Source organism: Hyla sarda, chromosome 8, assembly GCF_029499605.1.
Source record: "Hyla sarda isolate aHylSar1 chromosome 8, aHylSar1.hap1, whole genome shotgun sequence".
Classification (NCBI taxonomy): domain Eukaryota; kingdom Metazoa; phylum Chordata; class Amphibia; order Anura; family Hylidae; genus Hyla; species Hyla sarda.
Genome location: NC_079196.1, coordinates 105,993,301 through 106,281,658, shown reverse-complemented (window position 1 = coordinate 106,281,658; position 288,358 = coordinate 105,993,301). Strand labels below are relative to the sequence as shown.

The 288,358-nt window shown below is 41.6% G+C and overlaps 1 protein-coding gene and 1 long non-coding RNA gene across 4 annotated transcripts; one reads left to right on the top strand and one right to left on the bottom strand.

Annotated features, from left to right (window-relative positions):
- Nucleotides 1-49,572: 49,572 nt before the first annotated feature.
- Nucleotides 49,573-162,232, bottom strand: NRP2 (neuropilin 2). 3 transcript variants are annotated; one of them, XM_056536196.1, is made up of 17 exons: nucleotides 161,815-162,232; nucleotides 132,264-132,441; nucleotides 123,605-123,786; nucleotides 116,812-117,042; nucleotides 115,874-116,029; nucleotides 114,401-114,570; nucleotides 111,179-111,334; nucleotides 99,916-100,060; nucleotides 98,941-99,284; nucleotides 97,751-97,895; nucleotides 88,622-88,726; nucleotides 87,819-87,959; nucleotides 84,239-84,504; nucleotides 77,352-77,448; nucleotides 75,909-75,947; nucleotides 53,442-53,504; nucleotides 49,573-53,311 (listed from the first exon to the last, which is right to left on the bottom strand). In XM_056536196.1, exons 1-17 carry the CDS (start codon nucleotides 161,885-161,887, stop codon nucleotides 53,016-53,018), a joined length of 2,787 nt encoding a protein of 928 aa, XP_056392171.1. In that variant the 5' UTR covers nucleotides 161,888-162,232; the 3' UTR covers nucleotides 49,573-53,015. The 3 variants fall into 3 exon arrangements, with proteins under 3 accessions (XP_056392171.1, XP_056392173.1, XP_056392172.1); XM_056536198.1 differs by lacking the exons at nucleotides 132,264-132,441; nucleotides 161,815-162,232 and adding an exon at nucleotides 131,793-131,908; XM_056536197.1 differs by lacking the exons at nucleotides 49,573-53,311; nucleotides 53,442-53,504 and adding an exon at nucleotides 55,120-61,230 and having other exon boundaries at nucleotides 161,815-162,231.
- Nucleotides 162,233-164,489: 2,257 nt separating this feature from the next.
- On the top strand, nucleotides 164,490-262,988 carry LOC130285065 (uncharacterized). The gene is made up of 3 exons (XR_008847236.1): nucleotides 164,490-164,565; nucleotides 167,820-168,089; nucleotides 262,692-262,988. It is a non-coding gene; the product is annotated as an uncharacterized LOC130285065 (long non-coding RNA).
- The last annotated feature ends 25,370 nt before the right edge of the window (nucleotides 262,989-288,358 follow it).

Below are 288,358 nucleotides of genomic sequence, written 5' to 3'. Positions count from 1 at the left end.
TACAGATCAGTGATGTCATTTCACCTCTGCAAAGTTTGCATTCTAAAAAGTTTTAGAAAACATGTACCCCATAAAGGCGATTGTATGCTTTAACTCCTTAAGGACCAGGCCATTTTACACCTTAGGACCAGAGCGTTTGTTGCACATCTGACCACTGTCACTTTAAACATTAATAACTCTGGGATGCTTTTACCTATCATTCTGATTCCGAGATAGTTTTATCATGACATATTCTATTTTAAGTTATTGCTAAAATTTTGTCGATACTTTCATCGTTTTTTAGTGAAAAATTCCAAAATTTGATTAAAAAAAATTGAAAATGTAGCATTTTTCTAACTTTGAAGCTTGTAAGGAAAATGGATATTCCAAATATTTTTTTTTTATTCACATATTCAATATGTCCACTTTATGTTTGCATCATAAAGTTGACAAGTTTTTACTTTTGGAAGACACCAGAGGGCTTCAAAGTTCAGCAGCAATTTTCAAATTTTTCACAAAATTTCCAAAATCAAAATTTTTCAGGGACCAGTTCAGGTTTGAAGTGGATTTGAAGGGTCTTCATCTTAGGAATACCCCACAAATGACCCCATTATAAAAACTGCACCGCCCAAAGTATTCAAAATGACATTCTGTCAGCATTTTAACCCTTTAGGTGTTTCACAGGAATAGCAGCAAAGTGAAGGAGAAAATTCATAATCTTCATTTTTTACACTCGCATGTTCTTGTAGACCCAATTTTTGAATTTTTACAAGGGGTAAAAGGAGAAAATGTATACTTATATTTGTAGCCCAATTTCTCTCGAGCACATATCTCATATGTCTATGTAAATTGTTCGGCGGGCGCATTAGAGGGCTCAGAAGCGAAGGAGCGACAATGGGATTTTGGAGAGTACATTTTTCTGAAATGGTTTTTGGGGGGCATGTTGCATTTAGGAAGCCCCTATGGTGCCAGAACAGGAAAAAAAACACATGGCATACCATTTTGGAAACTAGACCCCTTGAGGAACGTAACAAGGAATAAAGTGAGCCCTAATATCCCACAGGTGTTTCACGACTTTTGCATATGTAAAAAAATAAAAATAAAAAATAAAATAAAATGTGTTTCCCCCCAAATTTCACATTTTTGCAAGGGTTAATAGCAGAAAATACCCCCAAAATTTGTAACCCCATCTCTTCTGAGTATGGAGGTACCCCATAAGTTGACCTGATGTGCACTACGGGCGAACTACAATGCTCAGAAAAGAAGGAGTCATATTTGGCTTTTTGAGAGCAAATTTTGCTCGGGGGCATGTCGCATTTAGGAAGCCCCTATGGTGCCAGGACAGCAAAAAATACACACTTGGCATACCATTTTGGAAACTAGACCCCTTGAGGAACGTAACAAGCAATAAAGTGAGCCTTAATACCCCACAGGGGTTTCACGACTTTTGCATACGTAAATAAAAAATAAAAAAAATTCACAAAAATGTGTGTTTCCCCCCCAAATTTCAATTTTTTCCAAGGGTTAATAGCAGAAAATTTGTAACCCCATCTCTTCTGAGTATGGAGGTACCCCATAAGTTGACCTGAAGCGCACTATGGGCGAACTACAATGCTCAGAAGAGAAGGAGTCATATTTGGCTTTTTGAGAGCAAATTTTGCTCGGGGGCATGTCGCATTTAGGAAGCCCCTATGGTGCCAGGACAGCAAAATAACCCCCACATGGCATACCATTTTGGAAACAAGATCCCTTGAGGAATGTAACAAGGGATACAGTGAGCACTTACCCCCCACTGGGGATCAGATCTTTGGAAATTTTTAATTTGCACAGCCCACTGTTCCAAAGATCTGTCAGACACCAGTTTGGTGTAAATTCTCACTGCACCCCTCATTACATTCCGTGAGGGGTGTAGTTTCCGAAATGGGGTCACATGTGGGTTTTTTTTCTTTTGCAATTGTCAAAACCGCTGTAACAATCAGCCACCCCTGTGCAAATCACCTCAAATGTACATGGTGCACTCTCCCTTCTGGGCCTTGTTGTGCGCCCCCAGAGCACTTTGCGTCCACATATGGGATATCTTCGTAGTCGGGAGAAATTACATTACAAATTTTGGGGGGCTTTTTTCCCTTTTACCTCTTGTCAAAATGAAAAGTATAGGGCATCACCAGCATGTTAGTGTAAAAAATTTTTTTTTTTACACTAACATACTGGTGTAGACCCCAACTTCACCTTTTCATAAGGGGTGAAAGGAGAAAAAGCCCCCCAAAATTTGTTAGGCAATTTCTCCCGAGTACGGCGATACCCCATATGTGACCCTAAACTGTTGCCTTGAAATACGACAGGGCTCCAAAGTGAGAGCTCCATGCGCATTTGAGGCCTAAATTAGGGACTTTCATAGGGGTGGACATAGGGGAATTCTACGCCAGTGATTCCCAAACAGGGTGCCTCCAGCTGTTGCAAAACTCCCAGCATGCCTGGACAGTCAACGGCTGTCCGGCAATACTGGGAGTTGTTGTTTTGCAACAGCTGGAGGCTTCATTTTGAAAACAGTGGCGTACCAGACGTTTTTCATTTTTATTGGGGAGGGGGGCTGTGTAGGGGTATGTGTATATGTAGTGTTTTTTACTGTTTATTTTATTTTGTGTTAGTGTAGTGTAGTGTTTTTAGGGTACAGTCACACGGGCGGGGGATTACAGCGAGTTTCCCGCTGCGAGTTTGAGCTGCCGCGCAAAATTTGCTGCATCGCAAACTTGCAGCCAGATACTCACTGTAAGCCCCCTGCCCATGTGAATGTACCCTGTACATTCACAGGGGGGACGGGACCTCCAGCTGTTGCAAAACTACAACTCTCAGCATGCACAGTCTATCAGTGCATGCTGGTAGTTATAGTTTTGCAACAGCTGGAGGCACACAGGTTTGGAAACACTGAGTTAGGAAACAGACAATGTTTCCCAACCAGTGTGCCTCCAGTTGTTGCAAAACCACAACTCCCAAACTTTCTCAGGCATGCTGGAAGTAGTAGTTCGGCAACATCTTTAGAGACAGATGTTGCCGAACTACAACTCCCAGCATGCTTGGAGTTGTAGTTTTGCAACATCTGGAGGACTACAGTTTGCAGACCACTAATACAGTGGTTCCCAATCTGTGCCCTTCCAGATGTTGCAAAACTACAACTCCCAGTATGCCAAAACTGTCCAGGCATGCTGGGAGTTGTAGTTCTGCAACATCTGAAGGGCCAGATGTTACAGAACTACAACTCCCAGCATGCCTGGACAGTAAGGGCATGCTGAGGATGTGACAACCGGGATCATGCAAAATTACCGGGCGGTTGGGTCCCAGAGACCCGATCAGCCCGGTATTGCCGCAGATCGCAAGGGCTATTTCCCTACATGGCCCCCCTCGCCGTTTGCCCTGGATGCCTGCCGAAGCATTTCAGCAGGCATCCGCTTCCGATCTCTGCCCGGCGAGCGGCAGGGATTGGAAAATGCCATGACGTCATTGGTCCTTAAAGCCCAGGGTGCCATGATGTTCCACAACTTCATTGGTCCTTAAGAGGTTAAACATTAATAACTCTGGAATGCTTTTAGTTATCATTCTGATTCTGAGATTGTTTTTTCGTGACATATTCTACTTTAACATAGTGGTAAAATTTTGTGGCAACTTGCATCCTTTCATGGTGAAAAATCCAAAAATTTGATGAAAAAAAAAGAAAATTTTGCATTTTTTTAACTTTGAAGCTCTCTGCTTGTAAGGAAAATGGATATTCAAAAAAAAAAATTTTTGGGATCACATATATAATATGTCTACTTTATATTTGCATCATAAAATTGATGAGTTTTTACTTTTGGAAGACACCAGAGGGCTTCAAAGTTCTGCAGCAATTTTAACATTTTTCACAAAATTTTCAAACTCACTATTTTTCAGTGACCAGTTCAGTTTTGAAGTGGATTTGAAGGGTCTTCTTTTTAGAAATACCCCATAAATGACCCATTATAAAAACTAAACCCCCCAAAGTATTCAAAATGACATTCAGTAAGTGTTTTAACCCTTTAGGTGTTTCACAGGAATAGCAGCAAAGTGAAGGAGAAAGTTCAAAATCTTCATTTTTTACACTCACATGTTCTTGTAGACCCAATTTTTGAAATTTTGCAAGGGGTAAAAGGAGAAAATTTTTACTGGTCTTTGTAGCCCAATTTCTCTCGAGTAAGCACATACCACATATGTCTATGTAAATTGTTCAGCGGGCGCAGTAGAGGGCTCAGAAGGGAAGGAGCGACAAGGGGATTTTGGAGAGAACTTTTTTCTGAAATGGTTTTTGGGGGGCATATCACCTTTTGGAAGCCCCTAGGGTGCCAAAACAGCAAAAAAAAAAACACATGGCATACCATTTTGGAAACTAGACCCCTCAGGGAATGTAACAAGGAATTAAGTGAGCCTTAATACCCCACAGGTGTTTCCTGACTTTTGCAAATGTAAAAAAAAAAAAAAAAAAAATTACATAAAATGCTTGTTTTCCCTAAAATTTTATATTTTTACAAAGGGTTAAAGCAGAAAATACCCCCCAAAATTTGAAGCTCAATTTCTCCCGATTCAGAAAACACCCCATATGGGGGTGAAAAGTGCTCTAGTGGCGCACTACATGTCTCAGAAGAGGAGTAGTCACATTTGGCTTTTTGGAAGAAAATTTTGCTCTGGGGGCATGCCGCATTTAGGAAGCCCCTATGGTGCCAGGACAGCAAAAAAAAAAACACATGGCATTATATTTTGGAAACTAGACCCCTTGGGGAACGTAACAAGGGGTAAAGTGAACCTTAATACCTCACAGGGGTTTCACTACTTTTGCATATGTAAAAAAAAATACAAAATTTTACCGAAAATGCTTGGTTTCCCAAAAATTTTACATTTTTACAAAGGGTTAAAGCAGAAAATACCCCCCAAAATTTGAAGCCCAATTTCTCCCGATTCAGAAAACACCCCATATGGGGGTGAAAAGTGCTCTGCTGGCGCACTACATGTCTCAGAAGAGGAGTAGTCACATTTGGCTTTTTGGAAGAAAATTTTGCTCTGGGGGCATGCCGCATTTAGGAAGCCCCTATGGTGCCAGGACAGCAAAAAAAAAACACATGGCATTATATTTTGGAAACTAGACCCCTTGGGGAACGTAACAAGGGGTAAAGTGAACCTTAATACCCCACAGGGGTTTCACTACTTTTGCATATGTAAAAAAAAATACAAAATTTTACCGAAAATGCTTGGTTTCCCAAAAATTTTACATTTTTACAAAGGGTTAAAGCAGAAAATACCCCCCAAAATTTGAAGCCCAATTTCTCCCGATTCAGAAAACACCCCATATGGGGGTGAAAAGTGCTCTGCTGGCGCACTACAGGTCTCAGAAGAGGAGTAGTCACATTTGGCTTTTTGGAAGCAAATTTTGCTCTGGGGGCATGCCGCATTTAGGAAGCCCCTATAGTGCCAGGACAGCAAAAAAAAAAACCACATGGCATTATATTTTGGAAACTAGACCCCTTGGGGAACGTAACAAGGGGTAAAGTGAACCTTAATATCCCACAGGGATTTCACGACTTTTGCATATGTAAAAAAATATATATTTTTTTTTCCCTAAAATGTGGGTTTCCCCACAAATTTCACATTTTTGCAAGAGTTAATAGTAGAAAAGACCCCCTAAAATTTGTAACCCCATCTCTTCTGAGTATGGAGGTACCCCATAAGTGGACGTCAAGTGTACTGCAGGAGCGCCACAATGCTCAGAAGAGAAGGAGTCACATTTGCAAACTTTTCTGAAATGGGGGGGACATGTCGCATTTAGGAAGCCCCTATGGTGCCAGGACAGCAAAATACTCCCCACATGCCATACCATTTTGGAAACTAGACCCCTTGAGGAATGTAACAAGGGGTAAAGTAAGCCTTAATATCCCACAGGGGTTTCACCACTTTTGCATATGTAAAAAAAAATATTTATTTTTTCACTAAAGTGTGTGTTTCCCCCCAAATTTAAAATTTTTACAAGGGTTAATAGCAGAAAAGACATCCCACATTTTGTAAATACATTTCTTTGGAGTAAGGACATACCTTATTTTTTGATGATTTAGGCCTGGCGGGTGCACAGCAGGTCTTGCTTGAGGGGGAGCGCAGTCAGGGACCTTGAGCTTGATATGGAGCCAAGATATGGGACCCCCCCTAATGGGGGGAGCACTGAGCCCTAAAATAGGGGAACACTATGGGGGACAACGTGCCATAACTGGGGTAGACAGGTGGTGTACAGAGGCCCGTAATATGGGGTACAGTGGGCCAGAAAATTATAAAACATAATAAAACAGGATATGTTCCCGGAATGATGACCTAGAGCATAGCCAAAACTGAAAAAAATATGCCCGCCCTAAACCCTATGCTCTGAGTCATCATTCTGGGAATGTGATGTGTGTGGCCGTCCCTAACCTGTTGCCTCAAATGCGCACCCACTCAGGTGGAGAGAGAGCGCTGCGCATTTGAGGCAATGTAAAAAGTCCCCGATGATAGTGACTCAGTGACCTGTGACCCATTTTTGAAAAAACTCCCCCAGAGGTCTTATCAGGTTTTTAGTTTTTTTTTCAGGTTTTTTGGGGCAATTTAGTGATTTAATGGGGGTTAAATTTTGGAATGTACTCTGGACTTAGTACATTGGTCAAATTATGGAAAATTCAAATGAAAATGGAAGATTTAGTGCTCCATGGAAGTGTGATACTCCCTGAAGCAGCCTATGCAGAGGCTCGGATTATCTGGGCAAGTGTCGCATTATGGTGTCCTTGCGCATCCCCTTCCTGAAACACACTCTGCATTTTTTCTGGGTTCGTCCCTTCTTTCCAGTGGGGGGGATCACACCTGGAAAGTGCTGGCCGGGGATGATCCTGGCACCTATAACTCCAGACACTTGGGAAGTCCAGCCTGATCTTTCCCGGTCGCCAAATATCAGGAACCTTAGGACTTCTTCTTGGTACTGGAAGAATGTCCCTGTGTTGCCAGTGTACTGGGATAGTTCAAAAGCGTTGTACATGGCAACCTGTACCAAGTAGACCGCAACTTTTTTGTACCATGCCCGTGTTTTCCGCATGGCGTTGTATGGCTTGAGGACTTCATCTGAGAGATCAACTCCCCCCATATACTGATTGTAGTCCAGAATACAATCGGGTTTGAGGACCGATCCCACGGTACCTCGCACAGGGACAGGGGTGCTGCCATTCCCATGAATAGTGGTGAGTATAAGGACATCCCTCTTATCCTTATACTTCACCAACAACAGGTTATCATGGGTCAGGGCACGAGACTCACCCTTAGAAATAGGCGTCTTGACCAAATTTAGAGGGAGGCCTCTCTGGTTTTTCCGCACGGTCCCACAAGCGGACGTCGATCTGGCGGAAAGGGATTTGAACAGAGGGATGCTGGTATAAAAGTTATCCACGTACACGTGGAAACCCTTATCCAGCAATGGGTGCATAAGGTCCCAAACGATTTTCCCGCTAGCACCCAGAGTGGGGGAACAATCTTGGGGTTCAATATGGGAATCTCGTCCCTCATATACTCTCAACCTGCAAGTGTACCCGGAGGTACTCTCGCAGAGTTTATAAAGCTTCACGCCATACCGCGCCCGCTTCGAGGGAATATACTGGCGGAAGATGAGTATCCCCTTAAAACTGATGAGAGACTCATCTACCGAGAGGTCCCTGAGTGGTACGTAGGCCTCCAAAAATTTGGCCCCAAAGTGATCGATGACCGACCTCACTTTGTAAAGCCGATCATGGGCGGGATCACCTCGGGGCGGACATTCCGCATTATCTGCATAATGCAGGCATTTCCGAATAGCCTCGAACCGCCTCCGTGTCATCGCCATACTGTAAAGCGGGGTCTGGTAGAGGACGTCCCCGCTCCAGTAATGACGAGCACTTGTTTTTTTTTCCAGGCCCATATGCAGCGAGAGGCCCCAAAATGTCCTCATTTTCGCTGCATCAATGGCGCACCATTCATTGGACCTGGCCAAAAAGGAATCTGGGTGGTGGGCAATGAACTGCTGTGCATACAAGTTCATTTGCTCCACCATTAGATTGACCAGGCTGTCACTGAAAAAAAAACTTTAAAAAGTCCAGATCAGTGAAGCCAGCCGTGTCAATCCGGATTCCTGAGTCGCCAACAAACTCAGGAATCCGTGGCTGATAATCCTCTGGGGGGCTCCAGAGAGGGTCATCGGAAGGGGGCTCCAGTGCACTTGTCTGGGGGGCCGGACTCCTATTACGAGCGGCATTGGCACTCGTACTAGTGTCGGCCACTGGGTCACTCTGATGGGGGGTGCGTGGCCTAGCCTGGCGGCGTCACCGCCGCCGTACAGGGGACTCATCATCACTGCTAGATGATGAGGAGGGTGATGAAGAACACAAAAATGTAGGATCTTCATCGTCCTCACTGGCAGATTCGGAGTCGGAGGCTAAAAAAGCATAAGCCTCCGCTGCCGAAAATGCCTGGCGGGCCATTGACTTTTTTCTACGGTGGCGGGGGGGGGGGGGGGGTGAGGGTGTGTGTGCGGGGGGGGGGGGCGGGGAAGTGTGTATGTGGTGCTTGGTGTACTACTTTATATAACGGTGTGTTATAATTGGGGGGGAGGGAACGCTGCGGCCAAAAAAAAAAAAGGTGGCGCACGCAGCTCCCTGAACCCCAAATAGGACCTGGGGTCAGGGATCAGACCCTAATAGGACCCTTGGGGACCTATTAGGGGGTCAGGGGGTCCTTTTTTTTCTTCTTTTTTTCCCTTTTTTCACTTTATTACTCCTACCTGTCCCTATAAACTGCTCTCCCTATTGTAACGGCTCCTGAGGGGGCTCCGGCTCCGAGGGGGGAGCCACGGCTTCTCCTCGCTGCGGCACCCACTGACTGAACACAGAGAGCGGGTACAGCAGCGGGAAGGAGCCGTTAACCCCTCCTCTGCCGCTCTGCTATTGGCTGGACGATCGCCGGCCAATAGCAGCGTTGATGGGGCATTGACAGTATTGTCACCGCTCCCCAGCAACAGTAGGTGATTGGCGGTGTATTGTACACCGTCGATCACCATTTATTTCCAGGTCATCGGGTCATCATTGACCTGAATGACCGGAATCACGTCAGATGGCCCGCGCAATTTCGCGGACGATCTGCGGCGAACGTCGACATGTGGGGGTCCCGGGACCCCCCTCGGCATTTGCCTGGGATGCCTGCTGAATGATTTCAGCAGGCGTCCGGTTTCGCAACCCGCCCCGTGCGCGGCGGGATGTGAAATTCACTGGGACGTATGAGTACGTCCCTGGTCCTTAAGACCCAGGGCACAGGGACGTACTCATACGTCCGTGGTCCTTAACCCCTTAAGGACTCAGGATTTTTCCGTTTTGCACTTTCGTTTTATCCTCCTTACCTTTTAAAAATCATAACACTTTCAATTTTCCACCTAAAAATCCATATTATGGCTTATTTTTTGCGTCGCCAATTCTACTTTGCAGTGACATTAGTCATTTTACCCAAAAATGCACGGCGAAATGGAAAAAAAAATCATTGTGCGACAAAATCGAAAGAAAAAACGCCATTTTGTAATTTTTGGAGGCTTCCGTTTCTACGCAGTGCATATTTCGGTAAAAATTACACCTTATCATTATTCTGTAGGTCCATACGGTTAAAATGATACCCTACTTATATAGGTTTGATTTTGTCGCACTTCTGGAAAAAATCATAACTACATGCAGGAAAATGTATACGTTTAAAAATGTCATCTTCTGACACCTATAACTTTTTTATTTTTCCACAAACAGGGCGGTATGAGGACTCATTTTTTGCGCCATGATCTGAAGTTTTTATCGGTATGATTTTTGTTTTGATCTGACTTTTTGATAATTTTTTATTCATTTTTTAATGGTATAAAAAGTGACCAAAATACGCTTTTTTGGACTTTGGAATTTTTTTGCGCGTACGCCATTGACCGTACGGCTTAATTAATGATATATATTTATAGTTCGGACATTTACACACACGGCGATACCACATATGTTTATTTTTTATTTTTTTTACACTGTTTTATTTTTTTTATGGGAAAAGGGGGGTGATTCAAACTTTTATTAGGGAAGGGGTTAAATGACCTTTATTAACACTTTTTTTAACATTTTTTTTGCAGTGTTATAGGTCCCATAGGGACCTATAACACTGCACACACTGATTTCTTACACAGATCACAGGCGTGTATTAACACGCCTGTGATCAGTGTTATCGGCGCTTGACTGCTCCTGCCTGGATCTCAGGCACGGAGCAGTCATTCGCCGATCGGACACCGGGGAGGCAGGGAAGGGCCCTCCCGGTGTCCGGTCAGCTGGTCGGGACGCCGCGATTTCACCGCGATGGTCCCGAACAGCCCGACTGAGCAGCCGGGACACTTTCAGTTTCACTTTAGAAGCGGCAGTCAGCTTTGACCGCCGCTTCTAAAGGGTTAATACCGCACATCGCCGCGATCGGCGATGTGTGGTATTAGCAGCGGGTCCCGGCCGTTGATTAGCGCCGGGACCGACGCGATATGATGCGGGATCGCGGCGCGATCCCGCTTCATATCGCGGGAGCCGGCGCAGGACGTAAATATACGTCCTGCGTCGTTAAGGGGTTAAGGGGTTAATAGTTCATATGGGGTGGCATAGATCACACTTTGGTAAATTTCATCCATTTTCAAGTGTATCCTGTTTTGAAATAAGAATTTTATTGTCAGAAAAAGAAAGAATACATAAACTATCTACAGGAAATTTAAAGATTTATGGCCTTATGGAGTATTACATAGATGAATCTCATTAAGTGAATGTGTCTGGTTTCCCAAAAGTCATCATACAGCTGACTGAGATGTTTATCCATCTGTTAGAAATTGCATCTTTTAGTCACTTGCAGTAAAAATCCTGGAAAATGACCAGACTTTATTAAGTTATCTTAACCCATGTATCAATGAGGCATCACAAACCCATTTTTACTGGATCACATTCCATTTGGTCAATACCATCATATTGGACCTGTTTGTTGGACCTGCTGATTCTATTGTTTCCTCTCTTATCATTCCCTCTGTTAGCATAACAAACATTTCAAGGCCAAATCCAACTCAGTGTTAATGGGAATGTTGGGCCAATAGCAGTGGTTCAGCCAAAATCTATCTAATGGCTACGGGTAAAGGCCTTTTGGTGGAGTTGAGCAGGCCATGATAATAAGCATCTATGTGATCAGCCCTTGTTTTCTAAGCCTTTACATTAATCATGTGGCTGGGCTGCATGAACAATGGCTGGATCGTTTCTGCAGCCCTTTAGAGTAGGGTCACACGTGCCGTGCTTTGCTGCGTATTTTATGCAGAAACAAATACTCAGCAGAATATGGCCGTCACGCCCCCTCCCATAGACATGAATGGAGGGGGCGTGGCGGCACATCCCCATTCCCGGAAACGCTAAGGTTTCCGAAACTAGAGATTCAGCACCCATTCAGCATAGAATGCGGGTGCTGCAGGGAGATCACGGGGGGTGGGGGTCTCAGCAGTGGCCCCCCGCGATCAGACATCTTATCTCCTATCCTTTGGATAGGGGATAAAATGTTTTTGCCCAGAATACCCCTTTAAGAGAAAACCTCATTTAGATGACCACCCACAATGTCATGAAAAAGAGTCTTCTGTGTTAGTGGTCCTGTAGGCAAATTTATGGACATAAGGGAAATGAATATCTATTGCAAAAGAATTTGATCTAGATCAGGGGGGGTATTCTCAAAGTGGTGGCATTTTGAGGAAGTTTCATTGCACCTAGAGGCCCCTGAGAGAACACAACTCGTGGAAACGCTGAAAGAAAACAGGAAAAAAAGAAATTATTGTAGTTGGTGCCTGCAGAAAATATAAACAGCTCATACATTTCTGCAACCAAAGCATCTTGTAACATTTTCTTTTTTTTGGACTAATATTGAATAAAGGCTTTATAGCAATTTCAGGCCTGGTTATAATAAAGAGGTTTATGAAGAGAAATATTCTGAAAAGTAATGAACTAAGTATAATAAACAGGGATCAGTGATCCCAACAATAGCCACATACCGTATATACTCGAGTATAAGCTGACCCGAATATAAGCCAAGGCCCCTAATTTTACCCCAAAAACCCAGGAAAAGTTATTGACTCGACTATAAGCCTAGGGTGGAAAATACATCATCCCCCCCTGTCATCATCCAGACCCCCGTCATCATTACCACCCCCCGTCATCATCACCCTGTCATTATCACCCCCGTCATCATCACCCTGTCATTATCACCCCGTCATCATCACCCTGTCATTATCACCCCCGTCATCATCACCCTGTCATTATCACCCCCGTCATCATCACCCTGTCATTATCACCCCCGTCACCATCACCCTGTCATTATCACCCTGTCATCATCACCCTGTCATTATCACCCCCGTCATCATCACCCTGTCATTATCACCCCCGTCATCATCACCCTGTCATTATCACCCCCGTCATCATCACCCTGTCATTATCACCCTTGTCATCATCACCCTGTCATTATCACCCCGTCATCATCACCCTGTCATTATCACCCCCGTCATTATCACCCCCGTCATCATCACCCTGTCATTTTCACCCCTGTCATCATCCCCCCACTGTCATCATCCAGACCCCTGTCATCATCACCCCGTCATCATTCCCCCCCCCCTTCATCATCACCCCCTGTCAATCCCTTCATCAGTGGTCTTCAACCTGCGGACCTCCAGATGTTTCAAAACAACAACTACCAGCATGCCCGGACAGCCGATGGCTGTCCGGGCATGCTGGGAGTTGTAGTTTTGCAACATCTGGAGGTCTGCAGGTTGAAGACCACTGAGAAGGGATTGACAGGCCGAGAGTTCACTCGAGTATAAGCAGAGGGGGGCTTTTTCAGCAGGAAAAATCTTGCTCAAAAACTCGGCTTATACTCGAGTATATACGGTATAAACCCTGTGCTTCCATGGATCTGTAGGCTGTTCACCCTCAAGTTGCTAACTGTATGGGAGATGTTGGATGACCACTATAAAAAGGAAGTGTTGTGTAACTTCTCAGATTATAAATTATACACATGAATCACAGCCAGTAAACACTTCTCGTCCATGTGCTCCATTCCTCTTTATCTTCCTCTCTGCTTTAAATAAACTTCTCTGCTGTTTGTTATAATGTAAATGCACAAAAGAAAACACACGAGAAGACTAAGAATAAAGGAAAATGCATCACTAGAAATTATATAACACAGAAACAATGGTTTGTTATCTGCAGATGAACACAGCGCTTTGCAAAATATAGTTAAACAATATAAAACTAGAGAAGACAATATTGCGATATCCTTATAAAAAAGAACACTTAAAATGACAAATACTTCAAATTTCTATAAGTTAGAAAACTAGAAAATGAATTCTGTCTATAAATTATGCTGAACTGTGTTTGAGTGCTAGTGCACAAAGTAACTCTTATACATGCTTAGAAAGATCATATTATCTTTAAAAGGAATATATACTTTAATTGTAATTTCTCTCAGTTCTTAGACTTAGAACTAATTCCAGGCATCTTAACAACTAAATTACTGGAATCTACACAAGCAAGGCTCACCACAAAATTGCCGTTTTTTTTCCAAAGACTTTTATTAAATGAAAACACCACATACTGTTCAAATTCTTATACAAGAGCTCAAATTATAGAAACTATCTAACTTCTACATTTAAAAATGACTTGGATCTACATGTAGTTGGTTCTACATGGCAGCACTATGTTCAAAGAGGTCATATGGTGGCACACGGTGTTCCTATGATTCAGTGGTACAGACCCCTAGACATTCTATATGCTGCTATACAGGGTCATTGTATGGAAAAGGACTATGGAGGTATTCCGTCTTTAAAGCAATAGAGCATCCAATGTCATGTACATGAAGCTCCTTTTTCAGTATTGTGGAATTTGTTGGTATCCATTTCCATGTCATTTTGTGGTAGAGGATAACTATGGGTGTCATTTTTGGCTCCACAGAACTCCAGGAGCTGTAAATCTGCTATGTGCATGAGACCTACATAATGCAAAATATATCAGACATCATCATGGTGTAAGGGACAAAAGGTATGGACCTGCTTTGCTATCAACCAATTTGGCTATGGGTTACTCTCCAGAACGGAGTATAAGGTCTTCACCCTTTACCCACTCCTAAATGTAGAAACTTAACTTCCCCTCCAGGAGTGGTTGCAGTATGGTAGCTCTGACCTTGGGGATCCACATGGAGCTGGTGCTAAGCACCAGGGAATCAGGGGGATAAGCATAGCCAGCAGGCTGGGTTGTACACTGGAGATTCAGAAAGGTATCGGGGGTATGGCAGTGGCGTAGTCCAATACAGACAATTATTCCAGGAAGGCGGAAAAGATTCAGGTCAGAAATCAAGGTCAGCAACAGGAGAGTTAGTATTGTACAGTAAAGATCAAGCAGAATTGGAATTCAAGAAACAGGCACAGGTCAGAATACAGAGGACAACGAATTCATAATAGCATACCCTGGTTAGCAACCAACAATGCAGCAGAGGAAGCGTGACAGTGCCCAGAAGAGTGTGGCACAGAACAGAGGAAGGAGGAGATAGAAGTGCACTGCCGGGAGTCATGTGAGGGCAGTGGCGACATGGAGAGGCGAGAGTGGCAAGAGTAAGCAAGTGACAGCGCTGCCCACTAGTGTTACATATGGAGTAGCTATAGAGGTAGCAAATGATCTCTGTGCTGCTAGGTAAATTTGTGCCAATGTAAGGCATCTGCTTCATATGAGATGTGGCCTTTTGGAGCTTTGCCCTTTGATTTACGTTAGGAATATTGTAATATTTCTGTGAACTTTCTTTCTAACTCAGTTTTGAGCTATCAAGTTGGCGTTTTTTAAGTACACTAAATCTGATGCAATTCCATTCCTTCAACAGTAAAAAATGAATTTGGAGAAAATGTTTGTTATATCAATAGCAGAAGTCACCTTGACAAGCTAGAAGCAATTTGAGTTTAACTGAAATTCTTCATCTTACAATGCCAGCGAGGAAAGTATATCTTAAGCCAGTATTTTACACATTTCTTCAATTTTAATGTTTCCATTTTAATTTACATATACATTTTATTCTCTCTATAATTCCCCTTCATATTGATACAGGCACATTTCTTTCTGTGACTGTAAAATGCAAAAACTTAGTAAAAATCCTGACCTTGAAAATGTTGATGCTGTACATAAAGCTCCCAACCCCACCTGGAAAAGCTGAGTAAATATGTCCACACGCTGATAAGATAAGGTGATCTATTGCAGACTGCAGGTCACAGGACATTGGAATGCATTGCAGACAGCATTAATAAAATCTCAGAATTCACAGGAAGGTTGGGGGAGAGGAGAGGCTATATGGGACCATTTTTCGAATCATGTTTCTCCTTAGCACAAATATTTAGTCAAAGCTGAAATCCATTTATACTGAGAGGCAAAATAAATACAAGGCTTTGATAAATGTAAAATCTCTATCTAGCATGGAAGGGTCTGTTTATCAAGTAGAAAATATCTATTGTTATATTGTTTTATATTTCCATGATGTATATTTTGAGTCCTTTTTACTTCTGGAAGAAGGAGATGAGTGATTCTGTGTACTTTATATTAGAGATGTGTTGCTTTATATAGTAGCCCTGTCTTTGATAATAAAGAGATTCGTGCTAAAAAGTTATGTCTACAAAACAAGCTAAGCTTCTTTCACACTGCGGTTAGGACATGGCAGTGTGACGGCCGTCGGGAGATCCGGGGGGGGGGGGAGAATAGCGGGAGAAAAAATACTGCTTGTGCTGTTTTTTTTCTCCCGCTACTCCCTCTAAAAAATAACAGCACCCGAAGGACCCCATTATAGTAAATGGGATCCATCAGGACCAATTATTGCCCATTGTGCCCTGTCCTAATAACGTCCGTTTATGGCTGAAACAAAAAAAAGAGTCTTAAAGACATTTAAGCACGAGGCACAATGGCAGTGTGAAATTAGCCTTATTTAGAATATACCTTTGGTCAACTCCCCAAAATATCTTGAAACATTGCTTTTTTATTATAACGTTACAACTGCAATTATTATGCTAAATATTTTCTCTGACTTTCTCGTAACATGCATAATTAAAGCGGTTTCCAGCAAAATAAACAACCTGTGTCAATATTTGCCATACTGCCATTCTGCCATTATTAGTTGTCCGGCTTCGAGCTGGGATATCACATCCAATGCTCTGAAAGCAGCCTGCTCCATCCCTGCCCCCCCCCCCCCCCCACACACACACTTCCTTTTTGTTCAGGAACATATCATTGATGTGAAAAGGGGGAGCTCATATTTCAGTATTTTTCCTGTTCTGAATGAAGATACTGTGCCTGAGAAAGGCTTCCTGCTGCCTTAAAATCTAATTAGCAGTAATATGAGCTCCCCCTCTTTATATTAAAGGTCTAGTAATTAGCAAACTAGAGGGGAATGGGGAACAGAAACGGGAGCTCTGTGTGACTTGATGTCACAGCTATAGAGGAGAAAGCAGAGCTGAGATCTCTGCACTATGGCTGGTTAAAATATCTTAGTAAGTTGCTCTGTTATACTTTTTAACCCTATAATTAGATTGTTTCTTTTGCTGGACAACTGCTTTTATAGTCTCAGAAACAACTCTCTGATCTCAATATTTGCTCAAGAAGTGCTCCCATACCTTTTACAGGGTTTGTCCAGGGATTAGTAACGGCATTACCTTTTCTTCTTCTTCTCAGCACTCAGCTTCCACCCTCATCTCGGAGGTACACGATTGTTATTATTAAAACTATGCCAGCATGCCATGTCCAATAGCTGCACAATGTTGCAGCAACATTGTACGGCTATTGAACTTCATATGGGATCTTTATGATGATAGTCTCGGGTAGTTGGGTACATGAATGGTAATAATCCGAAGAGGTTATACCTTTTCTGCTCTCCGGACAACCCCTTTAAGGTGCAATGCAATCTCTTGGATCAGCTATACTATACAGATCTATCGTGACACAACATTCCATTCCTAGACCTAAAATTTGCTGCTTCAACCCGGGCAGAGTGATCTATGTGTTCCAGTACTCCATACAAGTGTACCTGAAATTGCATAAAAAAAAATATTTAAAGTGAAAACTTCTAAATGTGGGGATTTTTTTCATTTTTAAAAACCCTCCTATATGATTGCTCTCATTGTGGCATTCCTTGCATTTGCCGGAAGGCAAGCAGGTATGACTCAGTCAACTCTATTACTGCGTGAATGATGTACAACTTAAACTTTTCACTTTGCAAACTTTCATATTGATTTTTTTTTTACATTTATTATATTCAAAAGACTTTATATTTGAACCTCATTAAAGGAGGAAATCTTGCAGCAGAGCTACCATAAGTCTAACTTAACATACTATCTATTCAAGTATTCTAACAGTATTTACCGATTATGTGTTTTTTAAAGTTTCAGGATCAACATCCTTCTGGGGTGTTGGTGGGTCAGCCTGGGCCTTGTCCCTTCTCCCAGATCTGTTGATCATTGCGCCTAATCCTAAGTCCTCTAAATTTTTCTACTGGGGCTCACCACCTGATATTGTCCATGCCAACAATTTTATAGTTGCTATGGACACCTGTACATATATGTTTTAATTGCATTGTATGTATCTCATGAAATAAAACAAAATAGCAATTGTTTATTTAAAAATGTAGTAACTGTTTGCCTCCTGTAGCTTGCCTATATAACAATCTACTGCAAGCTGCTTCATTGTGTGCCATGTGTATCTAGCCCCCCTCTCTCCTCTCCTGAGTGGACCATAATCTGAGCTCAAATCTGATATGGTCAAATAAAAGTAACCTAAATAAGGTAAGATCTGAGTTTAGATTATGGTCCAAAAATGCTCAGTTTAGGTGCATCATTGATTCAGTTGCTATGTAGACAGAAGCGTAATTTGTAGCTTCTGGACCCCAGGTGCCATTTATAATATTGGTCTCTTATGGGGCAGATGTGCCTTATGGCCCCCTTAGACACCAGGATCCTGGTGTGACTAGTACCTCTGCATCCCCTATACTTACAACCCTGTATGTAGACGTATTTGACAACTGTTTTATAAAGCTAGAGGCAGAATGCACACCATTGACAGCAGGTGATGACAATATGATATTATTCTCCCTCTCACAGCTCAATGACCTGACAATTTCAGGTACCTGCAACTATGAGATTATATAAGGGCCTCCAAACTCTTCCTCATCATCATCTCTACAGATGTTGGGAAGCCCTCATATGATAACATAGTTGCAGGTACCATGAAGTTGGCAGGTTTGCCTGACTCGTATTTAACTTATTTAGAATAATTTAGCATATAAAATGTTAGTGGTCTGTTCATTTGTTCTACCAGGAGATATCTAGCAAAGGTTTATTCCTCTCTTCCCTCAAAAACACAGGCACCCAGGGCTGGTTTTAGACTAAGTGTGGCCCTTGGCAAAATTAAAAGTGGGGCCCATGAATAACTCCATTCATGGGCCCCACTTTTAATTTTGCCAAGGGCCACACTTAGTCTAAAACTAGGCCTGGGTGTCTGTGTTTTTGAGGGAAGAGAGGAATAAACCTTTGCTAGATATCTTCTGGTAGAACAAATGGACAGGCCACTAAAATTTAATATGCTAAATTGAGTTTTAATATGCTAAATTTACAAACGACAAATGGCTGAAACCATGACCTGACAAATATGATAAATCCATCTTGGATGAACTTTTGGGTGTATTAATTTGTGGGTCGTCATAACATGACCCATTTCACATACATTAGCTATGATGCAGCATGATTCAGGGAGCCTGAAAAAAGCTGGAAATCTTTATTCCTAAATAAAGTGCAATGTTTCAGCAGCAATAGCCTTTGTCAAGCATGCTTGACAAAGGCTATTGCTGCCGAAACGTCGCACTTTACTTGGGGAAAAAGATTTCCAGCTTTATTCATGATCCAAGACCTGACTGGTGCAGTGATTTTTGGACTTGCTGTATTTCAATCCCGGGCTGGCAGCCTGGGTATCCACGTGCACAGAGGTCTATCCCCGTTGCTGTCTAGTTCTTTGATTTATTCATGATTCAGGGAGCGCAACAGGGTAATCTTTGGACATGCAACCCACGTCATGATCACAGTGACTGTGTAGCCGTAGCCTTATAGTCTCACCTTTTCTATTTCACACAGTGCTAGTGCCCACACACAGTAAAACAGTGATCTGCCCACACACAGTAAAACAGTGATATACTTAGTGCTAACAATTTGTAAAAGTGCCCCTTTTAGCCCTCACGCAATAATAGTTTTTCTCCTAATGCACCTCACTGCAAAAATCCCTCTTTGTGTCCCTTACAGCATAATAATTCCTCTTTTGTGCACCTTAAAGTATACTAATGCCCCTTTTTGCCTCTTACAGCATAATAATTTCCCCTTTGTGCACCTTACTATGTTACAGCAAGATAAGTATCTCTTTGTGTCCGTTACAATTTAATAATGCCCCTTTTGTTCCACTTACAGCACATTAATTCCACCTTTGTGCCCCTTGAAGTGTAATAATGCCCCTTTTGTACCTCTTACAGCATAACAATTCCCCCTATTTGTGCCTTACAGCATAATAAGTCTGTCTTTGTGCCCCCTACAATATCATAGTACCCCTTTTGTGCTACTTACTGCATAATATTTAACCCTTTGTGCCCCTGACAGCATACACATCTCCCTGTTGTGTACCTCATAGCATAATAATTCTCCCTTTGTGCCCTGTACATGGTAATAATGCCCCGTTTTTCCCCTTACAGCATAATGCCCACATCACAGCTAGCCACCTCTAACCTCCTCCTCCACAGCCACACGCAAAGAGAGTCACACACTTGAGCTTATTTTCACTTTTAAATACACCTCTCCATCTCTCTGGAAAAATAAAATATTACAAGTTCTGGATACTAGATTTATGTGAATAGAACATTGTTTAAGGGATTTATTCTGATTGCCATATTGGAGTAGGAAAGGAATGTTTCCTCTCATGGGGCAATTGGCATCAGCTTTATGAGTTTTTCTTTTTTTGTCTTCCTCTGGATCAACACAGTAGGGTTTTAGGTTGAACTTGATGGACTGTCTTATTTTAATCTTCAAACTATGTTACATATCTGACCATAATCTTCCTACATTCTCTTCCTTTCAACTGTCCTCATAGTCCAAAACGCCACATTTACGCCACATTTACCTCAGCTCTTGACTCAGTTGCCCATCTAGAACTCAATGCATCATTAGACAGCCCTGGCACATCATTCTAGCAAAACAATTGAGGCAAACTTCTTGGGTTGCAGAGCAGAGCTGGAAGAAAGCCCACACCAGAAAAAATGTCAAGACATATAAACAAGCACCTCTTTTGTAGGGAACATGAAACTGTTTCTACATGTGCGTTAATGTTACTTTGTTCTAAGAATGTGACTTAGTCTGTTTTAAAGCTCTAAACTGTTTTGCTGTGACCAGTTTCTTAGGTAGACTGTTTCTTAAATCCCCTAGTGTTCACCCTTTATCCTGCTCTAGGATGCGGAAGCTGGACATAGCCACAGGGGAGACACCAGGTTGCTGCCACAACAACTGGCCTAGCATGCTAGAGTGCCCTGGTGCTAAGCACCAGGGATATAGGTAGAGTGGAGAGAGGTGACGCTGAAGATGGAAGATCACAGCAGAGCTGACTAGGTGATTAGCAGACCTGGTGCCGTTAAAACAGCAGACCTGAGTAGAACAGGTATAGCTAGATGGAACAAGCCTGCAAGTAGACAGAGGCATAGTCAACAGTCTGGGTCATACACAAGAGGTTTGCAAAGTACAGTAGGAAGTAGGATCCTGAATACTTACATTTCTGCTTGCCACCAGCTGTATTTTGTTCTTGTATATCGCTGTTTTCAATATAAAACATTTAGAGAAAGTAAAATTATCAGGAAAAAAGTAGACATGGAAAAGTAAACTCTGACATCCAGTATATCATATCCATCACAGTATCTATATGACCACTGTTAAACATAACACAGTTACAGAAATGTATATTTTTCCATAGATCAATGAAGAACAGGACTTGATATGACACAAGCCATGAACATGTTTGGTCCACTACCTCAATAGACCCTCAGGAATGAAGACCCCCTCCTTACTCTAACTACTTTTTGAGGTTTTTATCATCACTAAAACCTATTTCACTTATGATGCTCCATGCAATTTGTGGTTATACCCTTGGAGGTTGATATATGGTTAGTGGTAATGGAGCAGTTATGAGCTCTTTCAAGCCGCTGTAAAGCTCGGAGGCTTGCTATATTATGGAAAGCTTTTTATGTCAGCGGCACTACTGGAGTGAGCTGATGGCATTTTATGTGGTCAGTGAAATGAAAGGTGTCACATGGAATCAACAATCCTTTATGTCTTACAAATGATTGTCTGAGCTTTCTGACATATTTTCTGGTCTGTAATAAGCTATTAACTTACATATTGGTTATCAATAATCATTCCAAGGAGGTCTTTCTGAATTTAGCATCCAGGAACATAACAGTACAAGTGCTTTGTGTAATAAATAACATTGGGCAAAATGATTTATGTGACAAAACCCGCTCTGAAGTTTAGCATAACTTATAATGGGTTCACAGTGTTGATCTGAGAATGCAACTGCCCTTTGGCTGCTTCGCTTAATGGAGGAGACCTCTGCTGGATGCTACAACTACAGTACCTGGTTGGGAGACCACAAAAGGTCTTGAAATGGATTGGAAATCTACAATAAAAGCCTTGAATCCTGGTCCCTGATTAGAGTATAGTCATTGTTATTTCTACAGGTCCAGCAATGGTTTAGCTCTGTAAAGTGCCCCTCTCTTTCTTCCTTGAATTATGTATTACTATGCATTATGCTTGCACCTTTCTGAATAGGCTTTTTTGTAACATGTCCATTTAATAACTGCAAACACGTTTTCGATGCTGTGTCCTAACTGTTGGACTATAGTTGCTAGATATGAGCAAATTTTTTGAAAAATTCGATTCGGCTGATTCACCGAATTTTTTGAAAAAAGTAGATTTGATCGAAATGTGTGTGTGATTTTAATCTTTTTCACTTTTTTTTCTTAATGTTTAAAATTTTTTAAGAAGTACTACTACTCCCAGGAAAAGACTGTTCCATGATGGGAGTAGTAGTACCTATATTAATAAACAGATCGCCCCGGGTCTGACATCCGTTGCGATCCTCCTATGTAATATATAGATGCGGGCGGGCGGCTGCTGTTCTGTGCGATCCTGCGCTATGGTCCGCGAGGTGAAGTTCTTCGCATCACAGATTCATATTTCGCGCAGAGAGCTGTGATCGGCCAAATGGTTCCAGCCAATCACAACTCTCTGCGGGAAATATGAATTATATATATATATATATATATATATATATGGCAGTGCAGGGGTCCAGAGAAGAGAGGCCGTGCCCCGCATCTATACCTTATACAGGACGATCGGAGTGAATGTCAGGAGTGACACCCGCTGTAATCTTTCCTTTACTGCAAGTACTACTGCTCCCAACATGGAGCACACTCAGCTCCATGCTGGGAGCTGTAGTACCTGCATTAATTGACACCTGTTGTGATCTGTCTATTAATGCAGGTACTACAACTCCCAGCATGGAGATGAGTGTGCTACATGTTGGGAGCAGTAGTACCTGCAGTAAAGGAAAGATCACAGCGGATGTCACTCCTGACACCCACTGCGATCTTCCTGTATAATGTATAGATGTGGGGCACGACCGCTCTTCTCTGGTCCCCTGCACTGCCGTATATATTGTGATAAGGTGGCAAGGAAAGGGTGTATTTCCTTTGCTCACCCTGAAGAATATCTCACCTGCTTCTTAAGTAATGAGGCAGCAGGGAAGGGAGGTGTATATAAGATGGAGACTCAGTCTAATCTGTGCTCTCCCTGGGAAACAGCATGTTGCTGTTGGGGGAGACACTTGGACCCTGTTGAGGAAGCACACAGCTGGAATCTGTGAGTGGTCCAAGAAGTGGTGTGAACTGTGAGTAACAGGCTGCAGGAATCACATTTTTAACTGGCTGAGTGTAGCTCACCAGTTAGTAGTCAGGGCAGGCTGATATGTGTAGTCAGTGACCAGACGGTATAGGATTTTATTTTGTTTCTGGATTATGTTTGTATTTCATCTGCAACCTGGCAAGGTGCTAGGCTTGCATGAATAACCGTTGTCTGTGGGTTTATTGAGAGGAAACGTGTCCCGTGGCAGTGTCCAGGACGATCCCGGAGCTATCCCCAAGGAGGAATCCTTACAATATATATATATATATATATATATATATATATATATATATATATATATAAGGGATAAGGAGCAGCACTCTGCGAGATAAAAGTAGAAGGTGGGTGCACACGGCCGGAATCCCAGGTCACGGGAGACACTTCACAATGTAGAAAGGAGAAGACTGTAGCACTCCAGTAAGATGAAAGTGAATGTGGCTTTATTCCAATTCAAACATCAAGGCAACGTTTCAGCTGCACGCAAGGCTTGATAAAGGCTGCCTGCGTGCAGCTGAAACGTTGCCTTGATGTTTGAATTGGAATAAAGCCACATTCACTTTCATCTTACTGGAGTGCTACAGTCTTCTCCTTTCTATATATATATATATATATATATATATATATATATATATATATATATACCTATTATTCATATTACCGCAGAGAGTTGTGATTGGCTGGAACCATTTGGCCAATCACAGCTTTCTGCGGGAAATATGAATCTGTGATGTGAAGAACTTTACATTGCAGAACATAGTGCAGGATCGCGCAGAAGAGCGTCCGGCTGCCCGCATCTATACATTACATAGGACAAACACAACAGGTGTCAGACCCCAGGGGGATCTCTCAATTAGTGCAGGTACTACTACTCCCATCATGGAACAGTCTGTTCCATGCAGGGAGTAGTAGTACTACCTAAAACATGTAAAAAATTTAGAAAAAAAGTTAAAAAAAAGTTAAAACACACAAACTTTATTAAACACATTGTTAAAATACATTACTAACAAAAAGTTTTACTAAATGAATTCTTGTAAAAATATCAAATTTTTACATTTAAATGGCCCCTTCTACATTTTTATTATTTTTGGCTACATTTTTAGGTCCCTGCCACCAAATAAATTGATCCCTGTTTAAAAATATAAAAAAAATTTTGTTATAGAAAATAAAAATTTTGTAAAATATATTTTTTTACTGCAAAAGCTCAGTGGAATCTTAGCTTTAGCATAATAACAAAATGGAGCAAATGAAGAAATTTGTTATTTCGAATCAAGTGGAAATTCTGATTCGGTCAGAAACAAATTTTTCATGAAATTCGGAATGAATTCGCATTTGTCCGATTTGATTCACTCATCTCTAATAGTTTCTAATAAAAGCAGGTGGGTGCAGGGTGCAAAACCCTTAGAGCGGATGTTGTTAACCCTAATTATAAAGGAATGAACATGCAAAATGCAACATTATTAAGGTCATGCGTGAGCAACTTGAGGACCATCTCTACTGTCCAAACATTTATTATTGCACTAAAGGAGCAATAGAACAAGCAGAAAAGCCCAATTGTATCACACAACTATATGGCATATCGAGAAATGTGCATCAAAGCTGATCAGACTACAAGAACTAACATAATAAAAAGATAAAACAACACAGCCAAGCATCTGTCCCTGTAAAGTTAGAATCAATATCAGCTTATATTTCTTATATAAACTTTTTTTCGACATTTATTACTAGCTCAGTACCCGGCGTTGCCCGGTTTTTCCTTCCTAATCCTTGTTGGGAAGGAAAATCAACAAAGGAAGAAACTTTTGACTTCATATCCCATCCTCATATATTGTTGTCATATCCCATTCCCATATCTCGTCCTCATATCTCAACCTTATATCCCATCCTCATATCCTGACCTCAAATCCCGTCCTCATATCTCAATCTCATATCCCGTCCTCATATCCCAACCTCCTATCTCGACCTCATATCTCGACCTCATATCCCATCCTCATATCCCGACCTCCTATCCTGTCCTCCTATCTCGACCTCATATACTGACCTCATATCCCATCCTCATATGCCGACTTCATATCCCCTCCTCATATCCCGACCTCATATCCCGTCCTCATATCCCGACCTTATATCCCATCCTCATATGCCGACTTCATATCCCATCCTCATATCCCGACCTCATATCCCGTCCTCATATCCCGACCTTATATCCCGACCTCATAGCCCGACTGCATATCTCGTCCAAATATCCGACCCCCATATCCCGTCCAGTCTTTGTGAGATGGGGTGTAGCTTGCAAGCTGGATTGACACATTCACCAGGAGATGCAGAGCGGAGCTTGTGAAGCCAGGTACTGGAAGTCCCATATACTTGCAAGTTTCCAGCCATATGAGGGGACATTTATTAATTTTGCTTATGTATTCCTTTTTTTAGTTATTAGTTTAGTTTAGTTATCCTATTTTTTTTGCTTATGTGTGACTTATTTATCAACTGCTTTCAGCCTGTTGATAAATTTCGTTCACTTAAAGGGGTATTCCAGGAAAAAAAATGTTTTTATATATCAACTGGCTCCAGAAAATTAAGCAGATTTGTAAATAACTTCTATTAAAAAAAATCTTAATCCTTTCAGTACTTATGAGCTTCTGAAGTTAAGTTTGTTCTCTTCTGTCTAAATCCTCTCTGATGACACCTGTCTCGGAAAACGCCCAGTTAAGAAGCAAATCCCCATAGCAAAGCTCTTCTAAACTGGGCGTTTCCCGAGACAGGTGTCATCAGAGAGGATTTAGACAGAAAAGAACAGCCTTAACTTCAGAAGCTCATAAGTACTGAAAGGATTAAGATTTTTTAATAGAAGTAATTTACAAATCTGTTTAACTTTCTGGAGCTAGTTGATATATATAAAAAAGTTTTTTTCCTGGAATACCCCTTTAAGCACTTTTTCTTTTTTTGCTTTAGTAGTGGCTTTTTCTGCTCCATGTCTGAGCTGGAGTAAATTTAGTAGGTTTTTTCATGCGTAGCAACTTTTTTTGCGACTTTCGCACTTGATATATCTCTGACCACTACAAGTCAAAAATCACTTTTTGCTTTGGTAAGCAAGATTTTTATTTTTTCCTTAGGGCACTGAACATGCAAAAAGTCGCAGAAAAAAGAGCGTAGTCACACATGCGACTTTTTTGCGACAATTTTAAGCAAAAAAAAAAACCTACTAAATGCTTTGATAAATGTCCCCCATGGAAGTGGGAACATACATTTCCCATTGATTTGCATGGGACTTTAAACAAAAACCCTGACCCTCACAAATGGGGGTAGTTAAGGGTTAAATTAACTATCCTGTATTTTAAGTGGACATATAAGTAACGTGTGACCAAGTATCATCAAAATATCTCCATCAGTTTGGAAGTTATGCAGTAACATATATTTCCCATAGACTTGTATGGTGCTTTAAACAAAAACCCCGACCCTTGCAAATGGGTGTGTGTAAGGCTTAAATTACCTATCCTATGTTTGTTGTTGACATATAAGTAACATGTGTGCCAAGTTTCATGTTAATATCTTTAGCCATTTGAACGTGATGCTGGAACATACACAAATACATACACACACATTGAGTTTTATATATATATATATATATATATATATATATATATACTAGCTGAGTACCCGGCGTTGCCCGGTTTTTCCTTCCTAATCCTTGCTGGGGAGGAAAATCAACAAAGGAGGAAGCTTTTGACTTCATATCCCCTCCTCATATATTGCTGTCATAACCCTACCTCATATCCCGTCTTCATAACCTGTGATCATATCTCGACCTCATATCCTAACCTCCTATCCCGTCCTCATATCCCGACCTCTTATCCCGTACTCATATCCCGTCCTCCTATCCCATCCTCCTATCTCGACCCTATATCCTGTCCTCATATCCTGTCCCCATATCCCATCCTCATATCCCGTCCTCATATCCCGACCTCATATCCAGTCCCCATATCCTGACCTCATATCCCATCCTCATATCCCGTCCTCATATTCCAACCTCCTGTCTTGACCTCATTTCCCATCCTCCTATCTCGACCTCATATCCCGTCCTCATATCCCGCCCTCATATCCCGCCCTCATATCCCGACTTCATATCCTGTTCTCATATTCCGACCTCATATCCCGACCTCATATTTCGACCTCCTATCCCGACCCATAATATGTGTACCATGTATTATTGAAATATCTCCAGCCGTACGGAAGTTATGTGGGAACATACATTTCCCATTGATTTGCATGGGACTTTAAACAAAAACCCCGACCCTCACAAATGGGGGTAGTTAGGGGTTAAATTAACTATCCTATATTTTAAGTGGACATATAAGTAACATGTGACCAAGTATTATCGAAATATCTCCAGCCGTTTGGAAGTTATGCAGTAACATATATTTCCCATACCCTTGTATTGGACTTTAAATAAAAACCTTGGACCTGGAAAATGGGGGTGGGTAAGGGTTAAATTACCTATCCTATGTTTGTTGTTACATGTAAGTAACGTGTGCCGAGTTTCATGTTAATATCTTTAGCCGTTTGGATGTGATGCTGGAACACACACACACACACATCCACACACTGGGGGAGATTTATCAAAGGATTTAGACTGGTTTTTCCTGTCTAAATTTGTCGCACAGAAAGTCGCAGTCTAAATATGTGCGAATTTTCTGCGACTTTTGCTGTAGAGGATTTTTAGAACATGATGCATGCAAGTCTATTTTAGACGGAAATGCATTGGAAAATGCATTGGTGCTGAATTTATCAAGTGCGACTTTTGTGCGACAAGTCGCATCTGCCCAAAATACGCTGAAATGTCAGACCATGTTGGAGCAGGTCTAAATACAGTTTAAGCTGTAGACCCTGAAGTCTGAGCACAGAATTTATCAAGGGCTGTGAGACCTTTGATAAATTCGGAGCACAATAGACAGGAGACTACCACATACGCTGGTCTATAAGCATACCCAGAATAGACTACCGTAGATTAGTAAATGTCCCCCACTGAGTTTTAAATATATATAGATTACAGCTATTGTATATAACATAGAAAGCATGGCTTTCTGGGCTCTCAGCTTAAGGCCAGTTTCTGATAAGCATAATACCATTTTTTTTTCTTTGTTTGTATTAAAGGGGTACTCCGCTGCCTAGTGCTTATTTCACCAACTTTTTAACTCTTACTTGATGACTTCACATAACACCCCTGTACTGTATGCGCCTTATACATTAGCATTGTCGTTCCCTGAGTTGGCGTTCTGTCTGGCTTACGTTGTTGCTTATTTCCTGTTGTTCGGTCCCTGAAAACTACCATTCCCCTAATACTTTGCGGCCTGATTATGCGCTTTGGTGCCACCTATTTTTCCTTGTTATTCCGCCCATCCTCTTTTTTGTTCACGCCTATGTGCATGCCCCTTTTTTTTCTATTTCCGCCCATAGGCGTCCTAGCTTCCACCCCTTGTTTCTTCTTTCCACGCCCATTATGTTCCATCGTTTGGTAGAGAAATGTGCGCTTGCGCATCCCTACGCTGCCAGCGTAGTGCTAACATAGCATACGTTAGTAGCGTAGCCATGCGCATGTGCAGTTCTCCTTCCAGTTCAGGGCTTACGTTCCTAGCGTAGCCCTGCGCATGCGCAGTTGTCGTTACAGCTCAGGGCTACGCTACTAACGTGAGCACTTATCTGTAAGGACTACTGCATACGTGCAGAGCTACGCTACTGACGTAGCCGACGTTAGCACTACGCTGTAAGCGTAGTGCTGAGAACGCGATTCACAAAATGACCAGACATGCGCACTAGATACTGAAGACGACTCTCAAAATATATATGACGCATGCGCCTGGCGCAAAGGACGATTGGACCAGGCTAGGACACTCACACAAGGGGCGGCAAAGAAAGTGAAAAACGTCATTCCCACACAATTTCAAAGAATGAATATTCAAGAAGTAGGCCGGCTTGACTACGGACACGGGAGGAGGGAAATGCGGACGTCAACGCCGACACTGCAGAGCGGGCTGACAACAACATGGCCGCAAACATTGTCAGCAGTCACAAAGCACCAAAAAACGACACTACTTCCTGCACATAGGAACAGTAAGTATGACAGAAATAATATGCACTATTGACACAGCAAGCATATTAGAGAGTTAAACAACTTTACACAATGGGCAAATGTATTGATAAAGTCATAGCAGTGGAGTACCCCTTTAAGCTGGGTTCACACAAGTATTTTGGTCAGCATTTGAACAGTATTTTAGCCAAAACCAGGAGTGATACAGAGAAAAAATAGAAATGAAAAGATTTGTACCTTTTAATGTGTTTTTGGACCCCTTGTTGGTTGTAGCTAAAATTCTGACCAAAATACTATTTGTGAACCCAGCCTAATGGTTTTAAGTCCCATTCTGCCTTCAGGTCCAAAGTCTCCAACGACAAAAAAGTTGACAACCCAGGTAAAAGACTGCAAAGTCGGCATAAAAAGGCGTAATCTGTCAAAGGTCTTCTGATAAATGGCAACCCACATGGAAGTAAGCTGTGTCCAGCATTATTCTGGTATAGTACAGAAGATAATAGTAAAATAATTGTGGCAAATGCTTAATGTACCCAATTGCTGTCTTAATAAATGTAATAATGCAAACTCTACTCATGTGTAGGGAAAAACACAAAATTGTATGTTTGAAAAGGGATGAACGCAAGCACAACTCACACATATATAGTGCTGTGCAAAAGTTTTATGCAGGTGTAGAAAAATATTGCTACATAAGAATGCTGTTCATGTTTCATTTAAATGCAAATGAATGAATATTTTGTGTGACCATCACAACAGCATTAATTCTTTTAGGTACACTTACACAATTCCTCGTTTTTTGTAGGTGAGGTTGTGGAAGACAGTATCATATTATAGGTTATACACAGTGGGTAAAATAAGTTTTAAACATGTCACATTCTTTCTCACTAAATACTGTTGCTTTGAGACAATAGAACCTGATAATTCTAGGTCTTTTTAAAGCTGTCCACAAGTGGTCCTTGGCACTTGGACAGCTCTTTCAGTTATTTTTATCACTCCTCTGTCAGAAATCTTGTGAGGAGCACCTGGTGAAATGATGGTCATCCACTTCAGTATTATGGCCCTACAGTGCTCACTGGAACATTCAGTAGTATTAAAATGCTTCCGTAACCAACACTGTTGTTATATTTTGCAACAATTAGGTTGCAAAGGTTTTGAGACAGCTCTTTGCTTTTACCCATCATGAGATGTGTATTGATTTCCGCTGTTGTCTTGGCTTGCCATTTCCTTTTTCAAGTCCCTTTTTTTGTGTTCAGAACTTTTTTCCTGTGTTATTTTACATAATTACACACAACTTATGTACAAACTTTTTAGTATGTATGGGTTGCTTGGGTTGCTATCAACATCTGGCAAAAAAATTTAATAGCACCTTTGGAAATATAGAAATGTTGTGTATCGGCGCTACGGAGGATGTGACAACTATAAATGATCACACTTACTGTGGTTCTGATGTAAATCTCATGTGAGACCAATGACAGGGGTATGGACGGAGATGCAATATCGTAACCCAGTAGGAGAAAAATAAATAAATATATATAGGTTTATGTCACCTCTGTTGAAATGAGGAGTATTATGTCCACTCTAAACAACACTTACTTTTATATTCCCGTGTGATAAGCATGTAGCATCTGATTATAAGTAAAGAATTTATCTCTCTCAGCATGCAGTTGTATTATATGCAGTTCTTGTCATCCTCTAGGCAGTCAATATGTTTGTAGATTGCAGGGCTGCATAAAAATAGGTACTATAGAGCATACAATTAACACTCGAACTTATCCGAATGATCCCCCTTTCCATTCATTGATAGTATCACATAGAGATGGCAGCGCATTTTGCACCTATCACTTACCTACTGTATTCCTCTGCTTTGTGAGCACTTTTTGGTACGGGAGTCCGGATTCTCAGTAAGATTTAGCACCTGGAGATCTGCCCCGGCTGGAAGCATTTCACCGGCTGACTTCACTGACTTAGGTTATGATGAGCCATGACCTGAAAGAATAGTGACGTCACTACTGTAGGGGCACAGGGCCAAAAAGAATCGGACATGTTTCAGAAAGATCGCTTTCCTTTCTTAGAGATGGCTGACCCTGCTAGGTCACGGCTATTTATCTCAAAATGCAAATTTTTCAGTGAATATTGGCACTTCGCGATTTCGCAAATATTTTCAATATAGTGATATATATTCGTAATGACGAATATTCGTATTTTTGCAAATATGTGTGAATTTGCAAATATATATATATATATATATATATATATATATATATATATATATTTATTATTTTATTTTTCTCCCAGTGGGTTGTGACACTGCATCTCCGTCCATACCCCTGTCATCGGTCTCACATGAGATATACATCAGAACCACAGTAAGTGTGATAATTTATAGTTGATTTGAGTACAGGTACATTTTTTGATATCACACATGCTGGGCATAGTTCTAAAAACTCCCGCCTCCCACCAGATAACCCCTATAAATACATAAGAAAATTTCCGGTGATGTTGGTGTTTTGCACTGCCATTGCCACTGTAGAACTCCTTCCCTACTGCAATTGTAATTTAAAACTAAATCTCAACCTCTATTTCGCTTTTTTTTTGTTCAAAAATCCTATCTGTGGTTATTGCAGTTTTTAACTGTCTCTCCTTTCATGCTCTTTCGCAAATATCAGGTGTGAAAATGAGATGAACAGCTACTTTACTATATTAAAATAGTTTTTATTGTGTATTGTTAGTTTTTTTTTGTATATTTGTTAAAAAGCCTTGTTATTTATTGTATTATCACTTTAATGCAATTAAAGTAATATTGTAGGGAATATATATATATATATATATATATATATATATATATATATGTATATATATTGTAAAAATGTGAAAGGCATCGTGGTGGATGGCCATTATGTGTCACCAAGGCTCCTGGCCGATATTTATTTAGTGTCTGTGCTGCGATGCAGTCTGACACTGTGGTCGTAGTATGGCTGGAAGGCCAATCCGGGAAGGCTCTCACTGAAAATGACCAAGTGCAGGGTGGGGGGTCATTCCCCACAATCCAGGCCGCCTTTTGTTGGCCTTTGTTGGCCTTCTCCCTTGTTTATACTGTTTTTTGTTATTATGTTTGTGTGTTATGTGTGTACAAGTATGTGTTTTTTATGTGTGTTGTGATTATGTATATATGTATTTTCTTACCTTTTGTGAAGATCCGGAAGCTGGCCCCTTTTTCTTCCAGTGGCTCGCAGTGCACCTCGGTCTCCACCATGTTGTGTTTGGTAAGTGGGATGTCGGGGGGTGTGTTCTTGCTTCTGTCCTTCCTATCTTCTGACGTCCGAGGCGAATCTTTTCTTCCCGTTTCTTCCGTGGCTCAGCGACGAATCTGCGACCTTCTCCGGCGCATGCGCAGGTAGTTTTTTTTTTTTTTTTACCAATAAAGTTTTTTTGTCTAATTGACAAACTGTCTGCACATGCACGAGTACGCAAGTGCTACGCTAACAGTGTAGCGTACGTTAGGTCTACGCTAATAGCGTAGCTTCGCGCAAGTGCAGACAGTTTGTCAATTAGACAAAAAAACGTTATTGTCTAATTGACAAACTGTCTGCACTTGCGCGAAGCTACGCTATTAGCGTAGACCTAACGTACACTACGCTGTTAGTGTAGCACTTGCGTACTCGCGCATGCGCAGACAGTTTGTCAATCAGACAAAAAAAACTTTATTGGTAAAAAAAAAAAAAAAACTACCTGCGCATGCACCGGTAGAGGTCGCAGATTCGTCGCTGAGCCACGGAAGAAACAGGAAGAAAAGATTTGCCTCGGACGTCAGAAGATAGGAAGGAAAGAAGCAAGAACACACCCCCCAACATCCCACTTACCGAACACAACATGGCGGAGGCCGAGGTGCACTGCAAGCCACTGGAAGAAAAAGGGGCCAGCTTCCGGATCTTCACAAAAAGTAAGAAAATACATAATACATAATCACAACACACATAAAAAAACACATACTTATACACACATAACACACAAACATAATAACAAAAAACAGTATAAACAAGGGAGAACCCCTTTAAAGGCAACCTGTTTCACCAGCTGAGGGAGATTTGCTAGTTGCAGCTCACACTGCCAGAGAGAGCTGTATGTGGAGTTCTCCCCTGTGTTTGCTCCAAAGTTGGAGGCTGGTGAACAGTCTTCCTGGAGGACTGGAAAAGACTTGCTTGATGCCGCATGGCATGGACTCAGGTGCGAACAAACACCTAAGGAACACAGGTGGACTTTTCTTACGTTTTCTTTGGTTTGCATTTAAAGACTGTTTGCTGTGTGCCAAGTGTAAATAAAACACTGACATTTTATTTGAAAAGTACTGTTTCCTTGCCTCTATACTGTATGCACACCTATTTGCAAGAGAGTGTCATCACAATATATATACAGGGTGGGCCATTTATATGGATACACCTTAATAAAATGGGAATGGTTGATGATATTAAATTCCTGTTTGTGGCACATTAGTATATGTGAAGGGGGAAACTTTTCAAGATGGGTGGTGACCATGGTGGAATCCAACTTTTGTTTTTTCAATAGGAAGAGGGTCATGTGACACATCAAACTTATTGGGAATTTCACTAGAAAAACAATGGTGTGCTTGGTTTTAACGTAACTTTATTCTTTCATGAGTTATTAACAAGTTTCTGACCACTTATAAAATGTGTCCAATGTGCTGCCCATTGTGTTGGATTGTCAATGCAACCCTCTTCTCCCACTCTTCACACACTGATAGCAACACCGCAGGAGAAATGCTAGCACAGGCTTCCAGTATCCGTAGTTTCAGGTGCTGCACATCTTGTATCTTCACAGCATAGACAATTGCCTTCAGATGACCCCAAAGATAAATGCTTGGACCTGACACCCATAATGTGGTGGTGCACCATCTTGCTGGAAAAACTCAGGGAACGTGCCAGCTTCAGTGCATAAAAAGGGAAACACATCATCATGTAGCAATTTTGCATATCCAGTGGCCTTGAGGTTTCCATTGATGAAAAATGGCCCCACTATCTTTGTACCCCATATACCACACCATACCATCAATTTTTGTGTTCCAACAGTCTTGGAGGGATCTATCCAATGTGGATTAGTGTCAGACCAATAGCGGTGGTTTTGTTTGTTAACTTCACCATTGACATAAAAGTTTGCCTCATCACTGAACAAAATCTTCTGCGTAAACTGAGGGTCCTGTTCCGATTTTTGTTTTGCCCATTCTGCAAATTCAGTGCGCCAATCTGGGTCATCCTTGTTGATATGCTGCAGTAACTGGAGTTTGTAAGGGTGCCATTTGTGAGTAGCTAATATCCGCCGAAGGAATGTTCAACTAATGCCACTCTCCGGTGACATGCTGCGAGTGCTACACTGTAGGCTGTTGCTGAATGAAGCTAGGACAGCCATGTTTCTTCATTAGTGACAGATTTCATGCATCAACATTTTGGCAAATCCAACACTGAACCAGTTTCACGAAACTTAGCAAGCAGTTTGCTAACTGTAGCATGGGAGATGGGTAGTCTCGTAGGGTGTCTTGCATTGAAATCTGCTGCGATGACCCAGTTACTGCTTTCACCAGACATCAACACAATTTCTATCCGCTCCTCACGTGTTAACCTCAACGACATGTCAATGGCTGTAAACAAAGAGAAACTTGAAAATAACTCATGAAAGAATAAAGTTACGTTAAAACCAAGCACACCAGTGTTTTTCTTGTTAAATTCCCAATAAGTTTGATGTGTCAAATGACCCTCTTCCTATTGAAAAAACAAAAGTTGGATTCAAAATGGCCAACTTCAAAATAGCCGCCATGGTCACCACCCATCTTGAAGTTTCTCCCCTCACATATACTAATGTGCCACAAACAGAAAGTTAATATCACCAACCATTACCATTTTATTAAGGAGTATCCATATGAATGGCCCTTTTGGGGAGTAGTCTGGCTTGGCATAAAATCCCGATCAGCTTTTTATATTCCTTAACAGGAGTTAAGCTGATGCCAGGGAACATTACCTGAAAAGGTGATGTAATGAGCTGCTTTGCATATTCCCCTACCCAGAATGCCCGCAGAGTGCTTAATGGCTTTCTGAAGCTCCGTTACACCAGGAGTGGTGGCCTCGCCCTGAGGCAAATACTCATCCCCTTTAGCTGCTCTCAGGCCTCTTACCTCACCCTGCTCTGTACTGACGAGTGGCAAAAACCACGAAACAGCTGTCTGCAGATGGGTAGAAACTTCCCTTTTGGGGAGTAGTCTGGCTTGGCATAAAATAATGACCAGCTTTTTATATTCCTTAACAGGAGCTAAGCTGATACCAGGGAACATTACCTGAAAGTTGATGTAATGAGCTGCTTTGCATATTCCCATACCCAGAATGCCTGCGGAGTGCTTAATGACCTTCTGAAGCTCCGTTACACCAAGAGTGGTGGCCTTGCCCTGAGGCAAATACTCATCCCCTTTATCTGCTCTCAGGCCTCTTACCCCCGCCAAGACAGATCACCCTGCTCTGTACTGACGAGTGGCAAAAACCACAAAACAGCTGTCTGCAGATGGGTAGAAACTTCCCTTTTGGGGCGTAGTCTGGCTTGGCATAAAATCCTGATCGCCTTTTTATATTCCTTAACAGGAGCTAAGCTGATTCCAGGGAACATTACATGAAAAGGTGATGCAATGAGCTGCTTTGCATATTCATATATATATATATATATATATATATATATATATATATATATATATATAGTTGATTTAGATATATTTTTTGGTAAGTCACTTTTTTTGCTCAGTACTGTAATACAGGAGAAAAAGAAATGAATATCCAGCGCAAGGCTTGGGGGAACATAGGTCTATTCAAAAGCCATAGTAGACGGACATCAGGACTTCACAAACGTGCAGGTGATGCGTCACGTGCATGTTTGTGAAGTCCTGATGTCCGTCTATTATGGCTGTTAAATAAATCTACGTTCCCCCGAGCCGTGCGCTGGACATTCGTTTCTTTTTCTGCATTGTTGAGGTGAAATCCACACCTGGTCTGTGCAGCAAGAATATCATAGAGGGTGATGTGATACGGCTACTTCGTTGTTTGTAATACAGGAGGATACATTTTGAATAAATAGGATTTCCACCCAAAATGTTAAATAGCTCATACCCTAAGTCCGAACATAGAGCTGCACCAGCCTTCTCCATTAACGATTTACCATAGACTTGCTGTGGATTTCACCCTTTACTTTTGCATCAAATCCCATAGACAGTATACACGTGTGTTCACACGGGTGGGTTACCTGCTTGTTTCCTGCTCTGGGTTTGAGCTGAGACAAATTTTCTCTACTGGGGAAAATTCACAGAAGACCTCATTGAGGTTAAAAGAGGAAAGGGGATGGCTCAACAGATGTTGAAAGCAGATTTTTAGCGAGTACAGATATAAGGTTGTGTACCTAATACAACCTCATGAATTGTAGGAGAAAAAGAAGGGTATTGCCGTTCTCAAGCTAAATCCTGTAAATGTGTGCATATCTGTTAGTGAGAATAGTTAGGGCAATGAGTGCTAAAGAAATGAGTTTAAAATAATTTATATTTATTAATTCATTCATAAAAAATGCACATACATCAGTGCTTTATGTGTGGTGTCCGCAGGGCCCATGCAGATCACCCACAAAGCACTGTACAATAAAAGTTTTTAAATAAAATCTAAAAGATATAGTGCAAAATATGTACACCGCTGGCTATGAGCCTGTATACTGTGGAGCTGTACGTGTTTGCCGCAATAAGTATATATTGTGGAGTTTGTTAGTATACCATGTGTACGGCGTTTGTTTTGCCGTTATATGTGGCTATTGGTGGTTAGCATATTTAAAAATACAGGTAAACTATGTAAAAATATGTAGTATATAAACCTCTTTTGTTGTGCCAACATTCAGGATGACAATTATAACTTATAACATATAGCTCCTTCTGGTTAAACAATTTGCTGACACCATATAAGTCCTGGTGTCTGCAAAAATGGAGGATGGCTTTGAGGTTGCTTAAAGGGGTACTCCGGCGCTAAGACATCTTATCCCTATTCAAAGGATCCCCCGTGATCTTGCACGCAGCACCCCGTTACAATCAGTCCCCAGAGCATGTTCCCTCCAGGTCTGATTACTGGGGATCACGGGGCCGGAGCATTTGGATAGGGGATAAGATGTCTTAGTGCCAGAGTACCCCTTTAATAACGTGTGGGCACACTAAGGTACATTAAGCCTGTAAATAAGGAATCCAGTAATCCTTTGGAGTAAAAGGACAGTAAATTGCATTGGCACTATGCGCCTTTCCTTATGAGTACGGAGAGAAAGTTTATGCATATATTTAGTGTGATGGGTGTGCGCTGCTCGCGCTGCTCACCCGATGCGCTAGTCCTTATGCATATGGAAGAAAAGTTATGCTGTACATACAGTTATTAGGTGTGCACTGTTCGCACTGTTCACCCAATGCGCTGATCTTTACAAGCGTAGAATAAAAGTTATGCTATGTATACAGTTAGTGTAATAGGTGTGCGCTGCTCACCTGATAGAGATCCCATGTAGCTCTCACACTTACCCGTAGTAAGTTCAAGCCGGTCTCCTCCTCGCTGTCCGGCTAGCGGGGCTAAGATCACGGCAGGCCTAGGGAGGGAGAGGTCAGGTGGCGGAGGTCTGTCGCTGGAAGTAGATGCTGACGTTTACAGGTGATGTTCGCTCTTCGACTTATATGGAAATTCAATGGTGCTTCTTGATATATATAAGCCATATGTCTATGGCTATGCAAGGATACTTCTTTTTCCAAAAAGACAGAAGTAATAACATCTCAATGACACCCAACATACAATAAAATAATTCCTCATCTGTAATAGTAATATCATATACTGTATATCCATCGCACTCCTCAAAAATACCTATTATATTCTTTATCGGATCTACCGGATCTTTAATATATTAGGCCATACAACAATAATTTGAACACACATTATAATCTGTATCACAAACCACATTAGTAGTTTTTCTTCATGCCAATTATATTTTCTCCTATTTTATTTTTATTTATTATATTTCAATTTAATATAATCATCATTTTCAGACCTCAGAGTATCCACCTTAAAGGGGTACTCCAGTGGCCAATGTGTTTTTTCAGTTTCTACTTACCCTTGCAGGTGAGTTTTCTTGTTATCTCTCGTCTTGTGCTTGCTCTTTGTCTGTCTTTCTTTTCCTTTCTTTGCACAATTGTGTCCATGTAGTGTAGCATCTATTTCTGTTTTGCCTTTGTTTTAGAAACTACAGCTCCCGGCATGCCTTGTAGCCTGTCTCCTCTTTCAGTGCCCTGCCCAACTTGTTTTGCGTTGCCGCCCAGCCCTGGTTGTGGTCGGCTTTTTTTTCTTTCCCCTTTAGCACTCCCTTTCCCACCCTGATCATTAGTATACTCATCCCACCCTCACTCAACATCAGCTTTCACCCTACAGTCCCCACATCAGGGAATGAATGAATTAGCGGGGGGAACTGATCATATGTGAACCGCTGCGCTGCTCTCCCTCTCCCCCCCCCCCAATGAATTGTCATCCATAGCGTGCTGTCCCCACGTTAGGGAACTAATCAAATGTGACCTGCGGGCGCTGTTCTGCTTCCTGCCCTTCCCCCCCTCTCCTCCCCCCCCCCCCAAAGTGATGTCCCCGCAAGGGTTAAAGGACATCTGTACTGATGAATTTTACATATTCCTGTGCCCGGGCTGCAAAAATAAACTAAGTAAACTTTGACTCACCTACCTGTGTTTATTTTGTTTATTTTTGCAGCCCGGGCACAGGAATATGTAAAATTCATCAGTACAGATGTCACTTAACCCTTGCGGAGACATCGTTTTGGGGAAGAGAGCAGCTCACGCGGGTCACATATGATTAGTTCCCTAATGTGGGGACGGCGCGCTGCGAATGACAATTTAATGGGGGGGGGGGAGGAGAGCAGCGCCTGCGGGTCACATATGATTAGTTCCCTGATGTGGGGACAGCACGCTGCAGATGACAATTCATTCATTCCGTATGTGAGGACTGTGGGGTGAGAAGCTGACAGTGCACCTGTGGGGGGAAGCGCTGCAGCTGACATGTTACTAATTTCCCGCCATGGGGACCGTGTGCCCGCGGGGGGAATCATTATAGCCGATTCCCCTGATTCCCCCTGCGGGCGCACGGTCCCCATGGCGGGGAAGGGGTTTCATGTCAGCCACAGCGCTGATACAGGGTATTCAGTACATTGTGAGCCGGGCGCAGGGCTGGCTGACAGTGGGAGGAGACATCCATCCTCCCGCTACAATTCAATGACTATTCATTACAGGGATGTGGAAAAGGGGCAAAACCATTGCAGGAGCAAAAAAAAAGCAACGCCTGCAGCACTGACGTCTTGTCCATAATAGTGAACAAACATGGCTGTGAGTGTGGACGACAGTCAAAAACAACCAGAAAAACTTCCGTCACAGAAAAGAGGTCAGTAAAAAACATATATATGCTGTGGACAGATGTATAACATGTGAATTACAAAAGTGCTAAACTCACTGCAAACACGCTAGATAACCCTGTGGTATCGGAGTACCCCATTAAATTTCTACTCATTGTATTTAATCCATTCTATTATATTATTATTTATTTATACTGCATTGCACAATTAAATTTCCATATAAGTCGGAGAGCGATCATCATCTGTAAACGTCATCATCTACTTCCAGCGACAGACCTCCACCACCTGACCTCTCCCTCCCTAGGCCTGCCGTGATCTTAGCCCCCGCCAGCTGGACAGCGAGGTGGAGACCGGCTTGAGCTTACGATGGGTAAGTGTGAGAGCTACGTGGGATCTCCATCAGATGAGCAGCGCACACCTATTACCCTAACTGTATGCATAGCATAACTTTAATGCCACGCTTGTAAAGATCAGCGCATCTGGTGAACAGCGCGAACATCACACACCTAATAACTGTATGTACAGCATAACTTTTCTTCCGTATGCATAAGGACTAGCGCATCGGGTGAGCATAAACTTTCTCTTCGTACTCATAAGGAACGGCACATATGCGCCGATGCAATAACCTCTACAGAAGACAGGAATTTACTGTCCTTTTACTCCACAGCATTTTTGGGGTTGGCATTGTAATATCACAATACAGGATATACTCCTGTACAGTACTTAGGCCCTGTCAGGTTGAGTCCCTCATTGTCCTAGGGCTCTCCTGCAGCGTCTCCCCCATAGTAATAAGTCTAATGTTATGTATAGTGTTGTAAATATAGTGCATAGTGTTATGTATAGGCATATAAAGTATAAAAGACCTTTAAGGAGGTATCACCAGTTATGTTCACATGATGTGTTATGTTACCCAGAGAGCACCAGTTGACCCCCTGACCTGCAGCTTGACCTACGGGCTTATGGCTCAGTCCCCCTTCATAAGAGGGGCAGCCATTGCAGTCTCTCTCTTCTACCACAGCTCTTAGATCCTGTGGTACAGCAAAGCACAGACATCACAGATCCTGTGTCCAAGACACCTGGAGGCCATAAAGCTTGCACACCAGCCACATTGTCAGTAAGTCAACTCATCTATGTCTGCTGTCTCTACCAAAGTCAATTATAGTCAGAGTGGCTGTAATGAAGTCTGACCCAAAAGTACTGCAAATCCAAGCAAGCTGCAAGGCCCTTTCCGTGTTACTGGTCGACTCTCTGGGATTCTGGCCTAGCTGTAAATACTTTAACAACTGTCTCAGCTCAGTAAAGCTACTGTTAACCCTTACCTGGTCTTGGATTATTATTTCCCTGCCTAACCTTGGGATAGCAGTCCTACCGTTCGGGTGGTTACCGGGAAAACCACGCCCTGGCATCACAAATATTAGTGGTTTATAACACCTTGCCCCTGGGCTATACCATCTGCCCCATCCACCTACACCCTTTACACCCCGTGGTCACACCACAACTTTGGTGTCACCACAGCATACAATGCCATATGACTTTCCTTATTTACAGGCTTAGTGTACCTTAGTGTGCACACACTAGAGAGACACCGCCAGGCGAGGCTACGCACCCCCCCCCCCATGAAAGTGACCCAGTGGCCGGCACTAGTACGAGTGTCCATGCTGCTCGTAATAGGAGTCCGACACCCCAGACAATTTTACCGGAGCCCCCTTCCGGTGAACCTGTCTGGAAACCCCCAGAGGGTTATCAGCCACAGATTCCTGAGTTTGTTGATGACTCAGTAATCCGGATTGGCACGGCCAGACACATGTAAATTGACTATTTTAGTTATTCAGTGACAGCTTTGTCAATCTAATGGTGGGGCAGAAGAATCTGTACACCCAGCAGTTCGTCGCCCACCACCCTGATTCATTTTTGGCTAGGTCCAATGAATGGTACGCCGTCAGTGCAGCAGAAATTAGGACATTTTGGGACCTCGTGCTGTATATGGGCCTGGTCAAAAAAACTGTGTCAGGCAGTACTGGAGCGGGGACGTCCTCTACCAGACCCCGCTTTACAGTATGGTCATGACACAGAAGTGGTTCAAGGCCATTCGGAAATGCTTCCATTACACTGATAATGCAGCATGTCCCCCCCTGAGGTGATCCCACCTATGACCAGTTTTACAAAGTGAGGCCGGTCATAGATCACTTTGGGGCCAAATTTTTTAAAGCCTAAGTACCCCTCAGGGAGCTCTCGGTAGATGAGTCTCTTATCAGTTTTAAGGGGAGACTCATCTTCCGCCAGTATATTCCCTTGAAGTGGGTGTGGTATGGCATGAAGCTCTATAAACTTGAGAGTACCTCCGGGTACACTTACAAGTTTAGAGTATATGAGGGACGAGATTCCTGTATTGAACGCCCAGAATGTCCCCCACTTTGGATGTTAGCGGGAAACTCATTTGGGACCTTGTGCACCCATTGCTGGAAAAGGGTTACATGTGTATGTGGACAACTTTTATATCAGCATCCCTCGCCGCCAGATCCCCGCCCGCTTGTGGGACTGTGCGGAAGAACCAGAGAGGCCTCCCTCAAAATTTTATCTAGACACCTATGCCCATGGGTGAATCCCGTGCCCTTACCCATGAAAACCTGTTGCTGGTCAGGTATAAGGATAAGAGGGATGTCCTTATGCTGACCAAAATTCATGGTAATGGCAGCTCACCTGTCCCTTTGCAAGGTACCACAACAACGGTCCTCAAGCCTGATTGTATTCTGGACTAAAATCAGTATATGGGGTGAGTTGATCTCTCTGAACAAGTCCTCAAGCCACACATCGCCATGCGCAAAACACGGGTATGGTGCAAAAAAGTTGCGGTCTACTTGGTACAGGTTGCCATGCACAACTCTTTTGTACTGTCCCAGTACGCTGGCAACACAGGGACAATCCTGCAGTTCCAAGAAGAAGTCCTAAGGGCCCTGATCTTTGGCGACCGGGAAAGAGCTGGTCGGACTTCCCAAGAAATTGGAAATATAGGTGCTAGGATCGTCCCAGGCCAACACTTTCCAGGTGAGGTCCCCCACACTGGAAAGAAGGGACGATCCCAGAAAAAATGCACAGTGTGACATAAGAGGGGTGTACGGAAGGACACCACCACTCAGTGTGACACTTGCCTCTGGCCTCTGCATTAAAAACTGCTTCAGGGAGTATCACACTTCCATGCAGTACCAAATTTTCCCTTTGCATTTTAATTTTCTATAATTTGACCCCAATGTACCAAGTCCATAGCACATTCCAAGTGTTAAGCCCATAAACCACTAAATTGCCCAAAAAAATTTAAAATAAAAATAAAAAAACTGATAAGACCTCTGGGGTATTTTTTTTCCAAAAATGGGTCATGGGTCACTGACTCACTATCATTGGGGGCTTTTTTATGTTGCCTTAAATGCGCAGCGCTCTCTCTACCTGAGTGGGGTGCACATTTGAGACAACAGGTCAGGGACAGCGATACACATCACATTCCCAGAATGATAATTCAGAGCATAGGGTTTGGGGTGGGAATATTTCTTAGTTTTGGCTATGCTCTGGGTCATAATTCTGGGAACATAACCTGTTTTATGATTTTGCGTCCCACTGTACCCCATTTTAGTTATTTAACCGATGTAACGCTCCTTGACCGGTGTGCACCCGCAGAGCTGTTTACGCCCAGATTTTTTTTGCTGTTCTGGCACCATAAATGCGACATAGCCCCCCCATTTCAGCTAAATTTGCTAATTTGACTCCTCTTCTGAGCATTGTAGTGCGCCCTCACTGCACTTGACGTCCACATATGGGGTATTTCAATACTCAGAAGAGATGGGGTTACACATTTTTGGGGGCATTTTCTCATATTACCCCTTGTAAAAATTGAAAATTTGGGGGGAAAACCTGCATTTTAGTGAAAAAAAATATTAATAATCATTTACACATCCCACTTTAACGAAAAGTCGTCAAACGCCTGTGGAGTGTTAAGGCTCACTGTACCCCTTGTTACATTCCTTGAGGGGTGTAGTTTCCAAAATAGTATGCCATGTGTTTTTTTTCCTGCTGTTCTGGCACCATAGGGGCTTCCTAAATGCAACATGCCCCCCAAAATCCATTTCAACAAAATTTGTTTTCCAAAAGCCAAATGTGACTCCTTCTCTTCTGAGCATTATAGTGCGCCCGCAGTGCACTTGAAGTCCACACATGGGGTATTTCCATACTCAGAAGAGATGGGGTTACAAATTTGGTGGGGTATTTTCTCCTATTACCCCTTGTAAAAATTTCTAATTTGGGAAAAAAACCTGCATTTTAATGAAAAAAAATTATAATAATTTACACATTCAACTTTAACGAAAAGCCGTGAAACACCTGTGGGTTGTTAAGGCTCACTGTACCCCTTGTTACATTCCTTGAGGGGTGTAGTTTCCAAAATAGTAGACCATGTTTTTTTTTTTGTTTTTTTTTTTGCTGTTCTGGCACCATAGGGGCTTCCTAAATGTGACATGCCCCCCAAAAACCATTTCAGCAACATTTACTTTCCAAAAGCCAAATGTGACTCCTTCTCTTCTGAGCCTTGTAGTGCGCCCGCAGTGCACTTGACGTCCACACATGGGGTATTTCCAAACTCAGAAGAGATGGGGTTACAAATTTTGGGGGGCATTTTCTCCTATTACACCTTGTAAAAATGTAAAATTTGGGGGGAAAACAGCATTTTAGTGGGAAAAAAAATCATTTACACATCCAACTTTAAAAAAAAGTCATGAAACACCTGTGGGTTGTTAAGGTTCACTGTACCCCTTGTTATATTCCTTGAGGGGTGTAGTTTCCAAAATAGCAGGACATGTGTTTTTTTAAGCTGTTCTAGCACCATAGGGGCTTCTTAAATGTGACATGCCCCCCAAAAATGGTTTGCTGAAATTTGCTTTTCAAAAGCCAAATGTGACTCCTTGTAGTGCTCCCACAGAGCACGTGAAATACACATATGAGGTATTTCCTTACTTGAGACAAACTGGGTTACAAATTTTAGGAAGATTACTCTTTTACCCCTGTAAAAAATGAAGATTTCAAATTTTCTCCTTCAATTTGCTGCTATTCCTGTGAAACACGTAAAGGGTTAACAAACTTTTTGAATATCATTTTGAATACTTTGAGGGGTGCAGTTTTTATATGGGGTCATTTGAGGGGTATTTCTAATATGAAGGCCTTTCAAATTCACTTCAAAACTGAACTGGTCCCTGAAAAGTTTCGATTTAGAAAATGTTGTGAAAAATTGGAAAATTGCTGCTGAAATTTGAAGCCCTCTGATGTCTTCCAAAAGTAAAAACATGTTAACTTTATGATGCAAACATATACTAGACATATTGTATATGTGATTCAATATATAATTTATTTGGAATATCCTTTACCTTATAAGCAGAGAGCTTCAAAGTAAAAAAAATTTTCATCAAATTTTTTAATTTTTCATCAAGAAATTATGCAAGTATCGACAAAATTTTACCACTATCATAAAGTAAAATATGTCACGAAAAAACAATCTCGGAATCAGAATGAAAAGTAAAAGCATGCCAGAGTTATTAATGCTTAAAATGACAGTGGTCAAATGTGCAAAAAATGGCCGGGTCCTTAAGGTGAAAATAAGCTGGGTCCTTAACCCCTTAAGGACTCAGGGTTTTTCCGTTTTTGCACTTTCGTTTTTTCCTCCTTACCTTTTAAAAATCATAACCCTTTCAATTTTCCACCTAAAAATCCATATTATGGCTTATTTTTTGCGTCGCCAATTCTACTTTGCAGTGACATTAGTCATTTTACCCAAAAATGCACGGCGAAACGGAAAAGAAAATCATTGTGCGACAAAATCGAAGAAAAAACGCCATTTTGTAACTTTTGGGGGCTTCCGTTTCTACGCAGTGCATATTTCGGTAAAAATTACACCTCAGCATTATTCTGTAGGTCCATACGGTTAAAATGATACCCTACTTATATAGGTTTGATTTTGTTGCACTTCTGGAAAAAATCATAACTACATGCAGGAAAATGTATACGTTTAAAAATGTCATCTTCTGACCACTATAACTTTTTTATTTTTCCATGTACAGGGACGTATGAGGGCTAATTTTTTGCGCCGTGATCTTAAGTTTTTATCGGTATGATTTTTGTTTTGATCTGACTTTTTGATCACTTTTTATTCATTTTTTTTATGATATAAAAAGTGACCAAAATACGCTTTTTTGGACTTTGGAATTTTTTTGCGCGTACGCCATTGACCGTGCGGTTTAATTAATGATATATTTTAATAGTTCGGACATTTATGCACGCGGCGATACCACATATGTTTATTTATTTTTATTTTTTTACACTGTTTTATTTTTCTTATGGGAAAAGGGGGGTGATTCAAACTTTTATTAGGGAAGGGGTTAAATGACCTTTATTAACACTTTTTTAAACTTTTTTTTTTGCAGTGTTATAGGTCCCATAGGGACCTATAACACTGCACACACTGATCTTTTACACAGATCACAGGCGTGTATTAACACGCCTGTGATCAGTGTTATCGGCGCTTGACTGCTCCTGCCTGGATCTCAGGCACGGAGCAGTCATTCGTCGATCGGACACCGAGGAGGCAGGTAAGGGCCCTCCCGGTGTCCGGTCAGCTGTTCGGGATGCCGCGATTTCACCGCGGCGGTCCCGAACAGCCCGACTGAGCAGCCGGGTCACTTTCACTTTCGCTTTAGAAGAGGCTTTGACCGCCGCTTCTAAAGGGTTAATACCGCACATCGCCGCGATCGGCGATGTGTGGTATTAGCCGCGGGTCCCGGCCGTTGATGAGCGCCAGGACCGACACGATATGATGCGGGATCGCGCCGCGATCCCGCTTCATATCGCGGGAGCCGGCGCAGGACGTAAATATACGTCCTGCGTCGTTAAGGGGTTAAGGGGTCATGCTGAAAAATCTGTGGCGGACTCTTGAGGACCTATTAGGGGGTCAGGGTGGAAATCTTTTTTTTTTATATATATATTTTTTAACCTTCTAACTGTCCCTTCACTGTAAACTCACCCTGAGGGGCTCATATCTCAGCAGAGGGGGGGTCCCTGGCTCTCTCTCACAGCTCTGCCCGCTGACTGAACACGGTGAGCGAGCAGAGCTGCAAGAAGGGGACATTAACCCCTCACCTGCCGACTGCTATTCGATCGTCCGACCAATAGCAGCGCTCCTGGGGGGTGACAAAATCGCCACCTTCCCATAGATACAGGAGGTGATTGGTGGTGTATTCTACCCCCCCCCCCCCACCGATCATCATGTATCTCCAGGTCGTCGGGTCACAAGTGACCCGTATGACCGGAATTGCCACAGATCTGGACATGTGGGGGTCTCCGGACCCCTGGGCATTCACACGGGATGCCTGCTGAATGATTTCAGCAGGCTTCCCGGGTCTGGTCCACGCCCACCGCGGCGGGGATGGAAATTCCCATGGGCGTACAGGTACTCCCTAGGTCCTTAAGGGGTTAAAGCCTGAAAGTTCACATCACAATTGTCTCACTCAACTCAACCTCTACTTGTACATACTGCATGAATTCATGCCAAGGCTGCTGTGTTCCCTCTACACCCTAAACCAGCTTGTAATTCCTTGTTTGTGTGAGATATTGAAGTTATTAGAGTATCAGTTCAGAATACTGTAACTGCTGTCATTGAAATTTCCCAGATAATAGAAATATAAAAGAGATTCACAATAATATAGGAGGCTATGTGTGATCTGAAAAAAAAATATTGTTTACATCAAGTTTTTATGTTAATCTTTTTTATTATTTTCTGTCACTATCTATAAATAAAAAAGCCTCATATTAAGCTTACTCTTATAATAGATAATGCAGGGTGCACCATTCACTATAGGTGACGGCCACAGCTCACCTCCCCATCGTCACGCACAATGACCATTGCACACATCACAAAACATGCCTAAGGCACCATCCTATAGAAGTCAATCTAGAGTTGTCTCCAGGATACAGGTCAATGTGGCAGCTATAAATCATATCTCTGAATACTGTTACTAGCAAGATGGCCACCCCCATAATCATGCAAAGTAAATGAAATTTTAAAATCTATAATAGGCAATAAAAGAAAAATTGTTAGCATCTGGTTTTAATTAGCAAATAAAAAAAGTACATTCTTTTTAAAGGAACCGGGACAATGGAAAATTCTGGTTTATTATTTTATTAAATAGTTATTTAAAAAAAAATGTTTATACAAATTACATAACACAGTTTACATTGTATCTCTAATTCTTTACATAAAGAATCACAGTAAAGCTCTTAAGTCCATTCATTCTGGCTCAGCCAGCAAATGGAATGATGTCATTTAACCCCTATGCTACCAAAGAAGCATGCAAGGCCAAGCCATTCCAAGCCCCTCTGTGAAAGGATTAAAACAAGCAGCAGGTGACAAAGTACTCAATGCAAATTTCATATTTACATAAAGTTGGAAAATAAGGCAGGGAAATATAAATAGAGGGGGAGGTACAGTCAGTGGTAACATAAATTATTTACACATTGTCAAATGTCTTGGACTAATGATGTTGGTGAAAACATATTCTATAAATTAGAATCACCTTTAATGCCAATCGCTAACAGAGGCCCTTAACAATCAAGAGTGGTGGAGTGACTTATCTTTCTAGAAAGAAAATATGAAATTTGCTGAGTATACGGCATTGCTGCATTACCATTACACATAAATAAACAATTTAAATTATGGATGCAAGATCAGATCCTTCAATTCTACCAAAACATTCTGACTGTCTTGTAAGGAATTATAGCCACTGTAAGTTAAACTACTACCCAGAGTACATTTATCAATAAGATATTATTCACACCACATTCTCAATGTACATCATAGGTATACATCAGGAGTATTTCCTAAAGTATAACTCTGACTTATTCCTCTGACATCTGCCATTGCATGCCATTTATACATGTTAAACAAACATATACTGCACAGAATGCTTTTTTCCAAAGGATGTCTCCACATATAATATGGTTGAATGAAAAAAATATCACAACCCAACATTTGGCCTCCATTAGGTGATTAGGTCTATGGTTACTTTGCCATACATGCTTGGGGCTTTCCCACCCCATATGCCAAACAAACGTTGGCATGCTGTGTGAATGCCACCTAAGCCTGTTTACATTTCCAGGTGCAATATTTGTCATTTGACATGAAAAAAGGAAGCTGCTTATTTGAAGAACCATAACAGAACCATAACCCTACCATTTTGACAAGTTAACAAAGTTACAAAATACCTTTTTGCCTTATTTTATCATTAAAGGAACCTTTCAGGCATTTAGTACTGTGTCAATTGCTGGTCCTGATGTACATGACACAGGTTTTTTTTTCTTTTTTTGGTGTTCTCTAAATTCATGTGTCATGATTTGCCCCCTCAGGTCCTGCCCCAGGTCTAACCAAGTTTTTTAATGAAATAATTTGATAACCTACCGTAAATACCATATCTTATTACCAATATAAAGTACAGCAGGTTACCCAAACAGAAGACAGCAGAACCAGATTATAATTGTAAGATTGGTACAAGATTGGTAAGATTTCGATGGAGAAATGCTGCCCAGTGGCATAACTGGCATCTAAAGAATAGTTTGGTTCCATTTTAGATATTTGCTCAGAATCGGCATAGTTGACAATTGTTACATTTTTAATTCTGAATGGTTTGCAGTATCATTGGGACAATACATATGCACTGGTTGGTAATTCAGACTAGAGATGAGCGAACTTACAGTAAATTCGATACGTCAGGAACTTCTCGGCTCGGCAGTTGATGACTTATCCTGCGTAAATTAATTCAGCCTTCAGGTGCTACGGTGGGCTGGAAAAGGTGGATACATTCCTAGGAAAGAGTCTCCTAGGACTGTATCCACCTTTTCCAGCCCACCGGAGCACCTGAAAGCTGAACTAATTTAAGCAGGAAAAGTCATCAACTGCCGAGCCGAGAAGTTTGTGACGAATCTAATTTACTGTAAGTTCGCTCATCTCTAATTCAGACGCTTATATACTTTTTTAAGCTTCACATCCTGATCCATCTATTAACACATCTACTATATGCATATATTATTAAAATACACAGACCAGTTACTTCTTCCTTGCAATAGTAACCATAATAAAAATGTATCAATATATGGCCATTTTGTATTTCATACTATTTAACTTTCACAAACCACCACAGAGTAATGTGGCTTCTCTATTGATCTCATCCAGGAATTAAATATATAAGACAAAGGCTAGAATAAGCATTTAAAGCAATGATATTGTTGAAATCTTTTTTTCCATGGAATAGTTTAAGAAAACAGTTTAGCTAAAAAAGAAAGTGACCCAAAACATGACAAATTGTAATATTGGTGTTTGAAGACAAAATAAATTATGAGGTATAAGAAATTGGTGTAGATTACCTCGAGTCAAAAGTATAGCAACCAATTTCCAAAATGTACTGTTCTACCAGTTGGGTGATTCTATTACATGGTCCCTAGACATTGTTGTCTTCATTCAAGTGGAGCAACCTACTGACTTCATCGGTTAAACTATATTCAATACATTCAGGGATGGTAGCCTGGTCCTGAAGGGCTACATGGAGGTCTGAGTACATTCTCAGATAGCAGTATAACTGATGGTCACGGCATAGTAAACTGCCCTGGTGGTATAGAGGTCACATTTGTACAAAAAAAAAAAAAACTTTGCTAACTAATCCTTACACATCAAAAACATAGAATTTTCTACTACAGTAATACAATTCTGTCTTGCTGCATTGTATGCATTAGGTATAAACTTTAACCTTAAAGAGGCACTGAACTGTTGGCAACTTCAACACAACATTCACCTTTCCTTCCACTGTGGTACAAAGTAGAAACTGTTCAATGGACATGTCATCATTCAATAGAGATTCTATGGCAGTAAAGCATTTGAAGAGTTGTAAGCATAAGAATGAAAGCATGCACCATTAATCGAAGGGTTAATGAACTTTCTACATGTAAAGTGGAAGTCTTAAGCATTAATAGAGACATATCTGGAACAAGCAAAAACAAAGACCCCATATCCTGTATGAATAATCACCCAATGGCTATATCTATCCATACTTTGGCAACAGGAACTACACACTTACTACATTAGTTTTCCAAACCAAGTCCTAAACATGTAGGTCACATTCACATTTGAAAGGGCCCTCAGGAAATCATGGCATTAAAAAATAAGTTCCATCTTTTTAATATCCAAGGCACTTAAGTAGGAAACAGGACTATGCTTAAAGGAAAAAGTTATGAATGTAGCTGCTCTCGATATGTAAACAGCCCCGATTTCCTTATTCAAAACTACAACATGAAAACAGCTTCTCATAGGAATAAGACACTAGTTTCTGCTATTTTACCAAAGAACAGTCATAAACAGTACAATGAACTGGGCATTACAATCCATAATTATAAACCAACAAACAAAAATCAACAAATAGGCACCAACATAACCATAAAAATCCCAGGCACTGCCCCTTGCAATTGCTACTAAGTGCTAGCTAATATAAGAGCGTGCACTCATAAATGACTAAAGCTCAAGTATTCATCTAATCTTACCATTCTTTACTGATATGGGGCTCTTGGTTATTTTTTCTTTGATAATTTTACGGTTGCACAAACTCCTGTTTGTAACCAAACATTAGTAACACATTACAGTCTTATTCACACAACAAAAGACCCAAAACCAAGACTGGATCATGATAAAAAAAAAAAAAGGAGAAGAATGATGGAAACCTTTCTTTTTCTCCTATGTTTTGGATTTCATCTTGGATTTAATTATATGTTCCCCAATTGAACTGTGTGAATTTGCCCCATGGGTCGGGTATGACCTTTACAATGCATGCCACTGTCCTTCATATGAACTAATGCTACATGACCACTACATGTAAACACATTGCTGATGAGTTATGCTACATATAGTTAAGGCAGGCACAGCTAAGAAGTAGCTATTTACTCCCAGCAAGCTTTGCTACCCAGTTGGTTATGCATGTTTTAAGGCTATTCATACTCAGGTTCATGCATTGGACATGCAGATTCAGGGCACAGGACAGTTGGACACTATATGTTAATATGAGAAAAGATTTGACCCTGCCTGTGTACAATATATGAACTATAAATACTGCTCTTATTACTAACATGAAGAACAGTATCTATTAAAGAATATGATGTATGATTTATAGACACATGAAGGGTATCTTTCATATATGTGCATTACATAATGTATTAGCCCAAAATGTGATGCATTTCTACTGCTATGTTAAGTTATCTTAGTAGTACAAGTTGCCTGTTCACCTTATCATTGTAGGAAAGAGGGCAAAGAATCTCACATTATGTGCATTTGCTCCATAAATGTGTATTTTGGAGTTGCACTATTACAGCCATAGCAAAATAACTGAAGAATTTCCATAATCCATTGGGCTCTTTTTGTAATCCGCCTGAAAAGTGAAAGGCTACATACTTTATTTAAGTGATTCTCTCACTTTCATATTTTACAGATGAAACAGTGGTTATATGAATGCTATCACTTCCACTGCCAAGATAGAGTTCATATAACTGAGCTTTCCATTAATTTTCTGTCTTTAATATTTGCAGGAGGAGATTCACTTTAAGAAATCAGTATATGGCATGTTTATAGCAAATGCAGTTTAGGGGTCAAATGTTACTTGAAAAAGCTTCACCAGAAAAACAATACATGAATTGTAATCATCCCACCCACCCAAACATACAATACATAAAAGGTACAATCAAAGCCAGCTCTGAATAGAAAACCCTTTAAAAATGTGTCCTTTTGTTCTAGGCATTTTGAAAAAAAAAATTGTAATAGACCGCATGAAGAAGACGGTCACATTTCCATTAGAGACCTGGCTATAGAAAATGGCTCTGAATCACAAGTAATCTTAAGGCTCTTCTACTCATGTCTTGATGCTGTCGTGCAACTCTTCCCTTGGGACTGGGAGAGGTTGATCTCGTCCTACCAAAAGTGCTGTCATTCCCAAAGGTCCAAGTGGTAACACTAACAGCACTGATACAAGATTTTAATTCACATCACTCCTCCATGGAGAAATGTCATATCGTGGATAGTGTAAAAAGTTATACATCAGGTCTGTAAAACTGGGAGGCATTGGAGTTTTGGGAGGCATTAGTGAAAACTGAGAATTGTCCTTTTTTTCTCAAACAATATTCTTCAGTTTTTTTTCCGACTTTGTAGAAACACGGTTTCAGTGTCCTTATGAAGAAAAGCAGCTGAAACAGCTAATTCATTGCCACCACATTGGATGGCTACAAGACTTCTAAATGGGAATCAACAAGTGTTCAATATCATTAAGTTCGAGTATTCCATCATGCCTCAGAACAGCATTTCTGTGGATTCATTTTCACCTTATGTTTTATCCCATCATAGAGTTCAAAATTGTAGTTCTCCAAAGTTGTGGAGCTACGAGAAGAAAGGCCGGTATAAGAGCAAGTGCAGTAGAGCAGCAAACCAGCACAAATAGCCCCAAGAAGGACTCCAAGAGAACTCATGGCAATAATGGTTACCAAAATTGGATCCAAAGTATAAAGCCAACTTTCTTCTTTATCAGATCTTGGAGTTACCACATTATTTGTGGGAAACGTTGTGTGGGATTCATAGTCACCTACAAGACAGTAATCATTCATTAGGAATTAAAGAATGATATCAAGTACCGGTATATAAAAGAATAGAAGAGATATAATGTAGATTTTAAAAGATAAGGAAAAGATAGCATAGAGAATCGGAACTCTTACTTATTTTTCCTCCAAAGCTGCGTCCCAGTGGGTCATGATTATTTCTTATAAATGGAACATCCACTAAAAAGAAGCATAAAACATTTTTAGAGGACATGTAAACAAGTTAGAAAATTATAGAAAGGATTCAGAAAACAAATTCATCCACAGTAAATTATAGCTCCAATAACAGGGTTTTATTACAAAACATCTTAAAGTTTTTTTTTCTCTTGGTTTATCGTTTTACAAACATTATTAATTCTTGGCATTTATGTAAACAGTTATTATTTAGCTCCTGTCAAATACATGGTCATATAACAATATAGTCTGACAGTTTAAGAAAATGATTAATACTGGTATTATTAACAGAAATACATTTACATTGTGTAGGGCTAGCGTACACATAAAATGGTAGTGTTGTTAAAGGCAACCAATCCAATTCCAGCTTTTTATAGATAGGTTAAAATAAAGATGATTCATCTGGCTGGTTACTATGACCAGCTGTTTTATATTTCTGTCTGATTTTTGTTTTTTTCACATGTCTCATCACAGTTTCCCAATTCCCCATTTAACCATAAAACTTTAAGATAAACATGTTATACTTTTTTTAAATATCATAATGCCTATATTTATAGAGTCCAAGATTGTTTACATCTTTGGTTACTTGTCTAGAAAAGTCTTTAATGTATACAATGGTACTGCCAACCAGAGCAGTTAATCAGCCATGTCAAGTCTTTCCTATGTCATGCCAGTTGGTACATGATGGTTGGTATCAATACAGTTCCTTTTTAACCAGGTGTTTTTGCTACTTTTAAGACTACCATACATTTAAATGGTCATATAAAGGTTTTAACCCTGCGTTAGATGTTTTTGTCCTTGCAAACACATATGTATGAATGAAAGGATAAAGCTGCAACCCATCAGAATTATACTTATGTAGTATTGGTGGACACAGTCTGCTATATTGTAACAGACAGAACTGTCCATTGTCTAAAAATGACTAATGTAATACAAAATCAATGACATCTAAAATGTGTCATGCTCGATTATACTATTGGCAAAGTCAATAAAGGCATTTAATCCTATAAACCATTTGTGTACCCCTCATCCTGTTATGTCAGATTGTCTAATCACAATATAAGCTGATGGAGCTGAATCAGGGGTTACAGGCCACACATGGATTTTAGAGAAGGAGCTTTATATCTCATCAGCCGCAACAACTTCCAGTATTTTTTTCCCAATTGCCCTTCTACGCCTTTTCCACTAAACTTACCGCTTTTCACAAAGTACCCAATGAACATTGCACCAGCTGAGAAAGTAAGCCTGGTGAGATCATCATGATAAATGTCTCCTAAGCTGCTGATGCACAGACCAGCATGATTGTGTTGCTTCCTTCTGCCCTTTAGGGAAAGGAAAAATGATGTCCCATTTTGTTGATTACCCCAGAGAGAGGACAATCTTCATTATAATCACATTCGGGCAATTTAGCACTTAGCAACTTTAGTAAAATCCCGGAACTACCATCTTTGTCGTCTCAGGTGACAGACTGATTAAAACTTCAAGCCAGTAAGCAAATCACTGATACCATAAGAAAGAAAGGGTGATGGGGAGTACAAAAAGCTGCAAATTTGTTAACGTGCTGGAGAGCCAGCATCATTTCTCTGAACCCATTTCAGTGGTAAGTAAAGAGAAACAGATGTTTGTACAAAAATATTATCCTTTAATTACATTCCACACAGCACATGATCAAATAAGGTTCAAATTTCCATAAGTTTTTTTTTTCTTTCATTCTCAGGCAGAGGACAAAGCAAGAAATGCGCAATTATGAGGGATTTGGGAGAAAATAATTGGATATCATATATTCCAATAGTGATTTGACCAAAGTTTTCATAGAAAAGAACATTATACAGCATATAGGTAAATAACAGCATTCTCCATGCCCAATTTTTTGCAAATAATGAACAGGTAGAAAACATGGATATGGCCTGGTTTTATATTAAAGGGATATGCCTTCAATCGCAGTACTTATAATCACATTAATATGAAACATTTGTATCTAGTACAAGGGAAGAACCACACCTGAGAAACAACATAAACATTAGTAATGTGATGGCTCAGTTGTTAGTACTGTTGCTTTGTATTGCTCAGGTCCTGCGTCTGTAAAATAGCGTGCATAAAGTTTGAATTTTCTTCCTCTGTCTTCCTTACACACCCTAAAAAACTTACTGATAAGATCATTTTTTGGTTTAAATTATCCTGTCCAAATGTGGACAAAGACTGGTGTGAAGTGACAATCTCTCTACAGTGCTATGGAATATGTTGGCACTATTTAAATGACTAAAACAAATAACCATAAGGACCAGGACTTTGAAGTGATCTTGACCTGGAGATCAACGCTTAAAAGAGGTCCTTGATATTATAAACTGCCTAATAATGGGAATATTGTACTAAATATTGGTACAAAACATTAGGTAAATTGGTAGTAAATATTTGTAATATCTAAATACTTGTATCTTTTCTTTGATGTTGGGCAACCATGGGTAAGTGTTGGCCAACCAGTTATTAGAGAAGGTGGTGTTTTTGTATACACAATAGGAAGAATAGCCACCCATTTATCTTTTATTCAGATGTAGTCCTACATAAAGCTTCACTTTAATGTGATTATCCCTTTAATAAAATACCATAACATCTCCCCCTTGCCACAAGGCATATCGAAGAACTATTTTTTTTAGTACAATTTATGTCTTTTCTACAAAGCAATTGTGTTTGACCTAATACAAAGCTCAAAAAGTTTGCTGTGCATTATAGGCCTCAATAATTGCATTTATAAAATGTTTTAAAGCAACCCCTTCAGAACCAGACAGCAACATGACAAACACTAAAAAGAAAAAAGTCTTTACATTGCTGGGAAAAAACAAGAACATAGATTTCATGGTATTCATCTTTTATGCTCTTCTTTCAAATTTCATCATCAACAACAACAACGACAACACAAACATCTAAAAAGGCAGCAAAGATGTAGAAGAAAACACGTTAATGAGGAACAGTTTCCAAATAATAGGAAACCGAGGGCCAAAAGGTGCCTTGTTGCATTTGTTCCTTTTGTTTAGTCCTTTCCTTTGTGCACAATGCAGCTGGTTATTTCTTTTTGTATATATATATATATATATATATATATATATACATATTTATATTATTTTTACTTAAGTCAAACAGTAAATGCTATTTACAATCATGGAACTTTGTTCTAAGCATGTGGCAACAGATGGTAAGACTTAGATACTGCTGTTAGATTAAACAGACAAGAGAGAACTAGCAACGTAATTACACTTACACTTTAGGACTGATGTGATTTTAAAAAGAGTTACAATAAATTTCCTCCTGTAATTAGGCGCTATGAAAAAATTCTCCGTACAAAAAACATTGCTCCAGAAGGAAGCCATTTTGCAAGAACCACTTTCATGCTAAATGGGTTTATAATGCATTGTGCAGCAAGTTGACGTGACAACAGACTGAAGTGGATCATGAGAATTAATTCTTGTAACATAGATCCCTGAAGAATATCGGTAATCACCATACATAGACTTAACAACTATGGAACTTCCATGCCCTGCTATTCCATCCAAGTGGTTTTATGATGAAACATACATAGATGTTAGGCTATGTCAAACAAGAGAGCATATAGGGGCATTGACAACCCTTTTCATCTATGTGGCACCAGTTGGACAATGGTGACATACAGAATATGGAAGTTTTCTTACGGGACAAAAAGTTCCCCTCAAAAAACAAAAAAAAAACACAACAAGAAACAATGAACATTAGGTTGCATTAAAATAAAATAGTTTTTGTTTCATCTAAGGAGAATGAAACATGGGAAATTTTAAGCTGGTAAATTTAGTCTTAGTTTTATCTCCCTACACTGCCTGGTTAGCCTCCTGGTATACAGGTACTTTACAATGTACAAAATATTTCAACTTCTAAGCACAACCTTATGTGTGCATTACATTACAGAAAAATAATCAGCAGTAATGCCAAATGGACAAAACCAATCTAATACAAAAAGGCTCAAAAGTATTATACACAGCAGTGCACTGTATACTAGCATTTCTGTGAGAAATACATTCAAACACCCAAAAAACAGCATGGATACAAAAAAAATATACATTTCTATGTCACTTTAGCATATAAGGCCACCCATTTGCTACCTTAAAAAATAAGTAAAACTAATTATTTTTAAGCTCCACTAACACTGAAACTGCAAAATGTGTGAGCCACAATTGTTATATACATTACAAAAAATAAATAAAAACACATGCCACAAGTGCATGTGTCCCATCAATCATAGATGTGTGTTTTCATCCGGACCAGAAATAAAGGTTCGGCAATGAGGTTTACTTCTGAAATGTATGACCAAAATGAAATGTTGTAGAACCAAGATAGGAATTTTTGGCTTACTTTGTGATTACAGTAAAGAAATGCTGCAGCAATGGGCAACATAAGCTGTAGCAGGACACTGGTAACCTCAGTGGAATATTTTAGTTATATTTTAGTGGCACCTGAACAACATTAAAAAATCAGGTCTGCTTTTCCACCAGAAATGGGGCGATTCCAGCCAGGTTTTTTAGCTCAGTCACATTTGCTTAAATATTGCTCAACTGCAATACCAGACATAGCTCATGGGCAAGAGTGGTGTCGTTCCTGAATAAAAGCAGGCCCTTTTTTTTTTAACCTTGTACGACTAAAAGAAAACCTGTCACACTGAAACAGCAGTCCGGTCTGCAGGCATCATTTTATAGAGTAGGAGGCACTAAGCAGTTTAATATATAGATATAGCAGAAAAGATTAAGTATAACTAGTAACGTATTCATGTAAACCTCTGCTCATTCTATGCTTAGGAGTCTAATGGGTGGTCCTTGTTAGTGCTTGATAGTGCTTGATGTCAATCACTAATTAGGAATGCCCATTGGACCCTTAAGCATTGAGGTTTGCATAAATAAATTACTTTTTATATATGTATATCAATCTTCCCAGCTCTTCCAGCTCTATAACATGTTACCTACAGACTGGACTATATTTTCAAAATGATGGATTCTCTTTAAAAAGGTTCCATATTAGAACCAAACTAATAAATCTAGAGATAGAAGCAATTAGAAATTTCTATTGTAATGCTTGCAAACAATTGAAAGTGCATTAAAATGAAAGGGTGGCCCATACCAATTATTTTTTTCTTCATTTTGTAGAAACCACCACTTGTATATTTTAGATTGACAATAAAATAACTCCATGTATCTCTATGCCAACTGATAAACATTACAGAAATGTCTGCTGGCCACCTTTTATTCCTTCTCCCCTCTGCTGTCATCCTTGCCCATTTTTCTTTAAAACTGACGCAGGAGACAGGAGATGGAAAAAAACAAAAAATGTTGGTGTGCAAGTAGTTCAACCCACTGCGATATTTAGAGCAAATTATTCCCCAACAGTACTGTCAACTGCAGGAAACCAGTGGAGCAATGGCAGTTTCAAAAGCCCCATTAAAACCAAATAAATGATCTGTTTATCTGTTATGTAGCAATTTGACTCCTACTCCTGAACCTACTGTAGATATGTGTTCATGTAGATTTAGTTACACTGTGTTTATGATGCAAAGCAATGACTAGATAAGGCAATAATAATTATACAGTGAAGTGATGTACATAGGCTCCGAGTACATTAAAGGTAGATTCACATGTGCCATATTTTGCTGAATATTTTCCTACCCATTAATGTCAATGGATAGCAAAATCAGCTGCAAAAAATATGCAGCAAAATACAGCATGTGTGACCCTACACTAAAGGGGTATTCCCATCTCAGATTGTGTAGTTAAACTTGTAGGGAACGTAAAGGTAAACATTCTAACAAATACATTTTTAACCCAACTTGCCTCCTTCTCCTGATAGAAGTGGTGGTAGGGTTGGTACAGACTGATTACCACTTCTAGAATGGAGCAGTGGCCGGAACCTAGACAACGAGCTGTCAACGAGCTCCTTTCCAAGGGAGAAAAGGAGCAGGAATAACAGGAGAATGCAGCAAGTTTGGTAAATGAACGAATTTGCTAAAATATTTACTTTGATGTGCTCTACAAGTTTAACTACATTTATTAGGATGGGTATAACCCTTTAAAGAGAAATCACTTTATTCATAGACTAGGCAAGTAGTGCCAATAAAGATTACTTGAGGTAAGAATTAAATGAATTCATAGTTTTTAAAGGAAATCTCTCAGTATTCCAGTAGTTCAGTATTGAGATGCATGCCCAATGGTCATGAAGATCTAATCATGCAGGGGCAACTCAGGATAGCAAAGAGCAGTACGTGAAATATACCTGGGGTAATGCATAAAGACCAGTGCAGAGGAAAAAAAGTGGTGTTCCTCAAGGCAACCAATCAGAGGGCATGCTTTTATCGGGTAGCCTTCACTTTCTATGGGATACTATTGCTTTATTTTGCATTCATTTTTATGCTATATCCCAGTTAGATTCTAGTCCCTTGTCAACAATTCTTGTCTTGAATACAAGCCCAGTGGGTATTTTTCTGTATAGTATGAGGCCATAAAAAATAGTTGCTTAAGCAAGATGGATTTCTGAAAGTTTACAAAAAGAACAATTTCCAAGAAATAAAAATATCTCGCATGTTTCTGTAATTGCATATATGTCTATAAGCTGTAAGACAGTAATAAGCTGTCCTAAAATGTACTGCAGTGAGCTCCACAGTATTGACAATTGATTTCTTTCCCCATTACTCCTTTGCTAACAGTGTGTAACTTGTATGGCTACCATTTTTGAAGATGAATTCCCAGGCACGGGTTGGAAAATTGGCACAATCATTTAAGTGAATCAACTCATGCTTCGAAAATTCTGTCCTTTCATGGTAGCGTGTAAGGAGTGTGGGGAAATAAGAGACCAGAAATAGCAAATAACATTACCTATGCACTGAAGTAAATGTACATTAACATTCACAAATTTGCTAGATTTGCCCCTCAAATTTTACGTCCTGGACTACACCTTAGAGCGTACTGAGTGGTATCAGTCACATCACTTGACGCAAAGTGTCCATGAGCTCACTGAAATACATTTGTTGTAATTGCCTAGTTCCATTAGTGGTTTTCACCACTACTTACGTGCTATTTCATACACACAAGAAAATAGATATGCATGTATGTAAACTTTCACAAACTTTCCTTCATATTTTCAGGCAATGTTTGTTTACCATGAGGGGCAAAATAAAAATTTGGAAAAATAATTGTCTTTGAAAAATAAAAAAAAAGAGCATTCAGGTTCTAAAAGGCATTGCCCCTTTATCTCAAACATATTCCAAGATGCAGCATTATACTTTAGAGACAGTCAAGAGGGGTCGAGATGTCCATGAGTTCAAAAATATGCAGAACAAATTATTGTCGGGTTTATAAGGAAAGGGAGAATAAAAGTGCAAATTGAGCCAACAGTTCATGAGTCTTTTAAGTCTAGATCCAGCGTCCATATCGCCCTCAGCAACGTGAACTGTGATCGGGATCATCTTGCTCTAGTTTTATAGTTAAGGTAGGCTCCACTGCCAGAGGTGCCCCATTAGCGTAGTGTGAGGTTTTGTAGGTGATGGCTGGATCGCTCTTCTTGGCCGCATAGCGGAAGCGGTGGTAGTGGAGCACCAAGGCTAGTGCGACGGAGAACAGCACCAGAACAGCGCCTCCTGCTGCCATAACGTAATACCAGTAGACTGGGATGGGCTGCACTGACACCGTATCCACTGTGGGCTCGCTCCCTGGTAGAAGGGTGCCCCCTGGTGGAGAGACACAGAAGAGCGTTGCTAGGTGGGATGTAGGAGGACTAAGATCAAGAGAAATCACACATGCTTTTAAATGCTTTCCAATTTCTATTTATAAAATACTCCCCCACTTATCCAGAAATATATATAAAAAAAACTATAAAACATAAAGTGAATCTCCACCTTAAAATTACCCACAGCTACGCAGGTACTTATTGAAGAGCTTCCATGACTCGTCATACACTTTAGTGAAAAGTTTTGCCTATTAAAGGGGTATTCCGCTGCTCAGTGTTTGGAACAAACTGTTCCGAACGCTGGAGCCGTCACTGGGAGCTCATGACATCATAGCCCTGCCCCCTCATGATGTTACACCCCACCCCCTCAATGCAAGTCTATTGAAGGGGCGTGACATGACATCATGAGGGGGCAGGGCTATGACGTCAAGAGCTCCCGGCGCCGGCTCCAGCGTTAGGAACAGTTTGTTCCAAATGCTGAGCAGAGAAGTACTCATTTAAAGGTGTGTGGGCACCTTTGCAAAAAAAAAAAAACAAGAAAAAAATATATTTCAATAATAACATCATATTATTAAAGGTGGAGCTTCACTATAAAGTATTTGAATAATGTTAAATTTATACAAACCCAACCCATTTTTTACATACAAAATTGTGATAGAAGCCATACAAAAGTGTAGGGATTTCTCTCTAGACAATGAACTGACCTGTTGTGGTTTACAGATGCACAATAGAAGACTTAATTACAACGGTGGCCTTTCATACACACACAGTAGGTGAAAAAGAGGGGTGCCTACCAGTCCATACACACATGATTCCCATAAACTATATTATGGCTGATATTCAGAGAGTATAACTGGTAGGGTGGTTTACTTTTATGATGGACTATTTTTCCTTCATAGCATTTGTCCTATTTAGCTAAACAAATAAGCTTCATGCTAAAGATTGTATCTGGTAATGCGATGAGCTGCTTAGGATTAATGACCACACAAACCTCCCTAAAAAACATCTTCACGTCTCTGAAGCGCCTCATAAGCACCAGCCATTAATAAGCTCAACCATTGCACAAGTTGAAGCAGCTGAAGATCTCACAAGCAGTTTCAAACAAACTAAACTTTGTCTACACATATTTTGTCCATTAAAGCCTGCCAGAATTTTATGAAGTGCATAAACCCGGGTTGGGAAATGTTGACTTGATGTGCAAGATGATTTGTAATGAGAAATGTAAAAAGAGAAGGATGCCTTTAAATCTACTTGACGAAAACAAGAATGAGTCCCAAAACTTTTGTGAAATTGCTTGTCTCTGAACTAGCCTGGCCTTGGCAACACCTAAATTTATGTTGCGCTCAAGAAATCCAGTTAAATTCTTGGAGGTGTATGAAATACCACAGAATCTAAGCTGGACCTTGAAGAAATATACAGTTTCCAATAACATAGGGTCAGCCAAATCCCTTATCATGTAGATTTGTCTATATGTTGCCTGCTCAGCAAAACTGTTCTCTTTCTTAATTTGTCACCTTAACTTGAACAGGCAATTCCCTTTTTTTCCTTCTCAAGGTTAAGTCAACCTCTCTGCAACTATTCATATGTCAGAGGCTGAGAGGATGTGTGCTACACACTGTATAGAATAAGAAATAAAATACTCACTATTGTGGCTTGTAATCACCTACTCTAAAATATGAACAGCTTCATCAATATTAATTCTATACAAAGTGGCTAAATATTAACGGGATCAGGAGGAAATAATAGCAGCAAAATGTCAGCCGCATAAAATATCTATAACCCTGATGTGTTTACTGAAACGGTGTAGACACAAAAATCACCTTTTCTTAAAACATTCTAAATTTCCCCATCTATCGTATAACAAAGTAATGACATAAAAACACTACTTGCTATGACTGCTATATCAGTGGCTATGTCTTAGGTACCTTGGGGGAAATATCAAAAGGCTGTGCTGCTTTTTTAAGCCAACTAGTGTCATTAAAAGGGGTACTCCGAGGAAAAACATGTTTTAAAATCACCTTGTACCAAAAAATACAGATTTGTAAATGATTTCTATTTAAAATTCTTAATCCTTCCAGTTCTTTCCAGTTTGACCACAGTGCTCTCTGCTGCCACCTCTGTCCGTGTCAGAAACTGTCCAGAGTAGAAGCAAATCCCCATAGCAAACCCCTCCTGTTCCAGACAGTTACTAACATGGACAGAGGTGGCAGCAGAGAGCACTGTGGCCAGACTGGAAAGAACTACACAACTTCCTCTGTAGTATACAGCAGCTGATAAGTACTGGAAGAATAAGGATTTAAAAATAGAATTTATTCACAAATCTGTATAATTTTCTGGCACCAGTTAATTTGCATTTTTTTTCTTCTGGTGTACCCCTTTAAACCCCAATACATCTGAACGGCAATGGCAACTGTTCATCTTACCCACCCAAAAAGACTCATGCTAAGGAAACTAGAGTGTATATACAAACAAATTAAACAAATATCTAAGATCTATAGGTGATTGTCTATTTAGTCATTTATTTAGTGCAGTGTAAAAAAATACCATGCTGCTGGCTAGAAACTATCGTTGCACAGATCCTATATTCTTACAAATCCCTGTTAATATTTAATTTTTTTTACTTGCAGATCTGTCCCAAAAACTTCAGCAAGTAGTGTTGATAGAGATGGTGTTTTTACGTATCTCTATTTGATATGTTTTTACTTGCAGTAGATGTGTTCTAGAAATTCAAACTCAAATAGAAAAAAAAACGGTAACCCGCACTCACCGCAAGGCTTCAGCCTTCCTGCTCCGACCTAGAGTCTCTTACGGACGCGGTGCTGGACAAGCCTGCAGGGCGCTCAGAGGTGACTTCCGCCAGTTTCATATTGTGCGCGCTTCATTCCGGCCTCGAAGAGGCCGGAAGAAGCGCACACAGCGTGAAACGGCCGCAGTCCCCTCTAAGCGCCCTGCAAGCCTGTCCAGCACCGCGTCCGTAAGAGACTCCAGGTCAGAGCAGGAAGTCTAAAGCCTTGTGGTTAGAGCAGGTTACCATTTTGTTTCTATTTGATTGAGTTACTGATTCTATGTTTCTGGTTCCCAGCAGCGCCGGGCTCAATACAAGGACCGTGGTCTCCCATGTTAGTAGTTGTAACCCCTCCTCCGATCCCAGCTATCCGGTCTCAGGCTTAGCAATAGTGCCACTGTGTGGGTCTTGTTGTGGTCCATGTGTTCTAGAAATATATGCAACACTCAGTCCCATGCATCTGAATGGAGTTGTTTGTGCAACACATGGATTGCTATCAATCCCCATTCAGATGAATTGAACAGTCCCAGAAATTTCTGCAACAAATCTTCAATGTGTAAATTTGTGAATATCTCCTAATTCACACACTGAAGAAGAAATGTGCAGAAAATTCACGTGGAAACAGACAAAAGGCGAGGATTTAAAATCTGCAGCCCGTCAATGCTTGTGTAGGAAATGCTGCACATTTATTGCACATATTCCCCATTGACCTCAAGGGAATTGAAAATCTGCAATAAACTGTGGATTCTAAAACTCATTGTCCATTGAACTTTTAATTAAATTTATTCCATACCAAAATCCACAACAGAAAACCAGCATCAAAATCTGCAAGATTTGGTGTGGGTTTTCTGCTGCGGATATAGATGCAGTTTCGGTGACATTTGGCAGCACCCTTGCACATACAGTATATCCTGTACGCTTGCTATAGGTATTTAGAAATCCGATTTTTGGGATGTTCGTGTGTTTTGAAGCTGAACTGCAGGAAGTATGAAGGTATACAGCCATAATTAGAATCCCCTAAAGATATAATAAGATTCATCATCAGGGGCTTTAATTAACTTTAATGTAATGCTATCATGAAGTGCCAATGACTTTATCCAGGGGGAGTGCTGAAGAATGTACCCTGAAGCAGAATAGTAGTGCTTGCATATTCACAAAACTTGACTACTCTGGTAAGGAATCTGAATGTAATGAAGTGCTAAGGATGTGTGCTTGAACATTCCTGCAGCAGATTCATAGTTATGACAATTTCCTGGCCTTGCAGTTTATTGTTTATTACTTCTAACAATGAATGTTTCACAATAAAACCTTCTCAGTTCCCGTCCATAACTGGGAAATCGAAATCTAGGAAGGAACAACACCCAGCTCCCCTTGTGTCTCCTTCTGCCTCGATCAGACATTCACTGCCACTGAAGAGGTGCATGCTGTACAGAGAATGAGCTGGATAACAAGGCACAGTCACTTACTATGTGCACAACACAGATCCAAAGACTTTATAGGTAGGGTTCACATTTCATTTTGTGTGACAAAAAAAAACTAAACAATGGACAGGACACACTTTTTTACATATACGTGCCTGTTCTAAGGAGATTTCCATCTATGAACCAGATATTGAATGAATTTACATTAGGGGTAAATATTTTATTATATATTTATATGTGACGCACTGAAGAAATGACACTCGTCATGTGGAGTGGATGTACAGCCTGTATATAAGTGTTTTAATGTTATTCCTCCTCAAAATAACTCAACACACAGCCATTAATGTCTAAACCTTGGTAACAAAAGTGAGTACACCCCTAAGTGGAAATGTCCAAGTTTAACCCAATTAGCCATCTTCCCTCTTTGGTGTCATGTGTGTTGTAAGTGTTACAAGATGTGAATGGGGAGCAATGACAAAGAATTGGTGCTCTACAGAAAGATGGCCTAGGCTATAAGAAGATTGCCAAGACCCTGAAACTAAGCTGCAACACAACGGGCAATACCATACAGCGGTTTCACAGGACAGGTTCCATTCAGAACAGGCCTCGCCATGATCAACCAAAGAAGTTGAGTACACATGCTCAGCATCATATCCAAAGGTTGTCTTTGGGAAATAGACGTATGAGTGCTGACAGCATTGCTGTAGAAGTTAGAGGGGTGGGGGTCAGCCTGTCAGTGCTCAGACCATACACTGCACACTCTATCAATTTGATCTGCATGGCAACTAAAGATGAAGCACAAGAAAGACCATATAAGGCTGGGTCCACACTACGTTTTGTCCCATACGGGAGCGCATACGGCAGGAGGGAGCTAAAACCTCGCGCTCCCGTATGTTACCGTATGCGCTCCCGTATGTCATTCACTTCAATGAGCCGACCGGAGTGAAACGTTCGGTCCGGTCGGCTCATTTTTGCGCCGTATGCGCTTTTACAACCGGACCTAAAACCGTGGTTGACCACGGTTTTAGGTCCGGTTGTAAAAGCGCATACGGCGCAAAAATGAGCCGACCGGACCGAACGTTTCACTCCGGTCGGCTCATTGAAGTGAATGACATACGGGAGCGCATACGGTCACATACGGGAGCGCGAGGTTTTAGCTCCCTCCTGCCGTATGCGCTCCCGTATGGGACAAAACGTAGTGTGGACCCAGCCTTAGTGTGTCTTACCTACAGTCAAGCATGGTGTTGGGAGCGTCATGATCTGGGCCTGCATAAATGCTGTTAACACCGGGCAGCTACAGTCCACTGATGGAACCATGAATGACAACATGTACTGTGACATACCAAAGCACAGCATGATCCCCTTCCATCAGAGACTGGACTGCAGGGCAGTTTTCCAACATGATAACTACCCCAAATACTCCAAGATGACCACTGCTGAGGGTAAAGTTGATGGACTGGCTAAGCATGTCACCAGACCTAAACCCTATAGAGAATCTATGGGACATCCTGAAATGGAAGGAGAGGAAGTGCCAGGTCTCCAGCTCAGTCATGTCGTCATGGAGGAGTGGAAGAGGACTTAGTAGCAAGCTGTAAATCTCTGGTGAACCGCATGCCCAAGAGGCTTAAGGCAGAGCTGGAAAATAATGGTGGTCACACAAAATAATGACACGATGGGCACAATTTGGACATTCCCACTTAGAGGTGTACTCACTTTAGTTGCTGAGGCTTAGAAATTATTGCCTGTGTGTTGAGTTATTTTTTGCGGACAGAAACATTAAACACTGTTATACAGGCTGTGCACTCACTACTCACTACATTGTAGCAGAGTGTCCATTCTTCAGTGTTGTGACATGAAAAGATATAACAAAATATTTACAAAAATATGAGATGCGTAGTGTTAGGGAAAAAGTGATTATAATCCATTACTCAATAGTTAATATAGTTGTTCAATGACAAGATATTATTTTATACTAGGCTGGGGTATGTTAAACATAAAACAAAAGTCATACTCACCTGCCCCGATCCTCTGCAGTTGTAGTTCTGATGGCTTCTGATACCTATTCATCAGTGTCATCTCCTAGTTCCTGTGCTGCATCATTCCCACAAGAACTGGCCATTCAGCCAATGAGGTGGTACACCACTGTGGTCAGCGATTGGCTGAGCAGGCAGTTCCTGCAGAACAAAAGCTGCAGGGGATTGAGGCAGGTGAGTATGACTTCTTTTTTACGTTTAACTTTTTTGTCTCTGGACAACCCCTTTAAGCTAATAGCTCATTTCTATTTTAGTATAACTCTGTTACTAAACAGGGCAGATTATGATGAATAATTCATGATCTGTTAGAGTGACTGTTGGAGAACAAGCTATTCTCTAGCACCCAGCCAAACCGTTGCTATGTTTTCACTGGCTCTAATTTAGGTTTTAGCATTATGCTGATAAATATGGAGAAACACACAAAAAAAAATATCTCAGACTTGTTTAAATGGAAAGTCTCAGAGACTGGCTTAAAAGAGCTAAATTAGGTGCCAGACGGCAAAGCAAAAAATTCCCAAGCATGAATTGTCCATAATTCAGCTTTTTTACTAGTGGACCCTCAGCAGCCGTGGAGACAAATCAAATATTGCTGATAAACACAATGACCGGTGGAAAGACAGACCAATGAAATACAAAGGCCGACAGGCTGTTCTTACACAACTCATGATTATTCCAATCCTGGAGCATGAGTAAATATTCAACAACAGTCTTGGCACAGCATTGCATTTTTTCTTGTTTGGTTATAGAAGCAACTGAAGGAGAAAAACAACATGCCAATGAAGCGGAGGGGGGAGTTGTGGGTGTCAGCGTTCTCTTAGCATATTTGTGGGGCTGCAGTTACAGCAATCTACATAGAAGTAGCTACTGTGGCTTAATTTAAGCGGCAGCATCAACATGAGAGCTATAGAGCCCCTTCAGCAGTCTGCATCTTGATTTCATTAGGTAACTTTCTAGACTTAAAAGGCCCTTAAATCAGTACCTGATTCTGGCACAACAACCACATGCCCATCCTTATACGACACGCTTATATACTGGAATGTGAAAAGGGCTAGCATATACAGAGGATCAGATTATATGTATACTTAAATTATCACCTTACAGCAGGTCAAATGGAAATAATCTCAGTTTAGTAGGGAAAAATATGTGATCATACCAGAGATTTACAACATTCAAAAAGCGTAGGCTTCTATATGCTAACATAATGGCCCTCATTTGCACATGTCTGTGCAAGTCTGCGCCACTGTGCGCCAGGAAAATCCAACAAACCCAACATTGCATTGTGAAAAGCTGAACAAGGGGTGTGGTCTGTCACATAGCTGGCATGGTCGGCCCAAAAAGGGGAGTGGTTTCACGACAGAAAATCTTGTGACTAAATGGTTGGTAATTTCCACCTAGAAAAAGCTGGTCAGAAAATGTTCCCGACTTGTAAATCTGTGATCCCCATAGTAAATAGAGAGGAATCCTTTAAGTCTGAAACAACATTTCATACTAGTAAAGTAAAATGTGACACTCTTAGTAAATGAGGGCCATTGCGATTTGACGCCCATATAGATAAGGGGTAACAGGTGTGTCTTACAGCCCCTTGTGGTTGCCCAGTATGGGATGGTGTTTCCCCGTACCCTTCTCCTGCCCTGTCAGGCAGAGTTCCTTTATGTCCCCAGGGCCCCCTGCAGTGTTATCCCCTATGTACATATGTTATATGTTAAAAGTGTAATGTTTCCTTAATTACTGTGACCATGTGCTTGTTACCCAGGAGGCACTAGTGACCAGGTGACCCCTCAAGTGACCCATGGGCTCTTTGCTAGACACCCCTATAAAAACAAGGGGTGGAGCTACAATCTCTCTGTTCCAGCATTCTTGCTCCTGCTGAGGTCCAGTGCAGTCGTCTCAGTGTGTGTGTCCAGAGCATTGGAGACCTCAAGCCTAAAGTCTGCAGCCACAAAGTCAGCTCATGTCAATTGTCAAGTCAGTCATGTCAAGTCTTCTATATAGTCACCGTGGCCTGCACTAAAGTGTCTCTACATACTGCAAGTCCCAGCAAGCCTGCAAGGTCCCCCTGTGTCACTGGTCACCTCCTTGGGATATTGGCTGTACTGCATAGACTGTATCACCTGTCTACCCTCAGTAAAGCTGCCGTTGTTTGAAACTTGTGTCGGTGTCTTCATTGCACCTGAGCCTAGCCCAGGACCAGCGGTATTACCTTTGGGTGGTTAAGGCTAAACCACGCCCCGGCATCACGACAAGAAGGGGTTAATAACATCTGCCCCCAGGGTTACAACATCTTCCCTACATTGCACCCCACACGCCACAACTTTTGGTGTCATGAACAGGATACGGGTGTGTGCCTTATGCCCCAATCCTCCCCCCAAGTTCGAACTGTGTCCAATACTGTTTGCAAAAATCGCATGCTGATGTGACAGAAGTTTGCGCCAGAAAGTGTATGGGACTTTGTCGTTGAGATGAGTTTTAAGTGAGGCGCTTGTGAAATAGAAGGGGAGGTGAAGAAAAGTTTGCTGCCTGTTGTTTAGAAAACTGCTAAAGTCGCAAAAACTATGTGCAAAATTAGAACAGAAGCCATGTTACGTTATCCAGCATTGCCTGTACCTGAACAGGTTAAAGATGCGCCGAAGAAGCATGTGAAAATGTCCCGTGCTGGTCAATGTCCTTGGGCGTGCAAATCATGTCGCTGCCTCCATGCCGAAGTGGAACTGTGAAGATCCGCCCCTTATTGCCGGGAGAGTGGAAGTCAGTGCTGCACCGCTGACGTCCTTCCAGCCGGTGGCTATTTTCTTGGAGCCCAATATAAAAGGGACCATGTGGCCGGAGGTACACAGTATACCGAAAGGTGCAGAGAGGAGTAACATGGCGGAACAAGTGAGCGCACGCGTGGAGAGTCCCAAGATGGCACCGGAGGCAAGGAAAGTTGCTGCAGCGCAGCTGTTCCAAGAACTGGCTGACCCCTTGCAATATCTTTCCCTCAGGGCCGAGGAGGCCTGCCACCTAGTCCCACTGCCGGAGGATGACTGGAACGCCTATCCCTTTGGGTTGCTGCCATCGAAAGTCAAAGGTACTGCACGAGAGGAGGTCTTCATGCCCGAGGCACCTGCTATGGCTCCAAGATACCTGCCAGAGTCATCTGAGGATGTGCCCAGGCCTACTTCTGTGGTCGAGGAGGTTTGACCAGTTCACCAGGCACCAACTGTTCATCCCCCAGTGGCGCAAGCTGCTGCGGCGCAGGTGGTGGTCACTGTGAGTCCGACCATCACCAAGTCCCATGTCTCATGGAACACACATGTCAACCCCATGGAGGGGGCCCAGTCTTGTGGCCCCAGGTTCATGTCACACCCTAGGAAGCAAATCGATCAGCGAGGCTGGGATGGAAAGATGCCATGTTGAGGAGCATCTTGTCAGTCAAGTAACTTTACCCTTTTGGTCGAAAAGACTAACTGTGTTCTGTGTGAGAATACTTTTGTTGTTTCAGGTTTCTACAGCAACGTTCAAGAACAGCGCCTGACGAACTTGTCAAGAGTTTTTGTTGAAACCAACTTTATAAGTGTGTGCCCGGCTCTTAGCCAAGATTCTTTGCCAAGAACTCTATAATGTACCTGGACTGTAGAGCAGTACAATGGACCTATGTGTATATATATCTCCTGTTATAGTAATATATTTTTGCTCATTATTCTGCACAAGTCAACACTTGTTTATACATAAAGCTCAAAGTGTACAGTGTTTTTGTGTCTGGCAATTTTTATAGGAGGTATCCTGACCCAGTCAGGAGGGACGTCACTACTACCTCACCACCAGGACAATAGTATAAGGATTAGTTTCCCACATAAAGTTATGTACTACACATTGGTCACTCACACCATATTAAATAGTGTACATATGTCTACATTTGCATTAGGGCTGTAGCATGTTTAATGTTTAATATTTTCTTTTGTCCATGTGCCCAGGATACTTTACTGGCCAGAAGGTATTCCTGTTAACCCACTGTGCACGTACAAAAATAAGATAACAAATGTCCAATGTTGTCTAGCAATGTGTTAAGTTCTGGGGCGAAGTGTGTCCAGCTGAGGGACCCCAGTAGCCAAGGCATTGGGTAGATAGTCTCCGGCAGCCAAATCTGAAAGAGTCATGTATATTGTTGTGTATATTGTCCTATAATCATATTCCTACAGCAGTTACTAGGTCTAATAACCCTCACATGTTTGCAGCGTGTAAGGACATTTTTATGCCACATGGACTCATTTTGTTCACATGTTTATTACCACCAGACCAGAGTATGGATGTTGTTTGAAATGCCCCAGGAACTGTCTGTGGGCCCCGTGGTCATTCCGGTCCTCCACCATCCAGGACTGGGCGTCGAGGGCAACTTCATTAAAGAGGGGGAGTTTGAGGTGGCCAAGTACGGGATGGTGTTTCCCTTCTCCTGCCCTGTCAGGCAGAGTTCCTTTATGTCCCTGGGGCCCCTGCAGTGTTATCCCCTATGTACATATGTTATATGTTAAAAGTGTAATGCTTTAATTACTGTGACCATGTGCTTGTTACTCAGGAGGCACTAGTCACCAGGTGACCTCTCAAGTGACCTATGGGCTCTTTGCTAGACACCCCTATAAAAACCAGGGGTGGAGCTACAATCTCTCTCTCTTCCAGCATTCTTGCTCTTGCTGAGGTCCAGTGCAGTCGTCTCAGTGTGTGTGTCCAGAGCATTGGAGGCCTCAAGCCTAAAGTCTGCAGCCACAAAGTCAGCTCAAGTAAGCTTAAAGTCATCTTCATGTCAATTGTCAAGTCAGTCAAGTCAAGTCTTCTATATAGTCACCGTGGCCTGCACTAAAGTGTCTCTACATACTGCAAGTCCCAGCAAGCCTGCAAGGTCCTCCTGTGTCACTGGTCACCTCCTTGGGATATTGGCTGTACTGCATAGACTGTATCACCTGTCTACCCTCAGTAAAGCTATTGTTGTCCGTAACCTGTCATCGGTGTCTTTATTGCCCCCTTGCCTAGCCCAGGACCAGCGGTTTTACCTTCGGGTGGTAAAGGCTAAACCACGCCCTGGCGTCATGACAAGAAGAAGTTAATAACATCTGCCCTACATTGCCACACCCCTTATCTACATCCTATTGAAATACATGCTTGACCATCATGCATGTCTCTGGGGGAGTTGGAAGAGATAACTATTTGCCAAGTTACCTTTCAGCTAACAGCTATCTTGGCTGCTTGATTTTCCAAATGCACTGTGACAAATACACTACAAATGGAGAGGGAAAATAAGCAAGTGATATACATGTGTGTACATAAACTCCAAACACATACATCAAACTTATTCTTCAATCACCCAATGGAGGCCAAAAAGTGTCATAGTGGCCTCCGTTTTAGTGGTTTCTGTAGGAGTTTATGTTTTTCTGTTGGATGGCGTGTGAGTAGCACTTCATTTTTATGTTTAACTCGATCTCAGCCACAGGCTCCCACAGAGCAGAATCTTGTCAAAAATATCCTACATTTTATGATCCACACATCTCTCATAGCTATCTGATGGAGATAACCAGTGAGGAGCCCCTGAATTATACCCTGCTGGACAAGGTGTATAAAGAGCCTAATATAGATGCCTCTCCAAATACAGTGACCCCTCGACCTACGATGGCCCCGACATTTCAAGATACGATGGCCTCTCAGAAGCCATCGCATGTTGAAGGCAGCATCAACATACGATGCTTTTGTATGTCGGGGCCATCGCATAAACGGCTACCCGGCAGTGCAGACTGCTTCAGCTGCTGCCGGATAGCCATTTACGATGTGCCGTGTGCCCCGACGATCACTTACATGTCCTCGGGGCTCCAGCATATCCTCTTCGGGGTCCCCTGCTACGCCGGCGCTCTCCTTCAACGTCATCACGTCGTCACGCACACCGTCTCGTCATCCAATAGGAGCGGTGTGCATAGCGACGTGAGGGCGGCGATGGAGAGCGAGGATCCTGGGCAGCAGAGACATTCCAGAGCGACGGGGACACGGCGACAGTGATGGAGGGCGACAACCAGGGCAGCGGTGATGGGTCCGGAGTGGCGGGGACACAAAAGTATTACCTCCTATACTTTACATTGCACAGATCCCTCAACATAAGATGGTTTCAACAAACGATGGTTCATTTGGAACGGATTAGCATCATAAGTTGAGGGACCACTGTGCAAATATTATTATACTCTCTTTTTTTCGTTGAGGACATTTCAAGGACAAGGTAGAAGAGTGTAGTATGTTGAGTATTCTCGTTTTATGCTGAGTTTTGCATAAATATACAAATAGATTGTATAGTGGTGGAAAACATAAATTAGGTAGCATATGGAGTATGCAACTATGGGGGGAGCTATTATTTCTGCCTATGGACATTGCAAGCACTAAGATGCATGTGTCTATTTTAACTAAGAGAATTATACAAGATAATAAAAGTGAAAATGTTTTTAGAGTTACAGACTAAACTCATATTCAACAGTTAAACCCTTCAAGACAGATCCTGTTTAACAGACACATGTAGTCTCCATCAAACCCATTGCTCTGAGGCGTGGCACCGTCTGATGTTGTGGATGAAAATAACAATTTTATATAATCTCTACTTTTAATGGCAGATTTACAATGAAGTCATGTTCTACTTTTCTATTAGAGAGATAAGGACTCAAACCAAAAATCATAAGGCTGATAAACTACTTACACAGCATATTAATAATTTTACTGACATACAACTTTGAGGTCAGCTGTGGTCAAAAAAATCCCTTGTGTCTCTTGTCTCGGCTTGCTCATAGAACACTTTAGGAAAGCATATTTATTAGCTATGTGGCCAATGCCTCGTATGGCCTATTGGTGATTTAAAAGGTTTCCCATGTGTTAGTAACAAGATCTTGAACAACCCCAAACCAAAGTCTGATCAGAGTGTCTATTCTTTGCACATAAAATGCAAAAATAGCTTTAACAGCTTAATATTCATGATTTATCAAGTGTTAAGGACAAACAACAAGTAACACTTTTCACAAGAAACTTACACATATCTGACTCATCGCACACAGAAGACTGGTGATGATATTTGCCTATGACCACAATGTAACCCACCCACTCAAGATCTAATATTTAAACTACATCTGCATGATTCTCAGGCAGAATATGTAGGTTTTTAGTTATGAGACTTATATGGCACTTATGTATATTTCTATGTATTAACTTATAATGTTTTCATTTATTTATTAACTTATGGCATCTTATATGGCACTTACATAGATTTTTGTTATAATTTATGGCAGTCTAAGTCACTGTTTAACCACTTACCTACAATGGAGACCAACCCATATAATGTTCCTGCTTTACTTTACTCACAACTTAAAAAAAGGTTTTACTGCAAGTTAAGCTAAAATTCCACTCCCCATACCCACTGGTATCCAGGAATATGGTAAGTAGTAGGTAGGTTACACTTTACAGCTGTATATGCCATCAGCTAGTTTTTTCCCTTTATAGGCAATTGGCACCTCCTCACGGTTACCATAAAGCCTTAAAAGTTAGCCATCATTTCCGATAACTTTTGACATGTCCTGACAGCATAAGTCTTGATTGGTAAATGTCTTGACCCCCACTAGGGGCAAAATGGCCTATCTGAAACCTTTTTGGCTTTTCTGGAACATGTGGGGTAAATGTATTATGAAGCATATTCTTTCTATACGCCTCTATACCACTCTACTTAAAAACAGGAATTAAAATATGGTAACCAGAGCTGAAAGGGCACAGTACTGAGCTAATTACTTTTGCCCCTTTGCTATAAGCGTTGGGTGTCTGTGAATTAGGACCCTATTGATCAAAACCTCTGGCATGAATGAGCAGTGGCTTTTTAAGAGGTATTGTGGAGAAATATTTGTACCTTTAAAAGTGCTAAGGGTGTCAGGAAAAGTAAAAAAAACTGTACCCTCACCTGTGATACACTTCAATGATGTCAGTCCAGTTGTCAGCACTTCCTGTAGGAAATGCCGGTTCCGCCAACCACTGAATAAGGCAGGACACCCCTGCTACTGGTAATTTTCTGAGCAGGCATTTCCTATGTATTGCAATTTAGAACAGGAAGCACTGACATCAGGGACAGGCACTGTCAGAACTGCACAGCTGGGGACTGGCAGCAGGTGAGTATGTATTGCTTTATTTTTTCTGACGCCATGAGCACTTTTAAAAGTAAACATATTTTTCCATAATACCTTTTTAACCTTTAGGGATTCCATTTTGGCACTTAGGGAAAGAACATGATCACTTAATCTTCTGCTTTCTAATATGAAAAGCCTGTCAAACAAATACCCATATCTCAGCTGCCTGGATACCTGTATGTGCACTTCAGGTTGTGAGTGAAGTTAAGCCTTGAACCCCATAAATTATAAACAATATCGTAAATAAAAATGACACACAATGGTAAAATTCTCACCTGGATATACAGTTGGTTTGGGAAAAGCAGAGATTGGTTCTAGAATAGAAAAAAAAAATACATGTAATTTCTATTAGATGCAATTTAGTCAATTGATGTGTTTGACAACATTACATATGCATCACTTCATTTTACACTGCTGTATTAGAAGTATTTATGCTCATGTTAGTTAGTACACAGCCCTCATAGATACCTTGCCGTAAACCACATGAGTTAATTTCAGATACAAGCTCGGGCCTCCCTCTGGATTCATTTCATTTCATTTATTATGCAATGTCGATGCAGAGCATGTGTGCTAGAGATGCGTATTGATTAGGCGCCCTGTCCATATGCCATGAAACGCGGGGAACAATATCCTCACTGCTGTGTCGTCTTTAAATGGGATAAGACAAGTATGATCTCATGGCTACCCGTAATTATACACACCGCAAGTCTTTCAGAACTACATTTCCCATGATTCTAAGCGTGCTACCACTGTACTTGTAGATTAAATACAGTATTTGTCTACACCTGTCTACCTAATTGTTCCGGACAAGGGATTGTGTCATTGCATGTGCGGGCATTTGGCAAGGCTCAAAGAAAAAGTCTATGATCAATAAACTACTTCATGGGAAGGATCTTATTCAGATTTTTGGAATCCCAGACATTGGCCCTGATTTACTAAGAGTGGAGTGTAGGTTTCTTTGTGGGTTTTAATTCCCCCCAAAAAAAATTCCCATGGTATTTACTAAGGTTTCTTTGTGGGTTTTAATTCCCTAAAAAACAATTTCCCATGGTATTTACTAAGGTTTCCCTACATTTTCCACTTTCCCTACACTTTGCTTTTTTTTACACATGCTCTGATCTGTCTGGTTTTCCTCAGCTCAAATCCACCACATTTTCTGTGGAAACCTTAGTAAATATGTTGTTTTTTTGTGAAAATGTCGGGAACATGCCCCTTTTCGGTGACCATGCCCCCTTATCCTGATGGCCACACCCCCTTTCAGGTTTTCTCAGTAAAATGGAGAGTTAGTCAGGTTTTTTCAATTCCGGCGCAAATTCTGGCGCAGACAGAATTTCTGTTGCAATGGGCTGGAATCTGGTGCACAACCAGACAAAGCATGTCGGGTTTGCAATAGTAAATGAGGGCCATTGAGTCTTGACAGTAACAAAACACGGGGGCCATGATGGAAACAAAATATAGTCTAATAAGTATAGAAATAGGTATTGCTCTGTAAAAAATTATATTGTAAAGTTTTTTCTATCTCCACTTGTACTATTGATTATGTAAAAAAAGTTACCAATGGTAACACTTTTAGGTTGGAAATGACCCTTAAATAAAGTGCTCAACTGTGCCAAGGATAGCTTAAACCAAACTGAATAAGCAGCTTGTTATATACACATATTTCAATGTTCAATAATAACCATAACAAGCTATGGACTTTCTAGTCCTAATCCTCTTACCCATACAGTTTTCCAGTGGGATTTCATTAGCTATCCGAATGTCATCCACAGCAATGTCTCCTGGTTGGCCTTTACCAACAATTCCTTCAATAACAACCTGCAGGCAAAAAAAATAGAGATAAAAAATAAGATGCAATATTTTATTGTGGCTTAACAAGCAATATTTTATATCAACATACATAATTATTAATTGCCAACATTATTAGCAGATACACTGTAACACCGGCATTGTGGACTGACATTTATTACTATGAACAACTTCATTGTCTACGCAGGATAGTCATCTAGTGGTGCCTTCATAAAAATGTATATTAATTTATATCTAATAGTGCCGAGACCAATGTTTCTAATCTACTCTGAATAGCCATCTAATAGTTCCAAAATTAAAGTCTATAATTTACTCTGGATAGTCATCTAATAGTGCCAAAACCAAACTTTATAATGTACTTTGGATAGCCATGTAGTAAAGCCCAAACCAATGCTTACTATACACTTTGGATAATCATGTAGTAGTACCAAAACTAATACTTATTATGTACTTTGGATAGTCATGTAGTAGTACCAAAACCAATGCTTATTATACACTTTGGATAGTCATGTAGTAGTACCAAAACTAATGCTTATTATACACTTTGGATAATCATGTAGTAAAGCCCAACCCAATGCTTATTATGTACTTTGGATAATCATGTAGTAGTACCAAAACTAATACTTATTATGTACTTTGGATAGTCATGTAGTAGTACCAAAACTAATGCTTATTATGTACTTTGGATAGTCATGTAGTAGTACCAAAACTAATGCTTATTATACACTTTGGATAGTCATGTAGTAGTACCAAAACTAATGCTTAAAACTAATGCTTATTATGTACTTTGGATAGTCATGTAGTAGTACCAAAACTAATGCTTATTATGTACTTTGGATAGTCATGTAGTAGTACCAAAACCAATGCTTATTATGTACTTTGGATAGTCATGTAGTAGTGCCCAAACCAATGTTTTTAATAAGATTAATGAGTTCCCAACGTTGGCCACTTGATACATGCTCTTGTTAATGACAGCTACGTCTGATTTTTTGCAATATAGTATTTGACAGCTGTGTCTGTCTTTCCTGCTCTCATGTTTGACGGCTGTGTCTGTCTTTTTTGTTGTGTTTTCTACATTGTGTGTTTATATTATAAATGGCAATAAAAACTATTAAAAGTAATATGATTAATAAGACAAAATTCAATAGGTTACCTATATAGTGAATTGCACTAAAATGGAATATATGGCCCAAGCTAAGCAGCATGATCTTCTGTGCCCGCCTAGCATTACTCATTACAAGGTGTTATGTCTTTGTGGTTTGGTACACCATCAATATAATGTCCATTTAATCTTTTGCTACAACTGGGCTGATGGGTGAATAGAAGAGCTGACTCCCTGCACCTATTGTCAACAAGTCTTCTCTACCTGTTTGCATTTAACCTAGACAAAACACATTGGAAGAGACAGCTCTCCCCCTCCTGACACACTACAGCTCGGCTCACTGTCAGTGCACTGACTGTTTTGTTAAATATGGTTCTACAGGGACCACGCTATGTACATAATTTATGCTCAGGACTCATTTCTGAGTATGTGTTCAGTACAGCAGTGTTGCTAATGGTTACCAAGAAAAGCACAAGGAAGCCTGCTGCTGCACATTCGCTGTCGGTCCCTCCGACTGAGGACTAAACAATTAGAATTTAAAATGCAATTTCTTTCCAGCGCGCGGCACTTCCTCGCTCACAGCTGATTAATACAGTTGCTTACCTCTTCAATAATCAATGCAATCACGGCTGTCTTTAAAGCAACAGCGCAGGCAAAAAATGACAGCTTAGCCTTTTAACAGCATATTATAAGAGATGCTTTCAACTTTGAACTATGCCCTTTACTGAGAAATGTCATTAGCATAAACGGGGACATGGTTATTTAATTAGATGTCAAAGACATCGACCGAGGAATTTCCTCTAGAATCCCTCTCTTTAGAGCAAAGAAAAAAGCTGTGTTATACTATATTACAAAATAAAATACTGACAGTTACATAACTGTCATGGTATATAGTGCCACTTTATTTCTACAATACAATCTGTGGGATGAATGAAAAACGAAATGTCTCATAGTAATCAAGGAATCACATTTAAGAAGAAATGCGAGGTAATGTAGGATATTTATGAACCAAAAATGCCCACCCTAAATGTCCCAGTATATTTTCTCACCTACCTATAGATTCAATCATGTGCCACCTCATGGAACATTGAATATCATTTTTCACTTTATTAACACCTTGTTACATCACTCACGTTTCTATACTGAAGGTATAACTGTGTTGTACGTGTGATTGACACCAGGAAACACACAGGAAACCACTGGCATGAATCATTTTGAAGATTGTACCTTAGATATCTCACATATTCTCTTCACATTTGAGCCATAGAGGTGTTAATGTTCACAACAATTAGCAGTAACACCTTCTACATATCTGCACAGAATTTGCATCAGTTGTATTTGTTAAACTTCATTCCAGCATTATCATGTAAATGTGCAGAAGAATGCTGCACAAAGGCCTTACTCTTCTGAAGCTTTACAGATTGCACTGCATACAGTTAGGAGTATTTGCAGCACACTTACTGTATATACTCGAGTATAAGCCGAGTTTTTCAGCATGATCTTTCGTGCTAAAAATGCCCCCCTCGTCTTATACTCGAGTGAACCCTCTGCCTGTCATTCCCTTCTCAGTGGTCTTCAACCTGCGGACCTCCAGATGTTACAAAACTACAACTCCCAGCATGCCCGGACAGCCATCGGCTGTCCGCAGGTTGAAGACCACTGCGGCCTTCGTCATCATCCAGACACCCCCTTAAGTTTTCTACTCACCTCCCCTCGGCGGGAAGGAAGGGTGAGCTGGTCCGGGCCATCTATGCTGCAGGGAGCGTCCGGTGGGGAGGGTTAGTCATTCCACGCTGTCCATTTTCACCAGGGGGGGCCCTCTTCTCCGTGCTTCGGGCCTGAACGTCCCTGTGCGTCATTGTCAAGGCAATGTCACTAGTCCGTGGCCGGGCCCGGAGCACGGAGAAGAGGGCCCCCCTGGTGAAAATGGACAGCCCGGAATGACTAACCCTCCCCCCCGGACACTCCCCACAGCATAGATGGCCCGGACCAGCTCACCCTTCCTTCCCACCGAGGGGAGGTGAGTAGAAAACTAAAGGGGGTGTCTGGATGATGACGAAGGCCGCAGTGGTCTTCAACCTGCGGACCTCCAGAGGTTTCCAAACTACAACTCCCAGCATGCCCGGTCAGCCGATGTCTGTCCGGGCATGCTGAGAGTTGTAGTTTTGCAACATCTGGAGGTCCGCAGGTTGAAGACCACTGATGAAGGGATTGACAGGCGGTGATGATGAAGGGGGGGGGGTGATGACGGGGGTCTGGATGATGACGAAGGCCGCAGTGGTCTTCAACCTGGGGACCTCCTGAGGTTTCAAAAATACAACTCCCAGCATGCCGGTCAGCCGATGTCTGTCCGGGCATGCTGAGAGTTGTGGTTTTGCAACATCTGGAGGTCCGCAGGTTGAAGACCACTGATGAAGGGATTGACAGGCGGTGATGATGAAGGGATGAAGGGGGGGGGTGATGACGGGGGTCTTGATGATGATGGGGGTCTGGATGATGACATGGGGGATGATGTATTTCCCACCCTAGGCTTATAGTCGAGTCAATAACTTTTCCTGGGTTTTTGGGATGAAATTAGGGGTCTCGGCTTATATTCGGGTCGGCTTATACTTAAGTATATACGGTAGCAATTTTTGGGCCACAAGGCAATTATTGGACAAAGTGGCCAATAATTGCCTTGAATGACAAGGCCAGTGATCATCTGATGAGTGAGCAAATGCTTATTTGTAGGCTGACCTCAGAGGTTTAACAATTGTTATGTATCGGCCGCACATCGCCCTGTGCAAAAAGGCATGTGCGGCCAGCAGGGGACAGAAAAAAGGGCCCCATGTAATAGGCTCAGTAAATGAGTGCTGGTCTAAGAGATATGCACTTGTATCAGGCAGGAGTCGGGCTTTGTAATCCAGCCCTTACAGATATCAAGTCCTCATAACAGAAGTGAATGTGGCAGGTAGCTTAACTAGCAAATAAACAGAGATATATGTCATTTCTCCTTGTTGCTGATGTCAGTAGATATTTAATAGTTTGGATAAGCATTTTTTTTTTTTTTTAACAAAATAAAAAAGTTTCATATGACTAAAACTTAGTTCCCAAGAGGATTAATAATTTCCCAGTCATGTGTTGCTCTGAATGCATTGGAAATGAGTGTACACATTTGTATTCACTGGAAGTGACTATTTGTCAATCCCTATGGTGACACATTGGACAGACCAAATACAGAAGCTTCCGTGGGTGTCTGTCCAGCGTCCAGTCCAGACAATGCATGCCTCATAATGATTGGTACACTGCATTCCCTTCAGGATGAACATTAAGAATATCTGGATCTCCGTAGCCTTCTACACAATGCATGTAGTAAATTCTGCATCCATGGTTATGGTATATTTTCTTAGTAGAGAGCCGATATACTCTGCAGGGCCATGCCCAGCTGTGCATGGCCCTGCAGAGTATATAGGCTCTCTACTAAGAAAATATACCATACCCATGGATGCAGAATTTACTACATACATTGCATAGAAGGCTACGGAGATCCAGATATTCTTAATATGAAAATTGATTAATGTTTTAAATTTAAATCCTCTGTTTTAAAATGCGGTTTGTCCACAGAGGGCGCTGTGTGACTAAATTCTGTAGAATACATCCATATGCGGCGATAACAGCTTATTACCTGCTCACACACACACTTCAAGTCAGGGGAAACTATCAGGTTGCTGCACAGTGGTATTATTACCTATATTGGTGCTTATATAATGGCAGCGAACACCTGTTCCTGACAATAAAAGAGAGTGTATATTATTTCCTGACCATATAGTTAAGAGTTTCTATGTTCCACTTTTATTTTCCTTCTTGTCAGTGCAGCGTACATATAAAAGAGAGTGGCAAGGGGTGTGACAAAATTAAGCCCAACTTGCACAACGCTATCTTTCCTCTCCCTCCCCCTTCACCAGGTGTCGATCCTGCATCCGCCCCTGTTGTTTCGACTAGAATTTTATGAATAATAATATTTTTTAGTTTTAATATCCAACAGGTTGCCATGGCGTACAATAACTAACATAACTAACAGGCATTGGTTTTATAACCTCTCCACCCACTAGGGACCAGATAAATAAAACCAGGGATTCCACATGTAGAGGCAGAATAGCTGGTACAGGATCATTGATTGTCTAGATGACATGAGTGGCTTCTACTATATACACATTTCTCATAAAAAGGGAGAAGAATACTCGAATACTGCTGCTATGTATATAAGCATCAAATGATAAAAAAAAAGATCATCTCATGTAACACACTGGATAATATTCATGTACTCTTCAAAGATTGCCTTTTTTCCACTTACACTTTCTGTTTGTGCCTAGGTGTCATCTCTATTAGATTACAATCACACTCAGAACAAGGAGCTGATACCTACATGTCGAAGCTACGGGGAGTGGAGAACACTTTTTTTCTTAGCAAAACAAGACTTCAACATTCTGCCGAATACATCAAAAGCCTAATGCCATCCACAAAGACCCAAATGCTGCTATAGATCAGTGCTTTCTGAATAACAAGCAGCGTACCATTTAGTTGCTATAACAACACCAGAAACAGAATGAAAACAACTCTGCTTAACTGAAGTCTCCGATGGGAGCCATCCAGATTCTCCTGTAATATTAAAATAAACACTATAAATCCTCTTAATACAAATCTCTTATTGCATATATGCCAGAACTATCCCTTTAACTCAAATCTCCAGGAAGTTGGATTGTCTCCTAGAGCCCACTGACAATTTATTAACCTCATGATATATGCACGCGGCTGAGCATCAGAGCTTGCAAATTCTGTCTAATGGCGCCTGGAACCAATTTAGGGCTCTTTGTAATCAAGGATGCCTCTCTATATCCAGGTGACATGTGAACTGACTGTTATGACGATAAGGGGCACAACTGGGGAAAAAAGACAGAGAAAGACCCATAACATTACCTACGACAAACCCTTCTTAGTTTTTCTTTGTGTAAAGCTTAATAAAGATTATGCAGAATTACTGTATTATGGAGGTTATGTCAAGGGTTCAAGTACTTTTACTAAATTAGTTCAGATCACAATAGGTGATCTTGGAGACTTAGGATGTAGGATTGGGATATTTGGCTACTCATGTGTCAGATATATCCAAATTAATCTATCTGCATATTCTATATCCATATACATTATGTCCATATGAAAACAATCAATACCCCAATCTACCTCCAGAATCAGGAGTATTTTAGCAATTGAGAGAACTACCGATGCCCTTAATAATTATTTTAAAAGTGTGACATAATGTAGGAGAGAGTAAAATAAGAAAAGCTCTTGCAAAAATGATCCTGTTTAAAGAAGTTCAATCCATACTCATTAGAAGGGTCTATTGACAACAGGCTGATCATAAGGCGTGTTTCTGCTGGGACCCCCAGTTGTCAGCTGTAATCTGGGGTGAGACCTGGCTGTAAGTGTTTGATTTCCCTGTAGTGCCACCACAGGGCAAATGAAGAATTACATCTAAATCATTGGGTTGTTTGTGTAATGCAGGACAGGACTGGTCCTCCAGAACAAGAGACAGTTTTTGTAACTGCTATCCACTCTGGCTATAACAGAGGAGCCCTGTCTTTAAACTTAGAATTCCCAATATGCTATGTAAAAATGGCTTTTCTAAACTGGACAAACCCTTTAAGCTAAACTTTTGCATACCTGGTAATCTCCATCATAGCTTGTCAGAAGGATTCTTCCATCTTTCCATTCACTTCCCGGTTCTTCTTTTATTTTCCACAGTAAACTGTTTTCCTGGCTTGAGTTCCTGAGCACTCGCAATGTGGCACCACTGGTTCCTGATGCTATATAACGGAATGCCAAACAAAAGGCACACCTGGGCTGATGCATTCTGGGGCTGAGTAATCGGGCATGTTGACCCTCTCTTCTTCCATTGCTGGGTAGTCTCAGATAGTTTTTACTGTTGGCTATAAAAAGGTAAAAACAATGCCATTGTTAATAATGTAACACAAAATGTTATATTCAAGCAAAATCTCTGCTGCTACTTTGTTCTTCCCATGTGGCCATGTGGACAAGGCTAAGGACAGCCACCGTTGCCTAATCTCAGCAATATTTATAGTATGTACTACATGTAGTACCATTGAACACTGTTCTGATCATCAGATAACATATCAATGCCTCTACTATTTGTTTGTTTCTGAAAAATAGTGGCTGTCACATAGTTAAACCAACAAAATAAACATACACTTGTTTACATATGAGCGTATCCTGGTGTAAACACTGATAATACTCCTGTTTTCTCTGCCCAGAGCGCTAATACCAGCTGTTTCTTCTGCTTAAGCTGCTGTTGTCTTTCATCAAAGAGCAAGACCACCCTGAACTGAGAGCATCTCAGCCCTCTTTTCTTGAGTCCCAAAAATAACGTTTGATAGTAGCCCCAACCGGCAGTAAAATATATTTCCAGAAAAACTGTGGTCAGCATATTAAGCAATACAGTTAGTAAGCAAGGAGAAACAATGAACACTTGTCTTCGTAAATCATCTGACACATAGACATACATGAGCGGAGCTGATCAGGAGGAATGCAGAAGAACGACATCAATGTACCATGCCCTATATTGTATGTCCAGAGCACAAACTGTCTATTTGAAGAATACTGGGAAAATTACATTAACGTTCTATGTGATTGAATCTAAAAAGTCCTTACGTTTTTGAAAACTTTAAAACAGTATAGTGGAATGAATGAGAAGGTGTGTCCTAGCCGCCCAAAAGTCACAAGTTTTCAAAACACCCTGCTTTGTAGTAGACACACAGATATCCCCTCTGTCCACTGTCAGATGTGACTGCTGTGGGAATTCTTGGTCCTCAAGCATGAAAGGCATTAACAAGGCCTGTGACAAATCTTTCTTTACTAGCACAGTTGTGATGCATGAGAGGAGCTTCTGTATGGAGCCAGGAACACTAAGGGCTTTCTGTTCATATGCAGTGATATCCTATATTCAATATTTTTTACATGGCTGCAGAGATAAAAGGGGAACTACAAAGAGCAATACAATATTGGGGCAGCAACATCTTGACCTTGCCATTATGACTGTTCTCTAAGTAGTAATAGTCAGAGTGCATGATAGTAAAACAACAATTTTTTGGGGGGGTAAAGTCAGTGGCTTAACATAACATTTCTATACAAGCAGATTTTATGCAGTAAAGTAGATGTGAGTGAGCTTTACAAATTTACAACCATATATTAAAGGGGTATTCCAGGAAAAAACTTTTTTTTTATATATATATCAACTGGCTCCAGAAAGTTAAACAGATTTGTAAATTACTTAAAAAATCTTTATCCTTTCAGTACTTATGAGCTTCTAAAGTTAAGGTTGTTCTTTTCTGTCTAAATCCTCTCTGATGACACGTGTCTCGGGAAATGCCCAGTTTAGAAGAGGTTTGCTATGGGGATTTGCTTCTAAAATGGGCGGTTCCCGAGACAGGTGTCATCAGAGAGGACTTAGACAGAAAAGAACAACCTTAACTTCAGAAGCTTATAAGTACTGAAAGGATTAAGATTTTTTTTATAGAAGTAATTTACAAATCTGTTTAACTTTCTGGAGCGAGTTGATATATAAAAAAAAGTTTTTTCCTGGATAACCCCTTTAACCATAAAAGTCATGAGACTGGTAAAAAAAATAAAAATAAGAAAATGTGTAATTTTTTTCCCACCGAATACTACAGACTGTGTTTACAGCTCAGTCCCAGTCACTTCAATGTAACAAAGCTGCAATAACGGCCACGGTCCATATACAAGGTTGACAATGTGTTACTTTCATGGTGCCTGAACCTTCAAGTCATTAAAGTGGTCACTCCCTAGTGGCTTCTACTTGCCCTGCTCCTGTAGGCACTGAATGGCAAGGCATACACTGTAGGACTGCCACTCAGTTAATATTTGCTGGGCACTGCGGCCTTGTCACTTAGTATACAGTGGCAGGGACTCCTGCCTGTGACAGGAGTCCCTGCTCCTGTAAATTGAGTGGTGAAACATAAAATGTACATTACATTATCTTGCATATGGATAAATAAACCATTATGATTCAGCATATCTAGTGAGTGCCGGGATATCTTCTACCTACTAAACATAAAATGTATGCCTTGCAGCTCAGTTCCAAATCACTTCATATAGTGCTGTTTACTCCATTTGCTGGGCAGGGGGTAGTTACCTGAACTGATTTGCTCACTGGAATGAATGGCAATTAACAGGACAATATATATATATATATATATATATATATATATATATATTAGACAATAAAACATTTTATGTTTAGTAAACAGATCCATTTTTTATGTCTGGAGCCAAAAGCTGCCTTTCTGGAGGTACACGAAAGGTTAACAAAATAACAGGCAATTATAATATCCCAGGGGAGAGGAAATGAAAAGTGAAATCCAGCATAGGTTATAAAAATAGGTCCTTCCCTTCATGCAAAAGACTCATTATATTAATTAAACATTATTAGGCTGATGGAGATGGGCAGGCCGTGATTTCTACTGAGACCTTTGGTAAGTGTTCTTTCTATTGCTGCAAGCACACATTTTGTGCCGGAGGGGTTTAAAATAGATTACCGACCCCCGTAAGTAATGGTAAAATACTTCCAAACCCAATATGCCTGGAAATAGAAGTTAATATTAATGATATGATTTATTACCTGTTAAGCTATAACTAGCATTTAAGAAAAAAGACAGCTGTGAGTAAGTACCTTCTGCTATACTGGAACCTTTTTGACAACAAAAAAAATAGAGAATGAGGTAAGTATAGTTACACCTCACTCCTCAGCATGACCCATTTTAATAACGTAGTCATAGTGAGGAGTGAGGTGTAACTATACCATTTCTATAAACTGGGAGTAAAGGAAAACCTTGTAGGTGGATGAAAATAAGATTTTCTGCATCATTATACAATACATCAAGTTTCAATAAAATGGAATGAGCTGTTGGAGTTTGGAGGCATATTGAAAACCTCTATATCATTATACTCTATGAGCATTTTACACAGCAGGGGCCAGGAAATAATGGAATGCTTTATCTTAGATACATCACTTTGGTGTTCGAAAGCTAGAAGTATAGTTGTGTTAGTGTTGTCAGTTAGACATCATATATTGTCTGCAATAGACAGTAGCATCTTTTGTCTAGAGATCTTTTGTCTGTGGATATGTCTCAAAATGTATATTCATTGATGCAATACACAACATGTATGTATGGTGTGCACCATAGTGGGCAAAGAACAAGAAACTTACCAGAAATGGAGCTATGATGTCCCATCCAGGTACTATTAGGATGGAATGACCATGTGAAGTTTGCTTTTATATCATGTGTCCAGCTGCAAACATCTTCAGAATGGTCGAAATTGCAATCAAATCCTGATGGAACCACACAATCTTTATGAAGGGAGAAGAAAAAATATTTTTGTCTCTTTAGTTTACTGTGCACTTAGCTAAGCTAATCACTAGAACATTGTAGACTATACATCTTTGTATTCTGGGATCCCTTTAGTTCACTCACATGTCTTTATCTTGATGTTAGTTTTGATAGACTGAAGCCTATTTAATCCACCCAACAAAACAAAGCTAGAAAACAAGACTGGGGTGCAAATAATACACGAGTATCCACCATACAAAACAAACATTCTAAAGGCTTTATTGGGACCTAGTGTGGATGGTGCTACCTACAATACCTATTAATATTTATGAAATACACAGAAATCCTTGACTAGACCGAGCTTTGATGTATTTGTTATAGAGAGAATTGGGAGAAGCCACTGGCAGGTTTATCTCTCAAGAAGCAAACAATCAAGCAGTTGAAAATCTAAGCCTAACTTTTCTTCCCCTCCAACGCCTTCTGTTTGGAGAGACCCAGGAAGCCCCATACACCTCAAATGGTTGGCTGGGACTGCTAAATATTTGGGTGTGGCACACATATATCCATTAAGGGCCAATGGGGCCTTAAGGGTGTTATGCAAACAACAAGCTATATAGCTAAGTATATGTATACCTAAACAGTGAGAAATTAATATTTTAATAAATGATTGGTGTACTACTACCGTCAGTATCTGTGGAGTCACTGGTGTCCTCTTCCATAGATACTTGTGTGGTTGTCTCTTCAATCCTTATAGTTGGTTTTACTGTTTCTGAGGTAGGTGCCATTTCTGCAAAAATGTACAAACATTTTATTATGGAAATTCTAAGACCAATTCATATAGTTGAAAGAAATATTATTTCAATTTAACAAAACAATGTCTGACCGATTCTAAAATTCTACATTTTTCCACTGAGCTCCTTTTAATATGCCATCAAGCTAAGGGAAATCTCAACATAGTGACTGATGCCCATAACTGTCCACCTATGTCTCTGAATCAATAAACTATTTACAGGCTGTTATCAGGTAGAAGTTTAATATTAAACTCCAGTCCAGGTGCCCTTATAATAATAGGATAAAAAGAAAACAAATTGCCATTATTTTAACAGAACAAATAAAAATAAGATTGTAATTTGGTATAATGTAAAATCCAGTATCATAAATTTTAAAATAAGAAGAAAGTTGAATTTTGGTAACATGGCAAGAGATCATAAAAATGGTCTTGAGGTAGTACTGATAAAGTTAAAGGGTACCTCTCATCAAATAAACTTTTGATATATTTTAGATTAATGAATGTTGAATAACTTTCCAATAGCATGTTAATGAAAAATATGCTTCTTTCTATTGTATTTTTCCCGATCAGTCCTGTCAGCAAGCATTTCTGACTCATGCTGGAGTCCTAAACACTCAGAGCTGCCAGCCTGCTTTGTTCACAGCCAAAAAGACTGAGAACAAAGCAGGCTGGCAGCTCTGAGTGTTCTCCTTTGTGAACAAAGCAGACTGGCAGCTCGTAGTGTTTAGGACTCCGGCATGAGTCTGAAATGCTTGCTGCCTGGACTGGTAGGGAGACCCCTAGTGGTCATTTCTTCAAAGTGGAAAATGTAATAGAAAGAAGCATATTTTTTAATAACATGCAATTGTAAAGTTATTCTGCATACATCAATCTATAATATATCAAAGTTTTTTTGATGAGAGGTACCCTTTAAAAGATGACTGTATTATTACGCCCATGTGTTGTGCATTGAAAAAGTTGAATGTGAATGGAAACAAAAGCAGCCAAAATCTGTGAATCCGTGATGTGAGGATAATTTCCCTCTTGTGTCTAGAGAAAAAACTGCATCCTTTGATCTGCGCTTTCTCTTTGGTCAGAATCTTCTTTTTCAACCTACAGTAGTTCTCATTCTTTGTTCTAGTTAGCAGGTCTAAAGTTTGCCCTGAATTTGAAAGACTGAAGCAATACTATAAAAGGTAATGTATTTATAGAGTAGTCAGGATTAGCAGATGGTTCACTATTTAATACCAGGATGTTGATTTTGAAAGATGAAATGTCTCTACCAGATGCCTATATAAGTTTAACTTGAACAATGTCTGGTCCGTGTCTTAAGCATTTACTGGTCTTATTAATATCAACAATCTTAGGAGATGGAAAGAGGGATCACTTTTACAATACAATACATATATTTATATATATATATATCCTGGGTAAAGCATTACAATATATTAAAAGGAACTTGTCATTTAAACAGGGAACTCCTTTAAAATATTCCATATTCTAGCAGCCTGCTGCTTGAGAACACAGCCCCAAGGAATTGTTGGACTATGCACTCATAAAAGGATTTTTTTTGTTGGTGAGATGGATTTAAAGTGCTGCACAGTAGACTAATACATTAGATGAGTATACATCTCCAGACTCCCTGAGATTACTCATATGGGAAAACTCGGGTAAGATCAGGCTTTGGAATCTGTTTCTTGTAAACTCCAGGAAGGGGTCTTCAGTGCTACACACCCTTTCAACGTATCCTATATCTGCAGCTAGGGAATTTTTTTAAATGTTCAAAGAACTTTAATGCCTACACACCAGTCAGTATGACTTGTTTTTCATCCAATGCTGTTCTCAGTAAATATTAAGACTGATATAAATATTAAGGCTAATACCATTTGTGTTTCAGCTACATATTAGGATTGGTATACAATATAATGGCTAGTTAATGCCATTCTCCTTAACAAACCTAATGTATGTAGACTGTTAAAATGCCCATATACCTTCAATAGCCACTGGTCAAATAAGCCAACAGCTATTGCCTCCAAGCATCCCTATAAACTAGCACCCTCTGCCAAGGGTTAATGTGTTTCAGGTGCAGAGACAGGAGTATGCCACTGCCAAAAGCCTCTGCTGGCAGACTCTCAAGGGTGAACAAAAGTATTGGGAGTAGTTACCATATTTTTCGTCCTATAGAACGCACCGGCGTATAAGACGCACCCATTTTATAGGTGCAAAATCTAAAAAAATAAAGATTTTGAACCCAATAGTGGTCTTCAACCTGCGGACCTCCAGATGTTGCAAAACTACAACTCCCAGCATGCCCGGACAGCCAACGGCTGTCCGGGCATGCTGGGAGTTGTAGTTTTGCAACATCTGGAGGTCCGCAGATTGAAGACCACTGCATAGGAGGTAATACTCACGTGTCCCCGCCGCTCCGGACCCGTCACCGCTGCCCTGGATGTCGCTCCATCGCTGTTGCCGTGTCCCTGTCGCTCCGGAACGTCTCTGCTGCCGGCCGGGTATCCTCGCTCTCCGTCGCCGCCATCACGTCATTACGCACGCCGACGCACGTACGCGACGACGTGATGACGAGGAAGGAGAGCGCCGGCCATACAGGGGATCCCTGAACGGAGAAGACACCGAGGAGGCAGGTAAGGTCCCTCCCGGTGTCCTGTAAGCACTAACCCGGCTATTCAGTCGGGCTGTTCGGGACCACCGCGGTGAAATCGCGGCGGTCCCGAACAGCCCGACTGAACAGCCAGGTTAGTGTCACTTTCCCTTCAGACGCGACGGTCGGCTTTGATTGCCGCGTCTGAAGGGTTAATACAGGGCATCGGTGATGTCCTGTATTAGCCGCGGGTCCCGGCCGTTGATGGCCGCAGGGACCGCCGCGATAGGGGTGTATTCGCCGTATAAGACACACCGACTTTTTCCCCCCAGTTTTGGGGAAGAAAAAGTGCGTCTTATACGGCGAAAAATACGGTATTTAATATGCCCAAACTTTCTTCTCCCAGGCCAGACATGAAGCCCCATACACATAATGTAGTCTGATGGACCCAACAAAAATGACACATTTTTCTATAATGTGGATGGGAGCCTATAAGGTTAAATGGTAAGCAAACACAAACCAAGATGATGAGTATCAGCTGATCACCGTTATGTTGACATTTATATAGACCTTTCCTGTTGTACAGAACTTCCTCAGTATGACACCATTAAAAACACCATATAAAAGTTAATATTAAAATGATATGCATTACTAAAGAATGATTTCATAATTCATGTAGTCATCGCTATAAAATCCAGTTTTAAAACACATCCAAAATGGCTGGATATCAAGTCAGCCCCTTTTACTTTTTTTTCTTTCTTTTCATGCAGTTTAAGACACAAGTTGGTTTACATTGTTTCAAATAAAAAACAAACAAAAACACTCTTTGATAAAGAGAGATAGACACTATAAGTGATAATATAGTAAACATAATAAAAATGTGACCGAGTCAATGGCTACAATTTTAAAGGATGTCTGAAATGGGAAATAACTAGCAATATATGGCTGGTACAAGGCTATTGCTTTCACTCCAATTTTTTCATCAGCTATTACATGAAATATAGGAGGGAAGTTTTCTAGAAAAGCATTTAAACAGCACTACTTGGGTCCGCTGAGAAACCGGTTACGATGCAATCTTATCTCTGATGTCAAGGCGAGATAAAGTGTCAAGGTAGTCAGCAAGTTGAATTCAATACGAACCTTGGCAAGTGTTTTACTTCCTTACTTTGTAGTTGTGGTTTAAACACTATGTACAGTGTCAGGCATGGGTTTTGATATTTCATACACAGCATATAACTGTGGTGAGTAATCAGAGTGGAGTTCAAAGTCAGAGGTGGCTGGTGTGAATGGGAAGTGGCTGAGAATAGTTCCCAATTAACAAGCGGAAGGCGGTGGAGACATTTCCTTTCAGAGAAGTTCCATCTTACTTTATAAATAACTGCAGCAAAAGGAAACTTGCCAACCACATGCCTAGAGGCCTAAAGTGTGGTAGACAAGTAAAGGACACGAGGGCTGATATTCCATGGTGTGAAACTTCTTATAAGTCACTATAACTAAAGAAAAAGAGTAACCTATGGAGCTATGGGTTCTTTGGCATAATTTGCAAAGCCTATGCAGTAAGATTACTTTACGAAAACCCCTATGATCAGTATTCTGATTTTTTTATTTAATGTTATTTTGAGTGCCCCGATTCTAATTCTGTTTTATTTTGTTGATACTCCCCCATTCCCGAGATATAGAAACTTTACTATTTTAGCTGACTACAGGAATCTAAATTGTGAACGCAAGACTGAGTGACCCAATAGTCAACCAAATACTAAAAGCTTAGGTGACAGGGATGGGGTGTAACAGCAAAATAAAAATAGCATTTAAATCAGGGTACTTGAGGATACAAAATATTTCAAAACAAAACTTGGGTTTTTATACCTTGTTTTTTAATCCGTAAGGGGGTCAGATTATTCTACATCCTAAAATACTTTACAACCATTGGCTCAGATATATTAAACTGGATTTTTTTTTTTTTATGTAAATGGAACCAAAATGTGGCACAATGTGGAGCTCCCACATTTATTATGTGCTTTAGACATTCCTTGTACCTCATCCAATAAAGGATGTGTCTTCATTGGGAAGGGGCATGGCTTAAAGGCGACACACTATGCCAAGATGCATGAAAATGTATTTACAGATTTTTTTCAGCCAATCTCAAATTATCATTAAAGTTGGACAGGTCTAAAACTGGAACTAGACATTCTTAAACGGTGGTAAATTTATCAGAAAGTTTTAGCTACTGTGATACATTTGCCTCATCCTTAGACCATAAAGATTTTACATTTCGCTCTCTAGTTTTTAAATTGCATAGGTAAATAGCTGATTGTGTATGATGTTCAAGAAATTCCAAAGTAATATGTTAGCACAAAATCTACTAAAATCATATAGCTTTGTAATAAGAACTTCCTGACTTATTATCTCTACTTAGTCATTATTGAACCCAGACATGAAGTATTTTTCTATATGAAGTTTATTCATTTAAAACGTATTTCCTTTTTCTAGTCTGGAACCTATGTAATAACCATTTGGTATGCCTCTAATAACTTCCTCACATCCTAATACCCTTATTACAGGCAATTATGCCTCTTTGCTTAAAAAACCTCAATGCGCAGGAGTCCGTGCAGAAGTTCACTATGCAGTTAATTATATTACCATTATATGGTTCCACAGTAAATATATTGCTAAATAAAAGAAAATTAGATGGAATAGTCTACAAATGGCACAACACATAACTACATTAATAAGGACTTACAGTTGTGTTCATGAGCCTGTCCTACAAGGGTAACATTTGAATCTAGATGCAATTAGCAATGAACTTTCTAGATCTGCTCCTCCAATATGCCAGGAATGATTAAAAGAACATTGGGGCATGTCCAAAACCAAGTAAACACATTCTAAAGTAATTCCTGTGACGATATTGTATAAGACCTTACAGCTGTTTACCAGCAATAGTGACACCCTGGGGAATACCACAGGAGAAACAGAAGAGACTCTATTTTGTGACATGGTATTTTTGAGCCGTGTATATTTGTGGCTCTTTTCAAGGTGAGAATAATAAGTATACACCCATGTATGGCAGACGTGCAATTTAAAGGCTTTGTTATAGAGCAGCTGAAAAATAATTTGCGTAAAGTATAATGTAAAGCTAAAAACTGTACATATTAAGATGTAATCTTAATGTAATCTTTAAACACACAATAGATAAGAAAACACGAATAACATGACCACTAAAGCTGTGTTCCCAATCAACTGGCTTGAGAGCTTCATCGGGGGGGGGGGGGGGGGGGGTCTGTCAGCCTTTGCAATACTTTTGACAGCAAGAATAGTACAGTCTGCTAGCACAAAGCTAGTTTACAGGGTTTGCTAGGATCCATTGGAACTCACATCTCCCGTGGTAACTTGCTTCTATTCTAAACAGAAGGCAAAAGTAAGATTCTTAAATAAATCAAAAGATTTTTTGCACCAATCTGCCCACTGCCTGACCTTCTTAATACATATGTGGCTGCAAAAGTCTATGACTTCATCTCTACCTTTTTAATACCTCTAACCAACCAACCATACAATTATCAACCTACAGCCGTAGAAGAATGTGATCTGCGGCTGACGTAAGAATCGGTTGTGTATCTCATTATTCCTTTACAATGCAGAATACTGCCTGAAATAATGGGAAAAAAAGACACTGTGGTGTGCGAAATAGAAAGTGGAAAGGAAAAATCCCCCTTCCGAGCACAGACCAACAGCAGAAAGAAATTCCAGATTGAGACGCCCAGCAGTGCAGTAATTGAAAGCAGACGCTCGGAACTTCAAAAAAAAGATCCATAGCAGATGCAGGGTATGGCTGAGAGCGGCGGAACACATCAGAAGGTAGCTGGACCTGGAGAATGAGTTGTCAGGTGTTCAGGAGTTGGGCTGCTGTCAGTTTACTCTCTTGTTTGAGTAGCTATGTAAGATCCCAGTCTGAAGGGCTATTCCCAGAATGTATCAGTAGTTATAGATTTTGAAAGAAAAGTCCTAGCCTACAGGCCTGTTATGATGTGCCATGACTTGAGCAATTCTATGTAACTGTTTTAATTTAAGGGTATGTTTACATAAGGCGGATCTACTGAGGATTTACTGCAGCAAATGTATGGGAAAAAAATCGGCAGCATATTACAGTACCCAAAAAAATTTATGGACACACTGCAGAAAACATATACACAGAATCTGCCTAGAAATTGACATGGGGAGCTTAAACCCCCAGCATGACAATTTACTTATTGGATAAACTTGCACTGCAGATTTTATACACATTGAAGCAGATGTATCACACCAGCATTTCACACACTAGTATTAGGTCAGGTTTCTACACAGGTTTTTATTCTGGCGTTTTTGTTTTTTTTGAAAAACTCCCACTGCAGTTTTTGATCCAAAACCAGAAGTGTATTCAAAATATATGGGGATCCACTTTTGACTTTGGCACAAAAACTGTAGTCGGAGTTAAAAAAAAAAAAAAAAAAAAAAACTGTGTGGAAACCTAGCCTTAAACTGAACTTCCTAAAACTAAGAAGCACCAAATGTATTAAGAGGATGCCTCTTAATAAATCGTGCACACCTATAGCAATTTTTTCAGTTATAATTCATAGCAGTTTGAATCCCCCAGATAAGCCCTGCCCAGTTTTGGAAAAGTGGCATTAGGGACACAGACACAATTGAATAAAACAAATATATATTTGTGCACAAACTTTCACCTTTTATAAACAAGAAAACTGACTTGCTTTGGTTGAAAATATTCCTTCCATTGACTATTTTTATTTTTTACCTAATCTGTACCAAAATCTGCTTGGTGCAGATTAACAGCTGTGTAGAATCCACAGCATTTCCATCCCTTGCAGTAGTAACCAAAATAAGTTTATTACTGGTTACATAGTACAGTAGAAAATAGACTGATGTCCATTAAGTTTAACCAAGGGACCGGTATGGGTGAAGGGGAAGTGATTCTATATTTCTGTGTAAACATTAATGTTATTTTGTTCCAGGACTGTATCTAAACCTGTTTTGAAGCCCTTGACTGTTCTTGCTGGGACCAGTTGAGATTGATCACATAAGAAGTGCTGATATAATGGTGGCATGCAAATGTTTGTGCTCTGACTTGCACTTATTATATTGTTTTAGTGCTACAATTGTTTTTTTTTATGAATTAAATAACTTCCCTTTTGCAGTTCTAAAATAAGTGACATGTAGACAGATGCTTGCTACATGTGTAATTCTGAAGTGAAATGAAGGTTCGGCCACTTCACTAAGTTGTTCTTATTTACATGAATTACTTGTTACATGTTAAAACAATCCATCACCCAATGTACTGGGAAAAAAAGTGACAGCCCCCACTGGGCATTACATAGGTTTAAAAGGGGCCAAGTCATGTGGAGTCATTTGTGTTTAGCTAACCAGAGTTATGTGAAAGCTACAGTCTCTGGTGGAACATCAGATGGCAACTCACTCGGGAGTTAAAAACCATGACCAGAGTGCCTCTTCCTTTAGTGACCCAGAGACATCCGATATGCTCAACCTTTAGTAAGCCGTAACCTCAGCCTAGAGCTGGCCAGCTATTAACCCCAGGCAGCCAGTCCAATGGTATCTGAGACTGGCGGAAAAGGAAAGAACATAGAGGTGCCAGCTGTCATCCTCACTCACATAGCTTAGATCATGAATGTAATATTGAAGAGGAGAGATTTGTTTTCAAAGTTTTTTGAAAGTAGGAATAAGGTGAAGACAGGCAGGATTAAGAAGTGGGCACTCATATTTCATATCCAAGATTCCACAGGTTATGATGAAGTGTTTATATCAAAGCCAAAAATAGCCGCTTATCATATATATGCTGGAAAATCCCATGCTTACAAAAAAGGTGGAGCAACTGGTAACCTAAGCCCATGGGTCTGAGGTGAGGTTCATGGATTTTTGCAATTGCAATCTTATAAAATGAAAAAAAGATAGAAGTGAATTATGTTTTAGGAAGACCATTGAGAAGTAATATATTAAGGACCAATCGTTTCTACTTCCTGCAGTGACAAGTACGTGAGATGTGTGTCGCAGATGTGGTTTCGTATAATTCCAGAGGCTGTGACAGCTGCACATCTGGTGAACAGAGATAAGTTTTCAATGTTCCATAAGCATATACTGTAACAAGCATTCTTTACAATACAATATTAAAGAGATTACTTTCAGCCACATATTTAGAAGCTGGACTGTAGTGTCTTGGTGGCTCTTTAGAAAAAAATCTTTTTCTTTAAGATTTTCCTAAACCACATTTATGGAGGTCTATCTCTCTGTTTAATTCTATTTGTTTCATAGTTGTGTGGAGGACAATCTCTTTATGTAAATATGTTCTAAAGTGAATTTTAGCAAATCAACCTACAAATGCTCAATACATTTTATGGAACATGTACATTTCTCAATGAACCACAAAACGATCATCTTACCTGTTCTGTCACAGCCAAGTATCTCCATCCTCATGCCCATGCCAGCTGGAGACCACCTCTCTGGATAAACTCGTACAAACTGTGCAGCAACAGGATCAAATCTGCGAACTTCAGGAGTGTCATAATGCATGTTTCCTTCAAACAACTGTAAAGAAGTTTAAACATCACAAGGGTTACTTTTGGATATCCTCTCCCTTCACTGTCAAGCATAATGTAAGTAGAGGAACAACAGATCAATAACTATTAGGGTGCGTTCACACGGAGTAAATGGAGAGTAATTCACGCTGAAAAATTTACGGGCAGAATTATTTTATTTTTTTTGCGGGAAATTTGCACGCAATTTGCACGCAATTTGCAAGCAATTGCGCACGGAATTGCACGCGGACATGGGGGAGAAAGAAGTGAAGGGTTTTTCAGCCATTTCCGCGCAAATTGCGCGCAAATTGCCCGCGAATACGATGTCGGTCTGAATTTTTTTTTTACCATTGACTTCTATTGGATTCTACTAGCGGATTCCGCTTGAAGAATGAACATGCTCTTTCTTCAAGCGGAACGGAATTCAGCATCGGAATTCTGCTAGCAGAATTTCCGCAGTGTGAACAGGCCAGCATCAATAACTATAAAGTCAGTGGGCAGAGGAGATCTGCATTAATTTGGAGCGGAGAATTCAAGAGGAATTACTCGAGTAAATTCCTCTTGAATTACTCCGTGTGAACGCACCCTTACAGAAAAGCTGAGGGACATATAACATAATCCCAGAACATCAAAACTTAAATAATATTTGCTCAAGTATTAAAAACAAGTAATACATTTACTATAGCTGATAAGGAATAGAAATATGAAGATTGAAGCTAAGTGAAACTGTATGCAGGTTACTCGGCAAGGAAAAAAACCAATTTGTAATCTCAAGTTCACAATACCTTTGACAGCTAATACAAAACAATATCACTGTGTACTAGGGCCAGCAAACAGCTGACCAGCAAGCAAAGGCTCGATAGTTTAGCCTTGTAAAAGGCTCTTTAAATTAGTGCTAACGTAGGAGATATGTGCCCTTTAACAACGCGTGTCGCTCAGTGAAATGGGGCCCTAATTAATCATATGTCTCATATATTCTCCACATTCCTACAATCACTTCATATACCTTCAAATCTACATATTAACATAAATTAAATAAAAATTGCCTTCCATACCTTGGGCTGGTCTGTTTTAGAATCCTGAATATACTCCCAATCATTACCATTCAGACTGTATGCCACTTTAAATTTTCGCACGAATGCCCTGTTTTCAGTGCTGGTGTCTCCCCCACGAGCACCTTGTATAATGATTCCTTTCACTGTCTTAAGGGTCCCAAGATCAACCTGCAGCCATTCCTTTCCTGCTTGCTCCATAGTCATACGGGAATACCAGCCTGATCGACTGCTGACCAAGCGTGCCCCTCCAGAAGGCCATAGATACTCTCTGGTAGAAGACGCTGTGATTTGAGAGTCTGAAATAAGGCCGGACATCATTCCTAACATGTTGGAGCATGGACCATCTAAAAAGCCAAAGAAAGATGACAGTCAAAATAAATAATGCTTCATATATCCTCAAGTGAAATATTAGTAGTAATCTTGTTAAATCAAATATCATTTAAGTAAAGTACCAACTATTGGCAGTCCATTCATAGTTCACAACAAACACATTGGCCCTCGTTTACTATTGCAAACCTGACATGTTTTGTCGGGTTGTTAGACAGATTCTGGTGCATTGTGCCAGAAATTCTATCTGCGCCAGAATTTTAGCGCCAGAATTGAAAAAAAAAAAAAAACAGACTAACTCTCCATTTTACTAAGAAAACCTGAAAAGGGGGCGTGACCATCTGTGAAAGGGGGCGTGTTCACGACATTTTCACAAAAACCCAACATATTTACTAAGGTTTCCACAGAAAATTTGGTGGATTTCAGCTGAGGAAAACCCTACAGATCAGAGCATGTGTAAAAAAAAAAAAAGCAAAATGTAGGGAAAGTGGAAAATGTAGGGAAACCTTATTAAATACTGGGGAAAAAATTGTAGGGAATCAAAACCCACAAAGAAAACCTACACTCCACTCTTAGTAAATCAGGGCCAATGTCTTGTTCTAACATCAAAAAGTTATGTGCTAAATATAACAAATATATCATGTAGACCTGTGATCTGGCAGCCATAAAGCTCAACCCTCATTGCTATTCCCACGTTCCATGTCTGGGGACGGAATCGGACAAATCGGGTCAACACTGGCTGTGGGAACTTGTTCAATACCACTTCTGAGGTGTCATTATTTCCAGGGAAAATCTAGAAAAGGATAAAAGACACATGAATAATTTTTCACCAAAAAATTTTGTATTTAGATTTATGGTGTACATATAAATTAAGATTACTTTCACACTACTTTGCATAAAAAAAGAGGAGGAAAATAATTATTGGGAATGTGTCAGAGGAGACTTCTCCCATTGTTAGACTATACAGTGGGTCCAGCCGAAAACAAGCATCAGAGCTGGGAGGTATGGCCCAGCACACAGAAGATGCGACACAAACTATGGCCATGGTAACCAAACAAATTTGCAATGAAGGTTGATAGTCTATAAATGGTGATATATGGGCAAAAATATTTCTCCCCTACATTAAAGTATACATAAAATGTAGTATCCAATGTATTTCTTTAAATTGGGACAATTAGTGTGGTATCAATGCCACAAATCAAGAGACTGAATAAAAGAATGGCAAGAATGAATGCAAAATACGCAAATGTTAAGTCTTAAAGGGGTTATCCAGGAAAAAACTTTTGTTATATATATCAACTGGCTCCAGAAAGTTAAACAGATTTGTAAATTACTTCTAATAAAAAATCTTAATCCTTTCAGTACTTATGAGCTTCTGAAGTTAAAGGGTACCTCTCATCAAATAAACTTTTGATATATTTTAGATTAATGAATGTTGAATAACTTTCCAATAGCATGTTAATGAAAAATATGCTTCTTTCTATTGTATGTTTCCCGATCAGTGCTGTCAGCAAGCATTTCTGACTCATGCTGGAGTCCTAAACACTCAGAGCTGCCAGCCTGCTTTGTTCACAGCCAAACAGGCTGTGAACAAAGCAGGCTGGCAGCTGAGTGTTCTCCTTTGTGAACAAAGCAGACTGGCAGCTCGTAGTGTTTAGGACTCCAGCATGAGTCTGAAATGCTTGCTGCCAGGACTGGTAGGGAGACCCCTAGTGGTCATTTCTTCAAAGTGGAAAATTAAATAGAAAGAAGCATATTTTTTAATAACATGCAATTGTAAAGTTATTCTGCATATATTAATCTATAATATATCAAAAAAAAAATTGATGAGAGGTACCCTTTAAGGTTGTTCTTTTCTGTCTAAGTGCTCTCTGATGACACGTGTCTCGGGAACTGTCCCGAAGGGGATTTGCTTCTAAACTGGGCGGTTCCCGAGACACGTGTCAGAAAAGAACAACCTTTACTTCAGAAGCTCATAAGAACTGAAGGGATTAAGATTTTTTAATAGAAGTAATTTACAAATCTGTTTAACTTTCTGGAGCCAGTTGATATATAAAAAAAGTTTTTTCCTGGATAACCCCTTTAAGCATATGCTATTTAATCTTCATCCCTACTAGATGCAGACACAAGAAATCTCTTTAATGGAGATCAGTAAACAGAGTTCATTTTCTTGATGTGGTTAATGCTTAAGACCCTCTGGTACCAGATCTTAAAATTGTAAATAATCTCATCAAACTTTCCCAAATGGAGAATGTAATGTATCCTTGTGCTTAAAGTGATCAGGGAGTAGATATGCTTTCCACATACAAATGAGATGCAAAACACAATACAAGCGACTTGATGGGAAAGGCCAGGGACTGGGTATGGGATTCCTGGCATTAATTAGAGTTAATAAGTTGAAAAGACTTCCTTTAGAGACTGTATAAGTGGGAAAACATCCTGTCCAGTAGGACAACATTCTGGCTTCTGTGTTGGTGTTCTATTCTAGGCAATTGCTCATAAGCACATTAATTCTCAATGGCTTTAGTCAAAGTAAATCTAATTCTTATAAAAAGCTGATATATGTTCATATGCTAGTTGTGAATAAATTTTACAGGTGGACCCATTTTTTTAAATTTATTTTCTATATCACATTGTTAATCTATTCATGAAAAATAGTAAAGTAGTTTGCAAGGCTTCAAGGAAACCTGTAATCACTTTCATGCTGCCTGAACAAGACAACTGGGTGGCCTTTAATGACTTGTCCCCACCCCATCAATCTTGACTGATAGGGACCACCTCGATGATTCATGGTTCAGGTAGCATAAAAGTGAAGACAGGTTCCTTTTAAAAAACTCATACATTCACCCAGTTAAGCCTATTACCCTGGAGGAAAAAAAAAACACTAGAAGCCAATTTCTCACTTTAGGGAGACATTTTTTTAAATTAAATTGCTTTTTAAAAACTTTGTAAAAAATTAATATTACTTGATAAAAATAAATAAATTAAAGAATCATTAATTGTGATGCCTACATGTACATGGCCTCCTTACAGCTCTATTGGTTTTACAAAGTTGTAATATATCACCCATCAACATTTTATGGACTCCAATGAACCATTGTATAACTTCAACCTTATTCATGGCATGCTCCATTGGATGCCCTATAAGAGAACTATTCACCAAAGAAATTTAGATTTTAGAGAAGAATTAAAAAATACAGGGCCTTACAGACTATTATGTAAGGGCACAAATTGTGTGCCAACATAAAGTCTGGGCTCTGTACATGCATAAGTTTTTTCCAATGCATCTCAAATATGATTGTTTGTTACCATAAAGTATGAGACTAACTATGTACACATCAAGATAGAGCCATACTATCCTCACATAGGGGGAGATTTATCAAAACCTGTTGCCCATAGCAACCAATCAGATTGCCTCTTTCATTTTTTACAGGCCTTCTTAAAAATGAAAGAAGCAAGCTGATTGGTTGCTATGGGCAACTAGGCAAGTTTCCCTCTGCATAGATCTTGATAAATCTCCCCCATAGTGATTATGAAAGAACGATAACTCAGTTTACTGTCACAAGAAGCGAGCAGTGTGTATGATCTAATCACAAATCACAAGTGCCATCGTATACATCACTCTAGTGGGAAAGAAATCTAAAAGTCCAATCTTTGCACAGCAGCGACATGAAGACAGAGAAGCAAACAAGATGGATGAGCCGCACATTAGACGTAATTACACTTGTACTATTCAAATGTTGTGCTAACAAATTGTTCTTCCTTCTTTCCTCTCCCATTTCTCATTGTGAAAAGCCTTTGAGCGGTTTCTATAAAGATCCTGAATCTACAGAATGCATCTCTTCTATAATTTCAGGCTCTACCTCTTGATTTCCAAGGTGAAAAGCTTAGAGGACAGCCTGTTTATAAACTAATATCTTGTTTTACAGTGTTTTTAAATATATCTTACTGAATTATTAACTTTAAAATGAAGGCTCCCATTGTTTAAGTGTGGCATTTCATATGCCAATCTAAGAAAAATAGCAAGCTAATGACACCCAATTTATTACAATACATGCCTAAAAAGTAGGCAGATTTTAGCGAAAAGTGGGTAGAAAAGGGGAAAAGCCTTTTCGGGCCAACCAGATTTTTTTACAAGTCATGCTAGAGAACCAGCTGAAATCTAGGCTACGGTAGTTTGAAGCTAACATAGATTTCAAAGCACAGCTTACGGACAGCCACTGAAGTACCTGATCTATTAAAGGGCGTTTGTCACTTAATAAATAAACGATTCAGAAGCCAAAAGTATTTTATTTAAGTCATAAATCTACATATGCTATAAGCATGAGTAGACCAAAATCGCACCATTTTCTGGCTTTCTTATTAATAAATCTTTTCAAAACTGGTGAATGCACCAATTTTTATATTTATGCCATGATTCTTGACAATTTTAATCTCAGATTCCACCAGCTGGCAAAAAATAGTTAATAAATATGAACCCAAAAATAAATTTTTTGCTATATGATTCAGTCAAAATTGCCCTTGATTCTTTCCATATCCAGCTGTCAGTATTCTCTTTTATCAAGACTCAAGATAATGTATTTTCTGTATTTCTCCACATTTTCCATGTTGTAGATTGCAGATAATTTCCATTTGGTATTCATTTCAGGCCGCTTACTAAACCTATTAATTTACGGTTACAATAAAACACAATATAAAGCTTTGAATTCCCTCTCCTTTCTTTTCTGCTTTGACCGTCATTATGCGGCACACTTAAATATCGTAGACGTTTCTGATCGTTGACTTGTGGCTCTTTCTGCCATCTGTGCATTTGTAATGCACCTGTAGGCCCTTTGTAGGATTAACTGCCCCCTCCCTTCATAAATATATACCGAGAAAGGGGGTGAGGGAGAAAGTGCTTCAGAAGTCAGTGTACTAACAGGATTAGGATTTCAAAACTTCATCCGTGTGGAATTTAGGGATTGTAGGAAAGAAATTCAGATAAGAAATAACTTCAACTGGAGGAATGAAGTAATCCGAGTAGGGTATTATTACAGCAGTGCCACCTGCACTTTATTTGTCGCATGGTGCAACATAGGAGACAGAATGATCACTTGCCCATGTACTGTAGTTTACAATTAATTCTAATCTCATGTGCATTATCTCCTATTAGGTTTGATTAATGGAGGTTGTTGGTTTTATTAATGTCAACATGTGAGGATAACATTTTTTTAACATTATAAGGCTCCATTCATGTTTTCATTGTCTGTTGTGCATACACATCACAATACCATAAAGAAAAAGGAATTTAAATGTATAGCGCAGTATGCCGATTGTATAGCCTTAGGCTTCATTAGATTCAGTAGTCTACTAGTGCCAACATTTGGTATGCCTTATGCAAATATGATTTATTTGAAGGATAGAAAATCATGGTAGTCTATGGTTTGCTATGCCAAACAATAAAATATATACAGAAATGAAGTGAACTATGGCTGGACTATATTTGGGCTATTGAAACCTTCGGATATGCCACAGATAGGCTGCAGTATATTTCAATATACTTTGACTTTTCTGACCACAACAGACAGTGAAAGTGTGATGTGAATGGGGCCTAAGATTTTTTTTCATATATTTGTTTTATTATACGAGGTTCCCCTTTAATCTTCTTATGAAATGTAATAATTAGAAGGTAGATGCTGTTTTAGGTGCTCACTGCGCACAAACAAATCCTTTCTATGCACATACTGACTAAGTCCAGGATATCAGCTCAAGGTTCCTTTCTGTAAGTAATATGATTAAAGGAAAATATCATTCGTGAGTAACATATCTGCTAAAACACAGAACTGCTGTGCCTTTTACATGAGATCTGTTTGAGGACATGATCAAAGGAGCTGATATTGCCTTGTCTAAAGGTATCTTCCGCTTGACTCCATGCTTGCTAAATATTCAGAAATGTTTCAATTGCCACAGAAACACTGCGGCCCTCATACATAGAAATAGGTATAACAAAATCACTACTTCCTACAGCAACCAAATAGATAATTTATTTTGTTTTAAACCTGGAAGTTGAAATCTTATTGGTCTCTATCTGTGACCTTTTACATTTGGCTGGTTAAGCCTGAGATCCCACATGTCTCTGGGGACTGGTGATATTTTAACTGGAGGAAATATCAGTTCCGATACTTTGTACAATGGGAAGCTCAAATAGGCCAGATTCAGTTTTGTCATTCTGTACTTAAAGGGTTACTCCACTGCCCCATGTTCGGGCTGCGGGGGTCGTGATGTCATGACCACGCCCCTCATGATGTCACGTCACACCCCCTCAATGCAAGTCTATGGGAGGGGGTGTGGCAGCTGCCATGCCCCCTCCCATAGACTTGAATTGATGGGGCATGGCGTGACATCACGACGGGCATGCCCGTGATGTCATGACCCTCGCAGCCCGCACCCAGCGTTCGGAACAAAATGTTCCAAATGCTGGGGCAGTGGAGTACCCCTTTAAAGAAATACTCCAGGAAAAAACAGATGCACTGTTATATATAGTGTTCGGAATTGTAGGTGAGGTGCCTTATGTAAGAATCCAAGGAATACCTTCATACACTGGATCAAGATATGGTTTTTGATGTACAAACTGTACCGATTTCTGTGTCAAAAACCACACAGTGACACTTTAAAAAACCCTGCTCCCATTGACTTCAACCAGAGATGGCCAACCACACAAAATAGAAGTGACGAGTCCTTTCTGAAGCCACCATTACAATCAATGGGACCCTCAGGGCTGACCCCACCCTTGCTTACAACAGCTCAAAGAAAGCTGCAGGGCAGTGCTTCAAACTGGCAGGGGTCTGTGTAGCTTCAGGGGAGATTTATCAAAACCAGTGCAAAGGAACAGTTGCTGAGTTGCCCATAGCAACCAATCAGATTGCTTCTTTCATTTTAAAAAGGGCCTCTGAAAAACAAAAGAAGCCAGCTGGTTGGTTACTATGGGCAACTGGGCAACTTTTCCTCTACACAGGTGTTGATAAATCTCCCCCATAGTGTAGGGATTTTTTTATGGTGGTCTTTTTACACATTCATGTATATGTAAACAAGCAAATGCAATTGCAGGCACAACAGTTTTCTTAATATCATCATAGGGTGCAAGAGGCATTGGACATTAATACTTTTGGGGCTCTGAAGGCCTATGTAATGAGAAAAACAGTGGGCAGTACAATGCACAATACTAACTAATCAATGATGTAACAAACAACACTCCATACAGTGTGATACTATATATACTACACATATGACACATTACAAGTGATGGGCACAGTTCTAGATTTTTTTTTACAACTATTTTCTTTCACTTAGGCGCCTCCAGTTACTGCTCTGTATATGTGTCTGTAATATTTAACGTGGCTCGCGCCATTGCCTTTAGGTACAAGGATGTTGCAATGCATAATGTCTTATCCTTAGTAATTGAGAAGCATATTGGATGTGACGTATGGACATGGAGTACTTCTTTCTGGCAGATTACATCCCAGAAGCAGAGGTGCCCATTCTAAAGGCTTCTCTCCTGCTATCTGCACGTACAGTCATGAGAACTCATTAAGCAGGCTTCCCCTCTCTATCCTTTCCCATTTAGTATGCTGTATTAGTGCGATGACAGCGGGAAGGGAATTCATTTCTGGTTTTTGCATTCAGTATTAGGCATCACTACCTCCCCATCCATAGTTCATACAAGTAACACAGACAGAGAGGGATTTTCAGGCAATTCTACTCTTATAGCCTGTGTCTCATTTTGTTTGAAAAACAGTATATGTGAGCTATAATGTAATATCAGCTAAACACAGTGAGACTATTTAGAGCTCATCTCTTTGGTGGTTTAGGAGTTAAACTGACTACAATGCTTTTGGAAGGTATACTAACCCACACGTCCCCTTGCAGCAAAATACAGTATAACTGTAGAAGGTCTTTTTCCATTCCTACATGCCTGGCACTTTCTATGCTACGGATATAAATACTGAGACATTCCATGGAAAATTGAAGTAGTGCAGAGGAATCAGAACGTTGAAAATATTTAGGGAATGTTAGAAAAGGATATTATATAGAAAAGTAAGTCCTAGTTAACACTAATCAGTATGCAATGTTCAGTATGCAATGTAAGTGCCTGGTTAGGAACAATTTACACAAAAAATTATTAAATAGTTAAATATTCCAAAATAAATGAGCATAGTAATAGCAAAAATAAAAAAAAATTTTGTCATAATCCATGTAAGACTCTTCTGCTGTGCCTCTGGCGGGGTCATAGGGAGTTTAACATTCTATCTATCTATCTAACAAAGAATAAGTTGGCCAGCACTAATGATTCCAAACTATTATATGGACCTGGCTTGCAGGTGCAGGCTGCTGGGCTAAATATACAGCAACAGGAGAATACAGCAGCACACTGCTAGCACAAAGATATAGATACAACATGAGTATATAGATAAAACATGAGTTATATAGATAGAACATGAAAAGCTATACAGCTGTAGTGCAATAAATGAAAATATGAAATTATGAAACAGTGAGGTACTTAGCTTGCAAATTTGGCAGCCAAATAGCTTGGGGTCACCTTACCGTGGTGGGACGGTCCAAGCTATTTGGCCGCCAAATTTGCAAGCTAAGTACCTCACTGTTTCATAATTTCATATTTTCATTTATTGCACTACAGCTGTATAGCTTTTCATGTTTTATCTATATACTCATGTTTCATCTATACACTCATGTTTTATCTATATCTTTGTGCTAGCAGTGTGCTGCTGTATTCTCCTGTTGCTATCTATCTATCTAATGTTAAGGAAGATATTCACATTCTTGTTACGTATGAATACATGTAAATGTTTTAGGCATACCGAGACCAAAGACTATAAAACATTGTTTGCAGGTTTTGCATGTAACTTACATGTAAAATAAACTATCTTGTTTTAAAATATTTTACCCACTAGGTGGCCCTGTGCATGTTTTACTTCTCAGGGCATTTAAGTGAATGGGTTTTGCTGCAATGCCTACTGCAGCCACTACGAAAAGTATGGCATGTGCCAGTACTAGCAAAATGTGTGGACATTTCACAGACAGGAGGCACCAGCAGAACATGCTAGCACTAGGACCGATGGGAAATGTGCTTTATAAACAGCAGGGCAGAGACCAGAATTTGAATTTCCATGCCAGATGTTTCCAGTGCTGACATTCTACCGTGTGCATGTTGCGGCAGAATCACATTGAAAACATTGCTGCAATGGAATTTCCAAGCGGAATTTTTCCCAGTTTCCCAGTTGCTCATAGCAACCAATAATATTGCTTCTTTCATTTTTAAAAAAGGACCCTGAAGTAAGTAAGAAGTGATCTGATTTATTGCTATGGGCACATTAAGGCCACACCCCTTTCATCAAAGCCACTCCCACTTTCTGATAAGCCCCATTTCCTTGTCAAGCGTGGTGCACAATTCAATTATTTTTGTCTAATACTGCTTTAGAAATTTGCTTAATAAAATGTGAACCATTGGGGGGGGGGGAAATGCTGTCAAAATCCTGACACCCACACTTATATTTATCTCCGATAGCAAGCCATCAATTGGAATAGTCTGGACTCTATGAGCTACAGGCAACATGGACACTTTTTCTACAAAGCAGTTTTCCCCAACAAGGTGCTAAATGTAATACGTTAGGTCACAGAACGATCTCGCTCTACCTAAATATTATCTGTACTTTATACATGAAACGCCCTGGCTTCAAACTAAACCTCTAAAATCAATCTATTAATAGCAGCACATTAATAAATCTGTATTAATCCAATGAATTGGGGGCTATTAAATCCATAAGTCTGCAAGCACCTTAGGTCATGCACACTGGAAGGATTACTTACTCATGTTTTTTCTCTCATCCAGAGACATATTTTCACTTTTTCTATTTCTCTCTGCTAAGAAAGTACATTTAAGCTCTGGGTTCTTGTTCCAGCTGGCACAGAGCCCACCCATCAGGCAGCAGGGAGTAATTCCGAGATGCCTTTAATGGCCTGACACGTATATAGACTTGTATACATTTATTTAAACGCCTGCCTCTTTTGTGGCGCTGAGTCAAGATGCGGCAGTTATGACAAATCTACTTGGCATGACTGCGCAGATCATAATACTGCAGTGATCCGCCATGATGCCCTGCTCAAAGGTCCCTTGCATAAATAATCCTTTCCTTCCTACAAGTGCATTTGATCAGCATTTTCTCTTTTTTGCTGATGACGTCTTTTTATCCCTCCTGTCACTATAGGTGTTTTATATGCCTCTATAGACTGCAATATGTTGCATATTAATATAAAGAGATTTCATTTATAAACTGCACTATCATTTCAGAAATTACATTATGCACGAGAAGTAAAACAGTGTATGCACTGAAGTAGACAACAAGTCAATAAGAAAAAAAAAGGATGCATGTTTTATTAGGGAAGGATCTTTCATCATTGTATTGCTTGTACAATACTTGTGTCACGTGTCCAATAGGAAATGGGGTGTCATGACCCAGAAACACTACTTCATTCCTTGTGATGGTTTGTGTTCTACTACTGGTAAAAAAACAGGGTTAACACTCCCTTGGGAACATGCAACACACACAGAACATAGTACACTTCCTTCCAAAATCTACAGATGGTGGGAGCAGACGGAAGACTCAATACATCTCTGCCAAACATGATTGCTATAACAGATCCTATTTTCCTGACAGTTTGCATCCCTTGTTACTCTGCACTGATCATCCTTGCAAATTTCTTGCATGTAGTATAGATCAGAGGAGAAGATTCTTGAACTGGAACATTTTTGGCCAGTTTTATCACATCTGATCACACGCTAAACATCTGGTCACATTAGGAATATGATTTATAGAAGGCCACCGCTAGGAATCAATACGTGCTTTATGAAAATATACAGTTGATGGATTTTATGGTACAAGACGGTTGACACGTCTTCATCCAGGTTATCGGTCATAGTTGGTTAGACTATAGATTCCAGTTAAGCTGATTACATGAGACAAGTCCATGGTATCAAATGACATGTCTATTACCCCAAACCTGGTTTTCATAAGAGGAACATGCCTGTTACCCATAATTTACTTTTTATAGGACTGGCATGCCTATTAAGTGTGCGTTCAGCTAGGAATGGTGAAATTGTTTGCAGAAAGTCTTGCTCTCTTAGTTTTAGGCCTTGCTTGTTCCCTAACAGGCGTTTCATGTGGCTTTGTGATTGTTTTCACAGCATGTGATGGGAAGGAGCATAAATTCTCAGCAAATTTCAACCAAGAGATGAGACACGACTATGGGAAAACATTTTCCCCTTGACTTGCTGTCAACCACCGTGCATCAGTTTAGAAGCCCAGGGTCTGCTCTGTTGACAAGTACAAAAAATCCATGTAGTAGTTCTGTCTATTTATACATCTTATTGCTGCCAGAAATGTTGGTGACAAAGAGCACAATAAATGGTTTCATTAGAGTCAATCAGAAACAGCTGCCCTAAATATCATTTCATAAAAGCATTCGAGTGTGATGAAACATTGTAATAAATGAGTCAGCGGCAGATATCTAGCGGCCGACTGATTCTTTACTGGTTGAGTAGGATGACCGCATGGACAAACAGATGTGGCTGAGATATTCCTACATCATGGCACTCAACAAGTGCCACTAGATTCCTCCACTGGGACAGAGCTGACTTGACATGTGAGCTCAGTCTGTCAGCAGCTCCATTCCCAGTGGATAGATCATATTGTCCTTATTTTATTTCCTCTAGGGACATCAAAACATGCTCAACCAATACAACCCCCTACTGAAGAAAATCTTAACTCCATCCTAACTCCACAATATACCAATTTGCCACTTAGGTTCTGGGCAATAACACACACAATACTTATCTACAAAAAAAATCCAGCCTTACCTTGTGGTTTTTACCATTGCGGAACATCATCCAGTCCTCACCATTGGTACTGACTTCCAGCTTGTATGATTTGACATAATAGGAAACTCCTGTATGTTTTGATACAGCGCCTTGTGTTGCCACTGCTTTTAACAAAGTCAAGAAGCGGAGATCAATCTGGAAATATAGAAATGATAACAGTGTGCTTAGTATTTTGGAGTAGTAGGGTCTTTAGTAAGATGAGATACACCTAGGCTGTTTAATCCATCCGGATATCTAGCCAGACAAGAATGGGACAATTCTATGTTTACAGTGAATTGCTAGTCAGCATCTTTAGGATGTTAAGGTTATTTTGCACTTAGAACAGGGTAATGACCTAGAATAACAGGTAAACCATTTTTTTTTAAACTTAATAAATATGACCCCCTTAAGAAAAATGTAAAAGGTCACTATTTCTGAAATGTCCCTTTTATGAAAAGATAAGAGAACCCAAATAAGGACCTGTCTTTTTCCTAAGTGGTTTCATATAACAAACAAAGAGAACTTGAAAAACTGTCAATTGTTCTGACTATGTTGAGAGGTTATATTTATGCTCTGATTTACCGTCAGTCTACCGGTAGGGTCCGTGGGCCATTTACTTTTGAAGATATGTGGGTATATTAAATTTCTTAAATCGGTCTCCAAATGTCAAACAGTGTCAAAAGTCACTGGCAGAGTTTTGGCCCTCTTTCTTTCCCCAAGCCAAACATGTTAATGGGAGGTCTGGAGCTCATACCTGCCAGCCAAGCAACTCCCAGCCAGAAGCTGGCTATCAAACAGCTAGGACCATATTTATCCTGCTGCTGTCCCGACATGATAAACTTGCCGCCTGATAAACAGTGACAGCAATCAAGCAGAACAGATTTTCCTTCTCTGTTCCCCAAATCAGACAGTGTATCTTACAATCTTATAGAGCATTTATTATAAGCAGAACAAACTTGTGAAATAACTTTTGTAAAGTTGATAAAATCTCTACAGAAACTGAGCAGCCAGAATCTGGCTATGCAGTCCTGACGTTTTTCACACTTTTTTTTTTTTTTTAATGCAGTAACTGTCCAAAGACACTTTGCATTTTGCTTGGTGGCTTCTTTTTCCTGCCAGATTACTAATGTGGAATAAATTATCCTAGTATTTGGCAGTAGGACACAGCCCTGCTGAAACAATGTCCTTCCCCTTTTAACTATAGGTGAGACTATGAAATGTATCAATGTTTATAGCTTGGCCTTCGTGGCATCGGGGTGGGGAGGTTGGCAGATAGGCCAAGGCTTTAGGCTGTCCTTTATTTCAGCATCAATAGTGTTAAAACACTATTCTGTGGCTGTTGAGGAACCTCAGAAGATCAATGTATTGCGTTGTATATGGTAATGATCAGGTTAAGCTTCACTACATAGTAGTTTAGGGTTATTATCCATTTCTATTACCAGTATTCTGCCTTTCAGTAGTTTAAGCCATTGTTCTTTAGAAAAGAATATAGTATAACAATCCCATCCAAGATATGCCCATCTTGCTCCCGTTTAGCTGAGTAACAAGTGTTTATTAACCTCATGCTTTATGCCATGCCGTGCAGACTGGCTCAGAAGGAGTTAGACTTTTTTCTTGTACACTAAATCCCGGTTATACTTGGCTCGCATCCTGAGGGAGCTGACTGGTGACGGGGTGATTTAAAGCGCTGCAGCCTGTTTCTGCAGAGGATCAATTCATTACGGCACTCCCACCAGCCTTAGCATTATGCCTCCTGACTAACAATTAATCTAGAGCATGGTGCAGTGAGATCCACTTAAGAGGGCTACCTTCCCAATGCAAAGCAACTGCTTCCAAACCACTATGTTGTAAGGGATTCAAATGAGTCCTTGACAGGAGCCCAGCGTGATACATCAATATACCTGATTTAAACCAGTTCACCCGACATTGCAGCATAAGCCTCTTCCCTCATTTATTGGCATTACTTTGCAAATGATTCTAACAGCAGCATTGCAGGTGTGTAATACTGCCCATAACACAGATTTCAGATATTTAATAGAATTGCAAAATGTAGGCTGAAAAGGATAAGGCCAATACTTTCATTAGAAATACAAGTGAATAACATCACTATACTCCTTAAAGGGGTATTCCAGGAATTTTTTTATTTGACTATGCTACGGGGGCTGTAAAGTTAGTGTAGTTCATAATATTGTGTCTGTACCTACGGTTTTCTCACAATTCTTATGTGAGTTTCACCCCAATATTTATTTTTAACAGCATACAAAATTACTGTTGTCTCAGATTTTTCCCAGGTTGCAATGCGGCCGAGACCTGACTCACTAGTCAGCTGATGACAGGGAGCCTGTGTGCTTCAATGGGTGGAGCGATTGCTTGGTGGGAGAGAAATCAATCTGCAACTAATGCAACAGCTGTAGGCACCCTGATTGAAAACCACAGGTCTTTTGAATGGCTGCCGCTCATTTATGTTTCAGTGGGTGGGGTGGCTGATGTGTGGGAGGGAGGAAAATGGAATTATGGGATTTGTAGGCAAAGAAAAAAACTCAAACAGGAAATACCAGTTCACAAAAAGCTAGCCACAGTGTTATGGTAATCTCACAACATATCCATTTAGCCCCAAGACAAGTGCAGATCATTCCTAAGCATCTCCATTACTGTCTGTCAGGTATATACTAAAATTACCTCTTGGTGAATAAACCCTTTAAGTTAGAAAGCCTTGGCAACAGAAAAAGTCTCTTCTACTGATCTTAATATACTATTTTACACTTCACAAAACAGATGTAATTATATTCCTCAGTATAACTCAGTCAAGCTACATTCTTACCCCCCCAGAGATGTGGTAACTGCTGGTGGCCTATCATATATACATATTATCAATCCTGTTAAGAAGAGAAGATGACTACTTTATTCTTAAAGAGAGCTTGGAGACCCAGTGTAGTCATCTGATACCTATATGGTCTCTTTGAGAAGACCAACAAAAATGGCATTGACAAGTGGTCTTCTCTGGAGGTGGTCTTCTCAAAGAAAATGACTTGTATGAATAATGAATGGTAAACTGAAAATCCATCACATAAAATATGTTTGGGATATGGGGGAGGTCTTCTCTAATAGGTGGTCTTTTGGGGAGTTTTTTCTGACAATCCTGGTACATGTTAAAACTCTTGTTGATTCTATTTGAAGTGCTACAGCCATTTTTTTACTTAATTCTTTGAAAAGAAAACGCACCTGCAGATATTCCCTGGTGGTATCATGATTGGGAGCCCAAGCATTGTCATCGCTGTTTAGTCTAGCTTGCTGGGCGGTCCATCCACCATCTGCATATGCAGAAGATGCAGAGATCTGCTCGTTGGATATCCTTCTAGATTCCAATCCCAGGGGAAAATTGCATTGGAAATCTGCAGAAGACAAGGTTGGTTAAATGCATAAACCTAGACAGAATTAATATCCAGGGCTGTTTTACCCAGTAGTCAAATAACACACAAACTATCAGGTAATACTCCGCAGAGTTTTCTAACAAGCCTTTTAATACTGTCACTAAAATGAAATACACATTTGAGGAACATCCTCTACATTTCGCCACTCTTACTGAATCATCCATTCGTGAGCTTTCTAATGGCTAAAAAAAAAAAAGCTGCATCATCTTGCGAGCCATAAATGTGAGAATCTGCAACAGCAGAACAAATTAGGGAGCGCAAAACACAGGCTTATCCGAAGAAATACTGCTAATCTGCCACAATATAAACTTCAACCGATTAGTAGAAATATGTATTTATGGGTCTGATCCACAAACAAGCCCCTAGAGATGGACACGCTTGGGCCTATTTTCTGAGATCAGCCCTAAGCTAGGTGATGCGTTACTATTTTCTATGGCGACAGCTCTGCATATTATAGCCAGGTATCTATAATTGTGGCTCCTTCCCAAAGGTGTCTCTATTAAGTTTTCTAGGCTATAACTCGCAGAAATGGTATTAAAATGAGAATTAATAATGTTGTACAGTAGCTCCCGCAGCATGTAGCGGTGCTGTGTTCTATCTCTCGAAAAGTTTGGCAGACAATAAGGTGCTACTGAGACAATAAGCAGAATGCATAATAAGTGGAGAATGCAGGAACAAGCTAATTAAAAAAACATCAACATCAATGGAGGATCGTCTTCCGTCTCATAACCTATAAACATTACAGTTTGCTTTCAAAAGATGTTCTTTAATTAAAGCCACTCTGCGGGGAAACTATTCCCAAGGCATTGTGGGAATTGGCGTGCAAATGAGGAAGCCTTGTGATTGCGCCTCCTACAATTCTTCAGTTTTCACTAAAACCAAGAGTAACAAATAAAAAAGCAATTTAGGTGAAAACTTTTATTAATGAAGACGCATGGTTTTGCGGGAAAAGAATAATAAAAATGATACAGAGTGTGGTGAGACAAACACGTCAGACAATTATGCACCGAGGGGATAGAACTGACTGACGGCGAGTTTATTGTACTGTCGAAAACAGCACCAGCTTCAATAACATTTGATGGATACAAAACATGTAATCACAATCCGGGCTGGGGGACATAGGAATAATATCAAAGACACACTAAACCTGGAATAATTCAGGTAGTACAATGCAGAAATAAGACAGGTGTTTGGCAGGTGTACTGACAGATGAAAATGAAGACTGTCAAGGCCTGCCAGGTAGGCAGAAAGATATTCAACTTACTTTCAGGGACCTCTTGAGGAGCAAAGAAATAGCGAGCAGAAAACCCATCTTTAGCCACCGCCATGTCAGTGTGAAAGGTGAGGGAAAGGATTCCAGTTGAAGACCGGATCTCAGAGGGGGTCTTTGTACCACAGTATCTGCCAATCAAGGGTCCCACTACAGATAGAGAAATAAGAGCATCAGTGACATCAGTTTTGGGCAGTAGACACTATTTCCTTCTGTCTTTTACTAATAGCACTCTGTTGCTTTCTTATCTTCTATACAGTCTACCAGCTGGAATGATATATGTAGAGACAGCTGAAAATTCCTGTAATTTAATACAATACACTGCAGTGCGAAAGGTAGTGATTTCATTGCTTAGTATCTTGAGGAGATGAGACAAAGAAAGAGGTAGAAAGGCTGATTTAGTGGAAACCTTTGGAGAAAAAAACATTACAACCATGCTGTTCAACCAGTGAGAGAAGAAGCACCAACGTGATGCCAGCTGCAACTATATTCAACTGTTGTGGTATCTTGTACTATACAACATCTTTAAAAAGTCTTTGTATGTGAAAAAAGTTAAAGGGTCTAGTTATTGTTCCTCATATCTCTCTATCTCATATCTATCTATTCAGTAGTAGTTATTACATGTTAAAGGGGTACTCAGCTGCTCAGCGTTTGAACAAACTGTTCCGAATGCTAGAGCCCGTGCCGGGAGCTCGTGACATCACGCCCCGCCCCTCAATGCAAGTCTATGGGAGGGGGCGTGACTTTCACTGAGGGGGTGGGGTGTGATGTCATGAGGGGGGCAGGGCTATGATGTCACAAGCTCCTGGCTCCAGCGTTTGAAACAGTTTGTTCCAAACGCTGAGCAGCGGAGTTCCCCTTTAATATCTTCAAATACCATCCCACAGGCAATAATTCCATTTTATACATAATTCTGCTACTCTCGTTCTTACCATGTGGAATACCATCCCAGATGTCTAGCCAATCATATTTGCAATCTCCTTCTGCAACTTGAAGGGGGTCGTGCTCTAGGTCGAAAGTCAAGAACTGCAGGATGATCTCCATCTTTGGCTTGGCCAGGATAGTAAATACACAGTCTAGGTTGTGTGGGTATTTGTCTGGATAGCCAGGAGACTCAATGGTGCCATTATAGTTGGTGAAATTCCTGGAACAATCTTCAGAGCCTACAATAAAGCAAACAGGAAGTGTTGACACAATGCTGAATGACCTCTACAACCTCTAGAAACCAGAACATGTCATGATGTAAAGATGATGTGTTACGTGTGTGACGTGTTACACGAAACCTGCATTGAGGGAAGCAAATGATGCTGTAGAAATAAGATAAGTCTACCACCATGGTGCATGCCTCTTCTTATTGCAATATAATGACTACATTCATACAGACCTATTCTTAATTATTAAAAGCTGAGCGTATATATTGTGCAAATGGTTAACATCTGAGCTGTAGACATATGTATGTCTATAAGGTATACAATGTAGAAGAGTTGTCACTGTGTCAGCTCTTGTTTAATAAATCAAATCTACAGAGATCATATGCAAAACGTTTTTCAAAAGGTGACAAACATGAAAGAGGTGGAAGTAGACAGTAGGAATGGTTGTTAAGTTTCTGAGGATTAAAGAATACATTCTGCATGCCACTGGGCCAAACACTATTAATACAGGCTTCAACAATAAGACCAATTGTATTGAATCTGCAGAGAGTCCTACTGTGTGTCCTATATCTCTCATGTGCCTTGAGGGGAGGATTTAAAGACTGAAACAGAGGGCAAGAATCCCATTCACATGTTCAAACCAAAATGTCAAAGAAGTGTGTAATTCACAATAAGAAATCTGTTCAAACACTGTGTACAATTTCTAAAGTATGGTATAGTGAAGACAATAAGACTAAAATGGAACATTTCCTTTAGTGTTTAACAATTTATATATACTTCTTTTATAACTGAAGAAGATGCAGACATGCATTTCTTACACTTGAATGCCATTTTATTAACCTTAGATCCAGGAAATGCATTCTGTTATTTGATGTTTCTTAAATTGAGTATTTTCAATTTGCAATAGATTTAAAGAAACACCAAACAAAAAACAAATAGAAGAAAAACTAAAAGATAAAGCCTTATAGAAGGAATTTATGTGCCCGTATCCTTCAGTTTTAGCTTTATTGTCTGATCCCCCATTTGGCCGCGATGGATAGAAGGATGTAATCCAGTATCAGATTCTGGGCATACCTTTTTATTTCTATAGTTTTTTTTTTTTTTTTTTTAGGTAAGAGATATAAGACTTTTTCATACTATGCACATTGAACCCAAAAGCCAAGAGGGAGTTCCCCACCACTGCAAGAGCCCAGGTAAGTCCACCAATGTCCTCTTTATACAGTGGTTGTCAGTCTAATAGGGTAGTGGGCATAGGTTGGACTTACCTGGGCTCTTTCTGTGCTGGGGAACACCCTCTGGATTTTTAAGTGTCATTTGCATAATAAGAAAAATAAGACTTTTAAGCATCATTGGCATTATAACAAAAAGGCTTATATCTCTGTGCTGAAAAGGACTATGGAGGAAAAAAAAAGTATGACTATAGTACTCATGACTAGGCCAGTTTAACCATGTGCTTATTTACAAAAAAGTTTTTTTTTTTTTTTTCTGGTGATAAGTCTGTTTGTTGAAGAATTAATATGCCTACTCTGAATGTCTATTATGTCAATAAGTCAATATAGAAGGCAAAGGAGGACCAGCAATCAAATAGTTTTCACTTTATTGTAGCAAAATGAATAAAAGTCACAAACATGTAATCAGGGTAAATAAGAACTTATCTCCAATGAGTGAAAACACTGGAATGACGTTTCCAACCACATAATTAATTTTGCGTTATTTCAGCGTTTCCATGCTTTGGAGATATGTTCCTATCTACCCTGATCACATGTTTGTGACTTTTATTCATTTTGCTACCCCTTTTATTGCTTGCCCTCCATTTGCCTTCTTCATTATCTTGGAGTTGGGGCCATGCAGCAGGAATAGGTGAGCTGACTACCATTGTCTTTCCTCTGAAATATGGTAAGTCAATATTAGGGATCGACCGATTATCGGTATGGCCGATATTATCGGCCGATAATCACGATTTTGGGCATTATCGGTATCGGCAATTACCTTGCCGATAAGCCGATAATGCCCCGCCCCCCCGCACCGCCCCCACCACACCGCGACCGCCACCCCCCCCGCCCCGCCGCACCGCACCCCCGACCCACCGCACCGCGTCGCACCCCCCATCGTGATGCTGGGCGGTATACCGGTATGGATTTTTGCCCATACCGCTATACCGGTCGGGCCCCTCTCCCACCCTCCGAGTCAATAAAAAAATTAAACTTACCCGTAATGGGGGTGGTCCGGGCCATCCATCCTTCCTTCCAGTAGTGTCCGGGGGGCGTTCCGGGTGAAGAGTGAACCGGTCCGGGCTGTCCTTCTTCTCCGGCGGTCATCTTCTCCACTCCGGGCAGGCTCCGGCCTAGTACACTGCATAGACGCCGCTACGCTGTGAAGTCAGGTGCGTCGCTGCGCACGGGTGTCACTCCGCAGCGGCGTCTATGCAGCGTACTAGGCCGGAGTGGAGAAGATGACCGTCGGAGAATAAGGACAGCCCGGACCGGTTCACTCTTCACCCGGAACGCCCCCAGACACTACAGGAAGGAAGGAAGGATGGCCCTGACCACCCTGACATGTAGGGGGAGAGAAGCGGGTGGTGGCGGCAGCCTATGACCCAGCAAAAGCCACTGCAGATCATTGATTTAAAGCGCCCGCTTTAAATCAATGATCTGCAGCGGTGTCGCGGGGGGTTAAATAGCCGATAACTTATACCAGAATATCGGTATAAGTTATCGGCTATCGGCCCTAACCTGCACCAATTATCGGTATCGGCCCTAAAAAACCGATATCGGTCGATCCCTAGTCAATATAGCTTTCACCCCTTAAGGATGAGGGGTTTTTCCATTTTTGCACTTTCGGATTTCCTCCTCAGCTTTTAAAAATCATTACCCTTTCAATTTTGCACCAAAAAATCCATATGATGGCTTATTTTACCCACAAAATATATACGGCAAAACGATAAAAAAAATCATTGTGCAACGAAATTGAAGAAAAAACAAAATTTTGTAACTTTTGGGGGCTTCCGTTTCTACGCAGTACATTTTTCGGTAAAACTTACACCATATCTTTATTCTGTAGGTCCATATGATTAAAATGATACCCTACTTATATTGGTTTGATCTTGTCATACTTCTGTAAAAAAAATCATAACTACATGCAGAAAAATGTATACGTTTAAAATTGTCATCTTCTAACCCCTATAACTTTTCATTTTACCGCTTATGGGGCGGTATGAGGGCTCATTTTTTTGCGCTGTGATCTGAAGTTTTTAGCGGTGTCATTTTTGTATTGATCGGACTTTTTGATCACTTTTTATTCATTTTTTCATGATATAAAAATTGACCAAAAATACGTTATTTTGGACTTTGGAATTTTTTTGCACGTACACCATTGACCGTGCGGTTTAATTAATGATATATTTTTATAGTTCGGACATTTACGCACGTAGCGATACCACATATGTTTATATTTATTTTTATTTACATGGTTTTTTTTAATGGAAAAAGGGCGGTGATTCAAACTTTTATTAGGGAAAGGGTTGAATAACATTTATAAACTTTTTTTTTACACTTTTTTTGTGCAGTGTTATAGCTCCCATAGGGGGCTATAACATTGCACACACTGATCTTATACCCTGTTCACTGCAAAGCTATAGAAGTCAATCGCTGAAGGGACACGGCGGAGGAAGGTAAGAGGACCTCCGCTCGTGTCCCAGCTGATCGGGACACCGCATTTTCACTGCGGTGCTACTGATCAGCCCCACTGAGCAGCCTGGCAGCTTTCACTTACGTTTTAGACACGGAGTTCAACTTTGAACGCCGCATCTAAAGGGTAAATAGCGCTCGGCACCGCGATCCCAGCTTCAGATACATGCCGGGACCGACCTGATATGACGCGGTATATCGCGGGAGCCGGCCAAGGACGTAAATATACATCCTTGGTCGTTAAGGGGTTAAAACCCTGGAACCTTATTGCTGCTGTATTAAGATGGGCACCTGTATAGGGGTTAGAAACAGTTAAAGGTTTGGGTGCCATATAAAGTGGGATGGTTTGATCTGCTCTTTTCATGACACCTAGCCCCACAATTTTCATTTTCCACAAAATTGAAATGCTTCCAGAAACCTTTCTTGAATATATTTCTGCAGTAACCTTCAACCTTCAGCTTACTATTCAATTATCCCAAGATCTTGCTTGTCTTCTATATTATGTGCATAAATATTTCACTCTGATACACACCGATACGGCTGTAAACTGGGAAATATGCAGAACCTGCTCTAAGATTCTGTTCACACACACAAGCTTCTACAGTAGCAAAGACCCAAGACAAAAGCTAGATCACTGATACAGCACACATCCGAAAACCTCTGGAACCGCCATGCATATCTCTAGTCTTCCACAAATGGTCTTCTTTTTCTATTCCATATCTTGATGAGACGATATATTTCTAAAATTCTTGTGCAATACAAATGAGACTAAGTCTGTGAGTCTGTGATATTTTCAAGGTGTGCCAACAACTCCAACATTAAATATGCATAAAGAAAAGGATATTTCTCATACGTACAAAGCACATGGACAATACAAATTCATGGAGAATGCAAGTTCAGATTTTACCTCCACCAGAAGAGCCATAAATCTGATGACTTTATGTAAAGCTCGAGATTCTTTATTCTATGTTTTATCTAGAAAGTGGACTTCTTTCACTAGGAATGTTCCTGGTCCCAGAAACTGCTGAATATATGTCTTTAAAGCACAGCAGACAGAGTCTTTGTCATTTCCTTCTTGACCCCTTTGCTGCCCCCATTACACAGCACAGCCCCATAGGCACTTTGACCTGTTGGCTTACCCAAAGAATACTGTCACTGATGATCTTAAATTGTATATGCACAAAAAGGCCTGTTGACAGCAAAACTATCTCCACTTAACCCCGCTCCCCTTACAAATCCCTGCATAATAAATGTGTGGGAGTCAGTGGGAGTTTGTTTACATACAATAGTCCACTTTAATTTCACCAACTTTTCCCCAAAATATGCTCAAAGAAGAAGATTGTGCCTTATGTTTCATTATTCAGTGATGACATTTTATGATTACTATCCACATGCATCCAATTTGAGACAACGTGACAATATTAATGTCACTTCCTGTGTCTGTATTCATGCTAACTGTATACATATAGACACATAGGCATGAAATACTGTAAGCCAGCTCTAATATGTACCAAACTAGTATGAAACAGAGGGCACTAAATATGGCCAAAATGTCCTTAGCTAGGTCATAAATCTCATACTCCTTCAGATACAGTAAAATGTCCCTAAACATTTTGTTCATGCTTTAGGGTGAGCATATATATTAGAGAAGTAGGCTGATGGGTAGACAACCAAATAGTAGCAACACTGTCCATGGTTGGCTAAAGGTGGCTATACATTTTTCTTTCCTTACCTCACCATACACATGAGCGTTTGGCATGACCAAATGTTCATGTGTTCTCTATAGGGAGGAGATAGGTAAGCCACAGCCAGACAGCTCTGGTGCCTGCCAATCCCTACCAGAACAATAGGGTTGAGCGGTGAAAAGCCATCACGTCTGACCCTTCTCTTTACCAATATCATCTGTTGGTGGAGGGGTGGAAAACAGCCAGACACCTCTGGCAGCTTATGCCTCTGAGAACAAAAGCATATGGAAGTTGACAGACATGCCTTTTCCTTCTTTACCCCAACAAATAATGATGGAAGGCTCTCATACACATTAGACAGCCATTCCTCATGAAATTGGTACATTTCAATTAACTTTTTTAATATGTATGGGGTTTAACTATGACTTATCTAGATTGTATAGAATGTAATGATGTTGTCTGTGACTTTCTGCTTAGAATTAGATCTGATACAATTATTAGCCTTAAATCTACCCATATTAGCCGCAGTCCGCTAACCAACACCATTAGAAGTTTCACAATATTTCATAAGGAGGATACAAATAATTACATTTTATTCTGAAATGATTCACAGATGCAGTAACCAAAGAGATGAGGTGTGGGTCTAGAGGTTGTAAAACTCAATTGACCTTCAACACTTTGCCCTTGACTTCAATGCATCACTAGAATGATTACCTGATTGGAAAAGCAATAAAAGGGAATGTCCTAATGATTTGCACTGATCTAAGAGAATACTGAGCTGATCCGCAGCAGACGTATTTAACGCTGACCAAGATGTAGGTATAAGAAGTCATAAACACATATCGATTAAACATGGCATCAATCTAAATCAAAGGAGCCTTTCCAGAACAGTGATACATGGCCAAGACAACAAGAGATGATGCATATTTTACTAAATGATGGAGTGGTTAGGTAATGACAATAACTGACATGCATTACATTCATTGGTATTTAGGGTTTTTAACTCTTTCCAGTCAGAAATAGAGCCGTTACTCAATGAGGCAGATTGAACTAAGTGTGTATTATACACAGGGATCCCCATTTCCTAATAAACTTTTAAAGGCTCTTAGAAGTACATCTATACATTGCTTTCCTTACAATGAGTGGTGGAGATTAGTTTTACTGTAAAGGTATTGCAGAGGATTTAGGTTCTTCAAAACTGACCTGTCTTAAAGATCTCGTAACGTAAGGAAAAGCCACCACCCTGACGGGCATAGTCTGAGATAAAACGGATGTAGATGTGGGAGCCGGATGATGTGATTGGAGACGGTGCAATATTTCCACAGTGTTTCCCAAGCAGATCTGCTGATTCACTTTCTCCATCCCGGATTTCAATAAAGTCGTACCTGTAAGATTAAAGATGAGAATATTAGTACTAAAAGCAACTTGATTACATCATAGGAATATCCCAAACATATACATTTTTGACCTAATGATGTTGGGAAATAGAATTAATGTAGTAAGTAGTAGACTAGGTTCAGTCCATTAAAGCCAATGATATGCTGTGGTAAGTTGATATACCTTTGCGTTGGTATCCCAACATATATAGGCGATGTAGGAAGAAAACATGAGATCTAGATGTTTATTCATACATTTCCAAGAGTGAGAAAAATATATGTGTGTAAGTGTGTGTGTGTGTGTGTGTATATGTGTATACATATATATATCTATACATATATATATATATATATATATAGATATATATAGAAAGTGGGCAGACTTTATCTTGTTAGGAGTCACATCTATCTTTAACGTATCTATAAAAAACTTTCTTTAGTAACATCTTCAACTTAAAATTCCCCCTGTGAAGTCACACTTCTCTAAAACTAGAAAGAGTTGGAAGCCCTCACATATTTCCTTCCAAAGCCACGTGTTTTACATTGAGCGTCATGTTGGAACCAGTACAGGAAAGTGCTGTACAAACTGCTGCATTTTTGCCTTTGATATAAGTTTGGAAGACTTCACTTGAGAAAACGTTATCCTAACTAATAACATCCCCTTATACTGGGTACATTTTGTTGCTGAGTCTGAAGAATGCAGAAGAGGTCACAGCAGGATTGGCAAAAACAACAGGCAATATCTGTGTACTGGCAGATATAAAGGCCACTTTTACAAACATTCTGCTTTTCTGTAACAACCAACACAGAGAAATCCAAGGAGACTTTAAGGAGACAGTATGGTGATTGGGAGTTTACACGGCGTAAACATAGTGCGCGGTATGATAGAGAACCACAATGCAAATACACTCGCATTCCTCCAATATTAATATGCTCTAGTAGCCCGGTGACATTTAACTTCTTATCACAGGTCATATAGGACTGAGTACACATTGGCAAGTGCAGACATACATCCTGCCCAACAATGTTTAATGAATAATATATACGGAGACCTCTATGCGCAACAATCTGTAGATTTAATTACATATTGAATGCTGCGCTAAATATTTACTTTGTACTAAAAAAGAAAATGATCTATAGACATTCTCCAGTGCTGAATAATACATGAACCGTCGTGCGGCAAAGGCAGAAGTTTACTTCACCAGAGTTAACCACACAATCTATTTCTATCCTGGTGTGGGAGAAGGGGTTAAATCTACTGACAGCTGTGCCCATCATTCCCCACATCACCACTGCTGGGAGTGACACAGTGACACCTTGTAAAGTGTCTTTCTCAATCACTCCGGGGCCTTGCGAATTGTTTGTTTACAGTGACACTGTCTTGTAAGACAACTGCACAGATCTTCCTCATTGAGGGTGGGCGCAGGAAGCTCTACACCCTGCTCCTCTGCATGGGAATGGAGATGTGACTGGAGCCGTATTGCAGATGACAGAGCTGTACTGTGTCCTGTGTCTGTGAGTTCCTTTCACTCAGCAGCTATCTTCTAAGTAATCTCCTGGAAGATGAGTGATCTGCTAGACAGCTCAAGCAGTGTGGGAATATTTCCTCTCCTCACACTCGTACGTGCGCCTCAGGCATGAAAATAAGATGTTAAGCTCCACAGTGTATCCATCCATGGCACTTTTAAATGTTATTTTACAGTCTGCAAGTGAACATGCGCATAAATGTATAAGAAATATGTCACAGTTATTATCCACAGTACTGACACATAGTGTTTCCCCGCATGACTATGCTGCATGCAAGCACTGGAACTTGAAATGTGACTTTAGAATTTGACCCTATAAATATGTATGCCAAATTCAGAGCACTGACTGCAGAATGATGTGTGTTTGTTTTCCTCTATGGGGAAACATCTAATAGTGCTGCAGTGCTGAGACTGGGCATGTGATGAAGAGAAAGCTCCTCAATCTAAGGGCCCTCTTCATTCTCATTCATTACAGGATAGTCTCTTTATTACGTAATGATGCAATGTAAAGAAAGGCTGCGGAGCACTCACCAGGTATGCGTATCAGGAGCTTCTTTATTGTTCTTTGGAATGAGTTGGGTAACACATGCATGGGGAGCAGATGGATCGGATGTGGGGGTATGGAAGCTGGCGATGGACCGTTTGCGCGCCAATGGGCGCGCAAACGGTCCATCGCCAGATTCCATACCCCCGCGTCTGATCCATATGCTCCCCTGCATGTGTAACCCCACTCTTTCCAACGAACAATAAAGAATCTCCTGATATGCATACCTGGTGAGTGCTCCTCAGCCTTTCTTTACATTGCATCTTCGATTCTATCTGTATTATCAGTGAGTTAGCACAGAGGAGGAATCAGATGTAGCTTCCAGGGACCGGGCTGGCTATTAGTATTGTGTCTCCCCTACTGGATAAGCGTATACCTGGTGGTGCCAAGATCACTTCTGTTGGACTTTATTACATAAAGCCAGCTTAATAAATAAATAGATCACTGTGTGTGTGTGTTTATCTAGAGCACTATCTAAACTTGTGCAACGTTATATAAATAATAACACACGTATAATAAACACAGTGATGTATAAAGTCAACATTGCGGTTACAGTCTTGAAGGCAGAAGATGAGACATTTAGAACTTATACAAAAGGAACCGGAATATTTTTGCCAACTGAATATGAGTGCATAGAAGGCCCACCCTGTGATACATTGTGAGTCACCTGGAAGCGTACTGAAGTCAAAGCTACTGTTTTTTTCTGGCAGCAATTACATTGCACATAACTAAGAGCAGCCAGAATTTTAGCTAACAGGGATTCAGAAATAGCATGGTCCTCTGCCTCATAACAAGACACTAGTAATAAAAAAGCACATATTAGGAGAAGGCCTTGGATAGGGGCTCAACAGTTTAAAGTCACACCTTTATTTTAAAAGATTATAAAAATGCAAATGTATTTTTTTTTTTTATTCTAATGTTTTGGAATCCAAACGTTGGTTTGTTTTTGGACTCATTTCATCCCTGCTCCTATACACTGAGCAGCCTATAGGTAAGCAGTGGTGGTGTATGCATCTAATACATTCGCTGGGTTGGATACTCTTCACCTGGATCATGTGTACTGTACAGAAGCAGGGACTCCTGTCTTTGACAGAAGTCCATGCTACTGTACATATCTTTTGCATGGGCAATTGCAAGGCAATCAGGCACCTCTGAATCCAATGTGGGACCCAAATCGAAAACAAATTAGACAGTCAGATATTCCAAATCTGTCCTGAATGAATGTTGGAGAATGCCTGTTATTTGAGCTTCACATATCCCTGCCCATCCACTTTGTTCTGGAAAGGGAAGGTTACAGTCTTGTGGGCTGGATACTGACAGCTCTAGGGAAGGTGGAGGTGTTGTTACTAAAAATCAACCTGACAGTTCTTAAAAGGCCTTCTACAACCGAAAGCTATTAAGACTCAAAGGAAAGGGAACAAATGAGAGATATTGATGCCCAGTATTCTAGAGTCTTAAATGTTCTTTTATATTTTTAAGTGTGAGTTCTCTTTAAAGCGACACTTACAGAGAGCTGATAAAGAGCCCACGGCAATCACAAACAAGCAGATGTAATAGTTACAGCTGTATTTAACCTATAGACATATCGATTCCATACATATCAGTTAAATGAACGTAGAGACAGGCTGAATTTTTCCTGTTTCAGCTGTTAAAAACAGGGCTCTGATATTATTTCTTATCAGCCAGTGCCAGAGACAGGAAAGAAGAGAGATAAAGAGAGGAAAACTCCTCACTGAAACACATTGCACATGACAAGCCTGGATGTAGGAATGATGATATCAGCGCATAATCAGCTATCATGTGAGCGCGTTATTTAACTGCTATATAGTGAGCATCACTGCAAGCTATTACACTGTGACCGCTGAGAGCTGGATCCACACATTGCAGGCACCCGGGATATATTTCTGCAATCAAGACATTCCCTATCTATGTCATAGCGAATGTTAGAGATGATTGCAATGTATGGGCCAACAAAGGGAAGACTTCTTAAATGCTGTCAGCTGCTTGGAGAAGGAAGGCTGGGTTTAATTTCAGGTTTTCTGCAAACTGTCATTCAGACACCATACACTTCAATTAAAGCTTATTTCTGGGCCTAAAATCATTTCTATAAATATGCTTCAACTAGAGTTTAATTACAGTTTTTAATCCAGAGCCCCCGTTTTGGAACATCCTTCTGCATCAAAGGAGAGGGCATTAAATCAGTCAAAAGATGATAAGTGGAAGAAGGACCACTTTCTTCAGCGCTCTTAGAAATCCGCAGGAAGATGTTTGATTTACCTTAAACCTTTGTCTTTAAGCTCTCTAATACTTTTAAAATTTTAAACGTTCCAAATGGCTTCTAAATTATGGGGGGGGGGGGTTATTCTACCAGCTTCCATTCCATTATAGATTACCCAGTGGTCTTAAACAAACTTTTTGAATAGCAAACCTGCTCGTGATAATAGAAAAGTGGGAGATGTATTACACCATGGCCAATCAGGTTACCAAGAGTTTTGAAAGTTGGGTGTCAGACCTGGAAAAATCTGTAAAGGTAGCCATATTGTTGTTGGTTGAACAAAATCTTTATTAACTTGACAGTGAAAGGCCTTATTTTTTTGTTTAAATGTGTGAGGAATCGTAAGGATTACCACTCCCCGTCTCAACTCATATGGCACTTCTAATGGAACAACAATCCCATTCCTCAATAATGATTTCAAGGACCTGGATAGTAGACAGTGATGATAGAATGTTATTTTTCTTTGTCCGCCAGTGTCATTCCAGTCTGGGGTTAATGCCACTCGGACTTTAGATGCTTAGCTTGTCATCCAATCCAGGTGTATTTAGAGCAATTCTCACCTTCCATTGCTTTCTGTTCAACCTCAATGACCCTCAAGGCAGAAGAATTCTCAGAGTGTAAGGAATCAATTACTTCCTGAGATACTTTATTAGAAGTCCACACTCCTTCTAGCATTCAATGAGAGAGTGAGGGTGAACAGATAGGGAGGGGGAAAGCTCCAGGGTTTAGTGCTTTTGATATAAGCTCAGCCAGGACAATGGCATAAATGTCAACGTCCATAGCTAGTCACAGGCAAACAGTGGCCATTTACTCATCCGGCAGCCTCCGCTGAGATCAAATATCAGAGGTAACATGACAGACATGATGACATTCAATCACAGTCATTTCTAAGGTCAATAGCATTTCCAATGGAGAGAAACCTTTATTTCTTCAATTCAGCTTATCTGCCTTGTCTGGATCTGAACTGTCATGAAAGCAATGGACCTTAAATTGCGAAGCGATGCAGAGACAGCTCCCAGCAGGAAAAGGGTTAACTACATTTCTAATAAAGAATTAATGGTAGTTCTGATAATGCAGTTTATAGAGTCTCTGCCATGAGGAGGATCAGTGAGGGATGTTTAGATAACACACATCTCTAAAAGCTAAGTGTAATTCAGAGAATGTGAGCTCCCAAAACCCTAGAGACATGTACTGCCATTCCATAAATATACAGGAAGGGTCAATGCAATCCTAAATGCTGTGTATATGCTGTGCTGCCAACCTGGCAGCCCGCCATCAAAGCTCAGTGGATTTTGCTTGAATGTATTTTTTTGACTTTCATTCGGTGTGAGACGTGTAGGAACAAATTGCTTGTTCTGTGATAGGGGTTGTCATAGGTTTGTACAGGTTTGTGAGCAAGCCTTTGTTGATAAGCATGTTGTAGACATGATATTGGGCCTACCATCACACATTTTTATGTCAAATACTTCCTAGTGTTTTGTTATAGTTTTTGCTGATTTGGATATAGTATTATGTAAAACTTTTCAGTAGAAAGATGAAAATGCTACTTTGACCTGCATACATTAGCTACAACTACAACCCATTGTGAATCCAGTGCAGACATGGGAAACCATGATCACACTATCTGTTTAAGGACCCTATTACATGGGTCCATGGGCTGAAGATGACAAGTACCGATCTTGGTGATCGGTGCTCATTTGCTGGACCTTCCCAAGGATCAATAATACAGCCATGCTGCATGAACGATCTCTGGATCATTAATGTGGTCCATTAAATTCATGACTGTTGGCCGCACATCACCTTTACACGATGTTCAGCGGATAACAATAATTTAAATGGGTGCACAAAATATCAGCTAACAAACAAGCACTTGCCCTTTTGTCGGCTGATCAATGGCCCTTTTACACAGGTGTTTGTAGGCCGGATACTCAGGCCACATGAAAGAGCCATAATACAGCACCATGATTATGATACAGTTATTCAACAATTAAATATGCCTGTTTTTTAAAGGAATGCTTTGCAAATAACGGATATGTTGTTATTTCTAGGACAGTGCCTGAGAGGAGGTACACATTACACAAGGATTAGAAGAAGATCAGAGAAAATCCTTGGGTCATGCACCACCCCTTCAGGCTTATCACTAGGCAAAACACAGCGTTGCCTGGAGTCTTCCATTAATGTACACTTTATAATCTTGCCATAGAATAAACATAAATAATTGCCACATCTATCATTCTGCTCTATATGTGTGTATTTGTTTTATTTATGAGCAGCATACACAGTCTAGTGTAATGCAGACATGAAACATTTCTTGCTGTTAAACATCTAAGTGCATAGATCTAGGATAACATTATGACACTATGGATCTTTGTTCTTAGCACCTCTCAGTGCTGCAATTCTCGATAATTATTTCGGGGCTCGATTAACACCTTCTTTATCAGCGTTGCGTAGAATAACAATTTGCACCTAGGTTTTAGCCTCTCTTGGTTGCTTTAACACTTTAATGGTAAAAATTATATAGATCATACATCTTCCAAACACCTTGAGTGATGCATTTTTACTGTTAATATTTTTTTTAAATGCACTTAAAGGGGTACTCCGGTGGAAAACTTTTTTTTTTAAATCAACTGGTGCCAGAAAGCTAAACAGATTTGTAAATTACTTCTATTAAAAAATATGAATCCTTCCAGTACTTATTAGCTGCTGGATACTACAGAGGAAATTCTTTTCTTTTTGGAACACAGAGCTCTGTGCTGAATCATGAGCACAGTGCTCTCTGCTGACATCTTTGTCCATTTTAGGAACTGTCCAGAGTAGGAGAAAATCCCCATAGCAAACATAGGCTGCTCTGGACAGTTCCTAAAATGGACAGAGATGTCAGCAGAGGGCACTGTGCTCGTGATGCCAGCAGAGAGCACTGTGTTCCAAAAAGAAAATAATTTCCTCTGTAGTATTCAGCAGCTAATAAGTACTAGAAGGATTAAGATTTTTTAATAGAAGTAATTTACAAATCTGTTCAACTTACTGGCACCAGTTGGTTTAAAAAAAAAAAAGTTTTCCACCGTAGTATCCCTTTAAAGACCAGCAGACGGTAATGGCAAAAGCCATTGGAAGACGAAATTGGTGGCCATTATTCTAACAAGTTTAAAGATTTCTACCATTAAAATCTTAACATTACAATCGGGTGGTAAATATGGAAAGCACCTTTAACCACTTAACTAGTAAAATATACATATGGTTCTTTACAACATTTTGTATACTCATTCATTTAATTTCCCACATAAGAAGAAATGTACGAAATGCAACACTGTGTAAGATGTAGATGGTCCTTTACAAGTGTAGTGTTTAGTGTATATCCCTCAACAATTGCTGAATAAATTGTATGCTACTTAGTAATCATGGGCCTTGGCATTTCAGAAAAATGTACAGATGCAAACTGGCATATATGGGTCAGGGCATCAATTATTTAAGAATGACTGTATTCTAACATGAGAACTCATTTACAGAAGACAGTGACAGTTACCCCTCCCCTGCCAAAAAAATACATCTTACGGGGTTTGCTGCTATTACGATTCTCACTCTTGCCATTCCACCTTTGTTGCATGTAAGTGACCCTAGTTGCACAACTTCAAGAACAATAGTTTGGTATTCAATGGGTTAAGTCATTTACCTCTTTAAGTTTGATACTCCACCAAAACCTTTAAAAGACAGACTGGTGTGATGACTTCATCTGTGTATTGGGGTTTGGAAAAATGCACATGCTTTAAATAGTGCATTGTGAGTAGTGGGATTGACATTCTCATGCTGGGCCAGAAGCTCTCCAGTGTGCAAGAGAGATCAATACTGATCAATAGCTTAGTGCAGGGTCCTGAGAATCCTCAGCCCAGCGGGTCATAGGAGGCTTCTGACTAATCTATAGAGTAATGACATCATGGTGCCTTTGCCAAATATTAGAATCATCCTGGCAGAAACACTACCCTGTATGTATTTATGTGTGTATTTATGTGTATGTATGTATGTGTGTGTTTATGTGTATGTATGTGTGTATGTGTGTATGTGTGTGTGTGTGTGTGTGTGTGTGTGTGTTTATGTGTGTATTGTACAGAAGCTGATATGGTTGGAAAAAAAAACTATTTCTTACTTGCAATCGTGTTTTTCAATTTCAAAATGAGGATTAAAGTTGAGCACTATCTTCTGGTTGGGCTCCGGCGCGCTGACCACCCACACACAGTTCTGATGAGAAGGATAGTCATTGGGATAACCTGGTGAGGTGATATAACCAGCAACTTTGGCATTAAGACGTCCTCCACATGTATTCACTGAAAGAGATTGATAGAAAAACATCATTTTAATACAAATCCTCATATATCCCATGTCATAACACAAATCTTTATGGATTACAGGATATGTTTGAAGCTCATTTCTGCCATTATATACTAGACAAATTACATAATCTCATTGTCTACTATACTTTAATCGAATGAGAGCTACAACCCACCACAACCATACACAACCAAGTATCGGGTAGATTTATATTTTAATGATATTCTATTTTCTTTCTCATAAAGTGATCTTTACTAAGTATAGAAGCTTCAACCTTAATAAACAGAGTTGTCGGAGTTCCTACTGTATAATATCCTACTGTGGCATTATTAACTAACAAAAAAAACAGTACATAGACAATTGAAAACACCAGGGAACTGCAAATTAAAACTTTCCATTTAAAGCACCAGGGACATTGAAATTAAAACACCTATTGGTAATTGCAGATGCCGTTGCAGCAGGGTTCTCCTAATTATAGGACAAAGAGACCTTTACTGTATGTGGAGTAGGCCCTACTTACTTTATTTTTATATATTGTTTATGCGTTGTAAGCTTTCCCAAACATCCTTCCTTTTTCTGAATCATGATTAAAGGCAACATCCCTTTCATGCTGCCTGAATCAGAAGTCATTGGGGAGGTATCCACAGTCTTCTCCCCGCCTTGTCTGCCTGAATGATAGGTCTCTCCCTATACTCATACAGAGGGAGATCTTTCAATCAAGGACAGTGGGGTAGGGAGAGGCTGCCGGGGACCTCCCAATGTACTCATTGTTTGGGCAGCATAAAAGTGATAACATGTTTCCTTTAGGATACCTGGACCCCTAATACTAGGACACTTCCTATTTCTTAAGGTGACCACACATAGCTGTTGGCTAAAAACTATCTCTTCCAATCTCCTCATTTGCACATTTGGTGCATTGCACATGCATGTATTCTAAATGGGTGGAGGGTAAAGACACCTAGCAGGAGTTTATCTTTAACAAGGCCAATTATTCTCACCCCTGTCATCATCTTTAGGTTGGGTTCAGATATGTCCAGCATCTGGCATAGGTGAACTCAGCCTAAATCTCGATGCAACTGATGACACAACTGATCACAACATGCATCAATTGTCATCAGTTCTGTAGCATCCAGGGTCCATTGTTTCTGGATGCCAGATGCATTCCCCTGTCCAGTGCTCATCCAAATTGAGATGCTGGATGATTGTGATCTGTCCCATTCAAATGAATTGGATCAGTTCTACTATCAGTTTCCCTTTGGTGCACACTGCAGGGAAACACTGCCGGACAACTGATGTATGTGAAGGGGCCTTAGAGGGTTCGCTGGTCCAATCAAAATGAATAAGTTTACCTAACTTTAATCTGATGTGTATGCCCAGTTGGGAGGGGGGGGGGGTCCCCTTTCCTGATTACTGACTTCAAGGGGATATTAAAGTAATGTTCCGACCCAACAACAGTACATCTTGCATGGGGCTCAACAACATGTGAATCTGACCACTAAGGCCAGCTTTCCATGCACAATATACAGTGACATCATTAAGACACTTTCACTCGGGACTCTAAAGCAGCGGTGGCACTTGACCAAGAGCAACCAGAGGGCTAAGTATTCAGGTTTTTAATTATTTTTCTCCCATCCTTGTCCTTGTCCAATTTTTGCAGCTATTGCCTGTGTCTCTGTGAGGAGACCATACACAGGAAGTGAGGGCAGGACAAGCAGGGCTTTGTGCAGGCTCCTGGCTTGCCAATCATCCACATTTGTGAGACCATAGCATGTCCCAGAGCCTCACTGCACAGAGCCCTGCTTGTCCTCAGTGTACAGAGCCCAGCTTGCCCTCGGTGTACAGAGCCCTGCATGTCCTCACTGCACAGAGCCCTGTTTGTCCTCAGTATATAGAGCCCTGCTTGCCCTCAGTGCACAGAGCCCTGCTTGTCCTTACTGCACAGAGCCCTGCTTGTCCTCACTGCACAGAGCCCTGCTTGTCTTCAGTATACAGAGCCCTGCTTGTCCTCAGTGCACAGAGCCCTGCTTGTCCTCACTGCACAGAGCCCTGCTTGTCCTCAGTGTACAGAGCCCAGCTTGCCCTCGGTGTACAGAGCCCTGCATGTCCTCACTGCACAGAGCCCTGTTTGTCCTCAGTATACAGAGCCCTGCCTGTCCTCAGTGTACAGAGCCCTGCTTTTCCTCAGTGCACAGAGCACTGCTTGTCCTCAGCACACAGAGCCCTGCTTGTCCTCAGTGTACAGAGCCCTGCTTGTCTTCAGTGTACAGAGCCCTGCTTGTCCTCAGTGTACAGAGCCCTGCTTGTCCTCAGTATACAGAGCCCTGCTTGTCCTCAGTGCACAGAGCCCTGCTTGTCCTTAGTGTACAGAGCCCTGCTTGTCCTCAGTGCACAGAGCCCTGCTTGTCCACCCTCACTTCCTGTATTTGGACTCCTCATACAGACACACAAGCAATAGCTGCAGGGACAAAAATCTGGTATTATGTACATTATTTCAAAAGTTTTTGTTGACGACAGCTACACTTTAAGAAAACATTTCCCCCAGTCACATTGAAAGCTGCATGGACTGTCACACAGCTGAAAATATTTTAGATATAGGTTCCATAAAACCCCAAATCTCTCCAGTAAATTGTTTTACAACCAGACAGCCCATAAATTCCCCTGTAATTCCAGATGGAGCATAAATTGTAGGTTGTATTCTTTGCTTGTGATAAAAGACACTTCCTTTCTTAGTGTTTACCAGAGAACATAGAGAGTGAGATTTCACTGGACTGCACATCAATTTCCTGTTGGATTCTGCACATATTAGAGTTGAAGTTCAATGCCAAACATTAAGGAGCAGAAAGTTAGAGAGACTTTGCCAAGATCTATAGAAAAAATGACTTTGTAAGAGCAGCAGGACACTTTCTGAAAACATTCCACCCAATTTAGGATTTATCATGTAATGCGGTTTTACTTTACTATTACAATAATTGTTATTTTCAGTTCCCATAAATGTGCACGATAATTGAGAAGTTGAGTTTTTTTTAAACTGCCTGATCAATTTTATGTGTTTCTCTTAGTAACTATAGCTTCTCAGGGTTCACAGGATGAGAAACTGAATTTAAGCAAGTGATATAATCTTCAATTTTAGTTCATTAATCCCTACACCACTGATTTCCAAATGGTGGTTCTCCAGATGTTGTAGTTTTGCAACATCTGGAGGATCACAGTTTGGTGACCATTGCCCTACACTATCCAAATGTGAATTGCCAAGGGGGATTATGAATATAAAATAAATAAATTGGATGTACTTTTTTTTCTGGTTGTGAACTGTGTATCACCAAGGCAGTCTCTAGGACATGTCAAAAGGTTGAGCAGGTCCTGATAATGAATGCTAATCTCCATGATCAGTGATTGGTGATTTCATTGGCCACACCAAAAAACCAATCCACCGACGAACAAGTGTTTTCTTGTTTATCAGAAAATAGCTGTCCCTTAAAGGGGTATTCCGGCTTTATACATCTTATCCACTATCCAAAGGATAGGAGATAACATGTCAGATCGCAGGGGTCCCACCGCTGGGACCCCCGCCATCTCAGTGCAGCCCCTGGCATTCTGTGCCGGGCGCTGCCTGTGAGACCAAGGTGTGACATCAGGGAGGGCGTGGCCGTGATATCACGTCTTGGTCTTGGAGGCGCCCGGCACAGAATGCCGGGGGTTGCACTGAGATTGCAGGGGTCCCTGCGGCGGGACCCCTACGATCATACATCTTATCCCTTATCCTTTGGATAGGGATAAGATGTATAAAGCCAGAATACCACTTTAAATCTGTGTAAAATGGCCTATAAAGGGGCTATGGACACCTTTGAAATCCTTAATTTGTACTTATTTTGATACAAAAGCACTGTCTCTAAGGGTCTTTATTAAAACTTTTTCTCTTTTGCCTGTGCAGTCTCTACAGTGTACTGTATGAGCTCTGGTTCTTTATATAATTGTCTCCAGCAGACTCCCTTGTATCATTTTCTCCCCTCTCTTTCTCCAACCTGTGTGTGCTCTATATTGTCTCTATATTCTTACACAGCCTATGTGATTCTACCCTGCACACTGTTTGTATCAGCTCTTCTTTCTCTAGCCTGTCCTCCAGGTTTCTCTCCCTCCTGTCTACTATCTGTGTATCCCCTGTCTCTACTGTTATAATTAATGCTGAGAGGGCAGAAAGTCCTTCTGACAGACTTATCTTGTCATTTTCTAAGTAACAGCTAAATGGTAGGACATTTCTAATAAAGACTATTTAGAAAGATGCTCATCCAAAAAACAAATCAACAATAAAAAAAACAACAATGCAAGGATGTCTATAGCCTTTCATTCTATATGATATCATGTGCCATATAGGTAGGTGTTAACGTGAAGCATGTTACAAAACAAATCTCCGTCTGACTTAACCGCATCAGTTTATAAGTTTAATTCTTCTGACAGATATAACCATCTTTCAGAATGTCTAGCTTTTAAATCCATTTTTCTATACACAGAGTAATGTTGAGAATAAAAAATAAAAAAAACGAAATTATTGTCCAGCACCAGGATGTGGATAAAAACGGGTTTCTTTATTCAATGAAGACAGCTACATACATGAAATCTCTGACGCATTTCACGCTTTCGCGCTTAGTCATAGAGTCATACTCTATGACTAAGCGCAAAAGCGTGAAACGCGTCAGAGATTTCATGTATGTAGCTGTCTTCATTGAATAAAGAAACCCGTTTTTATCCACATCCTGGTGCTGGACAATAATTTCGTTTTTGTCTGCTATTTGAAGCCGGAGGCGGGACTGGTGGATCCACGCACAGAAGGTGTGTGATTTCTGGGTGAGCGGTCAATGCTTTCTCCTTCTCAATGTTGAGAATAGCCCAGATTATTTCTGGTAAACTGGAGGTACAATTCAGCGACATACATTTTGCATACTGTTGTCTTAACAGTGGGGAAAAATGACTTGTATAAAATTGACATTTCTGTGGTAAAACAAAGTGTGCTGTATAGGAAATCACTATCAATAAGCTATTGTCCTTTTAGAATCAGTAGAATGTGATTTTGCTCACACACTCCCTTTAGGATGAGCTGTCTGGGTGAGCCCGGCGCGTCTTATCTGCTGTCAAATGCTGTTTCGCTAAGCGATAACGAGTGTCGATGCTTGTTATATATAGCCATGATTGACAAGTCCTGCTGCCTCCAAAGATCCTAAAGAAATACAATTGAATGTGAAGAAATATAGTGCGGCTCAGCTTCCAGGTTAGCTTATGGGAGCTAATTACATTGTTAGATTGTAGACACAAGGCGGCTGCAGTATTCTGACTGACTGGCAGATCCCAGCCATGTTTTGACAGGCGTACCTCACACTTTGTCTAAGACTTTGGCTGTCCGAGCATGCTGGGTAATGTAGTTATACAACAGCTGGAGAGCCACAAGTTGGGGATTACTGGACTAGATGAATGACCAAACCAAATAGCAATCCTATTTACCACCAATTTAATCAGAGTAGATATTTGGCAGATCTGAAGTACCAGTGTCTCTTGTTATGGTAACTGTAGTCCCATTAAAACAGCAGCCCCATGAAAACACAATAAATTGTACAAAACTGACGACTATTTCATGTCTGCCAAAGACATTCAGATACTTGTTACTGTCACCAATTATAAGGAAATGTTGGCAAACCTTCGGTAAAGTCTTATGACTGTTTTTGTGATTCCAAGCTTAGAGTGGGGGGGGGGGATAAAGGCTTGAAGTATCTGACTGTAGCTTTGGGGAATGTGCCCACAGACAAGCACCCTATGCAGAGCTGCAATACCAGCTTTCTCCGAGTAGTGGTCCTATTGACCCCTCTTTCTGACACCATCTTCATTCTGGAATCTCCCTCCCAACACTTCTGAGTACAGTCCTTCTCACATGCATTGCATATTAATATGAAATTCGGAAAATACCCAGCACAACTAATGGGAAATCCAGTGCTGTCAACATTGAGCCAGCATTTCAATAAAATCATCAGAATTTTCAAGTTTCATATAAACTGACAAAGTTACAGAAAAGACCAGCAGATTATCTGAGTCATACGAGCACAACTAGAGAAGAAGATAAAAAATCAACAGGATATTCCAATACAGCGTTTTCTTTCAGTTCCCATATACCGGAGCCAAGAATCTTTACTTCCATAAACTATTTTCAGTCTGTTTCATCATGAAACAAGCACATTCTTCACAATAACTCCTTCACTGCCACATGACAGGGCTACTACAGTCCCATGTTTTAGAGTTGATTTCCATTGCCATACTTCCCTTGTCTGGCGACTGCCAAATCTGGCTCTTGGGCCTTTCCAATGTATTCTCCACATGTGACCAACTCATGATTGACTGAAATGAATTTAGAGGAATGTTTTATGTCTAAAATTACTATGAAGCCCAATGTTGAAAGATAGCATGTATGGTTTATATAGGGCGGAAAATGCTCAATTTGGTAAAACTAATGGTTTTTCACAGCTATTTCAATGACCCTAGTGTCTACTAGTTAACCAGTCTTCATACTCCTTGTTTACTCTATATACATGCCTGTACTGTACATTTTATATATGAGAAAAATTGCAATGGCTGTAGAATCACATAGAGCTTATTGAAATGAAATATTATTATTATATATAAGAAGTAACAAAAACAAGCGACTTCAACAATAATAATAATCATGCAGAGTTTACACACAAACTAAATGAGGAGGGGCTCTCAAGCCAGCAATGTTTTCTCAGTTCTAAACTTTAGAACTCGAATTACACAAGAGGACCGGAGAGAGAAAAACACACAAAAGAAGTTCTGAAAACATCTGGTCTTGTTCCTATGGGATATAGTGCAGAGTCTGTCAAACATTAACAAACCAACTCCTTGCACAAAACAACTTTCCGTGGCACAACACAATGAGTTTCGTCTATTAAATGTCCCCTTGCAATATCTCACCTGAGTGTGTAGACAGGTTGGAGTCTTTACAATGTCGCACTTTTCTCACCTACATCTAATCCCTTCGATCCTATGCTAATCACTTCTCCTCCAATTGCGTTTTACACACCATAACAAACCTCACTGCAAGGAAAGTCTGGGGCTTTTTACTGCAATGAGTAAAGATTTCACACCTCATACAAATGCATTGACTAATAATGGCTTTGCATAGAACTTCTGAGACATACTCAGCATAATATTGTTTTGTTAGCTGAACAACAGCCGATTCTGAAAACCACTATCTGGACCTGAGGTCTTAGTCACAACCTCTCTTTTCTCTGGATGAATTGTGTTATTGTTGTGTCCGGTGTGTACAGTATGTGGTTTTGTTCCAAAACCCTGATAACACGCTGAAATGGTCTGTCTGATGTTTTGCGCATGATGCACCAGCTGTTGTTCATTTCCACAAAGTATTTTAACTCCTTTGTGGCTGTTAAGAGCAAAACTGGCCAATCCTCTTGGGATCCCTAGAAGCTAAAGAGCAGAAGAATTATTTATAAAGTAGGACTCACGTTGATTCTTAGTTTAAAGATCAGTTTACCATATGGATGATTTGGTGTCAATCTTAAGAATCTTAAAAATCTTCAGAAAAGACTTAAAAGATCTGTTTTAAAAAAAATGACCTTACTGACTCTTTTGGAGGGTAGAATCTAGTTAAAAGACATTATGTACAATTTAACACAAAACAAAATGCCCCCCTCAATTGACTTATCCTATAATGATTGTTAACAACTTTAATGTTAGAAGTGGATGATAAGTTAGTAATGGCAGTCATCTAGTGAGCTGCATCAACTTAAAGGGGTACTACCGTGCTGACAACTTATCCCCTATCTAAAGGATAGGGGATAAGTTGCCTGATCGCGTGGGGTCCCGCCGCTGGGGACCCCCGCGATCTCGCACGCAGCACCCCGCTCTCATCAGGCCCCGGAGCCAACATCCGCTCCGGGTCTGATTGCGAGGCTGGTGATCGTGACGTCACAGCTCCGCCCACGTGTGACATCACGCTCCGCCCCCTCAATGCAAGTCTATGGCAGGGGCGAGACAGCTGTCTTGCCCCCTGCTATAGACTTACATTGAGGGGGTGGAGTGTGACATCACATGGGGGCGGAGCCATGACATCATGATACTCCGGCCCCATGATTGGCAGTCATCAGACCCAGAGTGGATGTTCGCTCCGGGGCCTGATGAGAGCAGGGTGCTGTGTGCGAGATTGCGAGGGTCCCCAGCGGTGGGACCCCACGCGATCAGGCAACTTATCCCCTATCCTTTAGATAGGGGATAAAATGTCAGCACGGTAGTACCCCTTTAAAGGGGTACTCCAGTGGGAAAAAAAATTTCAAACCAAGTGGTGCCATAAAGTTGAACAGATTTGTAAATTAAAATGAAATAAAAAATAGTAAGTGCAGCTCACAATTTATTGTCCGAGGTATATTAAGGTTTAACACCTACACCTTGGGTGTAAAGTATATTTGTAAAAAGAAAAGAGATTGTAAAAATAAACCTCAAGGACAATATCAGATAAATTGATATATGATGAATATAAATGAACCTTGCTTCAAATATATGATGCAAAAAATGATAATTTTTTTTTATTAAAAAACATATAATAGTCATATATTTAAATTAGATAGTAATAACCTCCTATCACAGGGCCCTTGTGAGGAGGTAATTATAATGTAAATAACAAGATTACGTTAAAATATAATCACACCGCTGTATAATTTGTCAATACTTCCAATAGTCCAGCATTTGCTAGTTCAGAATAGCGTTTATGAACACAGTCCACACATTAAAGAACTATGGGGATATACACCCAAGTCCATATATTAGACACCAATAATGGATGTATATTTACCAGCCAGATGTACTTGCATATGGATGTTGCTCCAAAGAAACTAGTGCCAGCAAGCACCCACCCGTGCCTGGATCTGCGTACGCTGAATACAAGCGCTGGAGTGCGCTTCTGCGCCTGGTCTGCCTGCCACAAACCCAATGGAAGCCACTGTGCGAAGTGACGCACTTCCTCAGCCACACTGATAGGCAGTGCCGACTCAATCCCTTATTGACTGGTCTAATTTAAATATATGACTATTATATGTGTTTTAATAAAAATATTTGATACTTTTTTCCATCATATATTTGAAGCAAGGTTCATTTATATTCATCATATATCAGTTTATCTAATATTGTCCTTTAGGTTTATGGTTACAATCTTTTCTTTTTACAGATTTGTAAATTACTTCTATAAAAAAAATAATAATAATCTTAATCCTTCCAGGACTTATCAACTGCCCACAGGAAGTTGGGTAGTTCTTTTCAGTCTGACCACAAGTGCTCTCTGCTGATACCTCTGTCCATATCAGGAACTTTCCAGAGCAGGAGAGGTTTGCTATGGAGATTTGCTCTTGCTGTAGACAGTTCCTGACATGGACAGAGGTGTCAGCAGAGAGTACTGTGGTCAGGCAGAAAAGAACTATACAACTTCTTTTGAGCATACAGCAGCTGATAAATACTGGAAGGATTAAGATTTTTTAATAGAAGTAATTTACAAATCTTTTCAACTTTCTGGAGCCAGTTGATATTAAAAAAAATGTTTTGCCACCAGAGTACCCCTTTAAGGCTGCCCATATTTGTAAGATATTGGTCGATCAAAATGACCAATTTTGGCTGACAATCATTATTGCATACAAACGACTGTCTGCCATTAGCTTGTTTCGGTCATGGTCAGCTAAAAAAAAATGTATGGAATGATCGTCCTAATTCAGATAATTTGATACTTATAAGCTCAACGTACTTTATTTTGTTTTTGTGATCTACCTGTTTTAGTCTGACATCCTTGTTTTTATAACCAATTCCATAGCATATTCAAACAAAGATCAGATGAAATTGTAATTTGTCATTTATAGGATTCTCCCTATTTGTGGCACACAACCGCCCCTCTTTTAATGCAGATCAAATATTTATTCTCATGATTAGTTTTTATGCTTTAGAATCATCCGGCTTCAAATTTCCCTCACCAAACCAAGCAAGTCTTAACAAATTTCCTATAGCAGAATGAACTGTCCAATGGGGTTCTGCATGTAAATACGGCTGAGGGACACTAAGATTTTTCTCACAGTGCATTATAGTGATAGGTCTTGATCCTTCGTGATTCGTTATACAAATATTTACATTGTGCGGCTATTAATGGGACTACGATTTCCTTACACATTAAAAGAACTTGAAGCCGAGAATATGAATAACATGGAGTATGTGAACCCAGGAGATCTATTTCATAGTAAATATACCAGTATACAAGGGTACTTCATTTCAGGAAGACTTGTTAGTACTATAATAAAGACAGTAGGTGCCACTGGAGTTATGGTTAACCATGAAAATATTAAGCACAGGGGTGCAGCCGAAGGGGCCGTCATGGCATGTGCTGTGGGAAGGTGTTCAAGGGACAATATGCCTTGGTCAGGGTATTAAGACACAATTCTAGGGCAACAGATACAATATTCTGGATTTTAATAATAATTCCTTATTTGCCTCTAGAAAAAAGTGTCTAGCCACAGTTTATCCTTCCCTATCTACAAAAGTAATGCCCATTCATCCAAGCATGCATGTATATGGGGAGTGGGGTGGTTGAAGTATAAAGATGTCGGGGAGTGTTTGCCAGGCAGCTATCTTACATGTATGATCGACATAGGTTTGGCACAGCCAGCTATTAAAGGGTAATATGGGCATTTAAACTCCTGAATCTGATCGGAGGTTTATTCTGTGTCAAACAAAGTGGATAAATATTGACCGGTTTTCTGAAGATAAAGGCAGCTGAATTCCGCACACATAATGATAAAGAGTTAACACTGTGAATGATTTGTTAATGCCTCACTTGACAAGGCCTAAGGACGGAGACCATTTCTGATGTGAATTTGCATTAACTCAATTGCAGTCTGCTTTGGCCCAAAATGACATTAGAAATATATATTAAAAATTAATGTCCATAATAGGTTATGACTTGGAAAGAATTTTGCCTGAAAAGATGTCATCTTCCCTAAAGCCACCTTGTTCTGCCTCCATTGTTTTGTATCTAATTGCATGTCATAGTAACTGAATAATTGGAGCACAAAGATAATTATACTTGATGCACTTTTAATTCATTTCAGCTTTCTTCCCCACCAGCTTGTGTGCAGCATGACTCTGAGCAACCAAATGTAGAAAGATGACATCGGACAGGCTGTAAAAGGCATTCATATAGTGACATGATAATTTATCCTCCTCCCCCCCTTTACGCGATAACTGTGGCGGATGATTTCCTAGCACTTCATCAAACAATATTAAAATTCCTGGAAATGATAGAAAATGATTTCAAAGTTGCTGAATTGGAAGCCTAGTGAACGTATGAACTATATATAGTCTGAATGTGGGGGGTTTTCAAATATGAGATTTAAAAAGAAAAAGCCCAATTTCGTTTTAATTTTAATTTGCAGATAAAATAGATCATTTGCTTATTGTACAGCAGTACTTTTCCGACTAGTATAATGCCTTCCATTTATATTGGCTTTATGACTGATTTAATGAACCCGTCTTCAATGGATCCAAATGATACTGGCAGACTCTATTGGCTTTAATGGGGTCTATTGGGTTTCCATTATTTTTTACTTAAAGCTTAACATTACAGACTGTGAAATACATCAATATGTCTGACGGAAACCAAACTGGAAGCTTGACTCTAATATTTCTATGAAATCTAATGAATTGGATTTGCTTATACACAGATTCAGGGGAGCGGTTGGAGACAATGGGGTTTATTTACTAAGAGTGGAGTGTAGGTTTCTTGTGGGCTTTGATTTCTGACTGATATTTTCCCAAGGTATTTACTAAGGTTTCCCTACATTTTGCACTTTTCCCTACGTTTTGCTTTTTTTACAACTGTTCTGATCTGTCGGGTTTTCCTCAGCTCAAATCCACCACATTTTCTGTGGAAGCCATAGTAAATATGTCGTGATTTTTCAAAAATTGTCAGGACCACACCCACTTTATCACGTGGCAACACCCCCTTGTGGGGTTTTTCTTGTAAAATGGAGGGTTTTGTATTTTTTTGGTCGCAAATTGTGTCGCACACAATTTGGGCGCAAAACCCGACAAAAAAGGGTCGGGATCACGTTAGTAAATAAACCCCAATAAGCGTAATGACCGACTCAAATAAGACAGAAAGACAGAATCTGGGCTTAATGGGGTTATCCACGATATAAGATGATTTTTGTATGTACTTCCCAGACAGTAATGGACATGCTTAGTAAGGATCTGTGCTTGTCTTGGGGCTAAAAGGATATGTTGTGAAATTAACATAAAGCTTTGGCTATCTTTATGTGAAATGCGTATTTTATTTCCTGTTGGAATTCATTCTCAAACTGCACATCACATAGTTCCATGTTTGTAAGTGTGGGCTCACTTTCTTCCCTCCCACACATCAGCCACCCCATCCACTGAAACACAAATGAGTTGCATTCCATTCAAAAGACCAGTGTTTTCTAACCAGGGTGCCTCTATCTGTTGCAAAATTATCTCTCTCTCTCCCACCCAGCGGAGTAATTTTGTACGCTGTTAAAAATAAATATTGAGGCGAAAATCGCAGAAGAATTGCAAGACCACCGTCGCACACAGGTACAGACACTATATTATAAACTACACTAACTTTACAGCCCCTGTAGCATAGTCAACAAAAAATCCTGGAATACCCCTTTATATAAAGTAAGGAATATGACAGGTGTGACATTTTGCTAACTTTCTTCTGTACTGCAGAAAGCTTCTGATATTACTGTTTGTCGGGTGTGCTAGTATACTGTACCATTTGCAAGAAACCTATCAAAGTGATTGTAAGTTTAAATGGCCTAAAATGTTCATTTAATTTTTTTAAACTAAAGCTTTGATGAAATATTCTTCTTCCCATAATTTCATCTGGTGAGAATCAGAGTTTTTTGTAATCTCATAACACAGACAAATGTAATTTGCTTAGAACAAAGTAGATGCTCTAATAGTGTTAGGGAATGTTTATATCCTGCTTTCTCCGGACATAACGGCTAATATAATTGTACCGGCAATAATGATGGTCTGGCATTTCAATCCATGGTCATCTCATGTAGTCATTAATTTATTGGTTGAGATATATCAGTCCAGTCAGAATAGCAGACAAATGGCTCCTCTCTCAGACAAGCGCCTAGCCAGCAATGAGCACAGAGAAGAACGCATAAGGGGGGGGGGGGGGGGGTGTTCTGTACAAAAATGACTTCACATAAGATGAACATCCAATCCAATGTTTTCTATTCTAAATCAAACAATGGTTGATGGCATGCTTGTAACAGTAATCCAGATAACCCTCAAGATCAGTGTATGGTGCTGAACATTTAGGCAACAAGTCACTGGAAAAGAATAGGCCTGGTCACTATTACACCCCTATGTGAGTAACTTTATCCCAGGACTATTTAGTTTTTTATTAACACTAGATCAGACCACCAGACCACTAAGTTATTAGAACTTAGACCAGACCCCAATTTATCAGACCCCAGATCAGACCCCTAAATTATTAGACCTAAAACAGACGTAAACCAGACCTCAATTGTCAGACACCTTAATTATCACATTTCAGGCTAGGCCCCTATTTTTTTTACATGGTGTGGTGTGACGTCACCAGGGACGAGGCCGTGATGTCATGATCATGGCCTCTGGCTCCGAGCATTCTGAACATCCAGCTAGCTGCCAGATAGTGTACAGTCCACAAAATGTTGGTTCTGGGAACTGAATAAGGGGAACACCAGTTTAAACCTACATTGATGTCTATGGTTAAAGTGACTCTGTGTCATGACAGATGCGCTTGAAGTCTTTACTTAAAATAATTATTGTCACAGCATCATAAATAATACAGTACATGCTAGAGAAGGTGTGAAGTGGCTGACTGCTTCAAACATAGCTTAAGTGGTACTGAATATACTATGAATTAATGCTAGCTGGCAATTCTAATGGGTTAAGTCTTGAGGGAATGGTGCTGGAAGTGAGCAGGGACGGTTTTATTCCCCATAGAGCGGAGCACCTTCCTCCAGCATTAACTGCTAATTACAAAGACTTCTATACTGTTTCTTATATATCTGAAGATTAACATATCAGACCAGATTGTGATAACAGTATAACACGTATGCAAATGATATTTCACAACCAAGATAGAATCATTTTCTTTCTCCCTGAGTTGTGCATTTGTTGGCCTGCTCTCTCAGACACGCCAACTCAGACCACAGTAATCCAAGCGTCTGTTCCTTCAACTGTGCTCCATGCAATGAATGTTTCATTCCCCTAGAGAGTCTCGGAGAAGCTAAGGAAAAGGCAGGAATAGATTTCTTGAAGTCATTGTTGGGGATTGTGACCTCCCTTGGGTGACTGCTTATTACCGTAAAAAGCGCTGTGTGACATCATGAGCTACTGCAAGAAGTCCAGCTGACAGCAACCTTCCTGACATAATTCAATGAATCAAAACATCAAGCAGCCGAATAATCCGCATAATAGAGCAGTCTAGGTGGATTTTTTTCTTAAACTAGCTCACAATTTTCTTGTGACTTCTTTTTTACCCAGTTTCCGCAATCATGCAGAGGTTTAGTGACTATTTTATATATATTTTGTAAGTGCAAAAAATGCTTTTGTTTAGGACACAGACTGTGTCTCCAGATTGACCAACATGGAAGCCATAAAGAATGTGAATATTTTATGCTTCCTTTGGCTATGGCAGGGTCTTTCCCGTCGATCTCTGTCTTATATTCTATACATGCACTACAAGAAGTAACCTATTTACCACAGACTTTCACATGCAACATAAAGAGTGGCTACACTAGTGTCCATAAGGGAATAGAGATCCAGGGTGGTCTCATCTAGTACCAGTCTTATGTTCATCAATTCTACAGATTAGTTTTTGCAAGAAATTGCCTGTTTTCAGATCTATCTAGCACAGCATTCCCCAACCTGTGGCTTTCCAGCTGTTGCAAAGTTGTAGTTGGATTTGGAGTTTTGCAACAGCTGGGGAGCCAAAGGTTGAAAAAAACAAATAGCATATTAAGTATTTAATACATATTATTATTCTTAAAAAACATAGCTTTAATTTATGTATGGTTAAAGGGGTAGGGAATAAGATGTCTGATTGTGTGGGTCCCACCGCTATGGACCCCAGTGATCTCGACTGCAGCACCCCAGACATCCGATGCATGGAGCAAACTGGCAATGCGGAGCAGAGGCTAATGAAATCACGGTCACGCCCCGCTCGTGACGTCACGGCCATACCCCCTCAATGCAAGTCTATGGGAGGGGGCATGATGGCCGTCATGCCCCCTCCCATAGACTTGCATTGAGGGGTGCGTGGCCATGATGTCACGAGCGGGGTGCGGGCGTGGCGTCACGAGCCTCCAGCGCTGCACCCGACACTCTAAATGAACTGTGGGTGCAGCAGGGAGATCAGACGATCAGACATCTTATCCCCTATCCTTTGGATAGGGGATAAGATGTCTAGGGGCGGAGTACCCCTTTAAGCCTTATATAAAAAACACTGAATGTAATTCAAATTTACATAAAAATATGAAAATTGCTTACTTATGCAAATGAATAGTTATACAATGTCATATTAATAAGCGTGCATGTGGTATACTAATATATATGATATGGCTAAATGGTGACCTGAGTGAAGGTCAGTCTTTATTACTGAGCTGTTTTACTAGCATGTCAGAAGAGTGATTAAATGGTCAGACATTTAGTATCCATAAAATGGAAGGATCAGTAGCCTACTATGAAAGGAATATACTGTAGATTTTGCAAGGGCAGAATTGCGAAGACAGAAGCAAAATCATCATAAATCCATATTTTATTAATTGGAATTAACTAAGTGACCACTCCACACTTTCCTGGCAGGAGCATGTAAAAAATCCATATCACATGCCTGGTGGATGAAGCAGCAGAGACATTACATCACATTTTCCCCACAATGAGATGCTTTTCTTTATTCTATCAAATATCCAGAAAACCCTTTCTAGGGAGATCTGAACCTCAGGAGAGACACTTAACACTGTTAAGCCTCCATTCTCTGTACGTTCACCAGTCGGGCTCTCTCCAGTCCAGGACACACAGGGGGATATGGTGTCTAGCACAGTGTGTCTGCTTTGTTTTAGCTCTGTAGTAGATATTATATATTCTGAACAACGCTCTGCACATGCTGATATACTGCAAATCATCATATGCAGGCTGACTCACTGCAAATATTCCTAGAGTCATAAAAAACCTTGAAACTGAAAATACAAGATGTCACATATAACTAAGCAAGAACATGGAGAATTACAGAAAACAATCTAACCAAACAAAAGCCAATCTACCAATACAAGAATCAACATAATATATAGATTCATTGAACCACAAAAGCAGATCTAACTAATCTATCCACACATGAATCAATTAAACCATACAGAGACCAATCTAACCACATAAGGACCAATCTACTTATACAATGATGATCAATCTAAACACACAAGAACCAATCTACATACAAAGGCCAATCTAACTAACCAAGGGCCAAGCAAACCATACAATGTGGTATAATCATGGTTAGATTGACCCTTGGATGATTAGCCTGGCTTTTTTTTGGATAGACCAGTGATGGCGAACCTATGGCACGCCGAGCACAGGTGGCACGCCGAGCCCTCTCTGTGAGCACGTGGCCATAGGTCGCCATCAGTCCATTCGGGACATCCCTGTGTCATCTTCAGTGCTCTGACCACCGCTCCTCCGGTCCCAGGACCTACTGCTATGGCCTGTAGAACTATACTGCACCAAATGTGGGGAACTATACTGCACCTAATGTGGGGGAACTATACTGCACCTAATGTGGGGGAACTATACTGCACCTAATGTGGGGAACTATACTGCACCGTATGTGGGGGAACTATACTGCACCTAATGTGGGGGAACTATACTGCACCTAATGTGGGGGAACTATACTGTACCTAATGTGGGGAAACTATACTGCACCTACTGTGGGGGAACTATACTGCACCTAATGTGGGGTAACTATAATGCACCTAATGTGGGTGGAACTATACTGCACCTTATGTGGGGGGAACTATACTGCACCTTATGTGGGGGGAACTATACTGCACCTTATGTGGGGGGAACTATACTGCACCTAATGTGGGGGAACTATACTGCACCTAATGTGGGGGGAACTATACTGCACCTTATGTGGGGGGGAACTATACTGCACCTAATGTGTTGAGCTATAGTGCACCTAATGTGGAGGAACTATACTGCACCTAATATGGGGAACTATACTGCACCTTATGTGGGGGGGAACTATACTGCACCTAATGTGGGGAACTATACTGAACCTAATGTGGGGAACTATACTGCACCTAATGTGGGGGAACTATACTGCACCTAATGTGGGGGAACTATACTGCACCTAATGTGGGGGAACTATACTGCACCTAATGTGGGGGAACTATACTGCACCTAATGTGGGTAACTTTACTGCACCTAATGTGGGGGGGGGACTATACTGCACCTAATGTGGGGGAACTATACTGCACCTAATGTGGGGGAACTATACTGCACCTAATGTGGGGGAATTATACTGCACCTAATGTGGAGAACTATACTGCACCTTATGTGGGGGGGGGACTATACTGCACCTTATGTGGGAGGAACTATACTGAACCTTATTTGGGGGGAACTATACTACACCTTAAGTGGGGGGAACTATAGTGCACCTAATGTGGGGAACTATACTGCACCTAATGTGGGGGAACTATACTGTACCAAATGTTGGGAACTATACTGCACCTAATGTGGGGAACTATACTGCACGTAATGTGGGGGAGCTATACTGTCAACCTAATGTGGGGGAGCTATACTGCCAACCTAATATGGGGGAGCTATACTGCCAACCTAATGTGGGGGAACTATACTGCCAACCTAATGTGGGGGAACTATACTGCCAACTTAATATGGGGGAACTATACTGCCAACCTAATGTGGGGGAACTACAACCTAATGTGGGGCAACTACAACCTAATATGGGGGGACTTATACTGCCAGCCTAATTTGGGGGAACTGTGCTGTCAATCTAATGTGGGGGAACTACAACCTAATGTGGGGGAACTATAAAACAAAATATATTAATTAGTTATGGCAAGTGTATGAGTTGTTTTTTTCTAAACTTAAACCTCAGTATTCTGATTTAATTGCTGTGCTGGCACTTTGAGGGGAAAAAAATTTGGCGTGCTTTACGGTTTGGGCACTCGGGCTCAAAAAGGTTTGCAATCACTGGGATAGACTGTCCTTCGTTTAGTTAGATTGGTCACTGTATGGTCTCTTACTATACAAAGCCCAATCTAATGACACAAGGGCCAATCTAATCATACAGAGACTAATCTAACCATACAGAGACCAATCTTACCATGCAAAGGCCAATCCAACCATACAAAGATCAATCAAATGAAACACAGACCAATATCATTAAACAATGGGCAATTAAGATACACAAAGACCAACCTACCTATACAAAGACCAATCTAACCACGCGAAAAGCAAATTAACCTTAGGAAGACCATTGAACACACATAGACCAATCTGTTCACTCAAGAACAAGTCAACAAGTCTAACCATACAAACACCAATCTAACCACACAAGGACCAGTCTAACCATGAAAATCCATATATCTATGCAAAGACCAGTCAAACCATACAAAGACCAATTCAACCTCAGAATAAATCAACGCTATCCATGAAAATGCCAATATAACTGCACAAGAGTCAATCAAATCACATGAGGGCCAATTTAACCACACACGTGGGTCAAAGGAGAAACATAGGGCCCAATCTAACCAGAGACAAAAACAAACACACAAAATTTGTTAGCTACTATGGACATACTTATCTCATTGCTATGAACTCAGATGTTATTTTCAGGGCTGGTAAAAGGGTGTGTAAATTAGGTGTGTTTACTTAGCTGTTTCGTCATACCTAAACCAATGTTTTGTTAGTTTATCCAGCCTTATGCTTAGTCCTAAAAAAAAAAAAAAAAGCACTTTGCAATATGATCACTCAGGTAGCCTGACATATTGCAGCGACGTGTTTGTACAGGGACCACGCTGAAGAGTCAGATCACAGTACTTTCCTTCTGACACTTCAAATGATTAGAGAGGGACACTTAGGACTTGATGAAGGATTCTCAAATGCATTCCGGGACTTTTCGGTAAACCCCAGTAGTCTGTCACTTACCCTTTGTCACAAGTATCAGTTACCTACAAAGTCACATACACTATACTGTATAGACAGAAATGTTACATCATTAGAAATATTTCAACAGTTCTCAAGAAATTAGCAAATAAGTAGCTATTTCCTGTTTACTTCTGTGATTGAGTTAATTCACTAACCCTAATATATGTAGCCGTATGTAAGTGTATATTTTTATACATTTAAATGTTTTTTGTTTTGTTAACCAGTCTATTTGTGGCATTTTTTTGTTACATATTTCCTTTTTTTTTCTAGTTTACATAGCGCAGAACACATAGCTACGTCCTTTGACAGTTATATCACTGTTCGCCTCACTATCTTTCCACGAAAGCCTGTCCAGTTTGGTAGACAATGTGTAATTATATATCTTGTGCTACAATGTGTCATTGTGAGAACAGGGAACTGTAGGATATTCTACAGCAGCGCTCAGCCCACCCTTCCCCAGAGGAAAAGGAGACTTAAACACGCTCTGTTCTTGCTATCGACTCTGGTGGGATTCACAGATTTCACTTATTGAAGGTTTATTTTTACACTGCAGCTGTACCGTTGTAAGGTCACATAATTTGGCAGCCATCCCAGTAGTTAGAAATTAATTTTTTCCTTTTTAATACAAACTGGTATCCCCCAAGGGATTAGATCAAGAGCCTTATCTGTACTTGACAGTTTCCTAAACCCCCAGAAAGAAACGTTTTATTCTGTGAGGGTCTCTACAGTGCAAGACCACAATGCTTTGCAACATTGTATTGTCAAGAACACTCTGCTACTGGGGTCACCCCATAGGTCTCCCGCTCTTTAGAGTGACACATTGTAATCACATATTTTTGGAGCTCTGTAATAATCTGTAACTGGATACACATATCCCATACCCTAATAATAACCCAATACAACTCTACTGCATTATTTTCTTCCTTAATCTCATTGTGCTTTATTTTCACAACTTGCCAGCTGTTGCCTCCATTTTGGTATAAGCACCGGCTTGGTTTTCTGGGCTTTACCATTCAATGGCTCTTAAAATGTATTCCACAAATGTATTTACGTGTTTATTATTGCGTTAGATAATCTTTTATTGTTTGATATGTTGTTGATTCAATTCAAAAAGAACAGCTGGAAGGCAGAGTACATTAAATACAGGGGAATTGCATAAACTGCAAAAACCTAATATATTGTAGTTACAAGAGTGACTCAAAAATAGGACAGAACTACAAGTGGGGATTCCAAATTCCTTGCATCTCTCCTGGCGTCCCATCACCCGGTTTATGGCAGTCTACAGTCTGTCTCTTTAGTCGAGTATAGATCAGCACAAAGGAAAAGCGAGACAACTGTGTGAAGTATTCAGTCTATCTATGTATCCACTGCTAAGTTAGTGAGGGCCATTATTTTTCCATATATAGTATTTAAGGGGACTGTCTGAGACTTGCAATATAATGGTCTGACATGGTAGTTTGACCCCCCAGGACCTCCATGGCTCAGCAGAACAAAGAGAACATGTTGCTTGCTGGCATTCTATGGCCCCATAATTGTTTATGCAGGCACAGCACCTGGTACTGCAGCTTTGCCAAGTCAAGTAAACAGGATAAATGAAACTGAGAAGCAGTGCCATCCACAGCCACACCCATAGGTATGGTTATGTAGATGGATACACAATGAAGGACAATGGCAGAGCTCCAGTCAATGCTTTGGCTCCATTATTTTGCTGATCATAAGGTTCCTGATGGACCCCCACCAATAATATTCTGACTGCCTAAGGATAGGCCATCAATAAAGGTCATGCAGATTAAAGCAAGAGTGAGAAAACATCATGTATTAATACATTTTAGTACAATGTTCCCTCTGAACGTGAGAGAATGGGCTAACATAGATTAAGGATCTCATGAAGATATCCCCTTTCCATGTAGCCTATTAGGGCACACAGATTTCTTAGGGTGGACTTCCAGGATAACAAAGATGACCATTCATCTGACTGGCCAGCATGTAATACTAGATTTCCGTGTAATGTACGACTGACCTCAACTTCCCAGCTATATTCGCTAATCTCTTTCAGGACCCTTGGTAATGAACTGAATTGATGTCAGTATAAAAAATGGTTGTCTTAATGAGCCAACCCCCTAAATCCCCCCCCCCAAAAAAAAAAAAAAAAATATTTGTTCATATTCCAGAAATGAGTTTCTAATCTGCCTTTAATACAACATGTCCTTTTACACAACTATTACTAAATACAACTGGGATCTGCACAGTGCTCCTGCACTTTACTGGCTTCACAGTCCACATAAGCTTCATACAGATTTTCTCCACAATAAAAGTGATAGCGCTGCGGAATCTGTATGCGCTATATAAATAAATAAAATTATTATTATATCATCCTTGTCTCTATGTGCACAGATTTCCATTCAGAAGTAAATGAATACTATTCTAAATAATGTTTTCACTTTCTTCTTCTGTGCTCCATAAGACAATGATTTTGGACGTCTGCAAATCAAACAGGAAGCATGGGAAGGAAGCGGGACGCTTTTCATTATTTAATACAGAAGGCTCGCGTTCTTTGTGTCAGCCATGGAAATGTGTCCAGGCTCGGATTCTCTTAAGTTTTTAAAGTCAGAACTGAACTTGCAGCTCACAGGATCTATATGAGGAAAGTCCTGCTGCTTCCATTACTAGACACCTCCAGAGATTTAAAGGGGTACTCCGGTGGAAAAAAATCTTTTCAAATCAACTAGTGCCAGAAAGTTAAACAGATTTGTAAATTAGCACAACAGACGAAAGAGCCAGCACATTAAAATCCGGAGTTTATTGATATCTTATAAAAAATTTCCATAGAAAGGCCTTTCTATGGAAATTTTAATAAGATATCAATAAACTCCGGATTTTAATGTGTTGGCTCTTTCGTCTGTTGTGCTACTTGTCTTGAGGATTGACGTGCACTGGAGGCTCGGGTGAGCTGATTCACTTTGTCTACTAGATTTGTAAATCACTTCTATTTAAAAATCTTAACCCTTCCAGTACTTATCAGCTGCTGTATACCACAGATATACTACAGAGAAATTTGTGAAGTTCTTTCCAGTCTGACAACAGTGCTCTCTGCTGACACCTCTGTCCATGTCAGGAACTGTCCAGAGCAAGAGATGTTTTCTATGGGAATTTGCTTCTGATCTGGACAGTTCCTGACACTGACAGAGGTGTCAGCAGAGAGCATTGTTGTCAGACTGGAAAGAACTTCACAATTTTCTCTGGAGCATACAGCAGCTGATAAGTACTGGAAGGATTAAGATTTTGAAATAGAAGTCATTTACAAATCTGTTTAACTTTCTGGCACCAGTTGATTTGAAAACATTTGTCTTCAACTTGTTTCCACCGGAGTTCCCCTTTAACCCATGCTTCCTTGCATTGCACTATCTGCTATCATCACCTCCGATCTAGACTTTTTACTCTTGATATTCCGTACAAAGTAGTTTTAAGTCCTAATTTACATGCATTTCAGTTAGTAACGCTGCAAGACCTGTGGAAAAGATGCAAATATTGGGTTAATCTTTTAAAGCAACACCTGAGCCACCCGCTAAGTGACTTAATGGGTAGAACCTGCAGGGCACAATTATATTAATTCTCTCTGACGCAATGCACATGCGGATTACAGTATCTATAAGGGCACGGGTGGGCACATTATTCTTATCAAACTCCTGCACTTTCTAACATACTAAAACATCCCGCTGAAGAAAAATGGTTAAAGGGGTATTCCAGGAAAAAAAAAATTTTTTATATCAATTGGCTCCAGAAAGTTAAACCGATTTGTAAATTACTTCTATTAAAAAATCTTAATCCTTTCAATAATTATCAGCTGCTGAAGTTGAGTTGTTGTTTTCTGTCTGGCAACAGTGCTCTCTGCTGACATCTCTGCTTGTCTCGGGAACTGCACACAGTAGAAAAGGTTTGCTATGGGGATTTGCTTTGCTTTGCTAAACTGGGCAGTTCCCGAGACACGTGTCATCAGAGAGCACTTAGACAGAAAAGAACAACTCAAGTTCAGCAGCTCATAAGTACTGAAAAGATTAAGATTTTTTAATAGAAGTAATTTACAAATCTGTTTAACTTTCTTGAGCCAGTTGATATAAAAAAAAAGTTTTTTCCTAGATAACCTCCTTTAAGCAGTATAACACCGTGGGCTTGTCTCCTTACAATGAAAGTGATAATAATAATGCAGCTTTAAAAAAAAGTTGCTGGTAATGAAAGAGTGTAACTTGAAAAAAAATATTATTATATTATTAGAAAGCCATCGGAATGGTCTGTTCAGGCTACATGGTATGTTCATTTAAGGTGTTCTTGCTGCATATGGCGAGCTCTAAGACTCTGAGCTGTCCTTATCATAGGCACAAATAGAAGCAACGCCACCTGCAGGCTTTGCTAAGCTACTGCAGGTGTCCATAACAATGTGAACGTTTTCATACTAAGTTCACTTTAACAGAGGATGTAAAGTTGTTAAAGACATATTCCGTGGCCTACCCTTGAAAGACAAAGCCGTCCTTTATTCTAATACGGCTATTGTCGAAAGAAAATGGCATTGTGAGCTACTTTACGGCTTGTATAGAGCAGCATTTTTATACCAGGAAGGAGTTCAATAGTGGAGTTTCCTATAGAGTCATTTGTACTCGACTTGGGAAAAAAAACAGGAAGTCAGTGGATAAGGGAAATATCCGTTTAATATAGCGAAAAACAAAACATCATTCCCAGTATAACATTATAAAACATTATTGTGTCAAAGTTGCCCCAAGCAGTGTGCCTCCAGCTGTTGCAAAAAGCTGTTGTGTCAAAGTTGCCCCAAGCAGTGTGCCTCCAGCTATTGCAAAACTATAACTCCCAGTATGCACGGACAGCCTTCGGCTGTCCGGGCATGCTGGGAGTTGTAGTTTTGCAACAGCTGGAGGCAAACTGCTTGAGAAACACTGCCTCAGTTACTAGTACAAAATAAAGATGCGGCCTACTACAGATGGGATATTCAAATCTATTGCAAATGTTTCCATATGAGGAATGGGATACAAAGCAAATGATTTCGAAAAATATTGTAAGTGGTAAATCTGCATCTCAAACCACCTTCCATAACTATCATTGTACATGCAAGAAATACATTTTCTTGTCAAGTCCGGTAACTATATAGGTATACAGTCTCTGGTGAATATGATCAGCCGAGCTGAATAAAACAAATGGTAGATAAGGTCAGAAGATCTCCCCCTGAACTCAAAATCTATTATAACGTGAAGCCCGGCAACATATGTATTCTATTTCTAAGGGCATGAATCACCTATCAACTGGTGAACATACGGCTTCAATCTGGAGAATACATCACCGCCATTACAATGCAGCTTCCTTATGGAAAACACATTGAGATTGATGGGATGTGACGGGTGCATGCACACCACAGTGAGATGTGACTCTGATCATTTGAGGCCAGGTGGGGAAAGCTGTTCATGGTGGTTCTATTGACCACCTGCTACAGAACGTCAAGAACAAGGTCGACGAGTAGGGGCATACTTTACATGACGGTACAGTAGTGCTGAAAACTAGCTCAATAATACTGCTTAGATAAGGCGACCATTGCTTTCCCTACTTCTTCACCGATAGAATAAGATTCACTTTAGTAACTTGGCACCTGTCCGTCACGAGCTGGAATAATCGGGTATTCTGTATTATAAGCATTACGCTTGCTTTGCCATACGTATGTCAGCTATTATCCCCTGTCCATGATGTCCCCACATTGACATTGTGTTTTTAAGGCTTAAAGGCACATTTTCCTAGATCAATTCTTTGCTGATCTAAAGTGTAACTGGATACTGCCCTAAAGGTATTGTCCCCTCCCTAGCCCTGAAACATTAACTGCTTTAAAGCCTAGGTGGCGCTGTGACTTAAACTAAGTATTCAACGCCGTCTATCAGTAGAGTTTATAAGTTCTAATACCAATGACTGCTCCCCCAGTTATAGGGTTATCACTTTTGGATATTTATAAAAAAAAAAATATATATATATATATATATATATATATATATATATATATATACATATATATATGGGAAGACTGTCCTACCAGAAGCCAAGAAATTAAAGTATAACCCTACATCAGATTTGGGGAACATTAAAGATTCCATTGGAAGGCCCATTTATGTTGCTTTTCGAGCCTCTTACTTTGACTTAAGTGAGGCTTATTGAGGAAGTCCGTAACTGCTTTCTTTATGATGATATAGAAAATGTGTGTATTATTATTATAATTAATAATAATAACAACAATAGTAATAATAATAATATTATAAATTGCCCATTTTGACAAATTCCAAACACACACACATCAGTAGGCATATAGTTTCATAGCTACATATTCTTTTTTTTTTTTTTATCATATAATATAGTAATACGGGTCTGTAGAAGTTTATATTAATATCAGACTAAGTGTCCTATCGCACAAATTATGACCAGAAAACTAAAGTTCTAAACAGAAGACAAAACATTCTAAAGGAAACTGTATCCATATGGTGTTGCAGTGTTTCTGAGCTGACTAGCTCTGGGCCCGTTTGAAAAGGAATTTGCTTTATTCTCTTGCCACGGGTTCTTTGCTATCGGGTGGTCGGAAAGCTCTCCTCGTTCCTATACAGGAAAACCTATTTTGAATCTCCCAAAGGGAGCTTTAAATGGTTTACCCCAGATGTCCCCAAGCCTATAACTCTATGGTAATAAATGGGTTAACCAGGACACAGCTGTCAGGCTTAATGAGAAGAGATAAGTGTGAAAACTAAATCTAGGCAGGATGACACAGTGAGGAGGGTCTCCACATGGTATGGACAGAGCAGCTCTATTTCTGGAGCTTCATTACAGAACTGATCAGTTAATGGCCCAAGAGATATCCCTTGTGTATAATAATGGAAAGCGGTCTACACTGTACTAGTAGCCAATGTACTATACATCAGGGCAGCGCAAAAAAATTACCCAAAATCCACAACATGCCTACAAAACAATAATTGAGCAAAACTATAATACATATAAAAACAACAAGTGAATAAAAAGCTCTTTGCACTCTTGGCATGATATACTTCTTCAAAGAGTGGCTATCAGTCATTTGATGAATGGACAGTCTGAGATAAACATTGGTTTCATACATCAATTCCACCCAACAAGTTAACATTATTGAGATAACCAGTTTGTTTGCCAAACCACTCAACTGTCCAACCATGATCCGTCTTTGTGACATGTCTGTAGAGGAAGATCAACCCTAATGCAACCTCCACCAAGTAAACTCTGCCTATCTTTCAGTATATGAGACATTACCCTGACACTGCGTATGACCTTATTTTAAGGAATGAATTCAAAAAGGGTCAATAAAGTGATAGCAATATAAATGATTGAGAGCAGCAGTAAGATGAGGCACTAAATCTGCTGCCCAGAAATGAGCTTTGCAGCCCACTCACAGATAAATAATCTGCCTATATAACAGAAGCAGAGGCATAGACGTATATCATGACCCAAGGGGAATAACCTTTCCTATAGCAGGCTCTATCATTCCTGTACTATCCCCGATAATAGCTACATGGTGGCAGCACGAGTATATTGTACTGGAGAACTGAGCAGGTTATTCTAGGTGAAACCAGGGGGCTTGTAGAAATCAGGACAGTTTCTGCATAAGCTATCACTATAGAAAGCCAGGTGGCCAGCCTTTGATCAAATAAGAATCTTACATGGCTTTATGATCCAATTATTCCACAACATAATTCAGCCAGCCAAAGGAAAATAGGCTGCTTGTCCCTGTGCGAAGATGTGGAGAGAGCAGACAAGATGGGTATTTATGGCTCAGGCACCCCCAGGCGTGTTTTCCACCCTTTAAAGTTTTTAATCACATGGGGATCGTCAAAGAAGGATGATTGCCAAAGCCACTTAGCTAGCCAGGGATCATAAGATGCCACTGCCTTGTGAAATCCCATTTCCAACACCGAGATGGATAATCCTCTTTCTGAAATCGCAGGGCTCATTTTCTCTTCTGCCAGTTCTGCAATTTGTGGTTTCATGTCATTGCTGAGCCCTATGTGTTGTCATTTAAATGATGGACTTATGTCTAGCCCCTGATATGTGGGCTATAGCCCCTCTCCGGTCAGTGGGTTATTGCCCCTTTCTATGCCAGAAAGAAGCCCCTCTACCTGTTACATATGGCCTTCGATCGATGGCCATACCTGAACAAATCCTACTGAGGACTGGATATCCACTTGACTCTACAGATCAATGATAGCATGCCCTGAACTCTGTCTATGAAAATGATTTACCAACATGCCGGAAATCAGTTCAATGGATGGGTGCTTGACCAAGACGCAGAATAAAAACGCAGAGAAATGTAACAACATTTCCATAATTATTGGCAAGACTGGATAGGATCATTTCAGTCCCTGGAAATGACTTCATGTTTGTCAGCTCTTCCAGAACATTAGCACCATGTATAAGAGGAAGGAATCCTTTAAGAAGGGTTAGCTCACCACCATTATTAATATTTGATTCCACCCATGGTACACTGGAAGCTAGCTGGAAGGGAGTGTGTGAGGGGGAGGCGATCACGAAAGGGAAGATCTGACATTAGGCTTCTAACCATCCAACGCCTACCATGTATTCAACTAGTGTTCAAGCCTCTGCAAACCCTCTCTACACCCACTATGATCAGGGTGAACTGCAGACTGGGACCCAACTCCATATGCTACCTCTTAGACACTATGCTATCATGTCCCCAACACTCCAGGTGAAATGGCACAGTGCCATGTAGTAAACAATGCCATGCAGTCATGAAATATGTAAATGTGTATTGTCCACCATTGATTAGCAAATCTCCTGTTATCTTACTCTGGATAGCGTCAATTGAAGACTTGGTGGGCTTTGTTACTGCTTTGTTACATTGTACCATCACACCAGATAGCGGTATAGTCTACTCCAATACAATAGGGGCTAATCTCATTTACAACCCTTTATTGAGATAGAAGATTCCTTGTGGATTGCAGCAAAAGAATCCCCAGTATGGAGATGTGACATCCTGTACAGTGTGTCACTCTACATAATGGGAATCAATACTTCATTGCAGGATACACATCTGACTGGTTACTGGTACAGCCCTGGAATCACATATAGTATCTAAGCCCTGGCTCTGTATCAGTGTTTCCCAACCAGAGTGCCTCCAGCTGTTGCAAAACGACAACTCCCAGCATGCCCGGACAGCCAAAGGCTGTCCGGGCATGCTTGGAGTTGTCGTTTTGCAACAGCTGGAGGCACTCTGGTTGAGAAACACTGCTCTCTATTATGGTGGGGGGGGCAATATTCTGCCTACAGCTTTGATGGTAAGGAATTATATATGTTTGTTTCCTGGTGCAGATAAAATATTTTAGGATTCTGGAGCAGAGACATTCCCACAAGTCCCTACAGTGTTACAATATTTATACTGTACATTTCTCTTAATACATTACTACAGTACTATGTAAATATTATTAGAACTCTTCTGGAATACCGATCTCCTGGTGAGAATCGCTTTGCAGTCATACTGATCTTGGTGCCCATGTTATGCCATGATATGGTCATAAAGGAAATATGTTATCTTTTTCACTCCCTTATGTTTGCCCTGTACCCCCTTTTTTTCCCCTGGCACCTCCTGTATCTCCAGTAAACACCTGAAGAGTTGCAGTAACTTCACTCTCTGCCTGCTTCACCTCCTTCCCCAGACTTGCCCCACAGCTCCCACTTGTGCCAGGGATCACACGCGCATGGCCAGCACCATGCCCCTTACATGCCACCCTCTCTGCCTGCACTGCATCTCATTGGCATGGCTATCAAGTTCCTATTAAAGATTCATGGCACTCTGGCAGGACTGTAGGTAAAACTCAGGGGAGCCATCCTCAGCTTCCCAACATGAAGAGCCCCGCACAAGGCTTTGTAGTATTTTTAAAGCTTTGATTCACTCCAGATGTGACATCCAGCAAGAGACTGTCTCCAGAAGAACAGACAGCAGAGGAGCAGAGGCTTTCATCCCAGCTCCCTGCACTATGATCACATCTACAAGACTGTCTTACCTTCTTGTCCTGACACTGTGCATGCTGAAAAGTGCAGATACATAACTCCAAACACCAGCACAAGGATATCCATTGTGAAACAACACAAAAAACCTCTTCACTTCCCCCTGTCAATAAGTCATTTACATTGGACAGTGCTTGTCTTCTGCATGTGCAAAATGCCAGTAAGGTCCTGGGTGAGGATGATGGTATTCCTGGGAGATGGGGTAATATCCACAATTATGCTCAGGGATACAGAAGACTTTCCTGCCCCTAGACACAGTGAGGAGACAGGGGCCAGTGCAGTCTTCTAGTAGCAGTGCCTAGCTTGTCTTTGGTTGGGGTCAGGCACTGTGAGGATGATGAGGAGTGTGCTCTCTGAGGCTGGCTCCTTGTGTCTGCTCCCTCCCAGCTACTCTGCTGCTGCCTTATACAGAGAGAGCAGCATGTGCAGTGAGGAGAGGGAGGCTGAGCTACAAGACTACACACAGCCCGCCCCTCACCCTGTCACTGATCACAGCACTGACAAATCCCATTTATCTGCACTGGGATAGAGATCTGAGGGCAGGATCAGGGGGGACTGCACCCCACATCTACCTGCTGCATGCATGCCCAGGCGACAGGTCTTCAGCTGCATGGGGGTGAACAGGTTTCTGCAATGTATGAACACAATGCCTAATGGTTACTTACATCCATCTCATTGTAGAATTGCACCTAAACAGTAATATATGGGATTTGTCAGTGCTGTGATCAATGACAGGGTGAGGAGTTGTAGTTTGACCACAGCTGGAGGCACCCTGCTTGGGAAACGCTGATATATATATACTGGGACGTGCACATGTTGATTAGAAAGGAGGCTTGAATCTATGCTCAATGGGGGGCATGTATCAAAGATTTTACCCCTGTTTCGTGTTTAAATTTTACCGCTGTTTCAAGTTTTTTTGCGTCATTTTTTGCGCACATTCTGGTTTAGCATTTCCTCCAGATGTGTAGGTTTCGGTGTGACATCTTTACTACGCACAAATTTATTAACTGCATTATTACATTTCATTTACCCGCAGAAATCTTGCGCAATTACCATATTTCTTTACGCAAATATGCGCCATCTTGGACTGCACGTAGCAAGATGCTCTCCATCATCGATTTCATTTTTCAGAGTGGAGGTATGAGGAGATTGCTATATTTGCCCGCAATTTATGAAACTCATTGCGTTTGATTGATCAATTTAGCGCTTCTGTGCAAAATTTAGAATTTGGCAAAAAGGGGTAAACTGCTTCTACCATACACAAATAATGATGCTTGTCCCCCCAATGTCCCTGACGTGGGGCCTTCCCCGGATAATCACAGAGCAGACCTGAGAAAATCTGGACTTTACAACATCTTGACAGTCGGATCTATGGAGATTACCATACTGTAACCTGGTCTTGGTAATAGGTAATGACCTTTGTTTCTTTACTGTCAAATACAGTGGTCCCTCAAGTTACAATATTAATCGGTTCCAGGACGACCATTGTATGTTGAGACCATTGTATGTTGAGACCATAACTCAATGGAAACCTGGTAATTGGTTCTGAAGCCCCAAAATGTCATCCAAAAATAGGAAAAAGTGAGGATTAAAGAACAATAAGTAAATAACTAATACAGATAAAGCAAATTCTGACATATAAAAGTAAGAAAGATCTACTGGGAGCTGTAAATCACTGTCTATGTCAGTGTTTTCCAACCAGGGTGCCTCCAGCTGTTGCAAAACTACAACTCCCAGTATGCCCGGACAGCCATTGGCTGTCTGGGCATGCTGGGAGTTGTAGTTTTGCAACAGCTGGAGGCACCCTGGTTGGGGAACAATGGTTTTTGTTCAGGGTTTTCTTCAGGGTCCTATACAGTACACACAGTTTACCAAATGAAGCCGCCCTTACTTGGTGTCCAAAGGAGCAGCTAATCCTAGCACAGGTAAGGAGTAGTACAGAACTTGTAGTTCCTCCCTGTACTGTAGGGGGCGCTACCAGACAGCCAGTAAGTGCATGCACTTCAGTAATACAGGTGATTTACCAGTAAAATGCCCATTCTGATTGGTCGGTTCTTCCAGTTGTGACTTGTCTCACAGATCTGGACTGTCTGTAGCATCGTATGTTGAGTCTGGTTTCAACTTACAATGGTGTGTAAAAAAAAACATCGTATGTTGAAACTATTGTATGTTGAGGCCATTGTAAGTTGAGGGATCACTGTATCTGTTTTAAAGAAAAATTATTTAATAAAAAAAACCTGTTGAACAAAAATAAATAAATAAAAGAAAGGGGGCTCGAGCCCCTGCCCTTTTGATGTTACTCCTAAAAGTGCCCTGGGCAGTGCTGGGTAGTCTGGCATTATTATGTGGACATTTATATAACTAATTAAGGGAAGTGCCCTTTTTTTCAGCTCAGCCCTGGATATACACACATATATATATATATATATATATATATATATATATATATACACACACACACACACACACACACGTGTTCGTTCCCTGACACCTTGCAGGACTCCTACATGCTGTAGGTTGTAGCAGCTGCACAACAGATGGAAAAGCATCCATAGAGATTATGGGGGAGATTTATCAAAACCTGTGCAAAGGAAAAGTTGCCCAGTTGCCCATAGCAACCAATCAGATCGCTACTTTCATTTTGCAGAGGCCTTGTTAAAAATGAAAGAAGCGATCTGATTGGTTGCTATGGGCAACTGGGCAACTTTTCTTCTGCACAGGTTTTGATAAATCTCCCCCATATATATGTGTGTGTTATATACATATGTATTTATCTTGATTCATAGATACACTAGATAGATACCATACATTATTGTTCCTCAATTTGTGGCTTCTCATGTGTTGCAAAACTACAATTCCCAACATGTTATTTTTTCTCTCCGCAACCACCTACCTGCTTTTCTATAGATAAGGGTAGATTTAGATATAGACCATATCATTGTCTGCCAACCTGTGGCTCTCCAGCTGTTGCAAAACTGCCATTCCCTTTGGCTGTCCGGGAATTATGGGAGTTGTAGGTTGGCAACAGCTGGAGAGCTAGAGGTTGGGGAACAATGCAGTATATCAAATGGGCAATTTTTATGATGGGAGTTGTAGTTTTACAACAGCTGGAGGGCTACAGGTTAGGGGAACATTGCTGTAAATTACATGGGCAATTACCATGATGGAAGTTGTAGTTTTGTAATAGGAGGAGCCCCTCAGGTTGGGGGACATTGCTGTATAGTATATCTGCATTTTTTTAAATGATGGGAGTTGTAGTTTTACAATACTTCAATAGCAACAGGTTGAGTGTCATTGCTGTATATTACATGGACATTTTTCTATGATGGGAGTTGTAGTTTTACAACAGCTGGAGGGCTACTGGTTAAAGACATTGCTGTATATTATATCTGCAATTTTTATGATGGGAGTTGTAGTTTTACCATAGGATGATAGCAACACGTTGAGTGCCATTGTTGTATATTATATCTGCATTTTTATGATGGGAGTTGTAGTTTTACAATAGGACGATAGCAACAGGTCGAGTGCTATTGCTGTATATTATATCTGCATTTTTTATGATGGGAGTTGTAGTTTTACAATAGGTCAATAGCAACAGGTTGAGTGCCATTGCTATATATTATATGTTTTTTTTCTTCTTTTTATAATGGGAGTTGTAGTTTTCAATAGGAGGAGAGAATTAGGTTTGGGGACATTGCTGTATATTACATGGGCATTTTTTATGATGGGAGTTGTAGTTTTGCAACAGCTGGAGGGCTACTGGTTAAAGACATTGTTGTATATTATATCTGCATTTTTTATGATGGGAGTTGTAGTTTTACCATAGGATGATAGTAACAGGTCGAGTGCCATTGCTGTATATTATATCTGCCTTTTTATGATGGGAGTTGCAGTTTTACAATAGGAAGGTAGCAACAGGTCGAGGGCCATTGCTGTATATTATATCTGCATTTTTCATGATGGGAGTTGTAGTTTTACAATAGGTCAATAGCAACAAGTTGAGTGCCATTGCTGTATATTATATGGGCATTTTATTTTTTATTTTTTATAATGGGAGTTGTAGTTTTACAATAGGAGGAGAGCCTTAGGTTGGGGGACATTGCTGTATTTTATATGACCATTTTTTATAATGGGAGTTGTAGTTTTGCAAAAGCTGGAGAGCTCCAGAATGGGGAACATTACTGAAGAACAATGTTTACATGTGGGGAGGGATACGATTGTTCATGCTTTGACCAGAAGCGCCGGGCATCTCTCATGTTCGCTGTTGTCATATACTGGAGAAGGCAATACTCAGAGAGGATTTGTGATATTGACATAAAGATTTTGAAAATCCAATACCCAATAAATAACCTGAAATTGGTTCCTTTTTTACCACGGCAAACTATCCAGACAGAAATAGGCATGAGTGCTCTGTGCACACAATAGATGTCCATTTGATGGCATTTCTGAGTCAACTCCAAAGCCTTTCATCAATGAAAGCTTTCCGATCTTTTAGAGAATAAAATATCCTCTGAGTTATAGCTTTGTTACACTTTTATCACACAAAATATGCCCTTTGTGCCATCATTTTGGCAGCAATAGCCTGGATTCTATAGATGCTATTTGTCCAGTATGATGAAGCGCACCGAGACTCCCAGAAAAGTGGGTTTTGAGGTTCCATTTACTTTATTCTAGCTGAGATTAGCTTAACACCTTCTGTGCCGGTGACTGTGTGAGTTTATTTCATGCAATACAGAATTAGGTCATTGGGTTTTAGTTTCCTTTGTTCATGTGTATGTGGTCAGTAATTCTTTGTTACCTGGAGCCAAATCATTTTGTTTACATTTTATCGACACACAGAATAACACTATTAGAGATGAGCGAATTTACAGTAAATTCGATTCGTCACGAACTTCTCGGCTCAGCAGTTGATGGCTTTTCCTGCATCAATTAGTTCAGCTTTCAGGTGCTCTCGTGGGATGGAAAAGGTGGATACAATCCTAGGAGACTCTTTCCTAGGACTCTATCCACCTTTTCCAGCCCACCGGAGCACCTGAAAGTTGAACTAATTTATTCAGGATCATCAACTGCCGAGCCGAGAAGTTCGTGAAGAATCAAATTTACTGTAAATTCGCTCATCTCTAAACACTATATATATATCATCATCACAAACAACTACTGGGGTATTTGAGAAATAATATCAAAAAGCGATAAACCCCAGCATGAATGACGATCCCATTGTCAGCGTTAAGTGCAGTGTCTTTCAGCCTGTGTGCCTCCAGCTGTTGCAAAAGTTCAACTCCCAGCATGCCCGGACAGCCGAAGGCTGTCCGAGCATGCTGGGAGTTGAACTTTTGCAACAGCTGGAGGCATACAGGTTGAGAGACAGTGGTTTAGTGGAACTTTCCCCTGCTGCACCTGACAAACCTTGCAGCCTTGCATTTTTACATTATTAACAAACAAAATACAAAGGTTCCAATGAGACATGATTTTACCAATAAAAAAAAAAAAAAGAAACAATAGACCCAGGAATGTTGAATCTGAAGCCAAAAAATTGGCTGCTAAGGATGGGCCTTGTGCTGACAGGCCGCTGCCTATCTCGATGGCAGGTGTCACATGACCATTGTTTGGATGCTCTTTTGCGTTTGTATTTTGTACACTTTCCCCTCCCTTACCATGCGTCTGACGACCCGAACAGCTGTCAGGTTGGGACTTGCAACCGTAATATGGACGCAAAGATGCCCTGAAACCGCCAAACGCAAATTCTTACTATCCGATTGTGTTGTGTTTCGGTCAAGCATGCCAGCTGTGGTTATTTAGCAATTACGGTATATCTTAATACATTTGTATGGAATTTCACATTCATTTATTTGGTGTTTCTGTGTTCAGCAGAAACAATTGCGATGCAGTCAAGATCTACATGTAGATGCATTTAAATGGGCATTGTCACCAACTTTATTCTTTGATAATGTACTACAACATATCTGTAATATATTTTCATTATAAATTTTTTTATTTTCAGGGTGAATTTTACGTTTGAAAAACGGCCACTAGGGGGTCTCCCTCCTAGTGGCCTGCTGCAGCACGGCGTGACGTCACGCCTGAATTCGGACCGATTGTGGACGGGCATGTGGTCTAAATTAATTTACACTGTGCTCACTCCCTGCCTGTCAATCAGACAGGCGGGAGCGAGTGCATTGGCTCCCCGGCCACTGGCTGGGAGGCCACTCCTCCCGCACATGTCGTCGCCGCCGCTGCCCCTGCATGCCCACTGCCGGACTCTGTAGTATCAGTAAGTATGTTTATTTAGGATTATTTATTCATTTATGAATATGTTTAGGGGAGTTGGTGGTTATAACGGGGGTTGGAGGAGAGCGGGGTTCAGGTTTTCAGAACAGGGGGGGGGGGTGATGGAGGGAAAGGGGTAGCGCCGCATGGCACTAACTTATAATTTATCTACACAGGGTGCCTTCAGCTTTTTCACTACTACAACTCCCAGCATGCCCTGACAGCCAATAGATGTCAGGGCAAGCTGGGAGTTTTAGTGGTGAAACAGCTGGAGGCACCCTGTGCAGATGAACTAAGGGCAGAAGTCGTCCCCAGCAGGCATCAGTGACGTGGTGCCTGCTGGAGAAGTCTGCCTGGTAGTGAGCACACTACCAGGAAGACAAAAAGTTATTTTTAATATAGTAAAAAAAAAAAAAAAATTAAAGCAGGGAGGGGGTTAGGGATAGATGTGCAATAGACAGGGACAGAAAAAAAAATATAGGATGGTGGGAGCTACTCTTTAATAATTAACAGTACAGATGCTGAAATGCACCATGGGGGAGATTTATCAAAACCTTTCCAGAGGAAAAGTTGCTGAGTTTCCCATAGCAACCAATCAGATCGCTTCTTTCATTTTTTTTTTTTACAGGCTTTTTCAAAAATGAAAGAAGCAATCTGATTGGTTGCTATGGGCAACTGGGCAACTTTTCTTCTGGACAGGTTTTGATAAATCTCCCCCCATAAGTACAGCAATGGCATTTTTCTATTATTTACTGTAATGTCCGATTCTGTTTTTTTGCATTTTTCTTTTTTGGTCCTGTTCAGACATTAGGTTGTGTCTGAACAGTTTCTGTGCTAATTCTCCCTTGTTTGGGAAGAGTTAATGTTCTCAGCCAATGGCATTTCGGGTGTGGTTATTTAAACCCGAGCTCTGGAACTCTCGACTGGTTATTAGATTTACTCTGACTTTGTTACTAGTTTTACCTTTGCTATATCTGTCTGTTTATATTGTCGTTTCAACCATGGTTATTAAGCTTGTTTATGATATAGGTTTTAGTCTGCTTGGTTTTAGTACATCTGTTGGTTTTTAGTATTGTGTATGTCAGTTCTTTTTTAACCTCGTTATATCCTAGTCTGTGTTCACACTGTTAGTCTTGTGCTTCTACACAAGTCTAGTCTTGTTCATTTATTCTTATCTGCCGTTAAGCTTGATTCGGGTTTCTGAACTGTATGCTAATATGCTTTTTTCTGCCTTGTTTGTATATTTATAGCTGTTTTTTGTATTCATGTTACGTTTCTGACCTGTCCCCGAATATGTACTGTATTATTTGTGTACCTTTATGCCCATTGCACTTTAGCGCAGGAAGGGACTGGCGCCCAGTTGTCGATCCATCATTTAGGGTGGATGGGCAAGTAGGCAGGGAGAGTGTTTCTAAAGACAGCTTAGGGCTCACTCTCCCTGTCTGCCCCCGGTCATGACACTTACTATGGCAAACTGGCATGATGCCATTACAAACCACAATGCAACTCCAACACAACTGCACCACAATGATAATGGGGTAGATTTATCAAAACCTGTGCAGAGGAAATGTTAACCTGTTGCAACCAATCGGATCGCTTCTTTTATTATTTTATTTATTTTAAAAAGGACCTCTGAAAAATGAATGAAGTGATCTGATGGGTTGCTATGGGCAACTGGTCAACTTTTACTTTGCACAGGTTTTGATAAGTCTCCCCCATGGGGATAGGGTAAAATTAGCGGCAATGTATTGAAGATGCATATAATAAGAGATTGTCCATTTTGAATCTGATAGGGATCCCTTCCTAGATACTGGATCACCTTTATTGGAGATAGTGGCCTAGATTGATCAATCTGCCTGAAACCAAAACTGTCTGATTTGGTCCATAACGACCAATCACAGCTCAGCTTTCACTTTACCAAAGCTAACTGAGATATAAAGGCTGTGCTGTGATTGGTTGTTATGGGTTTCAGTCAGCTTGATAAATTAAGGCCCAATCTCCACCAAAGGAAAAGCTTATCTCCGAGCAGAATTCCTTTACCCACTCACACAGATCTTTACATGAATTTCCTACTTGATAAACCTTAGTTGGGACACATTTTTTCCCCCTTTTATACTTTTACATAATGCATGAAGCCATGTTATCAATCCGTATATAAAAATCTATGTACTGTAGATGATTATATGAAGTGAATTCCTCATGGCGTGAAATAATCCAGTTGTTCCGTGAGTTAAGGATGGCAGCTGTTCACGGCAGTGCTGGTGTCAGATATAATGTTTATATCTCTCATTTTTACTTTGTGACCTCTGGCCTCCTTGCATAGTTTTTCTGAGGCCGAGGTCACGCTGCTGCTTCCCATACAAAGAACAGTTTATTTTAAACAGTACAACCCATCCACATATTGTGCCCCTTCTTGGCTCTGTGCCGTCATGTCACTCTCTTCATTCTCCTTTGCTTTCCTTGCATATAGTGCATACAGGCCACTAATGTCCTTTTGAATCAGGGATTGGCAGCCCTATTGACTTGGTAATGATGTCTGTTGATGTAGACCGCACATCAGACTACGCATTTTTCTGCCCAGATGCTTGTGGTTTGTCTAAAATGAGCCAATGCTCTGCTGAGCAAACTCCTGCTATGGGGATCTTAATTCTTCATCCTCTAATAGAGCTTTGCATACTTTTCTTCTAGAAACTCCATATACACAAAGCATAAGCGTAGATCAAAGCAGTAGCTAGGCTTTCTTTTACCTGGGACAAGGGTTCAGTCTCCTTCTCTAGCCCTATACAGTATATGAATATATAAGTATATAAATAGCCTGTGCCCCAGCACTCAGTACAGTGACCCCTCGACCTACGATGGCCCCGACATACGATCATTTAAACATACCATGGCCTCTCAGAAGTCATCACATGTTGAAGGCAGCATCAACATACGATGCTTTTGTATGTCGGGGCCATCGCATAAACGGCTATCTGGCAGCGCAGACTGCTTCAGCTGCCACCGGATAGCCGTTTACGGTGCCCCGTGTGGTCCGCTGACCATCACTTACCTGTCCTCGGGGCTCCGGCGCGTCCTCTTCGGGATCTTCTCCATCGTCGGTGCTGTCCATCGTCGTCATCACGTCGCTGCACATGCCGTCCCGTCATCCAATAGGAGCGGCGTGCGTAGCGAAGTGATGGCGGTGACGGAGAGAGAAGATGCCGGGGAAGCAGAGGCCTTGCCGGAGGGGCGGGGACACCCCGGGGATGCGGCGACAGCGATGGAGGGCGACATCCAGGGCAGCGGTGATGAGCGGTGACGGTCCGGAGCGGCGGGGACAGGTGAGTACAACTTCCTATACCAGTGGTCTTCGACCTGCGGACCTCCAGATGTTGCAAAACTACAACTCCCAGCATGCCCGGACAGCCAACGGCTGTCCGGGCATGCTGGGTGTTGTAGTTTTGCAACATCTGGAGGTCCGCAGGTTGTAGACCACTGTCTTATACTTTACATTGCACGGATCCCTCAACATACGACGGTTTCAACAAACGATGGTCCATTTGGAACGGATTACCATCGTATGTTGAGGGACCACTGTACTCTGGTCTCTCCCCTCTAGTTATTCCTCTGGCATACATAGCACATGTTATTATTGTAGATGTGCCTGTACCGTGTATAGGTATATATCATACACAGAGATATACATGTCCTACTGAATCCTTTTTTTTTAAAACTGATACAAAACTGTTCCAGGGGGCAATTGACTTTTTAGTAACCTTACACTAAATAGGATTTATAGACAGTATCATACAGCACAGTAGTGAGTTAGGAGATGGCGGGTTGTCCCAACTCCAGAAGTTATCCCCTATTCATAGGGTAGGAGATAATTTTTGCATAAAAATCATTTATTATATAAATAGATATTTTTTAATAACTGTTTATTTATTTATATATTACTTACTTGTATGTATGCGCTTACAAAAGGCTAATGCCCATCAAGGTTTATAGCTAGCAGAACATCACATTCCCTATAAACCCTATTATTGCTGACATTTTCTACGCAATGAAATACGCAAGTGTAGATCTGTATTTATTCTGTGTCTAAGCAGTTCTGTGCAATCTTTAAACAATACTACAATGCAGGAGCTAGAAAAAAAAAGCTCTAAGATGAGAGAGGCTATTGCCACTAATTTAACTGTGACATTAAGAAAAAGCATTAGGAACAAGAAAAAGGCCTGTCCTGTGCTGACCTCCCAGCGGAGAAGACACCGGAGGGATGGGTGCCTGTACACCCACTGAAGTCATTAGTTGTCAAACCTGCCTAATTTTCACACCCACTCCGTTTGCTTAGCTGCCAATCAAACACCACCGTGTGTTTAAGGGGCATTTATTTTCCTGCTTAGATGATGGTCTAGAGAAAAACACCATGGGAGCTCTGGCGAAAAGATTATCGGCACTTAACGACACGAATAGGAGCGCTATTAGCTGGGAAACATCTTTGATATTTTGCCGAATGCAGACCATATGTGCTTCACTACTCTGTATTTATGTGTGCCCATTTATGTCAGTTGTATGATCCATGTGATGGTATTCTGTAGCTATCAGGACACAGCGGGGGTCATGTATCAATCATTCTGCGCCAGAACATTTGCACAAGTGTAGACATTTGCAATGTACTATATTTAAAATGACAATTGTCCTATTTTTCAATTGATTGTCAAAAGTTCCGACAGTGGTATCTTCTGGGTAGTGCAGTATTTCAGTATTTTGTATCATCCCACACTACCAGGTATATATGACAGGCTGCCTACCATACAGGTGTTTTCCCTTATGAATTTGTATGTAAAGTTCTGGATGCTTTAAAATTCCGCTTTCATTTTCGGTATCATTGTATCATAAATGAATTATGATTTTGATAATGATTTTTGTACTATTTTGATTTTATTTAGGTTGCATGAAATATAATTTACTTTAATCTTACCTAATAAAAAATAATCAAATCAAAGTAATATCTCAATTTAGGGTGCATTCCCACCTGGAGTATTTTGCTGCGTATTTGCTGCGTATTTGCTGCTGCATATTTTCCTACCCATTGACTTCAATGGGAAAATAAAATACGCAGCAGCAAATACGCAGCAAATACGCCAGGTGGGAACATACCCTTAAGGGTACGTTCCCACACGGAGTATTTTGCTGCGTATTTGCTGCATATTTGGTGCTGCGTATTTTCCTACCCATTGACTTCAACAGAGAAAATAAAATACGCAGCAGCAAATACGCCGTGTGGGAATGTACCCTTAAATGGAATACAAATGTGTAAGTAAGCACTCCCTTTTCTTAAATGATATGTTTCTAGCAGTCACCGGACTAAGAAAAAGCACATTTTAACCTACTTGTTTTCCTAAAAAAAAAACACTGTTATCCCAAGATCTGATCAGAGCTCTCTATTGTCTTCAGAGCAGAGATGGTTGTCATTGTCAGCAGATGTAGTACATGGAAATTGCCATTAGGGGGAGCATGTGACCAATAAAGAGAAAAGCATTAGGCAGAAACTTATGAAATGCCACAACTTAAATTGCTGCAGAAAAGGATATAAAAAGTCTCAGTAACAGGTAAAATAAACAGAATTTTACAGCAGAAAGTACTTTAGGGTGAACACAGCACTTTGCAGAGCTAAAGGATTTCTCTGTACAATTACTCAATGAATGTTTATCTGCATGGCCCGGACTAAGTATAAATTAATAGCGCTTAGCTACATAACAAAATAAAGGAATGTGAGATGAAATTAATTCAGACTAAGTACCTTACAAAAACACCTATTCTTGTTACTTATATGTTACTTCTGCTTAGCATTATATACCGTATTTTTCGTCATATAAGATGCTCCGGCATATAAGACGCACCCAATTTTAAAGGATAAAAATCTAGAAAATAAAGATTCTGAACCAAATACAATGTAAAGTATAGGACAGTGATCTTCAACCTGCGGACCTTCAGATGTTGCAAAACTACAACTCCCAGTATGCCCGGACAGCCGTTGGCTGTCCGGGCATGCTGGGAGTTGTAGTTCTGCAATATCTGGAGGTCCGCAGGTTGAAGACCACTGGTATAGGGGGTAGTACTCACATGTCCCCGCCGCTCCGAACCCGTCACTGCTCGTCACCGCTGCCCTGGAGGTCGCCCTCCATCGCTGTTGCCATGTCCCCGGGGTGTTCCCGTCGTTCCGGAACTTCTCTGCTGCCCAGTATCCTCGCTCTCCGTCGCCGCCATCACGACGCTACGCATGCCACTACTATTGGATGACGGGACGGCGTGCACGACGTCGCGATCATGACGAAGGAGAGCGCCGGCCATGCAGGGGATCCCAGCATGGAGCAGACACCGAGGAGGCAGGTAAGGTCCCTCCCGGTGTCCTGTAAGCTGTTCGGGACGCCGCAATTTCACCGCCGCGGTCTCGAACAGCCCGACTGAGCAGCCAGGTTAGTGTTATTTTCACCGCAGACGCGGCGGTCAGCTTTGATCGCCGCGTCTGAAGGGTTAATACAGGGCATCACCGCTATTGGGAGTATGTAGTATGAATTTCTGTAATTCTGTAGTATGAACTCCGGCTTAGAGTTGTCCATGCTTTATCAACTTGTGATACAGCCAGTCACACACCTACTGTGAAAAACCTCTTAGGCCGGTTTGACACGAGCTTGATGCAGATGTCCCAGCCGGACTGCAGGTCTGATGAGCTAATCTGACAGTTATACGTTATGGTCATCAAACTTGGAGCCGGAATTTGTGACCATAATACAGATGCAAAAAATGCAGGTGTCAGACCACATACGGTATTGTTTATTTGTTCTGCCTGGTTATGAAGCAGACACTTGACCTTTATGTATTATGAAAGTGACACATTGAACAAAGGCAAATCTGTGAAAATATTGATCTGCCATGTTGGATTTTGTCTGCAATGTCCACTCTGTTCTAGCCCCAACTCATGCAGTCAGCGTCTGCCGCCTTCGAAATGTCAGAATATCTCCGCCTGGAAATTCCATAATGTGAACATAGCCTTAGAACTGAGGCTAAAAACTTTCAGTCTTGTTTATCACAGTCTAAGAGACCTTTAAAGGGGCACTTTGCCCATAGACATCTTATAAGATGTCTGATCATGGGGGTCCCGCAGCTGGGACCCCCGCAATCTCAGTGCAGCACCCAGCGTTCGTTTAGAATGCTGGGTGCCGGCGGCAGGGGTTATGACGCTACCACCACACCCCTCGTGACGTCACACCACGCCCCCTCAATGCAAGTCTAGTGGAGGGGGTGTGGTGGACTTACATTGAGGGGGTGTGGTGAGAGGTCACGAGGGGCATGTCCATGATGTCACGACCCACGCCAACCACTCCAAGAGTTTGGAACATTTTGTTCCGAACGCTGGGGCAGCGGAGTACCCCTTTAAGTGTTTTTTTTTTTTTTTGCTTTGCAAACTCCCCGTAGGCTTTCATGTGTCTTTTACTGAGAAGTTTCTTTGTAGCCAGTCTGCCATAAAACCAAGATTGGTGGAGTGTCACAGTGATGGTTGACCGTCTAGAAGTTTCTCCCATCTGCACGCAAGATTGCCAGAGTGACCATTGGGTTCTTGGTCAACTTGTACCAAGGTCTTTCTCCCCTGATTACTTAGTATGGTAAGGTGACCAGCTCCTTATATTATTCATTATGGAGGTCACTGTGCTCTTGGGAACTTTCAGAGCAGCAGAAATGTTTTTGTACCCTTCTCTTGATCTGAGGCTCTATCTTTGTCTCTGATATGCTGTCTCTGAGCTCTACAGTTCTTTCCCCCCTCATGACTTGGTTTGTCCTCTGATATGCATTGTCAGCTGTGAGACCTTGTATAGATGTCGAATCATCTGAATTTACCACAGGTGACTCTAGAAGGCCCCAGAGATAAATTTTAGGTGGTATATATATGCATGTGCGCTTATGTGTGTAAAGTTTTGTATATACTCAGGGAACAACTTTTCAATAATTTTCAATTAATATGCATTTTATGCAGTATATGAACCTATATTCTATTGTGATGGGTTAAAGTGGTATTCCAGGAAAAATAACTTTTATATATATATATATATATATATATATATATATATATATATATATATATATTAACTGGCTCCAGAAAGTTAAAAAGATTCTTAAATTAATTCTATTAAAAAATCTTAATCATTCCAATAATTATCAGCTGCTGAAGTTTAGTTGTTCATTTCTGTCTGGCAACAGTGCTCTCTGATGACATATCTGCTAGTCTCGGGATTTGCACAGAGTAGAAGAGGTTTGCCATGGGGATTTGCTTCTACTCTGGACAGTTCCTGAGACAGCTGTCTCGGCACTTAGACAGAAAAGAACAACTCAACTTCAGCAGCTCATAAGTACTGAAAGATTAAGTTTTTTTAATAGAAGTAATTTACAAATCTATAAATGGAAAAGGATACTCAGGGTCAATGAGTATATGATAAAATGGATTTATATGATTTTATCATATATTCATTGACCCTAAGCCTCAATTTCCATTTATAGTCTAATGCGTTTTTGACACCGTGGGTATAGGTGTCATGTGAGTTGCTTGGGACCCAGAAAAGTTTTTTCCTGGATAACCCCTTTAAGCAAATATTTCTGCTTATCACAAGTTGAGCTCCAGTGGCAGGGCACAGTGTTACTAGCTAGTTGTTTATTTATTTTATTTTTTTGCAGTGTGCCTTTGTTGATGTTCCTTAATGTAGGAATTGTGGACTGATTAGCTTTTGTGACAAATACTGGAAACAAATACTGAGAATTTATCTAAAAAAAATAAAAAGCCCTGTAAATCTAATACATAAATAGTCTTCTAGAAGGCATTCCTGTATACATCTGGCAGTGCAGAAATTCCCAAATCATGATAATCAGGCATGAAATGACCAAATGGCCAGCATTTTTAGACTTTGACTGTAGAAAGAACAGGAACATATGAGTCATGGGAGGACATGGCCCGAGTACAGAGGATCTAGATACATTTTATCACAAGGCTTCCTTTACATGTAGTTCTGGTTGGTTTTATTTGCACATGTATGCATAGTTTCTTTTATGTTGATCATAACATTTTTGGTGTTGTTTATCTGTTGCATTTTTTTTCCCACAACAATCATGTGATTTATGGATCTGCTTAATGATTCTGGTTTGGATCACACTATTTGCAATGTAAAAATGCCACAAAAAATGTGATATGCATTTAATCCTGCTTCTTCAATCAAGAAAAAATAAGACAGAGTAAAAACCCAGAACCCAGGAATGGTCTAAAAAAGATCACACCCCTAGAGCATGTTTATAAAGAAAAAAAATTACCATCGGTGACCCCCCCCCCCCTCCCCCCCCAAATGCACTATATAACTCCCTGTAACAAGCACTGGGGTTGATTCACTAAGAGAGGAGAGTAGTTTTGTTTGTGCTTTTTTTCCCAACAGGTATTTTTCCATGGTATTTACAAATTTTTTATTTATTTATTTGCATTTTTTTTTTTTTTTTTTTTACAACTGTTATTTATGACCTTTCAGCTTTTCCAGAGCTTGAATCCACAACCTTATTAAATATGTCGGGGGCACGCTTCTTTTGTCGGGAATACGGCCATTTGGTGGGGACATGCCATCTTCACCCATTGGACATGCCCCTTTTAGGGTTTTTAATGGAGTTTTGATCGGGTTTATTGTCTTTTTGGTGAGCCAAAATTTAGCCTCAAAACCTGATAAAACAACATTGGGAACATTTTAGTAAATAACCCCCATTGTGTATTTTCAGTAAAAAAAAATTTCCATCTGGAGCTTCCGAGGGTGGCCAGCAACAACTAAATCAGTCGGCTGCAGGACCATGCGGCCTCCATTGCATTCTCCATAGATAGCGATGTCTACAGGCCGGATTCCACCCAAAGAATGAACACATCCGCTGCTGCTAACATTTTGTAGTGTGCACTGTATAGCGGAATCTTGTTGCCAGCAATGGGATTCAGGTGCACAAGATTTTCCGAATGAAATTCCGAAGCACAGTTCTGGATGTAAATTTTGTAGTGTGAACCTAGTCTTCGTAGTTTAAGTCCCAACCAACTAGTTTGCATTGTTAAACCAGTGTTATACCCCTTTGGTCAGACCTAGAGAAAAAGTGTCTAGAAAGTGTTTAAAACTGATCTTATATGTAGTACAAGTAAGGTAAGACAAATTGTTTGTGCAAGCTGTCACAATATTAGAAACAAAAAAGTATGAAACCACCATAAACCATTCATACATTTTTGTTTTACATCAGGCTTTATTTTACAATAGAAAAGATGATCTAATAAAATAATAAAACTTAGAAAATTTACTCAATATGCTAAACGAGGAAAATATGGGAAGTTTTACAGTATGTAAAAGTAATGCACACAATAGAAAAACTATAGAACAGTATAAATTCTGTGGAAGGACGGTAAAACTTAAAGGGTATTTGTCCTCAATTTTATGTTAGAAGAACTGCTGACAGTGCCTAAATAACCACTAGGAAGGGGAGAGCATCCGTACCTCTGCTCTTGTTCTTTTGGTCATGCACTTAATAATTCGGTTGATGCTTCCAAACTTGTGGTTTAAAGGCCTAGAAGCAATTCTTGATAGATTAATATGGGGATGAGGTCGAGTAACAATAAAATACTCAGCTCTTACTCTTCCAGAAGGGAAAAGAGGATGGACATTACCGAATTTTCGACTTTATCTCCTGGTGGCAAAAGTACATGATATAAAGCAAGGCAGCAGGAATAGTATCTCGGAACCGAAGGAGCACTCATCAAAATTTTTCTCAATATTTGAGATATATTATAAAGTTTGGAATGAAATAAAACATTTGTGGAATAAGACACAGTTTTGGATGCACGAAGATTTGGGGGTATTATAAATTTAGTTAATTTAATAGAGGTTTGGAAAAGCAGTCTTGGGTTCAAAGGGGTATTGAATTTGTACATCAATTTTATGATCAGAGGGATTTGAGACCCTTCGATTCACTGAGGGTAGAATATAATATTAGGGAAGGGAAGGAATTTTTCTACCTTCAAATAAGAAAAAAGAAGATAGATACTGTCACGATTCGGCTTACGGGTTGTGGATCCGCTGTGTCAGCGAGGGATTGGCGTGGACCGTGCTAGTGGACCGGTTCTAAGTCACTACTGGTATTCACCAGAGCCCACCGCAAAGCGGGATGGTCTTGCTGCGGCGGTAGTGACCAGGTCGTATCCACTAGCAACGGCTCAACCTCGCTGACTGCTGAGAAGGCGTGGGACAGAAGGACTAGGCAGAGGCAAGGTCAGACGTAGCAGAAGGTCGGGGGCAGGCGGCAAGGTTCGTAGTCAGGATGGATAGCAGAAGTTCAGGTACACAGGCTTTGGACACACTAAACGCTTTCACTGGCACAAGGCAACAAGATCCGGCAAGGGAGCGCAAGGGAGGAGATCAGATACAGCCAGGGAGCAGGTGGAAGCCAACCAAGCTAACCGGGCCAGGCACCAATCATTGGTGCACTGGCCCTCCAAGTCTCAGAGAGCCGGCGCGCGCGCGCCCCAGAGAGCGGAGCTGCGCCCGCCAGCACACGACAGCAGGGGACCGGGACGGGCAAGTGACCCGGGACGCGACTCGCGAGGCCACGACAGTGCAGCGCTCCCGGTCAGCGGGACCGACCGGGGCGCTGCAGGGAGAAAGACGCCGTGAGCGCTCCGGGGAGGAGCGGGGACCCGGAGCGCTAGGCGTAACAGTACCCCCCCCCTTAGGTCTCCCCTTTTTTTTGTCCGGTGACTGCCTCCCCTGGGATGAGGACACCGGGAAAGAATGGAGGGTTTCCTCAACGGCAGGTAGTACAGCAGGAGTTGGAATGGGGAGGGAGGGCAGAGGGTGAAGCTTGGCACGGGGCAGGGAGACACAAGGACGGGAGCCATGAGGAGGCACAGAGGCTTGCCTGACGGGACTGGGAGGGGGGGAGAGGCACTTCCTGTGGCAGGCAGAGTCCCAGTTCCTGATCTCCACTGTGGTCCAATCAAGGGTGGGAGAATGAAGCCGGAGCCATGGCAGACCGAGGAGGACCTCAGAGGTACAGCTGGGGAGAACGAAGAGCTCAATCCTCTCGAGGTGGGGTCCAATAGACATCAGGAGGGGTTCTGTGCGGTAACGTACGGTGCAGTCCAATCTGGCTCCGTTGACCGCGGAAATGTAGAGCGGCTTGACGAGACGGGTCACCGGGATGCTGAATTTATTCACAAAGGACTCCAATATAAAATTTCCAGAGGCACCAGAGTCCAAGCAGGCCACGGCTGAGAGGGAGGAGTTGGCTGAAGGAGAAATCCGCACGGGCACCGTGAGACGTGGAGAAGCAGACTTAGAACAAAGAGACGCCACACCCACGTGAGCTGGGTGCGTGCGTGTGTTTCCCAGACGTGGAGGACGGATAGGGCAATCCACCAAGAAATGCTCGGTACTGGCACAGTACAGACAGAGATTTTCTTCTCTACGGCGATTCCTCTCTTCCTGGGTCAGGCGAGACCGATCCACTTGCATGGCCTCCTCGGCGGGAGGCCCAGGCGTAGATTGCAACGGATACTGTGGGAGAGGTGCCCAGAGATCTAAGTCTTTTTCCTGGCGGAGCTCTTGGTGTCGCTCAGAAAAACGCATGTCAATGCGGGTAGCCAAATGGATGAGTTCTTGGAGGTTGGCAGGAATCTCTCGTGCGGCCAGCACATCCTTGATGCGACTGGATAGGCCTTTTTTAAAGGTCGCGCAGAGAGCCTCGTTATTCCATGATAACTCGGAAGCAAGAGTACGGAATTGGATGGCGTACTCGCCCACTGAAGAATTACCCTGGACCAGGTTCAACAGGGCAGTCTCGGCAGAAGAAGCTCGGGCTGGCTCCTCGAAGACACTCCGGACTTCAGCGAAGAAGGACTGGACTGTGGCAGGATCATTGCGGTCCCAGAGCGGTGTGGCCCAAGACAAGGCCTTTCCTGAAAGAAGGCTTACTACGAACGCCACCTTAGACCGTTCTGAAGGAAACAAGTCCGACAACATCTCCATATGCAGGGAACACTGAGACAAAAATCCACGGCAGAGTTTAGAGTCCCCATCAAATTTGTCCGGCAGGGACAAGCGGAGGCTAGGAGCGGCCACTCGCTGCGGAGGAGGTGCAGGAGCTGGCGGAGGAGATGGTTGCTGCTGTAGCAGAGGCAGAAGTTGCTGTAACGTGGCGGTCAACTGCGACAGCTGCTGTCCTTGTTGGGCAATCTGCTGCGATTGCTGAGCGACCACCGTGGGAAGATCAGCGAGACTTGGCAGCGGCACCTCAGCGGGATCCATGGCCGGATCTACTGTCACGATTCGGCTTACGGGTTGTGGATCCGCTGTGTCAGCGAGGGATTGACGTGGACCGTGCTAGTGGACCGGTTCTAAGTCACTACTGGTATTCACCAGAGCCCGCCGCAAAGCGGGATGGTCTTGCTGCGGCGGTAGTGACCAGGTCGTATCCACTAGCAACGGCTCAACCTCGCTGACTGCTGAGAAGGCGTGGGACAGAAGGACTAGGCAGAGGCAAGGTCAGACGTAGCAGAAGGTCGGGGGCAGGCGGCAAGGTTCGTAGTCAGGATGGATAGCAGAAGTTCAGGTACACAGGCTTTGGACACACTAAACGCTTTCACTGGCACAAGGCAACAAGATCCGGCAAGGGAGCGCAAGGGAGGAGATCAGATACAGCCAGGGAGCAGGTGGAAGCCAACCAAGCTAACCGGGCCAGGCACCAATCATTGGTGCACTGGCCCTCCAAGTCTCAGAGAGCCGGCGCGCGCGCGCCCCAGAGAGCGGAGCCGCGCCCGCCAGCACACGACAGCAGGGGACCGGGATGGGCAAGTGACCCGGGACGCGACTCGCGAGCGGGCGCGCCCCGCCGTGCGAACCGCACCCCCGACGGCCACGACAGTGCATCGCTCCCGGTCAGCGGGACCGACCGGGGCGCTGCAGGGAGAAAGACGCCGTGAGCGCTCCGGGGAGGAGCGGGGACCCGGAGCGCTAGGCGTAACAGATACACTAGTGAAAGAGATAAATTTATTACATATATCATGCAATCACAGAGCACAATGAAGTCCCTGAGGAATGTTTACAAAGGTTTAATTCATGAAACATCTTCTATATTCCAAGATCAGATTAAAAATAAATGGGAAAGAGATATAGGTCCCCTGGAAGGTCCTACTTGGGAGAAAGTTCTGAATAATGTTGTGCTGGGGTCCTCGAATAAAAATTCCAGTATTTACAGTTAAGGATTGTTTATAGACTATATTATTCCCCAATGTTTCTTGAGTCGATCGACTGTAGGCAAGACTCCACGTGTCCAAAGTGTTCAGAAGATTTATACATTTAATATGGGGTTGTAAAAAGGTGAGAGGTTTTTGGGGTATATAGAGGACTGTCTGGGGAATAAGTTTAAGAAGAGAATAAGTTTGGGTGTTAGGTTGGCAATATTGGGAGATATGAATGATTTTGGGAGCTTGAAGGATCTCCTGTTGAAAGTAGTAACGCTCGCTAAATATTTGATAGTACTGAAATGGTTTGACCTAACCCCCCATATATTGAACAGTGGCTATGACTGGTGGAGAGGGTATGGGGTAAATGGTAGTGTGGGCAATTATACAGTTATAAATAGGAAATATGGCCAGGAATTTCCCAACTGGTTATGTTAAATAACTAATCGGTTTAAGGAGGGTGAGAGGGGGGATTTGTAATATGTATTATGTGAACAATTTATACTGCATGAATATAAAAATAAAATAATTAAAATAATTCGGTTGATGCTGATTACAAGGGTCTTAAATGGGCACTATCAGAAACAAAAACTTTTTATATGTTGTACATCTTGGCAAAACATTAACCTTTTTAATACACTTCATAAGAAAATGTTATTTCCTTTTTATAGAAATCATGGCTTTGTCCAAGCTGAAGCACAAGCATGGACAAAGTCCAGTAAGTGAGGGTGGGCTAGCACTCCTCTGTGATGTCTGATAGGATAGGAGAGAGCACAGAGGAGTCCTATCAGACACTCTGAATGCTGGGCTTTGCATAAAGTGCCCAGCACTCAGGGTGGTAATCAAGCGTGAGTGGTTGGGAGGAGGGTAGGGGCAGCATGATAACGTGCTGCGGCTCTGCCTCCAGGACTACTTACCCGGCAGTGAAATGACCATTAATGTATTTTTTCTTTAGGACGACAGCAGCATATGGATCCAAATGCTGTGCCCTTCATCTACAAGGTACAAGGGAGGGCTTATAGGGCTTAGGATGTGTGACAGGTTCCCTTTAAGAGAGTGCTCCTAATCTCAGCTCGCTACTTGTATAAAATACACTTGGGAGGCAGACATTTTGCTGACTGATAGGGGATCAAATATTTATTTCACTAATTTAAAATGCAAATCAATTCATACATATGAAATGCATTTTTCTAGATTTTTCAGTTGTTTTTCTGTCTCTCACCGTTTAAATAAACCTACCATCAAAATTATGGACTGATCATTTCTTTGTCAGCGGGCAAACATACAAAATCAACAGGGAATCAAATAGTTTTTTTCTTCACTGTAAATTTCCATTACTATCCATGACGCCAGGCTTACACAGCACAGCTTGGCACCGTTTCTCTTTTAAAATCAAACCAGCAGTAGAGCCCAAATTGATGACAAGTTATGGCGCCTGTATTCTGGCAAAAAGCCTATAGGCATTGGATGAAGTTCAGTCTCCATTCACTGCCATTCAAGTTTCCTTGAGTGTTGTATGAAGGAAGATAGTCTGAGCTACAGGCAATGCTCCTGGGAAAGAATATCACAGTGCACACAGCAGCCAATGGAGCACAACCTTTTTATTGTTTGATCTAGGGTCCTTTTACATGTGCCGATTGTCAGGTAAATGAACGCTTATTACTGATGACTAGTCAGTGGCAAAGGGCATTGATTGATTGATGAATCAGTAAACACTTGTTTATCGGTTGATTGTAACTTTTGTGCGGCCATTAAAATAATTTTTATCACCTGAACATGAACATGTGTAAATGGGGGATGTGCAGCCAGCAATGATTAAGTTTAAGGGCCATACAAATGATCCAGCAATTGTTTAGGTGGTCCGGCCTGTGATTCACTGAACTGCGTGAAGGCTCACTAAACAAGCGCCGATCATCGTTCTGTTCTTTGCCTGTCGGTCCGTGTAAAAGGGCCTTAAAGAAGACATCCAGCGCAATTTTTTTATCCCCTATCTGAAAGATAGGTGATAAGTGTCTGATCGCGGGGGGATTGACAGCTTGGGCCCCCCGATCTCCAGTACAGGGCCCCAGATCTGCTCCTGTATGTGACGTTTTGCACCCAGCACGTCAGCTGGTACAAACACGCCCCCTCCAATTTATCTCTATGGGAGAGGCAGATACACAGCATTCTCCCATAGAGATGAATGGAGGGTTTTGACTAGCTGACGTGCTGGGTGAAAAACGTCACATACAGGAGCAGATCCGGGGCCTGTTTGGGAGATCGTAGGGAGTCCTAGCGGTTGGACCCCCACGATCAGACACTTATCCCCTAGAGGATAATTTTTTAATGATGGAATCAGAGGCATACTGAAGTACAGTAAAGACCTCATGCCCCTTTATGACAGCCCTATAATGGCTTTATACTGGAGAAGACATTGTGTGAAGGACTTTTTGTTTGGTTCCATTCCTGTTTTTTGCTTCCTCTGAAACAGTATTATATCTCCTTTTAACTCCATGAGAGAAGCTGTTAAATGAGAATTAGTGTAACCTTTTCTACATAGCCAATTTAAATAACAGGCTTTAACATAGTAGCATAGGTGTAGTCTACGGATGTGAGGTCCTGTCAGTATATTAAAAGGTCTAAGACTCCACAAGGCGAAGTGAGACTGCTATGGAGCAAGCTGACTGTTTGAAGGTATATGTTTTTTCTTCTCAGACTCTGTGTAAGGATATAACAGGTCTCCAGCTGCCTAAATTTAGCAGCACGTAAATGTAGCAGTCATAAAAGAAGAGAATGGATTTCTTTGAACAGCTTACACTTCCTACAAGCTTGCTGCTCGTTTCAGCAGGTTAACTTCATTAAATCCTTTATCTGTAGATTTAATGCTTCCCAGGTCCCTCTGGGTGCATTAGCTATAAACCCAACTTGCATTTGTATAGCAATGTTTGGATCTTTGTAGGGGTAATGATATAAGGCAGAATCTTGCAAATCTTTCCTTTTCTATATTATTTATGAAAATGGTGAAAGAAATGTCTTCACATGCTGATAATGAGTTACTTAAAACAATGTCTACAGCTGACCGGAGATATTAGATAAATGCAAGGGTTTTTCTTTTCGGATATTGGATTTTCATGATTCATCAAGTAGTCTCCATTGGTTTCTTAAAGGAGATTCAAAAATGCCTATGAATACGCTTCTACAGAATGACACTCAGGGTACGTTCACACGTGCGGATTTTCAGCGTATTTTACACTGCGGATCCGCTGGTGAAGGCCCACTCTATGCTGGCTTTACATGTGCCTGCTGGTAGTGGCAATAAGCTGCTACCAACAGGCACACTGCGATGTGCGAGTCGCAGTATACTCGCACAATGCGGGAGCTCTCTGCCTAGCCCAGAGCAGGGAGAGTGGCCGCGATGTACGCCCCGCACATCGCATCAGTGTGTCTGCTCGTAGCGGCGTATTGCTGCTACCAGCAGGCACATGTAAAGCCAGCATAGAGCGGGGCCTTCACCAGCGGATCCGCATCTAAACACGCTTTGAAAATCCGTGCGTGTGAACCTACCCTAAAATGCCGCCAAAAAGCACCAAGCTGCAAGCATTTTCAATATGCATTTTAAAGCATTCTCAACCCTGTAAAGGACGCTTTGTGCACAGGTGGTTTCACAGACAGTGGGATCTATCAAGGCTAATTCTCTGGTTCAAACAAGTTGCAAGTTTTTGCGCAAGCCTCATTTTGCTAACAAATATGCAATTTTTCTGTGTTTTAGTCACCTATGCAGCTTCTCTGGTAAAAGGAGCGTGGCTGAAGTATAAAAGAAGCTTGGTTTACGTCCTTCCTTTATATTTATCATTCCTTTTGAATACACTTATGGTTTTGGTTCAAAAACTGGAATGGTAGTTTTCCCAAAAAAATTGCAGGAAAAAAACCTTTGTGGAAACCTAGCCTCATAGTGTTTTTTAATTTGATGTTTTTGGTTCAAAAACACAGCTGCCAGATGTTACAAGAAAGGTTTTATGAAAATATGGAAAGATCTGTACTACTTTTTTTTGTTGTTGTTGTTGTTTTTCTTAACCTCTTTAGGACCAGACCAATTTTCATTTTTGTACTTACATTTTTTCCTCCTCCTCTTCTAAAAATCATAACGCTTTCAATTTTTCCCCTACAGACCCATATGAGGACTTGTTTTTTGCTTCACCGATTGTACTTTGACATCAATCATTTCATAACAAAATCTATGGCAAAACCAAAAATTACATATTTGTGGGGTGAAATTGAAAAAGACCCTGCCATTTTGTAACTATAGGGGCTTCTGTTTCTACACAGTGCACTTTTAGGTAAAATTGACACCTTATTTTTATTTTGTAGGTCTAATACGGTCACAAGGAAACCCAATTTATATAGGTTTTATTTTATTTTACTACTTTAAAAAAATTATAACTACATGCACCAAAATTAGTGTGTTTAAAATTGTCCTCTTCTGACACCTAGAAATGTTTCCTTTTTCCGATTAAAGGGCTGTATGAGGGCCAATTTTTGGAGCTGTGATCTGTAGTTTCTATTGGTGCCATTTTTGTTTTGATGGGACTTTCTGAACGCTTTTTTTTTTTTTTTAATGGTATATGAAATTAATAAAAATGCAGTTTTGGACTTTGGTGTTTTTTATTACGTGTACGCCATCGACCATGCGGTTTAACTAACCTTATCTTTTCATAGTTCGGGCATTTACGCATGCGGCGGTACCACATAGGATTATGTTTATTTTTTATTACATTATTTTATTTAAAAAATGGGAAAAGGGGTTAATTCATTTTTATTAACTTTTTTTTTTGACCCCATAGGGGGCTATACCATGTATTCTGTAGATTGCATACACGCATACACTGTTCAATGCTATGCTATAACATAGCATTGATCAGTGTTATCGGTGGTCTGCTGATCCAGCCTGCATAGCTGGCTAGGAGCAGCAAAGGACCGATCGGACGGCAAGGAGGCAGTTAAGGACCCTCCCTCCATCCACTCAGCTGATTGGGACCCCCGATTTCGCTGCAGATATCCCGATCAGCATCCCTGAGCTACCGACACTGTTAACCCCGTACGTTAGACGCCGCAATCAACTTTGATTGCGGCGTCTAAAGGGTTAATACCGGGCATTGGCCCGATCTGCAGTGCTCAGCATTAACCATGGGTCCTGGCTGCTCATAGCAATGGGGACCCACCGGGTTTGAAGCGTTCTCCACTCATGAGAACGGTTTAAACCCCGGTATTGGGACCTGTACGCCTTTCATCCTGGATGGGGTTAATCTAGCTTTACGGTATAGAATTTTTGTGCTTTTTGGGTGTATTCAGAAACACTGGATTTGCTGCGGATTTTGCAAGGCAATCACTTAATTTACATACTAATCAAGAATACATAAGAATTGTTTGGAATATCCACTTATACTCACCTTCTCCGCTGTCCCTGGGCCCCACTGCTCAGCACTTCCCAATTTCCTGAAAGTAAGTCACATGCAACTATTGCTTGTTTCTGTACCCTGTCTGTGATTTGGTTGTTTTCTTACAGCCAACTGCAAACCTAAAATAGTTGTGCAAAAACCAAGTAGCAGAAAAATAGCACAAATGCTTTAGTTTCACAATTTGTCTGATATTTTGTCATAGTCCTAGCCTTGGCAAGTGTTTGCCTCTGGGCTACTAAGTAAAAGTATACTAAAAGTCCTTCTTTTGAATCAAATCTGAGCAATTTGCTCCAAAAGAAATCCCAAAAGTTTCAGATTCTGAGGAATCTCCATTTTCTGTGACATGCAGAATGATTTGCTCATCTTTAGTATTCAGTATAATACTTTGTCTTGCTACAGTGGTATTATTTGAAAACTACTTGACATATGACAGATTACCTGTGCAGAGGAAAAGTGGAGCAGTGTCCCAAAGCAACCAATCATATCGCTTGTGGCATTGCTGGAAGGCCAGATTCTGCCGGGACATTAAGCAGGTTTAATGTTCAGAATTTTTTGGTCGGAATCTTCTGTTGGAAATTCTGAACAGAAAGTTCTACAGTTTGCAGTCCCAATGGACCCCTCATTACCATACGAGACAACCCTGACTTCTCCCCAGATAGGTCTGTGGGACCTTTTACGGGTAAGTCAAAGGGGGTGACTTTTACCTCATACCACGTCCTCCCCTCCTGCTCGCTAAAATCTGTTTCGGAGACACCACAGGGCTTGCCCCCTTCCTCAGCCCAGTCCTGGCAATATACCCAGCTCACCCATTTTTACCAATTTTTTTGGCAAACTTTGGACCTCCATAGAAATCCCTGCCTTTTGAGAGCCTCTTTCTTGACAGGAACCCCCCTGGGCACTTGGTGTTGGTAATTTACGGCCTTCTCATCAAGTATGCTTGGCTTGGGAGCTGGGTTTTACCTTAGACCCGCAAGATTGGACGAAGGCCTGTGCACTGTGTCATAAGGCCTCAGTCTCAGTGAAATTAGAGGAGACAAACTTTAAAGTTCTCTCTCGGTGGTATTGGGTCCCTACTTTGTTGAACCCATACTTTCCAACGGCGCCAGACATGTGTTGGAGGTGCAGCTCAGCTCCCAGGACTGTCTCACATTTGGTGGGACTGCTCAATACATTTCCCCCTCTGGTTGGGGTCCTAGATATCCTCTACAGAGTGGACATACCGTTTTTTCTTTTCTGTCTGGGCGCCTGATGTGGGCTCCCCTTGTACCTGATCAGCTGCCTTCTCCCACCCTGACAATTCTGCTCTCATCGTCGTGCTATTTGTATTTGCTGATTGTGTGGTGAGGGTGTGATGAGGGCAGATGGAATTACCCTAGGGGAAGATGGCATTAACCCCTTGTGTTCGTGACGCCAGGGCGTGGTTTATCCTCTACTCCACCCAAAGTTGATCGCCGCGTCTAAAATGAAAATAAAAGCTTCCCGGCAGCTCAGTTGGGGTGATCGGGAGCATCGTGGTGAAATCGTAGGACACAGCAGGAGGGTCTCTTACCTGCCTCCGTCGCGTCCGATCGGCGATTGATTGCTCCAAGCCTGAAATCCAGGCTTGAGCAATCGACCGCCGATAACACTGATCTTTGCCGTGCTAATGATCTGTGTATGTGCACGGCAAATATCGGTATGTGCAGTGTAATAGCCACCAGGGGGGGCTATAACACAGCAAAAAATGTATGAAAAAAAAGTGAATAAAGATTGTTTAACCTCTTCCCTAAGAAAAGTTTAAATCACCCCCCCTTTCCCATTTAAAAAACAACAACTTTGTAAACAAAAATAAACATGTGGTATCTACGCGTACGGAAATGTCTGAACTATAAAAATATATCATTAATGAAAACTGCGCGGTCAATGGCGTATGTGCAAAAAAATTCCAAAGTCCAAAATAGCGTATTTTTGATCACTTTTTATAGAATGAATAAATGAATAAAAAGCGATCAAAAAGTCCCCTCAATACAAAAATGGTACTGATAAAAACTTCAGATCACGGTGCAAAAAAATAAGCTCTCTTACTGGCCCATACGCGGAAAAATAAAAATGTTATAGGGGTCAAAATATGACAATCTTAAACGTATACATTTTCCTGCATGTAGTTATGATTTTTTTCAGAAGTGATACAAAATCAAACCTATATAAGTAGGGTATCATTTAACCGTATGGAATTGCAGAGTAAAGAAAAGGTGTAATTTTTACCAAAATATCACTGCGTAGAAACGAAAGCCCCCAAAATTTACAAAATGGAATTTTTTCTTCAATTTTGTCGCACAATGAATTTTTTTTTTCCGTTTCGCTGTGGATTTTTTGGTAAAATGACTAATCTCACTGCAAAGTAGAATTGATGGCGCAAAAAATTTGCCATAATATGTTATTTTAGGTGCAAAATTGAAAGTGTAAGTGGGGAGGAAAAAATGAAAATACAAAAATGGGAAAACCCTGCGTCCTTAAGGGGTTAAAGTGGCCACTGGGGCCTGGTGATACAAACAGTTCAAGGGGCATTGATACCGAATGTGCTCAGGTCTGTGGAATTGAAAAAGACCCTGCCATTTTGTAATTATGGGGGTTACACAGTGCACTTTTTGGTAAAATTGACACCTTATTTTTATTTTGTAGGTCCAATACGGTCACAAGGAAACCCAATTTATGTAGGTTTTATTTTATTTTACTACTTTAAAAAAATTATAACTACATGCACCAAAATTAGTGTGTTTAAAATTGTCCTCTTCTGACACCTAGAATTATTTTTCTTTTTCTGCTTACAGGGCTGTATGAGGGCCCATTTTTTGAGCTGTGATCTGTAGTTTCTATCGGTACCATTTTTGTTTTGATGGGACTCTCTGATCGCTTTTTATTCTTTTTTTAATGGTATATGAAGGGAATAAAAATGCAGTTTTGGACTTTGGTATTTTTTTACGTGTACGCCATCGACCATGCGGTTTAACTAACCTTATATTTTAATAGTTCAGACATTTACGCATGCGGCGGTACCACATATGATTATGTTTATTTTTTATTACATAATTTTATTTAAAAAATGGGAAAAGGTTGTAATTCAAACTTTTATAAGGAAGGGGTTAATTCACTTTTATTAACTTTTTTTTTTTTTTGTCCCCATAGGGGGCTATACCATGCATTTTGTAGATTGCATACAGGCATACACTATTCAATGCTATGTTATAGCAAAGCATTGATCAGTGTTATCAGTGTCTGCTGATCCAGCCTGCATGGCCCTCCCTCCATCCACTCTGCTGATTGGGACCCGCGATTACGCTGCATATTATTTTGGTCAGCATCCCTGAGCTACCGACACTGTTAACCCCATAAGTTAGACGCCGCAATTAACAAAGGGTTAATACCGGGCATCGGCCCGATCTGCAGTGCCCAACATTAACCGTGGGTCCTGGCTGCTCATAGCAATGGGGACCCACCGGGTTTGAAGCATGAGAACGGTTTAAACAGGAAAACCCTGCATCCTTAAGGGGTTAAGGTGGCCACTGGGGCCTAGTGATACAAACAGTTCCTGGGGAATTGATACCGAATGTCCTTCTCATGTCTGTGGAATAACAACAAACATCTGGGGACGAGTCCATGTGCCATTGGTGAGAATGTTCTTTACATGCTCCTTTGTGCGGTTATTAAGAACTGGGACATTAATATACACACATATGAGAATTTTTTGAACTTGTAACTGCTCACTGGAGAATAAAGATGAGTTTGGATCGGGCTGCCAGAGGCACTCTACCCGAATGCCTTAGCTGCTGGGTCCTTTGGCAATAGCTACTTCTCCCCAGAACAATATGCACATTTCTAGACAATATGACCATATTACAAGATTACCTATAAATGGTAACTCTGCCTTTATACGTGTTTCACCTATGCTTCAGGGAAATCCTCTGGCCAGTAGAGTACCCTGTACAGGATGGACAGGAAAAATGGTTGGACATTTACATGTTTCTGATTATGCATGGACTGAATCATATACATTTTAGCTTCAGTACTGACTAGACATGACAATTGACTAGTTTACATACAAAACACTATGTACATGACATTAGCATTATCTATGCTAGACTGACTAAATATACAAAGGTAATATCACTATCGGTACCTAGCTGGTAACTGTCCTTGAGTTTACCTTTGGGATCTGTGCAGCACCACCTCTGGGGAATCTGGAACCCTTGGATCTTCTGGAGCTTCAGCCCACTCTTCTTCAACGAAGTCATGAGCTGGAATTGGTTCCGAACTTGCTGGATTCAGGGTCGCTGGCATATGTGCTGGAGACATTGGAGTCATGGTCGGCACTCTGGAGACAGGCACATAGGCCGTAGCCAATGGTTACAGGACTGGGACTGGCGCATTGACTAACGCTGGTTGAACTAGCCCCGGGGTTGGAGATACACAGAAGAATGCTGGCTGATTCGGAGAAATTATGGGAAAATTCAAAGATGGATGGATCCCCTCGCCAGGAATATACTCCCTTGCAAGTTGGACATCTGGAGGAGACGGTGCTGGGAGCACTGGTTGATCTTCTTTGAGACAGAGCTTGACACGATTTCGGTGGACGACTTGTCCACATACCCAGGCTTCTGTACTTCGTATACATCGGACTCAGGATAGGGTATGGCCCCAGAGTCTAACTTCTCGGGAACTTCTGTAGCCAGGCTTTATCGCCCACCTTGAGTGGTTTGACACAGGCATGGCGGTCATAGTCTTCTTGTTGTCTTTATTGGACCTCGCCCATTTTCTTGCTGACAATCTCTTTGGCCTCTTGAATCCTCCTCTGATGGTTGGAGACCCACTCCAGGGATACTTGTGGAGAATTATTGATCGGGGCTTGCAATCCAAATGTTCAGTCTTTCGGCAGTTGCCCATGTCGACCCATCATCAAGAAGAAGGGGGTGTATCCATGGAACAGTGTACTGTATTGTTGTAGATTTCCAACAACTCGGGCAATGACCGGGGCCATTCTTCTTGCTTTGATACAGAAGCTGCTTGCAGCATGTGGATGAAGACTTGGTTGATACGTTCACAGAGCTCGTTCCCCTGGGGGTGATCGAAGGCCGTCAGTTAAGATGGACTCCGGACACCCAAGGGTTTGCACCCATTTGAGATCTTTGACAGGTACAACGACAACCCGCTTGGAATAATGATCCACCATGGTGAGAGCATAGGTATACCCAGACCAGGTAGGAGATAATGTCACATGGCCTAGCGCGACCAACTGGTTGGGTCTGTCACTCTGGATGGAATGGAGGGGTGCTTTTGCATCCTTGCACACATTCTTGTTGACGTTACAGACAGCACATTCTTCTCAATTTTTCATCCCGACTGGTCATGGTATGCGTTGTGGACCATTACCTAATTTCTTCGGGGAACCAGAATCTGATGAAGTCGATCACCAGAGACCGGATGCAAAGAATTTCGGTACAACAGTGCTTTGTGCACAAACAGTCATTTCCTTTATCGCCACAGACATTTCAATTTGTAATCACACTGGGCCCGGCGTAGACGGGTTGGTACCTTTATCACCAGAAGGTAGTCCAATTGATCCCCCATGACTCAACTTTTGTCCTGAAGAGTCTTCCAGGTGTATAGGTCTTCTTTAACCTTTTCAGACCTGGGTTCACCGTCCATGAGGGCAGTCACAACATTCTGGTTCATGAACCTTTGATAAAATGGGGGCATCTCCACGTCTTCCCACATGTCTTCGACAGGTGGCTTTTCGCCGGGGTTCATCTGAGACAGTACATCTTGAACGTCTTTGAACTTTTCAGTCACGGTCCATACCAGGGCGAGAAGTTCCAACTTGAATGAACTGTAATTAGCATCGTTCTTCTCTGCTCCTCGCAGGTTATGACTGGCATAAGCAATTACTCGCCCATGTCCTTCTTGGACTTGGGACAGGACAGCTCCCAGACCTTCAAAACTGGCATCGGTATATAGCCAGAACAGCTGACTGTAGTCTGGATATGCCAATATGGGTGGTTCTGTCAGCAGACATTTAAGAGCGTGGAATGCTGTCTCTTGCTCTTTGGCCGATTCAATAGGTAGTGTAGAATGTGACTCAATTACCTGGTATAGTCCTTCAAAGATCTGCTCCACCGTCACCTTCTCAGATCCCATTGCTTTTTGAGTGTACTGTCGCTTTAAGAAGAATAAGGTACGTTCCCCTTTAAGATGATTGCTGAAGTGCTGCAGCTGCTCTGGTTTTGCTAATGGGGTTACTGTAGTGCATACTCCCCCTCTATTTTGAAGGTACCTGGTAATGGACAGTCTTGTGACCAGACTTGTGGACAATAATGTGGCAGTACTATCAGCTTCAGGCACTGGAGACTTGGTATTTAACAATTGTTGGTGTTTTCAGAGTTTGCACTGCAGCGGGTACTTGGTAGATGACAGCCAGAGACGAGAGCAGCACCCGGAGTCCCCAATATGGCTGCGCCCAGGGAACTTCCGGTTTTAGTCCGGTCAGCAAAATCTTCCCCTGCTACACAGAGATGCTCTTTGGTTCCATCTCACTGTACTGAAGAGGCGTCACCGCTGAGGACTGACAGGGCGGAGCTGCAACCGCTCGCACGCATGGGAAACATCGGACCAAGTTAACTCTTCCAGATACAGACTCTATACAGTTCACAATGGCAGATAACTGTCTTTTCTTCACCTCCCCCTCTATTTCACAAGTGCCTCGGATTAAACACTTTTCACTGACAAAGTCCCGTACACTTTCTGGCGCAAACTTTGTTCACATCGGCATGCAAATTTTACTCTTTAATACTGGACACAGTTCAGACGGGGGTACTTTAGGCTTAAGGCGCACACCCGTATCCTGTTCGTAGGATGCCAAATGTTGTGGTGAGAGTGTGATGAGGGCAGATTGAATTATCCCAGGGGCAGATGGCATTAACCCGTTGTGTTCATGATGCCAGAGCGTGATTTATCCTCGACACCACCCAAAGCAATACCGCTGGATCCTGGGCTAGGTATGGGGGAAAATAATGACTCCAACGTCAAGTTACGGAACAACGGCAGCTTTACTGAGTCAGACAGGTGTAACAGTCTATACAACTTGGCTAGGCCAACGGAGGTGACCAGTGACTTCAGAGACTTTACGGCTTGCTGGGACTTATATGGGACTTGGACAATTTGGATGTAGGCCACGGTTACTTGAGACAGGATGATTTGGACTGACTTGACTATGACAGACTTTGACTGACTTAACCCCTTCTGTAGCTTATGAGGCTTTGACTCGACCTGTGGGGCAATGGACTTGAGAATGGACTCCAGACACACACCTAGGACTTGACCTCACTGCAACTCAGCTACAAGAGCATAAGAGCTAAGAGCGCGAGCTAGCTCCACCCAGGGCTTATATGGGGGAGACTAGGAGGGGTCCCATAGGTCACCCTTAGGTCACATGGTCACTGATACCTCACTGGGTTACAATCACATGACAACAGGTCTTAAAGCCATAACACATTTTATGTACATTATACAGTATAACATAGGCATTTAAGGGAGTAGGTAGAACATAAATGCAGGAGGGTCCCAAGGGTCACTGTATGGAGTCTGCCAGACAGGGCAGCTAGGGTACAGGGGTGCAACTCCTGTACTGGGCCACCCCAATTGTACTTTGTCTCTTTATAGCCATCCTGCAGTTTGCCTTCTGTAACCCTCATTGTTCAATAAAGCCTTTTTTGAATATGAAAGAAAACAATCTGCAGTGTGAATAGGTTCACTGAACTCTCAGTCACCTGCATGTTAAATAGGCACTGTCATTAAAACTAATTTTTTGCTATTGCACTCCTAATTTTCTAATATACTTTGTTTAAAAAAAATGAAGTTTTCTATGTTTTATTTGTGCTTAAAAAAGCTCAAGAGCACATTTTCCCCCAACTCATACACAGACTTTGGACCAAAGTCCAAACGCAGGAAGTGCCGCCTGGAGTGCTGAGGGGGGGGGGGTGTCCAACCAACAGCATATGGCAGTTATGTGTGAGAGGAGCTATGATTGGATGAGGCTGGACACCCCCCCCCCCCCCTCAGCACTCCAGGCGGCACTTCCTATGTTTGGACTTTGGTCCAAAGTCTGTGTATGAGTTGGGGGAAAATGTGCTCTTGAGCTTTTTTGAGCACAAATAAAACATAGAAAACTTCATTTTTTTTAAACAAGGTATATTAGAAATATTTTCCATTTACCATAAGGTAATTAGTTTTAATGAGAGTGACCCTTTAAGCTTCATGCAGAGGAATTTCTGACTAAAATTCCTGGGTGGAATTCCGGTTGGAAATTCCGTAGTGTGAACCCGGCCTAATGGTATTGCTGGAACAATATTTTAGCATTCACAGCCCCACTTGGTATTTTGCCCAGGGACTCTTCATTCATTGTACAGTATGTTGTTGTGTTCTGTTATTTACATCACTTCTCTGCCTTTTACTATTGTTTCCTATATTTTATTTTCACTGTGTATACCTCCATCACCCTCCCAGCACCCTCAATTGTACTTAGCACAACACTTAGTAAGGGGATTAAGGATGTGTGATCCCATCAGTGAGCCTGCTTTGTGCACCTAAATATCTTTTGGGGTACGCAGACGCTTGGCTTTCACGAATACAGCTCCAGTTGCAATGGAATTAGGTTGGAGCTTTTTGAATTGGAGTTGTAATATTATTACAGGCAGTCATTACAGCTACTAATTGGACAATCATCTGACAAGCACCTTATTATTTAACAAGAGGAGAAGAATGCAGTAAACAAGCTCATACAATTAAACAAGCCTTTAGGATTTCAGACGTGGCTGCCACTTTCTCTATAAAGCATTTATGAAATGATATGAGAATCTGGCCTTGAGAGTAATACCGCTAAAATGGCATTTTATTCTGGTAATACCAACGTCTTACACAATATGATTATATTAAGGAAAGAATTTCACTGTATGTAAAGTTTCATTCATACTGCGGAGCCACGTGCCTGGAGCCTGTACGCTAGTACACGAAGGCTGTATGTCAACCCAATAGACATCCCCAGTCTTCATGAGCTGCAGGCTCCATCAAAAGATGTGCATACAAAGTACTTTCCCCTAAGGCTATGTTCACATGTTCAATGTCTGCCAGCGCTAGGGCCACAAGGATATAATAGTGTCACTGCCCTCAAGCGTTATAGAGCACCACTGCATCTTCATGGTGCACACTGCAGCACCACACCCCTATCCTTTATAGTGCAGGCCATATCCTCTTCAGCCAATAAACTGGCCTGGTGCAGTGCTGCAATCATGACTCTGACTGCTTACTTTTGCCTCCCCAAGTCCAAGTCAAGTCTTGCTGTCTGCTGACCTGTCACTGTGTGCTGAGGCTGCAGGTTCTTACTCCCTGGGGCTCTGGACAATGTATCACACAGAAGAACAGTCACTTACTGTGTGAGTGTGACTTAAAGCACATGGCGTCAGGAACACTCTTGGAGGAGAAGCCAGGTCTATACACTAGAGGAGACAAGTGGCTCAATGCAGGCACAATAGGAAGACCCAGAGCAGCACAGCAGCAGTGACACCTGTCAAGACTTTTCACTGTGTGGGATACTGCAGTCACCGCAGTACCACATACAAAGTCCTCCTGCTCGAATACACTAATACCATTAAAACTATAACTGTGTGTCACCAGGAGGACTGGTGCCAACTGCTGCAGTGCTGCATGCAAAGTTCTCCCGCAAAAAGGACATAAGGGGATTTCTCAATATGTCTGATTAGTTGGTCCCAATGAGAATGTGTGTGTGCGGAGGGCTCCTGTTGAAATGGTGCAAAATAATGATCCAAATATTAAAGGGATACTCTGGTGGGAAAACAATTATTTTGTTTTTCTTCAAATCAACTGGTGCCAGAAAGTAAAACAGATTTTTAAATTACTTCTATTTAAAAAATCTTAATCCTTCCAGTACTTAGCTGTGGTATACTGCAGAGGAAGTTGTGTAGCTGTACATGTCAAGAATTGTTTAGAGCAGGAGAGCTTTGTTATGGGGATTTGTTCCTACTCTGGACAGTTCTTGGCATGGACAGAGGTGTCAGCAAAGAGCACTGTTGTCAGACTGAAAATAACTACACAACTTCCTCTGTGGCATACAGCAGCTGATAAGTACTGGAAGAATAAAGATTTTAAAATAGTAGTAATTTACAAATCTGTTTAGAGGGGTACTCCAGTAGAAAACTTTTTTTTTTTTATCAACTGGTGCTAGAAAGTTAAACATATTTGTAAATTACTTCTATTAAAAAAATCTTAATCCTTCCAGTACTTATTAGCTGCTGAATACTACAGAGGAAATTATTTTCTTTTTGGAACACAGAGATCTCCGCTGACAGCACGAGCACAGTGCTCTCTGCTGACATCTCTGTCCATTTTAGGAACTGTCCAGAGCAGCACATGTTTGCTATGGGGATTTTCTCCTGCTCTGGACAGTACTTAAAATGGACAGAGATGTCAGCAGAGAGCACTGTGCTTGTGATGTCAGCAGAGAGCTCTATGTTCCAAAAAGAAAAGAATTTCCTCTGTAGTACTCAGCAGCTAATAAGTACTGGAAGGATTAAGTTTTTTTTAATAGAAGTAATTTACAAATCTGTTTAACTTTCTGGCACCAGTTGATTTAAAAATTATAACGTTTTTCACCGGAGTACCCCTTTAAGCCAAATATTGCCATGTGAAAGCAGCCTAAGGCTAAGGCTATTTTTACACCCCGGAATGTCTGCACAGAAAATCTCTGTGCTGACATTCTGCAGACTGCGCCTGCCAGTGCTAGGACCGCATGGGAATGTGCCGTCCCATAGACAGCAATGCATTTTGTGCGGAGTCCATAGAAAGAATAGACATGTCCATTCTTTCTGCAGACACCGGATACCACCATGTGCACAGCACAGCAGAATTCAATGGGACACTGCTGCTGTGGAATCTCACAAGCACACATATTCTGATGTTTAAACATAGCCTAAGTTTCCACTTGGATTTTCCTTGTTGCAAAATTGCCCCAAAAATGCTATAAATGCCGCATAAGATTTTTTTTCTTTTTGGGAGAAAAAACACTGATGCCAGATGTGAGCTGAAAGTCATTAGGGATTTATGAAATGCTAGCCCAATTAACCTTTTTTTTTAATTTTTGGCAGTTTTTAGTAATTTTTCTGTGGTTTTGGGCTCACTGGCAGTTTTCCAAAGTCGCAGCATGTTAAAAATTCCATAATTTATTTTAATTTGACTGTGCTACAGGGACTGTAAAGTAAGTCTAGTTCATAATATAGTGTCTGTACCTGTGTTTGATGGCGGTCTCGGAATTCTTATGCGATTTTGCCCTGAAGTAAATTTTTAGCAGCGTACAAAATGAGTGTTGGTTTTTCCCAGGTTGCAGTGAGGCCTGAGAAATTATTTCACTAGTCAGGTGTTGAAAGGGAGCATGTCTGTGGAGGGATCGAGGAGGGAGATCATTCTCCACAGGGCTGCAGGGAATTGTAGTTTCAAGCACAGCTTGCATGGAAGGGAGCCTAGCTGTGCTGCAATGGGTGAGGTGACTGATGTGTGGGAGGGAGAAAACTGACCTTATATTTACAAACAAGGGATCCTGGGACTTGTAGTTGGAGGGCAGGGGGACTCCAACAGGAAATAGCCATTTCACAAAAAAAACAAAAAAAAAAAAACAACAGCTTTATGGTGGATTTGCCACTTAGCCACAAGACAAGCATGAATCCTTTCTGAGCATGTCCATTACTGTCTGGCAGGTAAGTTCTAAAGTCATCCTGTGTTAGATTATCCCTTTAAGTTTATGGCATTGACTGATTTTGGCATGACTGATCAAGCCTTGTGATGGCTCAGAAAATGAGTATCAAACTTCAGCCCGCCAAGAAATCTAAAAGGGCCTTAATTCCTTACATTATATTTCCCATTTTTTTGGGGTCAACTTCTAGCTCTGGCTCAAAAAACTGCATTATAAAACCAACATAAGACATCTGGTCAATGGTTTTTTTTCACACAAAAAAGACAGCAAAAATGCTATGCTTGGACCCATTCTCATTGCTCACGCACACAGCTTTTCTATATCGGCATATCTTTAAAGCAGTGTACGCACTACTGTCATGTTTTTCTATGTGAGAACAACCCCTTATAAAACACCACACCTAGAGTATTCTGCAATTAAAAACAACAGGTTAAAAAAAACTACGTGAAAACTGCTAAAATTGTTAGAGATGCAGTGTGTGAATTTGGCATGAAGGTTATAACTAAGACACAGAGCCGAGGGCTGACAGCTGACGCCATTAACTAGTTATGTTATAAAGGAAAAATACACAGTTCGTGTTCAGGCGCACAATGATCTGTGTTTCAGAGAGAAGACTTTGATATATTATAATACATTAAATATCTTGTATTCATAAAACAAATATTCAGTATTGCACGTTTCATGCAGGTCGTCCATTGTAAAATGTCTTTGTTGCTTTGCATTGTATTTTTCATGCTGATCCCTTAGGTGTGATATTTTCTGGTGAAATGACTGTTTAATGGGGACATATGTGGTCCACGAGTCACACAAAACTAAGTCCTCAGCTGCCAATAGCAACAAAAGACGACCAGCTGGCCGTTAAATAGGACCATACAATTGCCATGGCAACAGTGATGGCAGCCTCTCTAGCTCGCCGCTGTTAATTAGCAGGGTGCTTTTGTGAAGAAAATAGGGGTAGTTTCCTAGCGATGACAATGATGGGATGACGTCTGTTCTGCATGTGACTGGCCCCAGGAAAGGAAGACTGGCAGAATAAAGGCGCAGAACAGGCAGTAAGTGCTGACATTTCACTACAGTGCCTCTGTCTGTAGGGAATCTCTCGGGAAAACAGTGGAAATGGGTTTTGATAGCAGATAAGAACTGCCTGCCGACCTCCTCTACCTGTCTTATACTTATTTTAAAGTCAAGAAGACAGTTTGATCCTTGGCTTCTGTTATCTGTACTGTTGTTCTTTCTTGTAAGACGTTTACATACATGTGTACTCAGGGACGTCTGTCACAGGAAAGTCATAGGAAAGTGATCTATCTATCTATCTTTTCCATTCCTGTTAAGGCCCTGTTCACAGAGCAATATTCCCCTGCAGCAGAGTCCCATTGTTTTCATTGAGAATCTGCTGCACTGTGCACATGGCAGAATTTACGCGTTGGAAACATCTGCCACAGAAATTCCAGTTTCGGTGCCTTCACAGAGAGAATTGAAATGTCAGTTCTTTCGGTGGAATCTGCTCAGAAATGCATGGCCCTCTATAGATATAGCACGTTTCTGAGCAGTCCTAGCACCAGCATGTTCTTCTCACTGTCTGCAGAATGTCCACTAGAAATTTTCCATCATTTAGAAAAAAGACATCACTGACAATAGTAGCACACCAAAAAATATTCAGATCCAAATTTTATTAATGACAAAAAATAGTTTTACAAAAAAACAACCACGAAATGCACACATAGTAGTTTATCAATTAATGACATAAACCACATTAAAAACATTTAAAAAGTCTGGCTCACAAAAGCCATTACACAACCTAGGGGAGGGGCCATGAACCCCCTCACCTACACTGATACCCGTCCTCATATATAACAACTAAATATAATAATCAATAATCCAGTCTGGGTGCAGATGTGCAATATAACCAAAGTATAAAATATATAGCTTATAAAGTGCAAAGTAATATGCAATATATCATATAAAGTGCTTGATACCTATGAAATAATGAAATAACACAGAAATATCAAATCACAGTCATGAAAAGGTGCAGCCCAAAATAAGCTTTCAATACTTGCATATACTAGTATCCCATATAAGAAGCGAGCGTCCCAGACCAAAAATAGGGGAGGACGGGGTCGCCAGACACCCCACACGTTCCATTGTGGCAACTTCCTCAGGGGTGTTGTCCTATTGTGGACATATGGCATTTATATATGTACAGTCAATCAAACATACCCTGCAGATGGGATTAGAGTGGTATCCATGTGCAAACGCCATTATCACTTCCGGTCTATCGATACCTCTTCCGTTTGCCCCGATATGATGCGATGCGCTCAGGTGGAACGCATGGTGACATGCATCGTTCCCTGTGTGCATGCCCATAGGCGCATATAGTGCGATACATGTGGTACAAGCACAATAGGACACACAATGATGTGCATCAATGTCAATGCGCATGCGCACAAGGAAAATACAGTACGCACGTGCATATGATACAATTCGCTCAAGTGGAACGCATGGTGACATGCATCGCTCCATATGCGCATGTGCAATGGCGCTCATGATGTATTCACATAGTGCGACCACAATGGAACGTACAATGATGCGCATCATAATCAATGCGCAGGCAACACAAGGGAACACCGCGCGCACAAATATAGAAACATTGCCTTGCTTCCATATATCACTGCTTTAATGCGCATGCGCATTGGTGCCAATACATACATTTTTACCTAAATAATTTAGGGAAATATATCAGGGCGTCCAAGGAAATGAAAATAAGTACGTGAGATTTGCACGTAAGTATGTCTCGGTGCTTGACTTCAAAAAGGCTAAAGAAAATAAATAATGCATCAGCCTTAGGTCGATACATTAGTATTATAAATATAAAATTAAAGCATACAGAAGATAAATCAATAATAAACATAACAAATAATAATTCCTATACCATTTAATCAGTAATTTTAGGGATATGCAATATGCTATACCATAAAATTGCTGCTATGAACACGTAAATTTAACCCCTATCAATAATAATCCACCCAACAATTGCAATAACCCATAGCAACTCATTTAGTATAGAGCAACTATATGTAGCATAGGTACACATGTGTGTGTATACAACACATGTACCACAACGAAACTTACTAAGACCAGAATTTGTTATGTTATCTGGCAATATATTTGTTTATGGTGACCAAAACCAGCGTCCATAAATAAATAACACTTAATGCAATGTATAATTTGTATCATAAAATATGTACGTCCATACCAATGAGTTAAAAAATGAACCCTATGTAGATATATGCAGTTGTACATGTTGTTTTCGTACATATTATTATATTTGGTCACCATATTCAAGCTCCTACAAATAGATGAGTCAGGAACCCCTAACAGTCAATCAGGTCCCCTAAAAATATGCAGTTAAGATTCATGACAAATATGACTGGAACTTGTTATCAAGAATATGGAATTAGAATATATCACATCTAGCTAGAAATTGTTGTGATGATTTGTATCTCCCAACCAACAGTCACTATCTCAGATCCCCAAGATTATATCTTGTAGGTTTAGTTACCCCTAACTTCGTATACTTTAAGCTGTTGGTTACAATAACTCATAACAACCGATTACAACATACCGAAGCTTATGTGCAAATACTCATTTATTTCTATATGCAAATACTCATTTATTATTAGATTTACAGTATCCTAGACAAGAAAAACAGTATAGTAAGGGAAGTGAATGTCACCCAGTGACAAAAAGATAATAGAGAAGTAAGAGTAAAAAAGAAAGAAGTCCAGGACGGACAATTACGCTAAATATCCACTGTGTGAACATAACCAAATTTTTAAAGGAATGTTCAAAAGACTCCTAAAAAAGTAAAGATCTTTGGACAAAGCAGCAAATCTCCCAAGCGAAGTATTGAACTGGCCCAAGCACCAATCAGTACCATATCCACCTTTGAAAATTTCGCTCTGTGAACGAGGCCTTAACCCCTTAAGGACTCAGGGTTTTTCCGTTTTTGCACTTTCGTTTTTTCCTCCTTACCTTTTAAAAATCATAACCCTTTCAATTTTCCACCTAAAAATCCATATTATGGCTTATTTTTTGCGTCGCCAATTCTACTTTGCAGTGACATTAGTCATTTTACCCAAAAATGCACGGCGAAACGGAAAAAAAAATCATTGTGCGACAAAATCGAAAAAAAAAACGCCATTTTGTAACTTTTGGGGGCTTCCGTTTCTATGCAGTGCATATTTCGGTAAAAATTACACCTTATCATTATTCTGTAGGTCCATACGGTTAAAATGATCCCCTACTTATATAGGTTTGATTTTGTCGCACTTCTGGAAAAAATCATAACTACATGCAGGAAAATTTATACGTTTAAAAATGTCATCTTCTGACCCCTATAACTTTTTTATTTTTCCACGTATGGGGTGGTATGAGGACTCATTTTTTGCGCCGTGATCTGAAGTTTTTATCGGTATGATGTTTGTTTTGATCGGACTTTTTGATCACTTTTTATTCATTTTTTAATGATATAAAAAGTGACCAAAATACGCTTTTTTGGACTTTGGAATTTTTTTGCGCGTACGCCATTGACCGTACGGCTTAATTAATGATATATTTTTATAGTTCGGACATTTACGCACGCGGCGATACCACATATGTTTATTTTTTATTTTTTTTACACTGTTTTATTTTTTTTATGGGAAAAGGGGGGTGATTCAAACTTTTATTAGGGAAGGGGTTAAATGACCTTTATTAACACTTATTTCGAACAGCCCGACTGAGCAGCCGGGTCACTTTCACTTTCACTTTAGAAGCGGCGGTCAGCTTTGACCGCCGCTTCTAAAGGGTTAATACCGCACATCGCCACGATCGGGGTACTCCACTGGCCCACGTTTGGAAGTAAATGTTCCGAGCCCTGTTTTTGAGCTGCAGGGGTTGGCCATGCTCTTCGTGACATCACGGCCAAACCCCCTCAATGCAAGTCTATAGGAGGGGGAGTCACGGCCCTGCCCATCCCATAGATTGGCATTGAGGGGGCATTACTGTGATGTCACGAGGGGCGTGGCTGACCCAGGGGGAGCCCAGTGAGCAAACAGTGTTCGGAACATTTACTTCCTTATGCTGGCCAGTGGAGTACCCCTTTAACAGGAATGGAAAAGATAGATAGATAAATTATGACAGTGGCTGGGGACAGACTGATGCGCTGAACACTTGTGTCACTCTCACCTTGGTAGGTCAGTAATGGCAGCATAGAGCAATGCTTTATTTCCACTTCCTATACAGCAGTTGGCAGTCACACAGGAGAATTTCTATGCCAGTATATTTTTTATGCAGGCAGGCAGCACAGATCATTCCCTAATGCCTAACCTGCAACATGCCCAGCCTGCTTCATACCTATACTGACAGCCAACCTCCCTCCCTGATGAGGAAGAAAGGGTATGTGGCTGGCACTAATGGAGGGACTGTGACTTTAGCCAGTACCAACACTAAATGCAATTTTTTTTAAGGGTGAAAAAAAAAAACCTTAAACCTACTAGCCTGCAATATCGATCCGGAGGAAGACAAGATCCCCAATGAGGTGAAAGCCAATGTTCTTCATCATACATAAAAAAAATCCTTCTGGCAATCACAATAATCCCCGGATCAAATACCTGTAACCAGTAATCTATTAACAACAACCTATAATGTTATTACTCCAGAAATCCACCCAGGCCCCTTGTACTCTTTTATCAAGTTCACCATTATCACTTCCCCTGGCAGATAGTTCCATAGTCTCACTGCTCTTACAGTAAAGAATCTCCTTCTGTGATTATGTAGAAATGTTACTTCAGCTTAAGTAAAGGACGCCCCCTTTATTGCCCTTCAATATATTTAGACATTGTAATTAGGTCCCCCCTCAGCCATCTTAAATAGCTCTGGTTTTGATACCCTTTTTGGGTACTGTATTTCACTTAATTCTTCTATTACTTTGGTTGCCTTGCTTTGAACTTGCTCAAGCTAAACTACAGTGGGGCAAAAAAGTAATTAGTCAGCCACCAATTTTGCAAGTTCTCCCACTTAAGATGAGAGAGGCCTGTAATTTTCATCAAAGGTATACCTCAACTATGAGATACGTAATGAGAAAAAAATCCATAAAATCACATTGTCTGATTTTTAAAGAATGCATTTGCAAATTATGGTGGAAAATAAGTATTTGGTCAATAACAAAAGTTCATCTCCATGCTTTGTTGTATACCCTTTGTTGGCAATGACAGAGGTCAAACGTTTTCTGTAAGTCTTCGCACTGTTGCTGGTATTTTGGCTTATTCCTCCATGCAGATCTCCTCTAGAGCAGTGATTTTGTGGGGGGCTGTCACTGGGAAACACGGACTTTCAACTCCCCCCAAAGTTTTTCTATAGGGTTGAGATCTGGAGACTGGCTAGGCCACTCCAGGACCTTGAAATACTTCTTACGAAGCCACTTGTTGCTGGGGCGGTGTGTTTGGGATCATTGTCATGCTGAAAGACCCAGCCATGTTTCATCTTCAGTGCCCTTGCTGTTTGAAGGAGGTTTTCACTCACAATAGCATGATACATGGCCTCATTAATTATTTTCTTTACACGGATCAGTCGTCCTGGACTGGTCCCTTAGCAGAAAAACAGCCCCAAAGCATGATGTTTCCACCCCCCATGCTTCACAAAAGGTATGGTGTTCTTTGGATGCAAAACAGCATTCTTTCTCCTCCAAACACGAGTTGAGTTTTTACCAAAAAGTTCTACTTTGGTTTCATCTGACCATATGACATTCTGCCTACTACTCAGTGTTTATTCGATTTTAATTCTATATGGATAGGATACATTGTTTTGTAATGTTCTTTTGGTTGTGTTTTGTTTTCTTTGGCCAACATTTCTTGTAAAAATTTTCTCAAAAACCAATAAAAATCATTTAAACCAAATGCTCTCTAGCAAACTTCAGATGGGCCCGGACATGTACTGGCTTAAGCAGGGGCACACGTCTGGCACTGCATGATTTAAGTCCCTGGCGGCGTAGTGTGTTACTGATGGTAGCCTTTGTTACTTTGGTCCAAGCTCTCTGCAGGTTATTCACTAGGTCCCCCCGTGTGATTCTGGGATTTTTGCTCACTGTTCTTGTGATCATTTTAACACCACAGGATTTGATCTTCTGTGCAGATAATCAGTGGTCTTGTATGTCTTCCATTTTCTAATAATTGCTCCCACAGTTGATTTCTTCACACCAAGATGCTTTCCTATTGCAGATTCAGTCTTCCCAAGCCTGGTGCAGGTCTACAATTTTGTTTCTGGTGTCCTTCGACAGCTATTTGGTCTTGGCCATAGTGGAGTTTGGAATGTGACTGTTTGAGGTTGTGAACATGTGTCTTTAATACTGATAACAAGATCAAACAGGTGCCATTATTACAGGTAACCAGTGGAGGACAGAGGAGACTCCTAAGAAATTACAGGTCTGTGAGAGCCAGAAATCTTGCTTGTTCGTAGGTGACCAAATACTTATTTTCCACCATAATTTGCAAAATTCTTTAAAAATCAGACAATGTGATTTTATGGATTTTTTTTTATCATTATGTCTCTAACAGTTGAGTTATATCTATGATGAAAATTATAGGCCTCTCTCATCTTTTTTAGTGGGAGAACTTGCACAATTGGTGGCTGACTAAATACTTTTTTTGCCCCACTGTATATATTACTCATGCTTTGGCTCCCAAAACTGTGCATAGTACTCCATGAGCAGTTTTTTCATTTACATATATTCCTCCTTTGATGCAGCTTATGGGGCATGTTGCCATTCATATTAAGGGCATTAATGCTATACCGCTGTCCACACACTTTCTCTTTCCTTTTAATTGCACTTGGATCATGTTTATAATGTTTGGTATGTTGTTCTGTACATTTATATGTTACATTTTTATTAGATGTCAGAGCACATGGGAAAGGAACCTTGCTCTGTGAGGAAAATCCATCTAATCGAATGCTGAGGGCACACTCCGCAGGTGCAATGGGCTGATGGAGTTTTTTTTTTTTGTTTTACCATAGCAAGGCTTACTTTTCTCCAAGGTCCACAGCAGGGCAGCAGTAGCTACATACTAAATACCCCTAAATACTGATGCCCGCGACACAGCCTTATGGTGGGGCTTTTTACTGGTCAGCAGAAAGGTTGAGGTATGTTAGCACACCCCGTAGATTTCTTCCTGCAAGCTTTGTGGTCACAGTTCAGCTAAGTTTCTACTTGTTATTTTTTTTTTGTGCGTTTTCCCCCCAAAAAACACCAAAAGGCCCCCATGGCCAGATGTTAGCTGTAAATCAGTGAATCAATGAGAAATCGCAAAATAATTTTTCCACTTTGCGAATGCTGTGTTGTTTTTTCTGGCTTTTTTTTCTTGGGTTATTTTAGGGCAGAAAAAAAACATTTTAGGGCAGTCAAAACTTAGGCTTCAAGTAGTTTAACATAGGTGTGTTTCACAGGTGATCTCAGAATGTAAGGTTATTTTCACATGGGAGAATGTCCACAAATAACATGCCTGTGCTAGGACCACTTGGGAATGTCTCAGAGATGGCAACGCATTCCGTGCGTTGTCTGCATAAAGAATAGACATGTCCATTCTTTTTGTGGACACCGGAATTTGTATTTCCACTCCAGGTGTTTCTGGCATGGACAGTGCCGCAGAATTCTATTAAATTTCCATTGCTGCTGGGGAATCTCTGTTCAGAATTTTAATATTGACAGGCTTTATCTGAAAATGGTTGAACTTTGTAAACCCCGAAAAACGTTCTTTAATCCCAGGTAGAGAACAAAGGTGTACTTTAAATTGCACTGGATTATGAAAGCCATATCTGTAAATCTGCTTGTTGGTGCTACACAATTTAAGCTTTTTTTTCTTCTTCTTCTTCTTCTTTTCGGAATGTTTTAAGAAGCAATTTCATAACATTACAAGTAGCATCAGGATCTATCAGCACTTTCATAGCCTGTGTTACTTATCTTGATGGGTAATGTCCCAGCTTCCAGCGAGCAAAGTGAGAATATAAATTTGCAATCTGAAGAAGTCTCTGTGTCTGCAGCCATAAGATTTACTTTTGCATTCTCATTTTGTGCTATTACCATGTTTAATTTAGCATTTTTGCATATTTTGTAACTGCAAAATGACCCCTGTTTTCACAAGCATAGCAAGAGTTCTTCTGTACCAGAGGTAGGTCTCTTTTAACTACAACCTGATACTTGATTATTTACCCTGTTACAGTGTAACCCACCTATTACCAGAAGCTGTTAAAGGACATGTGGTCAAAGGACATGGCCAAGCTGTACAGGCCTTCAAGTCAAAGAAAAAAGAGAACTGTACCTGCTTAAATATGTGTGTACACAGACGTTCCTGGAAGGTCTGTGCATATGATGTGAGGTGAAACAGTCCAGGCTTAGTGAGAGACAGCCTGCTGCAAGAGCTAATCTACAGAGAGGTAGACAACATGATACACAAGCTGTACGGAGATACACCCTGGTACAAGGGATAATCTACAGAGAGGTAGACAACATGATACAAGAGCTGTACAGAGATATACCCTGGTACAAGGGCCAATCTACAGAGGGAGACAACATGATACAAGAGCTGTACAGAGATATACCCTGGTACAATGGATAATCTACAGAGAGGAAGACAGCCTGCTACAAGAGCTGTGCAGAGATATACCCTGGTACAAGGGCTACTTTACAGAGAGGAAGACAGCCTGCTACAAGAGCTGTACAGAGATATACCCAGCTACAAGACAGAGAGGGTGCTAAAGAATGACATTTACAGTGAAAACTTGATCTGGGGCACTGAGGCAGCCAGACCCACTTGTAATACTCTTGGTCAATATTCCTTGGCTACTGCAATTATTATTTAATTGAACGGTTTAAAGGATCAAAGTATAAAAAGTTTTCGAGACACTTTTCAAATTTTATTAATAAAAAAAATCTAATCAGAAAAGTTAACATATTTGGTTTCACCGCAACTGCAAATGTCAAAACTATTATAATACAATGTTATTGATCCCACACAGTGAAAAAAACAATACAAAAACGCTAGATTTTCACATTATTGGTCACATAACATGTCAGAATAAAAAGCTATCTACACCAAAAAGGTACTTAAAGGGGTTTTCCGCCCCTAGACAACTTATCCCCTATCCAAAGGATAAGGGATAAGATGTCTGATCGTGGGGGCCCTTCCACGTGGGACCCCCCAGACGCGATCTCGGCTGTGGCACCCAAGACATCTGGTGCACGGAGAAACCTTCACTCAATGCCTGATAACTGGCCAATCCGGGGCGGAGGCTAGTGAAGTCCCGATCACACCCAGCTTGTGACATCATGGCCATGCCCCCTCAATGCAAGTCTACGGGAAGGGGCGTGACGGCCATCACACCCCCTCCCTTAGGCTTGCATTGAGGGGGCGTGGTCATGCCATCACGAGTCGAGCATGGCCGTGGCGTCTTGAGCCTCCAATGCTGCACCCGATGCTCTAAACGAACACCGGGTGCAGCAGGGAGATCGTGGGGGTCTCCAGCAATCAGACATCATATCCCTTATCCTTTGGATAGGGGATAAGATGTCTAAGGGCAGAGTTCCCCTTTAAGGCCAACAACAAGAGTATGAACATGGTGATTCAAAGCTTTTTTTTATTTTATTTTTTTTACGTAGTAAAACAGCAGAAAAACTGAATCATGCTGATCTGAACAATAAAGATAACATGTTGATTTTTCGTGTCTTGGAATTAATGTGGCTACAAATACTGATGTGTGAAAGTAGTCTTATATTCAGGCCAATATTTTGCATTAGTTTTTGTAGGACAAAACAAGGAGTGGAACAAACACAAAGAAAAAGTATAGTAGAAGGATTTGTAGTACCTCTGCAGTGCTTTGACATACAAATGTTGATGCAAAATCCTACCATGTGGAATTGGCCTTCATTTCTGTGGTATGTGTTTGGGGACAAGCTAATGGTACATAAAAGGAACTGTTTACCTGCAGGTTTTCGGGCAGAGCTGCTCTTGTAAGTAATGTGACTCTTAAGTGTTAAAAGACCTGAGTGGTTGGTTCCTTTTTAGCAAACATCTGGTGACTTTGTTTGTCACCAAAAAATAATTACCTGAAACAGATGCAGAAAGACTACTAAGATGTCACATGTCTGCAGTCTACGTCCATATTACCATTGTATGTCCTCCCCTTGGAATTAATGACCCGAGCTAACATCATTATATGACTAAGCCTAACACACAACTTTCATGATGCATTTTCTGTTCTGTTTTTTATTCTATTTTTTTTAAACGTGTGTATTATAATAGACGCTTTATATTTTGTGTTTTCTACCCTATGTATTTCTTATTACAAGTCATGTGATTCTTTTAGGATTTCTGTTGAAGAATTGGGGGAAATTATGCAACAAAAAAAAACAAACAAAAAAAAATACATGACATTTTTTCCCACCTATAGAACTATAAGGCTAAGTTTCCACTTGGAAACTTAGCCTTAGGAATGAAAAATGCCATTTGTTGAAAAAATAAAATGCCATATTCAGAGCATGCAGCAATGTGGAAAAACTGTCACTGAACCTAAAAAGTAACACCTTAAAAAAAACACCATGTGGGTATGGCATTTAGGCTAAGTTTCCACTTCCACTTTGAGCCAAAGCCTGAAGTGAATTCAAAAGGAATAGGACATATAAAGGAAGGACTTAAACTTCTCCTCCCTTATGGATCCACTTCTGACTTTGGCTCAAAAACTGCACTGGCAGATATCCAAAAACTGCCAGAAACAAACCCAAGTGGAAACTTAGCCTTAATCTTTTTCTTCCAGCTAACATCCATATGCAGGGTTCTTGCCATCCCCACAATTCCATGTTCCAATTATTGTGTTTTTGGGAGCTTTTTTTTCCTAACATGCTGTGTCTGTTTACCACATTTCCGAGCAGTTCTAGTGCCTGCAAGATGGGGCAAATGTGCCAAATCTCTGCAATTGTACGCTATGTGAACATGGCCTCAGGGTACATTCACAGAATGCAGTGCAGGGGATTATTTATTAGAATCTATTAATTGCTAAAACTCTTTAGTAATATTTGCAATCCACTAGTATAGTCTGACGTGAGGCAGACCATAACGGTGGTTGGTTGCAGAGCGGCATGGAGGAGGTAAGCAGAGCTTCTGCCGCCTTCTAGACTTATCAGACCCCTGCAATCGTGCTGTGGGTGGTCCGATGAGTCTCACAAACCCCCCCAAATGCTTTAGATGCTTTGATTAGCATTAATCACAGCATCTAAAGGGTTAATAACGATCATTGACATGACTACTGATGGTCGCCATTATCCATGAGGTCCCGGCTGCTAATAACAGCAGCTGACTTGTTCTGATCACCGTACGTAGCTGCAGGCTATGTATAAGTAAATAATAACAAACCCCAGGGGGTTACATGGCAATAGCTAATACTAACAACAACTTTAGGGGAAGCCCCCAAAGGGCTAAACTAGAAAACCACCAAAAGAAAGCATATTAAAATATAACTTTTATTATTCTACGTTTAAAATGGAAAACTAATGCAGTGACAATTGGTGAAACACGTGATATGTGTGTACCACAATGATTAAAATGACAGGGTCTGTCTAGCACATTGGAGTAATAATACAAAGAGACAGTCTCTTATTATGTGTGCCACTAATGCTTGTATGGCCACCACTGAGGCACTAGCTAACAGCGCATACTTGTACTGACAGAAACCACTGCATTTAAAAGATAGACACAATCCAGAGTCCTGATGGCGTTTCGCTGGTAACTCAGTGTCATCAGAAGACTGGCGGCAAGTCCTCTGATGACACTGAGTTACCAGCAAAACGCCATCAGGACTCTGGCTTGTGTCTATCTTTTAAATGCAGTGGTTCCTGTCAGTACAAGTATGCGCTGTTAGCTAGTGCCTCAGTGGTGGCCATACAAGCATTAGTGGCACACATAATAAGAGGCTGTCTCTCTGTATTATTACTCCAATGTGCTAGACAGACCCTGTCATTTTAATCATTGTGGTACACACATATCACTTGTTTCGCCAATTGTCACTGCATTAGTTTTCCATTTTAAACGTAGAATAATAAAAGTTATATTTAATATCCTTTCTTTTGGGGGGGGGGGGTTCTAGTTTAGGGTACCCCTTTGGGGGCTTCCCCTAAAGTTGTTGTTAGTATTGGCTATGTATAAGGGCACAGCAACGTCAAATGTCCTCTACGTTTTTTCTTTCTTTCCTGCTTTCATTAACTAAGTTAGATGTTAGATGTTACTTTATAATCTACAGAAAATTATTAGAAAGACAGCATTCTTGTTTTTGGTGTCTTTGTGGTGTTTAAGGATTGAGTACCTTTTTTCCTCTTGGCATGGTGTTTTTATCATATTGTGTTCAAATGGTAGAATGAGAAGTCATGGAGTGAAGAATAAGTAAAGAACAAGACAACTCTCTATAGCAGTGTTTTTCAACCAGGGTGCCTCCAGCTGTTGCAAAACCACAACACCCAGCATGCCCGGACAGCCAAAGGCTGTCCGGGCATGCTGGGAGTTGTAATTTTGCAAAAGCTGGAGGCACCCTGGTTGGGAAATACTTGTGTATTTAGACATGTGCAATTAAGAAAAGAATGCACGAAAAAAAAAGACAAAATCCCGAAAAAGCATACGAATATGAATATACAGTTAACGAATGCATTCGCTAACTAACGCATAGCGAATATGCATGTTAACGAACAACAAATACATTCGTTATCAGTATAACGAATGTCGGGGCCATGCATCAACTGCTATCCGGCAGCGCATAATGCTTAAGCTGCTGCCAGATAGCAGTTGAAGCAGCCCGGGCAGGTTCACTCACCTTTCCGCGCTGCTCCGGGCCTTCCTCCGGTGGGTCCTGGGCTGGTCCAGGGCCTTCATACGGTTCTCCCTCTGATGTCGTCATGACGCTGTCGCGCACGCCGTCCCTTCATCCAATAGGAACGGCGTGCGGCAGTGACATGATGACGTCACTACAGAGGCCCAGTAAGGCCTTGCGGCAGACAACGGAGGACCGGAGAAGACCAGGAGAGCCCAGCGGAGCCCAGCGGAGTACCGAAGAGGACTAGGAGAGCCCAGCGGAGGCCCGGGGACACCATCGGGAGCAGCGGGGACAGATGAGTAGGACTTTACTTTTTTACATTGCACAAATCCCTCAACATACGAATTTCCATTGTATGTTGAGGGATCACTAGACATGTGCAGAACCAAAAATCAGAATTAACAAATGCATTCGTTATTTTTAACGAATGCATCCGTTTTTTAAATGAATGCATCCAAAAACGGAAAAAAAATTCGCGGATGCATCCGAAAACCGAATATGACGAATGCACAACATTCCGAATATTCACAGAACCGAAAATTTTTATAAACGAAAACTAACAAAAAGAAAAAAACCAAATTTTTGGTTCTGCACATGTCTATTGTGTATAGTATACAGGTACAATTCCAATTTGCAATAGACATTTATCCTGGGAATGTTGTTTAGTTAGAACTGATGGGGGCCACCTTTCCTTTCATTGTTGATCTAAATAAAGGGGGTCCTTATACTTCAAAACACCAAGGGCCCTTCACTACTGCTTAATTTTTTTTTTTTTTTTGTATAGCTTAGGAAATCTTACCCAGTGCCGGTCTTTGGCTCAAATAACTAAGCAATGTTGTGGCTTTCATGTCCAATATCCTGTCATATCTGCCCTAGATTCTTGGGAGATCATTCATTCTACAGTTTCATAGTCATCCCCTTTATTTTGCTTGAGACTATATTATATTGTTTGATCAGCAGAGAACATAAACAATAAAACTATTTTGCTTGTATAAAGTTACTTGATACATTGTATCCTCTTCATTGATTATTTTCCAGGTCCCTTTCATCTACAGAACCTTAGTGCAATTTTTAGGACATAATGTTGCTCTCTAGGCCCATAAATCATGGTCAACAAGTCTGACACTCAAAGGCTTAAAAAGTGAGTGTGAAAGACTAAAGTGAACTGCTGTAATGTATACTTTTCTGTTTACCTCTAGAGGGATATTCAGGGCATGTGGTTCTGCCCCTTGTAGAGGAGAGGGTTAATAGGTTAATATAGGTAATTAATCCCACAAATCATAGACACCACAGTCCCGTCAAAAAGGATTATCCGGGCACTTGTTATTTCTAAGGTCTCCTTCACATGTAGTTTCTGTGCCACTAGTATTTTTAACAAAATTATCTAAAAAAAACACCAGCGATTTCTTTGGAGCATTTTGTCATTTTTCTAAAACAGTGGGCCTCATTTACTAAGCTGAAACCGACCAGTTTTTGTCTGGTTATTTTGGTGCATAGTGTCTGAGACATATCTGTAGCCAGTGTGCGACAGTGTGCACCTGGAAAATCCAACAAACCCGACATTGTACTGTGTAAAGCCAAAAAGGGGCGTGGTCTGTTGCAAAGAGGGCATGGTTCATTCAAAAAAAAAATGTGGTTTCACAACCCGACCGATTTACTATTGAATTCACAGAAAATCCTCTGGGTAAATGGCTGAAAATATCCACCTAGAAAAAGCTGGTCAGAAAATGTCCCTGACTTTTCCCCATAGTAAATAGAGAGGAATCCTGCAAGTCTGAAACAACTTTTCCTACTAGTAAAAACCCGACACTCTTAGTAAATGAGGCCCAGTATGTTTTGTTTTGTGTAATTTTTCCCTTTGGAAGTGATGCGATTTTTAGATCACACACACACACACACACACACGTGCTTTTTGAGCAGGAAAACAAAACAGTGGAAGTCTATGTGAGAAAAACTGTGTGGAAAGGAATGCCATACAGAGTATACTGTAATCTACAGCTGACCTTTAAAAAATGCAGAAAAAGTAAGGAAAAATGCCACAAAAAAGGATTGCAGGGATAGCATTTCACATTTCCCTATTGCTTTTCAGCTAAAATCAGAAGAACCTATGTCAATTATGGAAAAATGTATAGTTAAAGAGGTATGGTGGAAAACTTTTTTTTTTTTTTTTAATCAACTGGTGCCAGAAAGCAAAATATATTTTTAAATTATTTCTATTAAAAAAAATCTTAACCCTTAGAGTACTTATCAGCTGCTGTATGCTACAGAGCTATTTATTTTCTTTTTGAATTTCTTTTCTGTCTGACCACATTGCTCTCTGCTGACACCTCTGTATATGTCAGGAACTAAAGATAGACGTCGGTGACTCACCAAATCTTCTTTCCTTTTTCTTTATTGCAAAGACATACTCACAAAATACAAAATTGTATCGGGGGTGGACTGCACAACTTGCAGGTTGTTGGGAGCCAAAATATGGAAGTATGTATAAGGCTGTACTTTCACCTTGACCCTGCATTAAATGTATGGCTGAGTTATTTTATATAAAGGAAATGTTGTTTGTTTCTAAATATAAGCAAATGGTGATATACACGTATATCTTTGAGAACATTGAAGCTTTCAGATTCTTGGAAATCAAGGCAGACAATTTGCTATGTAATCACAAATGACAGATGACTCACAGTATGACTGTGTATATATATATATATATTATATATATATATATATATATATATATATACACACTGTACGCCTTCTCGGCCCTCTCACACATGGTCCAATACTCTCTGCTCTCTCCTCTCTCTACGCCCACCCTTCGGCCAGAGTACTAGTCAATGGCTCTTACTCAGACACCTTTGACATAACTAATGGTTTAAGCCAGGGATGCCCTCTGTTGCCACCTCTTTATATCCTGCCCATGGAGCCCTTAGCTCAGGCCATCCACCTATGCCCGGAGGTCACGGGTGTCAGGATTGGTCGTCAGAACCATACCCTTTCACTATATGCTGACGACATTATCCTGTCTCTCACAAACTCAGTTAAATCGCTGGCGGCTGTCATGGTCTTGATACATAGGTTTGGCAACTTGTCTTACTACCTCCTCAACGCCTCCAAAACCCAAGCTTTAGCTATCAACTTGTCTCCTCAACTCTTAAGTGATCTCCACACCAAATACCCCTTTGATTGGCGCACTACCTTGCTCCAATATTTGTGTATCTGTCTTTCCTTCCCCCACAAATCGTTGTACCAGGAAAATTACTTACCACTACAAGCTTCTGTATCTACTGAAGTTGATAGACTGGCCAAATCAGAAATATCTTGGGTTGGGAGAGTAACTGCCTTCAAGATGTTCCTCCCTCCAAAGTTTCTCTATCTTTTCCATACTCTGCCTACCTCTCTCTCTCCATCATTCTCTAAAGCTCAGTCTCTTCTCTTCTCTTTTATATGGGCTGGACGCAGGCCCCGACTCTCTGCCAAAATACTTGGTGTAAAACTCGGGTGGCCTGGGCTCCCCGGACCTGTGCCATTATCACACAGCCACAATTGTCTCTATGTTGCAGCATTGGAGAGAGAACCGGCCCGATCTGCCCTGGGTGGATATGGAAAACCATCGCCTTACACAGTTAGCGACCTCTTGTACTTACCACACTGGTCTCTACCACCTCCCACTTTTACTAATCCATTAGTTCAGGCCTCCCTCTCGGCATGGAATAAATATATCTCCAGATCTGCTCCTACACGTTCACTTACCTACAGCGATCTACCACTCTCACTCATACAAGCCATCATCCCGGATGTTGACTTGTCTACTTGGACAACCAATGGTATCACGCACGCCACCCATCTATATGATGGCTCTTCTATTGTTCCTTTCACCACACTTAAAGATATATATCACATCTCTCAACCAGATTTTTACAAATACCTGCAGGTTCGCCACTTTCTGTCTGGGCTGAAACAGACGAGCACCCCTCTGGACAGCTCTACCCTCAAATTACTCAATACCTCTACAAAGGGTTTAACCTCTTCAGGATGCAGGGCGTATCAATATGCCCGTGGGAATTCCGGTTTCCGCTGCTCGCCGGGCAGGGACCAGACTGGGGTGACTGCTTACATCTATCAGCAGGCACCCTGTGCAAACCCCTGGGGGCGCAGACGGGGTAATTTATGGGGTATTTCTAATATGAAGACCCCTCAAATCCACTTCAAAACTGAACTGGTCCCTGAAAAATTCTGATTTTGAAAATTTTGTGAAAAATTAGAAAATCGCTTCTGAACTTTGAAGCCCTCTGGTGTCTTCCAAAAGTAAAAACATGTCAACCTTATGATGCAAACATAAAGTAGAAATATTGTATTTTTGAATCAAATTATAATTTATTTGGAATATCCTTTTTCCTTTCAGACAGAGAGTTTAAAAAATGCAACATTTTCAACATTTTCATGAAATTTGGGGATTTTTCACCAAGAAAGGATGCAAGTAACAACAAAAATTTATCACTATGTTAAAGTAGAACATGTCAAGAAAAAACATTCTCGGAATCAGAATAATCGGTAAAAGCATCCCAGAGTTATTAATGCATAAAGTGACAGTGGTCAGAATTGCAAAAAAGGGCTCAGTCCTTAAGGGGAAAAAGGGCTGAGTCCTTAAGGGGTTAAGGATGTACTACAATAATCTGACACAGGGGAACATGCTTTCCAAATCATACCCTTTATGAATGTGGGAGAGGGACCTTGCTATCACTGTTTCTATAGAGGGCTTGCGAAAGGCATTCAGAGCTCTACATACCTCATTTCAATGCTCGTCCCACCTAGAATTGGCTATAAAAAGTATCCTGAGATGTTATTATACCCCAGACCATCTAGGCAAAATATATCCTATGGTCTCCACTTAATGTTGGTGGGGGTGTGGCATGTGCGGCACCCTTCCCCATGTACTGTGGTCCTGTCCCACCATTGCCCCTTTGTGGAATGCTTGCAGGAAGCTGTACAGGAGATGTACAGGAGGCACGTCCCATGGTCCCCCCCAAGCCATTTTACTCTTTATGGACTTACATAGCTTACCCCGGGAACACCAAGCTCTGTTTTGCATCAATTGTATTTTAGCGAAAATAGTTATAGCGATCCATTGGAAAACAGCGACAATCCCCGCTCTAGATGCCCTCATCAACAAGATAAACATGACATTTGCACATGAAAAAATCATAGCAAAAGGAGCCTGCAAGCCCCAACTGTTCCAGAACCGCTGGCTAGCTTGGTCCTCATCAACTCACTGTAAGGATATATAGGTCACGCTTTATCCCTCCGACTCTCCAATGCTCTCATATTCATGTCATACACTTTGAGCTCGTTCACAACTTCAGACTCTCATGACACTACCGGATCACATTGGTAGCAACCAAACATGGTAATGTTCACATTCACACCCTCATGCATTCTTCTTGCATTCAGTTAGACCTAATACTACCAGTAAGACAAACGTTGTATCCTGGCAGGACGTTGTTATTTTTTTGTTGTTGTTTTTAATTTCATGTTTACTTTGTTACTTCTACTGTGGGCCTTCATAGAGTGGTGACGCGATGCGCTGCCTCTTTCTACATGATTGCTGCACCCGGACGGATTATGCTCCTTTTGTGATACATTGACCCACTTTATTGCTTGTATTGTTTGTACTTTAACTGAAAATGTTAATAAAAACTCATTTATGAAAAAAAAAAATACTGGGACCAAAAAGCAGGTAAAAAAAAAAAGATAATTAGGTTAATTAACAAGAAAATAATTATTACAAACAAGGAACAGCAATGGGACACACTCAGGTTTAACACCTACAATATGACAAACACAACAAACACAGGATGCTTCTCATGAAGTATTACTTTACTGAGAGAGTAGTGGATGCATGGAATGGCCTTCCTGCAGAAGTGGTCGCTGCAAATACAGTGAAGGAGTTTAAACATGCATGGGATAAGCATAAGGCTATACTTCATATAAGATAGGGCCCGGGACTATTCATAGGATTCAGATTATTGGGCAGACTAGATGTGCCAAATGGTTATTATCTGCCGACACATGTCTATGTTTCACACAAAATAAAATTAAAACAGTACACACACCCATAACAAAAGGCCACCAAAAAGCATAAAGATTAATGAGGAGATGGCACGGGAGGACAACAAACACTGAAGAAATTATAAAATATATAGACAGAACCACTATAAAATAGGAGAAGCTGCAATGGCAACCCTAAAATAGAAAAAAAAAACTGCAAACACATTGGCACAAATATGCCCCAAAGTTACTCCTAACCCTAACATAAAAACCTCTTACACACGTTAATACACTCACCAACAATATTAATTTGGGAATATTCAGGCTGTAAACTGCCATCTTGTGAACAACAAGTTGTGAAGTGAACTTTCCACACACACTGCGAATCTCGTCTGTGAAAAAAAATGTAAAAACAAACCCATTTCCTGCCCCAGCCCATGCAATAAACCTTATATAAAACATTACAGAAATGACACTGCGGAAAATCTGTATGAGAAATCATGCAAATAAAAGTTCAAGAACTTGGCCCATAGAAAATAATAGGGAAAATATGCAGTAAAAACGCAGGAAACACACAGCAAAATGGACGGAAAAAAAGCAACAGCGTTTGAAAATACGCAACAATGGACAAATCAACTGTGTGTGAACAGCCAAAAGTAAAAACACATTGGCTTGGCTGGAAAACTCATCCACAATGGATTTGACCAGGCCGAATCCACAATGGAAAATCAGCTGCAAAATCTGCTCGTGTGAATGTGAAACAGTTCTAAAAAGGTAAACTGCGTTCTAATCGGCATCACCCGGACTGTTGCCTTTTATAAGCAGGTTCATGTGGGTGATGCCGCTATCAGTGTCCCTTTAAATGGTGACCAGAAAATTGGTACAGGAATTGAAATAAATCGAGGGTTAGCTATCTAGGTTTACAGAAAAGGTCTAGAACGAGCACAATTTTTGTCCATGGCCTGTGTCTGGTATTGTTCCTCAGCCTTATTCATGTGAATGGAGATGAGCTGCCATAATAAGTGTCACGATGCCGGCTGGCAGGTAGTGGATCCTCTGTGCCAGAGAGGGATTGGCGTGGACCGTGCTAGTGGACCGGTTCTAAGCCACTACTGGTTTTCACCAGAGCCCGCCGCAAAGCGGGATGGTCTTGCTGCGGCGGTAGTGACCAGGTCGTATCCACTAGCAACGGCTCACCTCTCTGGCTGCTGAAGATAGGCGCGGTACAAGGGAGTAGGCAAAAGCAAGGTCGGACGTAGCAGAAGGTCGGGGCAGGCAGCAAGGATCGTAGTCAGGGGCAACGGCAGAAGGTCTGGAAACACAGGCAAGGAACACACAAGGAACGCTTTCACTGGCACTAAGGCAACAAGATCCGGCAAGGGAGTGCAGGGGAAGTGAGGTGATATAGGGAAGTGCACAGGTGAACACACTGATTGGAACCACTGCGCCAATCAGCGGCGCAGTGGCCCTTTAAATCGCAGAGACCCGGCGCGCGCGCGCCCTAGGGAGCGGGGCCGCGCGCGCCGGGACAGAACAGACGGAGAGCGAGTCAGGTAGGGGAGCCGGGGTGCGCATCGCGAGCGGGCGCTACCCGCATCGCGAATCGCATCCCGGCTGGCAGCGGAATCGCAGCGCCCCGGGTCAGAGGACGTGACCGGAGCGCTGCCGCGGGGAGAGTGAAGCGAGCGCTCCGGGGAGGAGCGGGGACCCGGAGCGCTCGGCGTAACAGTACCCCCCCCCTTGGGTCTCCCCCTCTTCTTAGAGCCTGAGAACCTGAGGAGCAGACTTTTGTCTAGGATGTTGTCCTCAGGTTCCCAGGATCTCTCTTCAGGACCACAACCCTCCCAGTCCACTAAAAAAAAATTTTTTCCTCTGACCTTTTTGGCAGCTAAAATTTCTTTGACCGAGAAGATGTCCGAGGAGCCGGAAACAGGAGTGGGAGGAACAGATTTGGGAGAAAAACGGTTGAGGATGAGTGGTTTGAGAAGAGAGACGTGAAAGGCATTAGGGATACGAAGAGAGGGAGGAAGAAGAAGTTTATAAGAGACAGGATTAATTTGACACAAAATTTTGAAAGGACCAAGATAGCGTGGTCCCAACTTGTAGCTAGGGACACGGAAGCGGACATATTTAGCGGAGAGCCATACCTTGTCTCCAGGGGAAAAAACGGGGGGAGCTCTTCTTTTCTTATCCGCGAACTTCTTCATGCGTGATGAAGCCTGTAAGAGAGAATTTTGGGTCTCTCTCCATATGATGGAAAGGTCACGAGAAATTTCATCCACAGCGGGCAGACCAGAGGGCAAGGGAGTAGGGAGGGGGGGAAGAGGGTGACGGCCGTACACCACGAAAAATGGGGATTTGGAGGAAGACTCAGAGACCCTGAAGTTATACGAGAATTCGGCCCATGGGAGGAGATCTGCCCAGTCATCCTGGCGGGAGGAAACAAAATGTCGCAAATAATCACCCAAGATCTGGTTAATCCTTTCTACTTGTCCATTGGACTGGGGATGATATGCAGAAGAAAAATTTAATTTAATCTTGAGTTGTTTACAGAGAGCCCTCCAGAATTTAGACACGAATTGGACGCCTCTATCCGAGACAATCTGCGTAGGCAACCCGTGAAGACGAAAAATGTGTACAAAAAATTGTTTAGCCAACTGAGGCGCAGAAGGAAGACCAGGAAGAGGGATGAAATGTGCCATTTTGGAGAATCGATCAACGACCACCCAAATAACAGTGTTGCCACGGGAAGGGGGTAAATCAGTAATAAAATCCATACCAATCAGAGACCAAGGCTGTTCGGGGACAGGCAGAGGATGAAGAAAACCAGCGGGCTTCTGGCGAGGAGTCTTATCCCGGGCACAGATAGTGCAGGCTCGCACAAAGTCCACAACATCCGTCTCCAGAGTCGGCCACCAATAGAAGCGGGAGATGAGTTGCACAGATTTCTTGATACCCGCATGACCTGCGAGATGGGAGGAGTGACCCCATTTGAGGATTCCGAGGCGTTGGCGAGGAGAAACAAAGGTCTTTCCTGGAGGAGTCTGCCTGATGGAGGCAGGAGAAGTGGAGATCAGGCAGTCAGGTGGAATGATGTGTTGCGGAGAGAGTTCAACTTCTGAGGCATCCGAGGAACGAGAGAGAGCATCGGCCCTAATGTTCTTATCGGCAGGACGAAAGTGAATCTCAAAATTAAATCGGGCAAAGAACAGAGACCACCGGGCCTGGCGAGGATTCAGCCGTTGGGCAGACTGGAGGTAGGAGAGGTTCTTGTGGTCGGTGTAGATAATAACAGGAGAACTTGATCCCTCCAGCAGATGCCTCCATTCCTCAAGTGCTAATTTAATGGCTAGAAGCTCTCGATCCCCGATGGAGTAGTTCCTCTCCGCTGGAGAGAAGGTCCTAGAGAAAAAACCACAAGTGACAGCATGCCCGGAAGAATTTTTTTGTAGAAGAACAGCTCCAGCTCCCACTGAGGAGGCATCAACCTCCAATAGGAAGGGTTTGGAAGGGTCAGGTCTGGAGAGGACGGGAGCCGAAGAAAAGGCAGACTTGAGTCGTTTAAAGGCGTCTTCTGCTTGAGGGGGCCAGGACTTGGGATCAGCATTTTTTTTGGTTAAAGCCACGATAGGAGCCACAATGGTAGAAAAATGTGGAATAAATTGCCTGTAATAATTGGCGAACCCCAAAAAGCGTTGGATAGCACGGAGTCCGGAGGGGCGTGGCCAATCTAAGACGGCAGAGAGTTTGTCTGGATCCATCTGTAGTCCCTGGCCAGAGACCAAATATCCTAGAAAAGGAAGAGATTGGCATTCAAACAGACATTTCTCAATTTTGGCATAGAGTTGGTTGTCACGAAGTCTCTGAAGAACCATACGGACATGCTGGCGGTGTTCTTCTAGATTGGCAGAAAAAATTAGGATATCGTCCAGATATACAACAACACAGGAGTATAACAGATCACGAAAAATTTCATTGACAAAGTCTTGGAAGACGGCAGGGGCGTTGCACAGTCCAAAGGGCATGACCAGATACTCAAAGTGTCCATCTCTGGTGTTAAATGCCGTTTTCCACTCGTCCCCCTCTCTGATGCGGATGAGGTTATAGGCGCCTCTTAAGTCCAATTTAGTGAAGATGTGGGCACCTTGGAGGCGATCAAAGAGTTCAGAGATGAGGGGTAAGGGGTAGCGGTTCTTAACCGTGATTTTATTAAGACCGCGGTAGTCAATGCATGGACGTAGGGAGCCATCTTTTTTGGACACAAAGAAAAATCCGGCTCCGGCAGGAGAGGAGGATTTACGGATAAAGCCCTTTTTTAGATTCTCCTGGACGTATTCGGACATGGCAAGAGTCTCTGGGGCAGAGAGAGGATAAATTCTGCCCCGGGGTGGAGTAGTGCCCGGGAGGAGGTCGATAGGGCAATCATAAGGCCTGTGAGGAGGTAGAGTCTCAGCTTGTTTTTTGCAGAAAACATCCGCGAAGTCCATATAGGCCTTAGGGAGACCGGTTACTGGAGGAACCACAGAGTTACGGCAAGGGTTACTGGGAACCGGTTTTAGACAGTTCTTGGAACAAGAGGACCCCCAACTCTTGATCTCCCCAGTGGACCAATCCAGGGTAGGGGAATGAAGTTGAAGCCAGGGAAGTCCAAGGAGAATTTCCGAGGTGCAATTGGGGAGGACCAAAAGTTCAATCCTCTCATGATGAGATCCGATGCTCATAAGAAGGGGCTCCGTGCGGAAACGTATGGTACAGTCCAATCTTTCATTATTTACACAATTGATGTAGAGGGGTCTGGCGAGACTGGTCACCGGGATGTTGAACCTGTTGACGAGAGAGGCCAAAATAAAATTTCCTGCAGATCCAGAGTCCAAGAAGGCCACTGTAGAGAAGGAGAAGGCAGAGGCAGACATCCGCACAGGCACAGTAAGACGTGGAGAAGCAGAGTAGACATCAAGGACTGTCTCATCTTTGTGCGGAGTCAGCGTACGTCTTTCCAGGCGGGGAGGACGGATAGGACAATCTCTCAGGAAGTGTTCGGTACTAGCACAGTACAGGCAGAGGTTCTCCATACGGCGTCGTGTCCTCTCTTGAGGTGTCAGGCGAGACCGGTCGACCTGCATAGCCTCCACGGCGGGAGGCACAGGAACAGATTGCAGGGGACCAGAGGAGAGAGGAGCCGAGGAGAAGAAACGCCTCGTGCGAACAGAGTCCATATCTTGGCGGAGTTCCTGACGCCTTTCGGAAAAACGCATGTCAATGCGAGTGGCTAGGTGAATAAGTTCATGTAGATTAGCAGGAATTTCTCGTGCGGCCAGAACATCTTTAATGTTGCTGGATAGGCCCTTTTTTGAAGGTCGCGCAGAGGGCCTCATTATTCCAGGACAATTCTGAAGCAAGAGTACGGAATTGTACGGCATACTCGCCAACGGAAGAATTACCCTGGATCAGGTTCAACAGGGCAGTCTCAGCAGAAGAGGCTCGGGCAGGTTCCTCAAAGACACTTCGGATTTCCGAGAAGAAGGAGTGTACAGAGGCAGTGACGGGGTCATTGCGGTCCCAGAGCGGTGTGGCCCATGACAGGGCTTTTCCGGACAGAAGGCTGACTACGAAAGCCACCTTAGACCTTTCAGTGGGAAACAGGTCCGACATCATCTCCAGATGCAGGGAACATTGGGAAAGAAAGCCACGGCAAAACTTAGAGTCCCCATCAAATTTATCCGGCAAGGATAAGCGTATCCCAGGAGCGGCCACTCGCTGCGGAGGAGGTGCAGGAGCTGGCGGTGGAGATGACTGCTGAAGCTGTGGTAGTAACTGTTGTAGCATAACGGTCAGTTGAGACAGCTGTTGGCCTTGTTGCGCTATCTGTTGTGACTGCTGGGCGACCACCGTGGTGAGGTCAGCGACAACTGGCAGAGGAACTTCAGCGGGATCCATGGCCGGATCTACTGTCACGATGCCGGCTGGCAGGTAGTGGATCCTCTGTGCCAGAGAGGGATTGGCGTGGACCGTGCTAGTGGACCGGTTCTAAGCCACTACTGGTTTTCACCAGAGCCCGCCGCAAAGCGGGATGGTCTTGCTGCGGCGGTAGTGACCAGGTCGTATCCACTAGCAACGGCTCACCTCTCTGGCTGCTGAAGATAGGCGCGGTACAAGGGAGTAGGCAAAAGCAAGGTCGGACGTAGCAGAAGGTCGGGGCAGGCAGCAAGGATCGTAGTCAGGGGCAACGGCAGAAGGTCTGGAAACACAGGCAAGGAACACACAAGGAACGCTTTCACTGGCACTAAGGCAACAAGATCCGGCAAGGGAGTGCAGGGGAAGTGAGGTGATATAGGGAAGTGCACAGGTGAACACACTGATTGGAACCACTGCGCCAATCAGCGGCGCAGTGGCCCTTTAAATCGCAGAGACCCGGCGCGCGCGCGCCCTAGGGAGCGGGGCCGCGCGCGCCGGGACAGAACAGACGGAGAGCGAGTCAGGTAGGGGAGCCGGGGTGCGCATCGCGAGCGGGCGCTACCCGCATCGCGAATCGCATCCCGGCTGGCAGCGGAATCGCAGCGCCCCGGGTCAGAGGACGTGACCGGAGCGCTGCCGCGGGGAGAGTGAAGCGAGCGCTCCGGGGAGGAGCGGGGACCCGGAGCGCTCGGCGTAACAATAAGAACAACCTATTCATAAGTAGATAAGATTTCTGAAAAAACAACAACTCCAGGCCCATAGCGAACAACAACATCATCACAGGATGATAGAAATTTAGTTGTAGCTAAAGATACATAAAGAATTGTGCTTTCCTCAGAGATAAACTGCTGCTGAGATATCCTTATATTCTGGATAGATATACATCTGTATTGTTATAAGATAGGAAAATTAGATTGTGATGCCACTGGCGACAGGGACTAGTGTGAGCGATGTGAAGAAACTTGACACTATATAAGCAATAGAAAATAATCCTGAGTGACATAGAACATATAGTGATGTGCCCTGGTACCTATCATTACAGTTAAATAGTGATAACAGCCTCACCAATCCTCTGTGATAGGAGCTTTGAAAAGGAGATTTTTTTGATAATTATGGTCATAATATATATATATATATATATATATATATATATGTTGTGACAGTGTGACAAGGAAAGGGTGTATTTCCCTAGCTAACCCTGAAGAAACCTCCACCTGTGGCCTAGTTAGTGAGGTAGCAGAAAGGGGAAGTCTGTTTAAAAGGAAGTCAAACTGAATAATCTGGGCTCTCCCCAGAAGACAGCAAGGTGACTTTGGGGGGGGGGGGGGCAGGGGTCCTGGTGAGGAACGCACAGCCCAAGCTGTGAGAGGCCCCAAGTGTGGACGAGACACACAGCAAGAGGTTGCAAAAGCTGTGTGTGAACAGTGAGTAAAAGGTTGCAGGAGGCATAATTTTAACTGTCCGGGAAAAGCCCACCAGTTGGTAGTCAGGCCATGCTGGATTGTTTAGTTAGTGACTAGACGGTCTAGGGTTTTATTTGTTCCTGTTTTATGTTTTTATTTATCCTGCAACCTGTCTGAAAAAGCTGGCAAGGGACCGAACTTGCATAAAGTACTGTTGTCTGCCAACGATCCCAGAGCTATCCCCAGGGAACAATCCTTACTATATATATATATATATATATATATATATATATATATATATACAACCAAAGGATAAATTGGCCAGCACTATTGATCCAAACTATTGTAAAAACCTGGCTTGCAGGTGCAGGCTGCTGGGCTAAATATACAGCAACAGGAGAATACAGCAGCACACTGCTAGCACAAAGATATAGACGAAACATGAGTATATAGATAAAACATGAGTATATAGTTAGAACATTCTCCTGTTGCTATATATATATATATATATATATATATATATATATAGTTGTTTATTTTTTATTTTTTATTTTTTGCGAAATGCACCAGACAATGGGAATATAACAGGATCTATTTTGTTATACATGTGACTCACAAATCCATATGTGCTGTATATTTCTAGAAATGTTATCTCTGTGCAATTAATAACTGTAAATGGAATTATCTCTGGTCAATATGTGATTCTGATTAAAGTATCACTGTAAACTTATGAGTAATGACTCTATTGACAGCAAGCAAAGTGCTGAGCTCCCTGAATGACATGAAATAGAAGATATTGCTCTTTAGTCCACAAACTAGAGTCTTAGCCAGGGCTTGCTAGGGTTGATTCATACTATAGCTATCCATTGCTTTTTTGTCTCCCATGTACATGAAATCCATAATCACAGGTGGCTTTCTATACAGCAGCTTACAAGGAACCTATAGGCTTGCTGTACTTGGTGAATAACAGTGGGAGGGTAAGAAATTAATGTACACGAATATTGACTATGGGTTCAGCTTGTGACCCCATTACACTTACCATTCATCTCATTCAGAATAAACACAAGGAAGCATTTACTATAAGGTTGGATACACATGGGGGGGGGGGGGGGGAGTTATGAATCGTCTTACCCCAGTTTTTATGCTGTTCTTTGGCACAGTAGTTTGTTTTTTTTTGGCCAAAGTTTTGCAACTTTTCATTTACAATGTTTTTCTAAAAGTACATACTAAGTTGTAATTTCAGTGGATATCATGCAGTGGTCAGGAATTTATTATGTGCGACTTCTGGTCGCATCTTTTGGCGGAACTGCGCTAACTGTGACTCAAATCTACACCAGCCCAGACTTGACTTACAAAACTGGCTGTGGCCTGCATATTAATATTCACACATTTTGTCGCACGGGATAAAAAGTTGCAGTGGACAGTGGACAGTACCGGCACTGAGCCCTTGTCTTAGAAGCAAGTAGAAGACCAGAAGGATCCAAGCAGTAGCAGCAAGAGACCATGGGTAGGTAAGTATGGCTTTTTTCTATATATTTCCAACAGGCCCAAGAAACATATACATTTTCTCCAAACTCTGGAATACCCCTTTAGATTTCAGTTCAGAGAACTGCATTTGTATTTTAACTTTACTGTAAGTGCCACTTAATTAAATTTTTACGCAACCATTATAAGAAGACTCTTTGACTCCTATTTATATACATTTATATTGCATTGGTTTATTACCCTGTGCTATTACAGTATGCAGAGATTCAACTGAACTGACAGAATTAGTAAGACTTTACCTGTCCTGCCATCTTACTCCTGATGAAAAAATATCTTTACCCCATGTAATTTCACAAGTATATTACTTTGCTGGAAAAAGTGTTATAAAATGAATAAGGCTTTAGAACAGGCGGAGCACATGTATGAAGTTGGTATTTAAATGGAATACACACATCTCACTATAATCAACTTGTGCGTAAAAAGAACAAGTAGCAAAGATTATATGGACACCAGGCCACATGTCAGTGAATTGGATCATTTCCCTTTTCATAATCTTTGCTGAAATCAGGATCCAATGACCATTTTAAAGTACTGAGCATTTGCTTTATCAAGAGCTCAGCAAAGAATACAAATGAATGTAATGAATCATAAAACTCATTACATGCCTGATAGGTTCATCTGAAAGCTGGGCGGCACTTTTTATACCAAGATGGGAGTTTATCTTAAAAATCTTCCAAAACATTGACAGTAGAAATCCCAGGTGTCTCTTTTCAAATCAGACCTCAAACAGCCCAGGAGAAGCAGACAGAGTGTGAACCACAATGTAGTAAATGTTAACCTACTTGTGTTAGATACCGTATTTTTCGCCGTATAAGGCTGGGTTCACACCACGCTTTTCAAATACGGTAATCGTATACGGTTTTCCGCAAAAAAACGTATACGACCGTATCCGAAACCGTATGCATAGAGAATGCATTGTAAATCATATTCCAAATGTTGTGTACGGTTGCATCAGTTTTGCCTCGGATACGGTTTTGACGATTTTTCAACCGTAGGCAAAAACGCTGTCGACCACGTTTTTGCCTCCGGTTGGAAAACCGTATGCGAACCGTATGCGGTTCTTTTAACATTGTTGTCTATGAGAACCGTACACAGAATTTCAGAATACGGTTGCACGCGGTTTTTCTAATCTGTTTTTGGAGTTGACACATGCGCAGATTGGAATTTCAATAGAACAATAATAACTTTATTAAATTGCTGGAAAACTAATTCCAACAAAATAGCAAAACCGTTGGCAAAAACTGATGCAAACGGATAGAACCGTACGGGGAAAAATCGTATACATTTTAATTTGGATTCATACGGTTGTATAAGGTTGCATAAGGTTTTTGCCATACGTTTTTTAGTGGAAAACCGTATACGGTAACCGTATTTGAAAACGTGGTGTGAACCCAGCCTAAGACGCACTTTTTCTTCCCCAAAACTGGGGGGGGGGGAGTTGGTGCGTCTTACATGGCGAATACACACCTATCGCGGCGATCCCTGCGGCCATCAACGGCCGGGACCCGCGACTAATACAGAACATCACCGATACAGTGATGCCCTGTATTAACCCTTCAGACACGGCGATCAAAGCTGACCGCTGTGTCTGAAGCGAAAGTGACACTAACCCGGCTGCTCAGTCGGGCTGTTCGGGACTGCCGCGGTGAAATCGCGGCATACCAAACAGCTTACAGGACACCGGGAGGGACCTAACCTGCCTCCTCGGTGTCTTCTCCGTGCCGGGATCCCCTGCATGGTCGGCGCTCTCCTTTGACGCCATCACGTCATCGCCATCCAATAGGAGTGGCGTGCGTAGTGACGTGATGACGGTGACGGAGAGCGTGGATCCCGGGGAAGAAGACGTCCGGAGTGTTGGGGACACCACGGGGACGCGGCAACAGCGATGGGGCGACATCCAGGGCAGCGGTGACGAGCGGTGATGGGTCCGGAGCGGCGGGAACACGTGAGTATTACCTCCTATATGTTGCAAAACTACAACTCCCAGCATGCCCGGACACCCGTTGGCTGTCCGGGTATGCTGGGAGTTGTAGTTTTGCAACATCTGGAGGTCCGCAGGTTGAAGATCACTGTTGGGTTAAGAATCTTTTTTTTTTGATTTTGCACCTTTAAAATTGGGTGCGTCTTATATGCCGGTGTGTCCTATAGGGCGAAAAATACGGTACATATAAGAAATATGGACTGGGAGTCACAACTGTGTCGGCCTATATTATCTTAAATCATATACTCTGTCTGCACATCCAGTAGGCCACACCATAAGTAATGTAGGCTTAAAATAAGTGTATGCTATAACAAAGTGAAGCAGAACATTGTAGTAGGCAGTTCACAACATTAAATGCATAACTATGTTACTATGTAAATACCCTCTGCACCCGCTGTCTCTCCCTGGTGTATCTTACTACTACAGCACTATTACACGTTTATATATATAGAAACACAATTTTAAATATGTTCATATGTGAAGTTTAGCTTTAGCATGTGCCTTTTCCCCAGACTGCCTATAGGCATAGGCCCCTTTGGTATGTTTTTGTTTTAAAAGGGTTGTTTTGACTATTAGTAGACTTATTGTTTTTACTAGACAGGTTTTTAGATCTCCTTGCTGTAATCTAGGTGGTTTTAAACAAGTTTATCCTAAGAATTGGTTTTGCCCATAATACAGCCCATTGTTATAGACAGCATACCATTGGTTGTTAAAGGTTAAGGTAAGTTTTTTTCTATTCAATCCCTTGCTTGTTCATATGATGCCCTGTTTGAACAATGGATTTTCCTCATCCTGAGGAGCTATTCACTTGGATTACTTTTAAGGGATATACTATACTTGTCTATTAGATTTAAGTTCCGCCCCTGGGACCCACACCTATCTTGAGACCCAGGGCTTTATGGCTCCATAAAGTCTGCTTACGGTGGCCAGAAATTGTCAGGAAGATAAAAACAGCTGTTTTACACACTATATATAAATTCCATGGAGGTTAAAGGGGTTGTCCAGCAAAAGAAACAATCTGTGTAAGGTGTCAAAAAGTATAATAAAGCCACTTACTAATATAATGTTTTTAGCCATTGTGCAGAGACCTCTCCACTGTGCTCTGTGCCTTGTGGCTGTGACATCAAGTCACTTTCTGAACTATGTCTCCGCATTCTTCTCCCCTCCTGTCTGCTCAGGTAGAGACCAGTAATATGGAGAGGGGGGCTCCCATTACTGCTCATTAGATTTTAAGATAGAAGGAAGCCTTCCTCAGGTTCACCAGTGTGCCGGTTAGCTCAGTGGGCTATTCGGGATAGCCGCGGTGAAATCGCTGCATCCCGAACAGCTTACAGGACAGCAGGAGGGTCCCTACCTGCCTCCTCGCTGTCCGATCGCTGAATGACTGCTCAGTGCCTGAGATCCAGGCATGAGCAGTCAAGCGGCAGAATCATCAATCACTGCAAAAAAAAAAAAAGTGAAAAAAAAAAGTGAATAAAGATCATTTAACCCCTTCCCTATTAAAAGTTTGAATCACCCCCTTTTCCCATAAAAAAAAACACAGTGTAAATAAACATATATGGTATCGCATCGTGTGGAAATATCAGAATTATAAAAATATATCGTTAATTAAACCGGTCAATGGCGTGCGCGCAAAAAAATTCCAAAGTTCAAAATAGTGCATTTTTGGTCACTTTTTATATCATGAAAAAATGAATAAAAAGCGATCAATAAGTCCTAACAATGCACCGTTAAAAACTTCAGATCACGGCGCAAAAAATGAGCCCTCATACCGCCCCATACGTGGAAAAATAAAAAAGTTATATGGGTTAGAAATGACAATTTTAAACGTATTAATTTTCCTGCATGAAGTTATGATTTTTTCCAGAAGTACGACAAAATCAAACCTATATAAGTAGGGTATCATTTTAACCGTATGGACCTACAGAATAAATATCAGGTGTAATTTTTACCAAAAAATGTACTACGTAGAAACGGAAGCCCCCAAAATTTACAAAATGTTTTTTTTTTTTCAATTTTGTCTTACAATGATTTTTTTTCCATTTCACTGTAGATTTTTGGGCAAAATGACTGATGTCATTACAAAGTAGAGTTGGTTGCACAAAAAATAAGCCATAATATGGATTTTTAGGTGCAAAATTGAAAGAGTTATGATTTTTTAAAGGCAAGGAGCAAAAAACAAAAATGCAAAAAACGGAAAACCCCCCGGTCCTTAAGGGGTTAATGGGCATTGCATAAATAGCTTAGTACTGTCTAGTCTAAGCTTAGACCAATTATTAGTAGGCATAGAATCGCATGTCCTAACTCTTGTGCATTTTTTGTGCACAATGTCACATCTCAAGGCACAGCCCTTTTGCCAAAACCATCACCTTTTTGCCATACCACACTTCTTTTGATAGACACTGAGGAAAGGTGTCTTAAAAAAAAAAAATGCCTAAAACTGATAATAAATTATGTGGTACAAGTAACTTAAAATATTTTTATATATCAACTGGCTCCAGAAAGTTAAACAGATCTGTAAATTACTTCTATTAAAAAATCTTAATCCTTCTAATAATTATCAGCTCCTGAAGTTGAGTTGTTCTTTTCTGTCTGACAACAGTGCTCCCTGCTGACATCTCTCTCTGTCTCGGGAAGTTCACAGAGCAGAATAGGTTTGCTATGGGGATTTGCTTCTACTCTGGACAGTTCCCGAGACAGGTGTCATCAGAGAGCACTTATGTGTACATATTGTGAGAAGGTGAAAGGGGCCATCGTAGACGGTCGGTATGCGTCACCGAGGTTCCTGGCCTCGATGGAGTAAGAGCCAGTCATTTTCCAGTGTCTGCACTGCAGATTGCAGACTGACACTGTAGTCGTAGTATAGCTGCAAAGCTAACCAGGGATGGCCCTTACTAGGGATGGCCAAGTGTTGGTGGGGATTGCGTGTTTGTAGCTAACTCTGTGTGAGCGGTGAGCTGAAGTCCTCCATGCTCTGGAACTAGTCTGAAAGCTGGTGAGCAACCTGCCTGGAGGCCTGGAAAATACTTTATTATTGCCGCACAGTATGGACTCTGGTGTGAACCAACGCCTAAGGAACTCAGGTATACGTTGTTTTTTCCTTTTACTGCACTAAGACTGTTTGCCAAGTGTGAAAAAAACACTGAACTTTGATTTCAAAATCCTGATTCCTTGCCTCTATAACTGCAACCGCATCTGTCTGCAAGAGCGAGTCATCACAATATACATGGTTAAGCAATCTGATTGAATGTTATGGGCAACTACACCATTTTTCCTCTACAAAGGTATTGATAAATCTCCCCCTTAATCCTTACACAACTTTAGCTCTTTCAAGACATTTCTTTGTTTGTACTGGTGACACATTGTTATTAGTCATTTTAGTGCACATCTCTCCGAACTCCTGTAACATCAGTTTAGTAAAGTGTTCTACTAGGTGACACACTGAGAAGGGAGGACAGTTCTTTACAGGAAAATTGTTATTTCAACAGAGTAGGTTAAGATTTAAAGTATAGGAGAAAAGACATGCACCTGCAAGGAGCACATACAGAATCCAAGCAGATGACCGAGGCTACATTTACACACTGCTACTTTAATTATTTTTACAGCTAAAAAAAAACTGCTTCCCTTTATAAATTTTTGTTTTCATTTCAGCCATAGTTTCCTCATTTATGTTCTATAACCAAAGGCTGTAAAAAAAATTAATAAATATGTGTGTATATATATATATATATATATATATATATATATATATATATTGGGTCTTCCATGGCCCCATAAACAGGCCTGACTGAAATGTTATGGCTGTAAAATTTACACCCATAAAGTTAATAAATGTTTGTGCCACTAAGCTTTTTTACTATGGAGTTCAATAGACCAAATAATAAAAAATACAGATTGGGGAAGATGTATTAAAACTGTGTAGAGGAAGAGTAGTACAGTTGCCAGTGACAACCAATCAGATTGCTTCTTTTGAGTTCCAGAGGCTTTTTTAAAATAAAATTGGTTGCTATGTGTAACTACACCACTCTTCTTCTACACAGGTTTTGATAAATTATTTCAACTACAAAACAAACAATTTATAGCTCAAAAATTACCCAAAATACCATGTGGGGAAAAGGCCTATTGGTGTTATAATCTAGTAAATTGCTATTAAATGGGGTTGTTGGGCGCCTCCCTCCCAACCAATCTGACATCAGTGGTGGAGAGAAACAGTTGTACACTGGGTGGCATAGTTGCCAGGGCTACTGTCTGATGCCCACCAGGTATTGTGCACACGTCCTATTCTGAATAATAGGATGAGTGTCAGACGGTTGCGTTGGCAACTGACTAAACAGGTGGAGGGAAGGACTGGATGATCCCTTTATGTAAAAATTCTATTAATTCTAATATTCAATGAAATAAACTAAAATCTACATAATTCCAAGAAATTCTAAAGAATACACAAAGAGAGGGTGTGTTAGGAACAGTTTGTATCATTCTGGGTCTTTTTTTTATTAACCAGTATTTGAGCAAACAATGGCTCTGTAGATTGCATAGTATAATACATTATTAGTGCATGTGACACATAATTGTAGAATACATTGTATTTGTAGATGATAATGTGTTTTAATTGTTTCACCTCCGTTTGAGTTCATAAGACTATAGAATTTATTGGAACCATTTTACATTATTCTCCCCAAGATATCATTATATGAACAGTTCTACTGTTGAGGAGCAACATATCTTCCTATCATTATCGCATTAACATAATTTCTTCTTCTTATGTGCTGCAGTTTGTTCCTTAGGGGCTTCTTGTGCAAATCAAGACCAGTTTTAACATGTCTACACTTGTTCGGTAAGGACAAGTCTTAACTTGACATAGGAGAGAGCACATGGCAGGTGCTAAAATACAACACCACAGAGAAGGAATTATGTTAAATGCTAGAGATGGAACTTGGGTAACGCTGGAGGGAGCGCAACATGGAAAATGTTCTTGGCTGTGCCGAAAGCTATTGGTGTTTTGTTTGTTTTCCAGATATGGATATGTCTCAATGACATGATGTCGGTCATAATGATCTCACAGTTTTCCTTTGACTAGTTACTCATTCATAAGCTAATTTACCAATAAATCAGGATGTAACTGAAAACAAAAATAATGCAGGCTCCTGTTGTCCTGTTTCAAAACAAGATCCAGATGGATCTTGCTTTCTGTAAAATAGAAGTCAATGTCAACATACAACAGGGTAGTTGCGACTTGTTTTAAAGGTAAAGTTTACTAAACTTGAAAAGAAAATAAAGTACATTTTGACAGAATGCAACAATGTGGTGTGAACAAGGCCTAACTCAGAGCCCATTAAGTAAGTGTGGATAATTTATATATTAATACATAAATTCATGCTTCTGTTAGACGATTTATAACATTTGGAATACAAACAAAACAATGCTAGGACATTTTCGGGGATTGAATAGAATTAGAAGAATTTTTGGAACAAGGAGGGGCATTCATCAATATTTTACTAGTATATGTGCTATTATAGATGTGAAAAGTTGCCTAAGAACATACCATCCTGCTCCAAATTCACCAAGGGTCGCGCACCACTTGATGAATTAACCGGCTCCTATGCCCATGCTACTCATTTAGACTGTTTTCCAGGGCTGAAGGTATGAGTTTGTGTATAAATCACAGACTTTCAGAGAAAAGTTGCAGATAATGAATCAGTGCCCACTGCATAAAACTAGTCTAAAGCACTGCAAATGGTGGTTCACTTTCAGATATGATCCATAGCAAAAGTCACACAAAAGGTCGCAGGGAACATTTTTAGATTGAAAGATGATCTAAATAGCTTGATGAATTCCCCTCTATGTCCCTGTGTTAAATATACATTGCAATATGCCATGTGGGTAAATAACTGTTGGCTGGACGGTCCGCTTAAGTCAGTGATTCCCAACCGGGGTGCCGTTTGGCACTGCCCGGGGTGCTGTGAATTTTTTTTTTTAAATGTTCCGCCCCGGCCTGCAAGCCTATGACTCACGGTGCCGCTAGGGGGAGGGAAGCCTGCATGCGCACTGTGCACACAGCATCCCCAGCTTCCCTCAGTGTCCCCCAGCTTCCCCATCCCCTTTGTGGTGCAGTGAGCTGAAAATGGTGCCCTGCTATAACTATACATTCCCGTGAAACTGCAAGCTGCTCTGAATTGCCGTGCCGTGAAACTGCAAGTTGCGCCGGATTGCCGCGCCGTGGAACTGCAAGCTGCGCTGGATTCCCTTGCAGGCTTGCATAAGGTACTGTACCCTTTTCCACCCCTCTGTTACCCCTTTTCAACCCTGTCCACTCCTCTACACCCATCTGTCCCCCATGTACACTCCTCTACACCCATCTGTCCCCCATGTAAAAAAAAGTGCGGAGCCCAGCAGGTTTAACAGTGAAGAATTGTGAGTGAAAGAAATCGTCATGATGGCCGGCCAGATGGAGAAAAGAAGGGAACGACGCTGATTAGATAAGACAATATTTGTGAGTTGCTGTCTAAAGCAGCATTGTAATCTACATACCCACAGACAAATAGATATTGTGCATTGTGGTCTTTCCTTTTTTGTTTTTTTTTGCTTGTCAACCTCGGTAGGGGTGCCCCGCAAAAAGATTTTTGCACAGGGGTGCCCTGACCCGAAAAAGGTTGGGAAAAACTTACGTTATGCCCACAACAACTATATATATATATATATATATATATATATATATATATATATATTGAATAATAGCCTAAAATAAAAAATCTATGCACCTCAAAATAAAGCCTTTAATAGTTAAGAAAGCAATTGCGTCTTAATCTTTTATGTGCCATAGAATCAAATGTATCTAATACATAATATTCCTCCTTTCTTCTGACTCGGATGTGTTCCTGGGTGAATGGCAGGGATAATTTGCATGTCTGGTCCATAGATTGCAGAAGTCTGCTAATATCAGATAAAGAGATCTCTGCTGTCGGCTTCTATTTCCTTTTTTATGGGTTTTCTTCCTTGCAGAGTGAAATGAGACTTATCCTGCTGTCAACTGTTAACAATGACCAGAGTGAACGAGGCTTCAGAGAGGAGAAACAAAGCAGCAAGAGAGGAGTTGCTATACTCTATGCACAAGCCTATATTGGCTTCTACTGCTCACATCTCTATTAGAGTTGCACTTTTTTTCTTGATTGGAAAAATCAAGGAGCTCATTGTTGTGATTGTTCCCTTGTTCGGTGTCCTGACAAGGACCTTTGCCTGTTGACAATGAATCTTTCTGTGTCCTTTCTCTGACCTGGTCCCTTCCCAGAATTTTACTATGAAATCACTTGATTATCAGGCTACAGATTACCAGTTTTAGGGAAAGGAAATTTCATTAAACTGGTATTCTACAGAATAATTTATTGAAAGAGTAATTTCAGGTCATATATAGATCACTACACTAGCTTGGTCATTCCCAAACCATACAAATCATGGTCAGAATATCCCCACCACATAGCATCTTCTTGTGTAATCAATTGCTGAACCACATACAGCATACATTTCCAGGCAGCATCAATTCTAGTATCCATTAAAGGAGTACTCCAGGCAAAGTTATTTTTTTTTCAAAATAAATGCAAGTCTCTAATGTACTCTAGTTACAAATGTTGCATGGTCCCTAGATAACTGAGCAACTCCCCCCTGCTGGAAGCACTGCAGTTTCCCAGCGTCACATCTCACATCACATATAGAGATCCGGTATAGTTCTAAAGGCTGCAGCATCTCTTTACCCCATTCCTCATTCTTGTATTGGGCTGCTCAGCATGCATGGCCCAAAACTACAAGTCCCAGCTGTAGCTCAGTGAGAGTAGGTGCAAAAAACAGCTGAAAGTAAGTTTCAAAAAACAGAATATGAACATATCCTAAATCAAAAAAGAGGTAATATTGTAAAATGCATTTTATTGGCTGTTCATAGACATTTTGGGGGCCATTTATCATTATGACTGTGGTGAAAACGAGCAACAAGTTGAACAAAAATCAATGACTTTTTTGCTAGGTTTCACCATCTCACCATGTGGGTGGAACTTTGTAGCGGAGGGGGCATGAGGGGTTAAACAAATGGAACAATTACCATTATTTGTACCAAATGATAGGTTTTAAACTATTACATTATAAAGATCACGATTTTTATCAGTATAAGTCATTGTGTATGTCCATGTTAAATGGGCACTGTCAGATACAAAAAACTTGTTCTATGTTGTACATCTTGGCAAAACATTAACCTTTCTAATATACTTCATAAGAAAATGTTATTTCTTTTCTTATATAAATCATGGCTTATACAATCATGGCTTTGTCCTAGCTGAAGCACAGGCATGGACAAAGTCCTGTAAGTGAGGGTGGGCTAGCACTCCTCTGTGCTCTCTGTCTGATAGTACTCCTCTGTGCTCTCTCCTGTCTGATAGTACTCCTGTGTGCTCTCTCCTGTCTGATAGTACTCCTCTGTGCTCTCTCCTGTCTGATAGTACTCCTCTGTGCTCTCTCTTGTCTGATAGGACCCCTCTGTGCTCTCTCCTGTCTGATAGGACTCCTCTGTTCTCTCTCCTGTCTGATAGTAAGCCTTTGGGCTCTCTCTTGTCTGATACTTCATAAGAAAATGTTATTTCTTTTCTTATAGAAATCATGGCTTATACAATCATGGCTTTGTCCTAGCTGAAGCACAGGCATGGACAAAGTCCTGTAAGTGAGGGTGGGCTAGCACTCCTCTGTGCTCTCTGTCTGATAGTACTCCTCTGTGCTCTCTCCTGTCTGATAGTACTCCTGTGTGCTCTCTCCTGTCTGATAGTACTCCTCTGTGCACACCCCTGCCTGATAGGACTCCTCTGTGCACACCCCTGCCTGATAGGACTCCTCTGTGCTCTCCCCTGTCTGATAGGACTACTCTGTGGTATTTCCTGTCTGATAGCACTCCTCTGTGCTCTCTCCTGTATTATAGGACTCCTATGTGCTCTCTCCTGTCTGATAGTACTCCTCTGGGCTCTCTCCTGTCTGATAGCACTCCTCTGTACACACTCCTGTCTGATAGGACTCCTCTGTGCTCTCCCCTGTCTGATAGGACTCCTCTGTGGTCTTTCCTGTCTGATAGCACTCCTCTGTGCTCTCTCCTGTATGATAGTACTCCTCTGGGCTCTCTCCTGTCTCATAGCACTCCTCTGTACACACTCCTGTCTAATAGGACTCCTCTGTGCTCTCCCCTGTCTGATAGGACTACTCTGTGGTCTTTCCTGTCTGAAAGCACTCCTCTGTGCTCTCTCCTGTATAATAGGACTCCTCTGTGCTCTCTCCTGTCTGATAATACTCCTCTGTGCTCTCTCCTGTCTGATATCACTCCTCTGTGCTCTCTCATGTATGATAGGACTCCTCTGTGCTCTCTCCTGTCTGCCAATACTCCTCTGTGCTCTCTCCTGTCTGATAGCACTCTTCTGTGCTCTCTCCTGTCTGATAGGACTCCTCTGTTCTCTCTCCTGTCTGATAGTACTCCTTTGGGCTCTCTCCTGTCTGATAGCGCTCCTCTGTGCACTCTCCTGTCTGATAGTAATCTTCTGTGCTCTCTCCTGTCTGATACGACTCCTTTGTGCTCTATTCTGTCTGATAGGACTCCTCTGTGCTCTCTCCTGTCTGATAGCACTCCTCTGTGCTCTCGCCTGTCTGATAACACTCCCCGCTCCTCCCCGGAGGGCTCACAGCATTCTCCTATTCGCAGCGCCCCGGTCAGACCTGCTGTCCGGGTGCGCTGCGATAATGTTCCAAGCCGGGATGCGATTCGCGATGCAGGACGCGCCCGCTCGCGATGCGCACCCCGACTCGCTTACCAGACCCGTTCCCCGTCTGTGCTGTCCCGGCGCGCGCGGCCCCGCTCCTTAGGGCGCGCGCCGGGTCTTTGCGATTTAAAGGGCCGGTGTGCCACTGATTGGCGCACGAGGTTTTAATCAGTACCTTCACCTGTGCACTTCCCTACTGATACCTCACTTCCCCTGCACTCCCTTGCCGGATCTTGTTGCCATTGTGCCAGTGAAAGCGTTTCCTTGTGTGTTCCTAGCCTGTGTTCCAGACCTCCTGCCGTTGCCCATGACTACGATCCTTGCTGCCTGCCCTGACCTTCTGCTACGTCCGACCTTGCTCTTGTCTACTCCCTTGTACCGTGCTTATCTCAGCAGTCAGAGAGGTTGAGCTGTTGCCGGTGGATACGACCTGGTTGCTACCGCCGCTGCAAGACCATCCCGCTTTGCGGCGGGCTCTGGTGAAAACCAGTAGCAACTTAGAACCGGTCCACCGACACGGTCCACGCCAATCCCTCTCTGGCACAGAGGATCCACCTCCAACCAGCCGAATCGTGACAGTAGATCCGGCCATGGATCCCGCTGAGGTCCCGCTGCCAGTTGTCGCTGACCTCACCACGGTGGCCGCCCAGCAGTCGCAACAGATAGCGCAACAAGGCCACCAGCTGTCTCAACTGACCGTGATGCTACAGTAGCTACTACCACAGCTTCAGCAACCATCTCCTTCGCCAGCTCCTGCACCTCCTCCGCAGCGAGTGGCCGCATCCAGCCTCCGTTTATCTTTGCCGGACAAATTTGATGGGGACTCTAAATTTTGCCGTGGTTTTCTTTCACAATGTTCCCTGAGATGATGTCGGACCAGTTTCCAACTGAAAGGTCAAAGGTGGCTTTCGTAGTCAGCCTTCTGTCTGGGAAAGCCCTGTCATGGGCCACACCGCTCTGGGACCGCAATGATCCTGTCACTGCCTCTGTACACTCTTTCTTCACGGAGATTCAAAGTGTCTTCGAGGAACCTGCCCGAGCCTCTTCTGCCGAGACTGCCCTGCTGAACCTGGTCCAGGGTAATTCTTCTGTTGGCGAGTACGCCATCCAATTCCGTACTCTCGCCTCCGAATTGTCCTGGAATAACGAGGCCCTCTGCGCGACCTTTAAAAAATGCCTATCCAGCAACATCAAAGATGTGCTGGCCGCACGAGAAATCCCTGCTAACCTGCATGAACTTATTCATCTTGCCACCCGCATTGACATGCGTTTTTCCGAAAGGCGTCAGGAGCTCCGCCAGGATATGGACTTTGTTTGCACAAGGCGGTTTCTCTCCCCGGCTCCTCTCTCCTCTGGTCCACTGCAATCCGTTCCTGTGCCTTTCGCCGTGGAGGCTATGCAAGTTGACCGGTCTCGCTTGACATCTCAAGAGAGGACACAACGCCGCATGGAGAACCTTTGCCTGTACTGTGCCAGTACCGACCATTTCTTGAAGGATTGTCCTATCCGACCTCCAGACGCACGCTGACTCCGCACAAAGGTGAGACGGCTCTTAATGTGAACTCTGCTTCTCCACGTCTTACTGTGCCTGTGCGGATTTCTTCTTCTACCTTCTCCTTCTCAGCTATGGCCTTCTTGGATTCCGGATCTGGAGGAAATTTTGTTTTGGCCTCTTTCATCGACAGGTTCAACATCCCGGTGACCAGTCTTGCCAGACCCCTCTACATCGCCTATGTTAATAATGAAAGATTGGACTGTACTGTGCGTTACCGCACGGAACCCCTCTTAATGTGCATCGGACCTCATCACGAAAAAATTTAATTTCTGGTCCTCTCTAACTGCACTTCGGAAATTCTCCTTGGATTACCATGGCTTCAACGCCATTCCCCAACCCTCGATTGGACCACCGGGGAAATCAAGAACTGGGGTACTTCTTGCCACAAGGACCGTCTTAAGCCTGCTCCCTGTACTGTCAGTCAAGACCCTGTGGTTCCTCCGATATCTGGTCTCCCCAAGGCCTATCTGGATTATGCTGACGTTTTTTGCAAAAAACAAGCAGAGACTTTGCCTCCTCACAGGCCTTATGACTGTCCTATTGACCTCCTCCTTGGTACTACTCCACCCCGGGGCAGAATCTGTCCTCTGTCTGCTCCGGAAACACAAGCCATGTCGGAGTACATCCAAGAGAATTAAAAAAAGGGGTTTATCCGCAAGTCTTCCTCCCCTGCCGGAGCTGGATTATTTTTTTTTGTTTCCAAAAAAGACGGCTCCTTATGCCCTTGCATTGATTACCGCGGACTTCACGGTAAAAAAACGCTATCCCCTACCTCTTATCTCGGAACTCTTTGATCGCCTACGAGGCGCCCACATCTTTACCAAGCTGGACTTAAGAGGTGCATATAATCTCATCCGCATCAGGGAGGGGGACGAGTGGAAGACCGTATTTAACACCAGAGATGGACACTGAATATCTGGTTATGCCCTTTGGGCTTTGCAACGCCCCTGCCGTCTTCCAAGACTTTGTAAATGAATTTTTTTGTGATCTTCTACATACCTGTGTTGTGGTTTACCTAGACGATATTCTGATTTTTTCTGCTAACCTAGAAGAACACCGCCAGCATGTCCGCATGGTTCTTCAGAGACTTCGGGACAATCAATTATATGCCAAAATGGAAAAATGTCTCTTTGAATGTCAATCTCTTCCCTTCCTAGGATACTTAGTCTCTGGCCAGGGACTACAAATGGACCCAGATAAACTATCAGCCGTATTGGATTGGCCACGCCCCTCCGGACTCCGTGCTATCCAACGTTTTTTGGGGTTTGCCAATTATTACAGACAATTTATTCTGAACTTTTCCACTATTGTGGCTCCTATCGTGGCCCTAACCAAGAAAAACACCAACCCTAAGTCCTGGCCTCCTCAAGCGGAAGACGCATTCAGTCATCTCAAGACTGCCTTTTCTTCTGCTCCCGTACTCTCCACACCTGATCCATCTAAGCCCTTCTCGCTGGAGGTAGACGCCTCCTCGGTGGGAGCTGGAGCAGTACTCCTACAAAAAAATTCTTCCGGGCATGCTGTTACTTGTGGTTTCTTTTCTAGGACCTTCTCTCCGGCGGAGAAAAACTACTCCATTGGTGATCGAGAACTACTTGCCATAAAATTGTCGCTTGAGGAATGGAGGCACCTGCTGGAGGGATCCAAATATCCAGTTATTATATACACTGATCACAAGAATCTCTCTTATCTTCAGTCTGCCCAACGGTTGAACCCTCGCCAGGCTAGGTGGTCGTTGTTCTTTGCCCGTTTTAACTTTGAAATTCATTTTCGCCCTGCTGACAAGAACATTAGGGCTGATGCCCTCTCTCGCTCATCGGATGCCTCTGAAGTGGAAGCTTCCCCGCAACACATTATTCCTCCGGACTGTCTGATCTCCACTTCTCCAGCTTCCATCAGACAGACTCCGCCAGGGAAGACCTTTGTCTCTCCACGTCAGCGCCTCAGGATTCTCAAGTGGGGACACTCCTCACACCTCGCAGGCCATGCTGGCATCAAAAAATCCATCCAGCTCATCTCTCGATTTTATTGGTGGCCTACCCTGGAAGCTGATGTTGTTGATTTCGTGCGGGCTTGTACAGTCTGTGCCCGGGACAAGACCCCTCGCCAGAAGCCTGCTGGTCTCCTCCATCCTCTGCCTGTTCCTGAACGACCATGGTCTCAGATTGGTATGGACTTTATTACTGACTTACCTTTATCCCATGGCAACACAGTTATTTGGGTGGTCGTTGATCGATTCTCCAAGATGGCACATTTTATCCCTCTTCCAGGTCTTCCTTCTGCGCCTCAGTTGGCGAAACTATTTTTTATACACATTTTTCGCCTTCACGGGCTGCCCACACATATCGTCTCAGATAGAGGCGTTCAATTTGTGTCTAAATTCTGGAGGGCCCTCTGTAATCAGCTCAAAATCAAATTAAACTTCTCGTCTTCTTATCATCCCCAATCGAATGGGCAAGTAGAAAGAATTAATCAGGTTCTGGGTGACTATTTGAGACATTTTGTTTCCTCCCGCCAGGATGACTGGGCAGATCTTCTACCATGGGCAGAATTCTTGTACAATTTCAGAGTCTCTGAATCTTCCGCTAAATCCCCATTTTTCGTGGTGTACGGCCGTTACCCTCTTCCCCCCCTTCCCACTCCCATGCCCTCTGGTTTGCCCGCTGTTGATGAGGTGACTCGGGACTTCTCCACCATATGGAAAGAGACTCAAAATTCTCTCTTACAGGCTTCATCCCGGATGAAAAAACATGCCGATAGGAAAAGAAGAATTCCCCCCATTTTTTCTCCCGGAGACAAAGTATGGCTCTCCGCCAAGTATGTCCGCTTTCGTGTCCCCAGTTATAAACTGGGACCACGTTATCTTGGTCCTTTCAAAATCAAGTGCCAAATCAACCCTGTCTCTTACAAACTCCTTCTTCCTCCTTCTCTCCGTATTCCCAATGCTTTCCATGTCTCTCTCCTTAAACCACTCATCCTTAACCGCTTCTCTCCCAAAGTTGTTTCCCCCACTCCAGTTTCCGGGTCCTCTGACGTTTTTTCAGTGAAAGAAATTCTGGCATCCAAGACGGTCAGAGGTAAAAAAAAAAAATTTGGGTTGATTGGGAGAATTGCGGCCCAGAGGAGAGATCATGGGAACCTGAGGACAACATCCTGGACAAGAATCTTATCCTCAAATTCTCAGGTTCCAAAAAGAGGGGGAGACCGAAGAGGGCGGGTACTGTTACGCCGAGCGCTCCGGGTCCCCGCTCCTCCCCGGAGCGCTCACAGCGTTCTCCTATTCGCAGCGCCCCGGTCAGACCTGCCGTCCGGGTGCGCTGCGATAATGTTCCCAGCCGGGATGCGATTCGCGATGCGGGACGCGCCCGCTCGCGATGCGCACCCCGACTCGCTTACCAGACCCGTTCCCCGTCTGTGCTGCTCCCGGCGCGCGCGGCCCCGCTCCTTAGGGCACGCGCGCCGGGTCTTTGCGATTTAAAGGGCCGGTGCGCCACTGATTGGCGCACGAGGTTTTAATCAGTACCTTCACCTGTGCACTTCCCTACTTATACCTCACTTCCCCTGCACTCCCTTGTCGGATCTTGTTGCCATTGTGCCAGTGAAAGCGTTTCCTTGTGTGTTCCTAGCCTGTGTTCCAGACCTCCTGCCGTTGCCCCTGACTACGATCCTTGCTGCCTGCCCTGACCTTCTGCTACGTCCGACCTTGCTCTTGTCTACTCCCTTGTACCGCGCTTATCTCAGCAGTCAGAGAGGTTGAGCCGTTGCCGGTGGATACGACCTGGTTGCTACCGCTGCTGCAAGACCATCCCACTTTGCGGCGGGCTCTGGTGAAAACCAGTAGCAACTTAGAACCAGTCCACCGACACGGTCCACACCAATCCCTCTCTGGCACAGAGGATCCACCTCCAACCAGCCGAATCATGACATCTGTGCTCTCTCCTGTCTTATAGGACTACTCTGTGGTCTCTCCTTTCTGATAGGACTCCTCTGTGGCCTCTCCTGTCTGAGAGTACTCCACTGTGCTCTCTTCTGCCTGATCGGACTCCTCTGTGCTCTCTCCTGTCTGATAATACTCCTGTGTGCTCTCTCTTGTCTGATAGTACTCCTCTGTGCTCTCTCCTGTCTGATAGCACTCCTCTGTGCTCTCTCCTGTCTGATAGGACTCCTCTGTGCTCTCTCTTGTCTGATAGTACTCCTCTGTGCTCTCTCCTGTCTGATACGACTCCTCTGTGCTCTCTCCTGTTTGATAATACTCCTCTGTTCTCTCTCCTGTCTGATAGCACTCCTCTGTGCTCTCTCCTGTCTAATAGTACTCCTCTGTGCTGGTCTCTCCTGTCTGAGAGTACTCCACTTTGCTCTCTCCTGCCTGATCGGACTCCTCTGTGCTCTCTCCTGTCTGATAGCACTCCTTTGTGCTCTCTCCTGTCTGATAGGACTCGTCTGTGCTCTCTCCTGTCTGATAGGACTCCTCTGTTCTCTCTCCTGTCTGATAGTACTCCTCTGGGCTCTCTTCTGTCTGATAGCACTCCTCTGTGCACACTCCTGTCTGATAGGACTCCTCTGTGCTCTCCCCTGTCTGATAGGACTACTCTGTGGTCTTTCCTGTCTGATAGCACTTCTATGTGCTCTCTCCTGTATGATATGACTCCTATGTGCTCTCTCCTGTCTGATAATACTCCTCTTTGCTCTCTCCTATCTGATATCACTCCTCTGTGCTCTCTCATGTATGATAGGACTCCTCTGTGCTCTCTCCTGTCTGCCAATACTCATCTGTGCTCTCTCCTGTCTGATAGCACTCTTCTGTGCTCTCTCCTGTCTGATAGGACCCCTCTGTGCTCTCTCCTGTCTGATAGGACTCCTCTGTTCTCTCTCCTGTCTGATAGTACTCCTTTGGGCTCTCTCCTGTCTGATAGCACTCCTCTGTGCACACCCCTGTCTAATAGGACTCCTCTGTGCTCTCCCCTGTCTGATAGGACTACTCTGTGGTATTTCCTGTCTGATAGCACTCCTCTGTGCTCTCTCCTGTATGATAGGACTCCTATGTGCTCTCTCCTGTCTGATAATACCCCTCTGTGCTCTCTCCTGTCTGATATCACTTCTCTGTGCTCTCTCCTGTATGATAGAACTCCTATGTGCTCTCTCCTGTCTGATAATACCCCTCTGTGCTCTCTCCTGTCTGATATCACTTCTCTGTGCTCTCTCATGTATGATAGGACTCCTCTGTGCTCTCTCCTGTCTGCCAATACTCCTCTGTGCTCTCTCCTGTCTGATAGCACTCTTCTGTGCTCTCTCCTGTCGGATAGGACCCCTCTGTGCTCTCCCCTGTCTGATAGGACTACTCTGTGGTATTTCCTGTCTGATAGCACTCCTCTGTGCTCTCTCCTGTATGATAGGACTCCTATGTGCTCTCTCCTGTCTGATAATACCCCTCTGTGCTCTCTCCTGTCTGATATCACTTCTCTGTGCTCTCTCATGTATGATAGGACTCCTCTGTGCTCTCTCCTGTCTGCCAATACTCCTCTGTGCTCTCTCCTGTCTGATAGTACTCCTGTATGCTCTCTCCTGTCCTATCAGTGCTAGCCCACCCTCACTTACTGGACTTTGTCCATGCCTGTGCTTCATCTTTGACAAAGCCATGATTTTATAATCCATGATTTCTATAAAAAGGAAATAAAATTTTCTTATGAAGTATATTAGAAAGGTTGATGTTTTGCCAAGATGTACAACATATAAATTTTTTTTGTATCTGACAGTGCACATTTAAATATTTTCCATAAAAAATACATAAATAAAAATATATGGCACATGGCAGTATTATCCTGTTGTATGGATCCATACTATGGCAGTGACATCCATTGAAATATGTGGTCTCATACTATATTTTCTCGTGCCTCCCACTTCATAATGAGAAATGCATAGTTTGTGTAAAGTGTGTATGTGATGGCCTGGGGGAGTAGGGTATGGGGAGTATAGCTGTGCGGTAATTAAAGGGTTCTTGTTAACCCTTGCTATTCATGACGCCAGGGTGAGAGCTCCTCAGTAATGCTTGTCCTACCGCCACCCTTCCCAAGAGCGATAGAGAGGTAGATAATGATGGAATGTCCACAACCGAAGAGTTTTCTTAAACAGGTGTAACTTTTACTAAAGATTTTCTGCAGACTTCATAAACGGAACAGTCTCTATGCATACATCTGCTTTCTTTGGAGATTGACAATGGTTGGGACTTTAGCAAATTAGAGTCTTTAAGGTATTATGCGCTGTTCCACTGGATTTAGGGGATTTAGTTGCGGTCCAGTAGTCACGCTAGCTTTAGCGGGGGTAGTTTAGAACTCACGGTTTTAGTTCAGGCCTAGCGTGTCTTTGCAAGTTGCGCAGATCTGTCCTGCTAGTCTGGCATCCACGAGATCAGCAACCCAAGAGAGCGATAATTGGCTACAGCTCCCTTATATGGGCAGGGGCTGGACTAGTGCTAATTGGTCCATACTTGTGTCAATTACCATTACAAAGGATTGTGGGCCTAAGGACCTCGAAAGGTCCTCCAACATACCATAGAGGTTATTAACATGGTCACATGACCGAAGGCCCTGCGACGCTAAACAAGGTAAGTACTATACATTATATTAGATATACATTATTATTAAATATATACATGTATTAATAGCATATAATTCGAATTGAGGAGAGGCGACTAGGGGCTGTCCCACCTGAGGGACTCTACCTGAACGTAGTTACTCTGACTTTGGGGACCTCTACACTAGGTACGGTATGCAATACGGTACCGGGACACCACATGTACATTTGTATTTCAATATATATGGCTAGTTTCATTGCCAAATGTTTGCATGCATCCTACTTTCTTCTATCTTTGTTGCATCAATATATATCCAGTTGTAGGGTGCACCTGTGTAGCCATTACATTACAATGCTTCTAAATACACTTCAATTAGCTAAATGGTTCTTACTTCCAAAGTCATCCTAAGCTTATATACATTCTTGCCAAATACTATAAGATTTCATCTCTATATAAGAAAAATACTCCTTGACAATTTGCAAAAACAATTAGTTATTTTGGAGAGCGTGTAATGTAAGCGCCCTGCGATGCGGATTACAAATGTAAAGAAACAGACTTTATTATGAAGCCTAGGACACCTGGATGCTGGAATATATGATTAGAATTATGTTTTCCTTCACGAAAGTTGGACACTTGTTGTCGATTTGCAGTTACAAAAATAACCATTAAGTATAATCACTGCTCAAGTCTGTATGCAGAAAAATACTGAGAAAATAATCTTTTATAATTCCTTTGAAGAACCGAGAGGCTCTGAACATTTGCATATAGTCAAGTTACATCCCACTTAGATTGTGTTTGCACTGTTGTGGTTTTTTCTCCACGATTTTCCTATAATTTTGACCAAATTGCAGCAAATATTGCACTATTTTACTGTGATTGTGCAAAATGCTGTAAAATAGCACCATTTTTGCCGTGATATCGCCATAATCAAGGGGAAAAAAATGCACAAAAACTCATCCATGTGAACACAGCCATAAGAATGCTCGCAATGTTTCTCCTACATCAGTTGCCCAAAGCAAGTGAAAGGTCAGGGAGGAAGCTTCAGTTTAATGGAACCAATTTGAAAGTAACATCCTTAAGAACTGTAGGAAGCGATACTGCTTGACTGATCAAAGGGCCATCTCAGAAAATGACCAGTGTCTTACATTCCTTCAACTCATTACGTCATATGTTTTCCCCCATGTCTGAAATACAGGGATAAATACACAAACAAATGTATAACATCACAGAGAACATTGACTTGTGTCTTGTACCTTCCCTTTACAGTCCAGTGCTCACAATTGACGCTACACATAAAAGTAACTGCCGGTTATACTTCCAGTCCATCAGGCTGTGCTAATAACTTATTGTACATATAAGGGTAATCTAGTGTATTCTTTTATTCAGGGCTGGTGCAAGTATTTTTGACACCCTAGGCGAAAGCTAATTTTGCCGCCCCTTCACACTTCCCACCTTACTACTGGGATCAAAACAGGATGACCGTAAATTCAGGAGTTAGTCCGGCGCAGAGAGGAACCATCAGGGAGCCAGATAAAATCAATGGATTTATTAGATGCAACGCATTTCGCTGCGCATGTGCAGCGAAACGCGTTGCATCTAATAAATCCATTGATTTTATCTGGCTCCCTGATGGTTCCTCTCTGCGCCGGACTAACTCCTGAATTTACGGTCATCCTGTTTTGATTCTACTTCTACCCAGGAGGGCTGCAGTGGACCTATACTTATATTCATTCTACACTTTACCTTGTTGTGTGTGGGCGCACAACCAAGTCTGGTAAGCGGCGTCCCCTTCCCCCACTAACAAGACCTACTGATCCCGCACATGAGGTGCCTTCCTTCCTCTCTCTAGACCTTACTACTGGGGTGACACACTGTAACAAACCTCCTCATAGGGCGGATGTGTGGAGGTGCGTGCGATGTCAGAATGCTGGATGGACTTGACCTGCCTATCTGGCCTCGGAGGTGGCACTGCACTCCTCCAGCAGGTTGAAGAATGCAGATTGTTATGGTACATGGTGGGGGGGGGGGGTGCAACGGTGGTGCTGGCTGGACGGGTGCTTCGGATAAACGACATGTACTTTGGATGCTGGCTGGCTATTAGCTTTCTTGCAGCAGGCACAGTGCTGCCCCTCATCAAGAGGGCGCTCTAGGCGGCTGCTTATTTTCCCTATAGGCAGAACCAGCCCTGCTTTTATTTACATAAAGACAGCCCTTTACCCTTCAGACCACATATAGCTGATGTGGATATTAAATTTTTTAGATAACGTATAGGACTTAAATTATTTCTAGAATATTTAGTGCAAAAGGAAACCCAACAACTATTTATTGTTCTGTTATGGCCAATTGGCATCGATTTATGGAAAAAAAATGAAATTTTCCCCAACATCCTATGTGTTTCAAAATACATAAAAAAATATTCTTAATAATTTTACTATATTAAGGCTAGGTTTCCACTTGTTTTTTTTTTTTTTTTACAAAAAAAAAACGCCAATAAAAACGCCCATTCTGCCGCATGGCATTTTTTTTTTTGTGAAAAAACACTGCGGCCAGATGTTAGCTGCAAGTCAATAGGGAACTGCAAAATGCCATATCCACTTGGCGTTTTTCAGTTTAGCATTTTTTTAATCCTTTTGGCGTTTTTGGGCTCCTTGGCAGTTTTTAAAAAATATCCTCTTAGTGCATTTTTGAGTCAGCTATAAAGATGTGTTAAAATAGGACATGGTAGTTTTATGAGGCTTCAGCATGGGCAATTTTAATTTTTTGTATTATCTGGGTGTCTACGGCAGCACATACAGTATATGGCATAACAATAGTTAAATCTCCAGATTCTTCCCTAGTGGTTGTATACATAATATTCACCTTTATTCAGTATAACTGTAGTGCTGTATATACATAGCTTTACATATGTTTAAGTGCATCCATCACCCATTACCCTATTTTTCCACTCTTGCATAAACAGCTTTGTTAGTTAGAAAGCTCATCTGGGTGTTAATAATGGTATTTTATTGGGAACAGACTTTTAATTGTTGCAGGTCTATGTAGAGCCCTTAACTAGAATCAGGGATATGTTCAATGAGTCAAATCTTGGGAAGTTGGTGAAAGCTGCTTAAAATGTCAAAAAGTTTTCATTCAGTTTACTGTACACTGTGGATGTGACTACACGAAAACCTGATGTGACCATAAAACCGCCACAAATACAAACACTTTGTCATCTATAAAACTGCAGTACAGATGACTTTTGTATAAGAAAAGCCCTCCTAGGCCATTTCAGTTTTTCACACAACATTCGGGAGATCTGTTTTTCCATATGTCTTTTTAGCTCAAAAGCAGATTCAGATCTCAGCAAAAGGAGGAGAAAAACATTATCTTCTATTTCTTATGAAATATTTCCTGACAAACTGGTGCCAGAAAACTTAACAGATTTGTAAATTATTTCTATTTAAAAATCATAATCCTTCCTGTACTTATCAGCTGCTGTATACTACAGAGGAAGTTCTTTTCTTTTTGAATTTCCTTTCTGTCTGACCACAGTGCTCTCTGCTGACACCTCTGTCCATGTCAGGAACTGTCCAGAGCAGGAGAGGTTTCTATGGAGATTTGCTCCTGCTCTGGCCAGTTCCTGACATGGACAGAGGTGTCAGCAGAGAGCACTTTGGTAAAACAGAAAAGACATTCAAAAAGAAAAAACTTCCTCTGTAGCAGCTGATAAGTACTGGAAGATTATTAAATAGAAGTAATTTACACATCTGTTTAACATTCTGCACCAGTTGATTAAAAAAAGAAAAAAAGAATAGTTTTCCACTGGAGTACCCCTTTAAACCCAGCAGAAGAAACCTGTCATTAGAGCAGTGGTCTCAAACTGTGGCCCTCCAGATGTTGCAAAACTTCAACTCAGGTGAATATATTTCATTGTGTTTTCTTTTGTAAAATAATGCCATGGCCAGATGTAAGTTGCAAGTTAAAAGGGATTTATGAAATGCTCTGCTTGACATTTATGGCTTTGAATTTTTTAACTCCTTTTTGGTGTTTTTCAGTGTTTTTGAGCTCAGTGTGCGATTTTCACAATCACAACATGTAAAGATAATGGCATTATTTCAATGAAATCTTGGCATTTCTCCCCCTTAAAAGCCTGTGGGAGAGAATAAACGCCATTAAAAACACAATGTGGGTTTTGCAGTGGCTTTTTGTTTTCTGGTGTTTTTACATTCTTTTTTCTTTTTTTCAATTAAACATTAAAGGAGTGTTCCCGTACGGAGCCCCAGCAGCCCGCAGGAAGGGGGCATGTCGACCACCGCACTGCTGACATGCCCCCTCAATATAACTCTATGGCAGAGCTGGAGCGCTGACTTTGGCAATCTCTGGCTCAGCCATAGTACTGTATTGAGGGGGCGTGCTGGCCGCTGCTTCGTGCGGTGGTCGACATGCGCTCTCTGGCCAGCGAGCCGGGGCCCCGTAAAGGGAGATCACGGGGGGCCCCAGCGGTCGGACCCCCCACGATCTGAAACTTATCCCCTATCCTTAGGATAGGGTATACGTTTTTCAGGAGTGGACTACTCCTTTAAAAAACAGTGGACACAGAAAAAAAACACCAGAAAATTGCAAAAATGCTGGAAAATGCAGTGGCAGTTTTTCAAGTGTTATTTCCCAGCATTTTTTTTTTTTATAGACAAAAAAAAAACTCCAGCAAAAGACCAAGTGGAAACTTCGCTATTTTATAGCTCTTTTACTCCATGCGAAAGTTTGGCTCCTGCAAACCTATCACTGCAAACCTGGCAACTCTACAGGTTTTTGACATCCTCTCCTTAAAGGGGTTATCCCAGAAAAAACTTTTTTTTTATATATCAACTGGCTCCAGAAATTTAAACAGATTTGTAAATTACTTCTATTAAAAATCTTAATCCTTTCAGTACTTATGAGCTTCTGAAGTTAAGGATGTTCTTTTCTGTCTAAGTGCTCTCTGATGACACTTGTTTCGGGAACCGCCCAGTTTAGAAGCAAATCCCCATAGCAAACCTCATCATAGAGCACTTAGACAGAAAAGAACAACCTTAGCTTCAGAAGCTCATAAGTACTGAAAGGATTAAGATTTTTTAATAGAAGTAATTTACAAATCTGTTTAACTTTCTGGAGCCAGTTGATATATATAAAAAAGTTTTTTCCTGGCTAACCCCTTTAACACTTTCCTTTCAGGATTGGGCTGGTTTCCCATGGCCTGACCACTGATCTGATGACTGACAGCTGTCAGCTAGGGTCATGAGACCCACAGTCAGGCCAGGACTTGTGTCAAGCTGTGTGCCAAACTGTGGCTGTCTTAAGCCCATGTGGGGGGCCCGTTGTTCTGAGATGAGAGACATCTACATAAACAGTAAAGGGTTGCTTTGCTGTAACAGGTGAAAACATTGAAACCATCATGTAGCCTGATAAAGTTGTGGGACTGAATTCTACTGTGGCTTTGACTGACATTTTTACAGGCAGGAGTCATTTTTGGGTACCATTAGCCTTTTAGACAAAATTATCCAAAAAAAGTTAGTAGTGATAGTATAAAGAGAACCTGTTTACATTATATTCAGGGCAAAATGTGAGAAATCCCCTCTGAGGCACTATAAAGCCTGGATGCTAAATAGTTAAACCACCGCACAGGAAAAACCGAGGATACATTAATAAAAAGTAATAAGTGAACTATATAAAAGTCTTTTATTGGTCACTTGTAATTGGTCACTAACAGCCACAAAGCAGTTCTGTGGTATGTTCCAAACAGCCGTGTATATTTACATAGGGTCCTGTTGGCGGATTCCCTGTATAGCTGAGCGAGGTCTGGCTAATGTGCTTCAATGATTTCATTTTTCCCTCTAGACCGTATGGCTTGTTTGTTTTTCTGACACTTTACATTTTCATTTTCAGCCCTGAAAGGGATTTGACAACATTGTTGCAGTGATTTCCTATATACCAGCGCTATCTAGTCATTGTAATATCTTGTCAGTGTGAACACGTCCTAGTTGTCTGGGACTTATCCTGTGTTTACAGCTGTTCCCTACAGTGAGCGAAATATTAATCACCCTGACACGTAGTGTTCCAAATGCCTAGGTTAATAAAGCTTGCAGTGGGGTATAATGAATATAGCACAGGCCCAGTCAGTCGTAAAAATGTCACTTCTCATCCGAGCAATCATACACACAAATCATATACAGCCGGTATATGCTCTCAGGGACAGGCAGAGGTCAGGAAATCCTACACAATGCTTGCAGGACACATTCCCAACTTTATGCTTCAAGGGTCATACTTTTTGTTTCATACCTGCACAAGCTCACTGAACGCAGAATAGTTTTCTTTGTCTTAGAAGCCTGTTCTATAGAACAGAAGATGTGTCTGAAATGGGTATTCCAGCTTTATACATCTTATCCCCTATCCAAAGGATAGTGGAGAAGATGTATGTTAGCAGGGGTCCCGCTGCTGGGGACCCCCACAATCTCGGTGCTGCCCCTGGCATTCTGTGCGGGGCGCTGCCTCTGAGACAGGGAGTCACGACCATGCCCACTCACTAGTGACTGCCCCCACCATACAATCAGATAGGTAGAAAATCCCTCTTTAGGTGCTGCTTCTCCCAATGGATACACTCGAGTCAGGTAGTCGATTAAAGGTGAATTTTATTTAGACCAATGACACGTTTCGGGTAATAACCCTTCCTCAGATTGGTGACACCAGACACCAATCTGAGGAAGGGTTATTACCCGAAACGCGTCATTGGTCTAAATAAAATTCACCTTTAATCGACTACCTGACTCGAGTGTATCCATTGGGAGAAGCAGCGCCTAAAGAGGGATTTTCTACCTATCTGATTGCATGCACTGTGGACATTCCTGCACTGGCGTCCACCTTCCTACGGCTTCGCAGCACCCCTCGGATACCCCTACTCGTTTGTACCCCTTGCTTCGTGGTGATATGCGCATATTCATTGCGCTCAAGGTGAGCACAATACTAACCATCATTTCCATTTTTTACTGCTATCTTGGGATAACGCACTAGGCGCCTGTGTGGTTTTTCTTTTTGTCTCTTATTTCTATTTGTCCCCACCATAGACATGAATGGAGGGGGCATAGCGTAAGGGGAAAAAAAGGACTTTTGATTAATTCTAGTCCAAGTTGACTGGTTGACGTAAACTATTTTATCTTTGTTGGGTGTACTCTATATTGGTACATTTTTGAAGACTGAAGTTCACAGTGTTATTATGAACAGATTTACTTCAGCAATTTAGGGGTAAGATGACTTCTGACATCATTTTGTGCAATAAAATAACCCACAAAAAGATACATGCTCATATACATATAAGTGTAATACATGTAATTTATTAAAATCATTATAAACACATACATTACCAAGTGGTGAGGGGGGGGGGGGGGGTGTCAATGTCCACATATGACAAGTAAATCACCAGGCTTTAATGTAGGAAAATAATAATATATAAGTGCATACTCAAAGCATGTAAACATAGAAGGAACTCACAGCACTCGGTGAAGATGCAGCATAAAACTTTTATTTCCGATAGAGGCAAACACAGGCATCGGGAGGGGGAGAAGAGACCTGTGGAAGCGGTGTAGTCTGTGAAACGGATGTTGTCCCGTCTCTTCTCCCCCTCCCGATGCCTGTGTTTGCCTCTATCGGGAATTAAAATTTTATGCTGCATCTTCCCCGAGTGCTGTGAGTTCCTTTTATGTTTACATGCTTTGGGACTTTGAGTCTATATCGCTGTATCACTGAGCACCGGTATTTAAATGCCCGTTTGGTGCATTAGTGCGACTCTGTCCGCACAAGGTATTGTGTATATTGAAAATGGAAGCAGTGCCGACTGTGTTTCTAGTTCTACTACCTATAAGTGCATACTATTGCTGTGAGTAGTAGTATAAGTAGTAAGTGCACATGCAAAAGTAAATAGCTGAAAGTAAAGCGATTGGTGCAAAATGTTAAACAAGTAATGATCTCACATTTACCAGCCTATAGACCAAGACCTCCACCTCAGACCTCAGGGGTTCATTTTGTGGGATAAATTGATAAAAGTTTACCCATAACTATCGGCTCTAACAAATACAGTACTCTAGAAAAAGGACCCCTCATACTATTTACATAGAAAAAAACAGAGTCGGTCACTAAGATACCATTGATAATGCAAGTTTGCAAAGATTGGCTCAAAAATATCTGTATAACTAAAACAGTACAATACATGACTATTTAAAGGCACAATGGATGAGATCACATCAGACTTTGAAATCTGAGAAGTTTTACATGAAATACCATTTATATTGGATTTTGGAAGCTGTTATTTTCAAGTGTTTTTTTTAGGACTTTGGACTCATCCGATGCTATTGCTACACTTATGCCTGTTTCATGTTTTAATAACATGTTGGCACTCGTTCCTTTGGATATTGACTTCACAAGAGCAAACAACTGTTATGGAGAATGTGAGTTGACGTGTGTGGGAATGGCATCTTTTTGAGGAACAACTCTATTTCCAGTAATATTCTGACTGCATTGATAGTCTAACATGGGGATGATGGTAGCAGTATGTATACAGACAGCACTGCCTGACAATCATATGCTTGAGAGCATCTGTGCAGTTACAACTATATAGGACCATGTGTCACTCATGGATTTGTTTTGGAATAATGCTTTTTAAAGTTAAATGGTCTCTGTCCTTTCAACAAGATTTACATAAATAATACTACAAGTGAAGAAATGTGTCTTTCTCCACTTAGTAGCTACTTTTTTTTTATCCACCATACCTTTTGCACTGATCATTCACTCTGAATTCACTGCAAAATGCATCTTGTGAAAGGTGATCGATTATCAGCTCACTGAGTCGTCAGCTTACATGCTGCTTATAGAAGTCTATGGACTGTGGTAGGGAGTGAGCTGCTGAAGAGAGAAAGATGCAGATAAACACACATAATGATGCTGCAGAAAATTATAGTGATTGCTGTATCTCATCCCATAGCTACACTGCTTTGTGCTTCTCTATAATATTCTCCATACTGCTGCTTCTAAAGGGTGTACTATAGCGATTTGCAGTGCAGCAGCATCACCTCTTCTGTATCTGTGAGACATCAGAACAGCTAGTAAAAAAAAAAAATACCATCCCATAACACTATTTATATAGCATATAACAATAAATACATTTTTGACATCCCAAAAACCTGCAGACCCCTAAAGGATTAAAATTTTCAGGTTTTTTTTTAATGTTTTTTTTGAAGATGTAAGTCTTTATTTCTACTAGATGTTGACAAATGTCTCCATTTTCCAAATTTATCCTAAAAAGTCACCTGAAATGATAGGTACATATTTAGTATAACCAGAAGAATGGATCACATGAGAACCCTATTATTCTCCTGATCATAATCTATTAAAGGAGAACTGTAGTGAAAATTTTGTTAATTACCTCTGTGTGCGGGCTGCAAAATGTCAAGTACCTGGATGCGGATGTCACAGAGCAGGTAGTGGATCCTCTACCTGTGTGGCTGATGACTCAGACCGTATCGAGGAGCAGAGTCTAAGGTGCCGCTGCAAGGCAGGATGGATTTGCTGCGGCAGGCGGCACCCTGGTCGCTACCCCCGATACTGCTCGACCTCACAGGTACTGGGCAAGGCGAGGTATAGGAGGATGAGACAGAGGCGTAGTCAACATAGCAGAAGGTCAAGGCAGGCGGCAAACGTTTGTAGCACTGAAGATCCGGCATGGGGTTGTGGGAGGTGCAGGAATTTATAATGTGGTGTCATGTGCAAAGACTAATTATGGGTGCACTGGCCCTTTAAATTTCAGAGCTCCGTCACGCGCGCACCCTAGGAGACGGGGACGAGCGCGGCAGAGCTGAGTTACAAATGTAGCAGAGCAGGGTAAGCGACGGGCTGGGATTCGCATGCGGGCGTGTCCCACGATGCGAATCCCAGCCCCGCCGACAGACGGGGACCCCGGGACACTGCGCTCGTGACTCAAAAACTGAAAAAGGAAACTTTAACTCACCTTCCAACGTTCCCCCGTTGTGCCAATATCGGTGCTGATCTTTTTCCTGCTTCCTGGGAACGGTGAGTTGTACTGCGCTCAGCATATCGTCGGTTGCAGTGATGTCCCACGTCGTCTGGTGATAGGCTGAGTGTCATGTAAGGACCCCGGGCAGCATGGAGAAGGCTAGGCCCAGGCTCTTTACATGACAGTGCGATCAGCCTGTCAACGGCCGAGGAGGGACATCACTGCGGCAGGCGATACGCTGAGTGCAGTATAACTTACTGTTCCCAGGAAGCAGGAAGAAGACCAGAATCGGAGGATAGGGACACCGATATCGGCACGTCGGTCGGGTGAATGTCGGAAGGTGAGTTAAAGTTTTTTAGTTTTTTTGTTTTTGCAGCCCGGCACAGAAGTAATGAACAAAATTTTCACTACAGTTCTCTTTTAATACCAAATAGGTGTTATCATCAGACATAGATACTATCACTGCACCTAAAACTTAAAGCACAACTCTGATTCTGATCTGGCAGCAGGATACAAGTTTCGATCGGCCTTAGACTTCCCTGCTGTTAAAGCGAGCAGGACACAGATTTGCCGGAAATTCCATGCAAGTCTAAGGAACTTCTAGCAAATGCATATCCTGCTCAATTTAGCCCCGGGCAAGTGTCAGGCAAGGAAGTTGCCAAAGATTTCAACACGTATCCTCCTGCTGTACCAACATATTCTGTTTTCTGCCTTAACACTTGAGTCAAGCGATAGGCTCTGTAAATGATTGCTGACCTATGTTCATTTCCAGGGTAGTCTTCTAATGTGAGTGGAGATAGGCCAGTACTTAAAAAAATTAATAAGAAAAAGCTTTGAGTTTGGACAATGGTATTAAAGGTAAAACCATCCCTTTTATGAAGGATATAAATTGTTGTGTGTTTTTTTTTTTCCATGGGAACATAGCACTTAAAGGGATATTCCGGGCAAAAACATTTTATCCCCTATCCAAAGGTGGGAGGGGTGGGGGGGGGGGGTGGGGGGGGGGGCACTGCTGGGTGCTCTTTCATTCTGGAGAGAGAGAGTTCTGGCTTGGCATTAATCCCGATTAGATTTTTATATTCCGTAACTGGAGCTAAGCTGATACCAGGGAACATCGCCTAAATAGGTGATGTAATGAGCTGATTTGCATATTCCCCAATATATATATATATATATATATATATATATATGCCATTAAACTCAAGGTTTATGATACAAGACATCTATGGTGGTTTATGAGATGTGATGTAAAGGCAGATATGGAAAACAGAACCATAGTCGAATTTTATTATCTTTTAGATATTTTAGATATTTCTTCAAAATCTTAATGCAATGATGATCTTTGGAAGAAACCATAGAATTTCTGATATAAAATGTTTGCTTCCCACAAATCCTCTTCTCAGGGTTTTGGACAGTTTACCATATACAGTAAATAGAGCAAATCACAAAATACATTCTTTCAGAGCCATTGCACAACATCAACGTTTTCAACCAGGTCTTATCTTGGCAGGGTGCTGTCTGTAATTCTTATTATTTTGGAGGCATAGCGGTTAGCTTTCATCCATATTATAGAGTGTCCTGTCAAGTTTCTTGTTGGTGCTGAGAATTTTGATCTTATTCTCTTCTTATTTTGTGATGTATTGTAGATCAAATATCTATTGTGCTTTTTAATTTTGTATTGTATATTGCAAAAAATTGCACAAAAGTTGGAAACTTCATGTTCATCTTAAAGTAAATGTGTTTTTTTTTACTGACTAGAGCCAAATACTGAAACATGTTGTGATTTTTAGTCTGTTTCTATTTTCCGATTGTAATTTTTGTTTTATTACATTTTTTTTATATTATTATGGGGGCAGTCATTTTGCCTGAGCTGATTTAACAGCATTTAGAGAGATGCTTTACAGCATAAACACAATAGCCTGGCCAAGACCCTGTTCACATGTAATTGTAACCTTAAGTTGTAATCTTATCAGTTTGATGCTTGATGCTTCAGTTACCCAGTCACATTGCACAACCTGTCAGGAACTTACCTGTCCTTGCTCCATCAATGTGTCTGGCCACCATATAACACCATCGGAAGCTTTCTAGGGTTGATACAGTAACCATCTTTGTCAGCACAGAGCAGTTCATCTTAGTGGTAGGTGAGAAAGCTGTCCAATAAGTGTGCAGGTCTCCATACCTTCACTAGCGTTCCCGGACAATGTCTTATTTCCTGCGTATCTGACCCTGCCTCTTGCTTGTCATTTTGGACCTGATGCTCTCTCTCCTGGTTAGACCTCAGTTAGTTGTTTGGTATTGCTTCTGGTTCTGATCATCTAACCTGTTTTTGGAACTTTCTGTGTTCTGAATCTGTTCTCTATGCTTCTGTGTGTTTCTGACCTGGTCTGTCTGACTTTTCTTGAGCAATTACCGTAATCAGTGTAGGGACTGTCTCCAAGTTGGGAACCAACGTTTAGGGTGGATTACCCAAGTAGGCAGAGACAATGGCTGGGGTAAGAGTAAGGCTGCACTATTCCCTACCTAAATGTATCACAGTAGCATTTTCATAATGTACATTTTAAGTCATAACTCAATATGAGTCCCATTGTGTTTCCACATATAATATATTCTAGTAGCTGAGAGTTTTCCACTAGTATTCAGAAAATATCTCTTATAATACCAGGATTCACCACGTCTATATTTGGTTTTGTAGACCCCTTGTATGGAACTCTAGGTTTAACCACTCTTTTTACTTTATGTAATTGCATTAACGGAAATGTGTTCCATTCCTTTTTAGCCTTTATTTCTTTTCATAGAAAAACCTTTATGTATCATGTTTTATTTCCATTGTGCTATAAGCTGTAACTTTGTGAGCCTCTGCCTCAGTGAGCGTGCCAGAACCTTTCTATGCCATGTCTAATGCATCATTCATTCAGAGCGCTGCAAGTTTTATTAGAGTGGTTAACATTTTCCACTGATAGGTGTTTTCTTGGCTGTAACAACACAGATCTGTTTTGTTTCTGTGCCACTGGAAATTAGGGGAGAAGGGGAAAGAATAGCACACATGGTGTAAATATGAACACGCTTCAAGACTGTACACGATGTATCACAGATAATGTGCTAGTGTGTTCCGTATGTTCTCAGACACTCTTATTACACTATAGCACGATACATCTTCATAACAGAGGCTTTTTTTTTTTTTTTTTTTGCTCATCAAAGCTTTGTTGTATTTTGTTGCTTACTCTTTTGCTTATTTCTAATTATTCATAGGGACAACCACTACACTTAGACCCTGGAGCTCCTAGGTCACATTTAATTAGTTTCTTTCTCATTTTATCAAGCTTCTTTCTGATCATCCCACCCTGATAAAGTTTCATTCTCTTTGATAAAAACATCTCAATACTATTATGTAGATTAGATCAGATTGCAGGCTGCCTGTATAGTTATATCAAGAGAAGAGTGGTGAGGATGGAGATGGGAGGAGGAGCAAGTTTAGACAGCAGAGGGATACAAAGAGATGCACAGAAACAGCAGAGACAACTGTAAATATTAGTTTCAACCCCAGTTACATCTTAGACTATTCCCTACTGCTGTATAATGTCCTCCATGCTCCAGCTGCTTCTTAAAATAGATAGAACGGCAGGATCCCCCTTCTGTGTGTGTGTGTGTGCAGTGTATGGGACATATCATAGAACTTAGGCACCACTCCCTCACTAGCTCATGGACAAATGATAAGAGATGAAGCCTGCAGAGCAGTCAGATAGTGATACTCATGTACACACGAAAACATATCCAGAAAAGTTGCTTAAAATGACGGAAAAACTTTAAAGGAGTACTCTGGTGGAAAACAAACTTATATATAAAATTCTTAATCCTTTCAGTATTTATGAGCTGCTGTATGCTCCAGAGGAAGTTGTGTAGTTTTTTTTCAGTCTAACCACACAGCCCTCTGCTGTCACCTCTGGTTATATCAGGAACTGTCCAGAGTAGGAGCAAATCCCCGTAGCAAAACTCTCCTGCTCAGGACCACCAATGATCAGTAGAGTGAAGGGACCAGGGAACACTAGAACACTACGGCTCCTTCTTGTATGGACTTGCAGCTTGTCCATACATGTAGCTCTGTCTGGAACTGCAGCTCATTCCTGATTTCTGTTCATTTAAATAGATCTGAGCTGCAATACCAAGCATAGACTCTTTATTCCATAACCCGGATTCTAGTAATCATATCCCCTCCGATCATACATTAATGGCTTCTACTATGAAGAAGCGAGGGTTGAAGTCCTAAAAAACTCCTTTAAGATGCCCTGGTGATACTTTTATTTGTCTGACTAAAAGGCTGTTTTAAAAAAAATGTAATCTATTTAACCTGGTGAATTCTTTTTTTCTTTTTTCTTTCAAGGCAACAGAGACAGAGAAGGGGAACACACAAAAAAAATGTCCAAATAGTTTTTGTGGTGACAACTATAAGACTGATGGTAGAGAACTGTACATTAAGACCAGAAGACCTCACATGGAGCCTGAAACCTTAACATATCATTTCTCCTAAAGAAGTTAAGCAACTGAAAAACATCGAGAAGAATTTCTTTAGGTCATTTCAGATGCTTGGAATGTCATAGAACATGGGTGAATATTTTTTTCTTGATTTATCACTCAACAACTAAAAGATCTATCTTTGATCTGTGAGAAATAAATGTATCACAAGAAAAGCACGACTAATTCACACGATTTCTACACATATACATATAATATTTGCTGGCTATTGGCCGGTTACATAAGAAGATACAGTATGTAGGGTATATATTCTTATGCATAATATAGGGATTCAGTTAGTTCCTATACACTCCACTGCACAGTGAACAAAATGTCAAATAGTGCTACATTCAGACAGTGAGATTGGAGTTATATCACATCTGCACCAAGACGGAGCAGGGCTTTGCAAATGTCAAGTTTATAGTTGTACACTTTCATTATGAAATGTTTTCTTATTTTATTACATAACATCTGCTAGAATACACAGGCAGATTCATACAGTCATAAAGAAAAAGATAAAGAGCACTGGATCTCGCATATATCAAGTTTCCTAGGAGCTGGATATATTATGCTCCAGTCCTGGACTAGTCATTTATTCAAGGATCACCAAATATTGAACAGTTTCTCTATTTATTCATTGGAGGACTTCTGTGGCTAGACTGTGTTCATGACTTTAATCAGTGTCTGTCAGTCTTCACCTATTCTCACTTATTTCTTTTTATTGAATCTGCTATTTCATGGAGGTCATTCATTCATGTTTGGCGCATACAGTTTGTAAACCAAGTATGTTCAACTGTATGCTAAGAACATACACCATTTTTTACCAATATGGTTGCGTAGAGCTGGAACATCTGTAGAATAGCTACACAATGCTCCATAAATGTCACATAAATGTGGGTCCTACCTCTGTCAAGATCAAAGGGGCCCAAACCCCCTCTGGCAAGTTTGCATCAACAGAACCTTGTCAAAAAGCCAAAAACAGCTGAACTGGCTGGTTACTCAGTTTGCATAACTTACATCGATGTTAGGGATGAGCAAATCGAATCCTACAAATCCGAATTCATTCCAAATTTCTGGAAAAATTTGATTTGCAGCGAATGCGAATAAAGCCACAATTCGATTAAACTCCATTTAGTGCTGTCCAGGCTCCAGGGCATCGAACAATGTGTTGAACAGTGTGTTGCACAGAACAGCAGCGATTCACCTCAAGCCCAAATCCTGCCCTGAAGCACTGATAGGAAAGGGAGTGAGATTGAGAAAGAAAGTGCAATTTTGGGTGTAGTACACCCCAACTGTGTCCTGCAGCACTGGTGTGTACTGCGGGTGTTGTACACAAATACTGTTTTAAGCATACTGGAGCGCATTGTCCTCCCCTCATAAGTGCATACCACATACTTACATTTCAGTGGTGTACTATTTTGTTCCTGTCAAAGTCTTATGGGCCTAGATACTGTGAAAGGCCAGCCAAAAGTACACACCTGCTGGTGTTGTAGACAAATACTGTTTTAAGCGTACTGGACGCAATGTCCTCCCGTCATATGTGCATACCACATACGTACATCTAAGTGGTGTACTATTTTGTTCCTGATAAAGTCTTAAGGGCCTAGATACAGTGAAAGGCCAGGCAAAAATACATACCGGCTGGTGTTGTACATAAATACTGTTTTAAGCGTAGTGGAGCGTATTGTACTCCCCTCATTAAAGCACTAAGTAAGTCATACAGAAGTGTCAGGATGTGCACAGAGGAGTGGCAGAGGCCTAAATTCATCAGGCAGAGGTTGTAGCAGACTAGGGGCGAGTGGCAGCAGGAGTCGCAGCAAGAGGCCTGAGCTCTCGGTATCAGTTAGCAGTCGTGTCTTGACCAGCAACCCATCTTCCTTCATCGATTGGTTAACACGTCATCCACTTCATCACAGGTGACATCTGACACCCCCAGTCAACAGTTTGTGGGTTCCTCAGACACAACCCTCAGTTGGCATGACCCGTCCTCCCATTGCCTCTGTCCTATGTTGTTTCCTCCCCCACAGAAGTATCTCATGCTTTTGGTTCAGCTCCACTATTAAGTGAGGATGATCTAGAGGAAATTCAAAAGCTACTGCCCAGCCAAGAAGTGGAGGAGACATCCGCCGCTTCTTCCGCTAGGTGGGCAAGTAGTGATGAGGAGAGTGGGGTGGGAGGTGCTGTTGCGAGCGTTCAGGCTCCTGAAGCCTACACTGTTGAGGAACCTGAGGAGGACATCAGGGAGGTGCAGACACAACTCGATGATGTTGAAGCCGATCGCACTTGGGAGCCGGGTGCAGAAGGGGCTTCATCATCATCAGGAGAAGATAGTTGCAGGTTGCCCGTGAGGCAGCAGCTAAGCCAGCAAGGTGGTAGCATGGTTGGCAGTCAGCATGGTGGCAGAAGTGGAAAGTCTGGAGCCAAACGTGTCCGGGGTAGACCACCTGCTTCATGGCAGCCTACTTTTACAGGAGGTAGTGAAACAGGGGATTCTGGAGTTGGCGGCAGTAGCAGTCAACCAGTGCGGACTGTTGTTGGGAAATAAGCTACTCGGCAGTGTGGCAGTTTTTCATCAAGCATTAAGAGGAGGTTAACATGGCCACATGCAAGATGTGTCGACAGAAGGTGAAGCGTGGCCAGGGTCCCAATGTTAGCACCACAGCCGTGCTTCAACATATGCAGGGTCACCATAAAGCGGCCTGGGAGAACCGTGGCTCCAATATAGTGGTCCAGCCTGCTGCATTACCCAGTGACACGCCGCTCCCTGTTTCAGCCAGCCGAGGCTAAACCACCTCAGCTGAAGGGAGCTGTGTGTCATACTCATCTTCTGTCGTTCCAGATACTCCTGCTCCTCTTACTATGAGTCAGTCATTCCGCCAGCAATCCATCGGCGAAGCCATGTCCAAAAGACAACAGCATGCACCCACTCATCCAATGGCGCAGAAGCTGAATGTGCTCCTTTCCAAGTTGCTGGTGCTGCAATCCCTCCCTTTTCAAGTGGTGGACTCTGCACCTTTCAGAGAACTGATGGCTTGTGCCAAGCCGAGGTGGAGAGTCCAAAGCCGTCCTTTCTTTGCAAAGAAGGCAGTGCCAGCCCTGCACATTTTTGTGGAACAGAAGGTGGGCCAGTCCTTGAGCCTGTCGGTGTGTACCAAAGTGCATGGCAGCACCGGCGTGTGGAGCTGTAACTACGGTCAGGGACAACATATGTCCTTTACGGCCCACTGGCTAAATGTGGTTCCTGCACAGCCACAACAGCAACTTAGACAGGGCATGCCGCTTCCGCCTCCATGCTCTCAGGCCGTTGGTCCTGTGACAGTGTGTGACTCTGCCTCCTCATGCTTCACCGTCTCCTCAGCCACCACTGCACGGACAAGTCTCAGTGCCCCTCCAGCATACCATGTGTGCAGGGCACGGCGTTGTCACGCTGTTCTTCCCATGGTTTGCCTTGGCAAATGGAATCACACAGGGGAGGAACTGTTAAAAGTCATTCATGAAGAAATCGAATCATTGCTTACTCCACAAAAACTGGAAATGGGAACCATGGTGACCCACAACGGAAAGAACATCTTGTCTGCACTGCGACAAGGAAGCCTGAGACATGCGCCCTGCATGGCACACGTGTTCAATCTGGTTGTCAAGCAGTTCCTGAAGTGTTCCCCCCATCTGCAAGACATCCTAATAATGGTAAGGAAACTTTGCATTCACTTCATGCACTCGTACACCGCAAGCTAGAGGGTTATGAGGAAGGCAAGACAGAGGACCCAGACACACTGTGGCAGTATGCAGTGGAGATGGAGGCAGGGAGTCTCTCCGAGTCACTTGCACAAATGGCACGATGCATGCTCATTTGCTTGTGTGGTGACCGTTGAATTGTCACCATTTGGCAGCGGGATGACTTCTGGCTTTCAACCTTATTGGACTCTCGCTACCGGCACAAAATGGGGGCCTTTTTTACACCCACTGAGAGGGAGGAAAAACTGACTACTACGCCCATCATCTTGCAGGTGTGACTCGGGGGGCCCTCTGCACTCACTTTCCACTGCCATGGCTGCTGGGGAGGGCTGGGGTGGCAGGAGCAGTACCAGCTCCATCAGCAGCAGCCTGAGTCTACAGTCACTGATGAGTAGCTTTCTTCACCCGCATAGTGAGGCAACTCATCAGCAGCAGGTAGACCTGGAGCAGGACCTGAACAAGCAGGTGGGGGCATACCTTGACATGACCATGCCAACACACCTTGAAGATCCTCTGGATTTCTGGGCAGCCAAACTTGATTTGTGGCCACAACTAGCAAAGTTTTCCCTGGAAAAGCTGTCCTGCCCAGCCAGTAGTGTGCCATCAGAGCGGGTGTTTAGTGAATCAATCATGCATCAGCCAGGATTTCCACCCACCAATGCCTGATGTATCAGAGTAGATTGACCATGGTGCCACACCAACACTTCACAAATATGGATATTGCTAGACAGATTTAAGGTGCTGCTCCCCAGTTATAGACCTCCGCATCAGACCACAAGTAAGTATTGAGTATATGCATTACGTAAAACTTAAATTTTAATAATATTCTTAGAATAAAATATATGTACCCCAATTTTTTTTTTAATGAAACAAGAAGAAAGGTGTGCAAAAAAACACCATGTGCCACCTACACCACCAAGTACTGATGTGATACAAAGACCTATAAAAGGTGCAAGGGAACAACATATGGTCCATTGTAACCGGTGGGGTAAAAAAAAAACTTCCCCTGTAAGGCCCTACTCTCAAATTATTAATTCCTTAGTGTTACCCACCCTAAAGAGGGTGGCCCCACACAGGAATCTCTCCCTATTTCCTTCTACAAACACTGCCATTTCCCAGGGTTTTTAGGTGAAAACAGAGAGTTTCCTGTGTAGGGTAAGTAACAATTGCCAAGAAGGGAATTAATAGGGTGAGAGTAGGGCCTTACAGGGGAAGTTTTTACCCCCCACCTGCTACAATACATTGTTCCCTTCCACCTTTTCAAGGAAAGTGTTACTCGTCTTAAAAAGGACGGCCCCACACAGGAACCAATCCCTATTTCCACCTAAAAACCCTGGGAAATGGCAGTGTTTGCAGGTGGACATAGGGAGAGGTCCTGTGTGGGGCCGGCCTTTTTTGGGCGAGTAACACTTCCCAAGAAGGGAATTAATAATTCGAGTTTTTACCCCTACCGGTTACAATGACCATACGTTGTCCCCTTCCATCTTTTAGAGGTCTTTGCATCACATCAATACTTGGTGGTGTAGGTGACACATGGTATTTTTTGCACACCTTTCCTTTTGTTTGATTTAAAAAAAAATTTGGGGTCCATATATTTTATCCTAAGCATATTATTAAAGGAGAACTCCGGAATATAAAAATTTTGGCCCATACTGCCGGCAGTAAAAAAAAATAAAGATGTACATACCTTCCTCCGCTCCCCCGGGGCCTCCGGTAACCGGCTCCAGTCTCCGCCGCGATACACTTCCTGGTTGCCGGTGGTCGGATAAGTCATACTGCGCTAAGCCAATCACCAGCCGCAGCGAAGTCAGACTCGGCCGGCGATAGGCTGAGCGGCACTGTGAAAAAGCCTCAGGACACAAAATTCTTCACTACACCAGCACCTGCTGCCGGGGCCGAAAACGTCACACTGCCGCTCAGCCTATCGTCGGCCTAGTCGGGACTTCACTGCGGCCGGTGATTGGCTGAGCGCAGTATGACTCATCCGACCACCGGCAACCAGGAAGTGGATCGCGGCGGAGACCGGAGACGGTTACCGGAGGCCCCGGGGAAGCGGAGGAAGGTATGTACATCTTTATTCTTTTACTGCCGGCACTATGGGGGACAATTTTTATGTTCTGGAGTTCTCCTTTAAAAGTTAAGTTTGATGTAATGCATATCCTAAATACTTACTTGTGCACACTAACACTTTTTCAAAAGAGACCGTTTTCTTCTGCCTGCCTCAGCTACTATTCTGATCCTGCCACCCACCTGATGTCACACATCTGATGCCAAATTCCCCTTTTTTCACCCACCTTTGTCACCGTGTACTGGTATTGCCACCCACTGCACCACTCTGTCACCTGGTCACTTTCAGGACTTCTGATGCTGCTGCTGCCACCTCCAGACTGTCTCATTCTGCCACCATATATTTTTCCTCATGCTGATGCCAGCTCCAGGATGTCTCATTCTGCCACCATATATTCTCCTCATGCTAATGCCAGCTCAGCACTGTCTCATTCTGCCATCATATGTTCTCTTCATGCTGCTGCCACCTAAAGTCTGGGTCATTCAGCCACTATATGGTCTCCACATGCTTCCGCCACCTCCAGGCTGTGTCATTCAGCCACTAATGGTCTCCCCATGCTGCCGTCAACTCCAGGCTGTGTCATTCAGCCACTATATGTTCTCCTCATGCTGCCGCCACCTTCACGCTGTGTCATTCAGCCACTTTATGGTCTCCTCATGCTGCTGCCACCTCCTTGCTGTCAATCAGCCACTATATGGTCTCCTCATGCTGCTGCCACCTCTAGGCTGTATCATTCAACCACTATATGTTCTACTCATGCTGCCACCAACGACTGGCTGTGTTGTTGCAACACTACATGGTCTCCTCATGCTGCCTCCAACTCCAGGCTGTGTCATTCAGCCATTGCATGTTCTCCTCATGCTGCTGCCACCTCCAGGCTGTGTCATTCAGCCACTGTATGGTCTCCTCATGCTTCCGCCACCTCAAGGCTGTGTCATTCAGCCACTATATGTTCTCCTCATGCTGCCGCCAACTCCAGGCTGTGTCATTCAGCCACTATGTGGTCTCCTCATGCTTCCGCCAACTCCAGCTGTGTCATTTAGCCACTATATTTTCTCCTCATGCTGCTGCCACCTCCACGCTGTGTCATCCAGCCACTATATGGTCTACTGGTAATGCCGTCAACTCCAGGCTGTGTCATTCAGGCACTATGTGGTCTCCTCATGCTTCCGCCAATTCCAACTGTGTCATTCATCCACTATATGGTCTCCTCATGCTGCTGCCACCTCCACGCTGTGCCATTCAGCCACTATATGGTCTCCTCATACTGATGCCACCTCCAGGCTCTGTCATTGTGCCGCTCTGTGACAGTGATTCTAATAGCAACACCTCTGATCTGCATGTCATACTGAATAACAGTATTATTTCACTAACCTAGTACACACCCTATGCGTGTTACAGCAAAGTAAAGTGTTTTACACCCCTATTGAGGCTCTCTGTAGGCCAGAAATAGCTGTTTTTAATAGCGATTCACCACAAGCAAATTTGGACCAAAACTAATTTTTGGTGGGAAAATTCGGCGAATCAGCCAAATTGAATTTAAAAAAAATTTTGCTCATCTCTAATTGATGTCAATGAGAGTCAAATAAACAGTGTGGTACAATGACCACCAGGACACTTTTTCAGCTTGGGTTATACCAGTCTCATATTAGAGCCCTTGTCTTATTCACACAGAACTGGCACTTATTGCAGCCCTTAGCAGACACAGCTATTATCTTCCCCAGGTTTAAACACAGTACTGATATCCTTTTCCCCCATACCAACACCAGGGTGTCTTGTGGGCCTCACAGTCTTAGTAGACTTTCCATACACAAATGAAATAATTCACCTAACCCTGCATCAATAGCAGCCTACATGGTAGAAACATAACTGTATCCCCTTCTACAGACTTCTATTGTTCACCTGTTAGCTCCTCCAACCTTTCAAGGCCATGTCCAGGTGAAGGGCTCATACCATTTTCCACTACAAGGATTTGCTCCCTTCCCAAAGGCAAATTCTCCCTCACTGTCACAACCCATGACGGCCAGTTCACCACCTCAAACTCATAGCCCTGCAAATCCTCCCCTACCTCTCCACAAAGAGACAAGCTTGGTTCCTTAGTCTAATAAATAGCTCTTCTTAACCTTGTAGTTGAACAAACTCACAGCAGTCAGGTCCAGCAGCCCATGTGGTTTACTATACTGTTGCTGAATAGTGCCATTCCTTTTCCTTTCATAGAGTAGGCTCTTACTATCTAACCAAAGCATGGTGGTGCTCTCTCTTAGCCCACTCCAGGCTTCCCATAGGCATACCTTTACCTCCAGTTCTCATTTAGTAGCTGCCTCACACACTGCCATTGCTTTGCCTGTATGGCATTACAGCATTTCACCAGCCAACCTGACGAAGAGTATAACAAATATACAGTGCAAAATAACACACTGTATAAACAGTACATACCATTACTAATAAACCTTAGCAGTGCTTCATGGGTTCCAGGAGACAAAGTCCATCTTATCCCTTTATATGTAGACCTTTTTTTGTGACTCTTAAAGACAGAGTTAAATATGCCAGAAATATTTATCTGGGACATAAATTAGATTTATTATGTCCCTACTGAAACAGCTGGCATTTATAGTGCACATGTTTAATCAGATCTGTATGGGCATCATAGGTCCATTTTAGCTTTCATATTTGCCTTGGTTCACCTACTGCAAGTCCTCATTGTGGACATGGATTGTGTGAATGATGACAGAAGTATGGGATATGTTGGATGTAAAAAAAATAATAGGAATAAACTGAATCTACAAAGCCTTTAAATTATTTTGCACTCATGGACCATATTTCGAGTATTTCCTCTATTTCAACACAAGAGCACGAGGATGTTTTTTTAATTTTGGAGTATGTATGCAAGGATTGTATATATCTCTTCAGTGAATCCACCATTACAGAGGTGACCCTGAATTGCGCTATATATATATATATATATATATATATATATATATATATATCTGCCTTCATGGAAATAATGTAATATGGTCTTATTAAACCTAGAAGCGTAGGATCATGATATTACTTCTAGTTACAGATAATACTTCTATCCCTAGGGGTATAATAACAAGCGGGTAATGAGCAGTTGTATCAGTGAGGATAAGGATGGATTATGGGATTATTTGGGGTGTTTATTTTTAATAATTCATAGTCTATGTTACAATTCTTTATATTAAATATATATCATCTCATCAGAAATCTATAGAGGATATTGCTGTCCCAAATGCTCAGATTTGGGGGACATAACTTTGACTTTTCATCCTTTTGTTGTAATGAGTAAAACTAATATAAGAATAATGTACAGTGTATAACAATATAAAAATAAGTAAATGTGACTAGGAAAATATTGTGATTCATGTACTAATTGTGTATAGAAGTTCATATACAGAACAACATGAGAACAAAAAAAAAACAGACTGTATCAGACTTAGGGGCCCCATAGTGCAGCCACATTTTAGTGTCCATAATACGAACACAAGTCCCAGCATGATTACGGGTTCGATGACCTAAAATGACCCGTGTAAAACCATCCTATCAAGTGAAGATATATATATATATATATATATATATATATATATATATATATATATATATAATTTGTAATATTTTATTTAAATAAAGATAAACAATTGTCAGAGAAATCAAAGGATGACTACATGGGAATAGTTAACACGAGAGCAATAGGTGCATTCTAAGTCATTAGGTCCAAGAAATCGATCCACTGCAGTGACCATTTGCTTCTTATAGTATTTTTGATCTGGGGGGCAATGCCAGTGTTTGGCTAGATTGTGGCTGAATTAAAAAATCATCTTGTTTGATGTTTTAGCAAAGACTGGCCCCTGGCTTTACTATCAGTCACCTACAGACTTTCACACAGACTGTACTTCCAACACTTCTTAGAATTGGGCCCCTGCTAATACATTAGTGTCTAGTTGGCCTACACCAGCATTCCAGGACAGGTCATCTGAGAACAGAGCCAAATCAAACCCATGTAGCAAAGGCGGACACAGATCATTAACTATATCTATGTAAAGGGGAGGGGGTCGTCACCACTTGTCATACAGACGAACATTTTAGCTGGGACCTGTAATCATTAGCATATAAGACCATTTCACGCCATGTTTATTGGCTACATGAGAAGGATACACAGTAAGAACATACTGTGGGTTATCTGTTGGTATCTAGGGGACAGGTGCTGTAAAAAACATTAAACACAGCTATATTTTTAATATTTAACACTTATTGCTCATAGTGGTCATTTTTTATATAAATGTATATAGTATGTGCAAATATATGTTTTGTATCTGTATGTTTTTGTTTTTTTAAGTGGAAAAAAAAATATAATGTGTGCTTTAACTACATGCTTCAAATAATGCACAGGGCCTAAGCTTTTTGTTTTTCATCTCACACATGATGTGCTTTTATATATGCAAAATGCAGATTTCTTCGTCTTACCTTCAGTGTTTCAAAATGATTTATTTCATGTGGCATCATTTATATACTATATAACAAAATGTGTAATCTTATGTATATTGGGTGCACTACTAGGAACATAAATGTCTAAATATCTAAAAATATATATCTTATATCGGTAACAAAAACGTATCAGGTGCTGCCAAACATTTTATATCAATAAAATGTCATGGTGCTCTTCTACATAGTTTTGCTTTGGCATAGAAAAGTTACAGGCACTGGCTGGGGGAGGTGACTGATGATGTCACATTTTGAATTTGGAAACCTTTTAACTTTGGCCTCTTGGTAATATACATCAAGGAGGCTTAAAGTATATGGGCTCAAACTTGACCACAGGGGAAGAGATGGATCCCCCTGGGGGCCCCTAAATACCAAGACATGTCTTAATTGAACTGGTATGTGCTAAAATCTCATAAATGTGCAAATCACAACAAATGTGCAATGTTTTTGCTAAAAAGGAAAAAGACAGGTAATATTTAATATTTAAGTAACTTAAAGGGGTACTCCACTGCTCACCATTTGGAACAAACTGTTCTGAACGCCGGAGCTGCTGCCAGGAGCTCATGATGTCATAGCCCCATCCCCTATGACAGCCATCATGCCCCCTCCCTAGACTTGCATTGAGGGGACGAAGCGTAACATCATGGGGGGGGGCGTGGCTATGATGTCATGAGCTCTCCGCACTGGCTCCAGTGTTTGTTCCAGTGTTTGAACAGTTTGTTCCAAACACTGAGCAGCGGAGTACCGGTATAACCCCTTAACGACCATGGACATTGAACCCCTTACCTTTAACCCCATACCTCCGCACCAGGACATACATTTACATACTGTGTATGACCGCGAGCATCGGAGCGATGTTCGCATCATATGTTGCAGGGACATGCCAGTAATGGCCGACATCCGCGATCACGCGGCTGTCCACCATTAACCCCTCAGATGCCATGACCAATACAGATCACGGCATCTGCTGCAATGCACACGTAAAAATAAATGATCGGATCGCTGCAGCGGGGATCCGATAATCTGTAATGGTGGCCAGAGGTCCCCTCACTTGCCCCCGGCCGTCTCCTTGGGCCTTCTGCTCTGGTCTGAGATCGAGCAGACCAAAGCAGAAGATAGCCGATAATACTGATCAGTGCTATGCCCTATGCATAGCACTGAACAGTATTAGCAATCAACTGATTGCTATTGATAGTCCCCTATGGGGACATAAAAAGTGTTAAAAAAAAGTTGAAAAATTAAAAAAAAAAAGTAAAAAAAAAGTGAAAGATTCCCTACCCCAATAAAAATGAAAATTGTCCCTTTTTCCCATTTTACCCCCAAAAAGCGTAATATATATTTTTTATAAACATATTTGGTATCAACAGGTGGGTAAATGTCTGAACTATAAAAATATTATGTTAATGAATGGCGTAAACATTAAAAATAGAAAAAGTCCAAAAATGCTGCTTTTTTGTCACATTTTATTCCCCAAAAATGTATAAAAAGTGATCTAAAAGTTTTATATATGCAAATGGAGTATTGATAAAAAGTAAAGATGACGGCACACAAAAGGAGCCCTCATACCGTCCCATACACGGAAAAATGAAAAAAGTTATAGGTGGTCAGAATAGGGCAATTTTATATTATATTGTACAAAAAGTTTGAGATATTTTCAAGCAATGACATCATAAGGGGGCGGAGCTGTGACATCACATTGCTCCGGCCCCTGTATCACCGGTCATTACGTACAGAGCGAGCGTGCTCTGTGCAGTAATGATAGCTGGGTGCGCAGCGGAGATCCCGGGGGGTCCCCAGCAGCGGGACCCCGGTGAGCTGACATCTTATTCCCTATCCTTTGGATAGGCGATAAGATGTCTAGGGGCGGAGTACCCCTTTAAGGTCAAAATGGGCTTGGTCCTTAAGGGGTTAAGGGTGGACTACCGGTCAATTCTACTAGGCCCTATGCACCCCAGATCGAGACTGTAATTATAAGAACATATTGCTACTGATATTATTTGTCACCATATCTGGTTATACATGACCTTTAATGTTCTGTTTTTATTTAGGACGTTTTTTTAGTTGTCCTTGTATTAAGGCATTCTTTATTAGTGATTTGGTCCTTCTTGGACTAAAAGCATGTATGTCTCCCTACTATGAGCATTGCATTTACTAAAACAGTAGTTTAAAAAGTATTTTCTAAAATCTGTTACGTTTCAATTGAATATAAAATAACAACTAACAACACATTTCATTCACTGCTTTTTAGAAACAAAAATGTTTACCTTGTTTTTTTTGGAGACAAAATGTAACGGATTTTTCAACCCCAATTTATGTGAACCAGGCGATATAATACTATGATTAGAAGAAAAAGATGTTTTAGTCTAAAAGCATGTTCCTTCCCCATATTCTACATGTTTGAGGATATCCTAAATGGCCTGGGCACGCACCCTTAGGCTATTTTCACACAGTGTAAAAGGAATGGCAAAATACATTTGTAAAATAGGAATAAAATATGTCTGTGTTTTTAATATAATCATTTTTACAATGAAGGGCTATGAAAAAGTGGCAGATTCAGTGCACACTTAGAAAAACGGGGAAAAAAAATCCGGAAGAGTTACGGAAGCGTGTGCACTGACAGAAGCTTTTCTATAGGCTTTTATCCTGTACCTTATTAGGTTGAAAATACAGACTTATTTTATTCCTTTTTTAGTGTTGTATTTTGCTATTCCTTTTACACTGTGTGAACATCGCCTTGCTACAAATGTTGCATGACAATATAGTGTCTATTCACTGGTCTACCTTCTAGATACTACAGGAATATATCATTTTCCTTTAACGAGATCATAAGATTAGGGGCTGAGACTTACAAGATGCAGATGCGGCCTACTGTGCAATTTTACATGGCTGTTTTCATTGAATTGTATCCTAAAACACTTTACCACAATGGTAGTAATCAACCTTTGTCATGCAGAGAGCCGCTTCAGCAATGAGCCTCAGAGCTGCATTCAAATGTTCTTTTGTTTTACGCTTGTGATTTCAGCTTTGCTCCATTTTCTATTAACCAGTGCCATGCTGAATAACCCTGTTGTCAGGTATACAAATCGGGGGAGGAGGAGTACCGGCTGTGGCTATGTAACTAGCAAGAGACCATCATGCAGATTTAGATGATTACTTCGAAGAACAAAAAAGATGATTTCCAGGAATGGTAGAATCATTTCACCTGAGATGACGGAGCTATGCATGAAGCGGAGGGAACATACGCAACAATAGCTTACTGTATGAGTATATAAGGCAGTACATGGTGAGAGAATTGGTTGAACATGAACAATAGGACCATAGGCTGTTTAGGGCTGATCAAATGTCGTCTTCTATTCAGTATGTATCATGCCACCACTATTATAACTTCTACTTGTTTGCGGCTTTCTTTTCAGAAATGTTTTTATCTTTTTATTAAAAAAACTAAACAAAAGAAAAAAAAACATCATATTTCAAACCGTATTGCATCTTCAGAATGCTTCTTATTAGGAAAACAAGTCCTGCACATGGGGACTGGGATAATGATGAGAAACATAACGATGCTTAAAAAAGGACTGAAAACCGCTAAAGAGATTTATTTGAAATAAGCTGCGGGTGCCTTCCATTAGGAAAACACTACTAAGTCCTGCTGGCCCCTCTGTGATTTGGAAATCGTTCACTGGCAGGATTTATGGCATGCACTGGCCATATTCATCTACATTTCTGCAACTGGTTATTCATTTCGCTAATGCTTCTCCGTCAATTTGGAGGCATCATTTTAAAACTTGTCAACCATGATCTTTTTAAATGTAACAAGAAATTAAAGGGGTACTCCAGAAGAAAAAAATAAATTTTTTTAAATCTACTAATGCCAGAAAATTTTACAAATGTGTGAATTATTTCTATTTGAAAATCTTAAGCCCACCCTGTACTTATCAGCTGCTGTATGCTCTACAGCAGTGGTTCTTAACCTTGTGGAGGTACTGAACCCACCAGTTTCATATGCGCATTCACCGAACCTCTCTTAATTGGAAAAATAAAATATGATTTTTTTCAAATTCAAAACATAGGAGGTATATATTTAAGTATATATTTATACATAGGTGCACAGAATGAACAAAACCATTAAGAACAAAGAACAAAACCATGAAAACATGATTTTCACACAAAAACAAAATTAATATTTACTGGAAATCAGTGTGACTTCTGCTGTTGTCTTTCAGAGACCAGTTCAGAAATGCACGGCTTTACCTTGGCATCATCATGTCATTTTCGCAACAATGGCAGTGTTCCCCCACATTAGGCTGGCAGTGTTCCCCCACATTAGGCAGGCAGTGTTCCCCCACATTAGGCTGGCAGTGTTCCCCCACATTAGGCTGGCAGTGTTCCTTCACATTAGGCAGGCAGTGTTCCCCCACATTAGGCAGGCAGTGTTCCCCCACATTAGGCTGGCAGTGTCCCCCCACATTAGGCAGGCAGTGTTCCCCCACATTAGGCAGGCAGTGTTCCCCCACATTAGGCTGGCAGTGTTCCCCCACATTAGGTAGGCAGTGTTCCTTCACATTAGGCTGGCAGTGTTCCCCCACATTAGGCAGGCAGTGTTCCCCCACATTAGGCAGGCAGTGTTCCCCCACATTAGGCTGGCAGTGTTCCCCCACATTAGGCTGGCAGTGTTCCTTCACATTAGGCAGGCAGTGTTCCCCCACATTAGGCAGGCAGTGTTCCCCCACATTAGGCTGGCAGTGTTCCCCCACATTAGGCTGGCAGTGTTCCCCCACATTAGGTAGGCAGTGTTCCCCCACATTAGGCAGACAGAGTTCCCCCACATTAGGCAGGCAGTGTTCCCCCACATTAGGCAGACAGAGTTCCCCCACATTAGGCAGGCAGAGTTCCCCCACATTAGGCAGGCAGTGTTCCCCCACATTAGGCAGACAGAGTTCCCCCACATTAGGCAGGCAGTGTTCCCCCACATTAGGCAGGCAGAGTTCCCCCACATTAGGCAGGCAGTGTTCCCCCACATTAGTCAGACAGTGTTCCCCCACATTAGGCAGACAGTGTTCCCCCACATTAGGCTGGCAGTGTTCCTTCACATTAGGCAGGCAGTGTTCCCCCACATTAGGCAGGCAGTTTTCCCCCACATTAGGCAGGCAGTGTTCCCCCACATTAGGCAGGCAGTGTTCCCCCACATTAGGCAGGCAGCGTTCCCCCACATTAGGCTGGCAGTGTTCCCCCACATTAGGTAGGCAGTGTTCCCCCACATTAGGCAGGCAGTGTTCCCCCACATTAGGCCGACAGTGTTCCCCCACATTAGGCAGACAGAGTTACCCCACATTAGGCAGGCAGTGTTCCCCCACATTAGGCAGACAGAGTTACCCCACATTAGGCAGGCAGTGTTCCCCCACATTAGGCAGGCAGTGTTCCCCCACATTAGGCAGGCAGTTTTCCCCCACATTAGGCAGGCAGTGTTCCCCCACATTAGGCAGGCAGTGTTCCCCCACATTAGGCAGGCAGCGTTCCCCCACATTAGGCTGGCAGTGTTCCCCCACATTAGGTAGGCAGTGTTCCCCCACATTAGGCAGGCAGTGTTCCCCCACATTAGGCCGACAGTGTTCCCCCACATTAGGCAGACAGAGTTACCCCACATTAGGCAGGCAGTGTTCCCCCACATTAGGCAGACAGAGTTACCCCACATTAGGCAGGCAGTGTTCCCCCACATTAGGCAGGCAGTGTTCCCCCACATTAGGCTGGCAGTGTTCCCCCACATTAGGCTGGCAGTGTTCCTTCACATTAGGCAGGCAGTGTTCCCCCACATTAGGCAGGCAGTGTTCCCCCACATTAGGCTGGCAGTGTTCCCCCACAATAGGCTGGCATTGTTCCCCCACATTAGGTAGGCAGTGTTCCCCCACATTAGGCAGACAGAGTTCCCCCACATTAGGCAGGCAGTGTTCCCCCACATTAGGCAGACAGAGTTCCCCCACATTAGGCAGGCAGAGTTCCCCCACATTAGGCAGACAGTGTTCCCCCACATTAGTCAGACAGTGTTCCCCCACATTAGGCAGACAGTGTTCCCCCACATTAGGCTGGCAGTGTTCCCCCACATTAGGCAGGCAGTTTTCCCCCACATTAGGCAGGCAGTGTTCCCCCACATTAGGCAGGCAGTGTTCCCCCACATTAGGCAGGCAGTGTTCCCCCACATTAGGCTGGAAGTGTTCCCCCACATTAGGTAGGCAGTGTTCCCCCACATTAGGCAGGCAGTGTTCCCCCACATTAGGTCGACAGTGTTCCCCCACATTAGGCAGACAGAGTTACCCCACATTAGGCAGGCAGTGTTCCCCCACATTAGGCAGACAGAGTTACCCCACATTAGGCCGGCAGTATTCCCCCACATTAGGCAGGCAGTGTTCCCTCACATTAGGCAGGCAGTGTTCCCCCACATTAGGCAGGCAGTGTTCCCCCACATTAGGCAGGCAGTGTTCCCCCACATTAGGCAGACAGAGTTCCCCCACATTAGGCAGGCAGAGTTCCCCCACATTAGGCAGGCAGTGTTCCCCCACATTAGTCAGACAGTGTTCCCCCACATTAGGCAGACAGTGTTCTCCCACATTAGGCAGGCAGTGTTCCCCCACATTAGGCAGGCAGTGTTCCCCCACATTAGGCAGGCAGTGTTCCCCCACATTAGGCAGACAGAGTTCCCCCACATTAGGCAGGCAGAGTTCCCTCACATTAGGCAGGCAGTGTTCCCCCTCATTAGTCAGACAGTGTTCCCCCACATTAGGCAGACAGTGTTCTCCCACATTAGGCAGGCAGTGTTCCCCACATTTGGCAGGCAGTGTTCCCCCACATTAGGCAGGCAGTGTTCCCCCACATTAGGCAGGCAGTGTTCCCCCACATTAGGCAGGCAGTGTTCCCCCACATTAGGCAGGCAGTGTTCCCCCACATTATGTAGGCCAGTGGTCTTCAACCTGCGGACCACCATATGTTGCAAAACTACAACTCCCAGCATGCCCGGACAGCCAACGGCTGTCCAGGCATGCTGGGAGTTGTAGTTTTGCAACATCTGGAGGTCCACAGGTTGAAGACCACTGATGTAGGCAGTGTTCCCCCACAGACATACAGCCTCCAGCCATATACAGTGTATGGCTTGAGGCTGTATGCCTGTGTACTGCCCACTTCCGTTCTCCGACCACCGCTCCGGCTATAGCAGTAGGTCTCCGACCACCGCTCTGGCTATAGCAGTAGGTTTCGGGACCGGTGGCGAGAGCATCGAAGATGACGTGCCACTGGTCACTTACCAAGCTGGACAGCACGTGTCTTCCTCCTTCTCTATCCTCCTCCTTCGTTTCCATGGGCGCACGCACCGGACGTCAGTGACGTGTCCTGGCGGCCCTGCGTTTTTAAACTTAACGTGGGGCCGCAGGGAGTTAATAGGGATGGGGGGGAATTGCCCCGTCGCTACAGGACGGGCAAACACCGGCTCTGCTCGGGGCCCCGGGCCAGCTCGGGGCCCCAAGCAATTGCTTCGTTTGCCTGTCCTGTTGCCTCCCCTGCCAAACCCCCGGGACTGACTCACCGAACCCCTGGGGTTCGATCGAACCCAGGTTAAGAACCACTGCTCTAAAGGAACTTGTGTTGTTCTTTTTGATCTGACCACAGTGCTCACTGCTGTCACCTCTGTCCATGTCAGGAACTGTCCAGAGTAGGAGCAAATCCCCATAGCAAACCTCACCTGCTCTGGGCAGTTCTTGACATGGACAGTGGTGGCAGCAGAGAGCATTGTGGTCAGACTTAAAAGAACTACACCAGTTGGCACCAGTTGATTTGAAAAACGTTTTTTCCCTCTGGAGTACCCCTTTAATACACCAGACAGAAAATGGTAAGGGGAAACCAAGTGCCTCATGTAATGTGATTTAATATGTGTTCTATCTAGATTTCATGAAACAGTAACCCTGGTGCCCCGTGCCAGTGATGTGCTCATCAATACCAGTTATTACCTGTAGTATATAGTGCCAGGTATATTATGGTTCTTACACAAAGGAAATGGAATGCCAACAGGTTGTTAACAAGGAGTAGGGGACAGATGGAAGGTACCATGACTGCAGAATCAGAGTTTTGTTTTGTTGTCTGTTACCCTGGAGATGCATAGGTCTAAAAATGGTAGATTAGTTCTAGCTAGACTATTTCTATCCTGTAAATTACAGCATGCTCTGGTTATAGCATTTATTTCCCAATTTTGTTTCATTTTTCCTCCCATAGACCTTTATAGGTGTAAATGAATGCCGGAAAAAAGCCTATGGGTACATGTATGTGGGCTTATTTTTTGCAGTTTTTCCCCAACATTCTTCAGTAGAAATCTTTTAACCACATGATGAAACAATTCCATGACTTCCCAAAATAGTGTTATCTTTAGAATGAAATGTCACAAACACTGCATAATGGAGGACAAACAGAGGGAGCAGCTTTTTGTGCTGTTTTCTTGATGCCAAAAAAAGGTCAAACAGAATTTGTCTGAAGGAAGTCTTCCCATGGTCACTTTTTCTGTAATATGCTGTCCACAGATAGGACAATAGGACAGCACCTGATAATAGGCCCAGCTTCATTGCCATAGTATGGATTAACCCTAGTCTGTTAAAGCTTTGAGCACTCTATTATCTTGAAAATAAACTTATACTGACCATGCACAGGCCCACAGTAAGACAACTGTAGGCTGAGTATTCGACAGTCGTTTCCCCATAAACATGCATATCTGGCTGAAAACTTCTTGGAAATACTGAGCATTAAAGGGATACTCCGATGTCCCAGCATTTGGAACGTTTTGTTCCGAACACTTGGAGCCAGCGTCTGCCACGCCCCCTCCCATGGACTTGCATTGAGGGGGCATGATGTGACATCATGAGGGTCATGGCCCCCCGCACCCAGCGGTCTAACCCAACACTGGGTGCTGCATAGAGATCGCCGTGGTCCCAGCTGTGGGACCACAGCGATTAGATATCTTATCCCCTATCCTTTGGATAGGGGATAAGATGTCTAGGGTGGGAGTACCCTTTAGGGTACATTCACATGTACGCAGATTTGATGTGCAGGATTTGATGCACAGGATTTTCTGCTGCAGATTTCATTGTAAACTAAATGACTGAGCACAACTTCTTATCAGCAGTTACAAATCCTGCACATCAAATCTGCGCAGGATCCAGTATGTGTGAACGTACCCATAGGCGTGCACACAGTGTGTCCCGGGTGTGCCTGGGCACACCCTAATCAAGCCATGGGGGGGATCCGCGGCCGCCACTGAGCAGCCCACAGGGGGCCTCCGTCACATTCTGGACATCCCTGTGTCCCAAAAGATCTTTTCAGGACACAAGGATGTCTCGTTACCTTTCTGCGGCGGCCCCCGTTTAACTTTAAAAATGCAGGGGCACCAGGAGGTAGCGCACACAGGGCCATCACTGACGTCCTGTGCATGCGCCCATAGCAACGGAGGAGCGGAGCATCGACAAGGAGGACGCACGCCGGCTGGCATGGTAAGTCATCGGCACCAGCTGGCAGCACGTCATCTTCAGTGTTCCAACCACCACTCCTCTGGTCCCGGAACCTACTGCTATGGTCTATCGGCCATAGCAGTAGATCGTGACTGCAGCGGTGGTCGGAACACTGAAGTGGGGCAGTTCACAGACATACAGCCTCCAGCCATACACTGTATATGGCCGAAAGCTGTATGTCTGTGGGGGAACTATACTGCACTTAATGTAGGGAACTATACTGCACCTAATGTGGAGAACTATACTGCACCTAATGTGGGGGAATTGTACTGCACCTTATGTGGGGGAACTATACTGCACCTAATATGGGTGAACTATACTGCACCTAATGTGAGGGAACTATACTGAACCTAATGTGGGAGGACTATACTGCACCTAATATGGTGGAACTATACTGTTTCTAATGTGGGGGAACTGTACTGCACCTAATGTGGAGAACTATACTGTACATAATGTGGGGGAACTGTACTGCACCTAATGTGGGGGGAACTGTACTGCATCTAATGTGGGGGAACTGTACTGCACCTAATGTGGGGGAACGGTACTGCACCTAATGTGGTGGAACTATACTGCCCCTAATGTGTTGGAACTGTACTGCACCTAATGTGGGGAACTGTACTGCACCTAATGCAGGGGGAACTCTACTGCACCTAATGTGGGGAACTGTACTGCACCTAATGCAGGGGGAACTGTACTGCCAACCTAATGTGCGGGGAACTATACTGCCAACCTAATGTGCGGGGAACTATACTGCCAACCTAATGTTGGGTAACTATACTGCCAGCCTAATGTGGGGGGACCTATACTGCCAGCCTAATGTGGGGGGGACCTATACTGCCAGCCTAATGTGGGGAAACTATACTGCCAACCTAATGTGGGGGAACTATACTGCAAACCTAATGTGGGGGAACTATACTGCCAGCCTAATGTGGGGTAACTATACTGCCAGCCTAAAATGGGGGAACTATACTGCCAGACAAATGTGGGGGGAACTATACTGCAGGTCTGTTTATGTATGTGTGCAACCAAGAGTGTATCTGTGTGTGTGTAGATATATATATATATATATATATATATATATATATATATGTGTATGGGTGTGATCTTACTTTAGTAACCTCATACAGAAGGTACGTTTACTGTTCTAAACTAAAGGGGTAGTGCATAGCTGATTTACATTATACAAACACTGAATTTCGTTACAGTTTCATTAAACTACGAAACACACAAGATATAGCATTTTACTTTTATTATTTGGTATTCAAAGCATCTACTCATTGATAAGAAAGTTGACTTTTGCAATGTAAGACCTTGCTGAGAGGAAGTTTCCGTGGTTCTTTTTCAAAGATGAGCAGGAACACTTTCATGATAACAGTTTGCTTTGACGGTCTGGATGTGCTGTGGGCTATTATATCATGTGCTGAATACACACATTGCAGTAACAACCACAAGGCCAGATAGTGGCCCTTTTCAATAGGCGGTATGATCAGGGAGAAAAAATACCGTTAGAAGACCCTAATCAGAGTGTGCATGGTTATCTACACAAAGCCAGATATCCCATAATTGTTGTTCGAGACAACAGATGAATCAACATGTAAAACACTAACTACTACATGTATGTGAATGATCTGTTCATACAATAAAGCTGTGTATAGATATTAGAGTATTATTGACTCGATCGAAGTGTCCATAGCTTTACTGGCTTTCTTGTCACATGTAGGACAACATGGAGCAGGACATTGTCAGATGTCTGAGGAAATGTAAACTGGGTCTCATGTGCCAGGAGGTAAAGTTTGCCATATGCCAGAGGGTAACATTTGTAAATGGGATTTTTTTGTTGCTATTATCAGCACTTTCTACATTTAGATTTTTAGGCTATGTACATTCATATTTTAAGACTTATGAGTTTCAAAAAATGTCCCTTTTTACAGGAAAAATATTATGCCTCAAACTTATTTTTAGATATGTTTTCCTGCTATCTGGATAATTTTAGCATGTGCACTTTTTTCATTTTTTAACAGATATTTTGCAGGCATTTTAGTTCGTTTTTTTAGGTTACAGACGATTTGTGAGCTATAAACAACCAGAGCTGCCCAAAAACAGGCCAAAAACATTTGCCATTTTTGTGACACAGAAACCACCAATAAGAAGTCCCTTGCACTTAATTTTATGGACATTATAATTATGGAATAAAATTAAACTACAATAAATGCACATAAGTGGGGGGGGGGGAGATTTATCAAAGCCTGTCAAGAGGAAACATTGCTTAGTTGTCCATAGCAACCAATCCGCTTCTACCATTTTTGAAAAGGCCTCTGAAAAATGAAAGAAGCGATCTGATTGGGTGCTTTGGGCAACTCAGCAACTTTTCCTCTGGACAGGTTTTGATAAATCTCCCCCAAAGAGTATAGCTCACTTTTACTGCATGTATGAAGGCCCCATATATTCTCAGCTTGGATGGCTCTATCCAGCCAAAATCCACGAGAAACATAGTATATTGTCCAGAAAAACGACTTAATTATTTATTTTTATATTATTTCATTATCTGACAGATATAGTTTAGACAAAGTGGATGTAATAACTCCATGGACTGATTTTGGACTGAAAATGAATCCTAAAATATCCTAAAAAATGAACATCGCCTATAGGGGGAGTCATAAAGTAAGATCATTCTAATGTTTTTTTTTTTTTTTTTTTTACCTTAGAAATCAATCTGTATCTTGTAAAATAATGCATGATGGCTTGTTGAGCAAAATAATTTCCTAATGTTTGCAGTGTGCCCACACTCAGCTCAATAAGCTCAGTAAGCCAAGGCCTACATTTCTGCATACATCTAAAAAGAAATACTAGTTTTATCCCGATCTTTATCATTTTTATACTTATTTGTCACATAGATTGCAATTGTCATGACAGTCATGCCACGCTTTCCATTTTATAGGCAATGAAAGTGAATGGAATCAATATTACAATAGTATTCCAAAACAGATATAATGGAGTCACTTATAAGCTGAGAAAAAGAAACCACACAAGAAAAAGCGGTGCAATTTTGTTGCTTTTTTATTCCATTGTAAAGTAGAAATGTGCCATTTGTGTAGAAATACAAAACAGTAGAGATAAGTAATATAAAACATTTTAAAAAATTCTGCTGGTTCAGCATGATTTCTAAGGATTATTATTTTTTTTACAGTATTTATATATTTATATAAACAATACCTTATGTAGTATACAAAAAAGAAGTACATAGAAAACCTAAACTACAAGGTATGCTTCACAAACAAGACGTTCAGCCCTCTAATCGCTGCAATTTGGATTTAAACGCTTTCTTTGCTGCGAGTCAAGAGGAGTAATCAAAAGTAATTCACTAGATTCTTGGAAGACTAATGTGCGCTACGCGGGAGGCAGCACCTTGGCTTTACAGGAGAACAATTAGGCAGCAAACTATGTCACTTTAAGTAATGCCCAACAACACCTAGGGTACTAATCTTAGAAGAGAATGCCATCCATGAATAGTTGCTACCCTTTCCCTTACTGTACATGGAAAATACTCTGTGCTTTTGATGGTGATCTACACTGTGCAGGCAAATACTATGTGAAACCTAAGTAAGCAAACATGTAGCCATCCATCCATCCCGGAGACCCCCAGTCCTTTTATTACACTATATTGGTTGTTTCAGACAAAGGATTACAGGAGAGAGGAAGGCATATTAACTGTTCTCATTCAGGATTTTCTTTCCTCCAAAAGAAGTGCCAAAAAGGCAATAATTAGCCCCTGTATTATATAGATTATAGAGCTAAGGCTGCGATCTGAGTGTAAATCCTATGGAATCAGTGTGTGGCCTTTAGAGTGCCCACAGAAATGCTTATCCATTATAAATAGAAGATGGATCTGGTTTCTGTGTCAGTCACGTCTGGAAAGACTTTAGTATACAGAGTGGTAATATAAATGAAATGGATATTTAACAGTTACAAACAAGCCGATTTTTTTTTAATTTCCAGAAACATTGCGTGTAAAATCGTGAGAGATTGATTTACAAGACTAAAGCTCAGGGTTCCATATTAAATTAAAGCCAGTCATAGACGTGAGATTTTATACAGAAGTCTCCTATATCTCGGAGGGTTGCCCAACGGTTTCTTGTGGTTCAGATGGATAATTTTATCTGTTCTATCCTATAGTTGTTTACCTCTCAGCTGCTCATCGCCCATTTTTTGACATTTTGGTAAAATACATGTAATGGGGGAGAGTTGGGTGACAGAAGCTGGCCAAGCGATGGTGCAGCTGACAGCTTTCCTTGTAATCCCAACTTTGACTACTCAGTTATATAAGCATACTATGGCATAATATGGCCTACATTTAATGGTTGATATTGAAAATGACATAAGAGTTACAGCATATTTAAAAAGCCGTTTTTACCATTGTGGTGAAGAGCTTTCATGCAATCAGCCATGTAATTGAGACCTACGAAAGCAGTAAAGCAGAAAGGTACAGTGCACCGAATATCTGCAGTTAAAGGACGCATTAAAGTCGAAAACTGGCTCTAAACTGCACACGTGTCTAATTCAGTGTATCAATGACAATTCCTAAATCTCCATTGACTAATATACCCCATCTGGCTCCTACAGGAAAATCACACAGTTGTGAACATAACCTTATGTAAAGTTTGTAACAGTCATGTAAACCTTGTCCCGACTGATCACTCTTCTTTTATAGGAAAATAATAAGTAGTTGTAATAGAGCTGAAAGTCTGTAATGGATGAACACCTTAAGGAGTCAGCCCATTTTGTCCTTAAAGGGGTACTCTGCTGCTCAGCGTCTGGAACAGTTTGTTCTTTTTCACGCTGTACACTTTACAGTAAAAATTAAATATTTTCTGGGTCAGTATGATTAAAGTGATATCCATGGTTACATACATTTCTATTACTGTACTGCTTTGAAAAAATCTCAAAATTTTTTTTCTTTACAAAAGCAGTACGTTTAAAATTGCCCTATTTTGACCATCTCTAACTTTCTTATATTTCCGTATTCCGGGATGTGTTAAAGCTCATTTTTTGCGCCATGATCTGTAGTTTGTTTTAGTACCACTTTTGCGTATATGTGAGTTTTTGAATGCTTTTTATAAATTTTTGCTGAAATTTTTTACTTTTTTTTTAACGTTTACGCCGTTCGCTGTAGGGGATCATTAACATTTTATTTTTATAGTTCGGACATTTATACACACGACAATACCAAATATGTTTATTATTTATAGTTTTTATGCTTTTTTGTATTAATATGTGGAAAAGGGGTGATTTAAAACTTTGTTGGGGAGGAGCTTTTTCACTTTTGATTACACTTTTTAAAAAATTTATTTTACATTTATTTAACACTTTTTTGGTCCTCATAGTGGACTATTTAGAGCAATCATCAGATTGCTAATACTGTTCAGTGCTATGCATATGGCATAGCACCGATCAGTATTATCGGCGATCTTCTGACTGGACTGCTGGAAGGCAGATCAGAGCAGAAGGTCCCAGGAAATGGACGGAGGCAGGTGAGAGGACCTCCGTCCACCATCTTGGCTGATCTGATCCCCGCCGCAGTGCCGCGGGCGGTCAGATCAGCCATTTTAATGGCCGCACTGCCACAGATGCCATGACCTGTATTGATCACGGGATCTGAGGGGTTAATGGCAGACATCAGCGCGATCGCTGATGTCCGCCATT

Bases quoted from the DNA above. Each gene is read 5' to 3' on its own strand.
- NRP2 (XM_056536196.1), bottom strand. From the start codon at position 161,887: ATGGATATCCTTGTGCTGGTGTTTGGAGTTATGTATCTGCACTTTTCA. The intron at 117,043-123,604 runs GTCAGTTTTGAA...GCTTTATTGTAG, and splicing joins TTACGAGATCTTTAAGACAG to GCTCTGAAGATTGTTCCAGG. The intron at 87,960-88,621 runs GTAGTAGTACAC...CCCTTCATAAAG, and splicing joins TGACTCCACAGATACTGACG to ATTGTGTGGTTCCATCAGGA.